General features: G+C 42.0%; 22 protein-coding genes and 1 pseudogene across 61 annotated transcripts; 9 read left to right on the plus strand and 14 right to left on the minus strand.

The window, feature by feature from the left end:
- Positions 1-1382: 1382 nt before the first annotated feature.
- Positions 1383-4487, minus strand: LOC119556818 (sodium channel protein Nach). The gene is made up of 8 exons (XM_037869268.1): positions 3815-4487; positions 3386-3685; positions 3235-3316; positions 2627-2909; positions 2427-2565; positions 2159-2369; positions 1907-2101; positions 1383-1852 (listed from the first exon to the last, which is right to left on the minus strand). The coding sequence occupies exons 1-8, from the start codon at positions 4189-4191 to the stop codon at positions 1733-1735; spliced, it is 1707 nt and encodes a 568-aa protein (XP_037725196.1). The 5' UTR covers positions 4192-4487; the 3' UTR covers positions 1383-1732.
- Positions 4488-7348: 2861 nt separating this feature from the next.
- On the minus strand, positions 7349-15214 carry LOC119556678. Of its 2 annotated transcripts, none has more exons than XM_037869043.1 (10): positions 15160-15214; positions 14682-14903; positions 11412-11591; positions 10632-11347; positions 10406-10558; positions 9081-10049; positions 8441-9001; positions 8241-8365; positions 8045-8176; positions 7349-7841 (listed from the first exon to the last, which is right to left on the minus strand). In XM_037869043.1, the coding sequence occupies exons 2-10, from the start codon at positions 14899-14901 to the stop codon at positions 7430-7432; spliced, it is 3468 nt and encodes a 1155-aa protein (XP_037724971.1). In that variant the 5' UTR covers positions 14902-14903; positions 15160-15214; the 3' UTR covers positions 7349-7429. The 2 variants fall into 2 exon arrangements, with proteins under 2 accessions (XP_037724971.1, XP_037724972.1); XM_037869044.1 differs by lacking the exon at positions 15160-15214 and adding an exon at positions 15051-15067.
- A 330-nt stretch (positions 15215-15544) lies between these two features.
- On the plus strand, positions 15545-37472 carry LOC119557154 (uncharacterized protein DDB_G0271670-like). Of its 7 annotated transcripts, none has more exons than XM_037869750.1 (7): positions 15545-15786; positions 25241-25327; positions 33508-33602; positions 34120-34591; positions 35166-35730; positions 36173-36352; positions 36430-37472. In XM_037869750.1, exons 3-7 carry the CDS (start codon positions 33551-33553, stop codon positions 36538-36540), a joined length of 1380 nt encoding a protein of 459 aa, XP_037725678.1. In that variant the 5' UTR covers positions 15545-15786; positions 25241-25327; positions 33508-33550; the 3' UTR covers positions 36541-37472. The 7 variants fall into 7 exon arrangements, with proteins under 7 accessions (XP_037725678.1, XP_037725676.1, XP_037725679.1 ...); XM_037869748.1 differs by having other exon boundaries at positions 36173-36346; positions 36409-37472; XM_037869751.1 differs by having other exon boundaries at positions 36173-36346.
- Positions 37473-38036: 564 nt separating this feature from the next.
- Positions 38037-44902, plus strand: LOC119556428. 8 transcript variants are annotated; one of them, XM_037868648.1, is made up of 11 exons: positions 38037-38111; positions 39224-39735; positions 39825-40367; positions 40436-40549; positions 40607-41548; positions 41611-41920; positions 42149-42288; positions 42428-42433; positions 42528-43370; positions 43442-43582; positions 43642-44902. In XM_037868648.1, exons 2-11 carry the CDS (start codon positions 39346-39348, stop codon positions 43711-43713), a joined length of 3501 nt encoding a protein of 1166 aa, XP_037724576.1. In that variant the 5' UTR covers positions 38037-38111; positions 39224-39345; the 3' UTR covers positions 43714-44902. The 8 variants fall into 8 exon arrangements, 7 of the variants coding, with proteins under 7 accessions (XP_037724576.1, XP_037724581.1, XP_037724578.1 ...); XM_037868653.1 differs by having other exon boundaries at positions 42167-42288; XM_037868650.1 differs by having other exon boundaries at positions 40439-40549.
- Positions 44903-65447: 20545 nt separating this feature from the next.
- Positions 65448-69938, minus strand: LOC119557182 (transmembrane protein 41 homolog). 2 transcript variants are annotated; one of them, XM_037869797.1, is made up of 5 exons: positions 69812-69935; positions 69517-69757; positions 69047-69326; positions 67885-68013; positions 65448-66274 (listed from the first exon to the last, which is right to left on the minus strand). In XM_037869797.1, the coding sequence occupies exons 2-5, from the start codon at positions 69536-69538 to the stop codon at positions 65764-65766; spliced, it is 942 nt and encodes a 313-aa protein (XP_037725725.1). In that variant the 5' UTR covers positions 69539-69757; positions 69812-69935; the 3' UTR covers positions 65448-65763. The 2 variants fall into 2 exon arrangements, with proteins under 2 accessions (XP_037725725.1, XP_037725724.1); XM_037869796.1 differs by having other exon boundaries at positions 69517-69938.
- A 704-nt stretch (positions 69939-70642) lies between these two features.
- On the minus strand, positions 70643-71925 carry LOC119556312. Its single transcript, XM_037868397.1, has 2 exons — positions 71773-71925; positions 70643-71712 (listed from the first exon to the last, which is right to left on the minus strand). The coding sequence occupies exons 1-2, from the start codon at positions 71853-71855 to the stop codon at positions 70797-70799; spliced, it is 999 nt and encodes a 332-aa protein (XP_037724325.1). The 5' UTR covers positions 71856-71925; the 3' UTR covers positions 70643-70796.
- Positions 71926-72338: 413 nt separating this feature from the next.
- Positions 72339-75113, minus strand: LOC119556310 (glutamic acid-rich protein). The gene is made up of 4 exons (XM_037868394.1): positions 74977-75113; positions 74626-74916; positions 74206-74393; positions 72339-74094 (listed from the first exon to the last, which is right to left on the minus strand). The coding sequence occupies exons 1-4, from the start codon at positions 75092-75094 to the stop codon at positions 72919-72921; spliced, it is 1773 nt and encodes a 590-aa protein (XP_037724322.1). The 5' UTR covers positions 75095-75113; the 3' UTR covers positions 72339-72918.
- Positions 75114-76246: 1133 nt separating this feature from the next.
- LOC119556313 (NADH dehydrogenase [ubiquinone] flavoprotein 2, mitochondrial) lies at positions 76247-77787 on the plus strand. Its single transcript, XM_037868398.1, has 3 exons — positions 76247-76408; positions 76539-77057; positions 77532-77787. The coding sequence occupies exons 1-3, from the start codon at positions 76370-76372 to the stop codon at positions 77700-77702; spliced, it is 729 nt and encodes a 242-aa protein (XP_037724326.1). The 5' UTR covers positions 76247-76369; the 3' UTR covers positions 77703-77787.
- Positions 77788-78009: 222 nt separating this feature from the next.
- On the minus strand, positions 78010-80999 carry LOC119556311. 2 transcript variants are annotated; one of them, XM_037868395.1, is made up of 4 exons: positions 80374-80999; positions 79736-79879; positions 79193-79614; positions 78010-78831 (listed from the first exon to the last, which is right to left on the minus strand). In XM_037868395.1, the coding sequence occupies exons 1-4, from the start codon at positions 80830-80832 to the stop codon at positions 78810-78812; spliced, it is 1047 nt and encodes a 348-aa protein (XP_037724323.1). In that variant the 5' UTR covers positions 80833-80999; the 3' UTR covers positions 78010-78809. The 2 variants fall into 2 exon arrangements, with proteins under 2 accessions (XP_037724323.1, XP_037724324.1); XM_037868396.1 differs by having other exon boundaries at positions 79162-79614.
- A 166-nt stretch (positions 81000-81165) lies between these two features.
- On the plus strand, positions 81166-84821 carry LOC119558064 (probable ATP-dependent RNA helicase DDX10). Its single transcript, XM_037871233.1, has 2 exons — positions 81166-81620; positions 81692-84821. Exons 1-2 carry the CDS (start codon positions 81234-81236, stop codon positions 83801-83803), a joined length of 2499 nt encoding a protein of 832 aa, XP_037727161.1. The 5' UTR covers positions 81166-81233; the 3' UTR covers positions 83804-84821.
- A 591-nt stretch (positions 84822-85412) lies between these two features.
- Positions 85413-86267, minus strand: LOC119555904 (annotated as a pseudogene).
- An 857-nt stretch (positions 86268-87124) lies between these two features.
- Positions 87125-99811, minus strand: LOC119558063 (rho GTPase-activating protein 190). Of its 14 annotated transcripts, none has more exons than XM_037871225.1 (16): positions 99686-99811; positions 95897-97189; positions 95063-95745; positions 94025-94607; positions 93789-93967; positions 93481-93723; positions 93342-93407; positions 92726-92851; positions 91528-91572; positions 90173-90673; positions 89211-89435; positions 88985-89037; positions 88516-88912; positions 88322-88453; positions 88111-88255; positions 87125-88034 (listed from the first exon to the last, which is right to left on the minus strand). In XM_037871225.1, exons 2-16 carry the CDS (start codon positions 97177-97179, stop codon positions 87836-87838), a joined length of 4860 nt encoding a protein of 1619 aa, XP_037727153.1. In that variant the 5' UTR covers positions 97180-97189; positions 99686-99811; the 3' UTR covers positions 87125-87835. The 14 variants fall into 14 exon arrangements, 13 of the variants coding, with proteins under 13 accessions (XP_037727153.1, XP_037727152.1, XP_037727151.1 ...); XM_037871224.1 differs by having other exon boundaries at positions 88516-88915; XM_037871223.1 differs by having other exon boundaries at positions 89202-89435.
- Positions 99812-100734: 923 nt separating this feature from the next.
- On the minus strand, positions 100735-104761 carry LOC119556884 (integrator complex subunit 2). Its single transcript, XM_037869363.1, has 3 exons — positions 103946-104761; positions 101828-103464; positions 100735-101753 (listed from the first exon to the last, which is right to left on the minus strand). The coding sequence occupies exons 1-3, from the start codon at positions 104759-104761 to the stop codon at positions 100895-100897; spliced, it is 3312 nt and encodes a 1103-aa protein (XP_037725291.1). The 3' UTR covers positions 100735-100894.
- A 395-nt stretch (positions 104762-105156) lies between these two features.
- On the plus strand, positions 105157-117079 carry LOC119556883 (spectrin beta chain). 3 transcript variants are annotated; one of them, XM_037869360.1, is made up of 8 exons: positions 105157-105323; positions 108636-114899; positions 114964-115160; positions 115224-115392; positions 115773-115823; positions 115987-116090; positions 116217-116383; positions 116460-117079. In XM_037869360.1, exons 2-8 carry the CDS (start codon positions 108851-108853, stop codon positions 116644-116646), a joined length of 6924 nt encoding a protein of 2307 aa, XP_037725288.1. In that variant the 5' UTR covers positions 105157-105323; positions 108636-108850; the 3' UTR covers positions 116647-117079. The 3 variants fall into 3 exon arrangements, with proteins under 3 accessions (XP_037725288.1, XP_037725289.1, XP_037725290.1); XM_037869361.1 differs by having other exon boundaries at positions 105157-105319; XM_037869362.1 differs by lacking the exon at positions 115773-115823.
- Positions 117080-117098: 19 nt separating this feature from the next.
- Positions 117099-120199, minus strand: LOC119555905 (O-acyltransferase like protein). Its single transcript, XM_037867595.1, has 4 exons — positions 119950-120199; positions 118814-119537; positions 117733-118666; positions 117099-117290 (listed from the first exon to the last, which is right to left on the minus strand). The coding sequence occupies exons 1-4, from the start codon at positions 120140-120142 to the stop codon at positions 117099-117101; spliced, it is 2043 nt and encodes a 680-aa protein (XP_037723523.1). The 5' UTR covers positions 120143-120199.
- A 491-nt stretch (positions 120200-120690) lies between these two features.
- LOC119558082 lies at positions 120691-145896 on the minus strand. The gene is given in 10 exon segments (XM_037871264.1): positions 120691-122605; positions 123058-123780; positions 124362-125625; positions 127094-127622; positions 134802-135080; positions 135480-135649; positions 140285-140818; positions 140821-140879; positions 140881-141246; positions 145493-145896. Coding segments are annotated over 9 exon segments (4770 nt in total). The 5' UTR covers positions 140997-141246; positions 145493-145896; the 3' UTR covers positions 120691-121509.
- A 6247-nt stretch (positions 145897-152143) lies between these two features.
- On the minus strand, positions 152144-155752 carry LOC119558083 (ubiquitin-conjugating enzyme E2 S). The gene is made up of 3 exons (XM_037871265.1): positions 155187-155752; positions 153796-154266; positions 152144-153318 (listed from the first exon to the last, which is right to left on the minus strand). The coding sequence occupies exons 1-3, from the start codon at positions 155193-155195 to the stop codon at positions 153169-153171; spliced, it is 630 nt and encodes a 209-aa protein (XP_037727193.1). The 5' UTR covers positions 155196-155752; the 3' UTR covers positions 152144-153168.
- A 948-nt stretch (positions 155753-156700) lies between these two features.
- Positions 156701-160190, plus strand: LOC119556583 (partitioning defective protein 6). The gene is made up of 3 exons (XM_037868883.1): positions 156701-157027; positions 157514-157742; positions 157805-160190. The coding sequence occupies exons 1-3, from the start codon at positions 156953-156955 to the stop codon at positions 158572-158574; spliced, it is 1074 nt and encodes a 357-aa protein (XP_037724811.1). The 5' UTR covers positions 156701-156952; the 3' UTR covers positions 158575-160190.
- Positions 160191-160584: 394 nt separating this feature from the next.
- LOC119556582 (lymphokine-activated killer T-cell-originated protein kinase) lies at positions 160585-162997 on the minus strand. Its single transcript, XM_037868882.1, has 3 exons — positions 162649-162997; positions 161535-161893; positions 160585-161416 (listed from the first exon to the last, which is right to left on the minus strand). The coding sequence occupies exons 1-3, from the start codon at positions 162906-162908 to the stop codon at positions 160836-160838; spliced, it is 1200 nt and encodes a 399-aa protein (XP_037724810.1). The 5' UTR covers positions 162909-162997; the 3' UTR covers positions 160585-160835.
- A 1103-nt stretch (positions 162998-164100) lies between these two features.
- LOC119558299 (ras GTPase-activating protein raskol) lies at positions 164101-207887 on the plus strand. Of its 8 annotated transcripts, none has more exons than XM_037871695.1 (9): positions 164101-165026; positions 175550-175662; positions 175899-175925; positions 176406-176598; positions 202575-202695; positions 203118-203245; positions 203337-206864; positions 206940-207252; positions 207419-207887. In XM_037871695.1, exons 1-9 carry the CDS (start codon positions 164948-164950, stop codon positions 207666-207668), a joined length of 4752 nt encoding a protein of 1583 aa, XP_037727623.1. In that variant the 5' UTR covers positions 164101-164947; the 3' UTR covers positions 207669-207887. The 8 variants fall into 8 exon arrangements, with proteins under 8 accessions (XP_037727623.1, XP_037727624.1, XP_037727625.1 ...); XM_037871696.1 differs by having other exon boundaries at positions 207440-207887; XM_037871697.1 differs by lacking the exon at positions 175899-175925.
- A 20368-nt stretch (positions 207888-228255) lies between these two features.
- On the plus strand, positions 228256-239565 carry LOC119556436 (homeobox protein unc-4). 2 transcript variants are annotated; one of them, XR_005219977.1, is made up of 4 exons: positions 228256-229265; positions 236760-236938; positions 237581-237724; positions 238420-238550. XR_005219977.1 is itself a non-coding variant. In XM_037868669.1 (4 exons), the coding sequence occupies exons 1-4, from the start codon at positions 228557-228559 to the stop codon at positions 239216-239218; spliced, it is 1827 nt and encodes a 608-aa protein (XP_037724597.1). In that variant the 5' UTR covers positions 228256-228556; the 3' UTR covers positions 239219-239565. The 2 variants fall into 2 exon arrangements, 1 of the variants encoding a protein (XP_037724597.1); XM_037868669.1 differs by having other exon boundaries at positions 237585-237724; positions 238420-239565.
- Positions 239566-252378: 12813 nt separating this feature from the next.
- LOC119557002 (homeobox protein unc-4) lies at positions 252379-274015 on the plus strand. Its single transcript, XM_037869533.1, has 4 exons — positions 252379-252990; positions 271741-271979; positions 273392-273531; positions 273604-274015. The coding sequence occupies exons 1-4, from the start codon at positions 252537-252539 to the stop codon at positions 274013-274015; spliced, it is 1245 nt and encodes a 414-aa protein (XP_037725461.1). The 5' UTR covers positions 252379-252536.
- A 5976-nt stretch (positions 274016-279991) lies between these two features.
- On the minus strand, positions 279992-280393 carry LOC119555906. Its single transcript, XM_037867596.1, has one exon. The coding sequence runs from the start codon at positions 280391-280393 to the stop codon at positions 279992-279994; it is 402 nt and encodes a 133-aa protein (XP_037723524.1).
- Positions 280394-282878: the final 2485 nt, after the last annotated feature.

Below are 282878 nucleotides of genomic sequence, written 5' to 3' on the forward strand. Positions count from 1 at the left end.
GTAAAAAAAAACACAAACTATGCGGCGGTTTCATTCACAGAAATATGCAAATGGTGGTGGGGAAATCGTGCAAATTGAATGCGAGGCTGGCAAAACACATGCCCCTCCCCCCTGCCACCCGGAAAAGCGGAAAACCCGAGTTCGCTGCGTACTACGCGGCTTACAACTGCAATTACAACTGCGACCACCACCCATGCTCCACCTGTTGGCCGTTGTCGGAGTCTGTCGTGCGCTCTCTTTTGCACACTCCCTCTTCCTCTCTTTCTAGCCCATTTCAGTGCTGTAATTATAGCTACTTAGTACTATATTACCATATATAAATTTATAATATATATAGTTCTGTCATAATCTTTTATTGATATATTAACTGTTCCAATTATTCTTCCTCTCTTTTTATCCCATGTAAGTATTATATCTACTTAATACGAATATTTATCATCTATAAACATATAATGTATTTAGTTTTGTCATAACTTACCATAGATAAATTAACTAGTCCAAACTTTCAATTTTATTTTAAAAAGCTTAAATTATGCAATGCCATGTTGTCTTTCATTTGTTTGAGCAATTTGCACGGGATTGTTGTACACTGTTTGTGTGGCGTCCAGAATGGGAAGCTGTCGACCTTTATCAATACTTATCAAAGCTTATTTTATTTCACTTGATACATAACTAAAATATATCATAGAACACTCGATAAGTACAGAAAAATGCAGCTCTATGATCATACTAACCCAAATTTAGGAATTCTTAAACAGGATCCTAGCTATTTAAAGGGCTAATAGTGGGCAACACTACGGGGAATTAACAATGAGCCAGCAACGATGTTAACTGAAAAATGCTTTTCGCCTTTGCTGAGCTGTGGCTGAATGCCTGGGTTTTCGGGAGTGGGTTTGGGGGCGGGTCTGGGTTTAGGGTTTCGGGTCGGGAGCCACAGATGCAGCGGGATCTGAAGATGGGAGCTTTGCGGGTGGGTCGGCGGTTAGTTTACCACCCGCTTACCACGCTTTCCCCCTTTCAACCACCGCGGTGCAGTGAACCCGGGGCGCCGCAAAGTATGCAGCACAGAACTGAAGTTTAATTGGGAGCAAAACCCATCGAAACATTCCAGAGGCAGTCGAAAGTATTTCACTATCGGATATTTCTTTATTGCTGGTGCACATATACGAGGGTGATACAATATATATATTGGAAAAATGTAAGCTACAAGATAGGAGTATTTACTTTTCGCAGCGGCGGGTGCATTGGAAGCTGATTATTTTCCTTGTCGGATAAAATATTATTTATTGGTTCTTTAATCTACAGCTGTGTTCAAAATAATATTGTATAATATTGTCCTAAAAAAATTATAATATTTTATTAAAAAAAATTAATAAAGTCTTAAAATAAAACCAATTCAATGCCTTTTTTTATGTTCCACTAATATTAATGAAAGAAGAATGAAGTAAGAAACAATTAATAGTTCAATTTTTATTAAAATGCACATTCAAACATTATTTAAAGCACAGCTGTATGATTTTAGTATTTTTTTAGGGTTTTTGGATATTAATATATCGTTTGCTTGTTGGTTAATGCTCTTAATTGATTTGATCTGCTACTGAATAAATCAAAGCGGATATCTTAATGATTTTGCTCGTAATTTATATTTAAATAATTATTGCATTTGCCGCAGTTGTATTTGTTCATTAGTATTTTAGTTTTTATTTATAAAAACGATTGCGTGTTTAAGGAGCTAAGGCATATATTGCGAATGATCGTAAGTTGTCCAGGGATTTTTTTTATTACTTGGGTATCCATAGTCGGGTAAAACTTTAGGTGTTTTATAATAGTTCTTTGTGTGGTTCGAAAAGTCCTGAAGAAGAGGTTTTTCATTCAATTATCAGAGTTAGTCGTTCAATGGACCTACCTTTCCATGTTTTCTGGAATAACCCCCCAAGGGATTTTGTGGTCCCCTGGTTTCCTCCGCTGGTTTCACCTTCAGCACCGCCGAAGTGGGCATATCCCCAACCCTTGGCTTCGAGTGCGATTTCAAAGTAAGATTCAAGTCTATTTTGGGTGGGGGCTCCAGACGGATTTGCTCCTCGATCTCGTACAGCTCTTTCTGTAATTAATCAAGTTATTTACTTTCGATATTATTAATATCAAAGGTATAACTAACCCGATTTTTATAGACCATACAGCAGGCACGCAGGGTAAAATAGTAGATTATCTCCACACCTGAAAGCAGTGAAAATCCGAGAAAAAGACTGGCGATTCCGCCGAAGGACACCAGCAGATCCACCCAGCCGAAAAGGACCTCACGTTTATAGCGAATAATCGGCCAGGTGAGGAACTCCACCAGCACACCTTGGGCTTCTGGTCGGTCCACTCTGCAAAATTGACAAGATCTTGGTTTCTTCTTTGGCAAAATACTAGAATACTCATACATTTTGATGAGCTTATCAATGTTGAAGACCGTCTTCGAGCAGCTGAGCTCACACTGCAGACAGTCCTTGATGTTGGTGATGTTCGTCTTAAACTCATCGAGGCAATCGAAGTCCTTGACCATGCACATGGGCACATTGGCTGTAAGAAACAGAGGGTACGTAAGTACATATAACTTCACTTGCGGTCCTCGAGATCCCACCTATGGGCTTGTAGAAGGGCGGATTGCACTTGCAAAGCTTGATGGCCTTGTTCATGCGACACTGCTTCATGCAGGATGAGAAGGTATAGGCGTCCGGAAAATAGTTCAGCTTCACCTCGTCGCTGAAGATGCACTTCCTCTGGCCAATGGACAGCTGGCGGGCATCGTCCGTGGTGTAGGTGTTCTTCTTCGAGATCCTCACCTCCACCAGCTGTGGCTCCGACCAATCGATCTGCGCATTAAAGTCTGAACCAAAGTATTCCTCGTTCGAGAAGATGAAGATCTGCTTGGGGATACAAAAATAAATGAATTATACTGAAGAATTCGCGAGATGAAGATTTTAACATGATGTTAACAACATCTTACATCCGATACAAAAATGATATCAAATGTTTTTGAAGCTGATTAAGAAGAGCTCTTCTCAATTCCCTTGAAACTGAAGAATTCGCGGTATGAAGATTATAACCTGATGTTAACAACATCTTACATCCGATACAAAAATGATATCAAATGTTTTTGGAGCTGGTTAAGAAGAGCTCTTCTCGATTCCCTTGAAACTGAAGAATTCGCGGGATGAAGATTATAACCTGATGTTAACAACAACTTACACTTGAAGTGCTGTTGGGCACAAAGAAGAGCGCCCACTTCTTGTCGGTTTCGTAGAGATCATGAGGTGCACCCGTCTTGAGACTGCAATACATCATACATATAGGTACACCCGATAAATCCAAGATCAGGTGAAGACCACATGATACTCACTCTTCGGTGGCTGTGGACTTGAACCTGCTGTTAAAGGCGTAGCAAAAGCCGTGCTCCGTGTAAATGGGCTCGAAGTGGTCGCAACAGGGTATCTCCTCGTCGCGATACTTGCAGGACACGAAGGTGCTTTCGCAGCTAATGTGTCCTTCGAAGGCCCACTCCCGGATGGTTTTCGCATCCAGCAGATTCTGCGGAATCGGCTGGGCCAGCACCTTGGCATCCCGGATGCTATCGAAGTTCAGGGAGGTCAGCAGGCGCAGGAACGGGGTGTACATTTGAGCCTGGGCCTCGTCGTAGTTGCTTATCGGGTTAAATCGATACACAAAATGATATGTAATATTATCAATATAAATAATCAAAACTTTCAACACGGGCACCTTTTCCCTAGTTTTTAAAGCACAACTGTACTTATTACTATAGTGTACTTACGCCAGGGTATTGTAAACCCTCTCATAGGTCTTTTCGTGGTCAAAAGGCGCCTCCGGACAGACGACGGTGGTGGGAAAGACCACGTTCTGGTTGTGAAAGTCGGTGTCCAGGCCCGTAATGGTCGGATTGGTCTGGAACTTCTCCCAGAGGCTCATGATGATGACCAGTGCGGTGACCGCTCCGATCGATGTGAAACAGAACCACATGAACTTCTCGCCGATGGGCCGGCCCGTTTCGGCAATGTAGCGCACTCCGTGGAGCGTCGAGTTCTGGAAGAACTCCTTTGTCTGATAGATGAGGCTGCGCCGAAAGATGACCAACGTCTGGAGGCCGCGCTGCCTTCTGGACTCCGGCGGATGGCGTTTCTCTTGCGGCATTTCCGTTTCAGGAACATCGCTCGCCCACGCGGCTCCGAATCGAACTCTCAAAATCGATGCCCTGGCATCCGGTCCAAAGTCAACACCCGGACTGAATATACACCGGGCAGTACAATACTGTGTGCAGAGATTGCCCCAAAAACCGAATCGATGCGTGGCTCATTAGTCCACCTGCGTGCGGTTCCATTTGCAGGTCCTAAAAGCCTTTCATTGTTTATGTAACGCCGCTTGCATGCCTCTGATTAATCCTTCGAATTGGGGCAGTTAACGTGGACTATCTAGATCTGTGTATGTTTGTATGTACTCTGGAATAATCGTAGTTATAGGAACAAAATATTTATAAAATGGTTTGACTTTAAATAAATATTTAAGCCTTACAGAGGGATTTATAAAACTATGAATAAAAACGTTATGAAGATGGGACTACAAAAAGTTATTATATAAAAAATATTATTACAATTAATGTAATTAATTATTTTAGCCCTAATAACGATTTTAAAAATTGGCCTAACATTAAATTAATATTTAAACCCATGAAAACATGATAAGAAGATGGATTATATGTTAGGTAAGATAAAGACTTTTTTATAAATAAATTTTTTTTTATAGTGTTATGATATATTAATTAAACAAAATGTGTGAGGCTTTGCAGTGTGTCTATAACTCGGTTCCAAGAACTGTTGAGTCCTAACCTTTTACGTAACGCCCCTGACTATATTAAGGTCAGGGACTTGCTTTAATTCCTGCGCAATTGTGGGTTAGTCCGGCTACCGAATGCAGCTGGATAGATGGCTGGCTAATTGGTCGGGGCTGTCTGAACAGCTTCCGGCGCCGCCTTGCATTCCGCAAAAATCGCATATTCCTATATGGCGATAGGGATAGGAACTGGGATAGCCAGGCCACTCCACTCGGAGCCACTTCACTCCAAGGATCGGAGGAACTTCACAAGTTTTGTGTGAACTTCTGACACGGCCCAGACTCTCTTTGTTTGCTCTTTCGCCCTCTCTCTTTCCCCGTTTTTATTTTTCCTTCCTTTTTTTGTTTTTGTTTTTTTGGTTAATCATTGAGTGTTCTCAAGTTTCACAAAGAGTCCAGAAAGGGGTTTTGAATTTTCGGGACTTTCGGGCCTTCGGTTTTTTTGGTTTTCGGTTTTGGGCTGGGACTGGAACTGGGACTGGGTCTGGGGCGAACAAAAGAACTGCTGGAATGAGTTGACCCTGATGGCGGTGGTCAGATAATCGGAGCCACTGGCGCCAGTCGCATGGGGTCCCTTTACCCCGCATTAACCCTACGTACGTAGGGTTTTTTGCATATATTATATTAGTGTATCTGTGGGCTAATGAACAATTCGTGTTATTGATATTCTTCATTTCATTGATGGCTATATTACACATGTAAGTTGGAGTACGTTTAGGAACGATTGTCCATCTTAACTTGCATTTTTAACAAAAAATATTTACTTGCCTTTAAACTCAGGAAGTACATTTTAAAATTTCTTGTACAAGTCAATTTAGAATTGTTATTTGCCGATCTTGGGTTAAAGGAAATCCTAACGGACCCTAGCATAAATTATCCAACCCCAAGGATCCCGGGGGTTGCCATGACATAAAAAGGTAAAGGAAAGGGGAAATATCTGTAGTACTTTTTTAAAAAGCAAGTATCACAATTACTCTTAGATGGGAAATCACACAAATACGATACTTGGATTGGTGATTCAGAACCACCTTACAATATAGGAACTTCAAGAAATACATTATAAAAATTGTGAATATAATAATAATATGCAGTGTTTTTAACAAAATGCGGACTCTACTGCTGAAACTCGTCTTACAAAATATTCCTTTATTGTATAATCTTTGATACTAGGCCGGGGCATTGCGACCCACTTATGGGGCAGAACAGAACACCACCGAATACCGCCTTAAAGCCTCTCAATTTGTTTCGCTTTTAGCATTCTCCCTCGGTTCGGTTTCTTATCAGCGATCATTTGTCAAAGCCCTGCCATTGAAAAGTTGCTCGACCACTGGGCGAAACGGCAATTGCAACAAATTTGTTGGCTACTCCTCGGGACCCTCAACATGCCCCACGTCTCTGCCCCACCGCCTTCTGCTCCAGTTGACAAAAGAAGAGGAGCAGAAAATAAGAGACAACAGGGAAGGACTGCCCGGAAAGTTAAGGCCCAATAATACCCTGGGTAGAGCCCTAAAGTTTTGGAAAGTGAAAAATGTAATAAGGTTTTGAATAAGTAAGAGATACTGTTGCCTACTTTTAGACACATCTTAGGGTAATTTTAAAAACTCAACTGAATTTTTAATAGTTACTAGTCATATTTTATGATTTTATCCCTAAGAAAACGATTTCTGGGGAAATGTCTATACTTCAATATATAAATTTTAATTTAATTACTACCAATCACTCTGATGGACTCTTCAAATATTAGCGAATCTTAAAATGGACAAAATAATTGAAAAAATTAAATTTCAGTTTGGTTAATACTCGGGTACACCTGCTGCCAGTAGAGTATACCCATTGTAATCCAAGATCGCTGGACACCGTCGTCGGCGGCACTCTCATAAATAAGAAATTGAGAGTAAACGAGACACGGTCGAGTTGGTCGAGGGGATCCCCATGAGCTGGGCTAGAATCTATGGGTATACTGGCTTCGATAAACATTTTTTTTGCTTTCTTTTCCTTTAAATTCTTTTTATTTTATCGCTTTTTCTGTGCCAAGCGGTTTCAGTTTCTCGTTTTGCATTGCATCGAGCAGCAAGATCGATCGGTGGCGAAGAATGCTCCTTTGAGCCCCGATCTTGCCATGCGTTCAGGTGTCCATTCCACTGTCCGTCCCTTTGTGTGATTAATGGTAATTGCTTATATGGCTTTCTACGGTGCTGCTCTACCACAATTTGTTGCGCTAATTTCGCTTTTAGTCGCAGTCCTCATCCGAAATAAATTTAAAATGTATTTAGAAATGCACTTGACTCAACGAGCTGGCAATTTAAAATATATTGGCTTACTATTTAGGAAATGTTAAACAAAAAGTTTTAAATAAGTAAAAAAAATATGAATTTCAATGTATTTCATAATAACCGTTAGGACAAGTTATAATAATTCAATAGTACATGCCAGATGCGAAATTCCATCGAAAATCGATTTGTTTTTATAATTTAAAAAGTTAACTTCACTGTTTTATTTCTTTTTTAAAATGTAGGTTAAAAAAATGGGGGGGTTCGGGGTACTAATGGGCGTATCTGTTGCCGATCGGCGTGCAGTCCACCTCCTCATCGGCCGCCTCGCGATATTGGCTAAACAATCCGCGCATCTTGTTCAGGGGCGTTTTGAATGTCCGCGACGCCGCCGCCAGGGCAGCGAAACCCAAGGCCGGCGACGAAGGAGGAGCTCCAACGACTGCGCCATTCGTGGGGGTTGCAACTTGAACTTGAATACTGGCGGCGGACGGAGTGCGCTGCAGGCGGGGCGGCGTCGAAGGTCCGGGTCCGGAGCCACGTCTCCCAGCGGATACGGCATTCAGCTTGGGGGTGGTCAGGATCCGCTTGGAATGCAGCAATGGCTGGCTGTTGTGGTTAGCACTCGGTGCCGGTAGCCAAGGGTCTGGCTTTTGAACCTTCACGTTCTTCGGCGATGGAAAGCTGCAAAAGAAATGACCAAGGAATATTAAAATCACTTTAAATAAAATAAGTTAATTATAGCACAATGATATCAAAGCCTTTCAGGCAATTGTTTTGAAAGTTACTAAATAAACATATAAAGTACAAAAGGATGCAGGTTCATCAATGTTTTACAAATTAAATATGTGCTGATTATATATATTTTATGATCACAATTGACTCACAGATTCATTTCGGCACTGGAAAAGCTCTCCATGGCAGTCTTCCAGGCGTAGACATGCGGCAGTGTCTCCTTCTCCACGTCTATATTGGAAAGGGCCCTCAGCACATCCAAATCCCGCTTGGTTGGCTCGTTTCTGCAAGGCGAATGATGCATTGAATATACACATAGGGAAGAGTCAAGTCTAAGAGGAATCCCACCCGAATATGAACAGATCGTAGGGCGGCTCCAAGTCCACGGACATGCGCGGCGACAGGCTCTCTGGCGGCGTTCGGAAGTTATCCTCGTCCTCGCTGCTGCTCTCATTCGGCAACAAGCAGTCGTACTTGACGAAAGAAAAACATTTAACATGATTAAATAGTTTAAATAGACTAACAGGGTAATAAAATTTAAAGCTTACAAAGTTGTCGTATTCGTCGCTGTCCTCGTCCTCGTCGTCGCTTGGATGCGCCACGACGACTGCCCTCGGCGTCCCGAAGCTGGTCGCTCCCAGGCTTAGCGAGACGTGCATGGCGGTGGTTCCCGTTCCCGTGGATGTGGATGCAGATGCCGATGCCGCTGTGTCCTGCGACAGCGACTGAACGGCAGCTGCCAGCAGCGATTTGGTGCGCTTGCGCCGACTGGTCTTCCGACTGAGATTGGCGTCCCACAGGCAGACGCATCCCTGCTCCGTCTCCCAGGCGGCGGAGCAGAGCTCCTCGGTCTTCAGAGTGTCCGGCAGATGTACGGCGCTGGTAGGGGCCTGCTCCAGCATCAGCAGCAGGCTGCCGCACACGCAGCCCAAATGCTGCTCCCGGCCACCCTCATCGCCCAGCAATTGGCGCAAGGAGCGGAGCATCTGCAGAAGCTGCAGGCGCATGGCCACGCTCACCTCCTGGGAATGGGTCACATAGCTGGCCACCAGGTGGGCGATGCGCGAATGCACCTTGCTAAAGTCCACGCTTATAAAGCGCGCATCATCCTGCAAGGTTTACAAAATAAATGTTAGCTTCGATAATACAAAGTGTATATATATATGTACAATGAAGAGAGCAGCCCACCTTAAAGCTGACAATCAGCGATTTCAGTCTTTTGAGCTCGCAGAGCAGCGTGTCGTTGATGGACACCATGTTGCCGATCTTGTTGATCATCGTTTTGGTGATGCGCTTGGCAAACACCTGCAGCGACTTCTCCACGCATGTGTACGGAGTCATGACCCCGGCGGATTGCGAAGTCGCGGCTGCAGACGCATTCCTGTCCTTGCGCGACTGCTGCTGCTGCTCGCCTGACATCAAATCCAAATACTGATGCAGATGGGAAAAGTTCCAGACCGTTTCCGCCTTCTCCGCCAGCTGCTCGGTCCTGTCCAAAAAGTACGCTTCCAGGCGGGCCAGTCCGTCGGGCGAGCAGATGTCGACGAAGGAGTCAAGAAAGTCCCAGTACTCGCGCCACTCCAACTGCTCCTGGCGCGCCAGTTCGCGGCCCACCACCTCCAGACCCTTCTCAATGTCCGAGTTCTTGATGTGCCGCTCGCGGAAACTGTCGTTCAGCGACGCGTTCATGCTGCAGCTGAGACTCATGTCCAGCAACATGGAATCATCGGCCATCGAGGCGACGCTGTGGTTGCTGCGATAGGCCATGAATAAATCCGGTTTCATCTGGCGTATAGGTGTGGCTGGCGTCTCCAGCGGATACGCAGGCTTGACATTATTATTGTTATTGTTTTCGCACTCACTGGTGCCATTGGGCACGTTCGGCGGGCGTTTCGGTGAGCTGGTGGTCGCCGCCAGCGGACCGAAGAGCAGGCGACGCCCCGCCTGGACGGGACTCGAGTGGCTCGGCGTCACCTTCACCGGCGAGCTAAACGGCGAGCTGGCCAGCGGCGACATCACATTGCTGTTGACCCTTGGCGGTGTCTTCCAGCGGCGGTAGAAGTTCATTGCTTTCTCGCGGGACATGGGTCCCGCCAGCGCACTGATTGTCAGGTCCACGCTCAGACCCTCGCACTCGTCCGTCTTCTGTTGCAGGCTCTGTAAAACTCAAGAAGATTAGTTCGTAATTCAATATGCAAGGAAAAACATAACTCCCTCAATTGGGAGTGTCACAGAAATCAAGGGAAACTTGTATTGCTGCTTACATACATTTCGCCTGAAGAGATTTTTGTGACACCCCCGATTGTAAGTAAATCTTAGGGAACAAAGCTGCTATCTTATTCAGTATCTAGAGTTCTTGTCCTGTCTAGTGTTTTGAATTTCATATACACAAACGATTTTCTAGAAAACCCAAGCGTAAATTCATACCAATTTAATAGGAATAAGATGATGGAATACGAACTGAATTCAAATGCACGTAAATAAACTGCCTTACATTGCAAATAAACACTCACCGGTGGGTCCTTGGGCGAGAACGGTTTACCCACTTTTGGGGGCAGTGTGTTCGATGAAGATCTCACCACGGGCACGAAGTGCGGATCATGCAGGAGCAGCTCCAGCTTTACGAGGGTCACATGGGCGGCCTGCGCATTACGCTGGCAGATAATCTATAGGGGGGGCAAGAACAGAACAGGTTACATATTGATAGATGGTAAGGGCGGTTCCCAACTGGTAACTCACTTCCCTGGGCTCCTTGCCCTCGTGATTTTTAAGCGACTTGCATTCCGGATATGTGATGAGCACCTCGACCATGGCCACATGGCCGTTCTTCGCAGCGAAGTGGAGCGGCGTCTCGCCACGGGCCTTGTCCGGCATGTTTAGGTAGTAGTCCAGCAGGCTCTTGTTGAGGTCCGAGCACATCTTGCCGCTGCCCTTCTTGCCCACATACAGCTGGGCAAACTCCCGATCCGAAACGGTCTTCAGCAGCAACTGGGCGATCCTGGCCTTGTTGACCTGGGCACAGATGTGCATGGCATTATAGCGACAGCCCTCCTTCAGGCTGGTCGGCTTGTCGCCGCTGCTGATCAAGAATCGAGGGTTCTCCCATATGATCCGCTTGACCCGTTCGATGTGGCCACCCTCGATTTGCTTGCGAAACTCCACCAGTTCCTGTTTGCTTGGCGCCCGGAACGGAGGACGTTCTCCGAACAAATCCTGCTGCTGCTGCTGCTGTTGCTGTTGAGGCTGATGATGTTGCTGCAACTGTTGTTGCTGGCGGCCATTGGCAATGATGTGGCTAGTGCTGCTCGGCGAGGAGGTGGGCGAGCTGCTGAGCAGTAGGCTGGACATCGAGGGACTGCTCCCGCCGCCCGCTCCCGTCGGCGAGGAGGAGCACGAACTGTCCGTGGAGCCCGACGAGCTCTTGTAGCCGTTGCCGCCGCTCAGCGGAATGGGCTCTAAAATAAAAAAAGGGGGTATGAGAATTAAATAGCTCTATAGCACAGATGTGTGTGTACCCACTGCTTTCGGACTTGGCCTTGCCAAATCTCTTGAGCGCCTCGATGCTCTCGAACCCGAACTGGACGTAGCTCTCCGCCTGCTCCAGATTGGGGAACTCGCGCAGGCGGGCCTCCTTGTAGTGCCGCAGGACGTCCAGCGCCTTGGATTTATCTGTGAAGACCAGCCACAGTGGCGAGTCAGCTGCTCCGTGATGACCGTGGTGGTGGTGACGATGTGTGGGCATCGAGAGGAATAGACCATTAATAAATGAGCTGGCTCAGTCGGACGGTCACGCCATCGGTTTGGCGAATGGCGAATACTGAACGAGTGGCGGAATGCCGAGGATTGTTCGGAGCAAAACAAAATCAAAACAAATAGGAGGGGGCGTTGGGTGGCGTGGTTCATGCGTGTGACGCAGTTGTTGGCACAACGCCGGCCAATTTTCCGAGGCCCTGCCTTATCGGGAGTACCACCAGTTTTGGTCTCAAATCGTCACTGATTTCAAAGATATGTACGTATTTACTGGGTCACAAATTTGGCAACGAACGTAAGCAATTTACATAAAGAGAAAACATCCAGATCTTTTCGGAAATATTTAAACTTAAATGAATTTGGGTAAAATAATTTAACAAGCAAAATAATATTTAAAAGAATATAATTTTGAGAATTTAACGATTATAATATTTATGATGAATTATCACAAAATAATATTCAAGTCCGCAGATACTCTTTATACCAATTTAATTGTTAAAAATGTAACCATTACTATTTATTTATATATATATTACATTTTATTGTCCTTGCAACACTCTAAAAATCTAGTAAGACACTTTCAAAACCTTTGAACACTTGTGGCTAACTAGCCCATTTCAATTTCACTTGTTGAATTTATAAAAAACAAAAGCGGATATAAATATATTTAGATCGCAGCTGTGGCGTACAAACATTTCATATACTTTTCTCAACATTACCCCACGAAATTAGCGGGTATGCCATAATTAAATTTACTTTCAACTCTTCGCAATGTGCGAGCAAAACAAAAACAGAAAAAAGCTAGAAGCAAAAACATCACCGCCATGGGGATATAGTTCTAATCAAAGATCTGATAAAAGCTAAACATATAGCATGTGGAACTAACAACAGTGGGTCCACAGATTCTACGTATGAAAGTTCAAAAAGTAAGACATTTTCTATATGATTTATTTGACACTAATTATTTGTATGTAGGCGTTTTATATTTTATGGGGCAAAGAGAGATTACTTTTTGGTATTTGTTTCAAATTGTTCTGGTTATAAATAAGTTTTGAGTACATTTTGAATACCACATCTTGTAACTTTTTTACTTTTAGGTAGAATTTTAACTTATCAAGTTATTATTCGTGTAACCAACCTATAAAATTGTTCATAGTCTAAATATGTGTATCCCAAAAATATATATTTTTTAATTTCCCTCTTGTAGGGTATCTCATTATTCGACTTGAATTGATTTTACTGTTCTTAGCTCTCTTTTTTTTTATTTCTGGGCAACGACTGTTGACTTGGGCCAAATGACAGGGACATGGGACAAGGGAAAGGGACTGGGGCCAGAAACAGGGACAGACACTACCCACAATAACACCAGCCGGCAAAGCTGGGGGTATATAAATATTGGATCCGGGGACGCTAAAAGTACGCGCACACACTTTTTTCGGGTTTCTTGCCCTGCAGCTTGCAGTATAAATAACACTTGAGATACTGCCTGATATACAGATACATCCGTTTCGGGAGTTTAAAATTGTTTCAGCTTTTCTTTAAAGGTTTTAAAAACATAAGTCAGGATATTGTAAAAGGAAAACCGATTAAAAGAAAAATGTATCAAACTAATAAAATACACTTTCCAATAATTAAAAATATTTCCAATATTTATTATGTTAAAAAAAGATTACAAGTCAAAATAAAATTTCTAAAACAAATTTGACGGAAAAACCCCGATTTTATTATTATTATTTTTAAAGCAATGCAGGAAAAGGTAAACTTTTCTATGTTAATGTTTTCAAACTGTTTGTACTGTTTGAAGTACTCTCCATAAACAAAGATAAACCTATTATTTTGACCGCGGCTGTGCGACTGCTGGAAGAAGAACGATGGGAAGAGAGAGCTGACAGGTCAAGGTCCTAGTAATGCATCCATTTTGGGCATTGCCTGGAATGGCTATTGGATGTGGATGAACTCGCCCCAATCGGTTATTGTTTTCGAAGCGCATTTAATTGGATTAAAGTGGGAAAGAGATGGCGTGGAGTGAGCGAGAGCGAAATAGTTGCATCTAATTAAGCAGGTAATTGCAATCGTTCACCATTTGTTTATAATTAAATCGAATAACCACTCCCAGACAAGGAAATCGACTGTGCGAGCGAGATGGCTGCGCAAGCCCCGATTATTTTGTTTTATATTTCTCGATTCTCAGAAGTTTTGAACACACACATGGAAACTTCTTCATGGACAGTTAGTCATGGCGCGGAATAACAGCGAAATTAATAAAAAGAGTAGAACTCCCGAAGTGGGAATACCCTGGAGATCTATTCTCTATACATTTGTATACGAAATTCAATTTAATTTACTACTGTTACTACTTACTATTATTATTACACTATTTGTTACCGATTAAAAATCCCATTTTTATTGAAAATGGATATGCAAAATATATACACTAAAATGCACAAGAATATTCTTGTTCACTGGAAAGAAATCCACTCCCCTGATGAAACTTAAATTCATCTGGAAGGGGTGCTTAAAACTTGTCTTGGAGAATTTCAAAACAAATACAAACACGACGCAGTTTTGATCATGAATGTGCTTGTTCCACTTTTTGGTAATCTTCAACAGAATTAGGGGTTAATTTCCGCTATGAAATAGCCTGAAGTTTTCAACTCCTTTAGAAAAGCAAACTTCAAACAGCTGTTGAATTGTACAAAATCACTACCAATAACAAAACTGAATTTTTTGATAGTATGACTATATAACTTATTAAAGTGATCTATGGGTATGTTATTATTATTACCTATAGAGATATGTTATTATTATTATTATTACTACCTATAAAGACATATCTCTATAGGTAGTAATAATAATTATAATAACATACATAAGCAAGTCATAGCTTGAAAGTTCTCCGAATACTGAAAGATGTTCCAACCATGAACTAACCCACGAACCGCTCACGCCCACCGATTACAGGGTATCACAACAGCAACAAGCGGCAAATAACTGGAACGCCACACATACACACCCTCACTCCGTCTCGCTCCTACTTACGTGGAAAGTCGGGATCCTCGTACTTAACGGCATCCTCCGGGTTAACCGATTGGGAGGGCATTCCCGAACCGGGTGGCGATCCAGATTCAGATCCTGATCCCAATGGAGATGCCGGAATGGTTGGCTTTATGTTCACCGCCGCTATGGAACCCGCACAGTGGGATGCCAGGCCCTCAATCAGTCCCGTCGTCGGGATATAGACCCCGAAATAGGTCGCCATCTCTGCGAAAAATGGCGGATGCCATGCAAAGAAAACGGTAAAACAATGGTAATATCACGAAATTCCAGGCGACGCAACTGCTGCTTCGCCACTTTTGCCACACAGACGCGTAAAACACACAAAACAACAAAAAATAACGACCCACGCACTTCAACGGCAAACCGACGCAAACTATATGTACTATATGTAGCCAAGTTGGTCAAACTCCACGATTCAACGAGTTCACAGAACTTGACTAAAAAACTTGACTAAAATTACCTCTTAATTCATGGAAACAAATTCACAAACAAAAAAATGTGCACAACAGTGAGACCGCCCTGCAGACAATGGAAAATACCAAGGAAATACCAGGAAAATACAATGGAAATACCAGGAAATACCATTGCAGTAACGGTAAGTTAGAAAATTCATTTTCAGTGGTTTTATGTATTACAAAATGTAAATAACTAATTAATCAATCAACTGAAACTAATTTTTAACCTATTTGTACATAACAACGTTTTAAAAACGAAAAAAAGTAAAACCTATTTTAGCTGGTTCGAGTCCCGGATAGCTATTTCCAAGTGGTATTTTTTTGGTATATTTTTTGTGAGTCCCCCACTTTGATGGGGGCATTTTTCTGACATATTTGAACGGCCCGCCGACGGTTAAACATAACGTTCGTGAATTTCGACTCGAAAAGCGGGTTTCTCGTGCGCGCTCTCCTTTTTTTTAACGTGTTTGTGTTGTGTGTGCTTGGCGTGCGGCTAACTTTGTTGTCGTTCTTCTGGTGTTGTTGTTGCCTTTGGTAACAACGTGCGACGCGCGCCTTAATAAACAACAAAAATAATACGTTTATCACATGGAATTTGTTTTGAAACCAAATGCATAACTAAATTCTAAAAGGTTTGTTTAAAACTTACTTACATTCTTATGTTAACTAGCTGGATTTATTTTGTTTCTATTTGTTTTTTTTTTTTTGGCAGTTCAGGGATACACATACACAGCAAGGGTGTGTTTTCCTGCGTGTGGGTTTGCTTCGTGCCTGTGTGTGTGTGTGTGTTTTGAACCTGTCAAAGAGACTTGGCTAAAAATCAATAAAATAAAGCAAAAGTCGACAACAAACAAACGCTGCAGGTCCTTTTGTATCCATGTGAGTGCCTGTGCATATGTGTGTGGGGTCTTTGGCAAACAGTTAAACAATTATCTTTTCTCTCAGTGAGCAGCTGCAATAACTAAATAAATAAAAGACCGTTAAACGAGGCTCACTTAGTTAGTCGAGCATGGCCAAAAAGCCAAAAGCCCGAGTTGCCAATTGCCAATTAGAAGCCCAAAACAAACGAAAATACAGTGAGGCACGGCTAACGGTAATTAGGCGATTACCCCCCTGTAAATTGCACCTGTATTAACCGTTCGTTTTGCGAACATTTCCTGTTTCACGTGGCCAAGTTAATAGCCGTTTTTAAGTACCTAATTGATTTCGATTTTTTGAATTTTCCTCATAACTACTAATCCTAAATTGATTCCCGCTGATCAGATTCGGTTTTAATTAGTATTTAAGTAATTAGTAAGTTTTTTTTTTATTTTAATAAAAATGTTTGGCTAACGTATCCTGTAAAATGTTTATAACTTCATTAACTATTTAGAGTTCTCTTCTCATGTTTAACTAACAGCGAAACATTTAGTTTACAATGATTTCATATTTCTAATCTATTACTCATAAGGACTACCAGCTTATAAAAGAAACGATTTAGAAAAACCTCAATAATTGTACACTTACATTCCATAAGCTGTCGCTTTAGAAAACTGATAATATTGGGGGACTTATTCAATTTAGTAACATAAATAAATAGATTACAAAATAGACCTGAGATAAAGTTCATTTACTCAAATCCGTAATCCCGTGTTCCGGAAATATCCAAATTCCTTCAATGCCTTTTCACCTTTCAATGAAATCCCCAGTATGACTAATAGCACTAGTGTTTACGCTTGCTAGCCCTTAAATGGGACAAAAAATGGGTGTTATACCCATTATTAATTAAAATTAACAATAATATTTTAGTACCCAAATTCAGGGTTTGCTATACTTATTTTTTCTATTCATTAACCACCTAATATCATACTATCTTTTAACCGCTGGACAGCCAACTGTAGTTGGCTTCACTTTGGTGTTAAGTGATCTATGATAAGGCGAGTTAACCCCATAGAAAAAGCCTCGAAACAATAATCGCAAGACCCCATATTAATAGTAATGGCGATTTTATCTTTCCGCTCGGCGTTTGGTATTATTTTCTTTACAGTTAGCGAGCAGCTTACTGTTTTCATACTTTATAATGCCTTTCTTAACTGGATTGGCAATTGCTGGCTGTATATTAAATCATTTACACTTTGCCAGCTGCCATGCACTGATTCTGATTCCCCCTTTGTCTTTTGTTGCCTCTTTCTTTTTGTCTACTTGAACATACGTACATACTTACACTTATAAATAGTATTTTGTATTTTTATCAGTTCTGGCTTTATCTAATCGAAGGAGGATTCCTATAGGATGGATGACTCACGTCGGCATACAATATTGTTGCCTTTTTCACATTTATATATCAAGTGCAGTTCGGCTCTGGCTGTCAAGTCCAAGTGCAGCCTCAATTGGCTGATTAACATTTTTGTTGTTTCGCTGGACTCTAGTGCCTACCTGCCTATATCTATGCCCCTCTCTTGCCACACCGCCCAAAGCCCCTCTTTCACCCCGCTTGTCTACAGAACTTTAAGTCGTTAAACCAGTTTATGACTGGCCGGGCATAGAGGCCATACGGTTAAGTAAGTAGAATCAACAGACTCTGAATCAGCTGCGGATCTTACGGACGCAGCTACTGTGGCTGAGTTGATTACCTGTAAAGGCGAGAGCAGAGGTGTATTGGCCAGAAGAGATACAAAAGTATAACCCTCCATATCTCAGGATCTGTTCGAGCTAGAGATATGAAATTTGGGATGCAAGTTTGCGTTTGTGTAAGGATTCATACATTTCGGAAATCGCTTGATTCAGGATCACCTTTAGCTATCAACATGAATACATTTAAGAAGGCCACATTATCTTTATTTGAAGTGTTTCCTGACTGATTATGTTTTAACAACAATGTACTAAGAGCAATTTTAAAGAATTTAATATTAAGGGGTATCTTTTAGTTTTAAAGCTGGAACGAAGCGTTCTTAATAGCATTTTCTTTGTTACGGTGGGGGCCTGGGAAAGAGCGGAAGAGAAAGGGGTGAAAAACAGTGGGGAGTATTAACTTTTATGGTTGGGGGAAGCGTGCCAGTGGCTGCAACTTCCTCATATGTACGTTAACTGAGGCGGCGGCCATAATCGTTTTTTACAAAACTAATTTAAATTAAATATTCAAGGCGGGACAGAGTGCGTTATATGGTCGCGCCTCTATTTTGGTAATTGAAATCATGGAACCTGGTTTTCCCCCCTTTTTGGCCAGATGTCTTACCCCTTGGTTCTAGGCCCTGAAAAATCATATTCAAATTCGGGCCAATGCCAGATCGGAGGGAATTTAGTTAACTGAAATAATTGACCAAAAACAATGAACAGAAAGATGATTAAACATTGAGTGATCAATGAGGCAAGTGAATTGCCGGCGGCGAGGATGGAAGCTTCACTTTGAGTTTCGAATTTCAAGTCTTCAACAGCTGCGCCCCATATTTACCTCTCTTGGGCCTGAGGTTTTTTTTTTGTATTGTTTGCTTAGTGGTTTATTTGTACGCTGGTTAATTTCACACTTCCTTGTTGGCTCGACATTGAACTTGGCATCTTCTTGAAGATCGTGGGCCTTTTGACCTTCCCGGTTCTCTAGGATCGATCCAAGGTCGCCTGTTCACCCGATGACCCAAAAATTCCGGCCGCACAATGGTCGTCTTCCACGCAACAAAACACATCTCATCGCATCAAAAGTGATAAAATGAAGAGAAATAATGTAAACAACTTAAATATTCAACGGATTGCAAATGCAGGCACAATGGTGATAGTTTAGTTTATTGAACGCACAATAGGCTGAATGGAGCATGAACAAATGTTTAGCCAATTCGGAAATTGTGTCAGCAATAACATCATTCAAATTCACGTGCCAAATGGCCCGGAATCAATATGTAATAATCCCCATTATCGGATATAATATAATAAGATCATAATATAACTCATAGGATTTAATTACTTACCATACTTTAAAGCTACTGTATCTGCAAAGGGAATACAAAGTGTTTGTATATGATAATTTATAAACTGTTCACTGAGAACTATATAATTAGATAACCCTTATTTCATAAATTGGAATAGAACTTGAAGATAACAGTTTTGGTATAGCGGTTCGCAGAGATACACGTATGTATGTTTGGAAGCCCACAGCCTGTCACTTTTGGCCAAATTGCTTTCGACCCTTTTTGTGGGAAGACAATGTCAATGACGACTTTTTTTTGGTTTTCAACCAAACGATGACGGAGCCGATCGCAAATGACTCGTCTTTCGGATGCCAAAAAATTTATGAACATCATTATGGGAACGTCGGTGTGCCTTGAGATTCAGATTTAGATGCAGATGCAAATGCCGTTGCAGTTGCAGTTAAACAATTTCATTGTCGTTGGCGCATTCATATCTTTTTGCATTTTTTATTGGATTTTATTCATTTACGCTTTTTTTGCCGCCTTTTGTGGTTGTAGACAACAATGGGATTTCGGTGTCTTCACCGAGGGCCCTCCGATATCGATTGTGCCGCATAAATTACACGCTTTGTCACCTCGATTCGATTACAAATTTATGCAAATGGTGCTTTAATTTATTTAACAGCCACGATCCATCGATGATGGCAATTCAAGTGCGAAACAAGTGGGTGGGTATATAATACTAGAGCTGTACTATATGGTCAATACTATTTAACTGTGATGTCACCGCCGCCGCATTCCGGGGCAGTACAGTGGAGCACCATTTTGGGTTACAAAAGCCGATCGAAAGCACCGTTCACATGCAAAAATGCAACAATAAATAAAGAGAGGAAAATAATGCACAGGGCGAAATAAAGTTCACTTTGAGAATGCCTATGTATGAAACAATTTAATCAGTTGCAATGGTTTTGGAGCAATTTATTGGCACTTTAGCAGAACATATGTAGATTTATGTAATTATAGATAAATATATTTTATTTTAGTTTATAGATGAAGTCGGAAAGGAAATGTAGGCCTTGAAACATTTAAAATTTATATTTATTTGATTTAATGAAAATATCAAGATACAATAGAAGTAGTAGAGCCTTTATTTTGTAGTTTTCTGAAACTTTTTCTTCCTGTGCAGCTGAAATAATTAGCTCACATACGTTTTCCACTCTAAGCATTTAATGAGGCCTCTAAGCTATTGTCTGGCCCCTGTACATCCCATGGGCCCCGCAAACCCCGCAAAGCCCCTGGATGTTGTGTAATTTGTTGTTAAACTGTCAATTCAATTGACGTTACTCATACGACCCGTTGTGCAGCGGATGTTTAGCACAGCGAGGGCTCCCCTCTCTTTTTTTTTTATTTAGCATTCCTACTTCTATGACAATCTATGTCCCCACCGCCCGCTAACTAATTTCTGGTTCAACAAAAGCCATTTTTCAGGTCTGCAAATAAATGCGGAAAAGGTCTTGCAGCCCTCCCTAACTTTTGCTTTCGATGGATGTTGCATAAGAGATTTTCAATTTCAATTTCCAATTTTCACCGGCTTTAATCAAGCTGTTAAGACCCACTGGGGATATTTTAATGTCGTTTTTCTTGCGTCTCTTTGGTGTTGTGCCATAAACTTCCCCTTGTAAAATAGCTGGAGCCCAGCCAAGAAAATTTTAAGAAAAATTCGAGCACATGAGAAAAATGACTACGTTAGGGGAAAAGTATAACATCGTAATTAATATGGAAAATTGTACTTTTTTCTTAATGTTTTGCGTTATGTAAAGTATTTCGAGATATCCAACACCTCGAAATTTTCTCCTATTAAAATGCAGCCACAAGCGGAACGAGTGAATTGTCGCTCCAGCGACTTTTCTTGCCAAATGTCTCTGAATTTCCCATTTTCTCAACTGAGATTTGTATGTTCTTTTTTGTAAGGATCCGAATTAAGTCCTTGAGTATACAAATACACAAGTACAAAGGCCCTGTAATTAAGCAGTGATTAAAAAGGTCACTTTCTTTCTCGCCTTGATGATGCATTTTGTGTATGACTGGACTGCAGAATTATTTTCACCTTCAACTGACATTTTTAATCTGGTCTTAAAGGTTTTTTTGTGTATTTATTTAGTGAGTCACCGTCTTCGGATAAAGAAACAAGCTTTTATATGAATTCTTTAACAACGGAAATACTTGAATATGTGTCATCTTTGGGCCTGTGATATTAATAAAATGATGTAATTTAAAACACTTTCAATTAAATCGATACTAGAATGTTGCCTGCGTAGTCTAAGATATTTGTAGTTTTAATAGATCAGATAGATTGATAGATTTTATTTAGTATATGGATAGCTTAATCTCGAAGGGGGAAACTCCTAATTTTTCCTGTAAATACTAACGAGCTGGGCTCCATTTCCTGTACCCTTTTAGCAGCAGTCATTCCCCTCTTCATATCCGCATCGGAAACGCCAAGAGGTGTATGTATAAAGACGCTGAAAAACAGGAACTGAGGTATCTCTCCTCTAATGATCGGACTGTGTGTTATATCGCCTCTCCTCCAATTATCTATATTTAAAATCATGTAACGCATTATGACTTCATGATAGACATGAGATGGCAAATTGATTAAGCACAATTAATTGTAATTAATAACAAGGAGCCATCGCCATTATGTCACTCTATCCAATCAATTGGCCAACGTCTTTGGCCAACCTTTCTTCTTGGCCCTTAACTCTGTTACATTTCTCACACAAAAGGAAATGGCTTTTTTTTTTTTTTTGAAGAGATCCATATTATATTGTTGTTAATTTGTTTCTCGGGCTGCCGTTTTTGGGAAAGTGGCGCCGCCTGCTGGCCAAGTAGTGCAATTAGCCGAAAGTAAAAGTGGGCTGCACTGCGGGAAATCGGGGGTAAATATACCATATACAGCATATACCTATTGTCTGAAACGGTAGCGAGTGGAAAGGTTTTCCCCAAGCCCATTTGAATGGTATACATGTGGAGATGCAATGATTTCGGATCGCTTTGGTTCGGTTTCGTTGGATGTACATATGTATGCATACTATTTATGTACGTACGGTTATATCTTTCCACATTTGAGGCTCGCGTGCAATCATCAATAACCAGATTTCAATGCCAAGACCTCTTGCAGCCCCCCGAAAGTCATTAACATTAGTCAAAATGAAAGTTTTCCCAACGGACAATAGTCACCTTGAGAACTTTACACCCGAAAGAATATTTTGCCATAGAATGGATATGGATTCCATTTGGGAAAGTAAAAATACTATAAGTACTTAGAAACTCTATTGTTTTAGCCATTTTTTTTATGCCTACTGAAAATTCTTTAGAAACTTTATTATTGAAAATGTCTATAAATATGGTTATACTAATATTAAACTTTTAACTTAATTAGGTATTAAAATTAAATATTTTACCAGAAGCCATATCTGCTTTATAATTAAGTCTTATTTATCCATTGTATGTAAATAAAGACATGTAATTTGTAGTATATTTTAATGCAATTACGTGCTTTTTTTGAGATTCAAGCGATATTCTTGATATCAGAACACGTCCGAAAAGGGTCCAACGTAGAACGCAGTAAATCAAGAATTCTGTTTTGGGGGCTGGGTCTGTGTGACGTCAAAGCCTTTTGTTTGCCACCTTCTACGTGATATATACGTGATTTATTCGCGAATAGAACGCGGCGACGAGACAGGCATTTGCATAATGAGGAAGGGAGGCGAAGGTGGTGGATGGCTGGATAGATGGTGGCCCAAACCACAATTATGCAATTTCCTGCCTGGCTCTAAGCACTTAATTATGGTTATTAAAAATTTGGCAAATAGTTTCTTCGCTCTTGTGCGCCCGATCATTTGCACATAGTTAGCTTGAAGCCAGACGCATGTGAAACATCGGAATTGGCCATATCATTATGGTTAAAATATATATGTGTTGGCTCGGATGTGGCGTGCCAGCTCTAAGTCAGATTTGCAAATCCGAAACGAGTTGAACGAACGACGGCAGCGATGCTTTGACCATCATCATTCGAGAGATGACAAACTGAAAAATGGGAAAACAGCGGGTGAAAAATTTAAAGGAGTGAGGAGAAAGAGCTTATTTATTATAACCATCTTTGAAAGATCAACAGCTCTTTAATGTCTTCATTTGTTTAGTTGGCAAATTGATTTAGCAAATCAGCGAATATAACAAATACTGTATGTCTTTAAAGTCGATTAAAAGCTAAATAAATACATTTCTACATATGTTCCAAAAAGGGTTTCAACCCTAAATAGATTAGTGCCACCACTTACACCTTTAGGAACTGACATATGTCAGTATCCATTGAACAAGTAACCATTTCGGTCAGTTTTGTGTTTATACAGTTGGGGTTTCCATTAGCCATTATTGTATTATTCACTTATCAAACGAAGTCTAACGAATGAATTATTAAGGGTAAGATAGCTAGGAAACCGGGTTAATTCCTGGAGGGTTTCACTTTTTGTAGGTCGAACCCCTTTGGCGGCTGGTCAAACAGTTTGGTGTAGTTGAGCCGAATCAATTCTATTGAATTCGAGTGGGCCCAGTCTCTCGGGCAACCCAACTGGCCGCCTTATCAAGCACCGGGAATCGGTGTCAGCTAATCGCACCCACAACGAACCGCTGACCCCAATAGAGGAGCACCACCCGACCAAAAAAAAAGCACTTGGCCATGCCCACCACGTCGTATGGAAATGGAAAACAGAAAACAAACCTAGAAGTCCAAACCAAAACAGAGAACGGAATAAGAAGCGCCACTCCAAACATGGTCAACGGAATTGGTTTGTCACTTTCTCAGCCAGACCCAAAGAAACCCGAACGCGTCATATGGGTGCGCCCTTCAGAAAAGAAGAACACAGTGTTGGTCAACAAAATAGTTGATAGCTATAAAAAATCTAAAGTTCTAAGATGGCTTTTTCCTAAACCATATACAGAGGCGTTAGCAAAAGAACAAAATAATAGAATATGGTTTTGGAAAAAACATTAAAAATATATCTGGTTTCCAAAAAATCAGAAAAGAATAACACAGTGTTGGTCAACAAAATAGTTGATAGCTATAAAACATCTAAAATTCAAAGAATTTTTCTTAAAACATTTACAGAGGCGTTAGCAAAAAAACAAAATAATATGATATGGTTTTGCAAAAAAACATAAAAAATATATCTGGTTTCCAAGAAATCAGAAAAGAAGAACACTGTGTTGGTCAACACAATAGTTGATAGCTATAAAAAATCGGAAATTCCAAGATTGTTTTTTCTTAAACCATATACAGAGACAGAGGCGTTAGCAAACAACAAAATAATATGATATGGTTTTGCAAAAAACATAAAAAATATTATATATCCGGTTTCCAAAAAACCAACCAGAAAGTAACTGGACCATTTCTCAAGTAGAATTTTTTTAAATTTAAATACATTATTTAATCTAAATACATATATACACAATGACATTTTAACCCCTGCTGTTGCAACGACGTCATTTGGTTTCAATGGGGTTCTGAACCCAACCCAAAGCAGTTTACGTTACACTCGAGCACGTTCTTATCGCAATTAATTGCCTCGCATTGCATAAGCAGCGCAAAATCTTAAAATAATACCAAAACATAATCTCTTGACTGAGTCAGCCCAGTGGGTTATAATTGTAATTAGCCAAAGCCAAGGCAAGTCTTTGCTTTGATTAGCCAAAAACCGACTTGGAGGCTGAAATTACACTACATTTAAAAGGGGTAGGGGTATCTGGCGGAGATCGGTGGGATCAGCCAGCCGGATCCGCAGTGGAGCGCAACTTAGTGTGTCCAAGTCGGCGGGGCATTCAAATCAGACCAAAGATCACCGAGGAATCTAGTAGCCGTCGTCCTTGAAGTCAACTCACTCCACAAATCATTCCAAAGTAGGCCTAGAACTCTAAGTCACTCTGAATATTATTCATAGTCGTTGTAGAACTAGTCCAGAATACTTGTTTCCTTATATTTTCTAATGAAGTATTACCTTTTCGGTACGGGATATAACCGTTTATTACCATAAACGGAAGAAATCCAATTGTTTCAGTGGAGTAATATTAATTGCTTAGGTTACTACTCAATTGGAAAGCAATCTTTGGTGTCCATAAACCGTTTTAAATCGTTTTCTTTATCTACTTGCAGTTGCACCTGAAACAAGAGGGAAGAAAGCCCAATATCAACGTGAGGAGTGAGGAAATCAAAGTAGGAACAACAACAACGACCACAATTGTGAGTACCACGGGGAAATGAAAATGAAAACAAACAATCTGAAAATCATATGCGGAGAGTCGCAGATGGGAATGGGAATGAGATTTCAGATTTTTGTGACCATATCCGGTTGCCAGTCGGCAGTTGCAATTGCATTTGCAGCCTCCATCAAAACATCAAAACAATAGGAAAAAACCGAGAGACGAAAAGCGGAGCGAACTGAAAACGCAACTTGGTCTTTCAGGGCTCATGAATATCGCATCTTGGCATTCGCCATTGTGGCCATTTTTTTTTTTTTTTTTTGGGGGGGGGGAGGTAGATATCTAGGGGAAGTTGCGTAAAACGATGATATATTCACAATAGATCGTGGTGATAGGATCGGTCGACTGATGATGGGGAAATCAAAGCGATCAAAAGATGTTTCGTTTTTTAGACTTGTTGGCAAATCTGAAATGAAGAACTTCAACCTCAAACTATTAGTCAATCTAAAACTATTTAATATTTAGGCTAAAACTTGAACCGTATACTAAAAATGTTGTAGTTATTAGAAACTTGTAATAATTAAACAAAAAAGTGAAGAGGTAAACAAAGTGAACGTAATAAGAGTTCTTTGTGATTTTTATTTTAAAAGGAATTTTGTTTTTTAACGTCAAACGGCTCTTTTTGATCTTGTCCACAAAGTATCAAACAATCAGAAAATTTGTAAAACGCATAACTAGAAATGCATAAATTTCCGCCAATTGGTGGCAAACTTTATTTTTAAAATCTTAGTAGGCCTTTTGAAATAAACATCACATATTACTCTTATTTACGGTCCCTGGCCACACAACATTTTTTTAATATACATATGTATTTAAATGTTATTAGCATATAGAATCGTGTATAGTTGTAGTCTTACAATTTTAGACTAAACCATGAATTCTGTAATTCGGTTTATATAATTATATACAAGTTGTAAGTTGTAATTATATATAAGTAATATATAAGTATATAGACATTAATCTTTAATGTACTTAATTTAAGTGTTGTCCTAGTTAAAATTAAGTGCTGCTTTATTGTGCTGTATTAGTATGTTTGTGAGCTTTAAAATGCGTACATAGACTGAAGATTTTTGACACTGTTTACTAATAATAATAATCCACCCGAACAGCTGTCAAACACTGGATTTTACAATCCCACCCAAGAACCCCAAAACCCAAGATCAAATAGGCTGTGCCTTTTTGCCGAATCGAATGTCAACTGGTTTGAGCTCAAGTCAAATCATTTTCGTATACCTTCATAGCAAGACAACACACAATACCGTTTGAAAATAAAATTCCAACCAAGATGCCGAATAAAAAATTTCCAAAAATGTCGCAGGCTCAACTAAAACTTTTGATAAAAAAACAAAATCAGACTTTTGAAAAGCCCATGATAATTCTTCAGCCGCCGAGGTATATACAGCAGCCGCCGATTAGGGAGTTCAGTCGAGGAACGAAATCGGTTTCCCCCAAGAAGAAGACCAAAGCGGAGGTTCGCCCTGTAACTCCAACTCAGAACATTGGAAAGCCTATAACTACTTTTCAGCCGCTGTGGCAAAAAAAGCAGCCGCCGGCTAAGAAGTTCAACGGGGGATCTAATCCGGTTTCCCCCAAAAAGCAGACCAAAACGGAGGCTCGTCCTGTAACTCCAAATCAGAATATTGAAAAGCCTATGACTATTCCTCAGCCGTCGTGGTATATACAGCAGCCGCCGACCATGGAGTTCAATCCGGGATCAAATCCGGTTTCCCCCAAGAAGCAGGCATTCCCGGAGCTTCGTCCCGTAACTCCAACTCGGAATATTGAAAAGCCCATGACAATTCTTCAGCCGCCGCCGTATATACAGCAACAGCCGATTATGGAGTTCAACCGGGGATCGAATCCGGTTTCCCCGAAGAAGCAGGTTTCCCCGAAGAAGCAGATTAGACCGGAGGTTCGTCCTGGAACTCCAATTCAGAATTTTGAAAATCCCATCACAATACTTCAGCCGCCGTGGTCTATACAGCAGCCGCCGCTTATGGAGTTCAGTCCGGGAACGATTTGGGTTTCCCCCAAGAAGCAGGGTAAGCCGAAGGTTCCTCCTGAAACTCCGACTTCTGACACTACTGGAAAATGGCAGCAAAACGTTGATATGGAGGTGCTGGTGCCGATGAAAGAGGAACCGCTACAGAAGAAGCAGGTGGCTCAAACCCAGCTAATGAGTCTTTGGCAGGATGATGCCAAGCAAAAGGAACAGAATCCGGAAAATGATGCCAAGCAAAAGAAACGGAACCCGAAGAATGATGGCACACAAAAGAAACAGAGCCTGAAGAATGATGGCAAGCAAAAGAAACAGAAGCTGAAGAATGATGCCAAGCTGGGAGAAAAGAACCTGGAGGATGATGGCAAGCAAGGTTCCGAAAAGCAAGTTAAGCGTAAACATGACAAAGACCGTGGTAAGGATCGTAAGGAGCAAGCTGCTAACGAGGACTCATCTGGGTATCAAGTCGGCCACATCCGGGATAAAAACCAGCAGCTGTCCGGATCCTTCAGCTCTTCTTTGTCATCATCAACAGCCACATCGTCATCGTCATCTGCCTCGAGCAATGGTCCAAAAGCGGATGTGCTCCTTGCCAATTTTCCGAGCCTCGAGACATTGCAGAAAACCGCCTGGGATTTCTTTTCCCATCCCGAACTTAAACCGGTTGAGACTCCGCTCTCGACCGAGGTGCCCACAACACCTCAGGTCAAGGAGACCAATCCGAAGGATTTGAATTCGATTCCCCTTCAACCTCCGCCCTTGGATCTGAGGGCCCTCAACTTGGCCTTTGAAAACTTAGCTGTTTCGTATCTTTGGAACCAGGAGCCAGGAGCCGAGGAGTTCAGCCGACCGCCATCGGGAGACAGCATCATCGATGAATATATAAGGCCCAATTTTAAGCTGACTAAGGAGCAGAAGCTTCGCCTGCAGGCGATCGTCTCGCAGCAGGATATTCCGCTGGAGGTGGCCCTCATGACCATTGTCCAGGATCTGCGCAAGGAGCGACTGGCTCGGGAGGCGGCAGCAGCACCAGCGCCACCTGAATATCCCTACATTCAGGGATATCCGGCTACGCCTTCATATTCGCTGGACGGTGCTCATCAATCCCAGCCGGAATACGGATACAACTCGCAGCCGACAAATGGTTACTACTGGCAGCAGGGAGACGGCTACGGCTACCAATCCCAGCCGGGATATGGCTATGATCCTAATACCAATTCTCAACCGATGATGGACACCGGGAAGGCGGTGCCCATGCCACCGGATCTTAGCCGTCCGCCGCCGGGCTATCCGATGCAGCAGCAGCCTGACTATTCGATGCAGCAACAGCCTGGCTTTCCGATGCAGCAACAGCCTGGCTATCCGATGCAGCAACAGGCTAGCTATCCGATGCAACAGCAGCCTGGCTTTCCGATGCAGCAACAGCCTGACTATTCGATGCAGCAACAGCCTGGCTTTCCGATGCAGCAACCGAAAAAGGATTCTACACCACAGGATCCTAAGCGTACTCAGGACAATGATTTCGTGTCGGGCTTCATCAGGGACTTCTTGCCGGACATCCTAACCGCACCTGACTTCAACGCCAGCAACTCGAATCGCGCCAGCCCTTCGAGCCGCGGCAACATGCTGTGAATAGCCGGCGGGAAATTGGAATACTGTAGCATATGTATCATTTTTCATCCGACTGTTAACGATCGAAAATTGATACAAGTCCCCCATTGGCGGGTTTTATAATTTACAAAAAACCGAACTTGTATACTGCAGTATATTTCATTTTTCATCTATGTACGTAATAATAAACAAACATTTGTGATGTAACAAGCATTCATTATAAGTTCATTATTCATAGTATCAAGATAATTTTAGATCTGTTTAAGAAAAGTTTTTTCCTTTAGTTAGTTTAAGCTCTCAACTAGAAGGAAAACAAATGAGTTATCTTTTAAATGTATAGGAAAGCCATCAAATTTCACTTTTTATCCAACTCGAAACGAAGAAGAAAGTATGCGAAAAAAAGATAAAGAAAAAACGAGCATCTTACCAACAATTGAAATGGAGGAAAAAAACAACTTGTCAGCTTCAATTGTTTGGCAGACAGTTTCGTTTTCTAATATTACCAAACTTATGCCAACAAAAGGGTTTTTCGGCCAAGTCTCTTGGCGGAAATCAAATTAGATGAGTTGCCCATGGAGTGTTTCAAGAAATTAAATATTGTAAAGTGTAAAAATGTTATTGGTCATCTGAATTAAGGTTTGTAAAACGATCGAAACTATCAATAGTTTTAAAATTTGGGACACATCGATGGTTTGAACCCAATATCGATAGTATCGCTCAGCAAAAATTTGAGTTTTATACCTTAAAAAAGATTTTAAGGTACATTTTTTAGAGCATGGTGGTATTTTAAATGTTCAACGCCGAACTTTGGTAAATTAATTTCTATAAGTATCAATTTTCAATAAAATTTATTTTTGTTGATTATTTTCTACGATACTCGATAGTATCGATAATATCGATAGTGACCACCATCGATAGCCAAAATTATCGATGGTGCCAATATCATAGATATTTCCCAACCCTAATCTGAATGATTGTTTTTTAGTCATCATATCAGCAAATGCTTTCTAATCAACCACATTAGATAAGACCTGTCAAATTGCACTAAATAAATTGGGCAAATCAATTAATATATCGTATTATTTATGATATTATCGCAGACACATAAAACCACTTATCAAAGAAAGCCAGCTGGTCATTGAACGCGTTCAATTAATTCGAATTCAAATTATAAAAGTAAGTGTAAAAAATTGATTGAGATACCAACAGACAATTAATTAATTTTCTGATTAATAACTCATTTGTAGTTTGAGCTGTTTCTTTTTTGTAAATGCAGAAATAGGCAATACCATTTTTTAAAACCATCTGATCCAAGTAACCACAATTGTTTTGCAGTTGTGACACGCACGTTACTTGGTGGTGACCCCGATCTAGAGGCATTTTGTTTGTCGTATGCTGGGCGCATGAAAATGAAATTTCACTTTGTTCTGCGAAGTGAGGGAGCCTTCACTTTCGATTTGCATACCGAAAATTAAGTTATTTGTTAGACAAGTGTGTCTGGGTAGACTGGGGCAGACAAAGAAAAGCCCTCGGCCCCCAAAAGAAAAGAAATGTAGGAAAATGGCAGGGACAGCCAGTTAAGTGGGTTTCCACTGTGCCGAAAGTAACAATTACTTGCCATTGTGGCAGCATTTTGCTAATTTCAATAAATATATTTATTTATCCACAATGGAAGACACTCAAACCCCAAAATGGATGAGATCACCTGGCTCATCTTCTATTTATTCAGATATGAACTACACATTGTTCTTAGCCCCTAAAACTTTCAACTTGTTTTACCTTTTCGAGCAAGCTAATTATAAATGCCATATTTAAGATTAAATTCAATTAAATTCCTATAATTTATTCTGTTTTCAATTTAGAATGTACGCATTTGGATTTATAACAATCGAGACACTTAGGTAATAATTGTTGAGCGGGAATCCAGTTTTTAGTTTTGCGTGCCGCGAATAGAAAGTGAGCGTGAACTTTCCCACCCACTTTTCCAGTGCCGCCCACCGCCCCTCTGAGCCCCGCCCCCTGCATATAATTATTGCACTTTGCCTTTTCAATTTCGCCTTTGTCGCCTGCACTTGAAGGTTGCCTTGTTTTTATTTTCTTTAATTTTTGTTGTGTTCTCCCTCTGAGGTTTTTTATTTCAGCAGGGTACTTTCCCTTTGTGGCGAGCTTTGTCAAGAATTAAAAAACTAATTATACCATTAACTCTAGCCAATCTAATTCAGGAATGAATATCATTTTCATGTATATTACCTGTACTAGTTAAAACAAATATTTGGTTAATATTTAAATTTTATTATGTTCCTAACCGCACAAAAACCATTTACCATAGTTCTAAAATAAAAACGCAGTGCCCAACCCCATCGATTATAACTTAAGTGACTGAGTTATTATATCGAACTGGTTTGTAATACGTTTGCATTCTATTCAGAGCACTAGTCAGTCGAGTGAGTCCATATTAAATATTAGAATTTAACAAGCGATTGAGTTATGAATGCCTCTGAATGTCATGATACAAAGTCTAAAATAAAAACCAATTGCAAAGAGTATCTGATGGAGGGACAAGGCAAATAGGTATTTCCCTGGGTGTTTTCTTTGTGGCAGGGCTTAATTGCAATGTGGAGGCACTTGCTCCAGTTTTGCGGGCATATGAAAGTGCATTTGGTTTTTCTCCTCCGTTTTCTTTGCCTTTGTGGTATTATGAAATGGTCTGCATACAGGGCCCAGGGCCTTGAGTCCGATTCCAAAATGCGCCCATACAGCAGTGCTCCCAAAAATAGCAACAGTGGAGATTTCTGTCAATATTTTTAAAAGTCAAGTATATGATTATCTCAAAAAGGATATATAAAAGAAACAATTTTTAATTTATTTAATTTTTATTCGACTTTAAATCTATTTGTGTTGGATGATTGAAGAGCTAACTGTTTAAAATTTTATTAAACATTAAGAAAAGGTATGATATTAAAGCACTTGAGACGACTAATATCTTGAACCGACCTGTAGATGCGGTGCATCTGTTTTTTTCCCGGCTGCTGGGTAAATTGTTTAACGATGCCGATGAGATTTGCATAGCATACCATTCTTCCCCCTGGGCTTGGGCCTGAAAAGCCCAGTCTGGTATGGATGTCATTCGTTATGGTTCGCAGAACCTCTCCATTTGCCTGGCTTTGTTTACAATAAATCCGGCGGGCTTTTAAACAATTGCTGTTTTGTTTTATGGCCCCGTCGAATTACCATGGAGCATAAAAAAGCATAAAGCCGTCGGCCAAATGCTTTTTGTGACCTTTAACGCCTGATGCCGTCATGTCAACTATCTCTACTTATGTATCTGGTTGTGTGTGCCAAGTGGCGTATGCGTAATACTGCAGGTGAACTTTCATCAGTTCATTTCTAAATAGATATAACCATTTCCAACGTATCTTATCGGTTGGAGAACACAACTCAAACAAGACAATTAACCCAAATAAATGGGTAAAATACGTTTAACAAATTCTCTGTTCTCGGTTCTATGTTCTCGTTTTTAGCACAAGCAAATGTACGTGCCGCACAAATGCGAATTAGGCCGGGCTTCAAATTGTGGTTTTCGGCTCTTGGAATTGCCAAAAGTTTGTGTATCCCAAAAGAAACAAAAACAACAAGAAAACCAACAGCTAAAACTTAATTTGTATTTATTTGCCCAAAATTGGAATGCTAATTTTTGCTTTGTCAAATACCTGGTATTTATGGGGTATATTCGACATTAAAATGAGGAAATCCCATAAATAACCTTATAATTATTATTATTAATATGAAATGTACCCACTTCATGTTTTTAAAATGCCAAATGTCTCGCTTGCTTGCCAGTTTATTAAAATATTTATTTGCTGGCTGAGTATCGCAGCGTCGACACCATTCAATCGTTGTTTGCCGGCTTTATTTGTACTGCCAGTTGGCCAGAACAAAGCGGCAAAACAATTAAGAGCAAGCACGAGAGGGCCGAGGAGGTGGCCCATACAGTCAGAGCCATTTAAGACAGTTACATCTTTTTTTTTTTTGCGTGGGCAGAAACTCGAAATGAAATTAACAAACATGAAAAAGGGATGGGCTGGCTGAAAATAAGCATTCGAAGATGCGAATGAAGAAGGCTTTTGTTTATGACACAAGTCGTCGACCTTCGGTGGGTGGATGCACAGAAAAAAAAAGTACATTAAATCATACTAAATTTGATAATGATATCCAGTCTCAAGAGATCTTGAATTTTTATCCTTGGTTTATTTATGGTTTTATTTATTAAGAAGATGTGAAGTGGCTCACAATCATAATTGCCAAGTCTCAAGGGATCTTACAGCTTTTTCGTTTTCTGTGTAGGCCGTAGGATGAGTATGGGGCACCCAGAAATGCCCCAAAAAGGCAAACACTCCGGGGACCGGCGACTAAACCCGTTTCTCAGAATATAAAACGTATTTCGAAAACGCGATTTCGATGACTTCATCGAAACAAGCTAACACACACACTTAATGCCAATTGTTTCCACTGACTCATCCTCACCCACTCTTTCTCCCCATCTCTTCCAGCTTTTGGGAGCAGTTGTCGCAAGATCACAAAACGGGACGCATCATGACTTTCTACTGGTGGTCACACTGGTTCTGGATAACCCTGATCCTGAGTGGTAAGTAGTAGTAGCAATATACCCAAGTAGGTTTAGGATCATATCGATTAGAAATGGATTGTGAAAAAAGGATAATACTAATTTTGATTTCTTTAAAAATTGAAATACATCTATAACTAATATTTTCTGTCCGTCTGTCCGTATGAATGCTGAGATCTCGGAAACTATAAGAGCTACAATACTGGGATTAGGCATGCAGATTCCTGAGATTCCTGCGCAGTTCAAGTTTATTTGAAAAGAGTGCCACGCCCACTCAAACGCCCACAAACCGCCCAAAACTGAATTGAAAAACGCTTCACTTATATTATATATCCCGTTTTTAGGCCCTTATTTTATAGTATTCATAGATAAACCTTAACATTTTAATATAAACTTAATTTTCTTTTTTAATGTATTTTAACATTTTAATATTTGATATTTTTTATTGATCTATAACTACATTTTGTTATAAATTTTATCTATTAATTACAACTTTTACTAGAACCCTGTCTTATTTTATTTAATTCATTTCCCGCAGTTAACTTGCTGTCCAGCCATGTCCACACATATCCCAGCCAGGAGGCGGAGTCGCAGCCCGTGCGAACCACCAAACTCTACCAGACGACGGTGACCCAGACGTGGGGCACAGCCACCCAGAGCAACATCATGGACCTGACCCACCGACCCACCACCAGCCGGCCGGTGGTGACCCCCAGTTACAATGGTGACCCACAACTGGCCCAGGTCGATGAGGTAGACCAGGCGATGGAGCTGCAGGAGGAGCAGCTGCCGCTCAACGATCGTGAGCAGGAGCAGGATGAGGAGCAGGAGCAGGAGCAGGATGAAGATCGGGAGCAGGAAGAGGCAGATCCAGATCCCGATCAGGATGCGGCTGCGGATACCGAGGAAGCTGCCGCGAACGAGGAGCTGGCTCAGTTCGAGTTCAAGCGATCGGCGGACTTCACCTCCGAGCAGCTCAACAACTTTACGAATTTCAGCAGTAGCACTAGGTGAGTTTACTTATTTAGTTTTAGTTTTTTATTATTACAAATTATTGTAAAAAAATCTTTTTTTTATTTCAATGAAAATTTTTCTTTTCTTAGATAGATATATTTCGGTACTTCTAAATATGACCAAATTCCTAAAATTGTTTTAACGTTTTTTAAATGCCCATCTATTGGTTTTTTTAGTGTTTTAATTAAAAGTTTTAATTTGTGTTTTAATTTAGTTTATAGTATATTTGTATGTATTTGCTTTGTAAATCAACTATTAAATATTTTTAATAATTTTTTATTTTAGGTCATATAATTTTAGCAGGGGAACGACCCTTTTAAATGGGTTTTGGAAATCAATTATTAAATATTTTTTAGAATCTATTTTAATTTCGTTTTTAATGTCCATCAATTGGATTTATTAGTGTGATAATTAAAACGTTCAATTCCCTTCATATTCATTTTGGATATCATTCAATTTAAACATGCTTTGGGAATCTATTAAAATATCGGTATATTTTTTAATTTTTTTACTATATGTACATATATGTATAATTTAATATAATATAATTAATAAATGTTTTTTATGCAGTACAAATGGCAGCAGCAGTAGCACCACCACAACAAAACCTGTTGCGATCAGCAGCAGCAGTCCGGCCACAACAACAACTACAACCACCACCACCACCACAAGGACGGTGGCAGGATCAACAACAACACCAGGATCCGGAGGCAGTGCATCCACATCCACGGTGGCTGGTTCGGCGGCCACTCCATCGACGCCCAAGATCAATACGGAGTGGCTGTCCGACGAGCTCCTGGCGGGCGCGGCTGGTTCGGCTGCTGGAGCTGGGTCAGGGGTCACGGCCGAGGGCGAGGGCGAGGGCGAGAAGGCACCATTCACCCTGGAAAACGCCAACAAGGAGGATGAACTCAGACGGGCCGAGAGCGAGCACAGATCGCGCAAATCCAAGGTCCTTTCCGCGGAATACAAGCACATAAATCGCTACATCAACTTTTCCAGCGACACCAAGAGCCTCCTGACCAGGTCCGCCTCCGCGGCGCCCAGTGTGGCGGGGGGCGTGCCTGGATCCGGGTTCTACGATGGAACCATCGGCGACGAGGGCAACATCTCATCCGAGGCCCTGGCCATTCAGGTGGGTGAAATCTTTAAGTAACTTTTACTTATCATAACTTAAGCATCCTATTTCGAAACTCGCTTTATTTTTCAAGCTAATTGATCTTTCAATCTACCGATTTTTATTAAATGTTATACTACTATTCCCCGAGTAATATAATTTTTTAGTCAAAATAAATTTATTTAAATAAAAAGTTATAAGAAGATTAAGATATAATTTTCTCCAATAATAAATCTAAGAATTGGTATATTTCAATATTTCAATTTATGTTAATCAACATTGCTAGTATATAATATAATTTTCTAACCAAAATATCTTTACTTATATAAAAAGTTATAGATAGTCAAAAGAAAGCTTAAGTTATATCTTTTTTTTTTATAAAAAAAATAAAGAAATTATTTTTTCTTATTTAAATTGTTTTAATGATTATAATAAATAAAACAACTGTTTCTGCTTTCAGCGAACATATTTCCTGGATGCGGGTGCCATTTCGGCGATTTGCTTCACTGTCTTCGGCGTCTGCTGCACAGTGGGCACTATCGGCATCGTCCTGTACCGCCGACGGTATCTGAACAAGCCGCAGGCCCTCAGCGAACCGGACTCGAGTGTCTACATCGACGACAGCACCATGCGGGTGAGTGTAAGGATTCGTTGACCAATGGCCCTGGGCACCTGAATTTCCTATGCACTGAATAGTTCTCCCTCTTGATTTTGCAGGACAACTCGGATGAGATGTACAGCCTGGACAACGACTCGTTTCTCAACTCGCTGGAGGCGATGACAATACAAAACTACTGGACGGATACGGTCAAACATACAAAGCTTTAATTTCCGGCCTCTCCCGTTGGAAGTACCCCCTACCCGTAATTTTTATTCGTTTTTAGTTCCGTTTCGATTTCGATTCGTTCTTTCAATGGAATCCCATTCCTGATTTACAACCAGACATCATAATCATTAAGTAGCGTAGAGTTTAAGCGTGTGTGTATGTATTTACTAATGTTAGGCAACCAAACGAGCAACTAGTTTAAGCCCAAACTACCAAAATTATGTTTAGTGTACGTGTAGATCCTAAGTGCGCAATGTTTTTTGTTGGTCTTGGCTGTTAATTTAAGCCTACTTTTAACCACTTTTCCCGATATTCTTCCCGTTCCCTGCTCTCTTGACGAACCCTTTTGTACTCACATCTGTTAGTTAATTATTAAACCTTATTTATATTGTTGACTATTTTATCGACCCCGCGCCCCTTCCAAGCCTAATTTTAAAACGCCTATTTATTAAGTTTCCAACTTTATGTGTGTCCAACAATTAAACGCAATCATTCCTTCCAGTTTAGCCTATAGAGCAACTTTACACTGTAATTATTGTATTTAAAGCGAAGCAAGCAAACAACAATTAAAAGAAAACGTCACACATACACATCGGTGTTGCTAGAGTTTTAGAGAAAATAAACAGTTTCAAGGAGGAAAATATTAATAGAATTTAATTCGTTGTTGAAAAGAATTTGTTTCGATGGGAAAACAGAACCATCGATTGATTAATAATATGAAAACAAATTATTATCACCGAAATTCTGGCAATACCGCATTCAATTGTTTCAATATAATCATATATATCAAAGAAGTATAAGCTAACGAAGAACAAGAAAACTGTTTACTGCCACACAATCCTTGTCAATTTTGCTCATCGAACTTTTATACACCACTTGTACTTGTATTATCCGTTCGAATGTTGCAAATATTAAACGAAAAACAAAACCCAGATGATGGTACATTAATCATTAAATGCTAAACTGAAATGATTCGAAAAACTGTTATCCATTGGCGTGGCCATATCATTGGGAAATGTTGAAAGGTAATGATAAAGGTAAGGTGAATGGTAAAACGTGTCTAAAGAATTTAAAATTGATTTATTCAAAAACACGTTCAAGAGTTATTGCAGACGTCACAGGTTTTTCAAATTTTGTAGAGCCGGAAATTAGCTAAAATGAAGTATATTTTCCAAAACGAAAATGAGGGCGCTTGAAAAATACTTATTAATTAAAAGATTTACATAAAACATGGCTAAAGAACTACTCAGCTGACTTCTTTGAACTGTTGGCATACATGGTTTTAATGCATATTATGAAGGGTCGCCTAAACCAGGTTCAATAATTCTATTTAAAAGTAAAAACGTAATATTAACATAAATAGGATCGGTAAAACAGGATGGTGTCTCCACTATGTCATCATTGTAAAATCGTAGCGGATACACCCACCTGGCATTTCAGCGTGGCCGCTTGCAGTATTTTTTTTGGTATATTTGATTTAAAAAAAAAATGCAATGACTTATCGGCAACACTGCTGCCTATCGGTCTGCGCCAATCGAGTTGCTGAAGGAGTGCAATAAATATGAATTAAATGGTAAATATTAAACCGCGACAGGTGATGTTTTCGTAGTCGCTGGCTGTCACTGCTGATGTTGCACCCGATGCAGTTGCAGTTGTTGTTGTCGCCGCCGAGTTGCTGTTGCCCCAACGCGTGTGTGTTCTGAGGTGTTGTGCGGCGTACGTACATAAGTGTGTGTATGTTGTGTTGTGCGATACCCCCACCAAAAAAAAAAAAAAGTAAAGGAGCTGCGAAAAAAAAACACGGCAAATCTATTGATTTTTAACAATACGCACATGGATAGACACACACATTACGGTAATGGGGAGTTTTGTTTTCCCACGCCTCATGCCGAGTGTTGCAACACTCGACGACGATTGCAACAATCGGCGGACAACAAAGGGGCACCACCCACCATCCTCCTTCTGCACCACCGCCCACCACCCACTTGCACCACCCATACCAGCCACCCATCCTTTATCGTGTGGGTGGTTGTTGTGTCTGGCTGCAGCTTCCTGCGTTTGTTTTGCCTGCGCGAGGCGAGGACTTTTGGAGGCCAAGTTTACGTGTGCGCAGGAACTGGGGATATTATATTGGGAACACAGGAACTCAGGGGCCCAGGGAGACAGGCAATTGTGGGTTAATTGTCAGCCACATTTTAAATTTCAAAACAACTATAAAACCATATAGTACCCATGTATATAAAGTGATATGGCATGCCTAAAGTAGTCAAACAAGGACTGACAAGGCCTTAATACATACTATATACCATAGCACAAGGTGAATTCAATTAAAAACAGCTTAGTTGTGGTCTATAAAGATGTTCCCAAACCAATACCTCCTTTAAAAAGAGCTATAAAATTGAACAATCATTAAGATATAATAGTTAAAGTTCCCCAACTCTAAATCCTACCAATTCCACTGGTAACAAATTTCCTAGCCCGCTTTCAGGCAACTTCTTGGGGGGGATTTAAAACCTCTTAAGCCCATCCCTATAACCATAACACCTGTAATAAATGACAGGGTATCGCAAGCACTGCGTCACCGACAGCGGCCACCTGTCCCTGACTTTTTGCTAAGCTCTGCTGCAGTGCAGTGATTCATTGCCGCCTTAGATCATCATCGACTAATCAACCATTCTCCCCCAGGCAGTGGCCCCCAGTGAGGCAGCAATCGCAGCAGCAGAAGCAGGGAATGCAGCAGTAGAACATTAGCAGCCATCGAAGTCGCAGTCCCTCGTCCCCGGAGATCCCCAGTTGCTGGTACAGCCATGAACTCCAACTCCTGCAGCGACAGCAGCAACGAGTCCATGGTCAATCCGGCGCACATTCAGATGAACTTTGGCCAGCAGCCGCAGCAGCAGGTTCACGGACAACAGCAGCAGCAGCAGGAGCGATATGTGTGGGAGATGCGCACCCGTAGTCCGAATGTTACGCCAGCCAGCACGGTGCTAAATTCGCCGGATCTCAATGCCGAGCTGTCCTACGTCCCGCTGCAGGGTCTGTCCCCGTCCGGCGGAGGTGGTCAGGTGTCCGGCGGCTATGGTTTGAATGCGGCCCGTGATTCAGGCGGCTATTACTACCAGCGACCGCACTTGCATCAGATCCGGCTGGGCAGGAGTCCGGGCAGCCAGTTCGAGTCACGAGACGTCCTGCCACAGGTGAGATAATGGGTGCTCAAAAACACCTCAGAAACACCTCCAGCTCAATTTCGTCTGCTATAATGGTATTTTTCATCTCTCTCTTCAAGGGATTGGCCAGTCCCGGCTCGCCGACGGATGTGGGCAAGGCGGACGGCCAGTGTCTGCGGGATGGTGAGATCGTTGTGTTCGACGACATCGACACCAACTGGATGAACAAGGCATCGAGTGGCCAGCGTCCGGGCAGCAACGAGGATGTCCTCAAGGTGACCAAGATGATTGGCCAGCTGCCGATTGCCGAGTACGAAGGGTCTCCGCGACGATTTGGCAGTCAGCCGAACACAAACACGATCACCTTGGGTGGTCCACGAAAACGTCCGCCGGGATTCCCGCAAAGGGTTTCGCCCACAACGTCCAGTGCCGGCAATAATGCTACTGCCTCGGCCAAAGCATCTGTGGGCAACCTCATCGATTTGATCGATCACGAGGAGGAGCGCTCGGGGGCGCTGCGCGAGAAGACCCCGACTTTCGATTACCTGTATGAGTTCTCGGAGACCCGGAAGGTCCTGGAGGAGTTCTTCAAGGCGAATCCGGAGGACGAGAAGCGATACACGGACTACACCACGGAAAGTGGTGACGATGTGGCCAGTTCGGTAAGTACCTTATACACATCCCACACCCAATTGGGTTACAATGTCGATTAACCATTTTTGTTCGCCAGCAGCAACAGGAGTACCCAGCTACGCCCTTGGAGCAGGCATATATCGGCCAGCGGCTGGCGAGAATACCCAAAGAAGAGCTCTACATGGTGCACCGCTCGCCCACTAAGAAGCCAGTGAGTCATTTCAAAATGAAAGCCATTAAACCTATATAATATATATAACGATTTTAGCCCAGTGACCAGCATCCAGCGACAGTCTACCAGGAGCACAATGACATCGAGCTGTATATTGATTCGAATAGTCGTAGCAGCGGCGACCTGGCAGATACCGAGTTGGAGGCCAATTTGCGACGGCATTCGCGTAACTTCACCCTGTCGCCGGAGACGACGGACTACGATTCGAATTGCGGCGACCTGGATAGCCTGTCCAACGACATCAACTGCCCCACGGATTATGGCAAACTGTATACGAGCATGCCCGTCTTGGAGGATGGCCTGAGTAGTGGCCACGCCTCCGATACGGAGAACAATGTGTCCGTGGTCTGTGACAAGCAGCAGTCGTCCCAATCGCAGCCCGTCCACGAGCACAACGGCAATGGCGAGCGGCTTGAGAACGACTACAATGTGATGAGTGCCAGCATGGCCACGTTGACCACAGATGCCTCGCAATCGGCGCTGATAAGCGACTTTGCCTCGCTGCCCATGCCCCCGGCCCCGCCCCCATCGTCGCCGCCCCAAATCGAAATCGCCGATGCCAGTGAATCCATGGCCATGGCCGCAGAGGCCGATAATCCGTTGGACAGTCACTACGGTGCCGTTTATGCAGCGGCCTTGGGAGGTTCTTTACAAGAAAAGTCAGGGGGATCGGGACTGGGAGTGACCTCGGCAACTGCGGGAGGATCACTGCCATCACAGGCTGCGTCGGAAATCCAGGAGGCCATGAAGGAGATCCGTTCCGCCTTGCAGCGGGCCAAGACGCAGCCGGAAAAGCTGAAGTTCTGCGACGAGGTTCTGCCCACGGATCCGGACTCCCCGGTTTGGGTCCCTCGCAAGGCGACAGCGGTATCGGTGGCTCAAGCTGCGGCAGCGGATGAGGAGCCGGACACTGACCTGGAAACGGATCGCCTCCTTGGTCAGCAGCGGCACGATGAGCAGGACTTTTTCGCCGATCAGGTAGGGAGAACAAACATTGTATTAGCAGTGTGCTGATAATACATTTTATAAATCTCTTACAGACCCTGGCGGATAGCAATGCCAACGAGGGCACAGAGATCGCCAGCAATGGTCATCTCAATGGCATGGCGGACAACAACAATCCGAATCCAATGCCCAAGCCTCAGACCTACTCGACGGCCACCATCCGGCAGGGCATTGGCACCTCACTGACACCCAATTCGCCGGACATTTGCCAGATTGTTGGCACGACCGACATCTCCATAAGTTCGCCGGAGAAGCTGCAGTTTAGCAAGAGTCCCACGGGTTCCATTAAATCGCTGAAGGACTCGGCCAACTCGGACAAGAAGGCCAAGTCGCGAAACAAGGAGGGTAAGTGCGCAGAAAATTCAAATTCCTCATACAATGGGCAACGCCCCCGGTTGGTCTTTTACTGATATCGAAAACCATTCGACATTCCACGCTGCAATCTGTACGCATTTAATGCTGATATCATGTAAGTCGCTGTTTCCAAGCGGATGTTTTGCTATTTTTAGTTTGTTGAATACAAATGAAATCTTCCATGAAATCTTGACTTATGGTAGGTCTATTCGCCTTTAGGTCTCTTGGAACCCAAAGTTCTAATCGAGGGCGTGCTGTTCCGGGCCAGATATCTGGGATCGACCCAACTTGTGTGCGAGGGCCAGCCGACCAAGTCCACCAGGATGATGCAGGCTGAGGAGGCCGTCTCCAGGATCAAGGTGAGTGAAGAACCCGGACAAGCACATAAAAGCACATTCATCCAAGAAACCCCGCTAGGCTATGCTCTCTGCTCTGTGTGTGTGTCTAAAACTTTCTCGTTCGCTTTTCTCTTTCCCTGCTGCGCATTCCTCTCGATAGGCTTTGGTAAGCGATCGTTGGCCCCTCAATAGTAGACAAAACAAAACCCTCTAGGAAGTCATTTCCATTAAACACAATATTTCTTTGCATTTTCTGTCAGGCTCCCGAGGGCGAAAGTCAGCCGAGCACTGAAGTGGACCTGTTCATATCAACCGAGAAGATAATGGTGCTGAACACAGATCTTAAGGAGATCATGATGGACCATGCGTTGCGCACTATATCCTATATAGCGGACATTGGCGATCTGGTTGTACTGATGGCTCGTCGCAGATTTGTGCCCAACAGTGTGGTGGATCCAGCGAACGCCAGTCCATTGGGAGAGGTGCCCAGTCCGGGAATGGGCGAGGATGAGTCGCCGCCCAAGGAGCCGCTCAGCAAGCATAATCGCACGCCCAAGATGATCTGCCATGTGTTCGAAAGCGATGAGGCGCAGTTCATAGCCCAGTCCATCGGCCAGGCCTTTCAGGTGGCCTACATGGAGTTCCTGAAGGCGAACGGCATCGAGAACGAGAGCCTGGCCAAGGAGATGGACTACCAGGAGGTGCTCAACAGTCAGGAGATTTTCGGCGACGAGCTGGAGATCTTCGCCAAGAAGGAGCTGCAGAAGGAGGTGGTGGTGCCGAAGGCCAAGGGCGAGATCCTGGGCGTTGTGATCGTGGAGAGCGGCTGGGGCTCCATGCTGCCCACCGTAGTGATTGCCAACCTGATGAGCTCCGGAGCAGCTGCCCGCTGCGGCCAGCTGAACATCGGCGACCAGCTGATAGCCATCAACGGCATGAGCCTGGTGGGCCTGCCGCTGTCCACCTGCCAGAGCTACATTCGCAATGCCAAGAACCAAACTGCCGTCAAGTTCACCGTTGTGCCCTGTCCGCCCGTCGTCGAGGTCAAGATCCTGCGACCCAAGGCGCTGTTCCAGTTGGGCTTTAGTGTTCAAAACGGCGTGGTGAGTTGGGCATATCATAAAAGAAGGACTTTTTGGTTTATTTTTTATAAACAATATTTATTTCTATGCAGATCTGCAGCCTTTTGCGTGGAGGAATCGCCGAGCGGGGCGGAGTACGCGTTGGCCACCGCATTATTGAGATTAACAACCAGAGCGTAGTGGCCGTTCCACACGATACCATCGTCAAGCTGTTGTCATCCTCAGTGGGCGAGGTATAAATATATTTCTAAAATGCATAGTGAATAGATTTATAAATATTTTCTTTAAATAGATCCTGATGAAGACGATGCCCACGTCCATGTTTCGTTTGCTCACTGGCCAGGAGACGCCTATCTATATATAAATATATGCAACTGTTCACACGCCTGCGCTGGAATCGAAAAACTATAAATTCGTCAACTGCAACACGATCAGCTTTACGTTCCATAAACTGAAAACGAATCGATAGTGAATTCAATTCGTATATAGACCAATTATTGGAATTCGAATAGCCTTAAGTTGAAAAACTTGAAATTTGCAAAATGTTCATTTTAGCCAATTTAAGTGATTTGACCATATGTAAATCGATTAAGCCTTAAATGAGATTAATTGTTCATCAACAAATCGTTCAACTGCCCAGAATCGATATACTGCAATGAAGAATATTATAACAGTTTCAGAAAAATTTGAATGTTTGGTTATTTTTCCCATCTTTGTATATGAAAAAGACTGAATTTAAAGCCAGTGCGAGTGTATGTGAGCAGTCATTGTAAAGTATTCGAAAAATTGTAAACCCAATGTCCCAAAATTGTACCCAAAATACCAACCTTCCCATTATTCCCTCGCATCCAGTAGCCTAAGCATTCGATTGAATTTACTTGCAAGCAATTATTTATGATATGATCTAATCCATTATTTGTCATGTAAATTAACCGTACTTTAGTTCTTTAACTACATTTATAATTTTCGATAAAGAGAAACAAAAAGCAACACACCTTATGCCAAAAAAGAGTTAGATTTCGTTAAACTTATTATTGTATAGAGCCATTGCGGATGATTATTGCAATACCATTACCGATATTTATATTTAAAGAAAATAGCCTTAGAAAAACGAAGCCATGCCTGCAAACAAACAAACAAAATAAATGCATTTAAAACGCGTCAGATTAAAAAAAAACGAAGCGCATATTGATTATAATTGTATATGTAATGTCTGTACAAGAAATCTGCACATTTCTCGATCGATTATTGCCATATACCTAACGATATATACTCGTACGATACAAATATGATAAATCTAAAATCTAAAGCGAAAACAATAAGCAAAATAGCAAAAGTAATACGAAGAACAATAATTTCAGCATTGTCTAGTTTCTGTTAAGCGAGGGCATAATTGTATAAGAAAGAGACGAAGCCACAAGGAAAGACAGAGACGGCGCCATAGGGAGCGAAAGAGACAGATACAGAGAGATAGAGGGAGAGAGCTTATTTTTGCATACTTTAAAAAGCGACAAACAAAAGGCAAATAAACCACAAAAAGCAAATAATTAAAACATATGTTATTAATCTAAAAGGAAGCGACTAAACTAAAAGAATATTTTAAATATTTCAAGTGCAGGTAACAACAAAAGACGCAAGTTAATAATATTTATATAAATATATATAGTTATATATCAAATACTTCTGATCGCCATTCGGAAGCGCAGGTGCAATATTTTTGCAAAACACAGACACACAGCCACAACAATTAATTAATAAATTTCTAAGCTACTCGGGACACGGCAACAACACTAAGGAACCCACTAAAGAACTCTCTGCTACTGCGCCTCTAACTAACTTCTAAAACCAAACACTAATCGTATACTACCTAATGCAATTTATTTATTAATACTTAACACGTGACCGAATACAAACAGCAGCGAGAAACAAAAATAAACTACATTTATACACAAAAACGTTGAAGAGTAGTTTGGAGTTTTGTCCGATTTTGGTTGGGACTACAGCTATAGCTTGTGGAAAAGTAAGTTCTAAGTGGTGAGTGAATTATAAAGCCCTAGTTATATGAAAAAAAAAAACACTTATGAATTTGGAAATTTATATTCTAGCTTTTTATTATATTTTTAAGAACAAACTCTTCTTTAATTTGAATGACTTTGGTAAGTATTCTCAGAATTTTATTAAAGTTCTTGGTTATATTTTGTTTTTAAATATTTTTCAATGGCTTTCAGTGGAAGTTCCTTTTGCGAAGCTAAAGTTTTTACGGGCTTGTTTTCGTTCAGGCCCACGCTTACAATTTTAATTGATTTCAGGGGGTGAGGTGTGGGGTCAAGGGTCACATTTTCCCAAATGCTGTTGTTCCCGTCGACGCAGTTGCAGTCAAACGATTTTTATTTATACCGCGACCCATGTGGAATGCAAAAAAGTATCGCCCCATTTCGCCGCTGGCAACTTTTGATTTACGGCGGAGCACTCACAATTTCATGGGGAAACAAAACTCAATTTGTTGGGCTCTGTTTCCGGCTAGGGGCACAAAAAACTGTTGCTCCAATTACGCAGAAATTGCAATGACACACAGAAAAAATTTCAAATGGATGAAATGGATTTGCCCTTTCAAATGCTTTTATGTGCTAGACAGCGTGCTATTATCATACTACACAATTCAAACATTTTTAAACAACCATTAAAATACATTTTAAAAATGTTGTCTTAAGAATGGTTTTCATTTCATCTAGAGAGCATTATTTCTTTCAGTGCACTGCCTTCCACTGCAGATGTGGCCCAGAAAAACGTTCGGTTTACAAATATTATATTTTTTCAACTCCTTTGCGAAAAGGGATTTTAATTATTTGGCCCAAGGGAATGCAGAAGAAAGGCGAAATATTTATATATGATGCACGTAAATATCCATGTTTATATGTTCATAATCGAATTAAAAGGACATCGGGATTGCGCTTGTAAAGATGAGGTATTTTCATGTTCTGTACTTTTCGCATCGAACTCGGATGTGAATAATTATTAATTGAAATAAATTCCAAGAATTCGAATGGAACATGGGAATTGTCAAAGAATACAACTCCACGGGAAACCCTTTGTATAAATAATAAAATGGGCATTTCATCTCGTAAGATTCTTATGAAAATATTTTGTACAATTCCATTTTATTTTTTACTTAAAAGGCTTTCCTGTAGGTCCGATTTTTACCACCCATTCATTTAACATACCTCCTTTTCCCTGCTGTTTTTCCCCCAAAAATAATAAAACGTGCAATATTTGCAAGGGCAGGGGACAAAAATGCATTCAAATGGCCATGCAGCTGTCATATATCATGCCGCACTGGATGCGGATCCTTTGACCAGCCAGGACACCAGTGTCCACATCCTCGTCCTCCCAATCCGCATCCAATTCGCGGTCGACGGTCACTCTTTGTGTGGTTTGCCTTTTGGCTCTTTATTGCCATTGTTGGCTGGAAATTAAGTGACAAGAGGACCGAGGTCCTGTCGCTCGAGCTCTGCATTTTCGCCCTTTTCCCGGTGAGCAAACACATGGCGTACAGTGGGCACTGGCTAAGTGCAATGCGTGCTTTCTATACAAATGTATCTATACTCTAAAATAATTTGGAAAATAAATATTTAGTATATTCTCAGCACATACTGTCTTAAAAACATTTATTTAAAATATTTATTTATTTTCTTACAAGCTTATTAATTATTCTTATTATAATATTACAATAACAAACAATAAATTTCATGTCCTAATTATGTTTGATTTTCATATTCTGATTTAAAAAAAAAACCAATTATGTTTTATATGTTATATTATATGCTTTGCAAGCAATTAAAAATATTCACTTTAAACACAGTATAATAAATAGATAGGCTATCACCATAATGGTCCATTCCAAGTCAGTGACCACTGTGTGTCCCTTCATGCATTATGTGAAGCAGTTGTTCGTTTGGCCATCCATCTGCCACTTAAGTGGAATTTAATATGCGCTTTCCTGTGATTCTGCATCTGTCACGCCCCCTATCGGGCAGCACAAAGCAACTGCAAACTTAATCAAAATGCGATGCGGTCAAAAGGGCGTTAAAAAGCCAGGTGCCAGCTTTTTGCGCACCTTTTTCCGACCAGGTTTTTAAAGAGACAAAATCACATAGATGTGCCACAGAAATCGCTCTTAAATGTCATTTTAGGTGTTTAAAAGTATGCAGCGACTTAAGGAAATTCATCTTTCTCAATGAGTTCATTGTGTTGTTCTGTGTATTCTTCGCAATTTTAATAATCGTCAAAAATTAAAGTTTTGAGGTTTGAACGCCAATCGATTGGGAATTTAATTACGAGCTCAGCGAGGTATGGAACTCCTTATTCGGACCCTATTTTGCAAAATGGTCGCCAAAATACATAGTTTTTTTTGACGAAAAATAGGGATTCCATATTTTGAACAAAAATACCATACTTTTTAGCGGTTTTTCAGTCGTAATTTGGCCAAACTAACGCGCACAGCTAAAAGCCCGACTGTTTTGGGCAGCTCACAATCAAGGCTAACGATCTGGACCACTTTTCGGAAAATTTATTTTTTTGACAGTTTTTCATTTTTTTATAAGGGGTTACATCATCTATTTTTGCGAAAAATCGTCAAAAATTAAAGTTTTCAGGCTTGAACGCCAATCGATTGGGAATTTAATTACGAACTCAGCGAGGTATGGCACTCCTTATTCGGACCCTATTTTGCAAAATGGTCGCCAAAATACATAGTTTTTTTTGACGAAAAATAGGGATTCCATATTTTGAACAAAAATACCATACTTTTTAGCGGTTTTTCAGTCGTAATTTGGCCAAACCAACGCGCACAGCTAAAAAACCGACTGGTTTGAGCAGCTCACAATCAAGGCTAACAATCTGGACCACTTTTTGCAAAATTTATTTTTTTGACAGTTTTTGCATTTTTTTTAAGGGGTTACATCATCTATTTTTGCGAAAAATCGTCAAAAATTTAAGTTTTCAGGTTTGAACGCCAATCGATTGGGAATTTAATTACGAACTCAGCGAGGTATGGCACTCCTTATTCGGACCCTATTTTGCAAAATGATCGCCAAAATACATAGTTTTTTTTGACGAAAAATAGGGATTCCATATTTTGAACAAAAATACCATACTTTTTAGCGGTTTTTCAGTCGTAATTTGGTCAAACTAACGCGCACACCTAAAAGCCCGACTGTTTTGAGCAGCTTACAATCAAGGCTAACGATCTGGACCACTTTTCGGAAAATTTATTTTTTTGACAGTTTTTGCATTTTTTTTAAGGGGTTACATCATCTATTTTTGCGAAAAATCGTCAAAAATTAAAGTTTTTTAGGCTTGAACGCCAATCGATTGGGAATTTAATTACGAGCTCAGCGTGGTATGGCACTCCTTATTCTGACCCTATTTCGCAAATTTCGACCAAAATACTTCTATTTTTGGGCAAAATAGGGAGTAGCATTTTTCGGTCGGAAAGTACCTTTTTATGCCGTTTTTCAGTCGTAATTAAGCCAAACCCAGACGCACAACCAAATACCTTCTGTTTTGAGCAGCTAGCAACCATTTAGCCATTTGGACCATTTTTCCAGTGAATAAATCTGAATAATAACTAACATGTCACTCTGGCAGTTGGAAATCTTTCCTTATTAAATCAAAATTATTAACATAAAACTTAGACAAGAATAAGCATTGTTATTTCGCATTTTCCTGCGCCATAAAGAAACTATGAATAATTTTATAAATTCACCCAAGGAGTTCCTCTTGGTGGAAACCTTGCAAATTCAGCTACCAAACTTTTGTCTGTTGGCAAAGGGAAAAGTTTGGCCGCACATGTCGCGGTGATGGAGGGGCAGGGGGAGGGGGGGGGAGAGGGGGGACTTTTAGGGGTTAGACCTGAACCTGAGTTAAAGTTGAATATTTGAACTTGCATATTATGTGTTAAATAAGTTGTCTTTCGCGCCGTGTCGCACGTGGCGTATACTTCATATTTCCCAACTGAATCGCAGTCGCTGTCGCTCCGCTTGTCAGTGTTTTGTTGTATTTCGTGTCGCTGGTGGGTGTTAAAAACTGAGGGGGGGGTTGGTTTTTGGCATGACCTTGCGTTGCTTGCCCCCACCAAGGTTGATGCGAGGTTTTTGCCACTCGAAACGCAGCCAAAACGAAACAAAACAAAACAATTAATGCAACTGGGTGGTTTTCGTGCCTCATTTGCATGCAATCGGGTCAGCTGCATTGCGTTTTCCCCCGGAAAAGCCCCCAATTAGCCCGGCTTAATCAGCAGCCAAATGCATTTGCAATTTGCAACCACCCCTCTCTCACTTGCATTTTTTTGGGCAATTTTATGCTGGCCTAAAACATAAGTCAAAAGTGTTTCTTTCGCTGTCGGGGAAAATGGTTGGGCTTTTGGTTTACGAGCAATCACAGACACTTTCCACGGATGCCAGTCCCTTTGCGGGAAAACTGTTAAATGGCCCTTTTTCGTGTCCCTTTTCACTGCCCGCAATAACGCCGAAAAGTGTGCTACCAAAAATTTGATTTGTACTCACGCACATGCAACACACCAGCAGATTGGGGCAAGTACAGTGAGTACTCGCAGACAGCTACAAAATAACTTAATTTATCCTTTACCAAAGGAAACCAGCCGTTGCCAAAAAAAACTACAGAAATAATATTATTACATTTTTATTTTTAATGTAATTTAAAAATATTCTATTTTTCTTCTTAACTAAAAAACTTTAACTTCATCTTTTTTTATTTTGACCCCATGGTAGGTATGTTTACACAAAAAATCTTAACGGTAAAACTGACCAATATAATAGTGAAAAGATTCCAACCCATCGAGTTGTAAATTTTACACCTTACCATTTTATGGTAGTTTTACTATTTAATAGTAACCAAAGCAACAATAAAATACAGTCACTGTTTTTAAATGTTGGTAAATTTTAACCATACAATTTTTTGTGTCTGTAGTGAATCATATTTTCCAAATAAAGAAATGTTTAAAGTACGGACATTAAAATCTTTTTTATATAAAGTAAGACTCGTGCAACCTCAAGGACTCCACACTTTTTAGCATTTACTGTTATTGCACACACAAGCAATTGAAAAACCAGATTCGCCCCGAATTATGGAGAATTTTGCGCAAACGTTTGTGGCCAAGTCGTTTGCCATTTCCGTTTCCGTTTATGATTACCAGACGATGGAGAGTTCTGTGTGCACTTTGAAAGCTTTCTATGCTCACATTTCGCCCACTCCCCCGAACTAAAGTTTATGATTTCGTGTAAAATATACTTATGTGTCCATGTCCACAGCGGTTAAGCAAAATAACATAGGAATATGCGCATATTTTCGAGATATACGAGCTGTGGCCCCAAGATGCCCATAAATACAAGCGGTTGCAGTTGGTGATTTAGACAAAGGACATGCTAAGTTTCAGATTTGGGATGAAGATTTCGAGGGTTCCCCCCAACTAGTGTTGTTCCCATTAAATTGCTGAATTTTTAAGTGGATTTTACCAAAATGCAAATGATGTATTATTGAAAAATATTTGTAAGACTAGAAACAAACAGCCTGAAAAAGCACAGCTAACCAAAACCAAAACAAGACATATTCTTGCACTTGTCGTTGCACATCAAGCACTCTGGTGCTTTATGACATGCCATTATTAAACCCTTTGCGAGGTTGTAAAAACTAGCTCTGGTTTGCAGACTATTAAATTCTCAAGGATTTTAAGGACATCAGCTGGACGTCCTTGGATGCAGTTTCGTGCAAAATTGTATTTCTTGTTTGCCCCCGCAAAGAGTGCACAATTATTACGATGGCTTCTGGTCCTTATACTTTTGATCTCTAAACTAACTCTATTAAATCATTGGTTTAATTTACTTAATCCCCACATCCTTAATCATCTTATATACATAAATGGAGGACGTCAGATGGGAACTCTGCGCTAAATTGACTTTAGGGTTTTGCATTTTGCGGCGGAAGCCAATTTAATTATAGTTACCTCGCGTTTTGTGTGGTTTGCTTCACATTTTCCGCTGTGCTATTATATTTTTTTCAAAACCATGTCATTCAACCTTTCAAGAACATGAACCTTTGGCCAACCAACACCCACGGACTCTTTCCTTGTCCTCGGAAAATCAGGAGAACTGTTCCCAGTGGCGTAGTAAATTTGATTTCATTCATAAATCGCGGATTTCCCCTGAGGCACGATGCCTGTCACTCAGGGGAAATTTATCCGCGCAGTCGCAGTCTTCACTGTACCCAGTTGGGGAAGCATAAAATAGTGAGAAGGATTTGGCCTGGGGTAAATTGTGGTAGGGAAACTTTCTAAGAGCATTCGTACTCTCTTAAAATTTTACTGGGAATGCTTTTTGTCCATACATCTATCTCAAGGAAATGTTGAACTCGCTTTTCTTTTCTATTACATTTAATATGTGCATAGATTCCAATGGCAAATAATTCCTATTCCATCAAAAAATACAGATCAATTTCAGTAGGATGAATAGATTAATGTGTGGTACTTAATATTCAAGTCGTTTAGCTTAAGATGTTATAAGAAATGTAAGGCTTTTTTCATTTAAGTTAAGTAAACCGAAGTCTGGTACCATAGTATTTCTAGTAAAAATGTTATGTTAAATATAAAACTGGAAATTAAAATTCAAGTCGTTTAGTTGAAGATGTTATATGAAATGTATGGTTTGATTGACTTAAGTCAGGTAAACTTTATTTGAAAATAGGTTATAACGAGGTATTCATAGTAAGACCCCTATGAACAAGGTTCTGTTGAATATACAAATTAAAAAATACAAAATACCATATTTTTTCAGTGTCTATTTTAACCCACGGCTGGCGGCCTGTCATCGCTTTGTATTTTTTGCACATCCGCAACTTCAATCTGGACATCGACAGTGGACTGGAACTCAGAATCGCAACTACTTATCTACTCATTGTATTTGCACGCTTCGCTGGCTGTTGCGACACTAAGCTGTCAATGGAAAGAGAGGGGGCTAACTAGACGGACAGAGACGGCACACTGTGGTTTTATAAAAAGTTAATAAAAAAAAAAGTCAGAAAAGACACCACATTAGAGGCGCTTTTGCAGCCAATTGCTGCTAGAAAGTGGAAAAAAGAAAATCACTGAAAACAAGTGCAAGTTAAATCGAAACATAAATGAGGGAAAGACGGTAAAATATGGGGGGAAGAAAAGGGCGGGTAGTGTCGAGTGGAAAGAGACGGGTAGTGCCAAGTAGAAAGAGACAAGCGAAGCAGATTAGACGCTCTGGTGACCAACAGCTGCTCAGGATTTGTCACAGCAAAAAATCGCAAAAGGATATTATAAAATTGCATTCGCAGGTGGTTACACCCACCCTTACCAGGTTCTATTGAGCTTATGTGGGAATTATGGCAAGTCCATTCCATACTTTCTCACCTGCCATTAACTTGAACGACACGTGGCTTTTAAAAATCAAATGAACCCACAGGAAAATTGTCAAAAAATCAGACAAGAAAATCGGCTTAGAATACTGTTTATAAAGAGCTTCATTTTTAAAGAAAATATGTATATAAACTATAAAAAATTCAATTTAATATATTAAAACTAATAAAAAATAGTTTATAATTTGGTATGGCTTGTAATGCAAGTGTCATATGTATTAAATAAAAACTCCCATACTTTTTAAATACTTTAGGTCCTTTGTTTCATGTACAAGTACATTTGAAAAAGCCTTTAGCGTAATTGCCTGCACTTTGCCCACATTAAAGTGCCCATAATATTGGCGTTTAAGCGATATTTACATAGTGGCAATCAATTCTCCATGAATTTTGCAGGCGACCACGCCCCCCGCCCTCAAAAAGTACAAAATAAACACACTGAACGAGTATGCAGCCCACGGTATGGTTCATTCAACTTGTAATCGCTGGCCGAAGGACGCAGGATGCGGGACGTGCTCATGTCCTGCGGCGCATAAACCAAATGAGCGGAGCCCTCAGCTGTTAACTGTTAACAGGGGTCGGTGGCAGGGGCGGGGGCAGCGCTATTGGGTCAAAGGGGGTCAAAGGGGTACGGGGTCTTTGGGGTGCTGCCAATTATTTTGAAACAAATTGTCAATAAATGAAACAGAACTTTTAGATTGCTTTCTCCTCTCTCTCTGATTTTTTCCTATTGTTGCTTTTTTTGTCCAGCCCCCCCCTTTGTATATTTTGCTTTAGTTTGAGCGCCTTCGGGGCGCCATCTCATTTACATAGACAAAAGCCCAGGGATCTCAGCTCGGCGGCCTTAACCCATTTTCCTGGCTTAATATTTTCAAATAACCCCCCAAGACCACACTCAATTTTTGTCTGCAGTTATATTGTAAAATTAATCAAAAATATATAAAATCCCATTTCAAACTTTTAATGAAGGCATTTAAATTTCGTTTAAATTATTATTAATCCTGCAATATTAAAAAAGTTATGCAAAATGGTTGGCTGAGAAGGGGTTAAGACTGGCTAACTTTATTCCAGCTGCGTCATCATCGACAACTTAACAGTTTGCCCTCCTTCTTTATCCACCCACTATTTTTCCGCTTTTCTTCTATTTTTTGATGATTAACCTTTATCGCCGCCTAGCTAAATTAATTCGATTTACGCTTTATGGTTTAGTTAATTTGCAAACTTCCAGCTCGTCTGCTTTTTTCCCTCCTTTCGATTTCATTTTATGATTTTGCTGCAGCTACTTTCCTTGAAGAGGTAACATTTTAAGACCGCCTCTTTTTATCTGGGGAGTTGTCTGCATTTCATGCGTTTTATTATAACTTTTGGTACACTCAGCAAATAAATATATATATTTTTAGGCTATTATAAATATAAATAAATATATTATTATAAAAAAAAATTAAAATTAAATTTCGCCATTAAAATTTTGATTACTTATTTTATTTTATTCAAATGGTTAAACAGAACAATTTTTATAGCACACAACCCAATGATATTCGAATGTTTTATAATTATGAATTAAGTCCAAGGACCTGCTTAACTTTTTTGCCAGTGTAGCGAGGCTTTGGCAAAGTTCTCGCCCACCTTCTGCTGTCTGTTCCTTGGCCATATGTCAATTTAGCTAATATTGTCGACGTTTATGATGAATTTATGTGCGCTGCGCTTTTGTCTCACAATCGAAAGAGACGGCCTGCGGGCCGAAAGTGCGAAGGAGCGATAGAGAGGGGGCGAGACGGCACAGCCGAGGGCAAACAAAGCCATTAAAAAGCCAGCACAACAATATTACAACCTTAAATGTTTATAGGGAGCAGCCCAACAACAATGGCCGAATGCGAAGCGACAACGACAGTGAAACTCAATTTGTACTTAAGCCAGTTCAGACAAGTTGAAAAAATACAATGCGATGGTGGGGGGGGGGGGGGGGGGAGTAAAAGTAGATGGTGCATAAAACACATAACCAACAACTAACAACTTTTTGACAGCACATTGGCACTTGAACTTCCAGCGAAAAGGCATACCAAAGGGCACTCCGCCACTCAATTTGCCTATATGTATACCAAGTACATAGTACTACGGAGGAGAAAAGGCGGATTCAATGGGCAACGGATATAGCCAGATATATATATCCTATATACCTACAGGCCTAATGAGTGGTATCCGCAATGCACAGAAACTAACGATAAATAATTCCCAACTATTTCATATTTATAGCACAAAATCAAGTTTGATATACCAAATGTATCAATGATCTTTTAACATCCTTCGAAACTATTTCCATATTTAAATGTTCTATAAAAGGTAAGTTAAATCCAAAAATGGTCACTACTAATACGATTGTAACCGAAATGCAATGAAACTAGTTTCGAAAATTATACTCCAAATATTTCTTATTAAAAATACAAAACTTTTATAACGTTAATAAATCAATGAATAACATTTTAACATTTCTTTTGTATTTCCTCATTTTAATATTCTAGAAGGGATTGTAAAATCTTAGAATGTCTATAATCTTAAAAGGGATCCATTTCTGAATTAAGAAGCAAAATTTTGTTTTGCAATATTATTTTATTAGACAGCCTTTGAAAATTCTTGCGCGTAATCCACATAACTAATGGCAGCTGGATAATAATAACGTTTAACTTATCAAATAGTCTGTCAACCCAGATTAGGGTCCAGTTAACCGCTTGGCCCAATAAAATTTGATTTATTTTACACATGTTCCCCTGACAGACAGAGTCCAATCTGTGATTTGAATTCCCATTCCCATTCCCATCACCGGCACTATCCCACGTCCATTGTCGGTTAGCCCATCAATGTCATCATCATCATCACCATCACCATCATCATTTTCATTTTCATCATCGCCACCAGTGAACCGGATTCCATTTCTCTGGGGCATCTTCTCAGCAAATATTTGCCGAGGTAAATGGCTGTAATTTAATCTTCAAATTTGTTTCAATGAAATTTTCTGAACTCTGCTCCTTTTGTTTTTTTTCGCCCTTTTTGCGTTCGGTCCCTCAGTTTGGGTCACTTTATTTATATAGTCTTGCGTATTTATTTAGTGCTTTTCGAGATTTTTCTCTGTACCCCATGGCGGATGTGTAATGCAATTGCATCGGATTCGCTGTGACACTTTTAATGCTTCATTTGTCTTGTGGATTGGCCGGCCAAGTTATGGCGGGAAAGTAAACCCAATAGTGGGGGACTACCTCAATGGAAAAGGTATTCGGAAAAAGCGGAAGGCAGCTTGTTGCATTCCTCAATCTAACGCAGATTTATTTTGTACTCTAACTCCTTAAATGAAAGACGTTTCCTTTAAATACGCTCTAAAAATGAGCATTTTTACTTACCCAAAAATAATAAAATGTTAAGATTAACACTATTAGGTCTAAGAAACTATAATAATGATTTAACATATTTAAAAAAAATTTTAATTTGATTTTTATTAATAATAAATCTTGAATGTACCTTGGTATTATTTAGATACAAATAAAAATACGTTAATGTAAATTAATACAAATGGTAAAAGATATTACAATACAATACAGTTTTAGATTTAACAAACAGTAATAAAACTGTAAGTGAATGTAAAACTTTTCTTCAAGAAATATTGCATACCTTTCAGGGCAGTTAAATGTCCTTAAATTTTGGCCCAGTTTCTTTCATTTGTTTGGCCAAAATATGTACGGTTAAATGAAAAGGTAATGAATTAAAAGAATTTTTGCAAAGGAAATATGGCATACTTTTCAGGGTATACGAATTTCCTGTATTTGCTTAAGTTTGCCCTGGCGCACAGGGAAATCGTGGAGGTGCTAGTCGAAAATGGGTGGGTGGGCCGAAGGCCACTGGGGTCCTGTAAATGTCGCAGTCGATTTGTTTGCGGGCAAAGGGCTCCGAGTGGGTGGTAGGGCCACCCACTCCAAGGTCGTTCGTGCTGGTCTTGGCATTCGGAGTAAAATACGCGTAAAATGATCGGAAAATCTACTGGCAACAACAAACACCCACTTGTTTGTGTTTGTGTGTGTGTGCGCGTGTGTTTATTTCATAACCCACAAAAACACCAATACAAATGCCAGCACACATTTGCAAAACGCTTTTGTTTGGCACCCACAAAAAGAAACAAAGTGTCAAATTTCATTTTATTTTTACGCCTCTCCCTATCTCGCTCCCACCGCCGTCCGACGGCATCGCACCCTCTCCCTCTCGCACACATGGCATACGTCAGATTTTGCCTGTCATTTGTTTGTCTGCGTATTTGGCGTCCGATTCCCATTACTCTTCCGTTTGATACCGTGGGAAAAAGTTTAAATTACTGGGAGGATACAAAATAAGTAACTACTGAGTTAGTTAACCAAGTGAACTACACCATTTGGAAAAGTTTCTCAAACCTTAGCCAGTGTTGAAAAGAGTCTTAAAATCGAGTTCAACAGAAAATATAATGGGGGGATAGGATAGTAAAATATAATCACAATTAAATAAAAAAGAAATGAAATTAATCAATAATTTTCAAATTAAAGTCTAAGGTTAGTGTAAATTTCCATGTTATACCGTTTGGAAAAGTTTCTCAAATCTTACCCAGTGTTGAAAAGTGTTTTAAAATCGAGTTCAACAGAAAACAGAATGGGGGGATTGGGCAGTAACATATAACCACAATTAAATAAAAATGAAATTAATGATTAATCAATAATTTTCAAATTAAAGTCTAAGTTTAGTGTAAGTTTTCATGTTACCCAGTGTTGAAAAATGTTTTAAAAACGATTTCAACAGAAAACGTAATGGGTGAACAGGACAGCAAAAAATAATCACAACTAAATAAACATTTTTTTAATATATATTTAAAATTTACCAAATGCCCTAATGAGATTAAAAAAGAATATTGAAAAATTAATTTTATAGGGTATTTCCGAAATCGATTTAGCTTCTCATCCATCCCGCATTTCTATTTCTCATTTGAATTCAGATTTTGTTGGTTTTCCATTGGTGTCGCTGGGCGTTTTGCTTTGCAATTTGCTTTATTTACAGGCATTAAATTGCTCTAAATGTTTTTGCACATTCGCCCACGCATTTCGTAATTAATTTCATGCGTGTGTGCCCAGGAATATAGGACTGATTTTGAGGTGAGGGTAGGGGGATCCCCCATATCAATGGAACTTCTTCGCCTCTCCCAAACCCACTAGCACCATTTAGCGCACTTCTTCTGACTGGTCCGCACTTTATCATCATTAATTTTACCGTTTAAAAGAAGGCGTTGAAATTGCATTTCCCCCCCCCAAAAAACATCCGTCCCTCGCAACATTTCCATTTTATTTAATCATGCGCGCATACGGGTCGCCATATAATATCTCCAGATATATTCTTTCACACAGACAGTGGGTCGGAATTTAATGGTGGCCCTTCAAACCGTAGTCAAACTCACTTGTTTTGTAATTATTAATTAAATAGTTAAATTTTAAAAATAGTTAAAGTCACTTTGGGTGTTTGGTTTTCTTTTTAATAGACACTTTTTTGATTAAAGTATTTCATTGGCATTTCGATGGATTGTAACCATTTAACAATTATATTGGACCCAATAGTTTTTTGTGTGTCCTCTGATATTATAACAGATCATTTTTAGGATATCTCAAGAAACAAAACTGATTTGCTGTGGATGGGAACCAGCGAAAATCTCGTTCAAAGACTTCTTGTGGAAGTCCTTATGAGATCCTGCTCCACAGTGTCCTACATCCTGTCCCCAACCCCCCACCACTCCCCCGAATCCTCGTCCTTTTGGGCTTTCCTCATTAATGTGCGCCGTGTGCGCTTCAAATTAGGCACGCAAAGCGTTGCCATTAAAAAGGAGCACAAAGGACCCGCGGAGGAGGCAGGATAGCTACAAACAAAACAGGCTGAAAAACGAGGCAAAGGAAAAGGAGCCCACTGAAAAACGAATCTGTCGCATAATTACGAAAAGCGAAAAAAATGTGTCAGGCGCGTTGGAAAGTGGAAAAGCGGGACTCCGAGGCTTTTATGTGGAAATGTCTAGACGCCGGAGGACCCAGCTGATGGATGGAAGGCGGTACCGAATATGGTAAGGATGTAGGGAGGACCAAGGAACAAGGACCAAGGACGAAGGAGGTGCCATATGTCAAACCAAAGCGGCTGCCAATCTTTTCTCACTGTAATTGTTGTCGCCATTGATGCCACAAAATCAATATTTATCATTGTTGTCAACACACACACACGTTTAGTCCTGGCAAATATGTGTTCGCCAGAAAGTATCTTTAAGATAAAATTTGAAACACCCATAATAGGCGTACTAATCACTTCAAAAATAAAACAGAAGTGATATGGAATCAGCAACTAAACAAAAGGCAGCTTAAATTTATAATTGTATTAAGTTTATAATAGGAATAAAAGGTTATTCTAAAAAAACAAATATATATTTTATCATTAAACAATGAGCACACCCAATGACATATAATATTCCCAATAAATTCCTTGTATGTAAATGAAGTTATCATTTTGGATTTAACTACAGTAGACACTGCCATAAAGCACTCGCCATCAAAAGTGGTGATTCCATTCGATTGATTAGGGGCTCTAAAACGAATCAGACTGAAATCCGTCTAAAATCTGCAACATTTAATGGCATGTAGAAGACGATGATGGGTCAGCAACAGCAGAAATAATAAAAAACAGAACGAAAAGAGCTGGCCGAAAGGCAATTTAGCCATTCAGTTTTTTGCCCTGTTTTTTTGTTCCTTCTTCTTTTTGGCGGTTTTTTTGGTTTCTTTTTCTCTATTTTTTGTCTGGGCCAAGAGGCGCATTGATTTAAATTGGCCATTTCATTGCTTCATTATTTGCCCGGCGACTCTGCGAGATACTCAAGTTGATTGTTTGTTTTGTATGGCTGGGCGCTCTTTTATTTATCTGCATCTGTATATTTAGTAGTATGTTTATCTGGTGGGGATTTCTCGAAGATTTGTGGAATTTCCCGAGTCGCCATTGACAGGTTAACTTTCGAACGAGGTCCCCTCCATTTAAACCTGATTACTCACGAAATTGGGTATAATTTTGGTGCCGAGCCACGCGCCCCTTTCTGTTTGCCAAATTATGCAAATCGAGCAGCATAAAAGAAGTCGGGGCCCCAAACATACGATCGGCGGGTCAAAGGCTCAACCGTTTTCATTCTTTTTTTGTATAAGTATATTTTTTTATGCGACCCACTCGTCTCAAGTCTGTCTACAAATGTGGATTTACTTAATCAAGTATTTATGTTGGCCTACAAAAGTTAAAATTATGTGGTGCCCATGGAGTGGCCGTCGCCTGTCCGCGTCCCTTTTCGCCAGAAGACAAATAAAAAAGCAGCCAGGACGATGACTCTCGACTCGCAGGATACCCTGTAGATAGTTAGTTTTATTTCTAACTTAGCTTTGAGAACTGGCAATGACTATTGTTATTTCCAAAACCCTTAATAATATAATAAATCACTTAACATAAAAGTATTTATTGGTTCAATAGGTATTTATAGCGTATACGCACTGTGGGATTATTGTTTAGATTTCATCCTTAACATAGCATCCTTGAATAAGCAATATGATTTTTGTATTTCCAAAACCCTTGATAATAAACCATTGAACATAATAAACCACATTTTACATTTATTGCTTCTGGCAACCAATTAAGTATACGCACTGTGGGATTTTTTGGGGTTCCAAGTTGACCTAGTTGGTTAAGACCAGAATATTGTTTACATAGCATCCTGGGCAATATACCTGTACAATTTCCAAATATTGGGTATCAAAAAACCAGCAAGAAAACTCTCAAGGACGTCAACGAAATTGAAAACTTTTTTAATACCCATGGCCGTCGTCGTGGCTGCAGTCAAAAGAGCGAATCGACGGCGCAAATGTGTTAGGATTCGAATTAGAATTCGAATTAAAGTCGCTCTAAAAAGCAACCCACATCGCACATAGCACATAGCACAACCCACATCCCACATCCTTCATCCCTGGGGGATTTTTCCAAGAACCATTTGGTTAACAGTTTCTGTTTGACTTTACAATTAGTTGGCCTGCTCGGGCGCCTTGGGAAGTCCTTTGTTTCTGCACGGCTTTCGATTTGTTCAGTCGGTCGAAAAGATGCAATAACAGATGGCCTTGGTAGGCAAAGACAGTGCGGTTCGAAATCGTAGGTCAGGTCCTTGAAAAATCTTACGCATATTTAATGCATATAAGAAAAAGGAATAAAACAAATATTTATAAAGCAATTTTAAAAATAAAAAATCAATGTATAAAAATAAATATTTTAAATACCTATATGATGTATGATTTAACGGATTGTTATTTGATCAGTTTGCAAATATTTTGTTACATCCCCTTATGGCAGTGGAACGCAGCTTTCGGCCTAGCTATCCCTTCTATTGTTCTATTGAATAATTGAAGCTTTTCAATCTTATTTAATTAAGCAGCCAGGAGTTGGTCTGCCACAAGGATGCGTCGATGGACAGGTTTTCTCAGGGCTCGTGTTCAGATTTTGGATCCTTTGGTCTGCTGGACACAGACAGGGCCATAAAGGCGATTGGAAATTCGGCAGAGGGATTGGCATTGGCATTGGCATTGGGATTTTATTGGGATTGCCATTGGGCCTGGAGTCCCGAGTTCCGATAAGAAAACCGAATAAAGTGAATCAAATTTGGATTAAATCGAACGCATGTGCGTGTTTTGGTGGGTGGGCTTTCGATAAGCACTCGATGGACAATGAAATTTCGATTTCATTTTCTTGGAAGCGAAACATGAAGCAGGTCCCGGCTCCAGAGCCAGGCAATTAAAAAATAATACTCGGCTTGCAAAGTGTGGCTCTTTGCCGGCCCCGGTCACGTCAGCCAATTCGCATCACATCAGTGCCAAGCTAGGGCCTCAATCATCGGCCAACTGCAGACTCGCATTCAAGCTCTGGCCTCTTCAGACTTGAGTTGCCGGACACTGGGCAAAGTTGATTGAATTTGGACAAAAATTCGACTTGGAATTTAATTACGCGCTCAGCGATCGCACTCCTCGCATATTGATCGCCAAAACATCTAGATTTTTTTTATCGAACAATAGGGGTTTGAATTTTGGTCGAAAATACCATACTTTTTAGCGTTTTTTTAGTCGTAATTTAGCCAAACCAACGCACACAGCTAGAAGACCGACTGTTTTGAGCAGCTCACAACCAAGGCTAACAATCTGGACCACTTTTCGGAAAATTTATTTTTTGAACAATTTTCGCATTTTTTATAAGGGGTTACATCATCTATTTTTGCGAAAAATCGTCAAAAATTAAAGTTTTCAGGTTTGAAAGCCAATCGATTGAGAATTTTATTACGAGCTCAGCGAGGTATGGCACTCCTTATTCCGACCCTATTTCGCAAAATGATCTATATTTTGCGAAAAATCGTCAGAAATTAAAGTTTTCAGGTTTGAACGCCAATCGATTGGGAATTTAATTACGAGCTCAGCGAGGTATGGCACTCCTTATTCGGACCCTATTTTGCAAAATGATCGCCAAAATACATCGTTATTTTGGCCGAAAAATAGGGATTCCATATTTTGAACAAAAATAACATTTTTGAGCGGTTTTTCAGCCGTAATTTGGCCAAACTAACGCGCACAGCTAAAAGCTCGACTGTTTTGAGCAGCTCACAACCAAGGCTAACAATCTGCACTGTTTTTCGGGAAATTTATTTTTTGAACAATTTTCGCATTTTTTATAAGGGGTTATTACATCATCTGTTTTTGCGAAAAATCGTCAAAAATTAAAGTTTTCAGGTTTGAACGCCAATCGATTGGGAATTTAATTACGAGCTCAGCGAGGTATGGCACTCCTTATTCCGACCCTATTTCGCAAAATGATCGCCAAAATACATAGTTTTTTTGGCCGAAAAATAGGGATTCAATATTTTGAACAAAAATACCATATTTTTTAGCGGTTTTTCAGGCGTAATTTGGCCAAACCAATCCGCACAGCTAGAAGCCCGACTGTTTTAAGCAGCTCACAACCCAGGCTAACGAACTGGATCACTTTTCGGAAAATTTATTTTTGAACAATTTTTGCATTTTTTACAAGGGAATTAAATATCGAGCTCAGCAAGGTATGGCACCCCCTATTCTGACCCTATTTCGGAAAATGATCGCTAAAAAACATTTTTTTTGGCCGAAAAATAGGGATTCCATTTTAATAACGGAGGAATGGCACTCCTTTTTTGTGATCTTTTTGGGTCGAAAAATATAATTTATATTTTGAACACAAATACCTATTTTTTTAGGCTAACGAATCCACTTTATTCTGTTTTTAAATTTCCTTATACTGAACAGATTTCTGGATTGTTATGGCTCTAATTTGCCCTATTATTTACATAATAGTCATGTCGGTTACTTTGACCACTGTGCAATGTCAGTGCAAAAATGGCAAAGGGCTCGTTTGCTAGTGAAGCGGACAAGTGTGTTCGCCCCTCCCTTGCCTTGATTGATTTGCATAATTGGCAGACTCGGCGACAAAGTGGATTAGAGTCGACCGCCCAGGCACAGAATACACACTCGAGATTTACAATTTTGCCTTTTCTATTGCCAAAAAACACATTTGGGCGAAGGAAATTGAAGCGAAAATAATTAACCTTTCAGTTTTAAACGAGTCAGCCAGCAAACGAAATGTGCGATAAAGAGAATGGGTAAAATGTACATGCATATTTATGCCATTTGCGTTTGATTAACAAAACAATACGTTCTAATAACCCTATAAGGGATTTGGAAAACGGTGTAATTAATGTGCCATTGTTACAATTGGATTTGAAAACATCTGTATATGAGAGAGAATGTTTATTTCCCTTCGAACCCCTCTGAGTCACATGCCAATTAATCAATATTACAACATACACATGGCCCACATACAAATTTCAAATTAAATTTTGGTAGGGTTTCTATATTGTAAGCTATGTAAATCGTTCGACAAAGCACGCGGCTGGCAACTAATGAAGTGCATAATTTACAAACGATTACGATTCCCTTTGGCTGCCTTTGCCTCCGCCTACCATTACCATTTGTCTGGGCCCATTAAGTGATCAGAATTTGTTGCCTGAAACAGACAGAAACACTCGAAGCACCCACGTCAGCTCATATCTGTACTACTTAAGCCCAATAAAGATGTGCATATTTTTTAGGCAATTACCAAAAGTTGGCGTACGCCTTTGTACTGATGAAACGCATGGCAGGCGGAATTATGATGTCGTTAATACAATTTCTATGCTGGCATGGTCGTACGGTAGTGCCTCGATAAAGGGGAAACCTGTTGGGAATATTAAATGTTTTATAAATCCAATGCTTGAGCATTTATAAGATTACACCTTTTAGTGATAAGGAAATCCAACTTAAACATTAAATGACTTTCTGCCTATTTTTAAGAGTCGAGAATTCTTTAGACCCCTGTTCTTTTTTAAAATTTTATATTTTTATTAAGTGCATGCAATCTTTATTGATTTAATTTTATCCAATATCCAGTGGTCTTTATCAGGGCCCTTTATGTTTCACTATCCAACTTAAACTTTAAATAGTTTTCTGCCTGTTTTTAAGAGTCGCGAATTCGTTAGCCCCCTGTTTTTCTTTAATAACATGCATTTTCATTATTAAGTGCTTTCCTAATTGATTTAGTTTTATCCAATATCCACTGTAGTCTCCACCAGGCCTTTTATGTTTCACTACACGCATCCTAAATCAATTACGAAGAGCAGGACAACAGCAGATAAGAGCCATGTTGGCCATGATGTGCGTGCTAGTATCGCTTGCCACAATTTCAATGGTTTTTTTTTCGGCCTGTGTGTAGGGATACCTGTAGCACCGTCTGGCTAAAGACCTTCGGGAATGGTAACCACAAGCTTGCTGACAGTTGATAACAAATCCTGTGGGAGAGCGGAAAGTCACTCTCGAAGTGAAAGTGAATTAAAAATATTCTTGCAGAACGGATTTCGGCAGTTAATCCTTTTAAAAAAGTTTGCCTAACTAATTGAGCACACAAATCAAATGGCGACCAAAACAGCATTAGGCCAAGAGTAACAAAAGCAAGGCGACCAAGAAAAAAAACGAAAAAACAAAGGCCAAACAATAACAAAGGCTAAATAAAACCATAACAAAGAGCAGGCGACAAGGGAAACCAACGTTTTGGTGGGAGTACTTTAAAAGTGGCAAGAGGTTAGAGGGCAAAAGTTCCCAAAGCTCGAGTTCAAAAATACCGCCAAAAGTTACAAAAGCTTAAACCAAAAGCTACGCCTTTTGGTCGTTAATCGGCGTTCATTTTTCAGCTGTTTAAATGAAATATATCATGTTTTTTGTTATTTTTTAAGCCACATTATCTTATACCACCCTAATAACAACACATACTTTCCAATTTATCTTTGTTGAACATTTACTTGCAGACACATACATACTTTTTCATCTTTTAACTTACATACGTTGCGTAATATTCAATGGATTTCTGCTAATTTGATTTACTCATAGGAGAACTTTACTAGTAAATACTGCAATAGCACTAAACAAAAATTCACTAACTTAAAAACAATTGATGGAAACATATGATGCAAAAGTTGTTTGGTAAGAGTAAGTTTAGAAAAAATTAATCATTTAATAATAGGATAAACACAGATATTTTGTAGTAGACTTAAACATAGTGGATCGAGACCCAAAGTGGCAATCCGAAATTTATTTCTGGGCGGGTTTTTTTTTCTTCTTTCATTGCCGCGTTCAATTATAAAAACAATCATCGCGGTTTGTGTGTGTTTTAACTTTTGTTTCTGTCGTAGTTTATAAGTTACAATTAATGATTTCTCGGGTTGTTTTGGTTTCAGTTTGGGGAATAGCACATACATATAAATAAATATATATATATTCGCGACCGATCTGATCTCCCGACCAGCTTACGCCTCCTTCTTGTGCTTGAACTTGTTCTTGAGTAGGCCGGGCAGCAAGGATGCGCAGGCGCAGAGCATCAGGACGCCCATCGAGGTCCAGGAGAAGGCCTCGCTCGAGCTGGTCATCTTCTGGAGCGTCTTGCCCGCCTGTATGGCGATCACCGAGGGCGGTGCCACGCCGCAGAAGGTTCCAAGTGCGAAGATGTGCAGCGGCACACCGATCACCGGCGATGCCAGGTTGATGAACCAGTTGGGCAGGATCGGGGTCATGCGCAGGAACAGCATGTAGTTGAACAGACTGTCCCGGTACTCCTCCACGTGCTTCGACCACTCGCTGGTCTTCTTGGGCCAGAAGTGCCGGATCAGGCGGCGTCCGACCAGATTGGAAAGTGTATAGCATAGGGTGGCGCCCAGCGCCGAGCAGAAACAGATGAGGAACAGGGCGATCGGGAACTTGTACAGGAATCCGAGTAGAATCGACAGAAACAGCGATCCGGGAATGGCGAATGTTTGCAGGCTATAAATGTGTTTCAAATGGGGTCAAGGCAACCAGTTGTAGGCGGTTCGATCTGAATAATAGCTGCATTTTATTATACAGTGGCAGCTGAATTTGAAGTATATTTAAATAATAATCACTTCGAAAAAGAAAAACATTTAGTTCACAATAAAAATCATTCGGTTTGCCCTGTTTATGCCCAAAATTAAACAAAAAATTGCTTTAAGCAACATTTAAACTTAACCCTGATCTACATAAGCATCGCAAGCTTTTCTATACCAATTCTCATAGTTCTGTTTTTTAAAGATCTTGAAATCTTCCTGCTTACATAGTTAACAACTTTAAAAAATCCAGAAACTTAGCTCTGTCAAATTTTGTTGCTATCTGATTTCGTAGCATGGTGACATGTTCTTAAGCTCTGATTTTCTAGGCATCACTGTGCATGGGATCAAAGGCAGATCGTACGACTAGTTAGCCTGTTTGCGATTATTTATAGACGCAAAGAGTTGACAACGACACCCTCATCGCAGCAAAGACCCCGAGAATCCGGCAGAATCGTATCATCTGGCATCGGACCACGTATTCTACAAATGCCCGATAACAATTGCACGGGGGCCATAAAAAATACTCATACACACACATTGAGTTACGTGTGTGCTTTGGCATGTGCTCTTCTCTTTTTTTTTTGCCTTGGCTGGGGTCTAAAAACGCAATTGAATCAAAAAATAAATAGCAGTGAACAGAAAGCACAAATCAAAACACTGACGACAACAAAATTGTGTCCAGCTCAGCTGATTTCAGCGTCTAAAACAGCAACAAACACAAAGAATGCGTCACTCGAGTGTCCAAAGTCGATTTTTTAGGTAGCATTAAAGTGGACCTCATTTCATTGAGGAACCTAACGCTCACAAAATAAATGAAATAAAAAGTTTTATAATTTTTAAACTACAATTTGCCATAAAAACTTTCAAATTGATCTGAATTGCATATTAATTCCAAACTGTACATTAAATGGATCCACACTGCGTATGGGTTATCTTATTAACCATACGCAATGTGGCCAACTTTTGTCTAAGCTAAGCTGCATAAAATAAATACATAAAAATAAAAATTGTAGTGAGTGATCATAAATCAATCAACAAAAAGAGTAAGAAGGGAACAAATATACATATTAGATAGTTTTCAAATCGATCAATCTTTAAAATATGCTCTTATTTTTATCATTTACTTGGGGTACGTTTTGGGAGTGCAAACGACTTGGGTCCACCCCAGAGAGTGCAAGTAGTAAGTAAGAGCGGGAAGGCAACATCAGCTGTTCTCTTGCTTCCTAGAGCCATCTCGCTCTCACTTCCGAGTGCTGCCCACGTAATTAATATGCACACTATGCGCTCCGATCGGTGATCGTGAATTAATTAAGGTAGAAAAAGCAACACACACACGATTGTGCGACTGACCGTGAATAGTTTGTGGTGCGAATGCGGGGTCTTCTTTTTTTGGTAATCAGGTCAAGGTCACCGCCGGACAATAGAACTCTATGGGGGCTTATCTAATCGGTCATTTTTTGTACTTTGATACCTCTGATTTTGATTCTCGATTTTTGGTATGGGTATTTCAATTTGATAAAAGGATACAATACGTAGGCGACCACCACGCCGAACATCACTTCGAAGTAGTACATGTCCTTGTAGCGATCAAGGACCTTGGCCAGCATCTTAGCATCTTGGATGTCTCGCGGAATTTTCAAGTGTTGTTTTTCCGACCTGCGGAAGTTGGGAAAAAATAAGAGCGAAACGAGGTGTAAACATAGTATCTATATAGTATGGTATACAATATCGGTGGCGTGACTCGATGCGTGTGTATGTGGGTGTGCGAATAAACCCTCTCGCCAGATAGTACTGTAAATTTAGATATTTTCCAGTCAAGTCTAGCTATTTTCCTGGAGCTATATGTACAGCTATTTTATAAGTAGTATTTATAACTCTTTGTGAAAACCCTTATCTTTACTCCCGAAAACGCCTCTTGAATGGAAGCAAACACACCATAGAAAGATAAGGGCTTCTATAATGTCGTAAAATATATCATAATTTGGTAACTATTGCAATTGATTTATTATCACTATATGGCAAAACGGTAAATGACATGCTAACAAAAATTAAACAGACAAAAAAGACTGAAGATAAGAAAAATTTCACAACTTTATCAATAGAAAGAATGGACTAAATGCAAAAGATTAGAGTGATACCGACTGATCATTTTCCACCCCCTTTGGTTTGCTGAATAAATCTGACAACAAGAAGCTAAGAGATTATGCGATGACTTGCTGATTCCATGCAAATCAAATTCCAATGAAAAGGGGGGAATTGGAAATTAAAGAATTTACAAACAAACATCTTGAACTTTCAACAAAATGATTTATGATTATTCAAGACCCGGGCTGACTAAGACGATTTTTGAGGAGCAATCTTTAAACACAGAGCACCAGCTACACAAATGTGTACTCTGTATAGACTGTATTAAATAAGGGATTAATTTTCTTTGTATAAGGTATTTGAAAGAACTGATATTAGATGGGATCTTTAAGAGTTTATCTATCTTTGGATGTCTTGTTACTAACCATAGTTTTATACAATCTAGCTACTTTTAGCGAATCTTTAGCCCTCATCTCTGCTCTCAAATCAAGCGAGACAAACACACACTCGCACACACACCGAGCCCACTTAACACCTTAGAGGTGCACGAATGCGCTGGGGACACATCATCCGTGCCGCTTTAACCCCAGATAGACCCACTTACGCGTTGAGCTCGGGAAATATGGCGTACACATAGCACATGGTGGCCAGGCTGGCCACAAAAATGCCCGCCACGATGACCAGGGACTTTTTGGTGGCCTTCCTTTCGTCCGGGGACATGGCCTGTTTTTGCGGAGTGGCCTGTTGTTGTTGCTGCTGCTGCTGTTGTTGTTGTGGGTTAAGATCCTGTTGCTCCTGCTGCACCTGTGGCAATACCGGAGCCACCTGATCCTGTGGCGCCTTGGACCTGCCATTGCGCATAGTAATCCCCTTGTCGGTCATCGCTAAAAAAAAAGGGGGAGATATGAAACGGATTAAAAACTAGGTGCAGGCTAGGGGTCGCCCTAATCACCACCCACTGACTGCGGGTTAATCAGCGTTGTTAGCTTCTCCAGCCAGCGCACTAACTACGGGTTAATCACCGTTCCTTTGCCCAGCTGATAAGCACCAACAACAAGAACAGCCCATACTCACCCACACCAGTGCAGCAAGACATTGCGGTTTTCGGTATGTCGTTTGTAAACCCGATTTGAAAACCTCTTAAACCGATTTATTTTACGATTGACTCATTTAGCTTCTAAGCAATTTATCAATTGTTATTGTTTTTTGTCTGTGTATTTGCGCGCCACTAACAATTTGTTGTTGTTTTCCTCTCTATCCGCGTGCCAGTGCCTATGTGTGCGTGTGCGTGTGTGTGTGTTCTTGTGTGTCTCCACTGCAATGAATTTAATCAATAAACCAAAAAAAAAAAGTCGGGATGTTGGCTAACAGAGTCACAAACGCAATTGTCGTGTGCTACTGAATTCTCGGCGTATTTTTATGTTTTTCTTTGTTTTTCGTGTTTGTTGTTAGCTCCGGCCGAGTTTCGAGACGCGCGCTCACGCTGGCAGAATAATTTACTAATTTTTATTAATTTTGGTGATGTGAAATATATATCAAAATATCGATATATCGATATTGTATCGATGTATTTTTTCACCTGATATACCGCAATTTTATTAAAATATATTTTTGAGATTTTTTTAATCCACTGGAATTAAATACGCGAAAAAGATAGACTAGGCTATTTTTATATTCTACATTTCGCAGCGGTTGGCGGATGGTCGCACCACCTGATGTTTAATTTTTATTAATGTATGTATATTTATATAACTATACATTTCAGAACCAAAGTTCCATTGTTAGAAATTTAAGCCCTTAAGTCACATACGTGTTCAATATTTTTAAATTTGAGTATTAAAATTCATTTTGCTTATTTTTTCCCTTTTAAAAATAACCAAACTATTAATACAAATAAAAATTTATCAAAAATACTCGATATTTCTCGGGTCACGATTGTATCTTTAGACTCCATAAGGAGTCCAGGAAAAAATGCCGTATTCTGATGGAGTCTGGTCGCACTATACGAAATTCCGCTAAATTTGTTTTGTTTAAATAACGATACTAAAAATAGTGTTTTGATTGGAGACTTGCTTATAAAGTATTTAATAAATATTGCTTAACATAGCTCGTTATTTAATTGAGCTTAACAAGCTCCAATTGCTTGGTATTAATAAATAGGAAAAACACAATATTTTAATATTTTTTGGTAAAAAAAATAGATTTAATAAGAATCCTATCCTTTAAACATTCTATACCGAAACTACTCATTAATTTCAGTACGTAACAAATGCATAAATGTAACATTAGTGATTAAGTTTAAGGTTTGTTAGGGTAAAAAATAAGATTTACGTTATAAATCTAGTCTAAGTTCTTCAGGCATCCGCTGTCGTCTTGTTCTTGAGCTGGCGGTAGAGTAGAACCATTTTATTGCGCTCGGATTCCAGCATGGACCTTGTGGCTAGGGGCAGATCCTTTCGCTTGCCCTTCATCTGCGCCTTTGTGGGCGTTTTAAAGGGGCTCTTGGACTTGGCGGCCACCTTTGAGCGACTACTTTCATCCTGCTCCTGCTCGTTTGACTGAACCTTATCCGGATCTAGCATGGATTTGAGAAGGAGATTGGCCTTGCGTCCTGGTCGTGGCACTGTCTCGTTTTTTTCCGCCTTGCGCGGCAGGGTTTTGATGGAAGGCGGTGCATGGACAATCTCCCCGAAGGCCACCACATCCCGTTTGTATTCCGTTGGTCCGGCATTTTGCTTCTCCTCCGAATCGACCTCTTGCTGGGCCTCCTTGTAGGCTCTTTTGACCAACTCCCGGCTGGTTTTGGCATCCAGAGTGGATTTTTGTACTATTTGAGTCTTCTTGCGACCCTTTTTCCCCGCCAAACGTTGCTCCTTTTGCTTCTGCTTGAGCAGTTCATCAATCTCGTTCTTGGGCCTCTTTTGGACCGTAATCTCCCCGGTTTTGGGGTTCCTTATCACGTTCACCCCGTACTTGGCCTCGTAGTGGGCCTCCCGGACGGATGCACTGGTTATGCGGTTCACACGACGCAGATAATCCTCGTCCGTCTCGTTGGCAAACTGCTTGATGCTCCGCGTTTCCTTGGAGGCGGCACCACCACCGGATTTGGCTCCTGGACCGGATTTCGGCCTATCCTCCCGGCCAATCTCACCCAGTTTCAGCTTCTTGCCCGTCTTGGTGGCATCGGCCAGCTTCTGGAACTGACGAAACTTGAAGGACACCTGCTGCTCGTCCTTCCTCTCGGGCGGATTGTTGGTTACTTTGGAGAGTCTGCAATGTGGACACTGGTTTAGTTAGTTCTCCCCGACTGACTTTTCAATATGTGGTTACTTTTTCTCCTTCTGCTCCTGCTGCTTGAGGGGATCGCGGACGCCGTGGTGCTTGCGCACGGGAATCTTCCGCTTCCGAGCCATTGAATTAAAATTCAAATTTGTTCAAAATAAACTATTCGATCCAAAAAAACCAAACTCGTGGTTTTGGACCGCAGTGTCCAAAAATACCATTTGCGAAGTGCTGGCAAGTACCAAAACATACCGTAAAAATACCGAATTAAAAATCACATTTAGCTCAGACTACAACCATTGGCGCCAAACAAGTGCTATTTGAATATTTCAATTAAATGTTATATGATTCACAGGAGTTTTATACCAGTTACTCATACAGTAATAAGCATATCTTGCTTCTCTTCAAAATAAGCCATTATAGTTAAAATAGCTTATCTAAATAGTAGAAAATCTTTATTACTCAGCACAGATGTTGAGCTTTTTGAATACATTTTTAAATTAAAGTCTTTTGACATATTTTTGGATAATTTTTTTAAATACAAACTAAATCTGAGCCTTCAGTAGCTTTTTTTCAAGTTGTTCTTTCAAACATATTTATACTTTGCAGAACTTTCGTTTTTTTCACATTTTTTAAGGTTTTAAATGTCTTTTAAATGTATTAAACGCCGATTAGTTGGCTAAACATAAAATTCATTTTTAAATTAAAGTCTTTTGACATATTTTTGGATAATTTTTTTAAATACAAACTAAAAATGAGCCTTTAGTAGCTTTTTTTCAAATTGTTCTTTCAAACATATTTATACTTTGCAGAACTTTCGTTTTTTTCACATTTTTTAAGGTTTTAAATGTCTTTTAAATGTATTAAACGCCGATTAGTTGGCTAAACATGAAATTCGTTTGAATCGTTTCAAAAAGAATACCATTTTGTAATTTAATGTTCTTTTTCGTTTTTTAAGAACACATTAACTTTCTATAAAAAGTTGTAGTAAGTACTTAGGCATGGTTTCTATATTTTGGAAGCCCTAACCTTAAGTTTTTATGTTTGTTATGTATAGCTTTTCCTGTAGCTAAACATATTTTTTGATGTTTCAAAAATGGCGATAGAACGTATGGAGCTTTTTTCAGCATTATTAAAATTAATTGTGTTCTCTTTTAGGAACACAATAATTTTTCATCACTATAAATTCCAAAATTATAGTATGTATGATGTCCTGGTGAGTGTAACATCATTATCATCGCTGAAGTTCAGCAAGTAATCATCGTTGATATCGTTAGTGGGAGAGTCGAACTCTAGAGATTGGTTATCCTCATTGCCCTCGTAATTGGTCGATAGGGACTTGAAAAGGTCGGGCTGAGGCTGGGCCATTGGGAACTCATCTTCCTCAAGTTTGAGGCGCTTGGGCGGCAGTGGTTCGTCCTTGTTTAGCTCCATAGTATTTGTTGAGAACAGTCTAGAAGTGAAGCGGCTGCGAATGCCGCTGGAGGTGCTGGGTATATTGTCGCGATCCTCCAAAGTTCGGATCGACGGAATAACCTCCACGGAAAGTATTTTCGGCTTTTCGGGGTTGGCAACCATGTTGTCATTAAAGAAAGCGTCCAGCGGAGCATCTGCTTTAGTAGTTGGCTGCTTCTGTTGCTTAGGAGTTATACCGTCACCTATTTGGCCGGCTACCACATCCGGCTCCTCCTCACCTGATGCCTCCCCACCGGATCCCTTGTCGTCTGATCCGGATTCCTCCATTTCTGATCCTATCTTCTCTTCATACTCCTTCGGTTCCATCACTTGTGCATCCTCTCCAAATCCTTCGTCTTGAATCTCCGATTCGTCTTCCGAATCTTCCTCGAATTCGTCATCTGAATCCTCCTCTAGCTCATCATCATCCTCTTCCTCCAATTCTTCCTCTGATACCTCCTCCTCCTCATCCGGTGACTCCTCGACTTCTTCTTCTAGCTCTTCAGGCTCTCCTGATTCGGATGGCCAGTCCTGATCATATACTTCCACCTCCCTTATCTGGGTTAGCTCCGGAGAAGCAGCAAAGCGCACTTGCTTTGACTCCAAGCTAGAGAAGAAAACAGGATCCCCTTCCTCGCGATTGACCAATATGGATCGTAGCGGTGTCTCCACCTCCTGAGTCAGAGTCATATCCTGCTCACTCTCCTTACTATCGTCGGTCTCCTCGACTTCATTGTCATCCTGTGTGGGCTTCTCGAACAGAAGTTTGTTGAGAAAGCTCACAGCCGAATCAGTAGATGGATTTACCGGAAGCTGTGAAACCTCGTTCTCTGTTGATTTCATGTCAAACGTATTTTTTTCAGCAACATCCCCTTCAGGGCTGAAATCATCATGAAGTAAGTCCATTTTTTTAAACTGAAAAACGGAAAAAATAATTTAAAAATACGGTATAAAAGCTGTATCTGTCACATTTTGATTTTAGCAGTTAGAAGTTACTAAACATTTGGCCATTTGCCAAGTACCTACCATTGCGTGCATTTCATTGATCTGCTTACTTAGCTGTACAATGCTGACTATCTTCTTGTTACGATTGTCATTCATATCACCGATCGTAATCGTCCACTCGTAATCCAAGTTGAGAAGTTCTTGATCCATATTGGCTACCATCTGGTCGGTCTCTATTTTGCCCTTTTGCTCCACGCGCATTTCCCTGACTGGGAATCGAAATAATGTATGTAATGTACATGTAGAGAATCATTAAAAAATTAATTTAAACAATTATCTAGTAATATTTATGGGGCTTAACAAACTTGTGATCCTTGGCGCGATTTTAGAAGGCAAACCAATGGTTTTTATTTAAAAGCGAGAAAAAGAAAGACTTTCTTTCTGCATCTGATATAGATAGATGCACAAATGCCAAGTAAGGCGGGGGTGTTTGAATCTTACCTATATCGCGATCTTCGAGAATGGCATTCTGCTCCTCCTCGTGGTCAGCCAGATCCGCGAGGACCGCCATTTTTTGCTCGGCCTCGCGTTCTTTGCGCTGGATCGTATAGTAAAGAATGTTCTGGAGACCGGCGTCCTCCAGCAGTTGCTCCATCTGCATGATCTGGCCCATACAGTCCTGTATCATGGTATTTGCCTTATTCTTTTCATCCGCAGCCTCCTTAAGATTGACAGTGCCCTGCTTAACCAGCATGGCGTCAATCATCATCACCTCCAATTTCGGGCGAATCACTGCGACAAGTAGAAACATGTTGAGATCGCTCACCTATTCTTGGCTTTTCTTGCACTTACTCTCCTCCTCTTTTCTCATTTCGGCTTCCCTTTTGAGCTCCTCCTCGAGCTGCTCCATTTGCTCACTATTTTGCCAATTTTGGCCTAGAAATTCGATGGCACGCGGATATTTTTCCATCTTCGGTCCGTCGCTTGTTCTTTTCTTGGTACTTTTTTCAAGTTTGCGCGTTTTTCGATTGGCGGCCTATCGACTTTGCAGCTAGTGCTGGAAGATGCCTAATGAGTGCTAAACATCGTTATGTACAAAGTACGCCATTTTTATAAAAAAAAGGGTTACAAATAAATATTTTAAACATGAATTAAGCTTAGTATTGCTAATTGCTCATTGCTCATTGCTCCATACATCATGAAAAATAACTTTGTAAAAAGGATTTCCAAAATTACAAACTAACTAATTCATAAAAGCAATATCAGCTAAGTTCTGCCTAAGAGCTTTTTTAAAGTTTTAAATTACAGTGGTCGGCATAAGTATTTTGACAAAACAAAAGTTAAGTATACTCATAACTTGAATTTACTTCTTGTAAACTATAGGCATCAATGGAAAGGTAATTTCAATGCCGTTTGAATGATACAATACATTTCTTTACCCATTCAGTATTTATTGAAAAGGACGAGTTTGTGTAAATCAACTTTTAAATTTTTTTTAAAAACTTTTTTCCCCGACTTGAAAACTTAAATTTTTTGATGCAAAAAGTTTCTTCAAACAAAAATAATAGTAACTGCAAAAAGAATTTTTCAAAAATCATTTTTCTTATATTTTTTATGAATTTTTGAAAATGCTTAAAAACAGGCATTTGAGCCATATTTTTCTCTTTTTCATACAAATTTTTTCCGACATTGTCACCTTCAAAAAATCATAAAAAATATAAGGAAAATGATTTTTGAAAAATTCTTTTTGCAGTTACTATTATTTTTGTTTGAAGAAACTTTTTGCATCAAAAAATTTAAGTTTTCAAGTCGAGGAAAAAAGTTTTTAAAAAAAATTTAAAAGTTGATTTACACAAATTCGTCCTTTTCAATAAATACTGAATGGGTAAAGAAATGTATTGTATCATTCAAACGGCATTGAAATTACCTTTCCATTGATGCCTATAGTTTACAAGAAGTAAATTCAAGTTATGAGTATACTTAACTTTTGTTTTGTCAAAATACATATGCCGACCAGTGTAGATCTACAAGTGAATATAATTATTTTATTTATATTGTAAAAACCGTTAATTAATACATTTTCTCTTTTAAATGTTTCCTGTAGAATGGTCCATCTCTAACTAGTGTTGGAAAACGCCCTCCGAAAATCAGCTGTGAGCGGTGCTTGTTAAAAAAAAAACTGTCAGCAACTTCACATAACATCAGAGCAAATTTTCAGCCTTTTCATTATTTTGGAAACGCCAGAATGCTGACGAACTGTGCCTCCAAGACGCTGGCCGCCGTGGTGAGTAGTGATGGCCCCAAAATGGGCATTAAATTGGCCAGAAAGGGCAGCGGGCCAGCCTGTGCCCACCTTGGTTATATAATTTGTGCCAGGAAAACAATAACATTAAGGATATTGATCTAACTTGCAGCGCGCCAACATCCGGGCAATCGCCACCAGCAGTGCCCGGGCCAGCGAAAATCTCTTCGTGCACCGCGACACGCCCGAGGATAATCCCAACATCCCGTTCGAGTTCACGGCGGAGAACAAGAAGCGCGTGGAGGCCATACTCAGCATCTATCCGGAGGGCCACAAGCGCGGCGCCATGATCCCGCTGCTCGATCTGGCCCAGCGCCAGTACGGCTGGCTGCCCATCTCCGCCATGCACAAGGTGGCCGAGATCCTACAGCTGCCCAACATGCGCGTCTATGAGGTGGCCACCTTCTATACCATGTTCATGCGCAAGCCCACCGGCAAGTACCACATCCAGGTGTGCACCACCACGCCCTGCTGGCTGCGCGGCTCGGACGAGATCCTGGAGACCTGCAAGAAGCAGCTGAACATCGGCGTCGGCGACACCACCAAGGACAAGAAGTTCACCATCTCGGAGGTGGAGTGCTTGGGCGCCTGCGTCAATGCGCCCATGGTGGCGATCAACGATGATTACTATGTAAGCAATCCCTAGCTTGAGTTCCCAGGTCATCCACCTCACATCCTCATCGAAAAAGTCATCTCAAGCTTTTATTTTGGCAAAATATTTGTATATGCCTTCTTTCACGAGTTGCGTTCCCCTTTTCATGGATGAAAATCCTATCCTATCCTATCCTATCCTATCACTGTTTTTATCCCAGAAGTTCCATATCCACTTACATATACACATAAAAACAAGTCTTTGCTTTTATTTCGAACATTTGAATTTTAATGGCCATAATTTAGAGAGTCGAGGCTTCTACTTTATACATATACTTGAATTTGTCAATATTTGCATATCTTTTATTTTAGTGTGTGTTTAGTGTCTCTAACAAATAACTTAATTAAATTTAAATATTCATTACCATCTGGTGTTATGGAATCCGTGGTCGAGAGATAACCTTTAAGGAAAGCCAAATATATGTAATTTAATGAAGGTTCTTTCGCTTTGCAGGAGGATCTGACCGCCAAGGACATGCAGGACATTCTGAACGACCTGAAGGCGGATAAGATCTCGCCCCCTGGTCCGCGCAACGGTCGCTTTGCCAGCGAGCCGAAGGGCGAGCCCACTTCCCTGAGCGAGGAGCCCACTGGTCCCGGCTTCGGCCTGCAGGCCGGCCTCTAGAGGACCAGCAATGGAGTAGAACCTTTCACTGATTGTCGAACGAAAGTTAAATAAATATTAAGCAACTCTTAGAGGTCATTGATAAGTGATTTTTTATCTCTTTCGGGAAGCTCTGTTCGTATACTTTCTTTAAAAAGCTTTGCAATAGAATGAACAATATTTTTTTGTATTAAAATTTAGTTTAGTACTAAAAAGAAACCTCCGAGTTGTATCTAAAAGCTTTGTTTTGAATTCAGCCTAAATATATTACGTTTTAATGATTTTATTTCGCATGTCGCCAAGAACCCCCAAAAATCTGCAGTTTGAGTGCATTTTTGACATCGTTTACATATATTTATTATTCTTTATCATACTGGAGGCTTCTGCGCTCCTTGCTAATTATTATGTAGTTACTTTGTGTACACTATTGCATACATATTATGAATGGAGACGATTGGGAAGAATAGTTAAGAGGCTATTTGCAGCTGTGGCAATTGCTTGCGAAGAACACAATTTACTCGAAAGACAAAACTTAGGATACAAATGTAAGACTTCGGCTTATGTGAAAAATGTATGTGTTTAGGTCTAGGTTTACATTGCTTACAATCTACGCTGGCCGAGTGCAGCACAACCAGATAATATACTACATATATTCCGTGCTGCAATCAAGCGCCTGACCGACCTCTCACTTAAATGCTAAATAGATCTGTATTTCAGTATTTTGTAATGTGTTGCATGTGCATGTGCATGGATTGGATTGTGTCCGCTGTTTCTTGACAGGATTACGTGTATGCAATGAATTTCGGTTCGCGGTCCATCTGCTCCTCGACTCCTGGCCCCTCCATCTGCCGGGACACTCCACGTACACCGCCTGCGTGTGTCCTCCAAATCGGGAATCGCAAGTAAGAGTTAGCGTTTTCAAAATCGATTCGCAAAATAACTCTTCGCTTGCATTTTGATTGTACAAATTACAAGCAAGAGTTATTGGTCCATTTTGAAAACGCCGAGTGTTATTTGAAGATTCCGCCTTAAACCAATTCCGAAAAAAAATGTAAAGTGTACTAAAATCCTATTTTAGTGGCGCCTCCGCCGACGACCACTGGGAGGGGGCGGGGCCGCTGCCTTTCCTCAGTCCTCGCCGTAAAATACGCTGCAAGTAAGGGAGATATTAATAGGTCGATTCAGTTCTTTTACCAACTACAAACAAAATAATAAAGAAATGGGACACAGAAGATATTGAATATTTACAACATAAAATGAGCAATGAGTAGAGTACTCTCGACTTAATTTTCAGAAAAGTTATGTTCTTTGAAAGTATCTACATCTACTGTCACGAAACTAAGACAGATAAATTATAAATTTCTTTAAAATATATATAAAAAAATATGTAATTTGTGAAATATTAGAACAATTTCAAAAAGGTTTGAAAATAAAAGGAGTTTCAACTAAAAATTACTTTAGAGCTGTGGCGTATTCTAACCTTATTTTGTATATAGAGATATTAAACGCACCGGTTCTTGGCGGCAGCCCGCTTCGAGGAGCGCTCAATGCGATTGTGAATATTTGTCCTCGGGTAACATTCGTTGACGAGGCGCTTGGTCTTCTTGGGCGATTCGCGCAGCTCCTTGGTATCCACGTTCTTCTGCGTGACCAGGTCGCGCTTGTACTTCTCGATCAAGCCCTCGCAGGAGAGGTTCGCCTCCGGCTCCCAGGTGTCGTCCTTGGCACCAAAGCCCTTCCACCTGATGCGGTACAGGCCGCCCTCTGCGTTGTCCACAAAGTCAACAATGCGCTCGACAACCCATTCCTTTTCAGGATCAGATGGGCCAGCAGCAGTCGACTTCTTTGTGGCACCGGGCGGGCGACCACGTCCGCCGGCTCCAGCTTTTTTGCCGGCCTTCGGGGACTTGCTGGGCTTGGGCTTGTCCTCCTGCTGAAAAGTGGAGTGCAAAATAAGTTAGACATAAGAAAATTTCGATAAAGTTAGGCCACGGCTCATATCACCTCATCTAACTTATTTTGTAAGTGATGTGTGTAGTTTGGGTTTTACTTACCTTAGCCCGAAATTGTTCAAGCAAATAGTCGCAGCTAAGATCTGCCTCCAGCATCCATGTGTCCTCGGCCTTGGTGTAGCCCTTCCAGCGCACCTGAAAGTAGGTGGCTCCCTTCACCGTCTTTTGGCCCACGATGGCCTCCACCTGGAAGAGATTGTGGTTACCTTATTAGATTGTCTGATCAGAACAGCCTACGCTCATGTCTTAAGAACTGACAAGGATTGGGATAACAGAATGGTTTTTATAGATAATCGTGTTTGATAAATGGTAATTTGTCACTTGATAGAATGATCAAATCCAAATCAAATTAGACCGCCTACAAACGATTCTTTTTTAACCATTTAGAATAATAATTGAAGCTAAGCCGATTCGAACCTTATAAACAGCTTCTTTTTTTTTTAAATACCCATTGAGGCAACTACAATATTCAAAAACTGTATAAACTTGTTTGAAATCTGACATTTCGGTTGGTATTGTATGTATGTTTCATTATGGGGAAGCCCACCATTTTGAACCAATTGGAACATGGATGCATTGTTTCAAAAACTGTACCAATTGTTCAAGGGATAAAGGTTCCTTCGCCCAATCGGCACATATATAAACTAATAAAGGGTTAAAAACTAGATTCTAGGTCCCACCTCGTATTCCACTTCGGCTTCCGGCTCGGCGTCGCTTTTGACCGGATCGGCGTCGTCCTCCAGATCCTCTGGAGCGGGCTTCTTGCCATTTTTGGCGGCAGGAGCGGGGTTGGCCTTGGGCTTGCCCAGTTTGCGCTTCTTGGGCGCCGACGATCCACCAGCGGCGGCCGAGGGGGTGGAAGTGGACACCTTGTTGCCATTGGAGTTAAGGGGCAGGTCGTCGCTGTCCTCCGACTCCGAGCGCACTGTGGTCGACGGACGGGCCTTGCGCTTGTTTGGCGGCTGCTTCTTCGAGTTGGAGGCAGCTGAGGAGTGGGAGACGGAGGATCCGGTGTCCCCATTGGAGCCGCCGAGGTCCTTTTCCTCGTTGTCGCTTTCCGGGGCGGTACCGTTTTTGCGCGACTCGAGCTTCTTGCGGCTCAGCTCCTCGACCACCTTCTTCTTGCCCAGCTTAACCATGTTGCGTCCGGTGCTGTCCGGTTGTGTGGCTTGCGATTCAATGGCGTTTCCGGCTTGGATTGGATTTGCCAGTTGTTTACTTTGAACGTTTCGTTTGCCGCGTACCTGCAAAACAAAATTCCAAGTTTTTCGACGACTGGACTGTACACACTTGACGGCGTTGCCAGATGGTGTCACGGCTTTTTGTATTAAAATATACCGAAGATATTCCACACGAACGGTCACGCTAAAATGACAGGTGGGTGTATTCGCTAATATAGCAGAGACACCCACCTCGCCCAACGAATGCATGCCGATAAATCGATTTTACAATCGATATGAGTTCCATCTCTATTACCAACCGCGTGCGATTTTCAACCGAATCCGTAGGATCTATACATTTTGGCCAGTAAACAGAGGGAATGCAGCGCCAGAAACCCAAGGGACCGGGCAAGCCGGGTCCACGATTCAAGCCTGGCTCGGGCAAGGGCAAGGGAGCCGCCGGTGGCCGGGGTAGCGGCGACAACAAGCTAAAGCGTCCGCGCCAGGAGTTCAATAAATCCCGACTGGCCGCCACCGATGCAGAGATCCAAGAACTGAAGGCCAAGTACGCGGAGATAGATGCGCCGGCCATTAAGAAGTTCGCACAGTTTCCGCTGTCCAAGAAGACCCAAATGGCGCTGGCGGAGTCCAAGTTCGTGCACCCCACGCAGGTGCAGCGTGAGAGCATTGGACCCGCCCTGCTGGGCAAGGATGTGCTGGGTGCGGCGGTCACAGGAAGTGGCAAGACCTTGGCCTTCCTCATACCCGTGAGTTGGCAATCTCCCTGGTTTCCTCCCCTAATCTTTAGTAAGCCAATACCCCACTCTCTCTCTTACAGGTTCTGGAGCACCTGTTCATAAACAAATGGTCGCGCACCGATGGCGTGGGCGCCATCATCATCTCGCCCACCCGCGAGCTGGCCTACCAGATCTTCGAGACCCTGAAGAAGGTGGGCAAGCACCACGACTTCTCCGCCGGCCTCATCATCGGCGGCAAGAACCTGAAGTTCGAGCGGACTCGCATGGACCAGTGCAACATACTGATCTGCACACCTGGCCGCCTGCTGCAGCACATGGACGAGAATCCGCTCTTCAACACAAGCACCATGGAGGTGTTGGTCCTGGACGAAGCCGATCGCTGTTTGGACATGGGTTTCCAGAAGACGCTCAACTCTATCATTGAAAACTTCCCACCCGTACGCCAAACGTTGCTCTTCTCGGCCACGCAAACGAATACAGTGCAGGATTTGGCGAGGCTTAACCTAAAGGATCCTGTCTACGTGGGCTACGGAGGAGCGACGCCTGGCGAGGAACCCTCCGGCTCCAAAAAGAGCGGTCCGAGCACCGCTGTCTTGGCCGTGCCCGAGCTCCTACAGCAGAGTTATGTGGTGCTGAACCTCGAGGACAAGATCACCATGCTGTGGTCGTTCATTAAGAACCATCTGAAGCAGAAGATCATTGTGTTTGTGTCCAGTTGCAAGCAGGCCAAGTATCTGTACGAGATCTTCTGCAAACTGCGTCCGGGTAGCCCGCTGCTGGCCCTTTACGGAACCCTCCATCAGGATCGTCGCATTGCCATCTACGAGGACTTCCTTCGCAAGAGCCACGTTGTGATGTTCTCTACGGATGTGGCATCGCGTGGCCTGGACTTTCCGGCCGTCAATTGGGTGGTGCAGTTGGACTGCCCGGAGGATGTCTCGCAGTATATTCACCGAGCGGGTCGCTCTGCGCGAAACAAGACACGCGGTGAGTGCCTTCTTGTGCTAACACCCAGCGAGGAGGAGTACATGATTGGTGCCCTCAAGGAGCAGTTGAATATTAACATCCGTTGTGTGCAAATCGATCCCAAGAAGCTCTTCTCGCCGCGCGTCAAGATCGAGGCCTTCCTGGCCCAATTCCCCGAGCTAAGGGCCACCGCTCAGCGTGCCTTCCTCTCCTACATAAAATCCGTGTTCCTTATGCGCAACAAGCGATTGTTCAATGTCTTCAGCCTGGATCTGGATGCATTTGCTCAATCGCTGGGTCTAGCGGTTACGCCGCGCGTTCCGTTCCTTGAAAAATTCCTTTGGCGGCAGAAGCTGCAGCAGCAGCAGAAGGAACAGGGCGAAGCCCCACCAGCTGTCAATCCAGTGCTTACCAAGATGACCAAACAACAGAGCTTTGGCGGCGGAGAAGAGGATGAAGATGAAAGCGATGACGAAGACTTTATCAAGGTGAAACGTAAGGATCACGATGTCGAAGGGGGAGCAGTGGAACTGGATGAGGTGGAGGATAAGGAGGATGAGCCAGAGGGCCCACTTGTGGTGCCCAAGCGGGAGAAGCTAGTCACCAAGGCGTCGCTGGCCAAGAAGGCGCTGAAGAAGAACCTGCAGGTCAACTCCAAGCTCAAGTTCGATGACGAGGGCGAAACGATGGCCGATGATCGCAACCAAATGAAGGCTCTGAGTGCCAGACAGCGAGCGGAGAACCAGGACGACGACGACGACGACGGAGGTATCAATCTGGTGCTCTCCAAGGCACTGCTGACCGAGGAGGATCAGTATGACAAGCAGCGATTCCGGGAGCTGGTCAAGAAGCGACACAAGCTGCAGCGCGAGAAGCTGCGCAAGAAGACGGAGGAGGCCAAGGGCAGCGACGAGGAAGACGAGGAGGAAGAGGACCAGGATGCCGAAGATGCCGGCAGTGAGAGTGACCATTCAGTGGACCTCTCCTGGCTGCCAGATCCCGACAAGGTCTACAAAAATAAGGCCAGCAAATCTGATCGAAGTGCAGAAGCGCAATCGGATTCTGAGCCGGAGTCAGGCGATGATGCAACCGACGATGATGCGGAAGTGGACGACGACGACGAAGAGGTCTCCGACGATGAGCCCGCCTACAAAAAGTCGAAGCTTACGAACAAGATGACTCTGATGGACACGGAGGCCATTGCGGCCAGTCTTCTGGGTAGCTAAGTTAGGGCCTCGTCTGTGTGAATAAATTAATGCCAATTATTTTTAAATAATTTGTAATTTAATAGAAACTTGTTTTAATTTTAAGTCAATTTACCGCTTGTTCGTTTGTTGGTGACAATTGAAAGCAAACAATTTCCATAGCAACAAAAAAAGAGTTTTGAAATTGAAAAAAATAAGATTTTAATTTCTTTTTCTATATAAAATACTTATTTTGCAAAGACAGATCGTAACGAATTTAGACTCACAGCAAAAATTCAAAATATATTATAAGGCAATGCATAAAATCGAATTGAAAGGCTGTCCACGTAGTGACGAAGCACACCATTGGTTTATAGTGTACACAATAGTATGGATTTTTGTTAGTTTTGGGGTCAAATGCCGAATTTGTCTAATCTATGACTAGATTTTGGCGGTGAAACATTGTTCTTAAATGCGTTGTTATCTCTGAATTGAACTTAGTTTCGTTTTGAATCGAATACGTCAAGCACGTGTAAAATATTGAAGTCGTGGTTACGTTTCTGCTTTTGGAGGATCTAGTTTCAGAAAGAACAGAGGTAAGGCTAGTCTTCTTAATATAAAAAGAATTCACATTAAAAACCTATCTCAACAGGATCTAAAAAATAACAAAGTAAATCACCTGAAAGATAAAAGTTATGTACCATATGAAGATATTAAAGAATTTAAAGCGACGGGTGTTAATTGCCATTACAAGGATGGAGGATAAGGTTTGGCACCTGGATGGACTTTGCAGATCACGGGAACTACAATTTAGACCCACTGTTTCTTGTCCACACGATTCTTCCTCGCTTCCAACTTTGAAATCACAACCATCGTATTGGTCAGCGATTATTACTATGAATTTGATTTCAGGCTTAGCGGCGATGAAAAATCGTATGAGCTAAAACCCTGGTGCTAGATTTTGGTCTAGCAGACCTAGACCTTTTATGTCTGATAAGGAATTCAAGGTACAGCCCATATGTGTGACTATAATGATAGTTAAGCATTTCAAGTTATATAAAGAACTAAACGTACTGAATTGAATTAACCTTTTAAGCTAGTTTGCTTCAATATCATGAATATCATACAGATGGTGTAGAATATTATAGCCAAAAGTTTAATACTTGTTAAAGATTATCTACATCTGTAAATATATATATATATAATACTACAATGCGTAGCTAACTATTAGGTTAAAGTAAAATAATATTTGAGATTCCTCTAATCTCATCTGAAAAACTGCAATTAAAAACTATTTCTGATAAATGCTTTATATATTTATTGGGATTTTGGGAGATCAAATAAAAATATGTTCGGATATGTATTATCAATTAGTTTCCAATTTTTTTTTCAGAGCACACCCAGTAAATATTTCATACTTATTGGTATCTTGTAGATCAAACATGAACATGTTCGGATATTTTGAATTATACTATAGAGGAAGCTACAAATTTTTCCTGGAGCACCACCAGTAAATATTTTATATTCTCATTGGGATTTTGGGAGAACATTTTTAAAATTCGAAGTAATAGATCAATTTCGAATTATACCATAGACTTATGTTCCAATTTATCCCGGAGCACCCCCAGTAAAAAGTCGTTTTCCAAATGCTTCACAAATATTTGGAAAATGCCCACAAATTTATTTTTGTTTTATTTGATTTGATTCATTATCATTTCATTTCCCTCGTCTCTTGGTTGTGGCGCCTCCACATCGCTGCCAGCCCATTGGATGGAGTCCGGGAGCAGTGGCCGCCATCTGACATGGAGGATCCATGGATCCATGGATCCGGGATCCAGAATCCAGAATCCAGAACACAGAATCCCGAATCCGGAGCGTGGGAGTGAGAGGTGGAACTGGGCGAGCGGGACGGGGAGAGTCGCTGCATTCCGCGCGGGAAGAGGGCTTCGTTCTGGGGGAAATCCCCTTTTCATTAAAAAGGGGGCGTGGCTGCTTGGCATGGGCGTGGCATAAAATTTGCTTTTAAAAATATCATTACACATCACGTCAATTACAATTTTTTTGTTCGTTTTGTTTTGCATTTTTTTTTGTTTTGTTTCGTTTAGACATATTTGCTTGGTTTTTTGTTTTTTGTTTTCTTTTTGTTTCTTTTTCAGTTTAGCGTATATAAATAAATGCATACACATATATACGGTAATATATAGACGGTATATATATGTACGTGTACAAATAATGCAATAGACACACATCTATACAAATTATACTATATAATGGTTAAGTTTTTCTCTTCTTTTTCTCTCGTTACTTGTTTTAGATTTTATGTTGAGTGCTTATTTTTCTGTTTTTTTTTTTTTTGGCAACAGATTTCGCGTTATTTTCCTTTCCTTTAAGTTTGAGGTCCGTTTCAGACACAAGATACACAATTACATAATTAAGTTTCGGTTTTGTTCGGTTTATATAAAAAATTAATGCTCAATTACAAGGAATAACACTTAGGCGTATGTTGTCTACAATTTTTTACGTCTGTGCTTCCTTTGCCTCTGCCTGTTGTCAATATTACGTTCCCCTTCTCCTGCTTACCTTCCGGATATCAAGTTATCAAGATATCATGTCTGCTCCTCGCTTTTAGTTAAAATATATGCGTACATTGGGTAGAAATGGTATAATTTGTTGTTTCGCTAATTTGATACAGTACACACACACAGTTTGTTTGGTTTTTGTTTTTGAGAGACAGATAGAGAGTATTACATTAAGGATTATATGCCTGGCTAATGCAAATATCAATTAGACAATCAGTGGAGATTCTTGAGTGTGGGGGGAAATTTGAGTTTTATTTCTTCGTTTTTCGTTTTTGTGGGAGAGATTTCCTTTGCCGTTTCCGTAGTAATTATCATTTTTTTGCTTATATGGTAGCTATATAATTATATAGTGTATATCTAGTTGGATGACAAACATACATATACAGACACACACACTGAGATGCACATTTAGTTTAGCTCGAAAATTAGATTTTGCTCGGTTGTTCTTATGGGTTGTTTCTTCTTTTATAGGGGGTTTGCCATTCTCTTATCGGTTGTGCTTTAGCCCTAAGCCTCCTCATCATCGTCATATCATCCTGCTGCTTTCCTCTACTTTCTCCTATACTAGACACACAGACATTTAGTGGTATTTAAATATATATATATATATATATTGTATATCTAGCATTATCGCTATTGTGTTTATATGGAAATTTGTTTGCTGATCGCGCATTATTTTTAACATACAATTACAATTACATTTATAACATACACAGATACACAGTAAATTTTATTTAACCATCTTCATACTAGATATCGTCTCCCCAAGCTTTCCATCTGTATCTTGGTTTTGCTTTTTGTTTTTTTTTTTTTTGTTTTGTTTTTTGTGCGTTGTCGTTGGCGCCCCCGCCCCGCCCCTTTTCGTTAGGGGGGGAGGGTGTTTGGGGGTGGGGTCAATGGGGGGTCAAGGGGCGACCAAAAGGGCGGGGTGTGGGGGGCGGCGAGGGGAGGTCTCACTCAATGGATTCAACGACAAAGGACGCACCACACAGAGAAAATACTTGACGCGTTTACATATATCACGGAAACACAACAAAGCCATCGATACAAAATATATATTGTATATATAAAAAATAAATATACCCTACTTAGCCAAGTTCTGTTCTCTCGCTCGCTCGCACACACAATCACGAATCACGAATCTCACACACTGCACACAATAGACCCAAGTATATTATATACTATTATAAATATGTATATGCCTGGCTGCTGATCCTCATTTGAATGAATCGATCGATCGATGGGCTGCCTCCTGCTAACGCCTCCTGCCTCCTTCCTCCTTTCTCCTCCTCCTTTCTCCTTTCTCCTTCCTATGGCTATTACTAATATGCTCCTTAGATCAACACCCAAAAAACACAAAGCACACATGGCACACTGGCGCCCACATTCATACACACAACGCACATTGAATCTAACTATCTCGTTTTGGCTTCGCGTCCGGCGGTCAAGTGAAAGTCCAATGCTGCCATGGCCATGGCCTGGCGGGGATCTAGGCCTAGACCATGACAAAGGCGTCCTTGCCGCAGAACAGATACGGGAACTGGTCGATCATGGTCTGGACAATGTCCTCCAGATACGGACGCAGCTGCTCGAAGTGGCCCATGTCGGTGAAGTCGATGGGAATGAGTGTGGGCCACCAGCAGATGGCCAGGTTCTTGCTGTCCATGCTGTTTAGCTTCGAGTTGTCCGAGACGCTGTGGGTAATATGGAGTAATATTAGAGTAAGTATCAGAGTATCAGTTTCAATGGCATTTCCCCCCCCGAACTTACTGCACAAAGTGCTGGAATATGTATTTGAGTATGGCAAAATTGATGGGCGGCAGCTTTTGGAGCAGCGATTTTAAAGCTATCAAGCGACAACTCCGGTCCGTTTTGACCTCCACATTCAGCTTGGAGTTGCCCACTCCGCGGGAACCTGCAAGCAGGAAGGAATAAATGTGAAATGGGAACGAAGGAAGTGCATCCGGGCTGCCAAATATACCGGCAATCTCCTCCAGCTCCTTGATAATGTCCTTGCTGAACAGCGGCGGCAGGCGCTTGGAGAAGAAGTCCTTCAGTGCGGTGGCCACTGCGTTGACGGGAATGTCCAGCGCATCGATCTCAGTTTTGGTATCTGTACAGGTTTTCACAGGATGTTAATAATACGCATAACATACATGTGAAACCATATCTTACCCTCTTCGAATCGCTGGAACAGCATGTCCACGTGCGCCCTGCTACCCGGCACCCTGTAGATGCCCTCGGAATCCAGGCCCTCCTTCTCGATGAACTCCACACACTTGTTGAGGAAGATGGGGATCTCGCCCTGCTCAGAGCTAATCATCAGCTTGCCAAACTGCGCCTCCGCCGACTCAACCAGGCCCTTGGAATTCTGCTTGAGTTTGCGCTTGAGCTTCTTCTCCTGCTCCTTCTCCTTCTCCTGGAGCTTGCGCAGCCGGGCCGTCTCCTCCTTGAGGCGCCGCTTCTCCAGCTTCTCCATCTTTTCGTACTCCTTCAAGCACTTGGCGTTGTATTCGGGCAAGTTCTCCGTGCCAAAGATGCCGGCAGCCGCCAGTTCCGGCACCATGGAATACTGCTTCAATTAATGGGAGAATGATCAGGTTAAGTTAACGAAAAACAGGTAACCATATCGAGAAGGACTCACCTCCGGCGACTTGTCGCTCTTCATGAAATCGGGAACGCAAGGTTCAGGTTTCTCTGTGGAAATTCCAAGGATATACAATAAGTTAGCAGGGGAAGAAGTGCTTTTTAGGGGATTCTATAAATATATATTTAATATATGGATTTGAGGAATAGATACAGACAGGTTGTCCTGGCAAGAAGACAAACTACAAACTAAAAGCAAAGATCACGACACATACTTTTCTCACCTGGCCCGCCGCCGCCAACGACCATGCGCTGGTAGTGCAGCGGAATCTCCGGCGGACTCACATAGGAGCCGAACGGAGGAACCCGCGGCGTCTGCACCGGGATGGCCACCTTCTTCTTCTTCTGCTTCTTGGCGGCCACCGGCTTCTTGCTGGCCTTGTAGTAGGCATTCTGCTGGCGCACCCGTCGCTCCGTGGAACTGGCACAGCTGTCGGATTCGGTGCAGTCTGCGGGTGAAACAATGGATCGGGATGAGAAGAGCGTTCCCCTTTGGTTGGGGAATCTATAGCGGTGGCGCGGGGTGAGGGGTGGTGGTGCGGGGGACACAGAAGACAATGCTTTCAATGATTTTCCTACTCCAAAGGGAACTTGATCTTAACATGGCACTTCAAATGTTATATTATAATATTATTATATTATTGTTTTTGGATCAGTGGATGTGATTATTTCAAGGCAAATCTCATTGTTTACAAGGCAATAAAATAAATTTAAGATAAGATTAAATAAATGAATGAAGATAGTTATATTATATCACATCAAGTTATACAATGAGCACTTTTATTCAAGGAACTTTGAAAATGAATATTTTGGTTCCGAATATTACTTATAACTTTCATTTTTTGAGATCGCTAGAGTTCTACAGAATTCAAATTACACACTCATTCAAAGTTCGTCACAAAACAACCGCAAAAAATATATTTCCTTTTGTTTTATAAAAAAAAAATACCTCTCGATCAGCTGAAAACTTTAAAACTCTCAACTATTGGATGACACTATATATACCGTATATAGATAGACGTAATTTCGATCTGTTAATATCAAGTTCGTGGGGTCATTTCTTGTTATCTGTGCAGGGTGAGTGATTCGGGTGAGTTAGTGGGCGAGAGAAGGTTAGTCCTAGCGAACTTCTAGCGAAGATGCCCTGCCAAACGGCCAGCTGGTTAGCTGTTTCCGGCCTCAGTACCTTCGTTCTCGTAGATCTGCTCGTACTCGGCCAGCTCCTCGGAGTCCTCGTCCTCGCCATCCAACTGGGCATGGTCATAGCGCTTGCCGTCCTTGTCGCAGGGCTCCAGATACGAGTCGCCCATGCTGCCGCTGCCACCGGTGCCCAGGCCCAGGCCCAGCCCAGTGCTGCCCGATCCCGAGCCGGAGCCCGAGCCCGAACCGGAGCCGGTGAAATTCATCTTGGCCACCGCATCGCTGACCAGCTGGAAGTTCTTCATGTTGAGCTTGCCCGGCTGCTGGGTGGGCAGGGTGAAGGTGGAGGAGCTCATGGCCGGGCAATTGCGACTGGGCGCCTCGCCCACCTTCAGCGTTTGGCTGGGTCCCTTCGGGCGGATCTTGTTCAGATTGGAGTCGATGTGCCGGCGACCGGTGGTGTAGGCATGTGTCGATCCGCTGAAGTTGTTCCAAATCGAGTTCTTGTTCATGTTCCGCCGCCCGTCGCTCTTATCCTCCAGCCACTCTAAAGATGGCCAGCCACGCGGTTTGCAGAGAGTTGGGAGAGAAGCAGAGATTCACATTAGCCCAATCGGAGGAGGAGGTGGAGGAGGAGAAGGAGGTGCCCTTCGGGGGACTTCTCAAACTATAACTGCCTTTGCTGACGGTATGCATCGGTCTGGGGCACAACTTCTTGACGTACCAAACTAAGGCTTCAAATAAAACCAGTGTTTTAATGATTTAATATGAGTTCTACTTAGTTGCGTCATGTTCATGTGCACTTATCTACTTGTATATAGGCTGCTATCGAGTCTACGCTTAGTTTTTTACTGCTTATGAGCAATACAAATAGTATATATGTACATATTACTAATTCACAATAAATCAGTTAAATGGAACATTTTATTAATGCTTTAAAAATAAACTTTATTATTATTATTTATAATTTTATTTACGTGTTTATCAAGTAAAGAAAAATATTTTTTTTATAGTGAAAGACATTGCATAATTTAGTTATATTTCTGACATCTCTCTCGTTTTGTAAACGAACATTTTATTTAATACTTTAAAAGTGAGCTATCTAAAATATACTAAGTTAAAAAATTGTTTTGTCTAATAAATCTGACAACTTGTCTTGTTTTTTTTTTGCCCTAAATTTGTTATATTATAAGAAGTTGTACATTTGACCAATACACACCATAGTCAAGCGATAAAAATTGGGAGGAGATGCAGGGGCAAGCAGCAAAATAAACTCGGGGGATTCGTGCCGGGGATTTGATTTTGATTTTCAGGCGGTGCGCTTCGGTTGCAAGTTCCAACAGAAATGGTCTAAAACTAGTGACTACAACTTAGGTGGATCGTGAGAGATTAGAGATTAACCTGCATCATGGGTGGCTAGTGAATCCTTGGACCCGCTGACATCCGCTGCGTGTCGGGAAACGAGACAAACGAGAGCAAACACACGGGATTCATCAGATTTGAAATGGTTTTGAACTCCGACGAGGGATTCCACGGAAAAAAACAGAGAGAGCAAAGCAAAAGGAGAACATGGGGAACAGCAAACGAACGAAAGAACATCTGTACAATCGATTCCCATCCAGGTTGGGCTTTGGATTGGTTTTCTTTTTTTGTGTTTTGGCTGGGGTCGTGGGTCGGGGACCATGGATACATGGAATATATACATATACAGCGTTACTGGCAGACAGTACGGGCTCACGAAACTGAAGAATTCACGGATAATAAGGAATAAAAGACAGCTAAAAAATAAACCAAACACGGGAGGAGTGGGAAGAAACATTCAGGTGGTGGAGCGAATTTGATTGAAGTTGATTGACTGGTTCAGATCATCTGGCTAGATCTGGTGAGATATCCTTGCAGAGACCTTTTAGTTTGTTCTAAAAAACTTATTAAATTTCTTACTGCTTTTTCTTTAAACTATTATTATTTTTAAATATATTTATATTTCAGAAATTTCCCTAAATAACTAGTTTTGGATTGGGAGAATTTAATATATGTTTCAAATTTAATAACATAAAACAATTTAAAGAAGAATATCTATTTACACTTTAAAAAAATATGTATTTAAATTCACCACATAATGGTTTCAACTATACTTTCAACAAATTACGCAACAAATTACTTTTATTTAAAATTGAAGACCCTAACATAATCTGGAATTTCAATATATTACAACATATGTACAGAGTTCTTCAAAAGCAATTCATCATAGTTCGAGTCTATTCGCTTCCTAAATGATTTCACTTTAAATTAAACGAAACAAATTTTGGAAACAATTAAAAATTTGTGGAAAAATCAGGATAACGTTCTCTTTGAGGATATCGCCAGCTGTACCCAAAAATGAAGAATCACGGGCGGGAAAGAAAGAGGTTTGAAGAAAGAGGAGTGAGAGGTGGTGAAGTTTCGTTGGTGTTTTTCGAGTGATCACAACAAAGAAACCAAATAAATAAATAATATCTCTAAGGGATAGGGATGATAACGAGATAGAGAGAGAGAGACAGATAGAGATAAGAGATATAAACGAGAATATAGGAGAAATATATTCAAATAGTTAGATTACATGTTATTTCTTCCAAACTTGATTCTGAAGCCGAAACGAATTGACTCTTATATGTGCATGTAATGAGCTGATGATCTGGAGGGGCTGGCTCTGGAGGAGTTGTTGGAGGAGGGAATATCTGGAATCCTTATATATTTTCGTTTTGTTTTTTTTTTTTTTTTTTGATTGAGTATTGTTTGTTTGAGAGCAAATAATTTGATTTGCAATAGGCAAAACGACAACAACAAATACACACACAGAGATAAATCGATAAAAAATGGTTAAGGTTAATCGTTAATTAATAATAATCATTATAGAGTATATATAGATATGGCTCATATAAGTATATGTATGGCATGGTAATATGGCATGATCTCGATCTCCACGAGTTGGCAATGAGATGGGTGAATGAATTAATGGATGGTCTGGATGATGAAATGGATGAATATTCATACATGGATAATTATATATCGTATATGGGTATGTATTATATATATATATATAGTTCATTGGCTATGGAGCACGAATTCTGAATGAGTTTGGTTTCTTTTTGTTTTTGTTTTTGGGTTTGGTTTAGCTTTTTAGGTGGGGGCTTTTGGCTTGGTCGTTTGGGATCAGTGGCCAGCATGGAACTTACTTTGATGCAGGTGCTTGGGCTTTTCGTTGTCATCGTAGATTTCATCTAATGATATATCTCTTTCTTCTGCAAGTGGAAAGTATAACGATGAGAAGGGTTCCGGATATATATGTATGTACGTATGGACGATATGGCGTACCATTTAATGAGTTGAGAGATCGGGTAGGAGCCATTTCGTAGTTCTCACTGCCGGAACCGTCGGTTCCCAGCGTATTGGACAGCATGTAGCTCTCGTGGCGCGGCGGCGGGCGTGGCATCTGGTTAACAGAGTTCTCCAGCGTGCCCTCGCCCGAATCCAAAGTAATTGACTCCTCCACATGCAGGTTCTCCACCTCGTACTTGTTGTCCCAGGCCGTCTTCAGGAATGGATTATAGAACGCAACTGCAAACAGATTCAGATATTTATGTTAGGCCCAACATCTCGAATTCGTTCAAAGCTTCACTTACACTTGACATACTGATCCGCCGAGAAGGTCATAAAGCTGCCCTTGAAGCGATCGGCCACCGCATTGCCCTCGGTGATCAGAAACTGGCAAATATCGCTGTTGAAGAAGGCATTTACGCCCCCGCTCTCGGTCACCGCGATAATCTGCAATGGAATGTTGGCATTCTGGGCTGCCAGGATGCTACAAAAATGCAGAAATATTAAATTAATACCAGGAAACATAACTACAATCACTCACCTAAGATTTGCCAACGAAGATCGACGCTTGGCGGAGTAAAAGTAAATATAGCCATGGATCAGCTCATCGCGGTACTGGCTAGTGCCGTGATATGAAGACAGGATAAACTCCACCCGCCGCTTGGCATCGCCAATGAAGACGTCGACAATGATGGAGTGCTCGCTGGCCTTGACCAGCGTCGATTCCGCCACCAGCGGCTGCACAATGTTCTCGATGTCGTACTGATCGCCACAGAAGATGCAGCACAGGATGCGCAGGTCCGTGTGGTTGGAGGGATATGGCTCGTAGCTCTTCATCTCGGTCAGCTTCAGCGACAGGATGACGATGTTGAGTATGTCGTACACGTACTTCTGGTGGTTCTGCGTATGGTCGATGAAGTCGCAGTGCAGCATCTCCGACAGGCGCATGCCCTCGTTGCGCAAGTACTCCACCTCGTTCTCCTTGAGATCCTGCGGCTGGTAGACCAGCACAATGGGCAGGTTCTCGAACTTGTCCTCCAGCTCCAGGTTGCAGAGCAGCGTGCGCTCCAAGTTGTCCTTGAGCGTCTCAAAAGATTGCTGGTTGGAGTATACGCAAATCAGGCCTGAAAAAAGAAATTTATAGGAAAGAGTGTTCAAGTCAGTAACGGAAATTGCAATGACAAAGGAATAATATATACTATTTCCCATAGATTTGATAATTCAAAACGATTAGCAAGCCAATTTAAGAGTTGCTTATCATGACTTTCAAAAATGATATGAACAAAGTGTCTGTTTTTGGATGTACACCCTAAAATATTATTGTCATAGTACAGGTATATCAACATTATTTCCCTTAAGCTAAATCAATCATCGATCACAAATGAGAAATACATAATCAAAAGGCTGTGAGTAAGCAAAGTGATATCATTTGTGAGCAATAGACACTCGTTAATTTGCTAAATACTATATCTTGGTGGCATAGTGAGCAACAGGGCAATTAAGTGCAATTATTTTAGCAGGCGTTACCCATCAAGCGGTGCAAAACCCCGTGCCAGAATCTATGAGACACCCAACTTACCACTCGAGTAGACATCGATGGCCTTGAAGGCCTCCATGTCGCCGTTGGCAATTCGGTAGTTGAGATAGTACGTCTGGTTCTCGTAGATGTACTCGCCCTTGCTGCCGGTGCAGATGCGGATGTCGTTGAGGAGATCGCTGGCCAGGTGCTCGGAGCCCACGATCAGCAGATTGAGCGTGCGGTCACTGCCGCTGCCGGAACTCTTCCAACCACCGCCGCTGGGCGTCTTGTGGTTACCGGCCGACTTGTCGGACAGTACCTCCTCGATCAGGCTGTCCACACAGTTGTAGAAAAAGGGGCAGTGGTCGCGGATGGGGCAGTGTATGAAGCGCAGGTGCTGGACGAGCATCAGGCGACGCTCCTGGTCCAAGCGATCGAGCATCTTGTAGCGCGAATCCTCCTGGATGACATCGGTGATCTGGCGGACATCCTCTTGCGTGATGTTGTCCACGTTCTTGAACTGCAGAAAGTATTGAGCGTGCTCCAGCAGAAGCTCCACAAAGTTCTGCTTGCTCTTCTCGATAATGTCGTCCTGGTGGATATCGTAGATCTGCTGGCAGTCGTGCTCCGAGAGTGCCTCGAAGCATTCGCGGCCCATGAAGAGGACTCGCACCTCGGACAGCTGCTTGCCGGGCGTCACAAAACCAGACTCCTCCAGCAGCATTTTGAACTGCTGCTTCCATCTGGGGGGAAAACAAGGGAATGAAGAGGGTTTTATATTAGTTTGCATTACAAAATTAAGAACTCTGATATAACAATACACATTATAGTTATTATAATGATTGGATTTGATAAAATAACTTGGTTTTACTAAGTGATCAAAAGCTGACTCACCCAATCTTCTTCTTGTCCTGCTGCACCGAGTTCAAGTAGTTACGGAAGACGGTCTCTGCCTCGGAAGTCTCCAGCACATCGAACGGAATGCGGGCCTCGTCCTCCGCCTCGTCCATGTCCACCAGCTCCGTCCACGAGGCCTGCGGGCACTCGAAGAAGTACTGCTCGAACTCGATGTGATTCTGCAGATAATTCCTGGCGCACTCCCACGCATCGTCATCGCTGATATTCAGGGCCCCAATGTCCGGCAGCAGGTACTCCAGGGCCAATGCGAACTTGTCCAAATACTGATGTAGCTTCTTGTTGAGATGATCGTCGCGCAGCTTCTTCATGTGCCGCCGGAAGAGCTTCTGGCCGGCCTCGTGGCCAAATATGTTGAGGAACTCGTTCCACTCGCGGTACTGCGACAGCATCTTGGAGCCCTGCGACCACAGGACATGATAGTCGGTGATCTGGTTGCGAATCAGTCGCGTCACCGCCTCGGATCGTGTGTCCAGGAGCTCCTTGCGTGATTTGGCTGACTCCTGGTAAGAGATGATCTTGACCCGGTTCTTAACCTTGTCGATCATCTGGGCGAGCAGGAGGAAGGCCAAATCGATGTTGATGCTCTCGTGGGCCGATGTCTCGATTAACTGAACGGTGCTCTTATAGTCCTTCCGCTGGCTAATCTTCTCCGCCTCGCGGACATACAACTCGTAGGCGTCGTCGTTCTTGGTAGTCACCAGCACCAGGGGCTTCTTGTTCTTCAGTATGGTGGCGATAACATTCTGCACAAACTCCACCTGCTTCTCCACACTGCGATTGGGCACCGGACTCACATCGAAGACGACCACAAAGCCATCGATACTGAGCCGGCCATCGGGCATCACCTTCTGCTCGTACTCCTTCTCGATGCCCAACTGATTCTTGCATATGTACATTAGCTTCTCCGCGGAGAAGACCTTGGTGGCGGTGCACCGCTTCGAGTACGGATCCATCTTGCCCACCTTAAAGGCCTGGAAGGTGGAGTCGTCCATGAACTCGGTCTGCTCGATGATGTTGAACTGGTACTCGACGCCCTCGTCCGTCGTCTTGCGCACATCGCCCCAATAGAGGAAGTGGTCGTTGTTCACGATCCGGCCACTGAAGTCGCTCTGGCTGAGCACTGATATGTGATCGATGAAGTAGTCGTCGGCCATCGGGCGCATGAATCTGTTGCACAGGCATGACTTGCCCACGCCCACCTGGCCGCGGTCCTTTTCGGTCCCGGATAGTCCAATGACCGAGATGTTAAACTGACGCATCTTGACGTACCTGCGATGAGTCGGAGGAGGCGAGGATTAGATACAGGTATCTCTATACAGTATCCAGAGATTAATGCTGTGTAACAAGTGTATACAAGTCGTAAAAAATAAGTAATTCGCAGAGGGGTTTTCTAGGTCTTTTTGGTCATAAGTACTAATCGCACCCTTATCATATCGATAAGGTGGTATCTACCGACTTTATTTTCAAACATGCCTATGAAAATTCATCATGCGCCTAACCAGCTTATCAAAATATCGCAATGTTTTAACCCTGTTGAGGCACACATATCCATCACAAATTGATTCACTACATCTCATACATATGAACATAATTTATTACCTATTTAAAGTTTATGTAAGACGATATCATACAATTTTGCTCACAGAGAAAACAGAGTTTAAAAGTATTTATTTTCCAATTCGCACGGCTTATAATGTCGAAGAATAGTTATTATTATTGTTATTATTATACGGTCGTTATATAGGACCAATAGCAAGACAATGGCTTTTCTTACTAATAGGATCTCTTTGTGTTCTAAGGAGTCTCATTTTTCCATTCCATTTCACTTTTCACAGTAAGAATGCGAAAATATGACTATTATCTAAGATAACCTTGTGAGATATAATATTATGGAACTTTGTCATAGGAACTGCATTATATATGTATCAGAACGATATGATCTCTGAGGAGAACCTTGGATTTTATCTCTGTTTACGTGGAAATGGCAGCTTTTGTTCAAGGATCTCCTGGGTTTCGCTGGGTTTCACAGATAACATTCAATTGCTGGACACTTTTACACGGGTATTCGCGATGCCAACCAATGACGATTTGCCAAGATAACCTTGTGCAAGATTTGAGTTGGAGAATAGCCCCCGAGACCCCCGCATCCACTGCGCACTGCCAATTGGCCGCAGGACCTTCACATTTTCGCACACTTTTCGCCAGTCTAGGACTTTGTCGTGGGTTTCCTTTGGCTACAACTACGCAGTTACGGATACATCCACGGATTGGGGGTCCAAAACACGAGAGAGAGAGTGAGAGAGAGAGAGAGATTGGCTGCTGCGGTGTGACAAAAAAAAAAAGTGGAAAAAACGCGAAAGCAATTTTCCTTTGCCGGCGCTAAGCGAAAAACAAGCAATCCTTGTGATTTTTGGAAATTCTCAGTCGATTTTTGATTTCACAATTATTTCACTGGGCTAGCCTGTATTACCTGGTTTTTCTATTTATTTATATGGCTAGTTTTTATACAACATTTTCGGCAAGTAGGAAAGTCAGTCTGCAACAAATCCTTTTTCCATCCTGACTGCGGCGGCTGCTCTGCCGCAGCGCTGCTTTCACAGTGCTGCAAACTCAGGCGCAACTCTCTTTAAACCTGGAACGCTCTCTAAAGAGAGAGCGAGAGAGAGAGTGGAAAGTCAGAGAGAGAGAGCATGGCGTGGGTGGATGTGATTGTGGTTTATTGTTGTTGTTGCTGCTGCTGCACTCCAATTTGTTGCTGTTATCCTCGAGTGGGAGTGTGCAATTGTGTGCGCTTGTGTGCGTGCTTGTGGCAGCCTCAATGAGAGTGGAAATAATAAATTCCCCACTGAGCTTTAATTGAGTTTTTCCGGCGCACAACACACAAAACCACACACATGTGTATGCAAGTGCAGTGCGAGCAGCGCAGAAGCGAAATTGGAGCTGCAACAGATTTCCTGTACATTCCCCGGGCTGCACAACATTTGGGGTTTATTGTTGTTTATTGGAAGGACAAGACAAGACAAGAAGCAGGAAGAGAAAGAGAAAGGAGAGAGGCGATGGCAATGGCGATAAGAGAGTACTAGCACTGCAAGTGCATGTGCAACGGTACAATTACAAACACAAACGGGTGGGGCGGGAGAGGGAGCGGTAGGCGAAAGAGAGACGAAGAAAGACAGACTGAAGACAGCATAAAATTTCGGAAAAAAGTTAAATTCATATTCAGATTTTTGTTGCAGAAACAGAAACAGAAGCAGAGGCAGAAAAGAAAAACACTGTTGCCGCATCCGTCTAGCCATCCCGCTCGGGCGCGCACACTCCCAGCATCGCGGCATCTCGCTCTCTGCGTGTGTGTGGACAATTACCTGCAGCTGCGCACAAAGAATTCAAGTTGAGTCTTCTTAGAGCCTTGTCTTCCTTGGCTTTTCCAGCCAGTCAGTCACTTAACAAAATACTAAACAAATCCAATGCCAGCCTTATTTATTTGCTTTAATTTACTTTTCCCACCGCGAAACTCTCACTCACGCACACTGATGCACAATCACAAGACGAGACACACACACATATGCACAGAGGAGAGAGCGGGAGCGGGAGCGAGAGAGGAGAGGGAGCAGCGCGTACACAACGTATACAAAAGAAGACAATTACGAATCAGCATCGTAAACGCACACTGGAAAAGGAGTCAAAAAAACGTCCCGATTCAGGACCAAAACGGCAAAACTCTATGACAGGCGGTTCGCAAAACACGCGCGCACGCTCGCTACTCACAATTATTGCACTTGCACTCCAATGCGGGGGTTCGAGTTTACAATTTTAGTACGAGTAATTCACATCCGAGCTTTAATTTAACAACAACAAAAACTAGAGCTGGAACAATGGTCGAAGATTGGTCGCTACTATCGATTGCTTGTGAAGTGGTCCCACCTGGCAACGCCGGGAACGCGGTCGTGGGGTGGGTGTATCGGCTAAGTAGAGCTTGCCACGGCTAACTATCGATAGAAAAAGTAATAAGTCCGATAACCGAGCTTTTTGAATTAAATCTTGTTACATTTTAAATGAATTCGGAAAACATGGTGACTAATATAGTCACAGACAGTTTAATAAAATAATATAAAATGTGATTTTACATTTATTTAAATTTTTAGTGTTTTTTTTCTTAATTTTATATTGTTGTTGGCTTAATCATAATTTCTACAAAGGTAAGTTAAGTTAAGTTAAGTAAGTTATTTCATTGTATATTTTATTCGTGGCCGTCTTTATAGTACTTCGCATTCAGAATGCTGTAATTTCAAGATTAATATGAGTCGTATAAAATAGTTACTATTTAAATATGCTTACCCGTAAGTACTATTTTGGTATCACCAACCACCCCATTCACCACTCATAATTAACTATAATTATCATTAGTATCATTATCCCGATCCTTTGTGGAGAACATGTAGCCCTTATTGAACTTAAGGGAGTCTCCGGCTGTTCCACTGTACATTCCCAAAGATGTAAGATTTTTCTATCTTGAAGTCATTTAATTTTAAATTTCCGAAACCATCCATGTAGTCCTTCTTTTTCTATATCACCTTGAGCAGTTAACAATTCACTTTGTAGGCCCCTAATAGTTTTTTACGATAGCCTTTGTGATCCCTATTTCGAAGAATCGCCAATTACGGAATCTCCACTTTGGGAAAATAATTGAAAGATTATTTTGTTGTTCATCTCTTAATATGTATATATATATATATAAATACAAGTGTACAAAACGACAATTACGGCTATATTGTATAGAAGACTTTTAAACTAAAGATATTTCATCTGGAAATATGATTATTCCTAGTTATTACTCCCAGGTTTTTGCAATAAATGTTTATTCCGGTCATCTGTCGTTGTTATTATTTTACAAGCACTATTATAATCAGCTGGGTGACGAGAGTTGGGGGCGGGGATGCTTACGAAGAACAAGGCGGGGGGCGGGATCAAATCCAACTAATACAGCTCCGACTTCTGCATGACGGCGGTGACCAGCGCCTTGAACGCGTCCTCGATCATGATGATGTGCAGCTGGGCATCCCGATACGAGCACAGCTTGGCGCTCTCGGTGAGCGGCATCTGCATGGTGGTCACGCCGAGGGACGACTGCGAGTGCAGGCTGCGGCCGGTGGTCATCAGGATGTTGACGCAGTCGTCGGCCAGGATGGGAAACGTTTCCACGAACCGCACCATTGCCGGCAGCACATTCCGCAGGAATTTGCACTTGGCCGAGGCTGTCAGCAGCGACAACGTCGTCTGGATCACATTCAGGCTGAATTTCGAGACGCCCAAACTCTTGGGTATCGAATAGTTGAGCACCAGGTGCGAGGTCAGCTCGATGGTGAAGATCTGCTTGTCCATCTCGGTGACGTTGAGGAACTCGTGCACGAAGTCAATGCAAATGTGCATCGATGGCACACTGGCCACAATCATGGGGATAACAGACTTCGGATACGTTTGGAAGTGCACCAGTTTGGCCAGCGACGGCTCCGAGATGAAGGCCTGATGCACATAGGTGCCAATGATGCCCTGTATCTCACGCAGCTCCAGATGCGACACCCGATCGGAGGCCTTGCCGGCCATGTACTCGAGCACCTCCAGCAGGATGTGCACGGCGGCGCTCTCCTGCGAGGCAATTAGCGTGGTCTTGAGCTCCTCCCGATCCGCATCCGTCTGCACCAGGCCGTTCTTGTCCAGCACCTGCTTCTGCTGCATGTGCACGTTGAGATAGGTCTTTGAGGCGGCCAGGCTGCCCTTGAGGATGCGCAGCAGGATCATCAGCAGATATGGCGAGCAGAACACGGAGCGAGGGCAGCTGTGGGGGCAAAAGGAGTAATGAATATTGAGGATATACAAGAAACCTAATAGAAATCCTAATTAAAAACCCACCTCAACACCTCCATGGGTTCCAGCAAACTCTCGTTGGCGAAGGTCCTGCGGTTGATCGAATCCGAACTGTTTGTAATCGCTCGCAGCGACATTATCCATAGGGTGGTGGGCAGCACTGCGTTCAGGCGCAGCCAAATATCGTTGTACAGATCCTTGATGTACCGCGGCACCGACTTGGCGAACACCATCGGCAGATGCTGCACCAGCTGCTGGCCATATTGCGCCTGCATTTCCGGCGGCATCTGGAGCAGCTGCTTGAACACACGGATGGCCAGGTGCGGTTTCGTCTGGATGGCGGCCAATGCCTGATCCAGTTGCTCCGGCTTGAGCTCACGCTTGCTCATCACTACGGTAGAGTTGCCCTGAGCCAAATTGTGCTCCTCCAGCCAGTCATCTACCATGCTGAGATGCGGATAGTTGGAGATGATCAACCGCAGCAGCGGGTGGAACAGCGAGAGATAGTCGTGGTGGTAGTTGTGCGCCTTTTGGAGCAGATACTTCAAAGGCAGTCCGCCCAGGAAGTTGTTCGAGTACTCCTTCTGTTTGCGCCCACCCAAAGCACTGAGGTTCATCAGCCGCGTGTCCTCGTACAGCATCAAGTAGTAGATCATCAGCAGTTGCGCGGTTAGTGGACATGTCACCTCGATCTGCGCCAGCTCGTCACTTTCGGCCATCGGTGGCAGTTCTTCGGCGAAGAACGTAAGCTTGGACGTGCGGAAGACGTGCAGGATTTCGGCCTCAGTGAAGGGCCGGTGCATGTGGTCAATATTCACCTTGCCCGTGGGATTGGGTATTATCAGCGTGTTGACAAACACCTCCACCAAGGCCGGCATCACCGGATGCACTGGCCTCACTGAGCTGCATATCTGCTTGAAGATCCACGACTTGATGGGCACTTTGTGCTTGAGGAAGGTCCTCGACTTCAGCAGCTGGTGGATGCAGTGCACCGGCAGGTAGCCCGGACTGGTGCCATTTAAATTCGGTGTGACGGGTACACGGATGGCATGCAGCGCCACCACTTGCTCCGTAAACAGATCCTGTGTGAAGAGCTGCTTGATCCGGTTCGTGCTGTTCGGTCGGATGGGTATCTTCATGGCCAGCGTGGAGCAGACCATCTCGCTGATGGCCGAGATCTGATTGCTGTGAAAATGGATGGCCAGCAGCAGGAGCATCTCACCCAGCGAGGTGCTGGTCCCGGAGCGCTTGCAAAAGAAGGCATCTTCGCGGATCAGCCACTGCAGCCACTCCACCGCCTTGTTCTCCAGCGGAATGGTGGACACCAGCGAGGGGCAGGCGATGAGCATGCACAGGGCCAGCGTCACAAACCGAACGCCCGAGGGCGTGGCCTGCGGACAACTCGTGACCAGCTGGGACAGGGCATTGATCTCGTCGTCGTTGAACTTGAGACCACCAATGCCGCGGAGGGCACAGTACAGCCGCAACAGCACCGCTCCCTGCAGATTGAAGTCGCGCAGCTCCGACGCATTGGTCGTCGTTTGGATCACCTTCTGCAGCAGCTCCACGCGCACCAGATTCAGGGCATCGCCCTTCCGTTTCTGGCTGGAGCGGATGTAAACGGCGAACCAGGAGCGCAGGTTCTGGTCATTGCCCAGCAGCAGGCCCGTGAGGAAGGCGATCTGCGGGGAATAGCACAGTTTGTATTGTTATCTATCTATATATACTTGTTGTCGTAGGTCTAAGTTACGCTAGCGAATTAGAAAAGGCTAGCAATAGGCGCTATTTTCGATTTGCTTTCCACATCATCATGTTAGTCTCTAGGAACTATACCAATTACAAAAATAAACTATAGTTTTCGAACAGATACAATCAGCATTTTAAAAGGTTTGATTCAATATTTTGATTAGACTTAATAAAATTGAAAATGATATGATGGTTATTGCTATAACATTAATGTTTCATGTTAGATCGTCAAACATAAAGCCGAAATCTAGATCATTTTGGTAAATATTACTCTTTGCACAAGTTAAACATAACACTAAACATGATTTTTACTTTATTTGGAAAAAGTTTAACTATTTTTGGTCATAAAGTAGATCTGAGGATGTGCAGATAAAAGATTAGATCTAAAAACCTTTTGGTTAATATTACCCTACTCACCAAATCCTCGGGATGCTTTAGCGTGAGCTTCAGCATGTACGATGGCACCTTGAGCATGTCCACGCACATGGACCGGTTGGCCAGCGCCTGGGAGGGATTCATCTCGCTGAGCCCCATGAGCAGCATCAGCCGGTGCTTGCCATCGCTGCCGTCCTCGTCGCAGTTGGCGATCACATGGGACACCACGTCGCGATAGCAGTCGGGGAAGTTGGCCACCAGGGCGCAGATGATCCGATGGCCGTTGGGCACATGGACGAGGGCGTCCGTCAGCTCCAGGATGTTCAGCAGCGAGGGCAGCTCGGCCAGGGCAATGCACAGGATGTCCACCACCTCCTCCAGGTAGATGCCATCGTCCAGCATCTCCGAGTGGGCGGCGGGCTTCTGCTCGGAGACCTGCTGCTGCAGATTGAAGATCTCCGAGAGCACCACGCGCACCTTGCGCGCCACATCCGCCCGCTCGAAGCCCAAAGCAATGCCCGACTGGAGACCATACTCGTGCTGTTGGCCCTCGAAGAAGGCCGACTTCTGGCGCGCCTGCAGCTCCTTCTTCAGCTCGTTCTCCAGCTCATGATAGTTGACCTGCAGGTAAGACACGATGCTGTTCACCACCTCGATGCCAATGAGCACGGCCAGGATCTGTTTGCGCGACTCCATCGACGACTCCGTGTTGTCCAGCGGCGACAGCAGGCTCATCCGCACCAGCGACGGCAGGACGGGCCGGATCTCCGCCTCCGGGTAGCTGGCCAGCAGGGTGATGTCCAGGTTCTGCATGGCGCAGAAGACGCGCGGCGACACATCGTACATCTTCACCGGCATCTTGTGCCAGTCCCAACTTGTTGCTCCCGGCAATCCTCGTCTGCCCTGCTCGTTTTTCCCGCTCTTTTGGCCTGGCCGGCGACTTTTCCGTGCTGCGGATGCCGGGGATGCCGGCACGGGTTAATCTCGGCTAGCGGTGGGTGGTTGGGTGGAAATCGCAATCCGAGAATCCGAGAATCCGCTGGCTGAAATCCACACAGCAAGAAAGCAGTAGGCGTTTTTTAGCTGCTTTTGCTCGTTCGCATTCTCTGGGATTTCTGGTACTACTAATTTCGTTGGCCAAATGGTATTTGCAGTATTTTAATACCGATTTTATACCAACTTAAATACTGAGCAACTGTGGCGTTTCTAACACTGCATCTTGGTGTTTTTTAACACTTTTTTGTTCACTTCGTTCACTCGTTCGCAACGCGATGTTTTGAATACATACATTTTTTCCATTCTCGCCAAGTGAAGTTCATCCGCCAGACCGAAGATTTTTAGTCGAACGTGCTAAATCTATGAAATTAACTGTGTTTTATGAATCAATTAGGGCGAGTGGAGCTGCAAAATTATCGAGTAGGTAAGTGAAGGACGCCGCAGTGCAGTGAAAACGGCGCGAAACAGGCGGTGCACAAGAAATGTGAAATAGACCAACGCCCAAGTGAATAGGCCACGAAAAAGAGTGCAAAAGTATCTAATGGATCTGTGTGTGCTGCGAGTGTCCGTGTGTGTGTACCTGTGTGTGTGTCTGTTTGTGGACAGGAGAAATGGGCTAAAATATTAAGCCGAGCGATTTTCGCTACATATGTATGTACATAATAAAAACATCATCGATTAAAATTGCCTGCAAACTCATATATTTCGCCGCTGCCGACGTCGCTGCCGCTGCTGCTGCTGCCTCTGCCGCCGTTGATGACATCATTCGGTTTTCGGTGAGAGCGCGTAGCATGCGTGCGTGTGTGTGTGTGAGTGTGTAATCGAATTGGACGAGTGCTCGCATTTTTTTTATTTTTTAATTTACCCAATGTAAATATAAGCATAAAAGGCTTGGCCAAGACTCTGATCTCCAAAGGCAATACAAAAATAAAAAAAAAACAGTGCTGTGGGAAAAGGAACGCGCAAGCCTTAAGTAACATTTGCGTCAGTTAAGTTGGTGATAAAAAAAAAAATGAAGAACACGGGCTATCGCCTAATCGGAGATATATATATATGCACGCATATGTGTATAAAAAGACGTTCCGTGTGTTTGTGAGTTTTTTTATGAAATAAAAGCGGTGCGGTGCGGTGCGCTCTTCTGCTTCCTCATAGATACGCATACGCCTATGCACTTGGCTGAAATACAGTTACGTGCTGCTCACCAACACTAAAAATAGGCAACACACGCTCTTTACAACAGAACAACACCACCCCTCACCCACCCCCTTTTCGCCACCCCGCCAGAGGTCACGAGTTGAAGTGAAGTTTCTTTTCTTCATCGAAGTAAAATGGAGCTCTCTTCGGTTCACCTCAAATCCATATAGCTGCACTTGCTCAATGGCTGTGTGTTTGTTTGTTTGTTTGTGTTTCACCTCGCTGGTGTTGTTGTTGTTTATGACAAATCACCTATGTACAGTTGTAAACACAACACACACCCATACATACATACATGGGGAGAATCAATTGATCGCCGAAAACTCATTAACTTGCTCATAAATGGCAGGGAAAACTGGTTTTTCCTTGGCTAAAACTCAACTTTGGTGGTGGTTTCATTTCCAAGTTTCCAAAGTTGAACTCTTGGCCTGTTTAATTGAACTCGCAGTTGCACACACGCCCCGCTCTCTCGCTCTCTCTCTCTGTCTTGGTAGCTCTTCCTCTCTCTGCGATGAGCTCACAGGGAAAACAAGAGGATCGGATCGGAACGGCCCATAATCATAATTAAGTCTTGAAAAAGCAAAAGCAAAAGCAAAAGCACCAACCATCAAAAGAGGGGGTGGGGGGTGGTGTGAGAGGGACAGGGCTAGCTGGCGAGAGCGACTTGTGCAGTTTCCACCCCGATTCTCTACCTCTCTCTCCCCCTCACTCACACTCCCACCTCTAACTGCACCACCTTTCAGATACGATACACAGATACATCCGCGCTCTCTGTCGCTCCAGTTTTGTTGTTGCTCCCTCCCGCTCTCTCAAAGTTTTAAGCTTCGTTTTAATAAAAATATTACGTAATACGAAGATAGAAGCTGCGTGCGTGTGTGCGTGTGCTGATTCTGCTTTTTGTTTGTTTTAACAATTCTCGCTCGCTCTACGGTTGTTACTGTTGTTGTTGTTGTGGGGCTCTCGTAAAATTAGTTCAAATGAAATCAGCAGCTTACTTAATTGTGGTGGCGTAAAAATAGAAGTTATCATTGTGTGCGTGGAAGGGAATGACCCCAGCACCTGTGCAAATGCGAATGGGGAATAAAGGTCAAAGGACATTGGCACAAAACACAGGCTCACACAGATACATTTACAGATACAGATACAGATACAGAACAAGTGCATTTCCATCAGTGCTCCCATTTTTGACCTAGGTCGGCAATGTTATATTATTTAATTGAATATTGTTAGAGCAATCTATTCTAATCTTTAAACGAACGTAAAATAAGTTTATAATAATCGCTTTTAAAGAGATAACTCAATGTAATTTTATAAAGTACATAAGATATAATTCTAAATGGAAATTATAAACAGAAAACACCAAGATAAAAACCTAAAACTAAACTAATAAAGAATCCTAACTATATATATGTATAGATTACAAAAATAATAAATACTGGGCTTCCATTGAAACCAAAACTTGGATGAGAAAAATTCATATTCTGTTTTAACTACTTTGTTTTCCTAATACGAAATGTGAAAGCCACGGAGAAAGTACAGCGACAAACAAACAAAAAAAACACATTAACCGGAAAAAGTACAGCCCAAGTACTTAGCTCATTTTCATTTCCAGCCCCAAAAGCTTGCAAATGTGTGAAAAACGATGCGATGTGTGAAACTGAATGGATTTTCGAGGGCCGACTGCCGTGTGAATAGGTCATAATTTCAAATCGTCGGCTATGGCGATAAAAGTGAAATACCAGTATACAAGCCCATGTAAAAGGGTAAAAAACGAACAGACACATAAAACAAAAAAAGCTCGCCTATGAAAATGGAAGTGGGAACTGGGCCCAGCATGATTTATGGAATTGTGAAGTGTGTGATGAGTACATACAGTTGAGGTCATAAAGATAGCAGAAAAACAAATTTTTTTTTTTTTTATCAATTACTGGTTGGTTCTTACTTTAGTTATCTAATGACCATTGTTATTTATAGAGATATCTTAGTATTATTAATTTCATTTACCATTAAGAGGGTCACCGAGAACCATTTGTAAATGAATTACCAATTAAATAACAATTAAATACAATAGCCCGAAGTGCATTTAGACGACACTCTAAACGAATTAGGCCCGCATGTAAGGCAAACCCTCAGTAATTAGCCACTCGTTATGTGGACATATAATATACCCTCGTACATACATTTCGTGTGTGCTATACATATATTTCGTTTTTGTCTGCCGTTTCGATGGTTTTTGTGAATTGAATTTCCTGCAATTTCACGGGTTTGCCATTTGAATCCGGTTGGGGGAGGGTCGCCCCAGTTTAATGTTTTTTTCTACTCTCTTTTTTTTTTTTTTGACCACCGCGTGATGTAATCGCTTTAAGTCATAGTCACAATTGCGATCGGACATTCTAGTGGTGACCCCGGCGACCCCCGTGTGACGCCATCTCAGCCCAAGCCCAAAAATGAAAAAAAAAAAAAAAAAAATAGAAAAAAAAACGAATGAATCACCAGTCGCTGCTGACAATTATCTAACCGATTTTCCCACCGCCTCTTCCAGTGATTCTCTTCTGAAGGCAACACATTCGGTTTGGACTCGAAGGATAGACTTGGAAAACGCAGAGAAACGACGAACGTAGGAGTGGCGAGCTCCCGTGAAACGAAACGACACACACACACATTAGAAACCCTAGAAACTGGCAGCTAGCAACTAGAGACTAAAAAGTAATAACTAACTAAGGACGAATCCACTGTGGAAACCGTAGATCCCCAGCCATGACGACGGACATTTCGATTGTTCGCTGGGATCCCAGCCAGGGTCCTGGCAACGAGTACATCGATGAGTACGAGTACGATGGCGGCAACTCCAGTTCCCGTCTGTTCGAGCGCTCCAGGATCAAGGCCCTGGCCGAGGAGCGCGAGAGTGTCCAAAAGAAGACCTTCACCAAGTGGGTCAACTCGCATCTGTGCCGGGTCAACTGCCGCATTGCCGATCTGTATGTGGACATGCGGGATGGCAAGCACTTGATCAAGCTGCTGGAGGTCCTCTCCGGCGAACGTCTGCCCAAGCCCACCAAGGGCAAGATGCGTATCCACTGCCTGGAGAATGTCGACAAGGCGCTGCAGTTCCTACGCGAACAGCGCGTTCATCTCGAGAATATTGGCTCCCATGACATAGTCGATGGCAATGCTTCCCTCAATTTGGGCCTGATTTGGACCATCATCCTGCGCTTCCAGATCCAGGACATCACCATCGAGGAGGTGGACAACAAGGAGACCAAGTCGGCCAAGGATGCCCTGCTCCTCTGGTGCCAGATGAAGACAGCCGGCTATCACAATGTGAACGTGCGCAACTTCACCACCTCGTGGCGCGACGGCCTGGCCTTCAACGCCATCATCCACAAACACCGTCCGGATTTGGTTCAATTCGAGAAGCTCTCGAAGACCAATGCCATCCACAACCTGAATAACGCCTTTGACGTGGCCGAGGATAAGCTTGGTTTGGCCAAGCTGCTCGATGCCGAGGATGTGTTTGTCGAGCATCCGGACGAGAAGTCCATCATCACGTACGTGGTCACCTACTATCACTACTTCAGCAAACTCAAACAGGAGACGGTCCAGGGCAAGCGTATCGGCAAGGTGGTCGGCATCGCCATGGAGAACGACAAGATGGTCCACGACTACGAGCACTTCACCAGCGATCTGCTGAAGTGGATCGAGACGACCATCCAGTCGCTCGGCGAGCGTGAGTTCGAGAACTCCCTGGCCGGCGTCCAAGGGCAGTTGGCCCAGTTCTCCAACTACCGCACCATCGAGAAGCCGCCCAAGTTCGTGGAGAAGGGCAACCTGGAGGTGCTGCTGTTCACACTGCAGTCTAAAATGCGGGCCAACAACCAGAAGCCCTACACCCCCAAGGAGGGCAAGATGATATCGGACATCAACAAGGCCTGGGAGCGCCTGGAGAAGGCTGAGCACGAACGGGAGTTGGCATTGCGCGAGGAGCTCATCCGGCAGGAGAAGCTGGAGCAGCTGGCCGCCCGCTTTGACCGCAAGGCCTCAATGCGCGAGACCTGGCTGTCGGAGAACCAACGCCTGGTCAGCCAGGATAACTTCGGTTTCGATCTGGCGGCCGTGGAGGCGGCGGCCAAGAAGCACGAGGCCATCGAAACAGACATCTTTGCCTATGAGGAGCGCGTCCAGGCGGTTGTCGCCGTCTGCGATGAGCTGGAATCGGAGCGCTATCACGATGTGAAGCGCATCCTGTTGCGCAAGGACAACGTTATGCGCCTGTGGACCTATCTGCTGGAACTGCTGCGTGCGCGCCGCATGCGTCTGGAGATCTCGCTGCAGCTGCAGCAGAACTTCCAGGAGATGCTCTACATCCTGGACAACATGGAGGAGATCAAGCAGCTGCTGATGACCGACGACTATGGCAAGCATCTGATGGGCGTCGAGGATCTGCTGCAGAAGCACTCGCTCGTCGAGGCCGACATCAACATCCTGGGCGAGCGCGTCAAGGTGGTGGTCCAGAACTCACAGAAGTTCCTCAGCGACGACCCCGAGTCGTACAAGCCCTGCGATCCCGAGATCATTGTGTCGCGCGTCCAGCAGCTGGAGGATGCCTACGCCGAGCTGGTCCGCCTGGCCGTCGAGCGTCGCAGCCGCCTGGAGGAGAGCCGCAAGCTGTGGCAGTTCTACTGGGACACCGCCGACGAGGAGAACTGGATCAAGGAGAAGGAGCAGATCGTCTCCACCGACGAGGTGGGTCACGACCTGACCACCGTCAATCTGATGCTCAGCAAGCACAAGGCCCTGGAGTCGGAGATAACGTCGCACGATCCCCAACTGCAGAACGTGGCCAAGGTCGGGGCGGAGCTAATAACCGAGGGTCACTTCGGTGCGGATCGCATCAAGGATCGCTTGAAGGAGATCCTCTCCAAGTGGGACCACCTGCTGGACCTCACCAAGTACCGCCGCCAGCGCCTGGAGAACGCCGTCGAGTACTTCCAGCTGTTCGCCGATGTCGACGACGTGGACAACTGGATGCTGGACACCCTGCGCATCGTTTCCAGCGAGGACGTGGGCCGCGACGAGGCCAATGTTCAGTCGCTGCTGAAGAAGCACAAGGATGTGGCCGACGAGCTGAAGAACTACGCCGAGGTGATCGACGCCCTGCACAAACAGGCCGAGAGTCTGAAGCTCAACGAGGCGGAGAAGGCGAACGTGGACAAGCGCCTGGAGGCGATCGACAACCGGTACAAGGAGCTCACCGAGCTGGCCAAGCTGCGCAAGCAGCGTCTGCTGGACGCACTCAGCCTGTACAAGCTGATGTCCGAGGCGGACGGCGTGGAGCAATGGATCAAGGAGAAGACCAAGATGCTGGACACGATGACGCCCGGCAAGGACATCGAAGATGTGGAGATCATGAAGCATCGCTTCGAGGGCTTCGACAAGGAGATGAACGCCAATGCCTCCCGCGTGGCCGTGGTTAACCAATTGGCCCGCCAGCTGCTCCACGTCGAGCATCCCAACTCCGATGAGATTCTGGAGCGGCAGAACCACCTCAACCAGGAGTGGTCGACGCTGCGCGAGAAGGCCGAGGCGAAGATGGATGACCTGAAGTCCGCCCACGGTGTCCAGACCTTCTACATCGAGTGCCGCGAGACGATCTCGTGGATCGAGGACAAGAAGCGCATCCTCACCGAAACCGACAGCCTGGAGATGGATCTCACCGGTGTGATGACCCTGCAGCGTCGCCTCAGCGGCATGGATCGCGATTTGGCCGCCATTCAGGCCAAGCTCTCGAGCCTGGAGCGCGAGGCCAACAGCATCGAGGATGAGCATCCGGAGGAGGCCAAGATCATCCGCGAGCGTATTGCCCAGATCGAACTGATTTGGGAGCAGCTAACCCAGATGCTCAAGGAGCGCGACTCGAAGCTGGAGGAGGCCGGCGATCTGCACCGCTTCCTGCGCGATCTGGATCACTTCCAGACCTGGCTAACCAAGACCCAGACGGACGTGGCCTCCGAGGACACGCCCACCTCCCTGCCGGAGGCTGAGAAGCTGCTCAACCAGCACCAGTCGATCCGCGAGGAGATCGACAACTACACCGAGGACTACAAGAACATGATGGAGTACGGCGAGCGTCTGACCACCGAGGGCAACACCTCGGACGATCCGCAGTACATGTTCCTGCGGGAGCGTCTGAACGCTCTGAAGGATGGCTGGGAGGAGCTGCACCAGATGTGGGAGAACAGGCAGGTGCTGTTGTCGCAGAGTTTGGACCAGCAGCTGTTCAACCGCGACGCCCGCCAGACGGAGGTGCTGCTCAGCCAGCAGGAGCACTTCCTCAGCAAGGACGACACCCCGGTCAACCTGGAGCAGGCCGAGAACCAGCTGAAGCGCCACGAGGCATTCCTCACCACCATGGAGGCCAACGACGACAAGATCAACACGCTGCTGCAGGTGGCCGACACCCTGGTGGAGAAGGATCACTTCGATGCGGACAAGATTGGCAAGCGGGCGGAGAATATCACCGGTCGCCGCGAGGACAACCGTCAGCGGGCCTTGGATCAGCACGAGAAGCTGAAGAACCAGGTGAAGCTGCACGAGTTCCTGCAGGATCTCGAGGAGCTGGCCGAGTGGGTGCAGGAGAAGTACGCCACCTCCCAGGACGAGTCGTACAGGAGCGCCAAGACCATCCACTCGAAGTGGACGCGCCACCAGGCCTTCGAGGCGGAGATTGCCGCCAACAAGGAGCGCCTGTTCGAGGCGGAGAAGTCCGCACAGGAGCTGTCCAAGGAGAAGCCCGAATTCAAGGACGTCATCGAGCCGAAGCTCAAGGAGCTGGCCAAGCAGTTCGACGACCTGGAGGTGCACACCAAGGAAAAGGGCGCCATGCTGTTCGACGCCAACCGCGAGGTGCTCGTCCAGCAGACCTGCGACGACATCGACTCGTACATCACCGACCTGGAGAAGCAGATCGTTAGCGGGGATACCGCCAACGATCTGACCTCTGTGAACATCCTGATGCAGAAGCAGCAGGTCATCCAGACCCAGATGGCGGTGAAGGCCCGCCAGGTGGAGGAGATCGACAAGCAGACCGAATATCTGCAGAAGACGGTGCCCGAGGAGAAGATCGAGCCGATTGTGGTGAAGAAGACGGCCGTGCTGGAGCGCTTCGAGAAGATCAAGGCGCCGCTGCTGGAGCGCCAGAAGGCGCTCGAGAAGAAGAAGGAGGCCTTCCAGTTCTGTCGCGATGTCGAGGACGAGAAGCTCTGGATCGACGAGAAGCTGCCGGTGGCCAACTCGCCGGACTACGGCAACTCCCTGTTCAATGTGCATGTACTCAAGAAGAAGAACCAGTCGCTGGCCACCGAGATCGACAACCACGAGCCCCGCATCAATGCGATCTGCAACAATGGCCGCAAGCTGATCGACGAAGGTCACGAGGATGCCAAGAAGTTCGAGGCCCTGATCAGCGATCTCACCCAGAAGTGGCAGGAACTCAAGGACGCCATCGAGAACCGACGCAAGCATCTGCTGGAGTCGGAAAAGGTGCAGCAGTACTTCTTCGATGCCCAGGAGGCTGAGTCCTGGATGAGCGAACAGGAGCTCTACATGATGGTCGAGGATCGCGGCAAGGACGAGATCAGTGCCCAGAACCTGATGAAGAAGCACGAGAACCTGGAGCAATCGGTGGAGGACTATGCCAACACCATTCGTCAGCTGGGCGAGGTGGCCCGCCAGTTTAGCGGGGATGACATCTCCTCGGGCGATGCCGTGGCCGTCAAGCAATCGCAGCTGGACAAGCTGTATGCCGGACTCAAGGATCTGGCTGGCGAGAGGAGGGCCCGCCTCAATGAGGCCCTGCAGCTGTTCATGCTCAGCCGCGAGGTTGACGACCTGGAGCAATGGATCACCGACCGCGAGGTGGTGGCCGGCTCCCAGGAGCTGGGCCAGGACTTCGACCACGTCACTCTGCTGTCGGAGCGCTTCAATGAGTTTGCCCGCGACACGGAGGCCGTTGGCGGCGAGCGGGTGGCCAAGGTGAACGGCATCGCCGACAATCTCATCCAGGCCGGTCACTCCGACTCCGCCACCATTGCCGAGTGGAAGGACAATCTGAACGAATCGTGGCAAGATCTGCTGGAGCTGATTGAAACCCGCACCCAGATGCTGGCCGCCTCCCGGGAGCTGCACAAGTTCTTCCACGACTGCAAGGATGTGTTGGGTCGCATCCTCGAGAAGCAGCACGGTGTGTCCGATGAGCTGGGACGCGATGCCGGCTCCGTGTCGACGCTGCAGCGCAAGCACCACAACTTCCTGCAGGACCTCACCACCCTGTACTCACAGGTGCAGCAGATCCAGGAGGAGTCCGCCAAGCTGCAGGACGCCTATGCCGGCGACAAGGCCAAGGAGATCACCAACCGGGAACAGGAGGTGCTCCATGCCTGGGACAATCTGCAGGCGATGTGCGATGCACGCAAACAGAAACTGGCCGATACGGGCGATCTGTTCCGCTTCTTCAACATGGTGCGCATCCTGATGATCTGGATGGAGGACCTTGTCCGCCAAATGAACACCTCGGAGAAGCCGCGGGACGTGTCCGGCGTGGAACTGCTGATGAACAACCACCAGAGCCTCAAGGCCGAGATCGACACGCGGGAGGACAACTTCGGGGCGTGCATCTCGCTGGGCAAGGAGCTGCTCACCCGCAACCACTACGCCTCCGCTGACATCAAGGATCGCCTGCTGTCGCTGAGCAACAGCCGCAATGCCCTGCTCCGCCGCTGGGAGGAGCGGTGGGAGAATCTCCAGTTGAGTAAGTACATGAATCCTTAAACCGCTTATCCCTGGTTAATCATTGATGTTTGTGTTTTGTGTAGTCCTGGAGGTGTACCAGTTCGCCAGAGATGCTGCCGTGGCCGAGGCTTGGCTGATTGCCCAGGAGCCGTACCTGCTCTCCTCAGAGCTGGGCCACACAATCGACGAGGTGGAGAACCTTATTAAGAAGCACGAGGCCTTTGAAAAATCTGCCGCCGCCCAAGAGGAGCGCTTCAGTGCTCTTGAGCGTTTGACAACAGTGAGTGTTCACCTGGGCGTATACCTTATACAGTCGGTATAACATTTCATTTCCTCCTTCCAGTTTGAGCTTAAGGAAATGAAGAGGCGCCAGGAGCTGGCGGAGGAGGCTGAGCGACAACGCATCAAGGAGGAGCAGGAGGCCAAGGCCGCCTCGGAGGCGGCGGAACAGGCCAAACGAGAGGCTGAGCGACGCGACGACGTGGACGTTGGAGCCTCGCACGATGATTCAGGTATGGAGCACAATCTTTCAAGTAGGATACATGGGATTGTTGAACATATTAAGAAAATATTACCAAATTCAACTTGGTATGTTACACATTTCATTAACATTTAAGGGGTATATCTTCAACAATCCCATATCATGGTCCAGCATCCCTCCTCCATATCCGCATCCAAATCCATATCCATATCCACATCCACATATCCATCCCAGCCGCACTGTCAACGTCCCCGTGAAGATAGCACTCAAGATCCCGCTCCGAATTTCGTCTAACCAAAATATCTCTAAACGTTCTCTGTCATTCAATCATGCTTACTAAACCAAACTCAAACCAAACTCACCCTGCCACGGATTAACCAACTAACCAACCACCAACTTAAACCCGTGAAGCCGCCAAAGACACGGCCGTCGAGTTCGAGCGTGTTGTCGAGATCCAAACAGGTATAATTAACCGAGCATTAGCTAGGCGCAGATCCATGGCATGTAGCATAAGTGTAGACCCAGTCCCCTGGGAGTTGATCATTCCGTTTGTGTTTATATTTTATGGCTGAATCCTCTGGGCATCACGAACTCTAAACTAATCGATTGCATGTGTGTTTCTTAGAGCGAGGCGCAACACCAGCCGCCGGCGAAAACGAGGGCTATGTGACGCGAAAACACGAATGGGATTCGACCACCAAGAAGGCCTCCAACCGATCTTGGGATAAGGTAAGCCTTGATCCATCAAATAGTTTTAGTAACCCTCTAAATGGTTTTAAACAATTGTAATGGCCATACCAACAAATGCCTGAAGAATTCGCGTTTCTAAATTATTTTTATAAATTCGATTCTTAGGTATACATGGCTGCCAGGGCCGGACGCATTTCGTTCTACAAAGATCAGAAGGGTTACAAGAGTAATCCCGAATTGACCTTCCGCGGTGAGCCCAGCTACGATCTGCAAAACGCTGCCATTGAGATTGCCAGTGATTACACCAAGAAGAAGCACGTGCTGCGAGTCAAGTGAGTTCTAGAAAATCTTCATAATCCTATATAAAGTCTTTATAATGTATCTTGTATCTTCAACCCCATCTTGCAGGCTCGCCAACGGAGCCTTGTTCTTGCTGCAGGCCCATGACGACACCGAGATGTCCCAGTGGGTGACCTCCCTGAAAGCCCAGAGCGATTCGACAGCGGTGGCCGCCAGCAGATCCCAGACTCTGCCCGCCACCTCACAAAAGGACGAACCAAAGCGCAGATCGTTTTTTACTTTAAAGAAAAAGTAAACTAACACAGCCCTTACGCAACCATAAGCAAGAGCAGCTAATTAAAACAAAAAACAAATATATAATGATGATGAGAAATGATAATACAAAAAAACGACAACAAATTATACAGCAAAAATTAAGAAGAAGCAAATATATATTTTTTTTCATATATTTAAACTTATTTCGTAATGAGAAAAAAACAAAAAACCCGACAAAAACTTGCAAGAGGAAAACGAGCAAAACGTAAACAATTATTATGCTTATCAAATTTGCACGATAAATACTGCTATTATGATTAAACGTATGTATCTTATTTATTTAAACAAATACAAAGTAATATAAAGATAAAAAAAAAATACAAAAAACAAACAAAAAATTTGAGGAAACCAACTCGTGTATGCATTTCAATGTATTCGATAAATAAACGAAATATTCCTTTAAAGTACACCAATTGCCAACGAATTGATCAATTACAACCCAAGTGCAATATTGGAGGTCTGTTCGGGCATATCCTGAGATGAACGCTTCTTCATGCTCTTTTTTTGCGAGAATCTGGAGGTAGTCAGCAGTCTAATCAGCCGGTTGTAGGGGATTTCAAAGAGCACTGTGAAAACGATCCCCAATACGTAGCAGATCGCTGAACAGGATATTGTAAGAAGGAGCTACAAGAAATTGAGGTAGATTATATGTGGTACAAATAGACAGTTCTATAAGAATTGGATACCCTAAAATTAATGGATTGTATACGTTCGATCTATGGAATTAAATCATTAGTTAAGTAACAAAAGCTAGATTTGTTCTCTATAAGAAATTCCGGTTAATGTGATCTTATCTGATTAAAAAAACTTCTACAAAAAAGGAATAATGGTAGGATGATATGGGGTCAAAAATTACAGATCTAAACGAAATGGTTAACCTACAATTAATAGTTTGTATATGATTGATATGATATGATATATATGATATGATATGATAACTGGATTTGATTTACATAAGAAAGGCTGGTTAATCTGATATTTTCTGATCATACAGGTCTACCTCACATAGATATATTTTTTAGTAGAATGTTTTTCCTGAACCTTATCGAAAAAGTAGAAAACTCACTATCATGGTGGTGTCCGGTCTCACTACACTGCTGAAGGAGTGGTAAAAGTACATGATGACCAGGGGGTTCAGCAGGTAGATGGCATAGGTGAAGCGGCTTATTCGCTGCACCTGCTCCGATTGCAGGACCGCCAGGAGCCACCGGGTGGGGGCAGTGGAATCGCTGGTGTCCGACTTGGTGCCGCAGATGATAAGGTGGCTGGCCAGCATGGACACCATAACCCGCAGAATGACCATGAAGCTGAAGACCACACTGGCCTTCGGCAATGGATCCGTGGTTACCAGCTTGGCCAGCCAGCCAATCAGTAGGACGGATCCCAGTCTGGCCCAGCGATTCGGCATGATCAAATCGAAGGGTGTTCCCAGACCCTTGACATGTGTGTAGGCATACGAACCACCGATTATGTAGGCCAACATGCGGATCACCGGACTCATGTAGGACCACTCGTTGGTGTGGTACAGTTCCTCGAAATTGGAGCCCACCTGCTTAACCTCCATCAGGAGGCTCGAAATCAGGGCGCTGACCACCAGGAGCAGATAGGTTGTCCACCTGACCACCTTAGGGTGCCTGTTGTGGCCGAAAAGCAGCAGCATGGCCAGCAGGTGGAGCTGCATGTCGCAGCCCAGCGACCAGGTCCACGATCCGCACATTTCCGCAACGGGAAACAAGTTCTGGATGAACAGCAGGTTGCGCATGGAGTTGCGCCGGCACAGCTCGTCCTGCGGATCGTTGATGTGCAGCACGGACACCTGACGCTGGTACTCCATCATCACCACGCCGGCCAGCATGACCACGAACTGCAGCGGAGCCAATCGGCAGTAGCGATGGATGAACTGTCCCACATAGCGACGTCCATTGCCCCAGAAGCCATCCACGGCTATCTTCTGCTGCAGCTGCTTGTCCTTGAGGAAGTTCAATACCGTCAGGTAACCACTGCGGTAGTAAAAGTATTTGCGTTTCAGTGTGCTGAAGAATTCGCGGTGATTTTCCACCAAATATTACGCCTGAAGGGTATTTTTCTAAAGAATTCGCGATTCAATAGCTAGGATTGTGTTAATTATTTAATTTTAATATTCCCACCTGATCACAAAGAAGATCTCCACCATGCTGGGCCAGTAGTTATGCTGGATGGACATCGACACCAACTTGTCGAGCAACTCGACCGAGGGGTCCACGGAGAAGTATTTGTACCAGATCACATGGACGCCAATCAAGGAGAAGGCGGAGAACACCCTCAGGCCGTTGATGGTCCTATTCTCCTGACTGGGATTCGCCGGCTTCCATGCCAGCTGCCAGTTGCTGGCCAGATCGAAGCAGGCCAGGATGCGGGACTGCTGGGCCAGGCCGCTGAAGGCCAGAAGGGTTAGCACGAGGGTTCCAGCCACCACTATAAGGAGCAGGTGCACCGCTCCGCTATCAAAGAAATGGGCTTTTAATTCCGGCTTCTTGGCATAGACCAGCTGGGCATCCATGTCCCAGCATCGAAATGAACTTCTCCCCTCTAAGGATCGCCGGATGAGCTGCTCCACCTCCGGGACGCCACAGCTCCGGGGCAAACAGAGACCAATGTGCAGCAGAGGACTCCGCTTGATGGACACCTGCAGCTGCCACGGCGAATTGGACTCGAGGTAGGCCACCAAATAGTGGAACTCCATGGGCGACACTTCGCGCAGCAGACGCACATTTGTGGCGGTCATGTCACCGGTCACCGGCTCGCTGACCGCGCCACAGGTGAATCGGTTGCCCAGCCAGGTGCTTTGGCCCATCATGAAGTTGGAGAAGCCCTCGCCGGAGGCGTCCACAGCTGATCAATGAAAATTACCAAAAAAGATTTTTGTTTGAAAGCCTTTAGTCAGATCTAATCAATCGGAAACCTTATGAAATAATCGTAAAATTAAAAGAAAGGTACTTCTTCTGTTCCAATAAATTATTATATCATTGAGATATATTGGAAAAATAATTTACTTATGCTCTAGATCGTAGGGGTATTTTTAATTTCTTGCAACATATAATCAGTTAATAACATTTTAAGTTTAAAATATCATAACAAAATATTTAATGTTCCAAATCTATTATGATATCGTTTCTTTTTTTTTTTAGACATATTGGGTGATTTTAATGGAGTTTATGCGAATAAAATCATAGGAGTTTAAAAAATGTTGAAAAATGTTCAGGATGTATTTTGGCTATCCTTTTTTTTACAACCGCAAACTCACCTTTAAGCGCCCAGGACTGCTGATCCTGCCAGGCTTTTCCCAGTTCCACCAAGTGATCCTCGCACTTGGACAGTGTGGTGTTCCCATGTCGGGGAACCATCTCCACCAGGTCCATGAGTAGGGATCTCGGTTCACATTTTCCGCCATTGCCGAGCACAGCGATTATTTGGATCAGGAACAAAACGATGAGCATGATTTCGTGGATCGGTGGATCACCTCAGTACTCCACGACAGACGTCGCACAACTAATTCGGTGACTGGGATGAAGCGAAGTCTAGACATACCCCATAGCCCCCGTTTATTTAAGGGTCTAATAATCCGTGACGCTCTTCAAGATTCGAGCAATCGTTTTATGGTCATCATACATTTGTTATCTATAATATTTTTGGAAATGCACTCGTGCAGGCTTCAAGTATTTGTATTTACAAGTCAATATTCTCTAATGGATCCATAGGTCACCTGTACGAACATTGTAGTTTCTTATATAAAAATGATATTGCAAGACTGTAGCGTCTATTGAATTTACCAATTAAAAAATGTTTGATTCTCACACTTTGTTTGACCAATAATACATTTATGGGCTGTAGAAATTCAATTTTACTTTGTAGGATTTGTGTATTTATTAGGAGCAATGTTCGTCTAATAATTGCAACTTAACCCATATAAAATATAATTACCATATCTGAGCTTTACAAAATCAAACATTCTACCCCTCATCACCAATCAATAGAACCCAAGATCTTGTTTATTTTGGCACTTTATTTTAATTGCAATTTGTTTATTAATCAAAATTGTACAATAATATCGAATTAATATTAGTTATTTTAGTTAGATTTTATCCATTTAACGGTATCTATACAACAAACGTTAATATTAGTAGTAAAAAAAAAAACAAAAATGATAAAATAGATCATGTAATTAGACGTATGTAGGCATTATAGTATTATCAAATTACGATTGGAAGAGGCGTGGCAGGACAGTGGGAATGGCTTCCACGTTACATATAGATTTTTTGTTTTCTTATCTTTCGCTTTCTATATAACATTAATTTTGTATTTCGTTTTTCATTTACCATCAACATTGTAGCTTTGTATTAACCATATTATAACATTCAATTGGTTGATTGGCCTTTTATTTTTATTTGCTGCTTGTCAAATGAAACTAAAGCCCACGGCCGAGCATTTGTTAGCAAATAGTTAGGGATAAGGTGAGCTTAGGTGAGCTTGGGGATGAATAGTCGAACTTCCCCAATGCGAGTTCTATATATATATTAAGGTATTACAGAAAAATACAGTGTTTTCTTTTATAACAGCTCTTGGAAAAGTTTTTAAAGTCTTATATTTAGTTAAGTATTTTGATTTCTAGAAACTCGCTGTATAATAAGATTTCCAAAGTTTGATTTATTCCAGAAACTCTATATTTGAACTCTCTTCAAAAGAGTGGATATTACTTTATAAGAAGTTAGGATTTTTCTTGTAGTAAATTTAAGTTTTGATTGATCTTGAGGAAAGTTCGACTTTATAGGATAGTAGGATCTTATGGTCTCGGGAGGATGGCGAATCACTTGCGATGGCCGCCGGCGGCGGTGCGCAGCTCAATGATGGTGGCTCCCGAGCCACGTCGCAGATTCTGCTGCTGGTGGCTCTGGATATGGTGGTGGTGGTGATGCTGCTGCTGCTGCTGCTGCTGATGATGCAGATGCTCCACCTCGCTGCCGCGCCGCACAATGCTCGCCGTGTCCTTGTTGAGCTCCACGGAGGGCGGCGAACGCGAGTCCAGCGAGTACTTGGCCTGCAGCGGATACTTCCTCGATCCGCCGTACTCCTCGTCGCCGTGGATCACCCGGTACAGATCCGGAGCCTGTTGGTGCAGGCCGCGCAGATACAGTTGCTTCTTGTCCTGCTCCGGATAGCCGCCGCCGGCATCGTCCTCGTCGCAGCCAGCGATCTTGGTTAGATCCTTTTGGCTGCGACTGATGAGATTCACAATCGACGGACTCTTGAGGCCGCCCTTCAGTGAGTTGTCCTTGCCGGAGAAGAGATGCGGATTGGACTTGTAGTTGGCATTGGGGCCCTGGCCCAGTCCGTAGCCAAAGCTGGGCTCCTGGCGCGGCTGGTAGTTGTTCCGGGTGAGTTTCTCGATGTAGATGGGACTAGGATCGTTGCTGCCGTTCATGCCGTGCACATTGAAGCTCTTGCTGCGATTCAAGACCTTGGCGTAGGTGCGAGCCGGTTTCGCCGGTCCCTGCGGTAGCATGGCATTCGGATTTGGGTTTGGGTTTGGGTTACCACTTGGGTTGGCATTCAGGCTTTGATTGTGGTTCTGGGGAATCCCCCGCGGCTGCTGCTGCTGCTGCTGCTGGTGTTGCTGCCCGGGGGCAGGTGGGTAGTTGCCCCTGCCCGGTGGCGGCTGCTTCTCCATGGCGTTCCCAAATCTCTGGGTGCGCTGCTCGTGCAACTTGCGGGGCAGCGTCTGGGCCGAGCGGTAATCCTGCTGCTGCTGGTGCAGATTGGGCGTGGAGCCGCTGAAGCGCTGGCCATGCTTCTGGTAGCGACCCAAAGTGTGGGCGGCCGTCACCGGCGGCGGAGCCCGGGACTCGTAGTAGTCATCCTCCCGCTCCAGGCGCTCCATTCGCTCATCCGGACGCTCCATGTTGCTGTAAGAAGTTCAAAATACAAGGGGTTTTTAAAAACCATTACATTAAATTAGTTATATCATAACGCGAAATTCGAATTCGAGTTTAAATTATTTCTATATTTTACTCATTGACTAAATAAAAACAAGGAGATACCAAAATAATTATCCTTAAAAAATCTAAAAAAAAATATTCATAAAAATTGTTTTGACTTTTTATTTGTGATTTAGGGGTTCAGGGGTACCAGAAACTAAACTACCATCATCCTTCTCGGATGTTATCATTCACTTAAGGATTCACAAATGTTTATTACTAGAAGCTTAATAAACTAAAATAATTAAGGATTTCACGGCTTAGTCGTTGTTATATAATGTAATATATTATAAGTTTAATGAACTAAACTAGTTTCTAATATTTTTGGGGATTACCCGGATTATTTTTTCTTATAAAAAGTGGTTACATCATATCCTTACCGCTGACGTGGACGTCGCTCGTAGAGATTCTCCTTGCCGTAGAGCGTGCTGGAGTAGGGATCTTCGCCCAGGTAGTACCGCTGCCTGGGACTAATGGCCTGCTCCAGGTGCTGAAGCTGGGGATCCGCGGACTCGGCGCGCTTAAAGTTCAGCCGCGATGATGAGGTCTCCTGCTTGGGAGGATCACGCTCCCGTTCCCGCTCCCTATCCCGCTCCCTATCCCGTTCCCTTTCCCGCTCCCTTTCGCGCTCCCTTTCGCGCTCCCTCTCCCTGCGCCGCTGATTATCGCTATTGGAGTCCTCGGAATCGTGGCTACCGATGTGCCCATCGATCACATTGTACTGCTGGTAAGTGGTCACCGGCGGACCACCCGCTCCTCGGGGATCATGTCCTGGACTAGGCGACTGTTCGCGCGACTTGCTGGCCGCCGATTTCATGCGGAACTTGCGCTCAGCACTGGCCGAGCGGATTTTGCTGACCAGCTTCCGCAGCGAGTTGCCAATCACCTGGCCCATGCGGCTGGACTTGGAGGTACTGCCTCCGTGGCCGCCACCACCACCACCACCGCTCATGGCCGAGAGGTTTGAGGTGGAGGCCGAGGTGGCGCCCGGTGGACGGAGGCTACCAGCTCCTCCAGTTGCCGGCGGGTAGCTGGATGTGGGTGCGAATCGGGTGCGCTGCTGCTGCTTCCGACTGAGGGTCATCGTGCTGGCGGGAACCTCTCTATAGGGAGTACAGTTTGGAGTTGGTTAGGAGATTGAAGACTTTGTGGTATTGGCATGTGATGAGCATGCATAACTTTAAGTTCTCTAAAAGTAGAGTCTACCAATTATCATAACCCTTTAATATTTTCTAAACGTCTTAAATGAAATGTATGGAATACAGACAGTGCTCACAGGGGCTATCCATTTTCATGGACATTTATGTTTAAAGTCTTTAAGTTAATCACTCATACGCACTGTTGCCTTCGATAGAAAGTTAATTTTTTGTCTTTCAAACTATTATTTAAATTTTGCTCTCCTTTTTTTAAAGAATTATTTTAACGAAAACAATAAGCTGACAAGGCTAAAAATGGATGAACGCTTTTGTTTGACTAAATTATAACTGGCATATGTGTCGTATGGCTAATTTGTGTGTGTAGTGCTCATAAGATAGAAACAGGGGAATATTAAATCCCTCTAAAATCGAAAGAGGTAATTTTTAATAAGTTAACATGATACGAAACAACCACTGCACTGTCTATAATCTATATCTACATTTTAAAGATTAAAAAGGAGGATAGATTGCCCACTCCCATAGCCCACCTGGTCATCAGATAGTCCACCTGCGGCGAGGACGACCGACTGCGACTCCTGGGCGGCGGCGAGTAGTCCGGCGGAGGCTCCAGTTGGCTGACCTGCGATGGCAGCGGAGCCTGCGACTTGACCCCCAGATGGCCGGTGTGCGAAGTGTGGGATGAGTGGCTATGGTGGCTGTGGCTGTGCTCGCCCAGCTTCTTTTCGATGGCACGTCGTCGCTGCGGGACGGTGGGTCGCGGATTGAGGCTCAGCTGGCTGCCGCCGCCGCCGCCGTTTCCGCCGAACTCCAACGGAGGCACTGCAGCAGGCGGCGGGGCAACTGGTTCGTAACTCTTGCCCCGACCATTCACCAGAACGGGGGTCACTCCGTTCACCACATGGCCATTGGTATGGATGCCGGAGTTGCTGCCGCGATGACCGTAGGCTATCCGCTTGTGCGATGGCTCTTCGGCACGGGGTGATATCATGGATGAACCTGGTCCTGGTCCTGGTCCCGGTATGGCCTCCAGATCGTCCAAAGCATCGCGAGAGCCGCGCATCGATCGGGCCAGGAACTGTGAGGACAGGCTCTGGCGCTTCTGCTGCAAGATATCCTCGCGGCTGACATAGCTGTCCTTGAGCGGCGACGGCATGGTCGACTCCTGGGCCAGAGCGGATCCCTGGCTGGAGCCGGGACCGCTGACCTTCTTCTTGAGGCCATTGCGCCGGATGGTCTCCTGCAGATCGTCGCGGAAGGCCTGCGAGGAGAAGTGATTGACCGGCGGACCGGGATCCTTGCGTTCCGACCAGTTTGAGATGCCCTGGAAGTACTTGGAGCGACCGCCGCCGCCTGCCGAATTTGTCGGTGGCTTCCGCTCCAGCGTGGCGGACGTGGTCATGGCCAAGGGATGGCGGTCCCTTTCCCGCTCCCTTTCCCGCTCCCTCTCCCGCTCGGCGCTCCTGGGCAGCGTTTGGGGATGATGGGCATGGGAGATGTGCTGCGGATGCGGATGCTGCTGGGTGGCCAGGTGGGACTGGGCATGGATGTGCGCCTGTGCCTGCCCCTGCGGCTGGCTCTGCGACTTGATCGTCACATTGAAGTAGCTCTTCTTGGTGGGCTCCACCTCTGCGTCCGCCTCGTCGTCGCGGGAATCATTGGAGGCGGTGGACTCGCTGCCGAAGTGCGACTCCAGCCACTTCATCGTCTCGCCCTTGCGCGTCTCCTCCTCGCGATCGAAGTCCAGGGGTCGCTTGGTTAGCGCATCCTTGCGATCCGCCAGCAGGGCCACCTCTGCAATCGGTTGGAAATTGCATATAATATTTGGCCAATGAACTTAACCCAAAGCTTAAACGATTTTAGCCTTTAATTCTCTGCATTCTCGATTGTTATCTTTAATAAATGTTATTGTATTTATTCAAATTATGCAATGTTTTATTGAAATTAAAACGAGTTTGGCGCTGAATCAACTAAACTGATGTCATCGATTAAAACGCTGAATATATCAAATAAACAAAATCAAGACAAATTAAATCAAAAAAAATTTTTTTTCCTCAACCTAATCAAAATAACTAAAAATATTTTAACCCGTTACTTGTAGAGTAAAAGGGTATATTTTGTTTTCGGGGAAAAGTATGAGTTTGTGGTTAAATTCTCTAATATTCTACATAAAAAATCGTTCTTTAAAAAGAAGATCAACATTTTAGCCTATTTTCATGTTAGATTTTTCCGTATTTTCAATGGACCTTTATAATCCATAACTTGGATTATTTGAGCCCGACTTTAAAGTCGGATACCTCCATGAGTTTGTGGTTGAATCCCCAAAAATTCTATGTCAAAATATATCTTTTAAGCGAGGGTCAAAATTTTAACCCATTTTCATGTTAGATTTTTCCGTATTTCCTAGGCTTTCAGATTTGGAACCCAAAACTGAACTCCATAACTTTAGTCATTGGATCCCGATTTTTAAGTGCAATACCTTTTTGAATTTGTCGTTGAACTCTCTAATAATCTACATTAAAATGTCTCTTTTAAAAGAGGGTCAAAATTTTAACCTATTTTCATGTTCGATTTTTTCAAATTTCCATTGGCTTTTAGAACGGAACCCAAAACTGCACTTCTACTATCCATAACTTGGCTTATTGGATTCCGATTTAGAAGTGGGATACCTTTATGAGTTCATGATTGAATCCTCTAAAAATCTACATTAAAAACTTTAATATAAAAGATGGTCAAAATTTTAGCCAATGTTCATGTTAAATATTTCCGTAATGGCAACCAAAAACTACACTTCCTGATTCCATTACTTAAGTTATTGGAAACTGATTTTAAAGTGGGATACCTCTATGAATTTGCTGTTGAATTCTCTAATAATCTGCATTGAAAGGTTTCCTTTAAAAGGGGGTCAAAATTTTAGCCCATATTCATGTTAGATTTTTGAGTAAATCTGATGGTTTTAAAATGGGAACCAAAAATTGCACTTCTTTAATCGATAACTTGAGTAATTGGATTCCGATTTTGATGTGGGATACCTCTATGAATTTGTGGTTGAATTCTCTTATAATCTACATTAATTTTTTTTTTAAAGAGGGTCAACAATTTTTACCATTTATACCCGTTACTCATAGAGTAAAAGGGTGCTACATATTGTATTTGGGGGTATATGTAACCTTTTGTATGTATAATGCATTGTATAAATCCGGTAGAAATATACAAAATTCTGATACAATTTCTATTGTCTTCCATCTAGAGGTGGACTCACCCTTCTGCTGCTGCTGCTGGGAGCGACGGAGCTTGCGCATCCGGTCGGAGAGGCTGTCCCAGTCGCCCGGGCGCTCCAGATCGGCGGGCCCGTCCTTGTCCATCTGCGTGGTCTCGGCGGCGTAGCGCATCTCGGTGGAATGGAGCCGGCCGTTGGCTAGCACGTCCACATGCTGCTCGTCCCGCTGGCGGAAGAACCGCTGATTGGCCGCCGTGGTGGTCACCTGCTCGCCCACCTGGAGCTGCAGTCCGCGGTCATCGGTAGCGGATGAGTGGGCGGCCGGCGGATCGGGCAGCTCGTCGTCGATGATAAGCTCGTGCTCGGTGGTCCGTCGACTCTCGGTGACCAGGGTGCCGTCCTCCTGGGCTAGACAGCGCTTCTGCGTGTCCTCCGAGTCGATCGTCTTGCGGGACTTGCTCCGGTTGGCCACCACCTGCGGCCCGAGCGGCACCAACTGTCGCTGGCTCTCCGGCGAACAGAGGACGGCCTCAAGGTCCTCGACTCCGTCGCGAACTGCTTTCACGTAGGTCTAAAAAAAAAGGGGTATGATTTTAGGAACGTCAAGGATCAAGTTAGATATCTTCTGCACAGAGAGAAATATCCACGAACATTGTTCTTGAATTGAGAACATTCGTTCTTAAAAACCGTTTGAGTACATTTTGGCATCAATGTTCTCAATATTAGAACGAAATGGAGAGAAGAGAGAAGCGTAATTGAGTTTATTATTTTTGATAAGTATACACTACTGACTAGACTAATAGTTTATTTGTTGAGGTATACAATGTAAATATCGCCAATTCAACTTGATTCGGACAAAATAAAAACATTTTCAACTTCAAAAATGTCGTTCTATTTTTGAAAACATTTTCAACTCAGATGAGAGCGTCAGAATTTTCTCTGTGTATAAAACTCGCATTTATATTTTAAGAGTCTATGCAGAGCCCAAACCAGTGTTTCTATAGTGTTAGCCGCTGTTTGTAATACAAGGTTATCAAACTTATGAACAGAAATATCTTTTAACCAAGTCCCAACCTAAGGTCTATAAAAGACCCATAATAAATGGTATAACTCTTAGGCACATTATTCCAGATTCACTTAGCGGATTCCAATTGGTAAACCATATCATATGTGGCCCATTCCCCGCAAAGGGTTGCATCATTTTTCCAGCGATGCAGTCACTGCACATGGTGGCTCCTGGCCCCCTCAGCAACTCCCCATCCCCCCGTCCATGCATCCACCCATTCCTTAACCCCTTCCTCACTTTAGTATTCAGAGCAAGACAAGACAGCGAGAAACCACAAAACAAATCCACAATCCATTTACTTTTTCGAGCTGCCAACGCGGATGGGGCAACGTCATTGAGGTAACGGTAAAAGTCAAGAATGCGATTCAAGAATGGGGGGGGAAATGGGGAGGGGGAGGTGCTTACACAGTGAAAAATACCTTTGCAATGTAAGTAAATGAGGGTTTTGAAGTTGCAAAAAATGTAAGTCTCAGTGTTACTATTTATAAGCAGAACTCTTAACAATGTATTACAATTTGTATCTTATTTAAAGGTTTTCTAAAAATATTTTTTAGAAAGTTATCATCATTTTAAAGTAATTATATTGGAATAGCTTGAATATTATAAAACATTAAAAATAAGTTTATTTGGCGATTGTTTGTTTTTTTAATCTGATTACACACATAAGGTTCTATCTTTGTTCATATCACTTTTGAGGTATGTTTTTTCTCTATGTAGGGGAGTTGCAGAAGGGATTGCTGCGGCATGGACAGCTCAAGGTCGAATCGCAATGGGTATCGCATCTTGGATTTCTTGGATGACGAGCAGATGGCACGCCTGGGTGACGTTGGTCAGCGGATAAAGAGCTGAAGAGTTGTATCTATTCGTCATTCGAAGCCGAAGTCGATCCCCCTGCCCCCATGCAGCTCCTCCGCCCCTGAACCTGTTGTTTTTTCGTTTTTTGTTGTTTTTTTTGTTTGTCGACGACCTTGCGTTAACGGTAACGCGCGTAGAAAGTGTTTTGTTGTTGCTCAGCCAGTTGTTTTTTCCATCTCACTCGCTTTCAGCCAGAAACTTGATGGTCAGTCAGCCCCTAAGCCATATTTTTTAACTCATCCACTAATCCCGGCTTTTGTCTTTTCACGAAAAAAACCCATTGGGCACGAAATATGCAAGCATATATGCTGATAAGCTTGGGATTATTCAAGTGTTGGTTTTATTTCGGTGTAGATCGGTGATTAATATCAATCGATGACGCAGAGTTTGGTCTTTTGAGGCGGGTACCAATCATTTCTTCTCCGTCTGCCTCTTTACCTCTTTATAAGTATGTGCCCCTTCACCTTTATACCCGTAGACCCCTTTCGGCGATCTTGATTTTGGCATTGTCAAGTTATTTGTCATTGACCAAAAATACCGTAATAACCTTGGGGGGCATTATGGTTCGGAATACCGAGCATATTGGCTCGACAAGTGATTTACTCTTTCTCTAATTATCTTACAATCATAATTAATTTAGCATTATAATGAATTTTCAATTTGTATCCTAACTTTGAGCTGTTTATTTTCAATTAGGTAGATGAAGAATCTTATAATATGATTGTTTTGAAAAAAACTTTGGTTGAAAAGTTCAATTCCCCACTCCAAAATCCTGGATAGCCCCATGTGCGTTGACAACTTTTCCCGCATGTTGTGATTTATCTTGATTCGCTTTATTGCCTTCACCTGGCTGAAACCCAAAACTGAATTGGAATTCCAGCGAAAAGCGGCTAGAAACAGAGGGTTTCCCAGGTGCAGGAGGGCCTGGTGGGTAAGTACTCGCACTCGAACTGGTACTTTTAAGACCCATACTTCGTATGCACACTCATGTTGCGGCCAGCATATTCAAATGGACATTTTGCTGGCCATGTTGCCTGGCCTGGCATGCCAAGTGGCCGAAACCAGCAGAAAATAAATGAAAAACAAAGCAAAATCGCAATGGGAAAAAAGAGAAATGAGCAAATTTTTAAAGCCAGTCAAAGGGGGCGGGATGGCTGTGGATCGGTCGAGGTATCGGAGCAGAGTACACTGACACAAAAGGCGCTAGCTCAATTGGCCCGAATTAAGTCTATAGCAAAATGTATAGGCCTTCCTTAAAATTAAAAAAAAAAGATCTCCGAAAACGCTTTCCAATTTTAAAAAATTTTAAATAGTACAAGTTTGATCTACATTTATGCATATGTTTCTGGTACTAAAATAAGAAGAAGGTATATGCATTTAAAGAAAGGTTCTAATGGTCATTGTATCTATAAAACATAAACATTACATAGTTATCATCATATTTGTATTTGGTTTTTTTTTTATGAACATATCTTTGATATCTTTATGATATCTAATATAAAAGCTATCCTGTAATAAGTTTTAACTGTGGTATACAAGTTCAAGGAAAGGTTCCTAAGGTTTCAACATCTCCAATTCGTTGTATATGACTGTTTCTGACAACAATGAATTCGTTTTAGCCTTTTTTCCTGTGTAAACAGTGGAGTGGATCGCTTGGACCCAGCGACCAAGACCGAGCAAGACCAGTTTGCCTTGGGAGTTGCTCAACCTCTCCGAACTGAGGCAAACTGAACCGATCCGAACGGAGCTGAGCGAAGCGGAGCGGAATGGAGCAGAGCTCTCGATCGATTATTATTATTGTAATTCAGTTAGTGTGCGGCCAACGCCAACGCGCCTGCATGTGATAATGATGTCTACACGGTAACAAAAATCCAAACAACTCCCTCTTCACAGATCCAGCAGATAGCATCAAAGGTCACTTGTGTGGGTCGCGAAAAGTTACTTGCTTTCAGTTTTTTTTCTTTGGGCAAAGTGATCACCATCGAAGTTAAAGTACCGATCTTGAAAATCAAAGAGGAGATTCATTATCTTTAAGAACTATCCATCTAAATAAAATAACTCTAAGATATATTAACCGCGATGATGGACAACCTTTGCCCACAGCTAGCACTTGGTAACTATGATGACCCCTTGAAAGTAATATCATCTAAGAGGTGAAAATCCCAAGAAGCCAACTCCGTATTGGGGTTATCTCAAGGGGTCTTAATATCATTTTCGCCAGTGTAAACGCCTGCTAATGGTGGTGTTTTTTGGGGTTTTTGGAGAGCTGAAGCTGGGGCTTACAGTCAAATTCGAAGCTGGGAGTTGTGCAGTGGCAGTGGCCAGCAAAGCCGGGAAAGATACTTGGTTTGGGTTTGGGGTCTGTGGGCCTCGGACTCGGTTTATCGTTTCCGTTGCGTGAATTGTTCAGTCTAAGCCCCCTTTGGACCCCCTTTGGGGCCCCGTTTTAAGCCCCCATTGAACCTCTGCCCGGCTGCTGCTGCTGCTGCTGCTGCTGCCGCTGATTGGCATTTGCTGATTAGAGTTGTTTGGGCTGGATTGGATTGGTTTAGCATGTGGGGGCACCTAGACTGACTCGAAACGAGTTTTCGGCCAGCAAAGTACCCACTCACACAGAGCGCTACGTGGTCACATAGATACACCTGGAGACTGTAGCTGCGGCCGCGGCTGCGGGCTGCGGCTGAGACAAAGAAGTACACGTACCGAGAGATACAAAAATTTAAATTCAAATTCCAAACACTTTTTGTGGTCGCTTTCCACAAAACTTCTCTGAATGTGGCATGGACGAATTTAATGTGCTATGTACTTATGTATATCTCGCACCGATTCCGCAGTTCGCAGTCGCTGGTGGGGTTTGGTGTGTTCGGCTGGGCTGGTTAGTTGGTTGTTTGGCTGCTCGGTTGGTGTTTGTGTATATCTGTATCTTAGGTTCATGGACCTGCCGCAGACACGCCTAGAATCCAAGAAAGCCAAGCAGGAGCAGCAGCAGCAGCAGCAGCAGCACAGCAGTAGCCGCGCCGCGCACTTTGGCTATTGATTAAACCTGGCTCAGAACAGGTCTGCCCCGGGCCCCAAGCCAGCTGCTCTGGGTTTTTTTTTAACAGAGGTTTCGCCTTCGGGAGAGTGTGCACTCCCATCGCCCTCTCTCTTTCTGCCAGCCCATCTCTCTCGCTCATCCCAGTGTGTATGCCTTGCAGTGCTGACCATCAAAAAACTAATTTTACAAAACAAAATACTCGATTTTAGTTAGTTAGTTTGACTAAATAATAAATCCAAAGCATGGAACGAACATTTTCAAAAGTTAATGTGTTATTTCTGCATTTAGAGTTAGAACCAGTTGGGAATTACAGCATCACCGTGGTAGAAGCAACACATACTACAATCTTCAAGTCAAAACTTCCATTGCATTGGTCAAGGAATGACAATGAATTACGAAGAATGATAAATACTATTAATAGAATGGAACAAACATATAAAATTAGATATTTAAATACTTAATGAATTTTAAGGTGGCTATTAAAAGACAATTTAAGACCAGCCTCTAAAAAAAAGTAATAAAAAAAAAAAATTGCTAATTTGTATGAAAGTTTGGCTCCGAATAAAAGATACAAAATTATACCACTTAAGAATTACTGTCAATACTTTAATCTCTAAACTATGGTTAGAGCTGCATTAAGAGTTCGTATTAATTTTTCAATTATTTATGGATCTTCTGATTAATGACTATTAACTTTATCGAATGAAAAAATAACACATATTTCAATAATAATTTCAAAGACGATCAGCTCTGATGCCTTGTAAGTGTCCGTATATCGACCACAACAAGAGCCCCAACACATCTTCAATGGCATTACCTTTTTGGCTTGGTTAATTGCCAACTACCGGTTTTAGTTGGTCTTTTGGGTCCCGAAGACCGCGCGTCGAGAAATTTGTTTTAGGGGAAGGCGGTTTCGGGATGCTTATGGCCTTAATTATACCATTAAGTATTGGAACATATCGCACCTTGGTAATTATGCAAATTGGGGCTGTGTGGCTCTCCTTGTTGTTCCGCCAACTTTTTCACAAAATTATCGATGCTCTAATCTTTGTTGCACCATCTACCAACTTGGCCAAAAGGCCCACGCATTTACAAATAATTTAAAACAAAAACTAAGCCGCACACACACACAAAAAACACTAAAGTTTGTTTTTGTAAACAATAAAAACAACAACAAGGCACAGCCGAAGAGAGCGAGAGAGAGAGAGTGAGAGAGTGGCGATCCCGATAACTGATCAACGATTAATGTGCTTTTTCCACCGATTGTCTTTCGAGCGGAGATAAACAGAGAGATAACTATGCAAAAAAGAAATATAACAGTACATCAAGGCGAAACGAGGCGAGTGGAGACGCGAAAGCACGGCGAGGTGTATTCTCTTCGCTCGCTCAACGGCAACTGATCGTCCGACGGCCCAAAGCGCAAAGTAATCGGCAGAAGCACGGCGCCGGCAGAGGCAGCGACTGCGCAGCCGGCTGGGCAGCGGCAGCGACGACAGCGGGATGCAGCTCCAAAAACAACACCAATAACTTTCGAATGAGCAAAAAAAAAAAGAGAAAAATACAGTTAACACTGCCAAGTGTGAACAGTCTGTTATTACAAATTAATATCGACAGTTTACCATCTCTACACCGATAAACTAGGATAATGCAGTCTATCGAAGGACCATTATATATCAACTTCCGTAATTTCATCCATTGTCTTAATTTACACAGCAATAAAACTACTAGTAAATAAAAAATATGTAGGGTTCATTAGGTTGGCAGTGTACTGTACAAAAAAAAAGCAAACTATCCAGTGCTGCTACATTGTTGCTTTTCACGCCGAATTGATTTTCAGTTATTTACGCCAATTTTCGGTTTGGCCTGTCCACAGTCCTGTCTCCGATTACACAGGAGAACACTCGGAGAAATATAATATATATAATTCTACAAGTTTCCCTGATTGAATTGACTTAGCTTTAAATTTTAACAGTCACTGGATTTACAGAAATCTATAACAATCAATCCTATCTATACATATCCATACCTATCAAGGGACCAAATGATTTTTCAAGTGATTTTAAGCCCCGTATTTTACTTTATTATCTTGTGAAGGTTTTTATCAGTCTTTCTTGAGTGAAATCATATCTACATTTTCACCTGATCTTTATTAATTCAGTGAACAAGCCTGAACCGCTCCTGTTTCGTTTAACCCAACCGGTCTTAGGTGATCTTCTTCTTGTTAAGAGCAGAGAGTGGTGCAGACAATGAGCCACCGCACCACTCGTGATGAGATGAAAATATGGTTGGGCTGAAGCTTAGGTCGAAGACGAATAACACTCCACAGTGGGGGGTCGGGGGTCGGAGGTCGGGAGTGGGAGCTAGTTCCACGACCAAGTGGAGGTTAAGCCCATAAGGCCCCTTCTAATAGGAAAAATGGAGCTTTCCCCCCTCCCTGCCAAAAACATCGATCATTCACCACCGTTTTGTAGCCATTTTCCATCAAATCCGTAGTAAATTTAATTTTCTCGATTAATCTCTTGTCAAATTAAATGCTGTAAATTTAAAATTAAGCATCTTTGTAATATGGTATGAGAGCCGGAGAGAACTCATTGAAAGTTTATGCGGCGAAATGTTCTTAAGAATTAGGGCCTATATCACGAGATCTTAATAAACAAGAAGTTAGTTATGTATGGGGCTGTAAAAAAGCTGTTAGGAAATGTAATAAATATGAAACGGTAGCAATAAACGGTAATGATATTTCTCTTTTATTCAAATCCACAATCACTTTCGAAAATCAATCAAGGACTCACCTGATCTGTGAAGTCGCCGTGGTGCTTAACGTCCTCCGTTTCGAGGTAGTCCTTGATCTCCTCGTGCGAGATGACCCGCTTGTCGTCCGTCTGACGCACCAGCCCATCCACCGGACGTGGAACCATTCGCTTGACCAGTTTGCCTGCTCCGTCCGCCAGTCCAAAGACCTCTTGGATTTGGGCCAACTGCGTCTCATTTGCGGCGCCCGCCTGCAGGGCGGCCACGTCGATCAGCTGGGCATCGCCATCAAGGTCGTCCGGGAGGTCAAGGTCGCGTTTCTAAGGTTTATAAGAAATAAAAAGATTTGTAAATAATTCATTGAAAAAACATTCCAGCACAGAGAGAAATACCCAAGAACATTGTTCTTGAATTGAGAACATTCGTTCTTAAAAACCGTGTAAGTTCATTGTGGTATCAATGTTCTCAATATTAGAACAAAATGGTGAGAAGAGAAAAGTTAAATTAAGTTTTTTTTAACAACTTTTGCAGAAGTATACACTACTGACTGGACTAATAGTTTATTTAAAATATTTTCAACTTAAAAATGTCGTTCTATTTTCAAGAACATTTTCAACTCAGATGAGAGCGTCAGAATTTTCTCTGTGAGCAAATGGAGCACATATATAGGTAAGCCCGAACTTCTTATATGATACTATATAAACTTGAAACAAACTCACCTCAGTGGTTTCCGTTTCCTGCTTATCGGTATCCTCGGTCGTATTGGTGGACACAATGGGACCCGAATCCTCGATCACCTTGCCATCCTGCAGCTTCACATTTCGCTTCACCCTCGTTTCGATCTGTCTGGTAGTTGTGAGTTCTGTCTTGCGCTTCGTAATCCACTCCTCTGAAATGGTTATGTCGGGAAATAATGATATATTTTTAAGAAATATCTCAAGTATCTACGATTATAAAATTGTACTTTACAAATTATTTGGTGATTATCCCAATAACAAAACAAAAACTATTAATGAAAAGAGGTAAGAAGGCCAAAAATGAAATCATAAAAAGTTTAGCTATTTATTAAATATTTTTTATCAAGATGTCAAGGCTAAGTATCGAATAGATTACACATGATTTTTTTTAGCTCTTCCATAGACATATTTTCGGCTGCACCCCAAAAGACGACTACACAAGACCGAAATGGCAGGTCGATTGCCAATTTCAAGCTTGGGTTGGAACTGAACAGTTCAGGTTTAGGCCAAAATCAAAGCTCTTCAGAGCCGAGCTTTTTGCCAACTTTCAGCTAACCGATCTGCAGACAGGACAAGATGTTGCCCAATGGCTCTGCTGCTGCTGCTTTTATTTTTTGGCACCAATTGCAACAGAGCCAACTGCCCAAGATGCCTCATTTGCATGTGGATAATGCCCATTTTGAGATCTACTCCGCCGCTTCTAACAAAAGAAGTCGGTGGGTTGGGGGGCGTGAAGCGCTCCAGCGCATTCGAGCTACTCGCCAAATTACGTAACCCAGACCAACTTGGTCTCTCGCCTAACTGTACTCCATAGCCAGTGCTGTCAGTTTTTTTTTTTTTTTAGAAAAAACCTATAGTTAAATTAAGGGGGAAAGAGAAAAAACTTACCTACAACTTGGCACGTTTTGTTATTGCAATCTTAATGCTGTCAGTTTTTGTTGGCTTACAAAAAAACAAACTATATATAAAAAACAGCAGAAGATATGGGGTTTTCAAATAAAAAAAAAATGGAAAACCTACAATACCGCTTTTGTTTCACATGGTTTTTATGCCTTAAAATATTTTTATACCATTTATAAAGTGGACAGGACAAATGTAAGATTAAAAGAAAAAATATTGCTCATATTATCCAAATAATAATCTTTAAAGTTCCTTTTAGGGTTATTATTAACTGAGAAAAAATAAATAAATAATGCCCTATTATATAGAAGAGCACCACTAACTCTTTTGTTGGCCAACCTGTGCTAAACCTAAGCCTAAGTTGAGAGCCGAGGGCTCCGAGCACGGACATCCGACAAACTGGCCGGCGTGATTTGGCTGCCTGCTTTTTGCATCTGCATCTTTCGGAGCAGGGTTTCTCTCTCCCCAGTTTGCCTGGGCTCCATCTGCATCCATTTATATTTCCATTTCCCCATCTGAATCTCGGCTGCATTGAGATCGCTGGACCATTAAAGGTCGCTTATATAATCTATCTGCATTTGCAGCGGCTGAGGCAGAAAACGAGACGTCGCCTTGTCTGGCGTCTGTCTGAATCTGAATCTGAATCTAAGTCCGCGACTTGCTTCGAATTCGAGCCCGCAATTGCAGTCCGCTGGGCAGTCGATCGAACTACAGTGTGGATTGCCTACAGTGGCAAAAAGCAAGGGCAACTCAAAGATGAAAATAGATAGGTAAATAGACTTTTGTATATCAACTTGTATGCCTTAATCTAGAATTGAAAATTGGGAAAATCATTGTAAGATTTTATGTGAGATACCTTTAGAAAGTGAACCCATTTCAAATCGGAGGTCAAGAGGTCAAGTAAAGGTCCCTTTTCTTAAAAAAAAAAATACATTAAAGAATCACTTAAAACAGACTAGTTTACCAATCAAATCTCACATATTTCTATTAGTTTTATTAGTATGCCATTATTTTTATCATTCAGTTAAAAAAAACCAATTGAAACTAATTACTTAACATTAATTCGTTACAAAACAGGCGCCACTGTGCCAAGGTTTTTGCCTATTGTTTGACTATATTTGCCTGACCAGACTGTTTATCTTTATCATTTGCGCATACTATAGATACATATACATATCCGCATCGTTGCAACTGCTGCTGGTTCAGTTTTTACCCCTCCACCCCCCCCCCCCCTTTTCCCTTCCATCAGGGCAGTCAAGCACTTCATAAATAGCAGCAACAACAATAACTACCACATCGACAACAACAATCACAATTAAGCAAACAAACGGCACAAGACGAACAGGAAAATCGTAGGAAAATGTGGCCAGGAAAATGGGAAAAATGTGGGGTGGGGGTGGGGTGGCTATAAAAAGGGGCTTTTCAGCAGGTTGCATTCTCGGTTTCGTTTGCCATTGTTTCGATCCTAAGAAAAACCGAACCAAAACCGATTCGCTTCAATCGATTGCGCTTGGGCTCTTGACGCTAATGTGAATTTATGTTACCCCGCCACGCCCACTTAACAAGCCTCGATTTCTGCCGATTTCTGCCGATTTCAGCCGATTTCAGCGGATTTCAACCGATTTCCTCGCATTTCCACCGATCTGCCCGTCTGCAGGTCTTTCCACAGCACCCAGATATATTGCATTACATCTCTGGCTGCGATCACCACTTGGACTAATTGTGGTATCGATTATGGCCTGTCAACCGATTCCCCCTCTCGAACTCGGTCGCGATTTCGATTTCCATCGCCCGCCTTGTTTTACGACCCCCCGGGCACTTGTCACTAGCCACACCCAGAAAAAAAATGGAAAAACTTCAGAATCCACAGAGGAAAAATATCTCTATATTTAAAAAATATATTGAAAAACCAAAATAATATAATAATATATACATTTATATTAAAAAAAGGCATACAAAATTAAACATGTAGAAAATAAGCTAGATTCAAATAGACCAAAGACAACAAAATGAAATGATATTAAACCCGAAGAGCTGAAGGCCTATAGCTGCTATAGCTATAGCTGTAGATATATGGATATAATAAAAAATATATTTTATTAGATAGCATAGTTTCCAAATTTGAAATTTTGATCTAAGGAAGATTATAAAAAAATACCCTGATGGTAATACAAGAAATTTTAGTATTCTTATTTGAGTAGATTGGCCTTTCGGCTGATTCCTAGTTTTATATATAGACTTTTTTTTAATTTGTATTTTTTTTTAGAATGAGAAAGTCAAAAATCTCCCAATATTTCAATATATTTAAAGTTAACATTTAATAAGTATAAATTTTTAACCGGAACCAGCTTTGTTATCAGAAATATATTATAAAACAGAAAGCTATCCCCATTTTCTTGGTGCACTTAAGGAGCCACTTCCTTTCCAATAAAAGCAAAAGCAGGAGGTTGGTGGCAGATGGGGGGTGGTACCATCCATCCATAGGTGGTGTCGCTAGGTGGTGCACCAATTATTGTAATTTTTCCACCGCTTTTCCTCCCACTTTTGCATATGGCTTGTCAAGTTGCCTTGCGAGTTGATTTTTAATGACTCGCTAACGTGGGAAATCTCTTGCTGCTGCAGCAACACATTACATTTTCCTTGGATCATTTTTCCAACGATTCAGTTGGCAGTCTTCCATGCATTTGCATTTTGTTGTTGGCCGCTTGTTATTTCTAATTTTTACACGTTTTTTACGGTTGTTGTGCATACATTTTTTTTAGATTGCCGCAAGTAATCGACTTATTGTTGCAGTTGCAAGTTGCTAGTTTGCTAGTTGCAAGTTGCAAGTTGCTGCTGGCAGTGGCGCCTTTGTGTTATGTTAATCACATAATTAAATCAAAACTTTCTATGATTTCCGCGGGTGGTATATATGTATATGTTATAATTGAAAAGGCAGGGAGCGAAAGGAATTTGGGATTAGCGGCTGAATTATGAATATGAAAATGGAAATGGAAATGGATCGGAATCCCATTCAAGGCTTTCGCTTTCGTTTCTCATCTTCATTGGCCCTCGGGTCGTACACTTAATCTGTGAGAGGTTAACAATATGGTTAGGAAAGTTCTACGGCATATACGCTATACTATACTACACATACTATACTACATAAACTACTCTACACTATAGTACTTGTAATTCTACTATTGCCCAACCTAACCACTATCGATAACCGGGTGAGTAACTCAGTGACTATGTCAATCCAATCTGCTATCTGCACCTATCCATCAATATCTCGTGTGTTCTCACCCCTCACTCACTGTGATCTCACGCTGGTGGCAATTTGTTGGCTGATGTTTGAAGGCTTGGACATGCCAATGATGATGATGTCACTTGATTGGCTCACCCACGATCAATGGAAGCAATCAGTGATCACTGTCTTGACATGATCTGTCGAACCCACTTCGTCACTGGGGATCGCAATGATATGATAGTTACATAAGTCAGAATTAGCTTCTATCTGTTTATGCTTATCCTCTGAAAAAGTAGTTAACCTTAACCTAACCGGAACTAATTAAATTTTGATCATAAGAGCTGAAGACAATGATAAATCAACTGGTTACTATTTAACTTTATGATAAATACCATAAATATTGAATTTAGTTAAGATCTTAGACCTGAGATTCAAGATTATTAAGAATAATCGACTTAACCAGGGGTTAATTACTTAACCCTCAATCTTTTTAGACCTTTGGTTATTAGACCCCATTAGTAATAAATACCTATACGAATAAAGGAGAAGGTTTTATTTACCCAATCCTATTGGTAAATCCAAAGGCAAAGTTTAACCTCCGGTTAGCCTAGATACTACAGTAAGATGTACAACCCAAGGATCTTGTGGGTCAACTCACCTTCTTTGGTAATAGCTTCTGTATCGCAATTGCTTGCCGTGGCCTCGTTGCTCTCCTCGTCATCTTTGGGCTCGAATTCGACCTGCGAAGTATCAATGTCGTAGAAGTTAACGCGGGTCACGTGACGCACGTAGTCAGTGGTGGTGGTTGTGGTGGTGGTGGCGTTAGTAAAGCTCCCGTTTGGCAGTGACGATTGGACGCGGAAGATGATCGGCGGGTGGCTGCTGTGTGGGGCAGGATAGGCCCCATTCGATGGATGCCATTGGATGCCGATGCCGATTGACCCATTGCCATGGGTGCGCGGTGGCTTGGGCACGGCATTGGGCGGCGGCGGCGGCTGCAGGGGCAACCATCTGCCATGGCCAAAAACGGGCAGTGGTGCTGTGCTATGACTATGACTAGGTTGGTGGGGATAATGCTCCGGATCCTTTTGCTTTTGGTGGTGCTGCTGCAGATATCCAGCCGGAATGGCTGTGTCGCCCGTGGATGCCGATGAAGATTCATTGCTGCTCCGGGAATCTCCACTATTTGCTGCTGATTTGTTGTGGGATTGTGGTTGTGGTTGTAGTGGTGCTGGTGATGGTGGTGGTGGTGCTTGGTGGTGGTGCTTGGGTGGTGGTGCGTGGGCGGGATCGTGGGCGTGGGCGTGGGCGTGGCTGCTGCTGCTGCTGCGGCTGCAAGTGCATGGCGACAGTAGGAGGATCACCACCATTCGATCATCTGACGGTGGCGGTGGCAACGGTGGCTGTGCTCTAGCTGCCGACTACATCTGCTCGACCCACAGTCCCTGCCCTCCAGTTCTTCGCCAACTTCCCGTGCCCGTTCCCGTTCCAGTTCCAGTTCCAGTCCCGATTCCAATCGCACTTCCAGTTTGTGGTATTGCTCGGCGGCAAGTCCAGAGCTCGCACCACATCGCAGGGCGCGATTCACGGCTCCAGCTTGCGAAGATTAGGCCCGGGATTCTAAGCCAAACCAAAAACGAATCGAATCGAACCTCAATTAAACCCACGACCGGAGAATGAGAGATGAAGAGCGGATAAGAAGACTGGAGAATTCAAGCCATGGATTCTAAAATCCTTAACCTTTATTTTGGCATCTTCACTTTTTAAATAATTATCTAGTAATATTTCTTTGATACATAAAACAACTGTTTTCAATTCAAGACAATCTTTAAATTCATAAATATATATAACTTCTATAAATACCTCATGTTGGTATCTATTTTTCATTAAAATGACATCCAAATCATATATTCATATTCGGTCAAGTAATAACCATGGCTAGTTCTCCTGCCCCCTTTTCAGTGGGCGTTAAATTCGCCAAGCGTTAAGCCTAGAACGGTTCTACGAGCTCATTAAGCCGCTAACAAGGGCCATAAATGGATCTGGCTGCGGTCCGGTATTTGAACCACGATATCTGTTTTTGTACAGGGCAAATCCCACCCATCCCACCTCAAATTGTTTTTTTCTTTTTTGGCAGCCAAAACAAAATACAGGCCGAAACCCAAAAGGGCAACGTGCGCAGTTCAAGGCGGTGAAATGGAAAATGGCAGTGGAAATTCGGACAAAACAAACTTTTGGGCTCAGTTGGAATTAACTGGGCTCAAAAGGCGGCCAAAGGTCAGATCACCAGACCCACGGCAACAAAAACCTCAACTAGGCCCTGTGGGCTGTGAAAATGTTGCCCTCTGAATGCAGTTTTTGAACCAGGGAATATTCGGATATACTCGAAAATATCTAACTTTACTTAACTTGTCGAAGTTATACTAAGAAAAATGAATGCCCAAACATATAAAGGTATACATTTCCATTAAAAAGTCATGACATTTTAGGAAAATTCAAAAAATATTATGTAAAATCTTACTAAATATGCCATTTTGATCTGCTTATATCATAATGAGAACAAAATGATATTGACTTTTTCAAAGGCTTTCTCAATTGAGATTTATAAAATATATACATATAAGATCTAAAATACCACCTCAATACTAACTGTTCTAACTGTACAAGTACCGGCATATGTTTTTTGCCCATTGTTTCCGAGACCGCTGACCATCTATCTGCCAAATTTCAGATGCTTCCTACGGATGTGGCTCAGACGCGAAACATCTCTTTCGCAGAGGCCACGAATTCGTTGGTGCGGGAAAACGATTCTTGAATCGATAATTAGGCGAGCTGACAATAAATCTCGACCGGGTTGTTGACTGTCGACTGGCTGATTTGCTATTTTTTAGGTTTTTTTAGCGATCGACCGCAATGACGTCAGGCCGCCACAACAACACACACTTAATTGTGACTGCAATTTGGCCATTTTTGTAATTGCTTCCGGTCAAATCGATTTGTTGTTTTGTAAAAGGGAATCGATGGAAGCCACCGCGAACAAAAAGCGCTGAAATATGGAGGAGAAGCTTCTGAGTTCGGTTCGTCTGAATGCCGCTTAAGGCGATGCCCAATCCGATGCCTCCTCTTTTGTCACAGGCTTACTTGGGCTTAAGTAAATGGGGGTCTCTGATTGGGGGGGGTCGTCACGCCCAGCCATGAGTCACCCATTGAAAAATCTCGCTTGTTTTCGGGGGAGCTGGAGCTTGGAGTCGCAGCTTTGGCAAACTTTGACAATTCCTAATGCAATCGCAATGCCTTTTACTTGACCCAAAAGCAACAGCAGCGAAACACTGTGAAAAACCGTAGAAAATTGCGATTTATAATATTGCGGATTATAAATAATATTTACCACTTATTATTGCAATTTCAGAGCATTGAAAAAACAAAATGTTTTATTTTAGTAAAGGCTCTACTAATTGGATGCATAGCAAGGTCACACTGGAAACGCCGTGTGACCAAGCATTCATTTAAAGCCTTAGGATCATTCTGAGTCTCTTGTTTAAGGCAAAACTTGAAAATTCAAATGTATTTTGTTTGCTTTACATATCACCTATCATCGGTAGTTATAAAATCCAAATTCCTTATTTTTTCGTGTGCTACAGCAGCAACTTCATATATGAAGGCTTCGAGCTGAGCGATCTGAGCAGCCATAGCAAAGTTGTAGCCGAGCCCACAAGTCACGCACTGGTCAACGACGAATAGGTATCCAAAACAACTCCCAGCCAATCCCCCAAAACCCCCAGCCACAAGCCCCCCTTTCCCACTGGCATGTTGTAGTTGCATTTAATTCACGCCTTTTGGCCATACAAAGACATTGAATTGTGGCTGCTGTCCAAAAAACGCAAGACAGGCCAAAAAGAGTTTTTCCTTTTAGAAGAGCGGGAAAAAATCTTAAATAGTTCACCCACAACAACCACAACGGACAAACAAGTTGAACACGGCCGAAAACAACAATAAACAACGAGGCAAACAAAACTCTTTTTTTTTCAAAAAGGCAGCCACACATAACCAGCAACTAACAGCCAGCAACAACAATAATAATAATAGCAACAGCAAAAAACAACAACAACTGCATTAGTTGTGGGTGCTAGTGAAAAACCCCCACCCGCAACCCACACTTCACTCAACCCCCTTTATAAGACCATACACTGAGCAAAACTAAGGGGTGATTATAATATAATTTCAAATAAATGCCCGAAATTAGCAGTTTTAAAATTCTTAAAGAGTTTTTAAGAGAAAAAAGCACAGAAGAATGGGAAATATTTAAAAACATTAACATTTTAAGATGATTTCTTTTACAATGGAAAAGTTTTGAAGACCTGGAATTTATTATAGAATCTATAGGATAATACCAATAATTCAGGATAATACCATATGAAATGTTTTCTAATGGTTTAAAAGTGGAAATTCTATAATATCGTCATTATTTGGTTTCCAAATTTTTATTTTTGGATTTTCTTGTAAATATTTTTTAAGTAATTGAAACCCAACATCACATTATTTGTTTTCCGTGTAGTGTCCAACACTTTGTGTGCAGGCTTTGATTTGTTGTTATATGTGAGTGTTTCTCAGGCCTTGTTGTTATATTGCCTGATCTCTCGGACTTTGGGGGTCTCTTAATGGTGGGAAAATATTTTCGAGGCCTGTTGAAAAGGGGGCTTTGGATGCAGGGGGGGGGGGGGGTAGGGGGGGTGGTCGGTTGTTCGACAAACTTGCAATATTGCACCAATACTAGAACTAATTTGCTGGGCCAACATTGCGTATGCGCGATGGGCCATGTGGGCCGGGTGATGCAACACGCAAAGATCAACAAAATGGCAACAACATAGAAGTACAAACTAAATTGTTTGCCAAATATGCAGCCGCACAACAACAACAACAAATGTCACGACAACGAATTGAGCAGCAAAACGAAGCGAAAAGATACGAAACGAACTACGAAGAGTGAGTGCAAAAAGTAAAAAAGCAAAAAGCAAAAAGCCCAAGTTAATGATTAATTTTTTGCACGTATCTGGCAACGGGAATGGAAATGGGAATGGATCGCATAAAAATATATATCTCCGATTCTGCACAGCACAAAATATATAGCTTTTGAACGCGCAGCCGTAATCGAGAGAAATTCCATGCATAGTTATCTACAATATTCTCTTATGGCAATTGGTTGGCCCAGTTTCTTAAATTGGGTTTCTTGAGAATTCCCCTAAGGCCGGTATTCCACTACATGATACTGTTCTTACTTAAAATATAACACAATTTTCGTATGTTTCCTCAGTAATATTTTGAGAAAATATTATTTAAGGATCAATGATTATTACACATCAATGTTTCCTACCTATTTGTTTATGCTGTTTTATGTTGCCCTTATAGAATTTAAGCGCTTTATTATTTTTCACTCATCTATGATATCTGACGAGCAAGTTCTTCAGACATTATCATAGTTATTAATTTGCACATTACATTTTTTTAAGTGCTCATATATATGTATTCTCAATATGAGAATATTTATTCTTGAGTTGGAAATTGAAGAGCACACTTCCTCAAATTGAGAATTTTGTGATCAATTCAAGTTTTTTGTTTCTTAAAATGAGTGCAATATTTCTCAATATAAGTTTTTTCCTCAAATGTTTTACGTAAATTCTGTACATCCTTAAATTGAGTATACAATAACTTGATTTGAGAACGTCATAATTGAACTTTTACAGATCCCCCCCTAGAGTTTACTAGATGTTTACTTAAATATTCAGCCAAATATATATGGCATCACTTGAGAACTTAAGAACCAGTTCTTTTGCAGGCATTTTTCCTGAGTGTACTTGCCCCCGCTCACCCTTCTCTTCCTCTCTCCCTCTCGCTCTCTCTCACTTTATCTCGCTTTATCTCTTGCACTGTCACACTTTGCACTTTGCCTTTGCCATTCAGGCAATTAGCGCAAAAAACCACACGAACAAAAAAAATCAAGTGCAGCGCGACAATCGAAAAAAAAACGAAACCAAATACAATTAAATTTAGATCGATTCGAGGGGTTTTCAATTTAAGCGGTTGTGTTAAATGAAACGCCAACGAAATGGAAATGGAAACCGAAACGGAAAAACGATCGGGGGGCCGCAAAAGGCGAAAAGGCTGGAAGAGCTGGAAAAATGATAAACTGAAAATGAAAAACGGAAAACGGAAAATCCGAGTGGAGAGCGCGATCGCGAGCGGCGTGTTCGATGGCGCGTCTGCGACTGCTGGCCGTCGGTAACTGCACCGTTAGTTTGTTACACCTGAGCTGAAAAACTTTTTTTTACTTTTTTTTTTGTGTTTTTGCCTCAGTCGCTGCCGCCGTCGCTGCCTCTGCCGCCGTCGACGCCGGCAGCCATACATTGTTTTTGCCTGCTCGGCGAGCTTTACTTTACCTGAGCCACCTTACGCGATTAACGTGGCCCGAATGTGAGTACACTTCCAGCCAAAACGGGGGGCACAGTTGCGGTCAAAATAATGGTGGTATATGTTTTTGAGATTTTTATTTATTCAAGGGTATTAGTTTATTTGAATTACTAACAGAGGTGGCTAAAAGTATGCTACAACATATTTTCATTGCCTGCTTTCAGGCCTCATTGCATGTGCTTTGAAATCACTAAGTTTTTCATTTTTAAATACATTTACCAACAATTTATTTATTTATTCAACTACTTATATATAAACAAGATTATTTATAAAAGAAAATATTTTTTAGGTCGAAATTTAAAAGGTGTGCAATATATTTTCATTGCCTGCTTTTAGGCCTCATTGGAAGTGCTTTGAAATCACTTACTTTTTTTAATTTTTAAATACGTTTAGCAACAATTTATTTATTTATTTATTTGTTTATGTATATACACAAGATTATTTATTAAAAAAAATATTTTTTTAAGCTGAAATTAAAAGGGTCTGCCGATACCACTATAGTTTTGACCGCAACTATAAGCAATGTGATTGTACGTTGCATGCGGGTTAAGGGGCATTGGGTGGGTTAAGGGGGTCCATCTAGCACTCACCAGTTCGTTTTGTTCGTCTTTGGCGCCAGCTTTTGATTTGATGGTCTTGCTTAGTGCCATAGCCGCTGCAGATCTTTATATTCCGACTACTTCTCGTATGCACTTTCCTTGACTTTGTTTATTTTTAAGCTCCACGTTTATTTTCTGTAGGACATAGACAACACGGCATTGGTAACAATAAAAAATGCATTTTAAATTATGACATCCATGGTTTTGTTTTAATTAATAAATAATATTATATTCTTGTGTGTTTATGGATGCATTTTCATTTTTAAGTTTTAGTGAAACATAATTTTATAGCTTTTTGCATGCATGGGTTTTCGGCTTTGCTTAGTTGAGCTTCAAACCTTATAGCGGCTTAAATCTTTGCTTAAAAGTATACTTTAATTTAAATCTTCTAGTAAGCTACACTGAATTCCGAAAGATGGAGCCACCTGATGGTACAAAATTCAATTCCGAAATGATTTGTAATTTCTTTAGTGTTTCTTTATATCTTATATTTTATTATGAAACACCATTATCACTTTAGCACAGATAAGTCTTAAAAGTTTTTAATTTTATAATTCATTTCTATTTTTTTTTTTTTATGTTTGAGAAAGATTACTCCATAATAACCTCCCCTATATCACCACCCTTGCAGAGGATCATAAAAGAGGTTATTATTATTGTCTTGATAAGTCTACATTAAGGATTATAAGTTCTGTCATTCCCTGCATTTTAAATGTTGCACTTATCGAGATCCATCGCTCTATCAAATGTATAATTATAGCGATAAAAAGGTGTTAAATGGTTTATTATTGAAGCTCAGGCTTTTATTTACTTGCGAACTTTTTCATAACATTTATAGTTCTAATGATTGAGGCTAAATCATGTTTACAAATTCATGTTTAGCTGTCCAAGGAAGCTAAAGATTTATAATGTCCCCAACTCTGTGTTTACTTCTTCGGTTCTTGATAGGATTTATCTCTTTTTGGGTTATATGTTTACCTACTTTTATTTATGCCTGAAACATCTAAGGAGCAATTAATTTGTTGTCGTCTCCTTGACTCGCATTTTGGGTTCCCCACTTCTCCGATCTTTAGCATCATCTGATCATTTGGATAATTGCTGCTCTCGAACAACTTTGAACTGGCGGAGCTGCCCACTCGCTATTTCTGCGCATAGTTTCGAACGCATTTGGTCAAAATGAGTTTTAGTTTTCGTTTTTGGCCAAAGCCAAAGCCAAAGGCAAAGCATTTGGAACGCCTTCGCCGGGCGACCCGCCCCCGCCTGTTAATGAAACGCTAAAGCGTTCTCGAAACAAAAAACAGAGCCAGAAACAATAATCCAAAACAGAAACAGACAATAATACTGTTGACACACAAACGGGGTTTGGAGTCAACAAATCTACAAAATTAGAGGATTTTACGATGCTCGACGTCAAGGCGATCCATGTGCACAGAAAAAAATGATTAAAAATAACCATAGATGTAAAGTTCAAAGTTTGATTTCAATTGTTTCATTTCATAGGTCTCATTTAGCAGGCTATATAAAATATTCATCTAACAAGTTTTCCAAATTTCCCCAGAAAGCATTTGATTTCAAATATTATAATCTCTAATTGTAATAATCTATTAATCCCTCTACAAAATATATATTTAAAATATCATACTTTTTCCCCTGTGTAGATCTGCGAATCGATTTGCATATGTTCGCATTACAAACATATGGATATAGCCATGTCTGTGTATTTGGACATATATCAAATATTGATAGCTGCTCAAAATGACGAAACGAGCGAGTTATTTGCGCGACTTTGTCTAACTCATTCTTGATGCTGTTTTCTTTCTTTCTTCGACCCACACAATCCCAGTATCTGCCATACATTATATTATACGAGCGTTATAGAACCCCAGATCTCTCTGGGTTTGAGTGTTTCGTACATGTCGGCTTGTCATACCTGTAACCACAGTGCAGCATTCCTAGCACGATCGATCCTCAAGTCAAGGTGCCTTGCACAAACCAGCTCGATTCGATTTCATTGAGTAAAACTGATCGATGGCCGCAGTGAGATAGTTTGTGAATGAATTAATTAACGAACTAATACGAGTGTTATTATTGGCTAGTTCGTTAGATCAAATTAATAACAAATCTACTAAAGAGGGGATTTCATTTATTAATGAGTGACTTATTTGGTTGAAACCTAATGGATCCTTAAAAAAAGATATCCTAACTTTTCAGAACTTTTAGCCAAGGAATAGAATAGGTTATTCCCAGATTTCCCTGTGATCACTGATCCATGCAAAACAAAGTGGGCTTCGATCGTCATCGAAGTGCGTTAACTCGATGCCATTCCATTCGAATCGTTCGGATTTGTGCAGCTAATGGCACACAGCCCACGTCCGCTGGCCATATATGCACCTCATAAACGGTATCACGTACTCGCACTTATACGGATGTGTTCTAGTTTGATCTTAACCCGCGATGAGGATGCCCCACAAGGTCACTGGGCACTAAGTAAAACAGGTGTTCTATTTTCAAACATCGATTGGAGGATCCAAAGAAACTTGTTTTTGATTTAAGCTGAACAAATCTTGGAATCGATTAAGGTTTTGATATGTGTTTATAAGATCTCAACTCTCTTTTCCAAATAAATTTCAAAATCTTTAGTTTTTCTGATCACTGGTCATCACAAATTATCGATCACTTAACAAAAACAATAAAAAAGAAAAACAAACAAGTAAAGAGTTTGAGTGATTGTGGATAAGGCGAGGGTAGGGGATGGGGAGTTGGTCAATTAGCCAACAACATACACAAAAGCACACATGGGCAGCTGGGCAAACAGATGTTTTTAAAAAGGCCAATAGGGCGCCAGATTGGCCGCCAAAAATCGGTGGAAACGCGCGCTTTTGGTTTTTTGAGCGGGAAAAGGGTATCCTTCAGGAGCTGATCACGTGACAAAGGATTCACACTGGCTCGACAACCCCTTTATAGGGTAATATCTGCGAGTTCTAATCGATTCTTGTGTACTATATTTATATAGGTAGGTTGGTTAATAATGGGTTATATTATTTATTAGGAACGCGGCAAAACACAATGCATTGCATCCGTATCGATAGGCACTCACTCACACAGACGCGCACATTTGGAGCCGAAGAGAGGATCGAATCGAATCGGATTTAATTTTTTTTCGTTTTTTTGTTTTTGTTTTGGAGCAGCAGCCCCAGCCAAATGGTTTGTTGCCAGATTCACAACTGATCTACCTGCTGCCATTGGCTTTGCTTTTGCCGTTTGTTATTCGCTTTTCAGCTGTTGTTGTTGTTGTTGCTGCCGCCGCTGGCTTTTGGCTTTAGCCGTAGCTCTATAGCTTTAGCTGAAATTGGCGATCGCCGCTCCCTCTTGGCGCGCCCCCCCCCCCCCCTTCCCCCCTCTCTCGGGGCCCCATCGATCGGCATTTTCCATTTTGCGGTCGTATCTGCTGGCCATTCATTCAAGTCCGACTTGGGAGAGCCACTGAGAAGAGAGAGCGAACAGCTCATCCAGTCCAGTCCGAACAATCGAAATCGAACTGAGATCTCGAAGAGAGCCAGGCCAATACCCTAACCGACGGGTATTACCAGAAACCGATGATAATTCAATGTATCACTGTATCTCATCCAACCAGGAATCTAAACATCACTAAGAATTCCAACAGACTTTGAAATAAGTGATCAGTTCGATACAACATTGCATACTTTCTGGGAAATGTGAGGGACTTGACTTTGTTATCTTTACGTTAATGCGATGGATATGAAAATTGGTATGTGGATGTAATGTGTATCACTGTATCTCATCCAACCAGAAATTCAAACATCACTAAAAATTCCAACAGACTTCGAAATAAATAATCAGTTCAATATAACATGGCATACTTTCTGGGAAATGTTGAGGGACTTTATTATCATTACGTTAATCCGATAGATATGAAAATTGGTATGTGGATGTGAAATTAAAAAACAAAGGTCCTTCAAAAGAAAAAATATTTCTTTTTTATACTGTTGTCTTTATAATAACGAATAAGTTCAAAATTGTATTGCATACTTTCTGGCCACCGAGCTTGGGGAATGTTAATCCCATGGATATGAAATTTGGTATGTGGGCTTGATTTTAAGAAAAAAGGTTCCCCCCAAAAGAAAAAAGATCTATTTTTTAAGCTAAGTTGGTAAGGAACATAAATGGCTTTAAAATCTGTCAATATTATAACTAATTTTTTTCGAAACTAATAAGTTTTGCTATAAAAAACTTGGATACAAATTATGGATAGACCAAATCAAATTATCAAAGGGTATTCCACATTCGGTGCCCTGGCGAAATTCTGATTCTGGCTGTGCGACAATATTTGGTTCGAGCGACAAGTTGCCTGAAGGTTAGACCCGATCGGAGTGGAATGTTGGCCCGGCTCAAAAGCGTTGGCGGTTAGACAAAGCCAGGTAGAGAGTGGAAGCGAGAGGGGAAGAGCCGCACACACCTACTCAGCCAGAGAATGAGAGTGTGTGTGCGAGTGTCTCATGACATTTCGCAGAATCGCGGGAATCGAGAAACTCCCCAAAACAGAGATAAACTCTTCCGGCGGGCGGTGGGCGATGGGCCAAGGGGCTGAGGGGGCGGAAAGGGAGGGGGGAGCCAAGCGGAACTAGGAAATGCCATTTGTTATTGGCACGCGCTACGTGATCTGGAAAACCAAGTGCTAACAATTATGCACGGACAAATTTGATGATCCATTGTATACATGTTTTGATAACCGAAAACATCTGATCCTAAAATGTCTAATAAAAATATACAATCCCTAGGAAAATAGAATGATCTAACAGAAATGCCTTCTAACCCAGATATCTTTTAAATTGCGTTGCAAAATATTTCTATATATACAGTCAAATGAATAGCTTTGTTAATTTTAGAAAAGAATATTATAAATGAAAATGTTTGAAAATTCTCTCTACATCATAACTAACTAACCGATAACTAAGCTTTTCTTTCTTCAAAATTTTGTGTCTCAAAACATAATCGAATTGAATCTGCAAATCAAATCGATTATACAAATTGTATTTAAGATGACTTACCAAAAAAGTTTATATGTTAAATACATTTTTTAGATTTTGTAATGCTTTCCAAACTCCCTTCACTGTCTACGATCAAGCTCTAAATGTTGTTCTTTTTTTGAGAATGTGTTTTCTTTTGAAATTGTTCTCGGAATTTTATTCTTTTTTATTGCTTTTTTACTCATCGCCCTCGACTTGTGGTGTGTGTACTGGTTGTGTGAGCTTGAAAAAGATTTTCGAACTAAGGGAGAGAGCAGCAGGCGTGAAGGACATAGCATTATTGCGACTGACAGGACGGGGTTTTCCCATGCACTTATCACCGTGCCATTCCAAATCCGCTCCGCGTCGAGTGTTTTACAGATACAAGTTCTTAAAACTAAATCTCTACAGAATGTGCAATCGATCTTTTACAGTTTTTCATTAATAATTTTATGTATTTCTGTGATTGTTTGTTGGATGCGTGGTTGTTTTCTTTTCGTATCTTAAATCTAAGCAGGACATTTGAATGTAACGAATCGAAATTTATTCATTTTAAAACTAAAGGGATACAATTTTAAAAAGACAAAAAAATATGCGTAAGTTTAAGATTTTGGGGGGAGCTCGTACATTGGTGACATCGATTACGAAGAGTAATACACAAATGTTTTCTGGATTATTTGAATACACGGCGGATTACCCAACACACGAACAGACCCCAAGTGATCGATATTAATGCTCATTAAGGTAAGTTGGTGATGCTTTCGTTTAGAGAGATTTGGGCAGGGTGTTGGGGTGGTGGTGGCATGTATGAGGCGATAATGTTCTCCTTTTTTTCTTTAATCTAATTACATAAATTATGCTAGGATAGCTCATGAGCGTTAAGAAAAGAGAACTACATAAATTACTTAGGAGATGGTTGCATTCCCATTTCTCTTGGTTGCTTTTTGTTGGTTTTTGTTTGTTTGTTTGTTGTTGTTTCTACGTTCTACGCTCGGTCGACAGGTGCTGTCACCAAAAATTGTTGTTTAAATAATCGTATATGGTAACTGGATGCACTTTTCTTTGGAGTGGTTCTTTCTGTCTCTTGTTCTACCGAAATTGTTCAGCTTTAACTTCCGTTTCCGATATTAGCCTTCAAATGATGCGGTTCCGTTTCCGGGTTTCATCGGTGACTCCATTTTCTCACTTGCTAATGTTCTTCGTTTTCGTTTTCTTTTTTTTTTTTTTGTATCAGATCAGTGTAAAATTTCATAGCGCGCCTGCTCCTTCAAATCCACCATGCTAGCTTCGATCCTGCCGCCATTCATGTGGTTGTGGGGATAACGCTCGCACTCATTCATCGCTTATCATCTATCCATCCTCTCGTACTTGACGTTTCCTGCTACTGCTACTGCTTACTGCTTACTGCTCATGGTTGATTAGCTAGTCCATGGAACTCCGCCTTATGCCTCTCATAATCTCTTCAGCATGCGCTTCTTCTCCTTGAGCAACTTCTCCTTCTTCTTGTCCTGCAGCTTCTTGTCCAGGCCCGCGTGCTTCTTCGTCGAGGGTCCATCGTCGTCTTTGGCATCGCCAGCAGCGCCTGCACCGCATTTGGCGGGCTAAAATTAAACAGACGGGGGAGTAGGTTAGACATTGCACTTTTGAGATTAGTTACAGATCCTAATAATTTTATTCTAACTTTACCTTATTTAATAGCTCTACATTTAAGGAATCTCTAAGAAAACATACGTATGCGCTTTATAATGTCAAAAATGTTTAAGATGATTACTCAGCGTGATAAATATTTTGTAAATTTAGTGCACTTCGGGGAAAAAGGTTAAGATCATGACTCTAACCATGAGTTTGAAGCATTTTTTGTTGTATTTGTATGTTGTAGGAACAAGGTTGGAATTTCCTTTCTTTTAAATAGTAATTTTGGATTTTAAACAAAAAAAAATGGTTTTTAAACTCTTGTCCGCAAGGTTAGCAAAATTGGAAGAAAAATGAACCTATAGTTACGTTTTTCAGCCTAATTGGTTAAGAAAGTAGGCCCTTTAAAATGGCATTTAGACAGGGAAGGGGAGCAATCTATTTACCTGGGCATGGATCTCAGTCATCATGCGCGCCCGCTGCGAGTAGTCGTCGTATCGCTCCAATAACATCTTGCCGGCCTCCTCGTTCAGCGCCGATTCCGGATTCGGGACGATCAGCAGGCATTTGATGGTGAGCAGAATGTGCTTGATGCCCAGATCCGGCTTCCAGTCCTTCTTTAGTGTATTCACGCAGATCTCCCCGTTGGCGGCCACATTCGGGTGAAAGATCTTGGTGAGGAAGTACGCCTTCGGCGGTGTCTGCGGGAAGTCCTTGTTCAGCGTCAGCTTGACGCGAAAAACGCCAGCGGCGTACGGAGTGCCAGCAGGTCCGTCGATCAGCGCCTGAATGTCCGTCACGTCGCTCTCGTTGATCAGCACCTTGATGCCCTCCGGCGGCGTGGTCTCCATCTCCTGTAGCTCCCGCATCACCTGCCTGATCGTCTGCGGCGACAGGTTCTCCACATTCGAGTATTGCTGCAAAGTGGGTAAAATTCGAAACTTTAGTTGGGGTTACATGGTTTATTGCTTTTTGGCTCAGAATTGGAATGGATTCTTATAATCCATGGATGTGGCTTATGACTAAATAACTCTTGTCATAGAACTGCGTTCTACTTTACTCCTGGTACCCAATGTTTATTTAATGTTCATGGTATATGTATACAATTCTAGAAGCATCGACTGAGTTTGGGTTAGTATTGGTAAAATTAATTGAATACATTTGTTTATCACTACCGAACTCATAATGTCTGCACTTCCTGTTAGTTTGTTGATCAGAATGGAGGTAGTTATCGGTAAGAATGGCTTTTTAGGATCTATGAACCCCAGTATGATATGCTAGATCCGAATATAATCGGATCATGCTGTCTGATATCATACGATTCTAGTAAATACAAGTTTGTTGATAAGAAATGGATTACAAATCGATAAGAATGGTTTCTTAAGATCTATGTACCCCTAGAATGGTATCTCGTTTATAACTGGATACATTTGTTTATCCCTACCGAACTCATGATGTCTGCACTTCCTGCTAGTTTGCTGATCAGAATTGAGGTAGTTATCAGTAAGAATGGCTTCTTAGGTTCTATGCACCCCCAGTATGATACACTAAGCCGTATGTAATCGGATAATATTGTTTATCCTACCGAACTCATGATGTCTGCACTTCCTGCTAGTTTGCTGATTCGAATTGGGAGTTCTAATCTATAAGAATGGCATCTTAGGATCTATGGTATCTCGAGCACAATTGGATACATTTGTTTATCCCTACCGAACTCATGACGTTTGCATTTCCTGCTAGATTGTTGATCAGAATCGAGGTACTTATCAGTAGGAATGGCTTCTTATGCTTCTATGCACCCCTGTGATATATAATCGGATAATATTGTTTATCCTACCGAACTCATGATGTATGATGTCTGCACTTCCTTGGCCTGCGCGTGTGTGTGTGTGCGTGCGAGCGAGTGGGCCTGCGCTGGTGTGCGTGAGAATACACGGTCGGTGTCTCAAGGTTTCCGCTTCGGTTTCAGTTTCGTCAGCTTATTCCTGCAGCTGAGCTCTTTGGGCCGCCGAAAGTCCCAATCTCACCGCCTTTTCCCAGCTGGCTTGGAAAACTGGAGGAAATGTATGTGCCTGGCTTTTCCCGACCCCGCCACTCGTCTCTCCTTATCCGTTGTTTGGGTTTCTGTTTTCACTGTTTTCGCACGCTCTTCGCTCCTCTCCTGCATATATGTATGTGCATATATGTGTGTATATTTGTGTATATATGTATGTATATAGCACTTTCCGAAATTCCCGATTTCCGGATTACCAAGCGACTCGAAATTTAGTCTCGTAGCTTGCTATTGTTTTGAAATCGATTCGCTCGCCTTCGCAATTGTTGTTGTCAGCCTTTTCTCGTCACATTTAAACAAATTCAGTTGTCTAATTGCACACTTCACGCTCGACAACAACACAAACACACAAAAACAGTTTCCATTTTACAGTAACCCTCGTCGCCAGTCGATGCGCTACAATTGAGGCGTACGTGGTCTTTGATGTACTTTTGATTTTTATTAGCTATTTTATTTATGCAAGTGGTCCAGTTGACAATAGCTATACTTTAACTAGGCATTAACAAAAAGCGAATGCTTAACTATTGTTTTGTCGTCACTAAAACCCCGTTTTGAGTGTAATTTTAAGCCTGTTTGCACCTGTAGCGCATTTAAGTGTTTGCCTAGCCGACACAAACAAACTGTCTCTACACTAATGCACCATTCAGGGCTGCTCCGGCGTCATCGATATATCGATAGCAATCAAGAAGTCCGTTTTTTTTTTGTATTAAGTGTGGGAATTGTTTGTTTGCTATAAAATTAAGCACTAAAATAAAGAGAGATCGTAACAAAAATAAGCTGACTGTCGAATAAAATGTAATTTCAAACTAGACAACATAGCTTTGTTATTTGAAAACCACAGTAAATAAATAAAACTGATTTCTCTTTATTAATAATGGAATAAATATAAATTATAGTTCTTAAATTTTTTTATTTTCAGTCCTTTGGAAGGTTCAATCTTTCAAAAAAGTGCCAAACTGCATCTCTCTAACTAAATTTGTGACATTTATGCCTGAAGAAAATTATTAATATTTTAAAATCGATTTTTTTTCGAGACCGATGACACGTCTAAGTCAGCGAGGACACCCTCCTAACATTTTAAGGTGACCGCCCAATTGGTAGTATATTTTTATATTTATTGTAGTACATACTGAAACATACCAATAAAATTGCAAGTAAGGCCTACCCAAAATGTTGGGTTGGTGTATCCGCAAAATTAGCCGATACACCATCCCATTTGAGAGAGCCCGTATTTTTGGTATATTTGACTAAAAGAGACGGTCACACTGCCCAGAAGGTATTTTCCGCGTTGCGGTCACACCAATTAATACCACACAAAATACCACACCTCCATTTCTTTTATTTAATTAGTTTTAATTTAGATTTCTAACTCTAATTTAAACGCCGCTCCCCGCCACTGCACCTTGGTTCGGTTTCGGTTCGGTTCGTATCGGGCGATTCGGTTCGATTTCGATCCTGAAGATCAGGTCCAGAGTCAGGGAAACTAAACGAACTGCTGTGTTTTGTGTTGTGTGTGAGGAGAAAATTGGATTGGATTGGGATTGGAGAAAATGTCGAAGAACAAGATAAACACAACGTCCGGCGTGGCGGCCAGCGATTCGAATCTGATCGAGGTGAAATCGAAGGTGAGTCCTATATAAAGCATAGTCCCTGGGATCCCCGCCTTTGCCGACATCCACGCCCCTTTCATCGCCGCTGAGCTGCTGATTCATGCGCACAGAATGGGATTTACTAGTTGGAATTGCAATCACAGGGCTCTGAATATTTTATACATTATGCTTTCCACACAATATATATTGTTCCACAACTGTTGAGCTTGATTACCAGTTGGAATTGCCTAGCTTCCCCCAAAAGTATCTGTTGATCTGTGCTCAAAAACCACCCTGTTATGCCCTCTTTCAATCCTCCACACCTTATAGCAGGTATACAAAACTTATAGGGCCTTCCGTAACTATAATAAACATTCCGAACACAAGCTGTTTGGAGATAGGTGTTGATAAATCACTAGATTACAGAAAGTTTAAACAGAAAAAGTTGGCTTTCGAAGAAATCAACAGGTGTTGCTCCATACAATCTATAGGGTTTATTATTAATGAAAACCAATCTTCAAGTTTGATGCGGAATTCCGGCGCTGGAGCTTCAAGCGGAATGAGACGGAGCAGAGCTTCGACAAATTTGCGGCCCTCATCGAGCAGCTGCACAAGCTGACCAACATCCAGTTTCTAATACTCTACATCGATCCGCGGGACAACGATCTGTTGCCAATTAACAACGATGATAACTTTGGCCGGGCACTGAAAACAGCCCGCCCCCTGCTACGGGTCATAGTGCAGCGGAAAGGTAAGAATACAAAAAAACATCTTTTAGTCCTTTCATCTTTTAATCCCATATCCTCTCCATAGACGATCTAAATGAGTACTCTGGCTTTGGGACAATGAAACCGAGGAATCTGATCGGCAGCATACTGATGGGCCACACGCCCGTGAAGACAAAGGCCCCATCGATATCCATACCGCACGATTTCCGGCAGGTTTCGGCCATTATAGATGTGGATATAGTGCCGGAGACGCATAGGAGAGTGCGGTTGCTAAAGCATGGCAGCGACAAGCCCCTGGGATTCTACATAAGGGATGGCACCTCGGTGAGGGTGACGGCCAGCGGACTGGAGAAGCAGCCGGGCATCTTTATATCCCGCTTGGTGCCGGGTGGACTGGCCGAAAGCACTGGCCTGCTGGCTGTCAACGACGAGGTGATCGAGGTGAACGGCATCGAGGTGGCTGGCAAGACCCTGGATCAGGTCACCGACATGATGGTGGCCAATAGCTCCAACCTGATAATCACCGTGAAGCCGGCCAATCAGCGCACGCTGACGTCCACACATCGCGGCTCGTTCTCGAGGAATAGCCAGCTGTCCAGTGGGTCACATCACACCAACAATACGAACACCTCCGACGAGATCGAGCACGACGATCAGGACGATATCGTGGACCTGACGGGAGTAACCCTAGACGAGAGTCCCACATCCACGTCCGCCGGCAATCACAATCATCAGCAGCAGCAGCAGGCGGCGCCGCCGTTGTCCTCATCACCCTCGTCGCACCATCAGCAGGCAGCCTCCAATGCGTCCACGATAATGGCCAGCGATGTCAAGGATGGAGTGCTGCATTTGTAGGATTGACCGGAAGATACAGCATCCAGAGAACTCAAGCAACGGAAAACGCGAATTCACAGCAGAGAAGAGCAGAGGATTTTCAGTTTATCAGACTTAACTTTCCTTAAGATCGAATAAGTTCGTTAAACTCAAGTCAATTATTTAAAGTTATACCATTTAGGCCAGCTTATCACATGTATACTGATCGATTATACATTGCTCACTTACTAAAGAGACGGGCAAAGCTGGAGAATCAATGATTTCTGATGAAAATATTTGTAAAATCCATAAGGATTGGTCGGAAAGCATGATTAGCTGAGTAAACTATGTAGAAATCTGGGCATTGCTTTGGTTCATATCATGATAAATTACAATTTTAAAAGCCATTTCTGCAGAATCCCCAGTTATTTAGTAGGTGAGCGATGTATAAAGCAACGATCATATATGTAATCATACGTCTTTTCCCATACATTCCACGAAACTCACTCAAAGTCACACAAAACACACACATTCATTTGCACGTTTTTGAATGCAGTCCCTTGTTTTTATCTTTTTCCTTGGCATATATACATGTGTATTTAAATTTGTAAGATATACGTCTTGTTATTATTCTTGCTTGTTGCATTAGATTAGAGTGAGACCGCAAGTGAAGAGAATGAAACAGAGAGAGCATCAAATGCAGAAGGCAGAGAAATTTACTTAACTTAACTTAAAATTCGAATTCAACGATTTTGAAAGAGCAATAATTGTATACAAAATCCCACATACGAGCATGAATAATTTATAACCAAAACATTCCATTTTATGTACTTTGACATGTCGAAACCACAAAAAAAATGGTTCTTGATCTGCCAGACTCTTATTTTTTTTGTTCAATTCAAGACAATAATTCAGTGTACGTCTGCTATGTCCTTTTTTAGCCCAGCTTCACATTTTTCGGCATGACTCATAATACTTGTTTATTCTATTTTTAATATTGTACTTTTGTAATTTTAAATTTTGTTCATTCGTAAATGTGTCCAATACTCGTACAAGTTGTTTGTTGTAATTGTCATCATTTAGAGTTACGGAGAAAGTGAGATGAAGTTAACAAAACGATAAAAACAAACGAAACACCAACAGCGCCTTCGCCTTCAAGAGAGAAATTCGATACTTTTTATATATATACAAGAGAATATATACACTAATACGATCTATGTTAAATACGTATCCCTGTAGACCTAATTGAAGTCTGTATACGCTTTAGTCAAATCGAGAAAAGGCCCCTCCAGGCAGACTTGAAGTTAACAATATTCATATTTATGAAACGGAACTGGCATAACTTACCCTAGATAGATAGCAAGATCTAGGATAGAGGCAGCAGCGAATCTGAAACTATATCTAATTGCGTATCGCCTGTACACGTCGCCCTTCATCACCATTCCACATATCCCTATATTACCAAGCAATCTGAACTTTTATCGAGCGAAAAGTCTCCCGAACACCCGATTCCCAAGCATACGCATATATATTCTATAAAGGCAAAAGTGTATTCCCGCTGAGCAACTGAAAAAGACCGAAAAGCAAAATCACGAAAGAAAAACTTATATTTTGATGTATGTATTATTATTTTTTAATAAACCTAAGTAAACTTGTAACCGAGCTTATGCGAAAAATGATTTTTCTGGGGGTTCGGAGCAAAACAGTGTAAGTTTATTGTTTATATCACAACTGATTTGAAGCTTACTTTAAATTTAAAGTATGTATGAAAAAAAAACTTCATGTGCTAATTTAAAGTTTAAAATTATATTTTTTTAGTACATTTTCGTAGTCCCTTGTAAGCAATACCATTCAATTCAATTGGATTGATGTTACTTATTTCTAGCTTACAAGCTTTACAAGGCCTTATTTTAGTTTTTATAAGAAAATGTGGCTGAGAGTTATATACATTTTGTCTCATAGTCTGCAATTTCAAGTTTTTTTTCAAACTAGTTATAGACTTCGTTATTAACCACCTTTGAATACTCTTCAACATTTGAAACCATAAAATTGTTTCATTTAGGGATTTATTCGACCTCTCTTTTTGCTGAATATGTACACTTAACTTATCCATCTTTTATATTTATGCGGATTCTGGTCTTCATGTGCGCATTCGTTTGTCCTCGTTTCTTACACGGTATAAATTAGAACTATATGTATTCATACATGCAAACAAAAATCAGACGATTAGGGAAACTACATTCAAGAGCTTATTTCCAAATGGAGGAAGATTGTGGAGGCTGAGAGTAGTGGTGGTGATCAGTCTAATCGCTTCCTGTCGCGACATTCGCGGCATTGTTCTCCAGGCACTGCCAAATGGTCTTGGCCGCCGGACGATCCTCGCTCAGAGCATTCGTGCACAGATAGAACAGCTCCACGATGCAGTTGTAATCGTCGCTGAGTTGAAAGGCCACTGGCAGTGGTGGGCGAGTACCATAGGCCGAGTGAAGGTTGTTCAGCGTGAAGTCAGAGATGTCGTTCTCTTTGATATCGTTTTCCTTGGTGTCATCTTCATCCTCGTCGACCTCTTCCTCCTCCTCCTCCTCCTCGTCGTCAATCACTTCGGTACTCATGTCGTTGTCCGTATGTTCATCCATTTCAACTGGTCCACCCTTGCTTTCATCGGCGGAGAAGTCCAGCTGCTTGCGCTGCACTTTCTCCGTTTCGGTGGACAAATCGTGAGAACCTTCCAACTCCTCGCCAAGCACGGCGTCCAGCTCTAAGGTATGTGGCGGCACCAGGGCCAGGGTTTCGTAGATAACCAGGCCAAAGCTAAAGATGTCCGCCTTGCTGTCTATGATATCCATGTCGTCTATGACCTCCGGGGCGCACCAAAGGCTGGTTCCTGCAACAAAAGGGTGTTGGTTATTAATAAGCCTTTTAGGTTTGGTTTTAAGCTGGTTGTAATTATTTAGATTAGATTTGAATATCGTTTATGACTAGATAGTTGCCCGTTTACTCACCCACATAGCGCAACCCGGGATTCTTTGGGAAATTAATCTCGCCCTGCTCGTCCAGAGGAAGAGCAACTCCGAAGTCGCACAACTTGCAGATCTCGAACTCCCCCTTAACCAGGACATTGAAGGACTTAAGGTCACCGTGCAGCAGGCGAGCTTCGTTGTGGAGGAAGTCCAGGGCCAGGGCCACGTCCATGATCATCTTAAAGGTGTTTTTGGCCGGCAGTGGGCCCAGATCCTCGTCGTGACGTTCCTCGAGTATGGAGCCAAGCGAAGTGGTGCACATTTCGAGGGCCAGTGTGTTGACACCCTCGTCATTGGTGACAACGCCGCGGAATCCCACGATATTGGGATGCTTCAGTTTGCTGAAATGGCAGAAATGGCATCATCAGTTGTATGTGCAATTTGAGGGGTATTTCAGGGGGTGTTCAGGCGACCATTTATGGAAGGCGGCAACTATAACACCCAATCTGCGTGGTGTGTACACCAAAGGCACACTCTGCGTATGCACATTAGGGTGAGTCGATGTTAGAGGGGAAAAGGTTTAAAAATTTTTTGAATGTTTGACCTAAAAGCTGCCTTGAATAAAAGAACAATATTTGAATGAACTTCAGTCCAGAGTGTGATTAATCTTGTTCGTACTTGAATAATGTGGCTATTGTCTGAAGATTAGGGGATCAATGTAATGAAACATTCCAATAAAATTAGAAATCCACCTTAGATTTAGCACAATACTTGGTTGTCCCAAGGGCAGCCTTGAATTAAAAGCAAAATTTGAATAAATTTGATTCCTGAACGTGATTCATCATGTTCGTACTTGAAAAAAGTTATTTTTTGTCTTAAGATTTGGGTTAATATAATGAAACTATGCAATAAAAATATTAATTCAGCCTAGATTAAGCTTAATACTTTGGACTACTCATTTTGATATATAATACCAAGATATTCACAGTATCGAACGTGAGTCACCCTAATTAATTCCTGACCCACATATCGGAACACCCTAGCACACGCACATGCAGCATCCGGACCAGCACACGCACACACACACACACTCGCACGCAGGACACTGACACACTGACAGCGAATGAGGAAGTACGGTGGAAATTCGCAGACTCACCGGAGGATATCCGCCTCGTGGACAATCCGGGCGTTGAAGAGGGTGTCCTTGCGCACCCGCATGCTCTGGGTGATCCGCTTGACGGCCCACGGCGAACGGATTTGGCCAAGACGGGGCGAGCGGTCCAAACGGTAAACACTGACACCGGTACCGTGGCCCAGGGTCTTCAGCATCGGCGACGGCGGCACTCTGATCGGGGTACTACTGTTCTGCACATTCTCCATGTGCAGATTGCGCAGCTTGCGACGTGGAGTGTCCATCGTGGGATCCCTTATCTCGGTGGCCACAAATTATTAATAAATTCAATCAAACAAAAAGCGACGCGCCGTTCAAACGGTAAATGGAATGCAACAGTGTGTGTGTGCTTTCGGCAATTGAGAACACTGATTGGTGGTGAGTTTTGCAGCACTGGTTACTTGACCGTTTCAGTTCAAATTGGTTTTGAAATTTGTTTGGTCTTTTGAAAAGTAAATGTATTTTATTATTGCTATATGCTAGGTTACTAGCTAGTTGGTGTGCAGTAATAAATAGCAGATAAGGTGGTAAAAACCATAATCTCGTATTATTATTATAAACAAACATTTTGCAACACTGTTTTGTGTTTTTCGAGGCGCGCTTTTCTTACCGTTGCGCTTAAATTTGAATTTAAATGTAGGTAAGGGCTTATACATATGCTTCTGTACAGCTGTTAGATTACATTTTCTTCTGCGACTAACGTTATTGCACACCTAATCGATAAGTAAAATGAAATCTTTTTTCTTTATATTCAGTTTTATGTATATTAGTATCTATAACGGTTTTGTCTTTTTGGCACATTCAAAAAAGTTCAATTCAGTTAGGGTATTCCCTAGACGCTCAATTGTTGAATTTTGGTAAGCTGTTTGTAAGCTGCTCCATACAAACTTCATTTTGGTACATTTCTGAATTCAACAACCTTATTTCATTAGACAGCAATGGCAACTATGCAACATCTTAGTAAAATGTAATAAGAAAGTAAATATTAATTCATATTTATAATATTAATGTTAGACATTTATTTATTATAAAAACTAAAAAACATTTTTTGTTTGAAAATTTAACAAAAGCCACTTGCTGAAAGTTTCTTTTGAACTTTCAACAGCTTATGGAATAACCTTACTATATATTTGAACAGTCGGAAGGGAAAACATCGATAGACGTCGCTTAACAAGTGAAAAATGGAGATAGCAACAACGTAAGTGTCAGTAAAAAAGCGAGATTAAAGATTTCTGCGTGAGCGAGAGAGCAGCCGCCGGGCATAGAGATGTCAAGTCAACATGGATGTTATCGATGTTTCAAATACATCGATGACATCGATGTCTGACACTTACGGTTGCTTACGTTGCTTACGTTTGCTTACGTTGTGCTGAGCACAGCGCAGTCGGAATCTAAAAAACCAAAACATTAGCGGCGGTCACACCGCTCCGTAGCTCTGTAATTGAAATTTCAATCTGCCAACGAACGGTTCGTGCGCGCTTGTTCCGTGCGAGATTCTTGTACCTTCGTACATCCGTACCGTCACCACGGTGACCGGTGACGGTCGGGGTTTTCCTTTTCGGCTTTTCCAGCGCGATTTTGAAAAACCGCAGCGAAACCGTTTTCCAGCCGAATTGAATTTGAATTGTGTTTTGTTTTTTTCGAGTGTTGTGGGCGAGTGTCGCCTCCCGAAAAAGGGGCAGCAACAACAACAACAAGGTTACAGTTTCTGGACCGCGCACACACACACACATACACAGCTGAGCCGAAACATGCACATGCTTGAATTGTTGTTGTTGGCGGCGGAGTCGTGATTTAAAAATAATATGAAAACACCGAAATAAATTACACACACACACGCAGACGCACACGCACACAGGTGCAAAGTAAAGTTTCCGAATCGGAATCGTTAAAAATCAAATGACAACAACAACAACTACAGCGGCGGCAACCTGCTCTTGAGATCGTAACAAATCAAATCTCGGCTCGGATTTTTATTTGTTTTGCTTTAATCTTTTGTTTCACAATAACCCCCAAAAAGCGCCATAAGGCACAAGTGCAATAAAAACAAAACGACAAAAGCAAGAACAAACAAAATCAATATTCAAATTAACCAGCAGCAACAACAACAAAAACAACAACTCAACGAGAGTCGATAAGCTAAACGATAAGTAAGAGGAGCACGGACAGACGGGGGAAGGGGGGCGAAGGAGCAGAGAGACAGCGCAAGAGAGAGCCGGAGAGAGAGAGAACACAGCATCCGCATCCGCATCCACCTAAGCACTAAAATTACCACCCCCACAAAATGGGACGTCGAACTTATCTAAGCCGGGCCTCGGCCATTTCCTACCCCAGCAGAATCGAAGGATGGCTGGATGTCTGCGGTGAGTGGGAGTTACCTATGTGTATCTGCTATATCTATCCAGAAATAGTACCCAATAATCTGGGCTAATCAGCGAAAAGGATTCCAATCTAGTAATACCTTCATTTCATTACAAATACATCTGAAATTCATAGAAAAATGTAATGCTAAACATGATTATGGGATAAATAAGTGAGTGGGAGTTACCTATGTGTATCTGCTATATCTATCCAGAAATAGTACCCAATAATCTAGGGTAATCAGCGAAAAAGCATTCAAATCTAGTAATACCTTCATTCCATTACAAATACATCTGAAATTCATATGAAGAATGTAATGTTAAACATGATTATGGGATAAATAAGTGAGTGGGAGTTACCTATGTGTATCTAATATATCTATCCAGAAATAGTACCTAATAATCTAGGGTAATCAGCGAATGGGGGTCTCTTAAAAGTGCCCAAAACTAACTTCATTTCAAATACATTAGTACATCTTCAATTCATAGAAAAAATGTTATGTTAAACATGAATATGGGATAAATAAGTGAGTGGGAGTTTGAGTGGGGGTTACTCATGTGCATCCTAAAGTACAATCTAGAAGTACAAACTCAATACAGGGTAACAGGGGTTATTCTGAAAAAGGGGGTCTCGAAAAAAGAGTGAAAAACAGTGGTAATCTTATTTTACTTACATGTGAAGTTTACATGGAAAATGTTAAAATGTCGATCCTTAATGTATGTATCCTTAATATAATCAGCAAATAGGCATTGTATAACTTCAAAAAAACAAAAGTCAATTAGTCAACTTAAAACTAAACGAAAACACTCATCTGATTTATACAGCGCAAAATACATAAATACATTCACATAAGTGTAATCTTCACCCAAACAATCATTTCAATAGCATACAAAAATGATTTTTACAAAATTGACACAACTTTTATCATCCCTCTGAAGCCGCAATAAGCGACATTACTGGAAATTACCACTAAAAACCATATAAAATCATTTACTAAAGTTATATATCATTTAACAATATACTACCTTAATTCAACAGAAAAGTTCGAAATCCTAAAGAATTTATGGAAAAGAACTTTAAATGGTAATGGAAAATAAAAGATAAGGGAAAAACATCTGAAGGCTAGTAATGGTTCCCTAGTGTACGCTCCACCGAAAAACAAATGTATTTTCTAATCGCATCTCGGAGTAAACAATAAAAAACAATAATCTAATGTAAGAATGGGTAATTTATTGGAATTTCATTTTGGGCACCCCTAATTACGAATGACTTGTTTAATACAATCTATAAATAAATGCAATGCAATCAACTTAATTCAATTTTTAAGTTAAGTTAATGTATGTTATTAGTTATATATTATAAAACTTTAGTAACTCATAGAGTGGCCAGCAGTCTATCGAACTACCTCTAGTCAAATCACGTTGATAGAAAACATAGTTTTCGGAGTACGACAAACACCAAAGTCAAACCTAATGACCGACTCAAATTGTTTTTCACTTGGCCATAAATTCAACACCTTTTTAAAGTGCATTAAAATGGTGAACAAGTGTCCATAAGTTGAGTTTTTAATGTGACAGTTATGGGAGGTTCATCTCTGGGTTTTACTAGGGGTATTGGAGAGGTTCCCTCTCGGCGGATGCGGATGTGGAAGTGGTTGCGGATGTGGGAAGCGCTCTCTTAAGCTGAGTATCTTAGTATATTCGTATCTTCGTGTCACCTGTGCAAATTCCTTGGCCTGGGAAAAATACCTTTCCACATATTCGGGCAGGTTCATGTATGCCGTCGAGCGTTTTTCCCCGTTATCTCACATTTTACCTGTCGCAGGTTGTCGTTGACATAGTGAGGGGTTGGTAGGTTGGTTGGTTGGTTGGTCGTACGTCCCTCGGAAAAGGTAAAGCAGATAAAACACACGCACACACACCGAATAGTGCAAATACCCAGGCAAATAGACAATAAAGCCCCTGCGCAGGGCCTTTCATCGATGTGCAGGCGACCAAAGTGGCAAAGGTGAAGTGTCTAACTGGTCTTTAGTCGGCTCTTGAAAATTGCTTATTTTTACTTATTATAACTCTGAAACTGTTCATTGGATGGTTATGAAACTTATAGATAGTGTGTATGATACCTTAAAATACTGAAAACTGCAATTTTCAAAAAACTATGATGTTTCAAAGATGCAGTAGCTCAGACTCATAAGAACTCTGAAAATATTTATTGGATGGTTATGAAACTTAAAGAGAATGTGTATGATACTTTAAAAAAACTAAAAAAAATTTTGAGTCATGAATGTAAGGTTTAATTTTTATAAAATTTTATGATGTCTTTAAGCTGCATATGCATCCAAATCATAAGAACTTTGAAAATATTTATTGTATGGTTATGAAACTTATAGAGAGTGTGTATGATCGTTTAAAAAACTGAAAAAGCTTTAAGTTATCAATGTAATTTTTTTTTGCCGCCTGTAGCAGATTTGTGTGTGGGTATTTGGATTAGCATTGGGCATTGAAGGAACACGTACAACAAACAATTGGTAATATCATAGAAGCACACACACACACACTCCCATACAATCGTGATAAGTGGTGGCAACAAAGAAAAAATTGAAAAAGGCTACCTTCGCCTTGAAGGCAACTTCTCTTATTGCCGTTTTCGGATTTCGTTGGCTGCCTCATTTGCTTCATTTTTCCATTTTTTTTCTTACCTTACTGTTACGGTTATTTGCCCTCAGCGGAAGGAAGGTGTGTTTATTTCCAGGTGAACACAACTGTGTGTGTGTGTGCGTGCGGGTTGGTGTGTCAAGGTCATCGATGGCATTCTATGATAACCTTTTGCCTCGCCATTTGGCTTCGTCTTCGTTTTGCCTTTTGCCGTTGCCTTTGTCTATGACTCTTGAACTTTTGTTGTTGCCTTCCTGCACTGGGCTAAAATCCCACCTACAAAATTCGGTTGACAAACAAGAGCACAGATACTGACAGATACATACACTAAAAAAAGGTTCTCAGGATTTTGTAGTTAGTATAATAAATATAACAGATTATGGGATCTATTAATAATATAATAATAATGAACTATATAATGATCTATAATAATCTATAATAATAATCTAATTAATATCTTTACTGTAAGTGGGCGTGATATTCCCACAATATGATGTCTTTTAGGATATTACCCACACACATTAAAAGCATTATGATTACTTCTCAAATTCTAATTCTCATTTTAAATAATTTAAGAAATTAAATTTAAAACTGGGCTTAAATTTTATTTCAGTGCATTTCGAGTTAAGAACAAATGTAGGGGTTCGATACATATGGTTTTTCCTGTTAGTTCTTTTTTCTGTGGCTGTGTTGTTCTTTCGTGTTGCCCGCTGGCTTGACATCATTTCTGTCATGTTTCGTGTTGTAGTTGTCTTTTTATTTGGACGGTTGTTAGTTGGCACAGTAAATATAGGCTACGACGTACCCAAGATGTTACAGAACAAATTTCTTCACAATATATATAATTTTTGAATATTTGGTTATCAACTGTATGTTTTGAAGTGCCTACATGTGTAAATAGCAAATATATCTGATAACCTCACATTTTTTGTTAGTTGTATAATAAAACGATTCTTCATCTAAGAACTTTCCTAAAACATCTACTTCTCGATCAACTTTTTTAAAGAATATATTTTGGATTTATTTTCCCTCAATGAGAGTCCACACCGTACCCTGTTAACCCCACTTGGCTTTCGCTTTGCATGTCACTTGGCCATGTCCAAACTCTTCTTCTTGGCCGGTTTGGTTCGGTTCTTTGGGCTTTGGCGTTTAGAAATTGGTTATGGGGCCGCTTGCGTACAAAAAAAAGACCAGCAGGCCCATGCCAAAAGCGTTAAAAGGAAGACGGCGAGAAGAGGAGAAATCGACTGGGCCCAAAGGCAGGCCTTCGTTGGAGACCGAAGAGTGTGGAGAGAAGACTGGTGGAGTGTGGAGTGAAGACTGTTGGAGGAGTGGCCAAGACAAGACGATGGAGAAGAACGAGCGACACTCGAGTGTCGAGATGATGGCGTCATTAACTTGGCCGAAAGCTTTTGTCGCTGACACACTTTTGGCATTGCACTCGTTGTTGTTGTTGTCCGATTCGATTCGATTTTTGTTTTTTATGGGTTAGAGCGCCACCACCTGCTTACGCTAAAATTGCAGGTTTCAGATACAAATGTATCTCAACGTTGCTAGATTTGAAACGGGCCATTTGCGGCTTTTCCAAAAAATATTTAAAAGATATTCGCAAACATTTCTTTGAGCAGATTGTATTTCATTAGAATTTTTATGATGAAAAGTAATATTTATAATGTAATAATTTAGTAAAGTGGTATATGGAGAAAGGAAAATGCCGTCCTCCAACGACCAACGCTAATTAATTAAAATTCGCTGGTTCAAGTTCAATGATCCCCGTGCCCGAGAAACTTTCGTTTGAGGAAAACCTTTCCAATTGCAATCCGTCCATGGCCATAATCTGGCTGGGATCTGCCGCCTGCGAGCTTGACCCACTGCATCTGCTAGAAAGTGAAACATGGTCGGAGCAACTGGCTGGGATTACCTGTCCCCAGTTGTGCCCAGTTGCCCAGGTGCCCAGGTGCCCAGGTGAGCGAAAGAGAGGGAGGCAGGAAGACGGAAAGAGACGGCAAGAGCCGGGCGAGCTGGGGGAAGCTACTTTAATTTTCTATTTTCAAGTATCGAATGCGTTCGCTGTCGCCGCTGCAAATGTTGCCCAACAACTTTCTATGAAAAAATTCACTTTTTCCTCTATGACCAAGACAGCACACCACCTGAGTGTTTTTTGGGTCCAAAAGCCGGCTCTTTATTTGTTGTATTTTATTTTTTTTTGTTGGGCTTTTAGCAAATCGAACTCAAACAGATTAACACGTTGCCCGCCACTAAAAACAAAAGGGAAACTTCAGTGAAAGAAAACCCGTTTCGTTGCTATATATTTATATAGTATTTAGAAAGAGCGAAAGAAAAAAAGCGATTGTCCAGATGGGACTCATCGAAATCTGGGTTCCCAGCGGATTGAATCATATTTGGGGTGCCAAAACACTTGTTTCCCCCATACGAATCATATCAAAATAAATCCGAGCAGAATGTAAACACATTTTCTTTGGGCTGGGTATGCAAAAAGCAAACAGAAAAGTCGAGTGCAAACAAATCACAGCCGAAGAATTCGTCTAACAATCCGCAAAGTGTCGCATTTTAGGGGCTAGGGTTTTTATTTAGATTCGGTGCAATCGCCGCTTGGCCAGCTATACAGGTATTTATTTTTCTTTCTCGGAAATAAGGTGTCGATTTACCGAAACCGAAGTAAGATGTATAGAAAATTGGAGCTTTCGCTTGCCAAAGATCCACTGACTCGGGGAAAATAAAATATCAAACATCAGCAGTCGTTAGGAATGTTTAATAATGTGTTTTTCGAATATTATGGTTATAGTGAATACACTATATAAAATTTGATTAGATTAAAAGAAACACTATATTTTTAGAATACCTGTTTAAGAAAGAAGTTATTATTCCCTTCCTGAAATCAATTTAAAATCTGAACTTCCTCTAAATCAAAGCACCATCAAAAGAGCCCGAAAAAAAGATCGTGTGTGTATACGAAAAATAAAAAAAGTTCCAGCCAAACATTAGCGGCGATCACAGACTCAAAGACCTGTGATTCCCTTTGTCATATCACCAAAAAAAAAAAGAAGAAATATACATATAAAGTTCACAACAATGTGGGAGAGAAGTCGAAAGACTGGGAAAAAGTCGAAGGAAAAAAGTCTATAAATGAATTGACAAATCAAATGCAAGCAGGTCGCTATGCTATTACATGATGCGAAATCCAAGTTATGCTATAATTCTGCATTGTCTGGTTTTCAAGAGGGGGTAAAAAGTGGAACAGCCCGAGTTGGTTTGCTAGATTTCAGTCTCCGGTTTTCTTTTTTTTTTTTTTGCCCGTTTGTTTGTGTTTGATTTTTCGAACGTTTCGCATATTTCCCATAAACCTAATTAAATGCGTTTGTTCGTTCGTTTACGCAACGATTTGTGTCGGGATTGCGTGCCATCTATATATATATATACAGATGTCTGGGCCTATAACACACGGATATATCCAAATATATATATTTATATATGCATCTGGGTCGGGCGGGTCACCGCCCAAAATGCAACATGTTGTTTAGGGGCGGAGCAGGAGGGCGCCGATGAAGATTTGGGACAGCTGCAACATGCGGAAGCTATACCATAAATGGGGCACTTAAAAAAAAATCCGTAAATATTCGTCTTTGATTTTCCAGGCATCCAAATATTTTAGGAAAATTCGAAAAAAAAAAATTTTTTTAACACTGGGGTTTTTATAAAAACACTGAAGCTAACACTCACTAACTCATTAAAAATAATAATAAGTTGCAGGACTGGGATAAAGTCAATTAAGAATAAAGAAAATGATAAATTGAAAAGGAAAAAAACAAAAATTTTTTAAAATATTTTTAAACAATGCAGATATTTTTTATTAAACAAATGCCGAAGGACAACAATTTGGAAAGTGTATTTATTTATTGGATCGTATAATACATTTTCATCACAAAAGTTGGTATCAGAACTTTTAAATGTTGAAGGTGCGATCGTCACTAGACTTAAAACTCCTTAAGAGGGGTTTTTGTTTGATACATAAAAAATTTATAAAATAATTCCTTAGAACCATTTTACTTATTCAAATTATGGCCAGTAAAATGTAAAAATGAGTGAAAATACAATGTCTTGGTCCTTTTTTTTTGAGTGTGGTTTAAGGGCGTGCTGCCACGCCCCCATTTGTTTGAGGCGGCCGAACAAAACGCCAACCGCATGAAAACACATTTCTTTTTGTGGTTTAGCTGGCGACAATGGACAAGGGAAACAGCACACCCAGCCCTTCTTTAATTTCCCCCCTCACTCAACACCACCCCCTCTAGTTTTCCCCCCACCACCCCCTCCAGACACCCACACAAACGCACAGATGACGCACAGAGCATAAATTATTTTAAATTAGTTTTAATTGGCAATGTCTTTTCGTTGCGCCTTAACATTTAATAATTCAATTTTGTGGGATGCGTTTTTCGTTAGGTTAAGCCTGAAAGAAAAAAGAGAAATATATATGAATCAATCCGAGTTCCGATAGCAGAATGAAAAATTCACAACTCGAATAGTGGGGAATTGTACAAGATTTCCGATGATGTCATTAATTATGCGCGGTGATAGCGAAATGGAAAGAAAAATACTGCTGGAAGATGTGAGAAGTTGTCGGCATGGTAATGAGATAATTTCAATTAACGTGCCATTCTTATTGTGCAGTTCAGTGCGTTTCGCTGCGGTAAGTCGATCGTTAAATAATTGGAAAATTGGAACTCGTTGTTTAGAAAATTATGGCCGTAAGAAAATGGGCGATGATTGTTTTTGAGTGATAAAGGGTTAATTGATGGCTTTTTCTTGGTCAATGGTTATAACTATTTTCTCTATAAACTCTTTTGTTGCACTATAGAGAACTGAACTTCCTTAATTCAATTTAAAAAGTTTTCTTGACTAATTTTTTCTAATTATTTACTCTTTTTTTTCATTGGAATGTTATCTTAGGTCAGAAAGTCGTACTCATACATTTTTTTTATCATGGTAATTTGGCATATACATATATGACTAAACTAGCATGATTAAATATTTTATGTACTGGTCATAATTTTAGACTTGTATAAGGAAAAAAGGGAAGCAAACGCTTTATTCATCTGGAAACAATTTCATTGTTGACTTATCCGTGAATAATTTCGTAAAGTTACTAATATGTAGGATTATATTAATCTATTATGCAAAATCACACAATTCCATATTTGATTAGTAGCTATTGATTTGTTTTATTGTATGCTAATGCAACTATGGGCCAATTATATCCAAATTATTGCGCGGAAAGGCATAGTTTTTAATAATTTGAACATTTTTCCATGTAGAAATATTTGCTTAATTATACAGAATTAATAAGTTTAAAATTCTAGCTCCGAAACGCACTGTAAATCTTGGGAACTGTGTGTTCGACATTCATGCCGAGAAGAGGTTTACGTGGAATTAAATCTGTCAGTTGTATCTTATCTTTGTAGCTCCCTGACGGTCATATAAACATATATATGTATGTGCCCGTGCCACGGGGAAATGCACTGCAGAGCGAAGATAATTCACAGATTGTTCGAATACCAAACGAGAAAAAACCAGAATATTTTGTTTAGTGAAACTCTGAATAAATACACATATTCTTTTTATTTTTGAAGGTTATTTTACTCAAAAAAGAAAAGTATTTGAACTTAAATTTATTCATTTGAATGGCAATTTAAATGGTTTCACTAAATGCTTAACATTTTTGGTTAACAGTTTTGTATTAAAACATAACAGGAGCGTTTAATTTAACAAGTAAAATGATTAAAGTCATGGTTTAAATCTTTTTTCTGTGCTGAGTTAGAACTGATGGGTTGGGGGGCAAACCAAAACACTTGTTTTTCCACGTTTTCCACGCTCAGATGCCAGCTGATGGCCAGTGTTTGTGTGCGTTTGTTATTGACCAACCGCAAATCTCCGCTCGCCCCCTCAACCGCCCCCCTTGACCCCTCCCTCATCGCCACCTGTTTCCATGTGCAGAAAAGAAAAACCGCTGACACAGTGCATTGAACTCGAGAACTCAAAAAGCGAGAAATTCTTATGCAAAAAGCAGCAACAAAAAAATGTGAAAAAATAAGAAAATTTATAATAAAGAAACAAATGGCCAACGAACGTTAAAAAAAAAAGAAATATTAACGCAAACTTGCTGAGCAACCACTTCGTTTTTAGCCCCCTCTCTTTCGGCCCCTGGTCGCTCTATCTCTTTCTGATGCTTCGACGTCACCGCCTCAGTTGTTGTTGCTGTCTTCACAATTACTTACAATATTTATGTTAAATGGGCAGACGGCGCCGGACTTGAAAAATACGCTCACTCGCATGTACATTTGCAGCATGTGAAATAATTCGCAGCTTAAATAGGAAAAAAGTGGTGAACGCAACGAAGTCAGACTTCAAATACACTGGGAGAAAATCGTGCTACGGCAGTACACAGTACAAAGCTTCAAAACTTGTACTCTAAATTTCGTAGGGATTTTTAAACGATTGTGTAATTTACTTACCAAGAAATCAGTAGGGCATTTGAAATCACTTTGAAATGTCATTTTGGGTACCTAAAAGTATGCAAGAATATATTTTAAACTCACCAGTTCGAATCAATCATTCATTTCTTTATTCACTGCATACTTTTAGACACCTTTTAGACACATAATGTAATTTAAAAGTGATTTTAAACCCCATCGATTTCTGTGGCACCCCATTGAATTATTTTATTTAATTAAAACATACATGTAATCATATTTAAAAAACTAAAACATTTTTGATTCCTAAGAAAATAACCATTCTTATCATATTTTATTATGGATGCTTTTATTTATTTACAAGTAAAAACTTAAAATATTTTTTAAGGTGTGTCTTAGAATCTTGTAGTTTAAACTTCAGTCACAATTTCGGTACATTTTGTTAAAGATAAAAAAATTCTGTTTTATAAAAGCTTATAAGTTATTGATCAAATTCAATTAATTTTTTTTTCCAAAATTCGTTGATTTCTTTTTGTTCACGCGTGTCACGCCCACATCTCCATCAAGCTCAACTTCAAATTAAAATCATTTTTGTAGCTGCCTCACATTGTTATCTCATAGATAGAGGGGCAGAAAGAAGAAATGAAGAAGGAGAAAGCATGAAGAAGCCGCAAACTGAGTGAAACGAACTTTGAGAACTCAGACACGCAAGCTGGAGGCTGAACAAAAAATAGGCATTGGATCACAATGGCCGTTCAACTTGGCTAAGCAATTCACATTGTTGTTTCCTAGGAGCTACTGTATCTTCATCTTATCCCCCACCATGCCCCTCAAATAAATTCTAATGCACATAATTTGCACATTAGAAACGGCATTGCAGTCCAACGATCCAATTGGGACCGCAGTTTGCGATTGCAGATGCATAAATAAATAATCTAAGCCCAGAGTTGCGGCTGCTTAATTAAAAACACGCATGCGCCACATTTTCCGAAAGGTTTTCAGCACAATTACATGGCATCTACATGACGTTTGACGGTGTGCAATTTCAGATTTTTTCTCAAATTTTTATTAGTTGCTTTTCAAGTTGGTTTAATTTATTTTTAAATCAAGTTTGGAGATCAGTGATTTTACACTTTACATTTCCGTGTGTAAATAAACGGTACTGTGTCAATAAGTACGGCAATTGACATGCATTTTACATGTGGTGTAACAAATGAAGCCTGAATGTAGGCAATACTTTTTCGCTAACAGATGGCGCCACAAACTGATAATGTAGTTATTTTTTTAAAAAGTTAATATAAACATTTTTTTATAATAAATAAATAAGGAGCATTTTGTTATTTACTTTATAAATAATTTGAACAAATTACCCTTATCTTACAGAAACCGAAGGAGAATTAACTCGCTTGATCAAGACGCTTCCCTGGGGTCCTTTATATTGCGTCCTGCAGCAGGACGATCAGACATTCACAGCCTACTGCAGCGAGGAGATATCGGTGAGAATCCCTAGATATATATCCATAGTACACCTAGTATAGCCCAATAACGCTTAGCAACTAACACAAAAACACACACACCTGATCGTTTGTAAATCTGTAAACATATCAAGTTTATTGGCTTTGTATTTTCGTCTGTGTATATCTATTCCTGTCTCTCACAATTGCACACTATCGCTAACAAAAAATGGATGTAAACAAACCGCTACTACTACTATCGTTCTACTAACCTGTAGATATTCCCGGCCACGCCCAATAAGGAGGTGGGTAGTGTAACTCGAGGCGGAACTGAAAAAGCTCCCATCATAATTCAACCGACACGTTACCGTTTCCGAGTTTAGGTCGTTGGCGTGATTCAATTTCACTTCTTTCAGTGGAAATTTATATTGTCTGGACTTTAAATGACTGGCACTATAAAGATTTAGGAAATACATCTTTAACTTCGAATAAAGAAAAGTATTTGTTTTTTATTTAGTCTGTATAGTTAGGACCTTTTATTATTTTCCCAGCAAAAAGAGGACAGTAAAAATAATATATATATTATATATAATATATAAAAAAAAGTCTTACAGATCCTAGAAACAAGATTAACTTAGTTTTGATGAGTTTTCAAATAAGTAAAGGAAGTGTAACATCGAAGAAGTGAATTTGAAGCTCTTGTGATTGAAACGGAAACTGTGTCGGATGATTTCTTTATTTCCATAATGCTAAGTTATTTTTCATTTGCCATCCCTGACCTTTAGCGGGGAGATGTTTGCTACGAGGACATTCCACGGGTCCGATTGGATCGTGTTCGGCGGCCGGCGAAGGCTTTGTGGGACGGACCGCCGACCTTGGCTGAGGAAAATGAGGACTCCGATTCGTGTGTGGCCGGAAGCGGCGGGATGAGCGGCATCAATGACATCGTGCTGAATACGACGCTTTACAGTGAACTAGGTAAGTGTGAAAAGAAATTAAACCTATAGGGTGTTGTTTTGCAAAACTCCTTTCTAGCATTATTCTAAAACCCCAAATATGCAATATGAGATAAGCTAGTGGCAATTGAAAACTTGCAAAAAATAGGTTATTTTCGATCATTAATTGAGGGATTTATGTGAACTGAGGTTGATCTCAGGTGATGGTTTCCCTCTGATTCAATCAAGATATTTTAGAACCACTGCAGATCGGAAGGAGGTGATTTCTCAGCTACCCCTGATATTGGTATATCCCCCACATTCGAGTGTTATGCAATATATGGCATCGCATCAGGTGGATTTGATTTTGTTGGTGTGGTCAAGCGTCGCTTTAATTACATTTGACCGACCGGCAAGCTAGCTCATCAGTGCCCATCGGTAATTGCAGTGTTTTTTTTTATGTTTCGCTGTGGGTCCGTAACACTTTTCGATCGTATCATGAGGTGTGTGTATCTGTGTCTTGGGTTTTTTATATTCTGTGTGTGAGTAGTCAGGAAATTTGTTCGTACCGCCGTCGCCGCTGTCGTCACGCATGCCGGAGCATTGGGCACAATGGCGAACGGGAGGCGGTTTGGGGCTTGGGGTGGATGGAGTGGGTGGTTCGGGGCCCATGTGGAAGGTGGCCGTTCGACCAGCCGACACTCTAGTCGATGCCGATATCGCTTCAGTTTTATAGCCCCCCTTCAGGTATCTCATATGCTTATAACATCTTAATAATTTCTGGAGATTAAATTTGGCAGCCTAACAATATGCAGCAAATTTTTCAGAGCTTACACTCTTTCAAAACTCAATGTTTGGGATTTCCAAACAATTACTTTAACTTATCCAAAGTTCTGTTTGAAAACCTTTTAATGTAGGACTTCCATTTAATTATACTTATACATATGTTTATATCCTAACTAAATATATTTGTAAAACTTTTTTTAACTCGTGTTTTTTAAGGAAGAAATTATCCTATATAATGTTTTTCAGTAGATACAAATAACTCTTTTTTATATTAATGAATGGCTACAAATGATTATAGTTGTACATACATGAACATTGTGCATATACTTATACTATTTTTTAATACATTTTCAAACATAAATTTAATGGGTTTTAAAAACAGGTTTGGAAAACATTTTAAAATGTTCCAATAAGCATATTCACAACATCGGTAAACCGCTTTCCGGTTTTCATTCTGAGTTTCTCCCCAGCATTTGCATGTTTTCTTCTCTTCTCTTCCTTTCTTCTTCCTCTTCCTCTTCCTCATCCCCCATTCTCTGTTTGTTCCACCTTCCCAAACGTTCCATCAATGGAGCTCACAGCTGGGCGAGAGCAAGTGTGAAAGAAGTGGAAGGGGAGGGGGTTTCGTTCCGTTTCGATTCGTTTCGTGTTTGCTGGCGATTTCCCAGTCGTTTTCACTCGAATTTAAGCTTCCGGCGCAGGCGGTTCAAATCGCTCCGTTCGGTTCGTTTTGCATTGTTTTTATTTACCAGTTAATAGTTACAATTACTGGCCTGGCTTGGCTCCACAAAAAAATAATAACAAGGAAAACATTACAATACACTTTACGAAAATTTATATGAATTTTTTTTGAATATTTTTCTCGAGTGAAAATCGTAGCAAGAAGCATGGAAAATGGCTGAAAACATGGCAAAACTATGCGGGGCCTTGCCTGTATTTGTGCGTGTGCGTTGCGAATTCGAAAATGTTCTAAAAATAAATGCAAACAAAAACAAACAGAATGTGAAAATCGTATGAAATACAAAAAAAAAAAAAAAAACTGAGCAACTACAAAGGCAAACTTGCGAGTGCAAAACCCCCCAACCGCCCAACCCCCTTTAAAGAAAAACCCCGCCCCCGCATTCTGACATAGCTCATCATCGTCATCTGGCTATATAAATTCAGCAATATAAGCAGCCAGACATTGGTGCACAGAAAACATTTTTCATGTTTTCGAGATCGTTTTTAAAGTTTTTTCCGATATTTCGGATTGTTCTTTAGTTACGTTCGTAAATATTTTTTATTTTTATTTATCTTGCAGATCGCTACTTTAAACTTTGAAATGTTATTCTATATATTTATATATTGGCTTCTCTGATATGGCTACTAAATTTCAGATTCTTTGGATTATTATATAGCTTTGATATACAAATATGACTAAGAAGGAAGAAGAGATATGATCTTAAAAGTATAAGTAGTTTAATTGAATATAATCTTAATCCCAAATTGTTTTTTATGTATATGTTCGTAAATGTATTTCTGTTTCTGTCTACAAATTTCACATTTCCTTGCATGCGACTTGCGTTTCATGGGCGGTTTTCGATTTTTGTAATTGTTTTCTTTTTTTGGGTGAACAAGAAAAAGCCACCAAATTGAGGCAAAAAAGAAAGGAAACAAGAAAAAGAGAAAAATGTAATCTGAATTAGGGAAATGAGCGCTTGACACCGTTTTAAGGGACACCGGAAAGTCACGTTGTTTTTGTTTTTTTTTTTGGTTACTGTAAACCGTTTACGGCCATAATCGTATCCGGATTAGCCGACGTCTGTTGTTTTTTTATTATTTTTTTTTGGTATTGAAGAATTTGGAACATGGCAACAGGGGGAGTGGGGTGCCTTTAAGGGAGCTTCTGGCCGTATTGTTTGTTATTTGATGTAAATAGTTGTTGTCAGCTGGGTTATTGCTGCAATCAGAAGCCGTTGACACACTTAACGGCAGGTTCAAATTTGTTGCTTCTACTTTGAGCACAGAGAAAAAAGTTTAGGATTGAGCAGGTGGATTTGCTAGCTTCGAATGAAAATGGTTTTAAGTTTAAAATATATTATACATCTGCGAATAAAAAAAAGGAATTTATAAAATATTTTTAAAGTTTTAAGAGAGATGTTTGATTAAAAAAATGTACCTTAACTTGTAATATAAACAATACTTTGTTTTAAATATTTATACACAGAGAAAGTTCTGACCTTCTCATCTGAGCTGAAAATGTTCTTAAAAATAGAACGACATTTTTGAAGTTAAAAATGTTTTAATTTTGCTCGAGTCTAGTTGAATTGGCGGTATTTACATTGTATTTCTCAACAAATAAACTATTAGTCTATTTAACTTTTCTCTTCTCACCATTTCGTTCTAATATTGAGACCCTTGATACCAAAATGTACTTACACGGTTTTTAAGAACGAATGTTCTTAATTCAAGAACAATGTACTTGAATATTGAATAAAATATTACAAAGTCACATAAAATTCAGTTTTGGAAATTATATCGCAACCGAATTCCAGTTTCGCTCTGTGTAGTTTCGCTCAATCAAAATTTCGAGGCCCATGCAAATCACACAAAAGTGTTAAGCCCGGCTTATTGACTCAACAGCAACAGCAACAGCAATTGCAATTGCAGCTGCAGCAGCAACATCAAGCTAAACGGCTTAACGGAAATCGAAACGAAACGCAATGAAAATAAAATAAAATAAAAGAAAAGCAAGGCAAAGAAAAGCGAGCTGGCGAGCGAAAAGCGAAAAGAAAAATCCAACGCCAATTGACACCAATTAAATAATTTGATGCACATGACCCACATTTTATTTATACATGCATCTACTTGAACGCACTATATGCGGAGTATGCAGAGCCAAGAACAACTGCAGCAACAACTGCAACATCAACAATTGTTATTGTTGATTTAATGCAACCAACAGTTGGTGAAAACGATGTAAAAATAGCACTTCAATTGCATTTTGATTCATCTATGTAGCCCTGTCTGTCTGTGGCTATGTTTTCTCTTTATTCTCGGTCTCTATCTATTTAATTTCAAGCAATTGTTGCCTGTCAAAAACTCTACTGTTTGCTAAATTAATAAACTGAGGTTAACAGCTTGTCAATACAATTTTATTGGTGCCCGTAAATGGAGCACATTTTGAACTGAGCTGATTTCTAAAAATCTGAGTGCTTCAGAACACTTTTTTATGATTTTTTGATGTATCGATCTTATCTCAGTAGTATAGAAAGTTTTCGGATCAAACGTTTATCTATTAGAAGATTTATAAATTAAAGAAAAGGAAAACTATAGATCTTGATATGTTATGATACTTTATATTGATTTTTTGATATATTGATCTTATCTCAGAAATCTAGAAAGACGTTTTTCCATCAAAAGATTTATAAATTAAGAAAAGGAACCAAAAATAATAAAAGGAAAAGTAAAGAACTTCATTATATACTGTGAAACTATAGATCTTGATATGATATGATACTTTATATTGATTTTTTGATATATTGATTTATAAATTAAGGAAAGGAACCAAAAATAATAAAAGGAAAAGTAAGGAACTTTATGATATGGTGTGAAACTGTAGATCTTGATATGATATGATACTTTATATTGATTTTTTGATATATTGATTTATTAATTAAGGATAGGAACCAAAAATAATAATAATAAAAGGAAAAGTAAAGAACTTGATTTGGTGTGATATGATATCATATTTTAAGCCATAGTGAAAGCATTTCGTAACACTTTAATGGTGGTTATAACATAGACCAAACTGCTGTTACAATTTGAGTGTTTGGCACCCCTTGGAGCTCCGTTTGTCTGCAGTAAAATGTTTTAGCCATAGGATTTCTCAGCAGTCGATCAAATTTGTGGCCATCATCTTTTGTTAAGCACTGTAACAAGGGAATTGTGTGTAATTGTTTGAGATCTTTGTGTTTTGTTTCCAATTTTTTGTTTGTTTTGGTTTTGGCCTGCCCTTCTCTTTGCTTTGTTGTCAGCTGATCTTCCTCTTGGATTTCTCGCTATTTCCCTCAGTTTTTCTACAATTCCCCCCATTTAAGATGTTTTTTTCGCGGAGTTCATGGCAACAAAGCTTTGCATTTGCATTGCTTGAATGGCGAAGGGGCGGCGGTTCCAAGGGGGGTTAAAAACGCGGGTCTGGGGGCCGGCACATGTCACATTGGAGAGCTTTTTTTGAGTTATTATTGTGAACAAGCTGCTGTTGGCAGCTGTAGTTGTAGTTGTTGGGCCTAGCCCACGAGATGCTCACACATATATATGACTATATCTCATTGTTGCGGGTGAAATTTTCAGACAATGCGATCCCCTTCCACTTAAAAAGAAAAACACCCAGTTAAGCCAAGCTGATGTTTCGTTTGTTGTCAGTGATACACAGAAAGAAATTTATAGATTATATACTGTGGGTTATAGTAGTAAAGTATCTCATTATAAATTATTTTCACAAAAATTAAAACTAAACTATTATTCATTTTTTTCTCTGTGTACTTGCTGCTGCCGCTGTTAATTATATGCGCAAATAGTTAAAGTCAAATTAAAATGCATTGCAACGGGCGGCGGACGCTTGGAAATGGATTTTTCAGTTTGTATCTGGTTTTAGCGCTGGTTTTTGTTTCGGCTGCAATGACTAGGCCAAATGCACTGCAATTTACGGGAAATAAATTAAGATAGCAACTCAGTGGGAGCATACTATTCCTAGAAAGATTTATTAGAAAGTTCTAAAAAAAACCATGAAATCTGTAAAACAAAACGGTTTTAAAATATATTTATTTACTTTTAAAAACCCTACTAAATAAAGTTTAAATAATTTTATATTTTTTTTCTACATGATTAGAGTATTGCCGATTTACGTGCCCCGCGACAGCCTTTCTCTTCCTCCCATGAGTGCGGTTTGATTTTGCATTTCCGTTGCTTTGAAGTATCTGTTGATTTCTCGGGGCTGCTAAAAATTGAATAATTCGAGTCATAACTACTGCAACAACAACAATTAGCGGTGCGGCGGCACAGTTAGTAATTCATATATGTCATAAATCTATCTGTCGGTCGGTCGGTCGGCATTTTGCGTATCCGTAGCTGAGTTGTCTGTAAATGTATCTGTATCTTCCACTTGTCCGTCCGCGGATTGCCACACATCTGAGAGATGTCGTCATCGCACTGGCTAATGCACAGACGTTTGTATGGGATGTACAATCAGCCGCTTTTCTGTGGCCCGCGACACGCCCCGATCTATATGGGATATGGTATAGATGGTATATATGGTATATGGTGTGTGGTGTGTGGCATATGGATATGGTGGCAATTGCTGCCAGCGAAACATCAAATTAACTCGATTGTATAATCAAGTGGCGGCACCAGCCTAATCGTTGTGCTGGATGAGTGATAAAGCAGATGATGATGGATCATGCGGCTTAATTTGAAGGCTGAACTAGGGCCAAAAGAAAAACCCTTTATTATTTCGGCCACACAGAAGACATAATTGCAAGAAAGACTCGGCTAATTTTTGCTATAAAAATAGATGCGAGTATACCAAAGTAAATTAGTAAATTATTTGACAACTGAAACATCTGAATATTATTTTTAACAACTTAAATTAAATTTATGATCCATAGACTTTACGCCACATGAATAATATTTTTCCTTTGATATTTTTATTTAAACGCTTGGAAATGTTATTTTATGTTTTAATTATTTTTCTTATGTTTTAATGTCATATTTGCGATGACGCTACAAAATGGGATATTGATATGCCACTTTTTTCTCCTTTTGAGAACTTGTTCCTTTTATTTGTTTTTACTGTGGCTCCATTTAAGCACGATCCACCCAATCCCAAACCCACCAATTTGGTTTATATTTTGACGAGCACAGCCGAAATTGTTCGGTACGCTTGATTTGTTTACATTGAGCGAGAAATTTGTTTATTTCGCACCTTGAGATGCGTTTGAAATCATTTCCAAAAATATACACAAGTTTTCGTTTTCCAAAGCTCTCGCTCTCTCTCTTCTCTACTCTACTCTAAATTTAGCGAGCCAAAAAAAATTGGAAAAATAATCGCATGAACAACTAAACAAAACTAAGAAAAACCCGAGCCACAAGTTCACACAGTTCTGCTATTAAAATGAAAACAGGCAGAAATAATATGAGGCCTGGCAGATCGGTCTATGAGTCCATGGTACTACGACTGCTTCTCCCAAAACCCCTCTGTCCCAGCCTTTTCCGTATTTTTTTTCTCCCGCTCGCTTGGTGTAGACCGAAAAAAGCATTAAAACAGTTAAAATTGCTTTATGTATTTCAACATGGCCAACAATGTTGTTGGCTGTCTGCTGGAGATGGCCCCATTGGGCGCTACTTAGCCAACGAAAGAGACAGCAATGGGGGTTGAGAAAGAGAGGGGAGGCCGACACTTGGAAAAATATTAATAAGCTATCGAGTGAATTTTTAAAGTGTACTGAAGTCAAGGCATTTAGTATAGGCAATTATGTATTTTACTTTATGAATTCAAAATTCTTAAAATGGATTTATATATCATTTTTCTTAATATTTATTTATATGTTATTAAAAATTTCCTTAGAAACCTTGAAAATATCTCTCTCTCTGCACTATAGACAATGAGTTTGCTCCTCTTTCTTTTTTGCCCAGCTAATAATTTACATAATATGCAACACAACACATGTTGACACGAATATCGGGGCCCAAAGGGGGCTAGATTTGGAGGGGCAAGGGGTAAGGGGTTCCAAAGTGGGGGCTACTACGACTTAAGTTCGTCGTGTGAAAATTGCGTCGTCTCCATACGTCTGCATTTTTCCTCTCCCCTTATTTCATTTTTTTTTTGTGAAAGGAAAGTGGCTCAAACAAAAGTCGCATGCTGATGACGGGTATTCTAACGGTAGTCGAGTTCTATAGTCATCAGGGCAAAATAGAACCGTAGAACACGATTAGCAAGTGCACAACTAATGGCTGGGATCTGGGAACCTCATCTGCGTGCTTATTTACAGCAGCTAGATTGCTCTCAAATTTCCAGAAATTAACACAATTTCCTATAGTGATTATATGGTATTGCATAGACTTAAAAAGAGTATAGGTAATGGGGTTCTTTAAGAGTGGTTTAGAAATGTCTCCATACTAAATAAATAATACAAAAAGCTAAAGAAGTTTAATTGTAATGCGTGCCTTATTATTTATTTCTACGAAGCGTATTAAATTTTTAATTAAATTAAATTCTTAAAAAAAACCAACAGAACTTTTTCTTAAACTCTTTGAGAGGTTAGATGTATTTTTTTCGACTTGGATTCTCCCACGATTTTTGCTGAATTTCTCGAATGGTTTCGATGTCTTCCAGGTCTTTGATAAAAATCATTCCCACTCACGTATTGTGTGTGTATTTGTATTGTACCTTAACTTGAACTCCCTTCATTGAGATTATACGAAAACAGCCCCCTCCCCACCTTATTTATCTGATCACTTCAAATAAGAAACCGCGAATATCCGTCGAAAATACGAAAACGTGCCTTCAATGACAACCGGACGAGAGCAACAACAATTTCACTTTTTCGTTGTTATTTCGTTGTGGTTGGTTGGTAATTTAATTTGACTGTGGATCAACGACCACGAGCCCCGCCCTAAACCCCAAGCCCCCTCACCTCCTACTATAGGTACTTTAGTTAGTTGTTGTTTGCAATAATCATCATCATTATTGGTATTGTTCTGAATGAATCACACAAAAGGCAATGCCGCAACACCGCCCCCTTCTGAAAATCACCTCACGCCCGTTGCCCATATGTAGAGAATAAAAAAGGGGGGGGGGGGGGGGGGGGGGGATCCAGGGAGTAGAGTCACGAAGAGAGGGAATATACACTAGTTCGAAAACAGAAGTACAAGCACTTGCTTTTCACGATATTCTTGGTACTTCCCTTTATAGAGCTTCGCCATAACTTAAAAAATTATTAGGAACCCCTAATTTTAGCCATATTTGTAGCTTAATACCTTCAAGACATGTTTATATTTCTATATCTTTCTTTGGGGACAACCAATAATCAATAAACAAAGCTTTAAGGTTTCTGTACGATTCGATATGGTATCATACCATTGAATATGTTTACATTTTATGGGGATAGTATTTACACATCTTAAATGAGAGGGCAACTCTTTAATGTTCTTAACGGTGTTTAATTTTCCAGCAAGGTCATTCAGCAGTCGTTGCGTTTGAGATACATTGCGTTTTTCTGCGTACTCGCAGATCCAAACTCTTGGGTATCGCTGCATCTTTTCCCTGGCATTTTATCATTCCTCGGTGCGTAGCTCAAAAAGAATATCTGTTGGATATATATTGTGTGTATAATGTGTGTGTATGTTCGTCTGTGTCGCAATTATCGCCGCAATCATTGTGGTCCATTTTGATCTCATCACTAACGTCAATTACGCCGCGACTTCAATTCGCCGTTTGCCGGGAAAATGGTTAAAATGAAAAATAACAACAAAAAAATGTAAGGAAAATAAAAATGTTGATGAAGACGAGCGGGTTACAAACATAGATGCGAAAAAAAGAAGATGAAAGAAATGCCATAATAGAAATCTAAGATCTTTTGCCTTTTTTTGTGCCGTTGATGTTGTTACTGTAGTTGCTGTTGTGTCTGATGTTGTTGATGTTGATCTCTCAACTGTTTTGCCGCAGAGGGAAATGACCTGGGGACCGGTGCAGAGCCCACGGCCCTTTTTAATTCAATTCCAATATACTCGCACACAGCCCCAGCTCCCCAGACCATTTTGTCCACGATGCGCGGATTCACGAACCCGGCACTCGCAAAAATTGCTATCGAAAACTGAGATGAATTCCATCTAAAAAATTTTTTTTTTTTTAATTTGTACTTATAAATTTTTTTATAACGAACTTTCGAAGTGTGCTTATAGGACTGCATCCATATTTATAATAAATTAATTATAATAATTATTTTTTTTATTATGTTAATTCAAGAAATTGTTTTGCGAAGGTAAAGAATTTTTAAAAAATGTTTTATAACTTTAAATTATTTTATTATATATCATACGATTTCATTTAATTTTAAAAAACGAAATATTGAAAAAATATACATACTTGGATCAGATTTAAAAAAATAAATATTATTTGAATTGCAAGAAATTGTTTGCATATGTAAAGAACTTTTTCAAATTTTAATGTAAGCTTAAATTAATTTAAAGTATATCATACGATTACATTTAATTTAAGAAAATGTAATATTTAAAAAAAATATTCATACCTGGATCAGACTTTAAAAAATAAAAGTTTTTTTTATAAATTGAAGTTTACCATATTTTTAACATATTTATTTAAAAGAAAAAAAAGGAGCTATAATTTCAAGCTCTAAGTTACAGAACCTTACTGCCAATGAAATCGTTAAGAAATTTAAAAAGCCCGTAGCCCATGTTGAAACGTATTTCGAAATAGGGTGACATATTTTTGCGAGTGCTTGGTTGCATAACCATAACCAAGTGCGATCGCCGGTTGCGCTCTGCTGGCGCTTGGCGATCGTGGTGTTCTATGTCTATATGTCTATATGGCTATGCGACAAAAGATGAATAGATGGAAAGTTTCCCACGTCCCCGCGACGAGGGCAGACACCAGAGTGCCTATTATAAAGCGATACTCATTATAATATATATTAGCCGTAAACCTAATGAGCTTTGGCTCCTCCTCGCCATTTTTGTGTGGGACCTTGGTTCTAGTTGGACTTGGACTTCTCCGGAACGGAACTATAAGAAATTCTCGTGAATGGGAGTTCTTCTTTGGGCAATAAAAAATATTTGCAACTCTAAAGCGGTCTTTACGTCATTTGAAGTCAAAATGGATATTCTTTGAAACTCGTTTTTACATTTTATATGGCATATTACTAAAATATAGTTCTGTTTTTCTATATATTTAAAATAATACCCCCTTTGGTATTTGATTTCATGGAAATTCGAGGTGTATACATGTAAAGGGAAAGCTTTACACCGCCTTTAATCCGATTTCTTGGGATTTAGTAAAGCGGAAATGGGAGATTTACCCTTGACTTGGGATCATTTATCATCTGCGCTGGATCTTTGTGCCATTGTTCATCACACCTCTACTCCAGTCACTCTGCGTGGCTTATCATCTGGGGTGTAAACAGGTAACCCCCCTTTGGAACAATGTGTGTGTACTTTTCGAGATATATGTACCTGCATTCGTGCATATATAATCAGTTGAGTCTGGGCAAAGTCTATGATTGGATGGATTGACGTTGCTGGCCGATGTTTGAGCTTGTTGTTGTGGGGTGTCTGTTGTTGTTGTTATTTCCAGCGTCATCGACGTGCAAAAATGCATCTCAGCCAAATTATTCATTATGCGAACGAGACGCCTCCAAAAAATAAATAAATAAAAAATGAAAATGAAAAATACAACCCAAACAACGTAAATAAAGCAAACACATTGTGACGCCAACGCCGGCTGCATTAATCAGCAAAAAGTGGAAAAAAATATAAAAAATACAAAAAAAATAAAAAGGAATCACATAGGGAAAAAGAGCTTTCAGCTGGAAGCGTTGCATGCTGCCTTTATATGGCGCATCCGTTGCAGTTGCCGCTTTTGTTTGGAGTTTTTCTCTTTTTCCCATATAAAAACATCAGTCGCCGGAGGAGAGGAGTCATGTGACCATATATATTGTATAGTAGGAACCAAAGCCAAAGCCAAACCGTCGTCGCACACATATAGCATATCGAATTCTGAGCACTGAGCACTTCTGGCCATTGGCTTGCACTTCCGTTTAAATGAAAGGTAGCCTCTGGACAAAGGAGAGTCGAGTCGGGGTGTTCGGGGAGTTCTGGGCTTACAGGTGCCAACGTGGGCGACTCGCTCGAATAACCAGAGAAGCATGAACGAGATAAAATCGTGCACTCTAAAAATATTGGAGGTCAGTTTTCGGGTCGAATAAAAGTATTCGGGGGGTTCAGCTTACTCTAGTTTTTTTTTTAGAGATTATAAAAAGTCATAACCTCAAAGTATGTAAATTCTTAAGAATTTCCTATCACAATAATTTAAAATGTCCAAGGAAATTTAATTTTAAAGGATACGATGACATAATGTTACTATTTTCTGTGAGTAATTTGAAAGGGGCTGCTCACGGTGCGCTGTACGTGTGTCGGCAGAGGCTGAGCAGAGCTAAGCTGTTTTAAATCGGGAAATCGGATTAAAATCTGAAAGTAATTTTAAATCTCTCTTATTTATTGAATAAGAACACTTGTAAAGCAGACTGAATATAATAGTACATAATCATTTTTTTTTATTTATTTTATTATTTTTTTTTCTTAGGCCACTATATTTTTTTTCCGTGTTGTAAGAAAAAGAGAGCAATATAGAGAACAGCTGCTGCGTGTCTGTCGTCGCTACTGTTGGAGAAAGTAATGAAAAAATAGTCAAGTCTGTGGCGAAATTTATGTTTATCACCAGAGCACGCACACAAAAAATTCAACTAAAAAATATGATGATGGTTAGCAGGCAGTTTTCTTTTCGGGCACGCAGCAATTGAAAGCAGATATGGAAAATTATTTTAATGGGCAATGAAAATAAAATAAAAACGCGAAACGCACGCAAGAGGAAAATCCAGTAATGGAAATCAGCAAACCACAAAATTGAGGCCTAGAATTCACACCGCCGTACACACAATCGAACAAAAGCCCAGTTTTTTTTTCTGGCTTTTTGGAGGGGAAAATGCAAAAAACCGAAGAAGAGAAAGCCAAAGCGCCACAATCATTAAAGATTTTTAACGCCTTGGGCTGATTGCATACATTATGATTGCTTGCCATTTAATTGGCCTGCATTTATCGATTGGCACCTAGATTTAAACGATGCGATAAGTGAAAATGTTGCATGGTAGAATAAAAAAACTCTAGCTATATAGGAGATATAATTTCTAAAATGCTATAGATGGTTTTTAATTTATAAAAGTTATTTACCAGATAAAGCCTTATTTAAACCAGAACTACAACCATTATTAATTAAAGAACAATGCTGTGTGGGCTTAATAATTTAATCACTCTCTTTCCTGAGGGATTTCTCTATTTCTCTCTCGATCGGACGTGGAAAACCCCCTCCAAAAAAAAACACCTACAGCTGCTCATACATAAACAAACATTTCGATTCCATTCCATTTCCATTCCGTTTCGTTTCGTTTCAAGAGAGAACGAAAGAGAGCAGCAGATATAAAGACTCTCTCGCTCTCTCTAAGCAACGACCTATGAATAGCGGACCCCAAGCCCCACTCTCTCGCTCACACAAACAGCTATTGGTAGCACCAAAACCCAACGAGCGTAAAATTGTACAAGTTAAAAGGAACATTTAAGCCAAAATAATATTGTATGTGTGCAATATTATTTATATGTTTTTCCTTTGTTTGTGGGTGTGTTGTTGCGCAGTCGCGCGTGTGCAAAAGAACGAAAAACCACTTGGAAAAATTAGCTAAACAATTTTCGGGTCAGAAAAAAATTGAGAAAAAAAGAAGTCGCAGTCGTAGGAGCCTTTAGATTATTATTTTTTGGGGGTTCAGTAAGGGGAGGAAATGCGGTAGGGGGTGCGCTTTCAGAGGCCAACACGCCATGACCATAAATCTTAATTGCCCAGACGCAGGCAAGCGAAGCCAAGCCAAACCGTCGATGTCAGATGGTTCGGGCCCAGGAAAAAGGCAAAAACAGCCCTGTGTAACCGAAGAAGCTAGGGATATCTAAGATCATATCTTATGGGTATTTTATGCCTAAGAACATTTTTATTGTATTATTTTATCCCACGAACTAGAACTTTTTTCACCAAATACTTTTTAGGGAAACATTTTTTTTATACCGTCACAATCCCATATATTATGTACATTTAAGATCAGATGATACATAATCTATATTAAAAGATACGAGTTTACATATGGACACTATATCATAAGTTCTGAAGAGGTTTTATTTTAATACAACAAAGCATATTCCATTCCGCGAAATTGACCAAGCCAGTCCAGTGAATTCGATTTCAACCCTTCGCGAGTGTTGTGAAACTTATACTTCTCCCATCTTACATAGGAAACCATGTCAAGGTTAAAGAAAAACTGAGCTAATAAAAACTAAAAACAAAAAAAATTAACAAAACTACCAAGGCAACACAAACCAAAAACCTACAAAGGCAACTTTGGCAAGGATACCCAATACCAAATAGAAAACACAGCTAACCAAATCAGAATGAACTGCGGTGCTTTGCGTGCAATTAGCGACGAGGTGCAAATGCATTCGGCGAATTCGGCGACGCCGCAGCAGCGCAAGATGCACTCCATGCCGCGTACCACTCCGCAGAGCATCCAGAGTACCCAGAATTCCACCCCGAATCCATCGAGATCAACCGGGGATCAGCAGCAGCAACCCCAGACGGCGGCCCTGCGGCGGAGCACGATGCCCCGCAGCCGGGGATTGGCCTCCTGTTTGAGGGGCGAGCGGGATGACGCCCCCACCCCGCCCATTCATGAGGTCCACTGCGATGTGCAGCAGCTGCAACTACTGCAACACCAGCAACTGCAGCAGCAGCAGCAGCAGCAGCAACTGCAACAGCAACATCAGCTGCTGCTGCAGCAGGAGCAACTGCAGCTGATGAAAGGCGACCAGGAGCCCATGTCTGGGACGGGATCGGGTGCCTCCACTCTGGAGCCGACGGGCAGGAGTGAGTATTATCTGAGATTTTAACTATTGCACATTGCAGATTATATTGAAACAGGCTTTAAAACGATTATATCGACGTCATATCAAATAATGCATCACGATACCAATGGGATCGATTCGTATCCTGAAAAGATCCCTTAGGAATTTTATAGAACTACAACTTGGTGTTTAAATATTTGAAATATAAAATGTCTTTTAATTTTAAAAATAATGGGATCGTTTTAACTGATCCACTTTTGATTACCCTAAAAAGATCCCTTAGAAATTTTATAGAACTTCAACTTTGTGTTTAAATATTTGAAATATAAAATGTCTTTAAATTTTAACAATAATTGGATCGTTTTAACTGATCCACCTATGATTACCCTTAAAAGATCCCTTAGGAATTTTATAGAGCTACAACTGTTAAAATATTTGAAATATAGTATGTCTTTAAAATTTTACCATAACAACAACTTTAAATGTATAAGAACCTATTCTAAATTTCACTTTAGATCAGTTGGTTCTGCTTTCTGTGCAATTTAAAATGCTTTTCAATAATATATTTTCCTATATTATCTTGAAACCGTACAAACTATTTAGCACTATTCTCTAATAAAAAACTTTAATCTGAAATCGAAATGATTCTGCGACATTCGTACCCCCAAAAGAGTCCAGGGTTATTTCATCTCTCATCGCATTTTCTCGCAAGAGAAGCAGTTCATATCAAGCGGATGGATGACGGATGTGACATCACCAAGAATTCACAATCATCCACAATCATCATTGGATTGGGCTGTTGGTGGTTCGTCAGTTCATCAGTTCGGTCATTCCGCTTTGAAGTCAATTGTGCGGCGGCATAATTTACAGTTGCACAGTTACGACTGATGACCCGCGCAAAGTAGATAATGCAGTGTTGGTTGGTTGGAAAGAAAAAAGTGTCAACGGAACAATAATAATAATAATAATAATGGCTTGAGCTGGGAACCAAGGGGCTCACTTTAAAGGCCCCAGTCTGAGACTGAGACTCAGTCTCCTGGGTCACCTACAACAATTGCTCAATTTACGAGCTTGCCCCACATTGGCACCATCTGCGATGTCTAGCAATTGTACATATCTTCCGTATCTCTCGTCTGTACTTTTCATATTTTGCATTAATTGAAGTGAATTCACAACACGAGCTCAAAGGTCAGGCCATGTAAATGGGTCGGGTTTTTGCAAAACAAAGTCAGACCCAACACAAAAACATCTAGTATTTTTAGACTTACACCGTTTGACATTTGCATTTAACACAACTAATCCATTTTACCCTCTTTTATTCCACTTGCAGGTGAGTACAAGTCGAAGACACTGCCTCGCATACATTTCGATACGGCGCTAAACGATACATCGCCGAACGAAGGTAACACAAAGTCCCCCGATTGTTCGATTGATTCCCTTTCAGTAGTTACGGGGCACGTTACTCATCCTAAGCATTGTCCGTATCTCAATGTCGTGACATTGTTTCCCCCCGATGATTTCCATGTGGCGCTTAGAGACCTAGAAACCCACAAATGCGACTATTTTTGCCGGCTCAGCGCAATGCGATCTGTTCTGAAGCTCTGAACTTATCAGCAAGTGTTGTATGCACAGACATAGTCACTATCAAGGGCGAAATTTTACTCTTTGCTGCTCGGAAATTAAGGGTGTTGTAGAAGCTTTAAATACCAACGTAGTTTTGGCAACCACAGATAAGCAAATTCCAAAAAATATAATCATAAAACGTTTATAAACTGTATTAAAAAACCAAACCACTTATACAGACCGATAAACAGACTTTGGAATTTGACACCGGACATATATTTTTTAAGTAAACCCGATTTCTGCCTCAGCTTACTTTTGGATAAAACAGAGAATTTAAAATTTGTAGTAAATTAAGTACCTGGTACTAACATTTACAAGCGTTTCACTGTGCACCACTTAAAGACTGATTTCCAGTTCTTTAAACGCTCTATTAATATTTATAAATTACATGGCATACATAAATTGGATGTAATTGAGTTGACAACTTGTGAATTCTCTCCTTTTGGTCTTATTCTTTTTATTATAAAAACTTGTTTTTTTAATAACATGCAACCGTAATTAATCTAGATCATTTTCATTTAGTTTTCCTATGCATTCTCCATAAAATATATTTCTCTGCATAAATCGAGGCGCTTAAAAATGATATTCTGTAGTATTCCAAATTCTACATGTAACTTATCTGATGTCTACTTGACATTACAGGCACTCTCCTTAGTCCAAAAAGTATGCATCATTTTCTGGCTTGCATTATGTTTATGTGCATAATTCCACATTTAATGGAGTATTTAATGTTGGAAGGGGAAATTCCACATTCTTCTGAAAGTAACGGAATTTCGAGGGGCAGGACGTGGCTTATATAATGATCGCCTGGTCAAGGGTTGAAAAAATACAACAGAAAACTCCCTTCCATTCACACAGTTCATTGTGCCCCTATGCTAATGTAATGCCGGTGGAAATGGAAATGAAAATGGTAACTTTCGAGCCGCTCGTAAACAAGTCTTCCGTTTCGTTGAGGCGAAGGAGGTGAACGTGTCACATAAAACCCCATAGTCACGCACTTCCGCAGTGAAAAAAATAAAATAAAATAGAGGTAAAGAGGGAACCAAGCGTTACGATGGGTGGGATGTTGAAGGGGCAGGGTTCGGGGTTCCCTTAATTTGTATTATGGGTTGCCCGGCCGCCCAACTAGCACCTTACATATAAATAGATATGTATATGTATATTAACACTAACAGTTGAGGTAGGAAAACATAATTGTTTAGTACATTAGCACCAAAATATGGTATGGTGTGTATTAAAAATAGATTAATCATTTTGAATTATACATTTTGTAATGTTTTTATATTTAAAAAAAAACCAATTATCGGTGGGGATACATAATTCATGGCTTTATAAATCTATGTCTACATCTATATCTATACTAGCACCAAAATATGGTATGGTGTATTTTAAAGATAGATAAATCATTTTGAAATAAACTTTTTGTAATGTTTTTATATTTAGAAAAAAACCTGTTATTGGTAGTGATACAAAATTAATGATTTAATATATAAATTTTGTATATTTTTCGTAACTTAAAGTTTACGGAGCTATAAAGGTACTTCTCTATTTTTTCTAATTGAATCTAACAGCAGCTATTATAACACCCGCTGTTGTATTCTTGGCGTTGCCAGATCGTGCACTCTCGATCAGCAGCGATGTTTCCCCACATTTTAAACGAAAACCGGTTAAACATCGATATTTACGAAAACATCGATAAACATCGCCGCCCGACGCTCAATGTGTTTTCGCATCTCTAGATCAGATCAACTTTTGAATTCGGGTGGCTTAAATCGGAGCGCAGGCGGCTCAAATCGCTCCATTTATTATTGTTTTTAATTTCGCTGGCGCGTCGGTTTTACTATTTTGTTGTTATTTTCTCCGCTGTATAAAATACTACTGTTTGTTATGCTTCATATTTTATAGTTTTTTTTTTATTTAAATAATTCCCCAAGCGAGTGTTGTTTTTGTTCAAGTGTTTTATCCCAAAAAAAACGCATTCCTGGAGACGAAAAAAAAGATGCGTGTGCGTGTGTATTAGTGCAGTCTCTCCGCGCTGCAATTGCAAATGTGTGTGTATGCTGCAACTGAAAACCAAAATTAAACAAACAAAAGAGTAGTACAACAAAAAAAGTAAGAAAAACTTAACCAAGCGACAATGTGATGCAAAAAGGCGATAAAGTAACAGCAAAGAAAGAGAAAAACGCGGAAATGCAGTTGAGCGCATAATTTTTATAAGCCAAGCGACAACGCGCACACACTCGAAGAAAAGAATAAAACGGGAGAGAGGAAATAAATATAATTAAAGAATTAAGAAAAAGAAGCATCGGCGGAAAGGAGAAAGAAGCAGCAGCAGCGTCAACAAACACAAACACAAACATAAAATATACCTGCGTGCGCTCTCTCTCAGGCAATTGTGTGTGTGCGTGTGTATGTGTGTGCCATGTTCTCTAAACTACACTGAGCGAAAAAACCAAAAATGTTGCAGGCCATCAGCAGCACAACAGCAACAACAACAACGACAGCCGCAAATACAGTAGACACACCAAAACACACCGAACACAACAGTGAGCAACCGATAGTAGCGACACCGGAAGAGAAGTCCCAACGACGACGCTCCACATTCTATGTACCCCTGGTGATAGAGGACGAAGAGGAGGAGGAGACGAAGAATAAGAAGAAGGAGGCTCAAGATCAAGATCGCAAATCGGATCCGGTCCAAAAGTCCTCGAGCAACACCAGCCTCAGTAGCACCAGCAATTCCCTGACCCATTCCGAAACCAAATCGGCCAAAAGCTATAGTCTACGCAAATCCAGCTCGGTGAAGAGCAGCGTGGCCAAGGTTAGTGCTCTTTTCGAGCGAAAGACCCCATCGAAAATGTCACCGCCCTGCGGTTTCAACTGGAGCATAAGTGGTGGCGAGAATACGGTCCAGTATTCCGATTCCGATGAGGATGAGGAGAACTCCTCGGAGGCGCGTCATCGAGAGCAGCTGCTAAAGTCCCTGCCCACAAACTCGGCCAATACCGCATCCCCATCGAAACTGAAACGATATGGTATAGTACTAAACGTGATCAGTTTGAATGGCAGCGATAACGAACAGTCCTCCATGGGTAGTATGGTGATGGGAATGGGTAGTACTAACATACCACCCAGTGGTATTCTGCTTTCTGCCAACAATCAAATACCAAATACGGCACCCCGTAGCCATTTCAATGAGGAGAACGATATTGTCTTGGCCACGCCCCCGCCGCCCAAACAGCAGGCGCTATCATCGACGTCATCGGCTGGAAACCAGGAATCCAATAACGATTACGATGATGATTCAGAGATCAGTCGCATGCAAACGAACACCTCGACGCCCATAAAGCTAATGAAATCGCGATCGCGAACCAATATATTGGCCGTACCGCTGCCCTCGGTGGAGCGTGGTTTGGCCACAAATAACGCTAATAATAATAATAACTCATCGGTGGGAAGCAATACGACTACAACGACTACGACTACGACGACGACGCTGATTACGCTCCGTGCTAAATCGAAGACCCTGCCGCAAAACCTATCACCCTCAGTTGTTTTACGCGAGGCAGCCGCTTTGGATGAGCTGGAAAAGAAGCGGGAAAAGTATCAGGATAAGCAGGAAAAGCTGCAGGAGAAGCAGCGTCAGCTGTTTGGCGGCAGCACAGTCAGTCAAATAGGATCCGGTTCGAGTTCGGTTTCGGGATCCTCGCCATATAAGCTACAGAACAGCTGTTCGGCCACGTCCATACTGACGCACAGTTTTCCGCCCAAGAACCTCTTTCTTCTCAAGTCCACGCCCAAATTGTCGACGGATATAGCTGTTACGCCCCCGACAACCTCGGCGATTTGCTCGCCACCCAAGAAATCCCTGAGTTTCATACGGCGAGCCCACTCCACCAAGGTGGCCCGAAGTAATTCCCTGCTAAAATCGAGTCAGACTGGCGTCATAGGATCGGGAAGTGGAACTGCGACGGGACTATCATCCATTAATTCGGCAGGCGTTATGCAGCCGGGATCATTATCCACCAGCTGTGCTGGGGATAGTTCCAGTAACAACGGCAGCTGGGGCAAGCACTTTTACCAGCCCTACGATGTCTGCCCCCTGAGTTTGGACGAGCTTAATTGCTATTTTCAGGCCGATCATTGTGAAGAACTGATCTGCGAACGCTTTAAGGTCAGGGATCTCACCATACATATGGCATCCGCATCCGCAGTCGGAGCGGATCTGTCGGTGGCCACGGAGAATGAGACAACGGCCACGGCGGCGGAGGACGATGCGGGACATCATTCCGGTAGGTCGACCCCGAAACGAAATTCCTTGTCTCTGCTCATGGGTATACTAAGTATTTCCTGTGGCAAACAACAGCCGAAAAACAACCCCTTACGATCCCATACCCATACCATTTCATACCGTTCCATTCGATTCGATCGAACGATTCCCGTTTAGCTGAACAATGGCTGTTTGTATCGAAGAACAGCGATCGCATTTGGTATTCCCCTATCTACGCAGGGTCACGATAAGATAAGACACAGCCCCCCCCACCCCTTGAAGACAGTATGGGCCAAAGTTGTAGATCTACAACATTAATATTTCTCTAAATAACCGAATAACTTATAGCATATGTGTGATACGAATCCATTTAATTTACAACGATTTAAATAATATCAAATATTTTATGTTTTCCAATCACTGATCACTTGTATGTATCAGCCATCCAACTATAATATCAAACTTATAAAACTTTTTTGTAGTTTTGATCAACAAGTAAATGTATCTAATGATCCAGATCTATTAACTCAACTACAAGATGTAATGAAGAGTCTATTAAGATGATAATGGCTAGCATTGAGCTCTCCAAGACATTGTTATACTTGTAAATTACAACTTTTATAATGGGTACCAACTATTTTATGGACAGATGTTTTAGGGGCTATTATTGCGACCGCAGCTGTGCCACTCCCCCTTCTCTTTTCGTATGTTCTTCACACTTTCTGGCGGCTCTTATTAAGCCTTCCTGTGCGTTTCTTTGGCGACGCTTGCCATCATCAAGCCAGCTACTTTATTTACACACGATCGGAGGTGAACCCCCTCCCCCAACCACTATATATATATATATTTATGTACGTCCAAAAGTATGTATTCTTTTGGAACGTAGCCCAATTGTGTGTGGCTCAATTGTAGCTCAATTTGATGGCCCTGGAAGGCAGCGAAGCGTCGCACCATGGGCTTCATAGGAGTAGGCAAAAAAAAACATACTTAATTGTATCATATTACAGAATAGGTATTAGACTACGTCGTACTTCTATTACACAAACAAATAAAAGAAAAAAAAAGAATATTAAAATAATTTATTACATCAAATGTTATATTCGAACCCAATGGTTAAAATATTCTAGTTTGTTTGTTAGTTATATCTTATCTCTGTGATCTTTGACCTTGTTTTCTTTATGTGTAGAACCCGAACTGAACCCAAATAAACCGATCTGAAAGTGATTGGAGTGTGTACATAAATGTGTCTATCCTCTTGCATTCTGATTTCGTATTCCAGGAACGCCATAGGTGTTTTTTCCAACTAGTGACGACTTCTTGAATTATACCCGCTGTGCTGGTCATTGAATCGGAATCAGTTTTCTATACTTGGAATGGCGCGAAGCTCATTGCATTTCAATGAGTTCGAAAGAGAGAGAGGAGAGGAGGCACGCTCTGTGGTACCGTTAAATACCCGATCGATTCGCATTAAAGCCGGCGAAGAAGTGTGACCAATTCGATTTGTGATTTAAATGATTCAAGAGACGGTCCCACTGTGCGGCGTCGTTTCTTTTTGCTTTTTTCCCTTCCATTCTCTGGCTACAATTTCAATTTCGTTGCTTTTTCTGGACTGTTGTTATTTTATTATGATTCACACACACCCGCACAAGAAACCAGTTTTCTTTCTTTTTTTTGTTTCTGAAGAGAGAAGAGTAAGAAAGAGAGAGAGAGAAAGAGAGAGAGAGGAGAATGAGAATGCCAAACAAACGAACCGCTTTATTTTAAAACTCAAATTGTTGCTGCCATTTTTCGCTGATGCACTGCAAATAATTGGTGTCAATTTGATGATGGTTCAAGAAACACTTGCAATTACGTTAAATCATCTTCAATCAAAGTGTGTGGCAAAGCTGTTGTAAAAACACTTTGGCAAAACTATTTGTGATGTAATTTGTAATGTTATTATTTCATCTTTTAAAGTCTTTCTAAAAGTAGTTTTACGCTTTTTGGTAATTACAATAACTTCACAGATAGAGATTGGAATTTGTAATGGTATGAATCGATTTTTGAATTTTTCAGATTTTAGTGTATCCTTAATTTTTTCTTATAGATACAGCTTTATTATTTATATATGTAGATATTTTTTGTAATGTTATTATATCATCTTTTCTAAAAGTAGTTTTACGCTTTTTGGTAATTACAATAACTTCACATATAGAGATTGGAATTTGTAATGCTATGCATCGATTTTTGAATTGGGAAGCCCATGTGAATTCAGATTTTAGTGTATCTTTAACTTTTCTTATATGTAGATAAAGCTTTATTATATATATGTAGATATTTTTTCCGTGTGACTTGGTGTCGATTTCGAGTGGCCAGCAAACATACTTATAGTGTGTTTGTTGTTTGCCGCTGCATTCGCTCAGTGCACTTCCAGTTGCAGTTGCAGTTGCATTTTGTTTGTAATGTGATAAGGCGCAAACGCTTTCGTAACTAACGACTTAGCCCAAGGCGGTTTCTATTTTTCGTCGATAAAGCGGACGCGCGACGATGGAAATAGCATGAAATAGACAAAGCAGATAGGAATGGGAATGTTTATGATCTTGAGAGCATACAAACCATACAAATCTCAAATATGAAATATAAATACTTTATTATTGATCGACGCCTTATCGGTGAAGAGTGACTTGTGGGCCCATAGATCCATATGTCATACATACATATATGTATCACATATCACTCAACCTGATAACTGGTGACACTTTCGAGAAATATAGCGAGAAGAGAAGTGAAGCAAAGCAGAGATAAAGGTGAAGATACAGGGGCCATTTATCTGCCACGATCGCTGGCCAGTTCCATTTATCAGGGCCCCACTGACGGATCGTGAGATACTGAGTGATCACTGTACGCATTTTCCACTTTCCACATGCTTTCCGGTTGGTTTTGGTGTTGTATTTGACTTTGGTTTACTTAACGCGCTGATAATTGAGCGCTGACCTTATCGCACAGTTAGCATCTGCCCAAGGGGTCCAAGGTAGATACGATCCGAGCCGAACCGAACTGATCCGATTCGATCGATCACCATCACCATCACCATCACCATCTTGCTGGTCAGTGAAAGCGACCCCCGTCTGTAATCCGTTTTAATTGCATTCCGTCTCAAGACCCCGAAATCCATTCCCCGAAAAGCCAAAGAATTGTGGAATGACTGTGACTCAAGCGATGAGCAATATCTTCAGTGTGTAGTCAGCAGCATTTCAGCATCATCACATCACACACGATCTTGATCTTGCGGTCTCCTGAGGTCTCCGGTCATCTGGCCAAAAAAATGTATTACACACTCCCCGAGATGAGGAGTAATATGTGGTAGTAGGCACCACCAATCTGATCCCGCTGACCTCATCGCACTATATATGCGATTAGCCCACCTATTCAACCCAAAATGGTATTTGCCATCATTTGGTTTTGATGAACCGAAGAAACAGACAAGCTCTAATCTGTGTTATATTATTTAATAGAGGCTTTATCAGTTGATGAACTCTGGGTTACATATTTATGAGGGGTCAACTTTGGGAGCCAAGCACACATCATCAGTTCAAACCCATTGAAACTGGCAAGCAGTAAAACATAGTAATTACTTTCTTTATGAAGCAGAAATGTTCAAGTAATTGCAGCTTGTTTCTACAGAAATGCGATAGATAAGCCAAGTTGCCCTAGATTATTATGGAAAGTTTGAGAAGAAATGTATTGTACATATATTATGTTGAATATGTTGAGATAACAGCCATTTCTAGTTTACTTTAATTAAAAACATATACTTTTTTATAGGGTGTGTTCTCCTTTTGGATGGTAGCTCTTTTTTCTACTGGCCTGATTTGCGTGCCTATTCTAGATTTGGCATTAATCTGGGGGCGTGGAGCACCCACCTTATAAATGCGCCGTTTTCGACTCACCTTCTTTATTCATATATGCTTTATCGCTTTGAATTTGATGCTTTTTCGCTTTTGCTGTTTGTTTTGCACGCCAGGCGGTAAGATTAAGATGATGATACAGTTGCTTGTCAACGAGTTTTGATCTTATATAGGAATATTTCATAACTCTTCTCTTTCTTTTATTATTAATAGAAGATGTGTGTCTTTGAATGCCTATGCCTTTGCCTCAAACATGACACAATTCGGTCTCCCCCTTGTTTTTTTTGTTTGTATTTTGTTTTGAATGAATGACAAATCGTGGTGTTTGCATCTGGTGGCCATTGAAATGAATCAACCTGGAAATGCGGAAAAGACAGCCCACAAAATGGGTGGGTGGGCTGAGTAGCCCTTAGAACATGGAAATGCCCGTTTTTCTGATGCCTCCTTTGCATGCCATCGGATAAAAACGATGTTTGCTCTCCCGATGAGTCAGAATGGGAAATGGCCACGTCCATGAGTTCCACCTCCATTTCTCCCCCCCCCATTTTTCATGGCTAACTTTGTAGGTGGCCTGCCTTCGACAAGGTCGCTTTGTTTTTGGGCTCGTTCTTCATTTTCTTGGCTGTGCGGGAAGATGAGATGCCCAGGTGGAAACTGGTTTTAAGTCCCCGGATTCCAAACTCAGTTTCAACTACGATTGCACTGGGAAAACAGGGTTTTAACGAGTCATTCCTACCGAAATTAGTGAATCATTCAATAAATAAATAAAACATACCCATTGGTCTTAAGGGATTATTTAAATAAAATAATAAGTACTTAACTGAGCAACACCCAATAAAAAATAATATTTCAAACAAATAATTGTATTATTTTAATCCCTGTCTGGAAAATATAATAAAGAACCAAATAATTTATTCCCGTTAAAAAATGCACCCTCTTCGATAAGAAAGGTCATTCCAATTAACATATAATAAATATAAGCGGAGGAATTGAGTTGAGTTCTTAGCACAGATATATAAACGAAGTATTTACGAGTAACCTATTGAAATAGGTATTATGATCTTGCTATTCCTGTTATTCCGATTTAAATGAAGGGGATAACAAACATTAATGCGATTCAGAGAAACGGATAAGGAGAGTTTGTACTTGGGAACAGGTCTAATAACCTGAATTTCGACCACCATTGGGTTGGTGGGTTCTGTTTTCTTCGTCGAGTGTACTCGCTGTCGCCGAGCATCTTGCCACGGTAATGAGGCACATGATGAATCATGCTTACCTGCCCCTGCCACCGATGCCTCATTTTCCATGTCTTCTTGCTGCTCCGGCTGTTGTTATTTTATTTTGTTGTTTTTTTTTTTCTGCGGCAGGTGATGCGGCAATGTTGATGGCTCTTCGGAGCTGGGATAAATTCATTTGAGCAGCAGCTGCTCCTTTTCTTTTGTTCGACAGGCTGAAACCAGTTTTAAATCGTCCAAAACAAAAAAAAAACTGAAACCGATTCATGCCAAAGTGTTGTGGCTGTTTTTTTTTTTGTTGTTACACGGGAATCCAGAAAAATGTGCGGGGGAAAATGTGAGGTGAGCTGGGAATTCATCATTTAGGGATTAAAATATTTGCCTGAACCCTATCTGAATCACCTGAAAAGAAGGTCAATGAAATGTATTCGAAATGAGAAATTCGACATGGCACTTGTGAGATAATCCCCTCTAATCCCCAATATCCTGGTTGCCCTCTTCTTTGCAGATACTTCCTATGAGAAGGCGTGCCGCCGTGGATCAGCGCCCACCACGCCCATTTTGGGCAGCAAACAACACCAGACGGAGAGCAATGCCACTTCGCGTTTCACCAACTTCTTTTCCAAAAAGTGAGTTCATATCAATCTACAGACCTTCCGTATTTTATAATATCTAACAATTTCTTATTTAACCGGTCTGGTTAATAGTTGTCACAATTTGAAGTAGAAGATTCCCTAATTTCTTTCTCAGTTTCAAAACTATCAACATAAAATCTGTCTTTGTTCTTAAGAAAGGAGATTCTTTTCTAAATATACTGAATACTGCAAATAAAATATCAATATGAAATCTTTCCTTGCTTTTAAATGAATGATTTTCCGAGTGTTCTTAAACACTATTGACCCTATATCTTTCATATTAACTGAGTGGTTTCTTCTTTATTGCTAATATATCCTATATCGAATCAAGTTTATTCCCTAAAATAGTCTTAAATGCTATAAACTATCGTAAAATAGTTCATCATATTGACAAACAGTCTTTTTCCGTTCGACAGATCCAATCCCCTGAAGCGGACCAAGTCGGTGACCAAGCTGGAGCGGACCAAGCGCGGATCCGGCGGACTGAGGGGATCCCGCTCGCACGAGAGCCTGCTGTCCAGTCACGCCGTCATGTCCACCATAGGTGAGTTCCGAGTGGATTCTACTCCCTGATCCTGATGGCTGGTTCTGATTCTTATACTGATCCTTATCCTGATTCCTTCTCTACCCCACAGATCTCTCCTGCACTGGGGCGGTGGGCGTGGCGCCCGTGCATCAGTCAGTCCTGGGACGGCGTCACTGTTTCCAGGTGCGCGGCGGGCCGCGTGGCGAGCGGTACTACTCGTGCGGTTCGCGCCAGGAGCGCGACCTTTGGATCTACTCGCTGCGCAAGTCGATCGCTCCGAATGCGGAGCACACCCGTCGCACGGACAACTCGCTAAAGATGTGGGTCTACGAGGCGAAGAACCTGCCGCCCAAGAAGCGATACTTCTGCGAACTGCAGCTGGACAAAACCCTGTACGGCCGGACGTCGGTGAAGCTGCAGACAGATCTGCTGTTCTGGGGCGAGCACTTCGACTTCCCCGACATACCCGAGATCAATGTCATCACGGTGAATGTGTTCCGTGAGGTGGACAAGAAGAAGAAGCGCGACAAGTACCAGTTCGTGGGCTCGGTGAAGATACCCGTGCACGATGTGACCTCCAGGCTGCCATGCGAGCAATGGTATCCCATACTGAGCGACAAGGCGGGCGACAGTCTGGGCAGAACGTCGGGCGGCGGCGGCAGTGGGTCCAAGGACAAGGAGCAGCTGCCCACGCTGAGGATCAAGTGTAGATTCCAGAGCACCGATATCCTGCCCATCAATGTGTACGCCAACTTCTTGGCCTACCTCAAGGAGAACTACAAGCGGGTGTGCGAGACCCTGGAGCCGGTGATCGGGGTGAAGGCCAAGGAGGACATTGGCCAGGCACTGGTACTGCTGATGCATGCGCAGGGGCTGGCGGGCGCCTTCCTCACCGACGTGGTGGCCCTCGATCTGCTGCGCGTGGGTGACCAGAGGCTCACCTTCCGGGGCAACTCGCTGGCCACCAAGAGCATGGAGGCGTTCCTCAAGCTGACGGGCGAACAGTATCTGCAGGACACCCTATCGGCACCCATTAACGAGCTGATTCAGTCAGAGCGGGACTGCGAGGTGGATCCGACCAAGGCGAGTGGCTCGTCGGCGGGTTCGCTGCAGCGACAGCAGGCCGCCCTGCGTGGCGCGGTGCGTGGGGCGTGGCAGTGCATCTTTGAGTCGCACAAGCACTTCCCCGCCCAGCTGCGTAATTGCTTCGCCACGTTCCGGGAGCGCCTGCAGCAGCTGGGCCGCCAGGATATGGCCGACAACCTGATCTCGGCGAGCATTTTCCTGCGGTTCCTGTGCCCGGCCATCCTGTCGCCGTCGTTGTTCAACATCACCAGCGAACTGCCGTCGGCTCGGGCTACCCGCAATCTCACGCTGGTGGCCAAGACCCTGCAGACATTGGCTAACTTCACCCGCTTCCAGGGCAAGGAGAACTTCATGGAGTTCCTCAACGATTTCCTCGAACAGGAGGCCGCCCGCATGCAGCAGTTTCTGGAGATTATATCGACACGGCCGGAGCATCCGGCCCCGGACTCGATACTCGATTGGGCCGGCTACATTGACCAGGGCAAACAGCTGTCCATCCTGCATAGCTTGCTCAGCGAGAGTCTGGCCAAATTGCCGGAGGCCAGGCAGCATGAGCTGGATCCACTGCAGCACATCCTGGACGAGATCAGCCGGGCCAAGGAGCATGGCTTGGGAACGGCCCTGCCGGGCGGATATCTGCCGGCCACCTCCTCCACGCACTCGATAGCCAGCGAGAATCAGGAGAATCGCAATCCGGGCTCCTCGGGCTCGCATGCGGGCTCCAATTCGGAGCAGTTGCTGCCACAACAGAGTCAGCTGGCCCAGCCGCAACATGCGATTGTTAGTAAGCCCCTGTCGGCGGAGCGTGGCATTATGAGGGGGGTGCTCACTCCGAATTCCCTGGAGAAGAATATCTTTAGGTACAATGATCCCACGGTTAATGGTGTGCTGCAGCAGCAGCAACAGCAACAACTACAGCAGCAGCAACAGCAACAACAGCTGCAACAGCATCCCCACCAGCAACAGCCGCACCACCAGCATCCCCTCCAGCTGCTCTCCAATTCACAAACCTCGATTGCTGGCAACCAATATATGAGCTCGCCGGGAGGCCTGCAGCATGCCCAATCGCAGACCTCGATGGCATCCTCATCGCTCAACGGCAGCAGCAGCAATCTGCTGCATGGCCACCAGCAGCATGTCCACCACCCGCAGCAAATGCATCCACACCACTGCCCGCCGGCGCCACAGACAAGTGCCTCCAGCACCATGGAGCGCATGGATCGGATGAACTATCCGCCGTATGTGGCGCACAATGGCAATGACTACGAGGCCAGCACGCCGTCGAGCACTCGCTCCAGGACACTGCCACGAAATGGTAATGGAAATCCCAATGCCAATGGCAACATGAGCAGCAATAACAACCAGAGCGGCAGCTACGACGACATGCACGGCGAGTTCCAGATCCAGATATCCGGGCTGGACACGAGCAGTGCTTTTGTCTGCAAGTCACCCACACCCATGATGAAATCCGGTATGGGTCCAGTTGGAGGAGCGGGACGAGGCCACCACAAGCTGAATCTGGGAATACCCGATCATTCGGGTGGCTATGTGCGCGGCGGCAACAACCTGAATCCCAACTCGAATATGCCCAAGAACCTGGAGGATCTCGACGATCTGTTCAAGTACGCCGAAGAGCACGACGTGGCGGAGCCGGCTAACCATCACCCTCACAGCCAGCAGAATCACCAGGGGGGTTCCCACCTCAAGCCCGCCGCCGTGCCGGGCAAGGAGCAACTGTCGGCGAAGAGCAGTCACTGCAGCTCTGGCTACCAGAGCATCTCCACGAATCCCTCGCCCTCGCAGTCCTCCAGTCCCGTGGAGAGCCAGCTGAAGGCCGCGATGGGCAGTCACAATGCGCCGCTGGCTTTTAAGAATCCCTCCTACCAGCTGCAGCCCCAAACGGGCTCGTCCAGATCATCGGCTACAAGCAATCCCCACCAGCAACAGCAGCAGCAGCAACAGCAGTTCGGCAACCGGCTTAAGCCCGTTAAAGGTGGACTGGTGGCCGCTCGGGCGGCCTTCCTCAACAGCGGAGGAGCCTTGGAGACGGCGGCCACATTGACGCCAAGTTCATCGGATGAACAGCTCTCGGCGGATAACTATGCTATATATAGCTATGCAGCTGCGGCGGCGGCTGGAGCGGGCATGTCCACCAAGCTGGAGGCTCAACGCTCGCTCAGCGGCGGCAGCAGCTCCTCCACCTCGGCATCCGCGTCCACCTCGAATCTGGGCAAGAGCGGTGGCTTCTCCGCCTACGGGCGGCTGAATGGACCGCTCAAGCGGGAGGATGTCTACGGCAGTGGCTACGGCGGCAGCAGTGGCAATGTGGGCTACGGCCTGTCCACTTCCAGTGGCGCCGGACACCCTCAACATCCCCACCAGCAGCAGCATCAGTTGCAGCAACAGCAACCGCACAGGGAACGGGATCAGGAACTGAAGCAGTATGCGGGCAGTGTGGCGGGCAGCGTGGGATCGGCCACTTCGGCTGCCCAAAGGCGGCTGAGTTTGGACTCGGCGCGCACGCTCTCCGACAGCAGCACGGATACGGAGGGTGAGTTGGGGCAGAGCGGTGTGAATCTGTATTCCAAGGAAGATGTAACTTACTTGAGATATTCCCCAATTCCAGGGCACTGCAATCAATTGCAGGAGGGCAAGCGACGCAGGCAGTTGCGCAGCAGTGGCGGCAGCGGCGGAGGAGGAGGAGGAGGAGTGGGTTCGGAACAGGGATTGGGAAAGAGCTATGACCAGAACGGAGAGATCCAGCTGCTGCAGCAGACGCTGGACACGCTCTGCCACACGCTCGACCGCGACGAGGCGGAGCTGCGCGACTCCAGTGACGAGCTGTTTGGCCTACAGCGGCCAGCGGGCAGCGCCGGCAGCAACGGGTCGAACAATCTCAGCCTGCAGTCGGAGTCCACCATGCGCAGCATCATCGACAGGTAGGGCATGAAGACCATGATGTGACCAAAATGGGTTCACAGAGCTGGTTGTAATCCTGGATGCCGCTGCATCGTTTACCAACCATCTCTTTGAAGAAGCCCTCGTTTTGGTCACAATTGAAATAATTTTGAAGAAATAATCCTTCAGTGGAGAACCTAATTAAAGTTTCTTTCAATCCTCCTGTAGACTCATCACCATGGAGGAGGAACTGCGCCGCGAGCAGCTGAAGATGTCGCTGGCGCTCTCCCACAAGCAGCGCGTGATCGAGGAGCAGGGTCAGCAGATCGCGGCACTGGACGCGGCCAACAGCCGGCTGCTCAGCGCCCTGACCGCCCTGCGCCAGCGGTACGAGACCCAGCAGCAGCAGCAACAGCAGCAGCACCAAGCACCACCAAAGACCCAGAAGCCACAGTGAGCGGATGGGGGAAGAAGAAGGGTAGAGATCGAAGGAGGATTAGGAGGAGTCCGGGACCGCGACCGCGAACCAAACTGACGGAGGCAAAATGCGAGCATGCGGACACTGTCGCGGTTCTGTCTTAAGGATACCTTTTTGTTTATTTTTTTTAGCTATTTTTTTTGTATGCTACATAAATTATACTACATGTTTAATATATAATTACACATTACATAAATACATTATACATAATTTCTCAATATATGTTTAAAAACCGAAAAATGTGAAAATGCAAAACGCCGCTGCAAAAGCAGTAAGATAAACCCCAGGAGATCGGAGCATGGAAGTGAAGAAGAAACAAGAACAAGTTAAGATAATGAATAAAATTATAACCAAAGTTAGACAAAAATTTCATGATTGACTTAATTATTTCTAGAAGTAAGGATCTGTTTGTGGTGGAAAATGTGCTATTTGCATGGGGATGGTGATCATAAGCCTGGTTTGACTAAATTATGACCAAAACAGCAACAAAATACGATATTTTTGTCCAAAATCCCAATCGTCGATTTTTGCACAAAAAAGAAGCAGTTTTTTTAGCACCATTGTGCGAAATAAGGCCAGAATAAGGAATGATATACCTCGTTGAGCTCGTAATTAAATTCCCAATCGATTGGTATTCAAGCCCGGAAACTTTAATTTTTGACCGATTTTCGCAAAAATAGACGATGTTACCCCTTATGAAAAATGTGAAATTTAGTCAAAAAATAAATTTTCCGGAATGTGATGGGGATCGGAAGCTAAGGTTGTTAGCTGCTCAAAACAGTTAGTCTTTCAGCTGTGCGCCTCGTTTTGACCAAGTTACGACTGAAAAACGGCATAAAATAATGGTATTTTTGTCTGAAATCCTTCTCCTTATTTCTTGACCCAAACAAACTAGGTTTTTTGGCAATCATTTTGCGAAATAAGGTCCGAATAAGGAATGCCATACCTCGTTGAGCTCGTAATGAAATTCCCAATCGATTGGCATTCAAACCCGGAAACTTTAATTTTTGACCGATTTTCGCAAAAATAGACGATGTTACCCCTTATAAAAAAGTGGAATTTAGTCAAAAAAATAAATATCCCGGATTGTGATTGGGATCGAAAGCTATGGTTGTTAGCTGCTCAAAACAGTTAGTCTTTCAGCTGTGCGCCTCGTTTTGACCAAGTTACGACTGAAAAACGGCAAAAAATAATGGTATTTTTGTCTGAAATCCTTCTCCCTATTTCTTGACCCAAACAAACTAGGTTTTTTGGCCACCATTGTGCGAAATAAGGCCAGAATAAGGAATGTCATACCTCGTTGAGCTTGTAATTAAATTCCCTATCGATTTAAATTAAAACCTGAAAACTTTAATTTTTTGAAATTTTTCGCAAAAAAAGACGATGTAACCCCTTATAAAAAATGCGAAAACTTGACCAAAAATAAATTTCCAGAAAAATGATGACGAAAGTAAGCTTATATTGTAAGCTGCTGAGAACAGTCGGCCTTTTTTCTGTACGCCGCGGTTTGACTTGATTATGACTTCATTTCTTGCATCTGAAATTCTGAAAGTGATGGTATCTTGACGTGATCATTACACAGATCTTTTCCGCTGTGCAACGGATGTTAGCGGAGACATCCTCCTTAACAGCGAGTACACCCACCTAAGAATCTGCCAATGTAAAATGTAAGAACAATGTAAAATAAAGGATATATATTCAAGCATTGAGGGCCTTTGTGATGACGACAGGAAACGTAGATGGAGCCAGCTTACCTAAAATAATTTATACATTTTTAAAAACTGTTAAAAATAAGAAAGGATATTTTTATACATTCAATCAAATTTCAAGTGTGAAGAAGTAAGAAAATTAACGTTGGTATCTTTAATTATTGGAGCAACTTTCGAGGAAATAGCTTCAGAAATCAAACAATGGAAACCAGATCTATTGAAAACTTAACAAATTACAGAGATGATAAAATCGAGTTAATAAAGTAAAGTGAATAATACAAATGATATATTTAACTGATCTTCTCGGCGGGGAGTCAGAGAATATGGGTTTCCGATGAGTAACAATCGGTAATCAGGTTCAAATGCGATCGACCGGCTTTGTCAACGGTTTTCTGTGTGTGTGTGTGGGGGAAACCAAATCATTTTTCTTCCCAAAAGAGGGGCTATAAATTGTAACGGAAATCTGGTTAAGGGGACTCCGATCCCCCGAAAACGGGGGGGGTGGGGGGCGCCTCTGTAGCGACTGCTGACGGACTGGCCAGTCGACTTTTGACGCCTCTTTTGTTTTCCTTCGGCTCTTTGTTGCCCCGCTGCCTTGTTGGCTGCGGCTTTTCATTTTTCCCAACCGTCTTGTGATTAATTACATTTTCTTTTGCCGGTTTTCTCTCTGCCCGCTTTTCAATTCAATTTTTTGGCCTCATCGTCAGCTTCATCGTCAGCGTCACTTTTTGAAATTAAATTTTGATTAATTGCAGTCGGCACTTTGTTTTTGGTGTTTTCGAGTGCGGCGCTACGGGAAAAGTGTTTTGCAGCCTGCAACACCGCAATCGAAATTCGCTGCACTTGCCCCGCTCAGTCCCCGAACCCCTACCCCCGTTCCCCGACCACCGGACCATTGGCCTGTCACCCCCCCGCTGGTTGTCGGGTGAAAAAAAAAAAAACAGAGAAAACCTTCTCGAGACGAAATAATTTTCAGGTGTGAAAAATTTTGAAATGCGCTTTCAATTTGCGCTGCCGACGCGAGAAGATGGGAACGAAAAGGCAGGCGATGCAGTTTGAGTTGGAGTTGCAGATGGAGATGTAGAAGCGGAGTGCGCCCCATTAACGCAGCAACCAAATAAAGTCATTACCAATGCTCGGGATCCGAAAAGGAAGGGGACTAGGGGAGGGTTGCACTGGGAAAATAAATGTGTTAACTCGGAAAAGGTTCTGCGATAAACAGAGATCTCTAGAAGAACTGAAGAATCTGATGATGGGGATGGGCTCGTTATTATATTTCCCTATCTACAAACCCATTTTGAAATTGGTGTACCAAATATGCGCCTATTTCTAGCTATTAAAAGTAGGATTTTATGAGAGATAGTTCATCCAAATCAGATTGGTTACGATAAGATGAGGCTTAATCTAATTATAATGTTATAAATGGAAATAGTATTTTAAGGAATACATCGGAAATACATCTTTAATACCAATATTTTTAAAATGTAAGGTCTCTATTAACTAGTTTAAGCATTTATAAGAGGTTCCCAATTTATGATGTTATATAGAATGGTATGGTATTTCTAAAAGTCATAAGATCTACAACATTTAAAGAAGACCATTTGACATAGAAACCAAGGGGCAGTCATTATATCAAATTTAAAAAATATTTTGAAACATTTTTAAATCCACTAATCGGTAGTACATCTTTAATACCAATATTTTTAAAATGTAAGGTCTCTATTAAACATTTATAATAGGTTCCTAATGTATGGTGTTATATAGAATGGTATGGTATTTCTAAAAGTCATAAAATCTACAAAGTATTTATAAAAATATAACTATAGTATTACTTTAAAATGGCAATTTATTAACATGCAAATAATAAATGAAACTTAAGTAATATTTTTTTCAGTGCTAAGGCACAGGTAAGCTGCCATCTAATGCGCCCCAAACAATTTGCAACGTTGGCCGCGGCCACACCTACCTGCTGCCAATGGCCAACATGCAATGTGCCGTCCAAAACCACCGCCCCCTGGTAAACCCCCCCCCCCCCCCCCACCTCATACACCCCATAGGAGCCCTCTTTATAGACCTAGCTCGTTTGCAGGAACCCCACCATGCCACACCATCCAGGTTGCTTTTCGTGTCTTGTGGCTAGCTGCAAGTCCAACTCGAGGACCGAGATCAGATAACTCAATTATTCGCGGCGTAAACAAATGCTGCCTTTCAGGGTTTTTAGCCAACATCCCGTCCATCTGCACCACCCCACCACCCAGCACCTCCCCCCCCCTCTCTTTTGGAAGGGCAATGGAATGGAGTCGAATGGGATGGGTTATTATCCCAGGCATAAATGGATTGTAAACGTGATTTTTATAGTCATTTAGCATAATAATGCATTTTATGGTTTTGGCCAGTCGGAGCACTCGCTCTATCTCGCTCTATCTCCTTTCCTGCCTTCCATCTCGCTCTCTCTCTTTCTCTCTTCCTGCCTGTTTTCTGTTACCTTCGCCTGCGCTTCACTTTTCGCGGTTTTCGCGTAAATTAAACCCAACTTGGTGGCTTTCGTTGCTGATTAGTGCAGAGATTTCAACTGTGCCAAAGTGGCTGGGATAAATATGGCCGGACAAACCACAACATTTATAAATTTAATGGTATTTTAATCTGCATTTTTGTTATTTCAAAGAAAGAGGATAAATTTTGATAATCAGATCAAAAAAAGTCCTCCCTTTATTCGGTTATTTTAAGAACAAAGTAGGCATATAAAAATAATTGGCTCTATAAAGTTATTTTTATATTTATTAGAACATCATAAAGTTTTTCCTGGATGTTTAACTATTTCCGAAATGATAGTTAATGCTACAAACCACCTTTCTCCATTGATCACAAGACTTCTCCGCCGCATAAACGCAAATCTCTCAATCCAGTTGAACAGTCTTCAACTTCGCCATCGACTCTTTTAACCAATTTGCGCCCCGTTCACGTTTGTTATTCACGCTTTTCAATTGAGAACACGCCGCCAGATGTGCTCCTTGCCCCCCCTGATCCCCCCGGCCGTCCTGTCAGTCCCTCGCCGCCCCTGGCAGCCCCTTCTCGGCGGGGGAAGGGGGGATCACGGCCGGGGCCTCGTTTTATTGTTTGTCTTCTTTATTACAAGTTAAAGCGTAATTACTCAACAAATATGCGGCAATTTGCAAGCGAACAGCAAGTTCAGGCCGAGCCACAAACTCGAAGTCGGAATCCAAAGGCGGGGCAAAGGGGGGGACGACCTGAAGAAGGGGCCCGAAGAACCCAAGGGAAGACTCCGCCCGAGTCCGGCTCCGTGAGCTGCAGAAATCAATCGACCAAATGTCCGACTGCAAATTTGTTTTTATTTATTTCCTACTCGGCCCGCAAAGCCGAAACCGAAGATGTGCACTGAAGAAATGGGGAAATCTACCTTGGATATAATCCATAACCTTCCATATATTATATGGTTTATAATCCAAACGAAATAATTTTATATTTAAGCGATATATTTAAAAAGCATCTATTAACCATGGTTTTCTTGTTATAATTCCCAACTTGTTCAGGCTTGCAATGTATGATTCCTTCGTATACTATAAACTTCCATATATAATATGGTTTATTATCCAAACAAAAAAAAAAAAATATTCAAATAATTTTATATTTAAGCGATATAAATTAAAAAATCATCTTTTAACCAGGTTTTCTTGTTATAATTCCCAACTTGTTCAGGTTTGCAATGTATATTAACAGGACGTATGGATGATTCCTTCTTATACTATAATCTTCCATTTATAAAATGGTTTATTATCCAAGCAAAATATATTTTAATATATATAATAATATATCATCGTTTAAACATGATTTTCCTATTATAATTCCCAACTTGTTCAGTTTTGCAAGGGATATAACCAGTTACCAGTGTTTTCCCCCAGTGGAGCTTAAACTGCGGCAGAGAGTGGCGGATGGATGGATGATTCCTTCGTGTGCTTGATGTTAGCCGACACCAGAAATGAAATGAAGTAATCCAATTTGCTCACCGGTTGTCCAACGCCAGTGGCCCAAGGTGCTTATTAGTGCCCCGGCGACTCTGACTCTGGACCCTGGATTCTGGATTCTGGACTTGTCTTTGACTGACTGCTGCTGCCTGATTTGGATTCCGATTTGGGGATCCCCCATCCCCATCGCCATTGCCATGCCCATTCTTAAGTTCGCCATAAAACGCTGTTAACTCCTGCATAAATCTCCATTTGATGGCGACCCTCCCCAATTCCGATTGCAATTCCAATCTGTTGCGGAGGGTGTTAAGCGCTCGTCCCAGTGCCCGGAATTATTATCGAAATACTTATCAAACAATAAAGTAAACTCTCGGGTGCATGCAGATTTGTATGATTTATATTATATGGCGGGGGGGACGCTTATCTAGGCACCGATCAAAAAACCGCACGCGACCTTCATAAAAATCCGAAACAGGAGAGTAATTTTCAAATTATTTCCAGCAGCCTGGGAGGGGGGATGGCACAGGCCAAAAACACAAAGGACTCCCCGTCTCCGGGTGTCGTTTGACTGTCAGAAATGTCGAATGTTTATCAAAACAAGTAAATCGCATAAAAATAGAGCCATTGTCAAGGGTTCTGGGTTCGGGGCCCCCGAGGTCGTGCGTCGCTGTGCGAAAGGGAGGGTTCTTATTTCGGTTTAAGTCCTCAACTGATGCTGGTCGCCCGATTAGCCGCATATAAATCGTACTTAAGCCATTATAAATTGTTATCCTATCATCCCATTGGACACAACTAACAATTTATCCGGAATACTAGTATCTCTCGGCTGGGAAAAGAAAGACCAGTAGTTTATGGGGAACTGGTATATATCTAGTGGTTTCTTTTTTAATCGTTGGGAAGAAGTCTGAAATATAAAATATACATTAAAATACTTTCTTTAGACATACCATCATAATTAATAAAAATTATTTTTGATTCGAAATTGAACTTTATTGTGTCATTTGAAGAATTCACTTTATATGGTTGTATTTCGTTTTTAAATGTATGTTGATATTCTTCTTATACAACGTTTTATAGCCATTAGGTTGGCTGATCAACAATAAATAAAGTTATATGTTATACAAAAAAAAAACATGTTGATATGAAATATTTTTGGTAATCAATTAAAATAGATATTTCTTTGAAATAGTTTGTAATCTTATTATGTGTTCTATTGAGTGGCGGATCCACAATTTTCCCCCGTGGATCCGCGCATGGTTCTGTTGCTTAACAATACTTAATAATAATAGTCAACTTTTTGATAATGAACTAAAAATATTGTAGGTTGCATTAGTATATCATAAAAATTCTGGATGCCTTGGCATCGCATATATTTCCGTTAAAAAATCAACCATTAAATCGATACCTTTAAAGGCTCCATTTTTCATCCCATCCCCCAAACTTGTTGTCTCTCCGATTTTAGACGGCATTATGTTGCAGTGGCCTAAAGCACATCTCCGGTAATCCCGCCCGCTGGTCCCCGTCATCCGGCGTCATCTTCTCACGCTCTAAACAACTATTAGCAGGCCACTTTACAGGCAATACCCGCTAAGCCCGACCGCGGCGAACGACTCCCAGGCAGTCGCTAATCCTCGTCGATTGCTCACTTTAATGCCGGCCACCCTCCGTTCGAGACTTCCGATTTGTATTCCTATTCCAATTCCATTCCTATGCCCACTCCCACTCCCACTCCCACTCCATTTTCCATTTCCCATTTCCCAGCTCTTTGTTTACGTCATGTTGTACATGTTAAGCCGACAAATCGGTTGCGATTGATTAAAGTGCGAGCCGCACGGGTACCATTTCCATCCCTCCGATTGCTATCTTGACTTCATTTTCGGTATTGGTCTCTCCGGTTTTTGGTTTTGGTTTTGGATTTGGGTTTCCGGATTGGGATTCCTGATTTTTTGGTCCTTGGAAATCTGACAAAAGCCGCTACGCGTCTCGAAAGGTAAGCCGCTGACGGCGTCCACCTTGCCTTGTCTGTCACCTTCATTTACACAGAGAGAAAATACGCTCATATATCCTGATTTCATTGAAAATGTGTAAAGGTTTGTAAGTATTCCATACAGATGAATTGCATTTTGGAAACATTTTTATTATTGGATAATATTTAAGGCTAAATCACTGTTAAGTCGGTTTTTATGAGTTTTATAAGACTCGGGCACTTTTATAAAAGTATAAATAGTTTCGATGTTTCTAATCTTTAATCATTTTTCTTTTAAGATCCAAATAATATTTTGTGTATAATTACACAAGGATTACCCCTTTAAAAAGTTGTTTATAAATAACAATCATATTATGAAGTCTCTGAATCATAAGGCAGCTTAAGTAAGAAGCTGTTCCCTAAATCGGTTTAGAATCGATTTAATTTCTTATACAAAATATTGATTTATCCCTTATTTTGTAGCGTCCAGTATTTGTTGTCAGTGTGCCTGTGTTGTCCTTTTTTCGCTGAGCGCGTGAAATTTGTCATATCCTTATCGGCACCCTGCCTCCGTTCCCCCGATTCTCCGATTCTGGTGGTTAGTTTTGCATGAGGCACGTCGGCCAAGGAGGCGTGAAATATGCCCGGAGTAACCACGTCCCCGGAGAACGGGGAACGGAATCTGGAACGGAATCTCGGTCCGGAGGCGGCACTCAGCTGAGTCCTCTGTGGTTTCGCTAGCCGTGAAATCGCTGCGTGCGCCCGGCTCGAGCGGCTGTCGGGGATTTGCGACTTACTTGCCTAGATGCACATCGAATCGTCCCCGGGCGGATTGCACCTCCAACCCCAAGTGCGGGGTCACCACTGCGGCAGATGCAGAAGTGGCCCACTTGTGGGGTCACCAGGGTGCTATATGCCAGACGTGTGGGGTACTTGCCAGAAACGAAACCGTTCTTATAGGTTCAAATGTGTTTGTGTAATGCTTGAACTAAATCGGGGTCACCACTTGAAAGAAACACGTACTATTTTCTGGTAAGACCCAATGTTTCCAAATCATTACAACTCATATAAATTGAATTAACATTTACGGGGTATTCGCCAAAAACGAAACCGTTCTTAAATGTTCAAATATGTATGTGTAGTACTTTAACTTAATCGGGGTCACCACTTGAAAGAAACACTATTATCTTCCTGCAACGTCCAAATTTTCTAAATCATTGCCTCCCATATTTATTGAATTAATATTTTATTGATTATTGATATACAAATCACATTTTGAGGTGTTCTTAATGACACAATGTCTTGATTGGGGTCACCAACTTTTGAAGCGCAGACAACACGGCTACAAAAATTTTTGATATGCAGACAAGTACATTAAATTAAAAATGGAGTATATCAAGTCGTCAACCTGCCATTGGATACTTCCCATCCACTTGATGGGGTCACCACCGGGGATGAAAAAAGCGAGATGTTCGTCTGTGGGAACCCGCCATTGTTGGATATACAGTTGCGGCTTTTGAAGGGGGTTTTGAAGGGGGGCTGTTACAGGTTGCGAGTATCGCAATTGAACGCTTTGCACTAATTACTTTCGCAATTACCCGCGTAACGAACGCCGCCACTCGTCTTCGTCTTGGGAGCCGAAATGCGTTCGCACTTCCCATCATTAGGCCCCCTTTTGTGCACCCCCCTGGCATATTAATCAAATTAGCTCCAATTTTTTTTGTTTCACCACCGCCTTTGGCTTACTGTTAGGCGTTTAATTTGCCTTTTTTCGCCCGTTTTTGTTTCGGTTTTTCTGTGTGTTTTTTTATGATCGCTGGAATCATTTTAATTGATGTCGCTGGTGATGAGCGCCCCTCCCCCTCAGCCCCTGAGCACCGGCACTTCTTCCTCTACACTGAAAGAAAATATTACGAAGTTGGAGATCATCAGTGACATCATAATGACACCAAATTATATATTTTAGATAGTTAAATTAATTTTTTATGTTTATTGTGGGCTGTTTTTTTAATAATCAAATTAGTGAGAATATATCTATTTCTATTGAAATAGAAATATTTGAATTACATTTTTTTGCACCTACCAAATATGAGATATCACTAAATTTAAAAATATAAGATAAAGTGAAAAATGATTTTGTTGTTAGTTTGTTTAGTATATAAATATTTGAATATTTTTCTTTAATACAAATTGTTACAATAAAAATGGATGAAATTTAAATATGAACGCATTACTTGCATTGCGTATACTGTATATAATTCATTTTTAACTACAGGTTGATTGAAATTTATATTGCGATCAAAAGTAATAAATGTATTGATAAATTAACATGCCAATAAGGATATATATTATGTCGTATTATTTTAAATCAATATGATTTTTCCCCGTGTGCCAGCGATTGAGTTGTCAACTCGACTTTGCCCCACCACGGATGAGGAGGCGTGGCCGGGGGCGGGGTGGCCAAGATGAAGCCTCAGTTGGGGCGTTGATGACATTAATAAACGCAATGCGCATATGCAAAAAAGCGGCGTGGAATGCGCGGCGGCAACCACAAGAAAACCCAAAGAAGCCACAATGTTAATTACCGCCGTGCAGGGGGGAAAAAAAAGAAGGAGCGACAAAATTGTAACAGTGGCAAATGCCCCAGCCCTCGGAGCCAAAAAGGGTGCGTGGCCCGCAGCTGGACCAAGTGCCGCATAAAGGGCGAACCCAATGGGCAAGTGGTGCTCCCTCGGATGAGGATCGGGATGGGAATCGGGATGGGAATCGGGATGGGATCGTAACTGGATCGCAGAAAGCGCAGCCCAAGGCCGATCAGGTGGCGCATTTAATTGCGCCAAGAATGGTGGCACCCTTTTTTGTTTTGGGTGACGGATATGGTCAAGAAACGGTGGGATCCTCTGGAGAGTTACATCTTTAGCCCCCCCTGCATTTCTTACAAAGTAACACCAGAGTTTTGGATAGATTTAAAGGCCATCGGAAGTGACCCAAATGATGAATGATCCTTAAACTGCAGAATCATAAATATACAAATGGTTTTTTAAAAAGTTTCGTATTTTATATAAAGAAGTTGCCCTTAAAGTTAGAAAACAATCTTGAAAAAACTAATAATCATATACAATGTATTTTATTACGTCGTATTATTATGAAATAAGTTGACTTTCTAGCAATATTTGTGCTATTTATTCTAGAAATCATGTTAAGATAATGTAATTTCTTTCTTTAAAAACCTTTATAAATAAGTTATGTTTTTTGTCTAGTACACTGTACAAATGAATATTTATAATTAATTTTATAGCCATATTGTAAGGTCTCGATGTTGTTACTTACTTTGTGTTGTATTACAACGTTGATCTCGCTAAAGATACTGCCTTCTGTGGTTGGAGTACACATAAGCTCGGTTCTGCAGACCAAACCCTTCCACTCTGGCCACGCCCACGCCCCTGCCCACTCAGGTAAGTAAAGGGGGCGGGGGCGGAGGTGGAGGTGGGGGAGTTGAAGTGGTGGAATAACAGAGAAAAAAGGCCGCACCATTTGCGGCTAATTTTGTAAATCATGATATCGTAATTAATTTTTGCAGCCTTCGCGCAGCAAACACAAAGACGTGGAAAAGGGATCCGCGTCGGCGTTGCCCCTCCCCTACCCCTACCCTTGCCCCTCCGCCACTGACTTGTACTCGTTTTTTAGCCAGAAATCCTCGGAGTCAGCATAAATCGGTGGAGTCGCTGCCTCCGCACACAGAGAGAAAAAAACCAATTAATATTTGAGCAATGCTCCTGCGGCAACAATTAAAGTCAATGGCAGCAGCTACACTGGGCAAAAAAAGGTCGTCTCTAACTTTAAGATTACAATTTTTAAAAGCAAGTTACCTTAACTGGCTAAAAATTGATGTGAAGCGTTTGTGAGAATATTTGTTTTTGTTTGGTATATAACAATATATTAAAGAACCTTCCAAGTACGTTTTTTCACAAATCTGCCTATTTTTTTTATTTCTGCCTTGTTTTTTGACTGACTGTACTTATTTTAAAAGCCGCGGCAACATGACGTGTTTAATATGATATATAACTTCAAAATAATGAGTATTAAAATATAAATTAGGTAAATTCCCGTAGTTTCCCTAATCTAGGAACCTTTATAATTTTAACAATATTTTTTGGAAACGGAATTATAACTCTCCAAGTTTTATGAAATGCCCCCTTTATAATCCTCTCACATGGGCAAAATGTATTAGTTCAACTATTAAACAGATTCAACTGTCAAAGCAGTTTTTTCCAGTGTACAATCGCAACCGAGGAGAAAAGATTTTTATTGAGATCTCAAAGATGCAAAGTGATTTGAATTTGATTGCGCCGCGCGTGCGCTGTTCAACCGCTCCTCCTTGGTCCTCCCAATATCCCTCTTTCTTCTTACCTCCTTTTACCCCATTCCTCCATTCCTCCATCCCCCTATTCCTTTATTTCCTCCTTTGTCTTTGCCTTTGCATCCCATTCGTTTGTCGGCTTGCAGCGGCGCAGTGGGGCGTCGGAGGTGTGAAAACCCTGCTGGGTCTTAAATGCAAGCTAATAAGAAGCGGGCTGCGATTCTTCTCCGTCCCATTCTTCTGGCATTTCGAAGGGGAAGAATTCGGGGCAGGGGGTTCCCCGATCGTTGGTTCCTGATCGGTTACATGCAACCGAAATGGGAATTACGGGGCTGTGGTCGAGGTAGTCAAAGGTGGATTGGCATGACCAATGTGATGGACAGTAACCAATGATCGGCATGAAGATCACTTCATCAGAAGAATTATGCACCTCGTAAGTGGGTGGTGAGTTGGAAAAATGAAAGGTTTTACGATTTAAAAGTATAGGGAGCACTCTCCCTTTACAAAAGATGAATGCATTTTATTGTATTATTATTAAGATGGAATAGAACTTTAAATTATAATAAAAATATTATCTTAATCTATTACCAAATGAATATCAGAAACTAATATATGTTTTGCCATCACTCAAACATTTAATTTGTAAAAGATTCCATGATAAAGTATTTACCGATTCTCATCATTAAAATGAAATCAGAAAAATCCTTCAAATGGAAATTTAATGAACCTAGACAGACAGAGTCACGAAAACCAGGAACCAATTAAAGTGATGAGTTAATAATAGTTTTCATCGGCACTCGGACTTCATCACCAAATTACTAGTTAGGGCTTAGGGATGGTGGGCATTCGTATCGCTATCCGAACAGATTGCGCTAATTACACTACATAAAATCAATGATGCCAATGATCCCTGTCCAGTTCGGTCCACTCAAAGGCGATATATCCATTCCCTGTGCAATAGCAAACCGCACAACTTGGCCTCATCGACCGCAAATCGGTCAACTGAAGCGGTAATCCCCCTTCCGCCAGTCCATCGATAGGGCAAATGGACCTCCGAGGGAAAATGGGTGAGGGAGAGCCCAACAGCCAGACGGAAAATAAAAGAAAAGCCAAAGGAAATAAGAATCAAATCAAGCGACAAATAAATGTAACAAAATGCGACACAACAGTCAAGGGCGTGGGGTGGTGGGCGTTAGGAGGGGGGGAAGGATGTTTTGCTGGCAGGACGAAAGGACATCCCAAGGAGGCGGCCACCACAAAAGACGACCTCAAAACGGCTGCCTAAAAACTCAATTACATAACAATCTGTTCACATTTTTTCACACACCATCAACTTTAAATGAGCCAGGAGCTGCGGGGCAAGGGGGATGAACCGGGGCTGCGATGAGGGGGCGGGGGGCGGTCTTAGCCCAAGTGGGCGTGGTGCAAGGCAATGCCAAAACGGTAGGCGGTGGGCCAAAAGGCACTCGAAATGAAATTACGAGCCCACACGAACAACAAAAGAAGCACTGTGCAAAAATACTGCTTCCGATTTAAATGGTTAAATATTAATATTTTGAATTTGTAAGATCACTGTATAAGGCAGTCCACGTAGTGACGAAGCGCACCAGGAGGTAAGGGAACTATACTTTTTTTTTGGAAAATGTATTATACCAACGAAGGTGTTGTCAAAAGATGTATAAAGATATTCTGAGAAATAGATTACTTACTATAGATTCTTTATAATAATATATTAGTTTTTAAAGTGCCGAGATCATCACATATGATACTATTCATTTGAACAGCTGTTTTTTTACTGGAACAAAGATTTTTTCAAAGGTCAAAATAAATTATACCAAAATAGGTGTTGTAAAAAGATGTATAAAGGTATTTTGAGAAATAGATTACTTACTATAGATTCTTTTTAATAATATATTACTTCTTGTAGTACCGAAATCATCACATATGATACTATTAATTTGAACACTTTTTTTTTACTGGAACAAAGATTTTTTCAAAGTGCCAGAAATACTGAAATGGCGCAAGCGACAAGTCGAGGGTTGAAGGAGCCAGTCTGGTCAGGACGAGGAATCAGAGGGGGGTGATGCGGTGGCCCAGGGGCGGGGGACCGCAATAACAACGGGGGACACAAATTACAATGTAATTTATTTGTCGCCAGCTAAGAGGGAGAAACTTGAGGGAACTGACGCTGGAGAGAAAATCAATCGCGACAGCCAAAAGAGCAAGGACCAAGCCAAGGATCCGAGCAGGAACAACCGAGCAAGGACAATGTATTGGGCTGTGGGGGCTGACAGCCAGGACATCTAGAACAGCCAGGACATCCAGTTGGGGGGGGGGACCAGAAGAGGCCATCAAACTAGCCAATGAATGTCAATTGTTGTTGCCGCTGATGGCGTTGATGTCCTCGCCGTTGTCTGTGCCAAATCACAGACCCCCAGAAGGTCCCCAAAAGCCGCCTTCTAACACCCCGCAATCAGCCAGCTAAAATGGAAGATTGGCAGTGTTGGACAAGGCCTAATTAAAGTGTTGATATCAATACATTTATCATGTTAAGAGGTCTGCAAAGGTATAATAATTGGGTGTCCTGGTATGTAAGTATGTGAATCGGCAAATTTTAATAAACTGTGATTGAATAAGGCGCAGTGTTATGTAATATAGTGTTGGAAAATAAAGCATATATATTGTATATACGGGAATGTCTAAGCAATGAGAACAATTAACCTAAAATTACAAGAGCGGGGGTATGTAAGTATGTAAATCGGTAAATTTTAATAAATTGTGATTGAATAAGGCGCAGTGTTATGTAATAGAGTGTTGGAAAATGCATAATAAAGCATAAATAGATACGGGAATGTCTAGGAAATGAGAACAATTAACCCAAAAATGATGTGTAAAATCATTGTTTCACAACAATATAAAACAAACACAAGCATTCTGTGATTATAGAGGGTAATCCCACTTCCATCACAGCCACTCAAACAATAGGCTTTAGTTTCGTTGTTTGTCATTTGTCAAGACTGCTGGTTGTCTCGCTGTGTGAATAAACGAGTGTGTGTGTTGGCCAAGTCATTGCAATTTTATGAGCCTAATGACGAATCCACACACCCTGCAAAGGGGGTTGTTGTGTGTGTGTGGGAGGGTCTGGAGATTGGCTTCGATCCGTGATGGAATCGCTGAGGAAACTCCCGGCATGCGAATGCGGTTTTTCATTATGTCAGCGCTGAATGTCAAAATGGATTTTCGAACATGTCTACTAACGATGTGCCCCCCTCTTCAGACCCCGCCCCTGGACGTAACCCCCCCATTTTTTGGCCTTCTCTCACGTTTAGTTTGTGTGTGCTTCACTTGCAATTATTCATAATTCGTGGGCTCATAAAAATAAATGGCCTGCTTAGCGTAATTGCCATAATTTTGTGTGACTTGACTTTTGCCAGCACAAAAGCAGGGAGAGGGAGGTTTTCCCATTCATAGTCGGAGTTTTCCAAGGGGGTTGCCCTGTTCATTGTTTTGATATCGTTGTTTTTTCTCCACTGACAACCCAAAGGAAAAGTGGGCGTGTCGGCAGGTCGGTTGAAATTAGCGACACATGTGTGCCCCGTGATCCTGAATCCTGTTTTCTGTTTTCGATTTCCTGGTCTCGCTGCATCTGTTGATCGGTCGGAAAAATTCCGAAATCAGGTTGCCTGAGTGGGCGTGGCACTAGCAATTTTTGATGGCCACAATATGATGTGCGGTTGACACGCTGGTTATGCTCTATCTGTCCCAATGACGGCCAATTAACACGCTCGTTAATTGGCCAACTCAAATCGAACTCACAACTGTCACAATTCCGAACTGCATTTATTTTTGGGGTGGCCCCATACATTTTATGGCTTAGGTAACCTGGTATTAATATGGAATTTTATTGCAAGCATTTTTGGTACATTTGTATAATTCAAATTAGGTGAGTTAAGATAATAGGCTAATAAAACATGAAATGATATTCGCCAGGGAATAAGTACGAGGAGAGGTTTCAGCTGAATGGCGGCTTGTGCTCGATTTGGTTTTGAAAGTAGTGTCTTCAATGTTAATACAACTTTAATACTTTCAAATATTTCAAAATATCCTAATGCAAGGTATAACTTATTTTTAACACATTTGTATTTTTATTTACTAGAAAATTTTAATAGTTGGTAAATAATTAAATGTTTATTTTCAATACGCGTTATCTAATAGATACGATTATAATGTGTAATTTTACAGACAACTTAAAGATATATTTTGGCTTTTTAATAAGATAAGTGTAAAATATATATGATATCCATTAGTAACCAATTCAGTATAGTTTTTAAACCAAAAATATGTTTTTATACCACTATGTGGTAATATTTTGGTATATAATTAATTGCAAGGATTGACATTTCTGATACTTTTATTGAATATTCTGAAGGCTTCGATTTTGATTTTCCAAAAGAGATGCAAAGTACACATTTTGCAGCACATCATCCCACGTCGATTTGGATGCCCACTTATCATTACCTTTTTCCGAATGGCATGGAGCAGTTCTTCAATTTCCTGCCTGTCATTCCCTTAGTTTTCATATCCGTCCATCGCTAGGCCACCCCATTACCCCGCCCCCCCTTGGTTTTCCGCCCACGCCACTGCAGCTATTTGACAGACAAATCAAAGAGACATTTTGAGCGGAAAATTCCCCCTCAAAGCATCCCACATTCCACATCCAATCCGAGTTGTTTGCGGCCACATCGCTTATTTCCCTGCCTCGCCAACGAATTTCCCACTATTCGATTTCCCTGCCTTATTTCTATTCGTTTAGCATAGATTTTGGCTGTTCAAAGTGAACTTGCTTAAATTGTTAGCCATTTTAAATGTTATTTATTATGTGTAAAATAGGGGGAATACGTTAAAACTTAATAAATACTTTTATGGGTTATTTTTTTAAACTTTGCAGTGGCTTGTTGGTTTTGTGCTCAAGATAAAAATGTTACAATCCTTGCATCCCAACTTAAATGTCCAGAAATTAAGTTGCAGTATCCTTACAATATTTAAAGCAATATCAAGTTTTAATACAGAAACCCCCCATTAATTTTCAAATCTTGGCGGTTTCCACCTCGATTTTCATCACATTCACTCGAATAAATTCTGATTAGCTAAACCTTGAGAAGAACATAAAAAATAAGCCCCAATTCCCTTATGTTTCACTCTTATTATTCGCTCATCATTTCCCCCTCCACATTTCGTTTCCTGTTGGGGCGAAAAAAAAAGTTTTTCCTGAAACCTGAGAGCGGAAAACTTTTTGCTAGCACAAAAAATAATTAAAATTCATTCGTTTGATTTGCAGGGGTGGCGATAGGGGGGGTTTTGGGGTGGCCCAAGGACATGGGCGCCGTTGGGACAAACTTTTGCAACAAAACTGTAGCAGAATTAATTAAGTTTCGGTACGCATGGAAATTTTATTAACAAACTGATAGCACAAAGGGGCGGTGGGGAAGGGGGGTTTGGGGGCGGGGGGTCCATGGGGCGTAGGGATTTTCTGGGTGGCTTTTTGGGGTTGTGCTCGTCGCTTTTCGGCCACTGGCGCTGTAAGTCATTAATAAAGCGAACACCAACCGACAGCGTCAACATTGCACATGTGACAGGAGGGGAAGCGGAATAAAAGTACCAGAGCAAAAGGCAAAGGGATACACGGCGAGGAAATGGTGGTTAATAACAATAATTTGTATTTCCAGTAGTACGGAACAGAATTTTACAAGCTAGAAAATTTTGATTTTGGCCATTTTTCGCAAAAAAAGACATGATGTAACCCCCTTAAAAAATGCGAAAATTGAAATCAAATCAAAAAATGAATTTTTCTTAAAGTAAAGCTGCTCAAAAAAGTCGGTCTTTTTGCTGTACGCCTTGATTTGGCCAACCTACGATTAAAAAACCGCCAGAAAAAAGAGTATTTTTGACTAAAATCTGAATCCCATTTTTACGTCTTCAAAAATTAGTTTTTTGGATGATTTGTTATATTTAAAGGTCCAAATGAGGAATGCCATACCTCGGTGGACTCGTAGCTTAATTACCAATCGATTTGCATTCAAAACTAGAAATTTTATATTTTTACTACTAAAAATGCGAAAATTGGCCAAAAAATGAATTTTTCTTAAAGTGATGCGGGTCGTTAGAATATGTAGCAAGCTGCTCAAAACAGTCGGTCTTTTTGCTGTAGGCCTTGAATTGGCCAAACTACGATTAAAAAACCGCAAGAAAAAAGAGTATTTTTGACAAAATCTGAATTTCATTTATACGCCTTAAAAAATTAGTTTTTTGGATGCTTCATTATAAATAAAGGTCCAAATGAGGAATGCCATACCTCGTTGGACTCGTAGTTTAATTTCCAATCTATTGGCATTCAAACCTGAAAATTTTTAATTTGTGCCATTTTTCGCAAAAATGGATGATGTTACCCCTTACAAAAATTGCGAAAACTGGCCAAAAAATGAATTTTCCCTAAAGTGATGCAGATCGTTAGCATATGTAGCAAGCTGCTGAGAACAGTCGGTCTTTTAGGTGTACGCCTTGATTTGGCTAAACTACGATTGAAAAACTGGAAAGAAAAGTCGCATTCTTTACTAAAATCTTATTCTCGTGTTTTTAACAAATATCTAAACCAATTTTTTAGCTTCACACAAAAGAACTTAAAAGTAAAATTGACCATAAAATAGTTACAATGGAACCAACCCAACGAATTGTAAGTTTGCCCAACGAAATAGTTACCCTACCAACATCCAATACACTTAATTTACCATTAGATGGTAGTTTTAATATTAAGTAGTGACCAAAACAATAATAAAATACTCGTCCCTATTATTAATATTATTAATTAGTTGCTATCCTTTCATATAGATACCCCAATATCCTTTTTGGTAAATTTTAACCAATAAATTTTGCTGTGTGCCCAAACGTATCTATTTAAATACATTTTTTTAAAGAATATTCTAGCAAAAACCAACTATATTTTTTGTGTGTAGTAGGCACTCCCTCCCCTTTCTCGCAGTGCACGAAGCGGAAGTGGGGCGGCAGAAGAGCGAGAGGCGAGCAATTAAGTAACCTGCCAACAAAACATCTGACAGATGCGGGGGTGGCCGTGGGGGGGGGGGGGGGGGGGCTGTCGGGACACCGAAGGATACTTTTCAAGGGGGGTTTTCCGAACAGTGTCATTGATTGCCAGCCAGAGTTTTTCCACCCGAGGGGGGTTTTGTGGCGGCAAATGGGCAAATGGGTTAAGTGGCACTGCTCTGCTGGCGCTCGATAAAATGAAAATGAATGATTCATGCGCAGCAGCAGCCCAAAAAAAAGGGAGATGCTTTTCGGATTCGAAAAACGGGAACGAGGCGTTTATGTCAACAAATTAAAGGAAAATGTCCAGCGTACGTGTTGCTGAAGTTGTGAAAAACAAACAATGTCGCGCTTTTTAATTGATAACATTAATAAAGCGAAAGAAAAATGGGCTGTAGATAAATAGACATATATGTATAATAGATATATCAACTTTCCTGAAGTATATAGCAGCCCATGTTTTGGCAAATAGTATTGCTTTAGTCCAAAAAAATATATAATTATTTTATTGATTGGTTAATGGCTGCAATTTAGTAATGGAAAATACCTAGAAAATCTAGAGCTTTAAATGCATTGTATTTATTTCATGCTTTTAAGGGAAAATGACAAGCCAACAAAGTGCCAACAAATCGGCCGGAAAACGCCTTGCAATCGCTTTTGGGCTAAGCAGCCTCTCCCCTTTGGCTAATTAATTGTTAACGAATTTTCATTTTCTATTTGTCGCAAGGAAAATTGCCATTTATGGTTATGGCGAAGCTAGCAGTTGCCACTTTCCAGTTGGCAGAGCGGCGGCAGAGGGCAGCGACGCCGGCAGCGGCAGCATAATAATTTGATGTGCGGCAAATTGAAAAAATGCCGCATAACTCCGCCCTGGAAAACTCGGCACACTCGGCACACACATAGTTGAAGAAAATTGAAAACTCTTCAAGTCGTTTTTCGGCAATGGCGACGCAGCGCCTTCGCGTTGGCAGCGGCGTCGGCAGAGCCGGACGCGCGCGGAATTCCCCCTATTTTCCAGCCGGCCAATGGAAGTGGCCATCGCTTTTGTATGCTGTACGGTTGTCTCGCTCTAGCGGCAAAATGGCCACGCCGCGAGCCAGAAGAGAGGGAGAGTGCGAAGAGAGAGCGACAGCAGTTGATCAAAATTGAAACGGGGCATATAAAAATTAAGTGGTTGTTGCTGCCGCTGATGAATTTCCCTCTCGCTTGCACTCGCTGGCACACTCTTGCGCCAAAACATGGCAACAATCTACCCTCTCCGCCTCTCTCACACTCTCTCGCTCGAGTGTATGTGCCTCTCGCTCGCACTGCGACGACGCCGCTGCTTTTCTGGGTTTCCTCGCTGGTTTCCTCGATTGCGCTGCTCAGTTCAAATTGAATTTTCATTGCGAGCGCGTCTGCCGCTCTCTCTCGCCAGCGCTCTCGCTCTCGCCATCCCGCCATCCCGCTCGCCCACACTCGCCCACTCGCTCTCCCGCAAAAAGCTGATAAACCAAACCGAACTTTTGCCCAAGTGCAGTTTTATTTAATCAGTGTGCAAAGACGCGTTGTTTGGTAACGCCGGCCGACGGCTCAGCGAAATAGAGAAAACAAAATATATATATATATATGTATATTGTATTATATTAAATAAGAAACACATATTTTTTTTCAAGTCCCACGCGAGTGAGCAACAAAACAAAACATAAAAAAAACCCCTATCAAAATTGTGCACAAATAGACCCGATTCATGGCCTAAACTACAGACCATAATGGTTTTGGAGACCTCCGAGGGCGATACCAAAAAGTTCCTGACCAACATAAACAACAACAACAACAACTCGAGTGCCAGCCGAAACAACAACAACAATCACAGTCCCAAGGAGCCTGCGGAAGAGACTGCTGGAAGGAGTAGTAGTAGTGGTAGTTGTAGTGCCAGTGCCCACCGTAGTTCCAGTTCCAGTTCCAGTCAGCATCTTCTGCTCGGTGGATCCGGTTCGGGGTCCGCTTCCAGCGCCACATCCGTATCCGTTTCCGGCGTTTGCGGCATGCCCTCCGAGGGCCTCCACCCGACGGCCGCCCTCCAGCTGTATGCCGCCGCCGCCCAACTGGCCCCCGGCGGCGTTCGCGTCCCGCCCTGGGGTCCCTTCCTGCAGTTCGGCGTACCCGGCGTCTTCGGGCCCAACGGCCCGTTTTTGGGGCGTCCCCGTTTCGATGCGGCCGCCGGTGCCGGCGGTCATCCCAACTCCGCTGCCGCCGCTGCGGCCGCCACACAAATGGCGGCGGTAAATGCGAGCAATGCATTTGCCAATCTAACGGGACTGAGTGCGGCGGCCCTGCGAAACGTGAGCGCCGCCCAAACGACGGCGGTGGCAGCGGTCGCCAGCACAGTGGCCACCATCCAGCACCGACTGATGATCGGCAACCGGCAGAGCCTGCCGCCGGCGGGACCGCCCAGCGAAGGATCCAACGAGGATGGCGGTAAGTGGGCCAGAGCTTACTTTCAGTACAGTAGAACTCCCTCGAATCTCTAGGTGGCAAAGATAATAGTTAAATGTGGAGGGGGTGTCGGAAAAAAAACTAGATCATAATACAGAAAACAATTTTCATATCCATCACCTTCAAATTCTTTGATTCTATAAAAAAGAACTTTATCCGTATTTATATTTTACTTCGACTTATAGACCTATTGGAATTACGAGAGTTCGAGTCATGGACTCCACTGTGGGTCATCAAGAAGAAGAACTTTCTCAACTCGAACCTTTAACCTACAAAAACAGACATTCTTCACACTATACTGACAAAATAAGTTTTACTTGAAGAGAATATTAGTTAGGGATTCTCAAGTTATGGTAGTTTGCCTGTATTATAAGATGAATACGATATATTTAAGAAATTAATTTTATCTTCGTTGGATTGCGATAAAAGTTTGAAATATCTCACATAGGTCAAGAGTTTTGTTTTATTGAATTAAATGGTCCCATCTGTAAGAAGATAAAACTTATATTTGAGAGTTTTTGGAAAAAATTTTATTTTGTATATACATACATTGTACAATATTAAGGTTAATGGGTGCTGGATGCAATGATACCTTAGTAAGAACATATTTACTTAATGAGTCCTTAGTGACCGACAACCTAAGAAAATTGTAGTATTCGATTTAAAATTAGTTGGGTATACTGTCTGGGTTGTCCAATAATATTGGTTTAAAAGTAAAATAAAAACGCGTCTGCTAAATCTTTCAAGCGAAATGTATATCTTATTGAATAGTAACAAAATGGGTAGGTTTCTAAGGTAATCTCTTTCCTATATAAAAGGTTAAACTTGGTAAATAGAGTGTATTGAATCCCAATATTCAAATTCAATGAAACAATCAAGCCATCCAAACAAAGACAGCCTTATAAGACTGAAACCTCCCACTCATGTGATTTTTAAAAGTGAATGAAAGTTAAGTTTTTATATAGAGAAGCTAATCGGAGAACTAACTCTTTCACAACAGTTCAAATTGAGTTAGGCACAATAAAAATACAATACAATACAAATGCAAAGTGACTTAATAAGAGATCACTTCGATTATCAATTAAGTAATGCCGAGTACTGGATGACGAAAACTAATCGCCGACACGTGTCTATGGTAACCTGGAATTCGCGTCACAATTTGCATTCCTGAGTCTTTCCCATGAAATCAATTTCCAACGCCGACTTTCGCCGAACATTAGCCTTTAAGTTTGCAAAGGTGGATCGGAGATGGGGGATCGGAGATCGGGGATCTCAGATCGCAGATCGGCTAATGAATTATCAAGTCTCACGGAACACGCGCCTCCCCATCGAGAGTGGAGGTCAGCGCCGCCTGATCGATCCATTTGGCCAGATCGGCTCGGGTTTCTATTTCCATCTGAATGCCATATAGGCTATACAAGCCATGGCACTCATCCTGCTCGTTATCGATGCCCGGACAATATGCTAATTCATTCAATTAGCCCTGCTAAATGCTTTCCGATTGTCAGGCAGTCACTCACTCACGCTGTTTTCGCTCCAATCGAAGCTTCTATATCAGCCGGGCCAGTTGTGCTTGACTTTTGCTACCTGCAAAACACATTTATTGATTTTGCTAATCAGCGATCGATTATTATGTAAAGTTCGATTGATTTCGTTGATTTGTATTTAGCATACAAAGTAGTATGCGAACAGCCAGCGATTGTCGCCCGCTGTGCGCCCCCGGAAAAGGTCGCGGACTTAAAATTGGTTAGGCATCCATATCTATGGACCATGGCTATTCACAAACACTAAATAAACTATCTAAAATCGTGTTAAAACTAAGGTAATACAGCTTAGACGTTTGTTTTGGGATGTTCTCCTCTGAATTCGTGTTTTAATTGGGGTTGATCCCAGGTATCTTCTGCGGTTTGAATAAAATGTTAGGGTATGTAGTTTTATTCTTTTTTTTGGAAAACTTGGCTATTTTGATTTGAGCTTTGATTCGTTTTGCAATATCGGATTGGTAATTTGGGGTATAAATTAAATCAATTGATAAAATACTTTTAGTGAAAAAAAACATTTAAAAAATAGTTAGTAATACAACTGTTCTCTCTTCTTTTATTAAGCTTTACCAAAAGTCTACCTTGCGCAACGTGAATATAATGACTAGACATGGGATTTAAAATGAAATCCTTTTCTAGGCACACGACTTCGTTGGTTTAAAAAGTGTTTTCATAATATCATAATCATATTTAAGATCAATCTACCTGTAGTTATAGTTTTGTACGAAAAAAATGTGTATCCAATTAAATATCTCTTCAAATCGGATGTTATATAGAGGATTTCTCATATAATCTACATCTAATATGACTTTTGCCACCTGTTTCAATGCGATTATATTGTCTTTGCCAAGAGTAGACTCTCTCTTATTTTATAGATAAAAAACATCAAACTCTAAAAATATCCCATTAAGATATCCCCCATTTAAACAGCTTAAGTTGTATTGACCATTGGGTAATCAAACAATTGTCTATCCCATTCCGTAAGCGATATAATGCCGGGAAACTCTTGTTAGCTGAGAAAGATCTCTTCCTTAACCCCGGACTTTTTTCCATTTTCCACTGAAGCCATTGATGAATTAACTTGATCTTGTTTGCTGTAACCGCAACTTACTTTCTTTCTGCCCCCCATTTGTTTGGCCGGACAATTGCCGGGGAGCAATCACTAGACCCGAAATTGATGGGACGCCATTTGCTCTGATCGCCCAGTTGGCCATTAAGTGGTTACGGGGACTCGAACTGGGAACCGAGTTGAAAACCGGACTGCAGAATGGTGGGGACTCGAGATCAGGCCCGGCCGTGGCTCATTGACCAATTAGCATTAACAAATGACGGCTAGTTGGTGTAATTATGGCCATAATGCATATATCCAAAGTCGGGGCGTTAGCAGGGGGCGTGTTCGCCCGCTTGTTGTAATTAACTGCACTTGGCTGGGTTTTGGGGAATGGGTATGGGTGTTATAGGTTCTCCAATACAAACTCGATGGCTTCCAAGTTCTGTCCCCAGATCGGGAACTTAATTAATTGCCAGCCAACGCAGAGGCGCTTTTGGGGGGCACTTCCTCCTTGAAAAGTAATTATTAATTTTTGATTTGATTCAATTTGATTAGGCCGGCGATTGTGCAGATTGCGGATATGAAGAGTGGGTGTTTTGTGGGAGAGGCAGGCAGCCAGGGTTGCCATCGCGCTCGTTGCTCATTAATCATTTTGCGGCAGAGAGTTGACATGCAACCCAAAGTCTGGGATCTCGATGGGTTGGTTATGGGTGTGGGTGTGGGTGGTGGTGGTGCTGATGGTGATGACTGTAGTGGAACGTCATCATCATCGTCATGACGTTTGCTTGCCGTTGCTCATTTCACGCCGGAAATGAAGAAACTGTCATAAGGCGATCGGAATCATTTATCATGCGATTTTTGAGTTTCACATTGCGCCGCCATTTTGTTTTCTCCCTGTCTTGTTTTCTGGTCCTAATGAATTCCGTCTAACCAAAACTCGAGGGGGGTTTTTTTTTGCGGGGACTGCACGTCCATAGTTGTAGAGCACTTCCGTTCCGCCCCCCAAAACGGAAGTTGGCCCATTGATGGAACGGCGGAATGATGGCATGAAGGTTCCATTCCAACGGAATGGCTGACTGACTGACTGAATGATAAATCGTTGCGTCTTGCTTCTCACAAGTAGATTTTGCCGCAGTCTCAGTTTTCTTATCAAAAATGGATTTACCCGTTGGCTTTTTAAGTATTTCCGCCGAATAATGGGTTTTTTTTTTGGATGGGTACAAGAGTTGTCCGGAATGAGTGAAAATGAGTTGGTTCTGTGTTTGTTTCTTATGATTATTACAGAGACTTTTCTTTATGAATGGCCTTTTGTTGTTTATAAGATGAGCAATTTAGGAACTGTTTTCGCAGCAAAATACTGCGTTCAGCTATAAAATTTATGTTGTGAGTGGGATGTTAGGGAAAGTTTTTCACAATTTAAACAAAGAACGCCCTAGCATTTACTTAAATGTTTTGTTTTTGAAATAATAATTGAAATTAATTTTCATTTTTTATTTTGGCTATCAAATACTTCTATATGTTTGAAAATGCAATAAGACGATACTGTTTTTTTCAGAATTCTGCACACTAACCAACACTCACCCTTCCGAGTACCCCCGTATACCCCCCGTACACCTCTGGCATACACCCCCTTCTCGAACACCCCTCCCCCAAACTTTTTAGTAGTTCTCTGCTTCACCTTTTCTCCTGTTCCTTCCATTTCTGTCTTACTTTTTTATATTTTCGCTTTAATTTTTATGACTTAAGTGGCTCACCCGCGAGGATCGGGGGCGGGGAAAGGGGAGGGAAAGGACGAGGGGCTGGGGGTGTGCTGATTGGTGTGTGTATATGGTGTGTGCGTCTGGGTAACTGTTATATTGCCTGGCTGACGCGCGCTGTAAACGAAAATAGCATGCCACGGAATGTGACTGAGGCATGCAACAACAGCAACACACACACTCCACACTCGTTCCCTCTGATTTCGCCGCCTCCTTTTCATACCCTTATCGAGGGTATTAAAATTGCAGCCAAATGTTCGCCTCACACTGGGGAAAATACCTTTGAACTGTATATTAAACCTTTTTTTTATGTTTAGTTATGAGAGTTATAATGAATTCGTAATAATTAACCAAAATCTTATAAGGCCACACTTTTTATTGTAGGGATAATCGGTTTTTAAGACAAGGACAGTGGCGGATCCACGGATCCAATTTCCCTAATTTCCCCCCCCCCCCTTGGAACCACAGAACCTGAAAATTTTAATGTATGCATATGGTTGACTTTTCAAATATAACCACTTTGTTTACCTAAAAATTGGGATGGATAATTTTTGTTTTATAATTTGTACTGTATTTCTCTCGCAATAATAAGTTTGAACCCCAAATCGAAGAATAAGTTCAATTTCCCCCCCCAAGAATCGTCTCTGGATCCGCCACTGGACAAGGATCATATATATTTTAGATATCAAACTAATGAGGGACAAGAATCTCATACGTAATAAAAATATTTTTTCTTTTTTAATTAATTATTTGGATGGTTTTTATTTAATAAAACGTTTTTCATAATATCGATTCGTTTTCCATAGTAAATCCGAACGTTAACCAAGATATTTTCTTTGTTTTTAGTAGACAACCTATTATAATAGGTTCTTAAAAGATGATTCAGAAAAGACCATTTCAATTAGTCTTTTTTGGTCCGCATAAGTTTCATTTTCGTTCCATTCCATGTTCCTTTTCTCACTGTTCCCGCATTTCAGGGATTTTGGCGAATCGGTGCAACGTTGCCAAATTGCAGTCTGCACATTGTACATTGCACATTGCACGTTGCACATGGCATATTGCAAACTGCACTCGACGGGCGTGCAATAATCATAATAAATTTCAATTATCGTTTGCATTTGCTCCCACACTCGCTTTCGATCTCGCTCTCGTTTTGGTGGCACAAATCGCAAATCACAAGCCACCCGCCGAAAGAGCCGAAAAACATGAATTATGTTCCAGTCGACGGGCACTCAAAATGCCCCCTTTCGTGGAATAAAAACCCCCGCCCCTGGTAACTTGGCCTCTGTTATTATTAAGTCATTTGAATGCACTTTGTGCAGGCCATCTCGCTCGCTCCCCGAGCATTTGCCATTCTGTCTGTTTGTCGCTTTGCCTTTAATGTCTCTATTATTGTTGTGTATTTGGCGTGCTCTTATTGAGTTATTAACCTCTCGTTCGCACACCAAACACTAAACACCAAACAGCAAACACCGAACACCGAACACCAAACACCGAACACCAAACACCAAGCCGCTTAAAACAAACGAGTTTTTTTCAGTTCGCTCTGGGCGAGAAAGAGATGGCTAGCGAGAGAGAGAGTGGCCGAAGCGTTACAGTGCGGCACGCATAATTAGGTACACTTAACAGCAGAATGCAAGCCATTCATTAGGGGCGTCCTCTTGTTATTGCGCTTTAATGTCGGGTGTGCGTTGTGTGTGCGTATGTTGGTAGTCAGTCGGCAGTCTGCAGTCGGCAATTGTGGCAAGGCCGCCAAAGGGGCGGCAGGAGGCGATGGGAGGGTGGTGTCCGTCTAAAAACCGAAATTAATGCGATTACAAAGTCAGCTGAGTGGCGGCGCTTTGAATGGTCTCTTCATCACTCGGCGATACATTGTAGAGCCACTAAATGGCTGATTGTGATGCATATATGTGAGAGGTATATATGCATTCAGTTCCACGAAAGGGAGACGAATGAATAATTGTTATCGTCGCATCACCAGGGATGTATTTAGTGCCCATCGATGCCCATGTATCGATAATTGCGATTGTTGACTCACTTTGTTAAAAGTTATCAAAAACTATTAAAGTACTACTTAAAAATTGTGATTTGTTATTTAAAACTCATGGGCATAAATAAGTTTAAATAGGTTATTTTTAAATTGTAATTTAATTAGCGAGTATCTACAATTTTTTTTTTTTACTATTTTATGGATTTGTATTTTAAGATTGGTTTGAAAACTGCTGAATACTATTAATAGGACCTCTGCTTCCATCAAACAAAATTTTGTTTTCAAATAAAATTTTTTTTACAATCAATGTTCCTGTCTTACTAACCAGCGCTGTGCTTCCGTTCAGTATTTGTGGCCATCATCTAATATCCAAACACCTTGGGTCCTTTTATCAACCCCATCTTTCAAACTCCTCCGATGTTTCTCTTTTGGCCAGAGCCGAGTTAATTTGATAAATTGCGGGGCCTTTTGCATGCATTCCCTGTGAATGTGAGTGTTTGCCACGCCTCCTTTCGGGGTATCATCTAAATATAGAAAACTATGCGTCCTGGGACGGATCAGATCGGATCGGATCGGGTAGAAACGTAATGGAACGTAATGAAGAACGGAAGGAGCGGGGCAGTCCGGCATAGAAACGTAATTAAATTGTTTCGTTTTTATTGTGGGCCGGCGGCTGGGAATTGAAAGGGGAGGGGAAAGGGGAGTTATGAGTTATACCATAATACCATACCATATGGAGGGGGACAGTCGTTTGTAGCCCCTTTGGCGGTGTAATTGAAATATATGATTATGAATATTTATGCATTCTGTGTGTGCCTCTGTGTCTCGGCTAATTTAAATAATTTTCCAACACTTAATTATAGGGTTTTTAGTGTCGGGAACAAAGTGTTTTGCGCCCATGTTATTGGTTTTTATTTCGGGTCTGTTTTTGGGATATTTCGGGTTTCCATATATGTATGCTTTGGTGTTCGGGGGTTAGTTTTTCGGTTTGGTTTTGGCTTTGACTTTGGCTTTGGCACCACCCTAATTAGTTTTAATAAGCCAACACCCCCCGACCGGCGGGCTAATATTAATGACTCTATTCTTGTGTTTTTGAATTTCATTTAGATTTTCCCATTTTCCGTTTGTTTTCCCTAGGTTTTCCCGGGGACGGCGACGACGACAGCAGTGCGGCCAAGCGGCGAAGGTCCCGGACCAACTTCAACTCCTGGCAACTGGAGGAGCTGGAGAGGGCCTTCTCCGCCAGCCACTATCCGGACATCTTCATGCGGGAGGCCCTGGCCATGAGGCTGGACCTCAAGGAGTCGCGAGTTGCGGTGAGTTTAGTTCCGATTGATCGATTATTCCTATGGAAGTTATAAGATATAGTTGTCCGATCCGGTTGGTCCCGACTTATATACTACCTGCAAGAGAAAGAAGACTTTTGGGAAATTTATAGCTTTAAATAGCTTTAAAACTGAGAGACTAGTTTGCGTAGAAACGGACGGACAGACGGACATACGGGCATGGCTAGATCGACTCCACTAGTGATGCTGATCAAGAATATATATACTTTATGGGGTCGGAAACGTCTCCTTCACTGCGTTGCAAACTTCTGACTGAAATCATAATACCCACTGCAAGGGTATAAAAAGGGAACTTCTTGTCTTAATTGAATCGTTTCTACAATCAAAATACTGGTTTTCTATAATAAGTAAAGTTTAAACTCACAAGGATCAAATCAAAGAATTTACATATGTTCAAAAATTTCAGTCTCAAAATGAAAGAGAATCTTAGTAAAAATTATTCTAGATTCACACTTTTAAATATGGCAGGATGTTTTGTTTAAGTATCGGCTTTCTGACCGTTTTACAGTTTTTCCTTGTTATTTTCCTGAAAGTGTTATAAGGGAGATAGTTTTCTGTGTACTATAAACCGTTTTGCGAGCACCTTTGCTGAGATTATACGCTTTGTTCCAGATAGGTATGGTTCCAGAATCGACGGGCCAAGGTGCGTAAGCGCGAGCACACGAAGAAGGGTCCTGGCCGCCCCGCCCACAACGCCCAGCCGCAGACCTGCAGCGGCGAACCGATTCCGCCCAACGAGCTCAAAGCCAAAGAGCGGTAAGTGACCACAAAACCATCAGATTTTACAAATTTTACTTAAGAGATCTTTATAGTTAACATTAAGCCCATTAAAAATTGGCAATATAATAGCCATTTCTGATCACCTCTGATCGAAGAATAATAATGTAATCAATTGCTAAATTGCTTATTTGTCATCTTATTAACGGCTTGGCTTCTTAAAATGTACAGCTTTCAAACGAGTTATCATTTCAAACTTCTTAACAAATCGTACAAATTATTGAGTATAGGCGATTAACACGATGCTTAGCTTCATTATTGTGATTGTTATTTTTTGAGCTGTTTTGAAAAATGTATAAAACAATATTTCTACATATATTGTTAAAAAATTAAAAATCAAATTCTAAAATGCTTTCATAGCACTATTTCTTGCTGAATCAGTGCTGCGAGATATTTGTTTACATTTTTTTAGATTTCTATTTAATCTTAAAGTGCCCAATTGAGGAACATGTGTGTACTAAACCGTTTACCAACACTTCTCTTCCCTCTCCAACTTATGAAATTAAAAATCAAATTCTAAAATGCTTTCCTGGCACTATTTCTTGCTGAATCAGTGCTGCAAGATATTTGCTAACATATTTTTATGATTTCTATTTAAGCTTAAAGTGCCCAATTGAGGAAAATGTGTGTACTAAACCGTTTACCAACACTTCTCTTCCCTCTCCAACTTGCAGAGCCCGTCGCCGAAAGAAACTGGCCAAGGCCATTGACCGGCAGGCCCGGAAACTGCAGGCCAAAGGCATCACCGTGGACCTGGAGGCCCTGAAGGCCGAGTACATATCACAGCACAAGGCGAACGGCACCTTCTCCGATTCGGATCTCGAGGACGATGGCATCCAGATCGACGTGGTGGGCGGTACGGATAGCGACGACGAGGGCGACAGCGATGCCGTCAGTCCGGTGCGTTTCGGTGGTGGAGGAGGAGGAGGTGGCGGCGGCGGCGGAGGAAGTGGCTCCCAGCAGAACTCGTCGATCCATTGTGGTGGCCTGGATAACGATGGCGACAGTTCGCGGGCGGGCAGCTTCATCGGCGGCGGCAGCCTGGGCAGCCCCAGTTCGGTGGCCCCGCCCTCGATGCTCTCGAATGGGGCGGCCGGCGGAGGAGGCGGCGGCGGCTCCATCTTTGGCAAGCTGGAGCCCATGGACGGCAATGAGTCCGAGGAGCGGGACAGGGAGCGGGACTCGCCGAAGCCGCTGCTATTTCCCGCCAAGGCCTTCCACCAACTGAACCTGCAGAACAGCCAGCAGCACCACGGCGGCGGCGGCGGCCTGGTGGGCCAGGGTCAGGGGTCAGGACACGGCCACGGCCATGGGCACCACCACAACCACCAGCACCACCACCTTCACCATGGCAGCGCTTCCGCCTCGGCGGCGGCGGCGGCTGTGGCCAATCTGGTCCACCAAACGTCTCCGATCAGCATGCGCCGGAGCAATCCCTTCAGCATCGAGTCCCTGCTGTTCAACAACACGTGAGGCAACCACGCAAGGATCACGATCCACGTTCACCTGGACATCCCGGAACACTTCAACATCCCCCTGATTTTCGCGTTCCTAGAATAGGTTGCTCAATTTCAATCCAACTCTATCCACTCTCAGTTTTCACCACATATGTATCTTCGGTTCAGAGCTTGAATATTCCCTAAGTGATTTATTTATTCAAATGTATTTTGTAATGTATTTTTTTTTTTGTATTTTTTTGTAGTACACCTTGTTCCCAGAGAGAGACTAAATTAGTGTTGTAAATGAATTTATTATTTGTACTTCGTATATATATATATATATAAATAAACTTTTTTTTAGAGTGGCTGATGCCCAAAGCAATGCTTGAAACATGAATAATATAATTATGTAATAGAGGTCTATTAACTAAGGACTTTTTTTTTTCAAACTGTGAGCATGTTTGAGTGTATGTATTCGAGTGTGTGCGAGAGAATGTGTAAAAATGTAATTTAATTTAGCAAAACAAAACGAAAACAAAATAAAGGGAAACACAAAGAATTGCATAGAGAACCACAAGTTAAGTAAGCGGAATTTTTTTTTGTGTCGAAAAAAGCAGTCTAGTATATTACAAATATGAGAGAACCCACACAATATTACGTATAGACAAGCAAAGAACGGCGAAATGGCTGCTAAAAATTATATTGTATCTAAAAACCGATTGTCAAACAAGAATAAAATGCGAATCTGTAAAGAGAGAAAAACCACATAAACAACAAATTACGATTATTATTTCCCCTTTTTGATTTCGAGTCGAGCTTAACCACAATAAATAAAAAAAAAACTGCGCAAGGTCCCGGCCCCAAAACGCCCCCTGAAAATTACCCAATTCCCAATGAAAAACAAACAAACCCGAATCGGGGAGAATTCAATAAATGGCAATTTAAATGGCATCAAAAATACACTTAAATCTGATATTTGAAGAGCGTTTTCCTTGAGGAATGGCGTGAAAATGACTGGAAAATATCCATTCGACAGCTTCATAATGGCATGGACATCATCTTTATATGACCCATTACTATTATGGGCCAGTAGAAAATATTCCCTTGAAAAGCAAACATTGTAAGCTCTTAATGCAGTTTAATGGAGTGGTCAGGGATGGGTGCTTTAATATGGGATCTCTAAGTGACTTGATAACTTAAGAGAAAAGGAAGGTGAAAATGCATATGTTCCGTCGGCATTTACAATATATGCTCTGGTGGAATTGGATTTAATTTTTTGGATCACAGGTTTCGGATTTCAATGAATGTATTAAACATATATCAAGCCAAAAGCAAACCGCATTTGGTTGGACAACTTTGAGTTACTAAAGGATTACTATTGACAGTAGACTCTGGAAACAGAATTTCTATCAAAGGCTTGCATAAGTCGCTTTGAAATAGGATTCTCCCAAAATCTTCCTAGATTCTTTAGGTGAGTATATCAGAAATCCGATGCATTCTTTGGCATTTAAATTGGAACAAGTTTTCGAGTTATTCCCATTAATCAGACTGCAACTCAGGCCTCAAATCGTTTTGGTCCATAACCGATTTGCGGTTGAGCAGGGGCGTCGGTTTCTGGACAGAAGAGACCCCATGGGGGCCCCTGTCTTGGGGTCTCGAGAACGAAGATTAGCGGGAAGGGAAACCTGTCTTGAAGTCGAAGGCCGGCGAAGTGTCAATTGAATTTGCATTCGGGATTCGGCCAATCTCCTTGCGAACGGTACAACCGATTAACAGTTTCGGCAAAGGGGGGGGGTTAGGGGGTAAAAAGGGGGAAGGGGGGGCAGCGGTCTGGAGCGGTCGCTTTCATGGGAATTTGTGGTGTAGTTCATTTCATGGCAATTTTATTGCTTATTAATTTTTCCGTGTTCGCGCTTTTGACCCTCCTCCTTTACCCGAATCGCCCCTCCTCACTCCTCTACCCCGCCGCCCCTGTCTTTTTTGTGGCATGCTGTTAATGGCTTCACCTGGTTGTTATTGTTGCCTGTTGATACGATTATTACGTTTATGGATTTTAATAATTGTGCATGATTTGGAAGATTTTCCACGTCCTCATCTTGATTTCTCGAGTCTACGGTCTTCGGTCTCCGGTCTTCAGACTCGTGCCCCCGTGGAGCGTTCATAACTTCTTTACCATTTCTTTCTTTTCCATTTTTTGTGGCTCAATTACTTTTCGATGCAAATCAAATTGGCCGCTCTTAACTATTCTTCACACGTTTTTCATTAAGTTTATTTGTGCGTACGAGTGTGTATACAAATAGTCGGTCAGTCAGTCGACCCGACCCATTCCCAGCTCCTTAAACCTGACCAGAGATGGTGAATACCCACTGCCCATTGCCCATTGCCCATTGCCCATTACCCATCTCACTCTATCGCTCCGGCTCGCGCTTTGTTGTAAATGAGTTTTTTATTGAGCTGAAAATATTTTTGTTAAGCTTATTGTTCATTGTCTGATTGTTTATTGGAGGCCAATCGACGATTTTGATATGGGTTCGGTATTTAAGGCTGAGATGTGCGCTACGCGGAGAAGGATATTAAACGATGGGCTGATGGAATGGAATTGGAATCACTAGCAATTAGTTGAATTTGATATCAGTACAATCAGAAATGTACTTATCCTATTTTAATTTGATAAAATATAAAATTGTATTCCATAATGGAACCAATTAGTTTGGAACAACTAGATATTCTGGTGAATTATTTAAATAGGAAACTACATTTTGCTTGATCCTACCTCAATGTTATATTTAAATCCTGTAAAAATATTAATCACCTCACTTTTTAAAACCCAAATACCCGATATCATTGGAGTAGTACGAAGTAGAGGTCCGTGGTGCTGGCACTGATGATGATCACCCTACGTTATAGCGCTTAATCGAAATCAATAAAGTTATTAAAGCGACGCTTTTAAGTTTTCTGTAACAGATTCTTAAGCCAACAACAAGGGGCCCCAACAAAGAGCCCAACAATGGGGATTAGCGCTCCATCATAAAGCGGGCAAACAGAAACCGGCAACCATCTCGGGACCTGGGATCCGAAACTTTGACTACGACTCGAAGTCTCCGAGTGGGGAACAGTGAATCCCATCCCCATCCCCATCCCCATACCAGAGATGATTGTCATAATTATGGGCATTTTGGTGTTTGCCGCTCTCTCGACTTATCGACCGGGTCTCGTCTCGGGAGTTGCTTCCATTTCAATTTCGCAGCGGGGGCCCCCAGATCAGTTCAGAGTTGGAATCGGTGGGATGGACGGATGGACGGATCGACGGAACGCTAATCAAAGTGTTTATCGTGGCCCGATCGTTTGTATTATGATTTTTGATGCCTTAATTTATTCACACTCTGAATAAACGTGCAACATGAGTCGACTGTCGACCACTTGGCTGTTTTGGTGTTAATCTTTGCGCCTTGCCCCGTTCGTTTTCTATTTGCCCTTCGAACGCTTTTCAATTTTCACAGCGGGCATTCCAGAGGGGTCAACTCTCAACTCAACTCCCAAATCCCAAGATCCGGACTCTCATCCATCCAAACAATGTTTGTAATTTATTTCATTGTGCGATGATTAGCAGCATTTCTGGTTCGGGTTTTCTTGAAGCGAACTACGGTCTTCCAGCTCCAGTTGCTCCACTTTCTTTGTTTTGATGCCGTGTTAAGATCTCTACGAGATCTTCGTAGCATCTCGGCCTTATTAGTTCATAGTTATGGTTATTGGCATAGTTTATGACCCCGCTCCGAATGTCGGCGTTCATCCGCTTCATTGTGTTGTTGTCCGACTCCTGGTAGCAGGTAGGCCAATAGCCATAGCCACAGTCACAGCCACAAATTGAAAAACCTCTGCTCCGGCCAAAGGGAAAATCTGAGCATATTGTTATAATTGAGTTTCGGTTTTTCTACCCATCTTTTTCTGTGCCACGCCCTAGAGAGTAGCTGCAAGTACATAGATACGATATATGGGGGTTGGCTCAACACGGGGGCGCTGACACCAAATATCATAATAATGAACTCGAGAGAGCGCCTGGACCGAGGTCCGGGTGTGAGTGACTTTTAATTTACTTCAAATCCGTACTCAACTACATGACTCCCGGGGGGCAGACCCATCCCATGCCCACCCACTCGTTCGTCCTGCGGCAAGTGGCACGTCCTCCGCGGAACACTCACCTCGTCGACCCAGGGTAGTAAGTAAACGCGGGTTATGACTTTGGTATCTGGTGAGCAACCACCGCAGAAGACACTGGTCAGCACAACACGGTTTTCAGTTGGTCGTGAACAAGGGCCATGGTATTGAACTCACTCTACAGCCTTAACTGAGGGGGTCCAACAAGTTCCTCTATAAGGAATTCCTTCCTTCTAACATCTCTATTACTGGATCTATAAATCCGAGTAATGGACTTTTATAGACTTAATCATATTTAAACAAAATTACATAGTTCAAAACCCTTAAGAAATTTTTTTTTCTTTTTTCTTTTCAATAAAAATTTAACTGTCTGCTTGGTGTCACAATCCCTAATCCTGTTGTGCAGTGTAACGAGCAAGTGAAGTCAAAACTTTTCATATTTTGCCACCCTTGAACGTTGCTCTCTCTCTCTTTCTCGCCACCGCCTGTCACATCTAGCCGTCCCTGTTTGCCGGCGCACATCATTAATTTGTTATACGGAGATTATCTATTTTTATTGTTATTAATGGCAAACAATTTATTAAGCCAGCCGCCGAGACGAGGACTCACACATGCCGGGACCTGGAAAATAGGGAAAAGGACCCAGACCAGGAGTAACTATTCAGGGCGGTGAGGCGGTGAGGGGAGGGGGTCATCATGTAAATCAAGGAAGTTTCACTAAACTACGTGCGGGTGTTGCCGCAGATGGATTGCTCATTATGGGTTGCCCAAAACCAGATGGATATGTACGTACACCAGGGGTGGCGGAAAGAGGGGGCTGCGAATGGAGGCTGCAAGGGCTGAAAAAGGGGGGGGGGGGAAAGAGGGTGTCGACGGGCAGTTGTGTAAGGTGTTGACGTCCTGCACTTTGCATTTATTGTTATTGCTCTCATTGTTTGCTACACAGAAAAAAAACGTGGAAATTCATAGATATTGAAATAAAATATACTTAGTGATTAGGAAACAAACCACAAGATTATTATTGTTAGGGAAATTGTAGTAACTTAAAGTAAGCTTGGTCTATCCCTAAACAGTTAAATACATTTTTCTAATTTAAGTGAGTTTACCTTTAATTTATTGTTTTACATATGCGTTGTATAGATCCTTTTAGGATGATGGCATGTATCTTTACATTTTATCTGTAAGAGAAGTATGAATTCTTTCGAGTAGAATTTTCTTAATGTGTACTTAAGTTGTGAGGATGCTTCTGGCTCCTTGAGGTCCTCGCTCCTTTGGTCAGAGGGCTCATTAGTATGCGCAGCGTCCACAAAACTGTTTATTGGGGTCATTAGCGAGGCCTCGACACGCCCCCTCCGAAGGACCTGCCAGCCAGCCCCTAGCAAAACTTTCTCCCCCCACCAACAAAATAAATGAAATCGTCTCAATACCCAATTCCATATGACGACGCTGTAAAATGGAAAATCAACAGCGCATACAGTTAATATTAAATAAGCATAGCACAGTAAATTCGATTCCAATAAATCCAATTAGTCATGGGCAAATTGTTATTGAAGGCAGGGCTTGTCAGGAGATTCTCAAGACCCGCGATACCCCCCATAATTCATGTTCTGCTTTGTTGATAAGCACTTGATAAGCAGTCGAACAGAACGGCTGCCCTGATAAGCAGGCAGGAAAAAATAAAGCCAAATAAATTAGAGGGGTTGCCGGAGATGAACAATTCTGGTTACTTGTTTTTTTCGCCCTTCCCCGGGGACCCAACTTTTGAACCCGCCGAGCAATTGAAATGCGTCGAATTCAAATGAAATGAAATGAAATGTCTGTGAGAGGAGAGGATCGTTGTCTTCCTCCGATTTCCGTGATGTCAGAGGCCCGCTTAGACAAATGAGATAATTGGGTGCATGGATTTATGTGGCATCCGAATACGAGAGCTCTGTTCGTTTTTTGTGTGATTTATTTAATAAGCAGAAGGGGTGCCACATACACACATTCGGCTGCCCTGATAAAGCACCCACATCGAACATGTCCAGATCCGTTGCCATATTCCGATTCCGATTCCCATTTCCATATGTCCAGGCTGTAAAAATTTATTGGCCATCAGTCACAATTGCCAATGCCCGGCAATGGCAGCGAATTGTGGCAATATGTTGCACACGCGCTCCGATAAGCCCCGCCCCCGCCCCCGCCTATGCCGCCCCCTTTGGTCCAGTTTCCCCCGAGGTTTTCATGGATTTGGATACTCTGTCTGATTTCATTACTTGTCCAGTATATCCCAAGACTTCGGCTAAGAAAGGAATCAATGGGAAACTTATCTATCATTCTTAGTTCAATTTATACTATGTTTCATAATAAATACAATCTATATATATAAATTAATATAATGTATAATTCATATGAATTGAAAATCCGATCGTAACGTGTGATACATCTTCAAATCTGACTTTTTTTTTAGGATTTCCCCAATGTACAAGCACTTTTCGTTATAAAAGTTGATATCAGAACTTTTTTTATGTTAATGGCGCGATCTTCCGACCCCTTAAATCGTTAAGAGGTGTTTCTGTTTGTTTCTAACAGACTCAAGAAACAACATATTTTAGGGTTTTTATTTTAACAAGTATCTAATCCAAAATATGAATACGTTCTGCTTCAGTAAGATTCTAAAAATGTTTATATTATTTGTCTTCAAGCTAAATTATAATAATAATTATTTATAAAGAGGCTAGTCTTATCCTATTGCAAATTGAAGCATGTTAGTGATTTTAAGCAGTTTATGCTTAAAATAATTTATTTTTAAACAAAAATTTAATTAATTGAAACCATTTTATTGGATGGGAAGTTATTGGGGATTTTTTATGGCCCCAAAGGGCATCCAAAAATCGACTCGAAACCGAAACGAGCCACTTTCTTCTTGGTCTTTTTCCTGCCAGCTCCAAATGTACATCATTTTTTGCTCGTCAGTTTCGGGGAGTGGGGCTCGAGGACCCCCAGAAAGCCTGCCGAACGGACCCATGGGTGGCTGACCAGCCCCCTTTTGGAGGGGGGGGGTTCGGTGACTGTGTGTGCCGGCCAGTGAAATAATGGCGCTCAATGATATTAATACGTTCGCTCGTTATCAAATTGCGTTTGCATGCAAAATGGACGGACTGTTCCATCTCCGGTACGTAGGTATATATGCTTATATATAGCCTGATATTATATATTATGTACGGGTATTTCTGCTCCTTTTGCCGGACACGAAATGGACATGAAACGAGCGCCATATTTAAGAGCCGTACGTGATTTGTGGGACAGCTCTTAGTTCTGAGTTCCCCCAGTTCTGCGGAATTTCCTTCGCCTCCTCCATATCAACCCACCAAAACCCCAACAGCCAGGGTAATAAAAGGCCTAAACAATAAAGCAGGGTGGGAAACGTGAGCGGAAATGCCGAGTAGACCCTGTTTTGTGGAGGTGACAACATGCCAATGCAAATAAAACGGTGCTGGCGAAAACTTTATTTAATTTAAAAGCTAAAAATATATAAAATAAATTTTCCACATTTGACTTTTACACCAACAATTTGGCCGCGCCGGCAGTCGTAAACCTTCGCCATTGCCAACGCCACCCACAAAATATCCGGGGATCCGGAGACCCCGTGGCCTGTGACCCGTAACCCTTGGCCCATAACCCCTAGAACCCCTAAACCCGTAATCCGTAATCCGTAACCGTTCCGAACGGCAATCTGCGAGCGTAACCAAAAACCGTACGCAAAGTTACGATAATCGTTTATTGAAATGCAAATTTTTTGCTGATTTTGCCGCTTTTAGAAGTCAATTTGAGTTTGAGCTTGTTTTTTGTTTTTTTTTGTTTCGCTATTTGTTATTTCTTATTTGTTTCTGCTGTTTTGTGGGTGAGTTTTAACACTTGTATTATGATTGTCGTCTGCCCCGAACCGAGAGACCCCCCATAAAAAGCGCACAGAGCCATTTGGCAAGTGTAAATTTGCATATTAAGGAGCAAAGTCAACCCAAGGGTCCCATATGCTGAGGTGTCACCTGCTATTTATATAATTGGACGGTTAGGTTAACCTCTTTTCACCAAGCACTTCGATTAGGCAAAACCACCAACCAACCACCCACCCAACTCCCATCCCCAACCCACTCAAATCGATCCATCAGAAATCAAAACGCAAAATCTCATTAATTTGACAGGGGGAGAAAAGGATTCGGATTTCTGGTTCGGAAACACCCCCATACCGCTGCTGCTCTCTGGGAAACGTAAATATTTTCACAAGGGGTACGAGGATACAAAAAGATGCTGAAGATAAGGTCCTTCGGGGGAACTGATGCAACTGTCAAATTGTCAGGGATTTGGAATTTCGAAAACCAGATATTCTGATTCCGATTCTGGTTCTGATTCCGAGGGGTGTCTGCGGTTTTTGAGCGCGGGCTTTACTATTTACAAACTGCAAGATATGGCTGATAAGATAAATAATTGGAATATGAAGCTGGTAACCCCCCAAACGCCCCCTTTGAGCCCCTGGAATTAGACACACACACACACACGAACACCCAAAAGTGTGACAGGGTCGGGGTGTCTGCTCTCATTCTGTTTAATCACAGCAAATAATTAAATGTCCATTTCACAGGCAACGTCAATGTCGAGGCACCCGCCCCCCTCACCGCACACCCATGGATATACGGATATGTACGGTGGAGTGCCGAATCTGGATTCGGAATCTGAAACCGACCCCTCGACCTCGATGACGATGCGACACGTGTGCGACAAGCGGCATTTGTATTAAGACTTAATTTAAGTGCTTATCACCCAAAACAAATCAACGCACCCCAGCCCCCCCCTCGCTATATTCCCGATATTTACCCCACCTCCGCCCCTGGCTGCATTGTCATGTGACATTTTGTATGAGTAACGCTCACCTAATGAAGTTATTAGAGGCGCACACAAAGCCCTCACCCACCTATATGTGTTCGCTTTATACCTGACCAGACATCGGCGATAACGCTTGGAGCGGGGTAAATTTGGGTAGCACTGGGGTTACGGGTCGGATATAGAGAGGCCAACGTAGGGGATCTTCACAAGTTGCGGGTACATGGGCACAGATATCCGTAGCATAGTCAGCAATAGGTATTAATAAGGCCGGAATAAGGAGTGCCATACCTCGTTGAGCTCGTAATTAAATTCCCTATCGATTTATATTCAAACCTAGAAACTTTAATTTTTTTTTAAATTTTCGCAAAAATAGATGATGCAACCCCTTATAAAAAATGCGAAAATTTGACCAAAAATTAATTTCCCTAAAAGTGATGGCGATTGTGAGCCTAGATTGTAAGCTGCTCAGAACAGTCGGTCTTTTTTCTGTACGCCTCGGTTTGACTACATTATGACCAAAAAAACAACTAAAAAAAACATATTTTTGTCAAAAATCCCAATGTATCTTTTTTATTTACGATTTGTTTCGTTTTTACCCTTATAGCGCACTTCCGTCAGTCGAAATGGCCGAAACTCGACAACTTCCTGTCGAGGCCCCGAAAATAAGCTCCCCACCGCCCCATGACAAATGCGACTCCAATAAATGTTTATGATTTGACAAATCAATCGGGCTACTAATGTCACAATTTCGGTGATTGCCCCGCATTTGGTTATTGTCACTGGTCGTTTCACTCCACTTTCCCGGCGTCGCTTATTAATTTCGTTATTTGCCCGCTGTCCGTTTTATTTATTCATAAATTTTATCAGCACAAATTAAAAACAAATTAGTCGACAGTAGGTAAATAATAATAAAGTGTAATAAAAATCACTGGGACAGGAGACGGTCGACAGTCGACAGTCTGTCGATATGCGGCGATAAGCCGCGCAACCCGAAACGAACTTGATTTGTTTAATCGAATGTGAAATGATTAAAACTTAATATTCATTTAGTTTATTTCGCCCGCGCGTTCGCTACTCGATTTTTTCGCATTTTTTTTCCGGTTTTTTTCCCCCATGCTTACTGTAAATGACATTTTTATTGTTTTTAATGCGCTTTTAATAATAATTGATTCGCGATTGCAACAATTTGATAAACCAAGTAAATGAAGCGAAGAGCCAAAACAAATTATATCATTGCTGTCGGGCTAAAGAGAAGGTGGCTTATTTTAATGGCGCAAAGCCATATTTAAACAGCGAATCCATTTCAAAAGTAATTACCTATGATATAATTAATTTGTTCGTATTTTGCTATAATAAAATGACCTTGTGTGACCTATTTCCTCGTTGTGTCTAATTGGATTTACAGTACAGTTTGATTTTTGGGCTATTCCACAATGGCAATCTTAAAATATTAAAGAGATGAAAAAGGGGCTTTAAGATTTTCATCTTTATGTTTGGTAGGCATTTGCATTATAATCAGTTCTGTTTCATTATTTAAAAAAAATATTATTTGTTTATATTCAGATTTAAACGACCACTTTAAGTTGTAATTCCCAATATCATTTATTTTTGTTCGTAATGTGAGGGGAATTTCAAGGAAATTCTTCCAGAAATGATGGCCCTACATAATAATCAAATCGCAACAAAGTGTCACAACAAATTTACTTTCCAACAACTACTAACTCAGGGAAGACAGGGCGTGCGAAAAGGGGGCTCGGGGGCCTGAGTACCCCTATTAGCGGCGAAAAGTTGTTCGGGGAATAGAGCTGGGAAGACTTAATAGAAAATCAAGCGCAAGAAAATGGCGTCCGATAAGGCGCCGAAGAAAATGCGGAGGAGCGGGGGGGGAAAATGGGAAAATGCGGAAAAGCGAGAGGAAAGACAGCCAACCAACGCCCCGCAGCAAATTAAATGAAAATTTGTTTGTGTGTGGAAAAATCAAGTGAAAATTAATTGAATTGAGTTGAGTGCGGCTACGCCGAAATGGTTTGGGTTCGTATTCAGTGTTTGTGGGGGCGGCTTTATTATATAGATCTTCATGTGGCGATAGACCCAACGCCCCCCCTCCCCCACACCTAAAAAATAGAAGAAGCTGCAAATGGAATTTTCTTCTTCCTTTTTTGCCAATCAGAAAGCAATGATGAAGGAGAGTCCAGAAAACGGGGGCTTATGGGTGGAAAAGCAGGGGGTTTTCGGGTGGTCACTGGCCCGCCTATCTCTCTCTCTTTCTCTCGCCCCCTCTAGTCGTTCTCCGTCCCATTCTCGCAGCCATAATTCATTTTCCAAAGACGGCAGCTGCGCATTGAAACTGCCTCGGAAAAGTGGGTGTATTTAAAAGGGGGTTCCCTTCGCTGGCCGATTGCCGTTTCTACCCATTTCCCCCGCATATTTAAGACATTATTACATTATAATCGCATAAAACAATCAATAAAATGTCAGTTTTTGCTCTGCTCGCGTAGGGGCAGCGCTGCCTGGCCCTCTCTTTCTTCTGCGACCCATTCTTTCTTCTCCTTTCTTTGCTTCTCCTTTTGCTAGCCGTCTTCTTCTTACTGGGGCCTTAAATTGGCCATAATCATATTTATATGAAATTTCCCACTATTTTTTCGCTGGCCACGCCTGTCTGCGCAATATGTTTGTCTCGCTTACACCAGTGGGGAGTCTCGGCTGTCTGGCTACCTCGGCTATTGCCCTCTCCCTCTCGCTCTTTCGTTTGGTCTGCAAGCACACGCACACGCACACACACACACACTGATTCACTTTAAATCAATTTTTTTGGCGTTTTTCATTTCATTTTCCCTGTTGCGCATTGCTCGCTCTCGTTCGCTCACTCTACTTGTGTGCCTCTCTCTCTCTTTTGCTCTTTTGGGTCGTTGCCTCTCTTTCGCACGATTTAGTGAGGCAGAAAAATACCATTATTGCATTGGCCATTTGTGGGCCAGCGAGGGGTTAAGTGTGGCTGCGGGGGGTTAAGTGTGGGTGTTTCGTTTGTTACTTTTTTTTTTTGTTTTCTTTTGGGGGTGGTGGGTGGTGGGTTGTGGGTGGTGGGTTTTTGCGGACGGCGCCTTGGCATGTTTGTTAAGTGAAACCATTTTTCTTTTTATTGCCACGACTGCGCTGCCGACGTCGACGTCGCTGCTGCGGCTGCCGCTTCTTCTTGTACTTCTTCTGCTTCTTCTTCTGGCTTTTCTGCCTTTTCGCCGTTTTCGTTTTGTTATTTCTCGCTTTGGCGCACATAAATTTGAACGTTAATGATTTTTGCTTGCAGTCGCGCATGCGACCCAAAAGCAACAACAACAACAGCTGACCGTCAAGTGTTGAAAATGAGTTTGTTGTTGCCTTTGTTGTTGCTGTTGTTGTTGCTGCTGCAGCAGGTGTCGCCATCTCACTTTTTAGCACGGACTCAAACCACGAACAGCCAACCAACAGTGGTGACACTTTTTTCCCCTTTTTCCTGCTGACTGGTGACCCACCCCCCCGCTGACTGGTGACCCACCCCCCGCTCCACACACACACACACACATACATGTGCGCATTTTTATTAAACAAACACACGAAGAAGACAAAACGAACTCCATATTTTTCATTTAAACGCGCCTGTCGCGCCATCCCGCTCGCACCGACTTGCTGCTCCGCTCTTGTCTCCATTATTCTCCACAAACTACACAAACTCCACAACTCGCTCGGCGTAATTTTAATTCGAATCAATTTGTTTGTCGCCGCCGCAGCACAGAGTTCAGCCTTTTGCCCAGTGGGCCGCCGATCCGCTCCACTGTGCACCCACTGCCGCATTCCACTGTGCGGCCAGGATACTGGTTTTTTTTGTTCGTGTGTCTGTGTGTGTGTGCCTCGTGAATTTGGAACTCATTTCCAAAAAGTTAAACGAAGTTAACCGAAAGATCCTTTAGATCGAACGGAAGTTAACGATAACCCTTCAGGACAATAGTTGAATCACAAATACCCATGAGTGAACATTAAAGTGAAAGATAGAATTTAAAGGTCCTTGAAAGAATCTGTTCAGTGGTAACGAAACTAACTGCAAGTTAAAGACAGTTAACCTGCAGTTTAAACATGGCTAAGAATTAAGCCAGAAGCTATCACAAAGTTGTTAAATAAGTTTCACAAAACGATAATATCAAAGCCATAACTTGAATAAACTTGAAATTAAATGCTTTAAGGAAGTGAATAAAATGTTTACTTAATATCAAGAAATTTAAGAAGAACTTTGCAGAAAGGACACCATTAAAGAAGCCAAAACTATCATATTGGGTCTAAGCCAACCCAAGGCTAACCTAAAAATGGATCAGCTGATCAAACAACTGCAGCTGGCAGCCGCTAACCAGGCGCAGGTGCAAGCTCCGCACTCGCATCCGCATCCACATCCGCATGCGGCATCCGCACTGCAACTTTATGCGGCAGCAGCCGCCGTCAACCTGCGAGTACCAGGATGGTCGCCCTTCCTCCGACTGCCCATCGATTCCCAATCCCCAAATCCAAGGGATTCCACGGGATCCGCATCCAGTTCGTCTTCCGTCTATATGCTCCGCCAGATGGCGCTAATGCAGCGAGCCAATGCGGCGGCCGCAGCAGCAGCAATTCAGCAGCAAAGGGATCGGAATCGGAACTGGGAGCTGGGGGAAAATCAGGATCAGCAAACTATTAAATTGGAACCACTGCCGTCTTTCAAAAATCAGGACAATCCAATGAGGGAACATGAAAGCTCACGCGGATATCCGCACATCATCCGCGAGGGTAAGTGACAAAACTAAAATTATGTACTATATTTATTGTTTGTTTTTGTTTGTACTACTCACAATTTAATGGGTAAAGTTTTTTTTTTGTTATACAATACGTCTTGTTCATTTAATAGTAAAACTACCATAAAATGGTAAGTTGTGTATACTTTGTTCTTAGGAGAGTATGGTTTATGAACCTTATAACTGTTATATTGGTAAATTTTTTCCTAACAGTTTTATTTAACTTATATTAAAGCTGTCAGCATTTAAGAATCTCATGAAAATTGTGTGTCAACAGAAAATGTTTATGTAATGAAGAGTAAACAAATAATAATAATTTTTTTCCGAGAAAGGCCACTCTATTGCGGGGACCTTATATCTCTCTCTCTCTCTCTACAAACTAACAAAGTATTTCGCATTTGGCCAAAATACACAAAATTGCTGTCCAAATTTAATTACGTGCATAATCAACAAGCAGCAACAACAATTACAAGCGGCCAAACACACACAGATACTCTTCACAAATACACGGACACATTAAAAGCTGGCCTGCAGGCAAATAATGTTGTTGCTTTGCTGTTGTTGCTGTTGTTGTTGCCGCTGTTGTTGATTAAAAATTGATCAAAAAACATAAAAACACCGGAATTATGCAGGCGCGTATGTAAATGCGTGTGTGGGTGGCGGCGAATTGATTAAAAGGAGCAATTCGATTGAAATTTTATTGGTAAATTGAATAAAGTGCGCGGCGGGTCCCGGCCGGAAAACTTGTTTTTCCATTCGGCCATTTGGAAAATTGCATTATCTGCGCAAGCTCGCCGCAAAGTTAATGAATGTAATGAATGAACAAATGAGTGCCATAGAATGTGGGTGGGATTTGTGGGTGGCTCGGCTCGTAAATAACGCAATTTCGGGAGTGTCCTTGCCGGGAATTACGGTTAAACAATGCTTAATTATTTGCGGTCAGTTGAAATTTAGGTGAAATGGTTTATCTAGTGGACGGGAAACACAGAAATATTATTTTAGCCATCACCTAATTTTTGGGAAAGCCAACTCTCTTAAATAGTTCTCGTTAGAAAACCTGTTTTAATATGCTCATCGCAGTGAGAAGCTAAAAAAAACATTTCCAAACTTGAATTCAAAATATAAAATTGTTTTTAATATGTAAAATAAAATGAATATTGAAGTACATTGCTCTTGAATTAAGAACATTCGTTTTTGAAAACCGTGTAAGTACATTTTGGTATCAATGCTCTCAATATTAGATCGAAATGGTGAGAAGAGAAAAGTTAAGTTGAGTTTATTTAACAACTTTTTAATAAGTATACCCTACTGACAGGACTAATAGTTTAGTTGTTGAGATATACAATACAAATAACGCCAACTCAACTTGATTCAAGCACAATGAAAACATGTTCAATTATAAAAATGTCGTTCTACTTTTAGGTACACTTTCAACTCAGATTAGAACGTAAGAATTGTCTCTGTGTGGAATTAATATTATTTTTTTTTAATTTAAAAAGTTTTCTCCTAACTGCACATTTTTAAAATTCTGAGCAACCGTTTCGATGGGTGAATAGACGATTTTTGGTAGTCATTAACCGATCGATTCCACTCAAACTTGCTAATTTCCCCCACCTTTTTTCAAGCCTCGATGTCAATGAAAAACTGCAACAATTTGTAAATGGGAAACGAAGAAGTGCGAGGCACCTGGCCTCGGAAAATGGAATATGGGAAATGGTGCAGGGGAAATGAGCAGTGACAGGTGAAGTCTTCCTATCCCATGCATTTTTTAGGTTTCCTTTTTTGTTTTTGCCCGGGTCACGCCCAATCCGGGAAACGCCTGCATTTCGCCTTTTGTCTTTTGGCAATTGAACTACTTTTGAGGCGCATCCAATTCCGAATGGGAAACTCTTCTGCTGGCCGGGCCTCATCTTCAGCCTCAACCTCCTCCTCCAACTCCTCGCTTTTCCCGACGACGGGAAATTAGCTGCCATTAGTCATTTTTATTGTTTTCGGTCGCGGCCCCGAAACCAGAAAATAAAAAAAGAGAGCTCAAGTCAGGAAAACAGCCGAAAACAGCTAACAGAGAAAACTGTAAAGAGAGCGGCGAGATATCAGGGAAAGTCAAGGGGAGGACTTGAGGAAATTGGGCAGCCAAACAATTTGTGGCAGCAATTTTTCTTAACATTTTCGTGAACCCAAAAACAGAAAGAAAAAAAGGTCGAACGAGAAGCGAAATGTCTTAATTATTTTTGGTAGCTCCCAGCCCGCTCAGTCCCAACCGCGTGCCTAAACATACAATTTTCGTTTACGACATTTTAATTAAGTTTTTCCCCATTTCCCTCTGCTTGTGGAAATTGGGCAAATTAATAAGAACGCCATTGGCACGCCCCGTCAGGTTTTCTTTATTCGGTTTCCTTTTCCATTTGTTTTCTTTTTTTGTTTTTTGGGCCTCGAAAGGCCCCCTCCCGGCCAGCGATCATCAGTCTATCGGTGATGAATGAATTGAGTTGTTGTGGCTCCCAGTATGAGAGCCAGTACCAGGTATTCTCAGGTGATCCCAGGTGATCTCAGGTGATCCGCTCCAGTCGATGGCCGCTCATTAGACAGCGCTGACCGCGAGCGCTTCTGGTAATTGCCATCATTTCAAGGGACGTCGGGGGGCAGAACCGAACTACTGGGAGAACCGAGCCACTGGACCCATAGATTAATTGTGATTGTGTCGAGTGGAAAATGTGATGAGGAGGGGAACAGGTAGGGCTGCACGGCGAAAAACTTGCAATGCAAGATATAGAACCAAATGTTTAAGGTATCTTCACAGATAGAAATATTCAAGTACATTGTTCTTGAATTGAAACGTTTGTTCTTAAAAACCGTGTAAGAACACTTTGGTATCAATGTTTGGCACATTAGAACGAAATGGTGAGAAGAGAAAGGTTAAATTGGGTTTATTTAACAACTTTTTGATAAGTAAACATTACTGACTGGTCAAATAGTTTATTTGTTGAGATATACAATGTAAATACTTGATTCGAGCAAAGTGAAAACATTTTCAACTTCAAAAAAGTCGTTCTATTCTTAAGAACATTTTCAACTCAGATGAGAACGTTAGAATTTTCTCTGTATTGGTATCTTTAAATTAAGTGGGCTTACATTGAAGGTAGATGGTATAGCCCCTTATATGAGAATAATACTTTAAGGGGATATGTAATTATAATGGAATAAACTACTTCTAGTTAAATATTTTAATGTTACTTATAACTCTATTGTAGCACTTGTCATGGGTAATCAATAGATTACTTTGTATCTTTAATATTTCCAAATAAATTGGAAATAAACCAAAGAGTTAGTTTTAGGTCAGATCAATCATTCATTTTTCTCAGTGCAGATGATAGGCTTTTCATGGACGAATTTATGAGTGCTGATCCGAAGATTTCTCTCGCCCAAAAGTGAAAGATTGAGTGAGTGGTGGGGCCGAAAACAAGACTGGAAGCCCGAAGAGCCGAAAAACGAACAACGCAGCCCATCAACATCAGCGACTAATGGGACTCTTGTTCGCCTCAAAAACGGGGAAATTGGAAGGGATAGGTATGGGGTATGGGTAGGGGTACACATATATGGGTCCAATTTCCACCGAGATTTTCCTTGGCTAATTAATAAAACGCTCAGTGGGCTCGTTGCACTAATTGGTCCGATCGTCGGGCCCCTGATGAGCTTTTGACGAGCGCCCCCCTTTTTTTTTGGCCCGGGAAATGATAATTATTTAAGTGGGCTCCCATTTAGGCGATTGCCAAAAACCAGAACGAAAACAAGAAATCGGAAAGCAAAGCCAGTTTATTTCGCCTCCTTTATTTCGGCTCTAAATACCCGCAGACCATCACGAGCCACCAAAACCGCCCACGTCGTCCTTGCATTTGCATTAGCATTTGCATAATTTATGAGGGCGACAACCCTGGCCGGTGGCCATAAATTCAACTGAATGGCAGCAGGCCAAAATAGAAGGCAACATCTTTTTTCTAGGCCGACTGCGAATGCATTTTGGCAGCTCGCTTAATTTTCCCCACTCCCAAATGGCTGTATACCCCCTTTACGTTTTTTTAACTCTCTTTTTTTTTTGGGTCCACCCCCTTGGTGGACTAATAAAAATCAAAAGGCGTTTTGTTCTCTAAACTTAAATTGAAAACACTTTGGGCCAGTCCTGCCCCAAAAAAGCCGTTCCCCTGCCCCCAAACCGAAGGATAAACACTTCAAGGGGCGGATTTGGCTTAGTGCCCCATTCCGCCCCCCCTTTTCTGGCCCACTACGCCCCTGCCTTTCGTCGTGGCTTTACCGTTGTTGAATTACCGTTTAGCACAAAGATGGCGGCGCTAGATAAAAACATTTTGGCCAAAAAAACAAGAAAAGCTTGTAGAAAATGCAAAAAAAAATTAAATAAAGGGGTATATAGGGGGTGTTCATTGTTGTTGTTGTGGTTTTTGTTTCGGGCACTTGACTTGTTTCTCATTTTTTTCTTTGTTTCTGTGTTCTTTGGCCATTTACAGTTTTGAGGTGTAATTTTTCTTAAATACCATTACAAGTGCCACGCCTCCTCCCGCCCCCGAATCGTACAGCTCGTTTTGCGATTAGCAAATTAGGGTTAGACCCACTAAAATGTTGAATTTATTGGCTGTAGCGAAGGGTTTTTTCGCCTCGCTTATTATTTAATAACTGCTTGTGGGAGTCTGAGGGCAGTGGCAAAATTATGTGGAATGGTCAATCAATCACAAACCAAGCCCCCACGAATTTTCCCTATTCATTTCGCCACTTTGTTAGCAATCTGTGTCGACAAGTGTCAAGAAATCGAGGCAATTACACGACCCAAAGCCAAAGGAGGCGGGGGATTTTGGGTGGAAAAAGTATCAAACAGCGAGGAAACGCTAAGCGGAAAAGCCGCAAGCACGTAGAATCGAGCGTTTTACCGCTAAGGCTGAGCTCACCACCCTCAGAAAGAAAAAAAAAGGCAACAGAAAACCAGAAACACCCACACACGTCCCGATTTTATGTTATCTCCATGGACTTGAGCCCAACAAGCGACCTCCCCCTCGACGACATGAAAATTATGTAAAACTTAAGTAAAAGATGAGCTCGTCAAGAATTATGACACCCCAGGGAGCCGAAGGATGTGGATGTGTGTGTGGCCGAGTGGTAGCAACCCCTAGAATCAAGTGGGCGAGGGTGACTTCGGATCAAGTCGAAGTGTGCATGTCCTACACACCTCTGTTTTGAAGATCCAACAAATATCTGACCAGTTTTTAAAATATTTTAGTGAAAAGTTATAGCAACACGAAGTTTTTATTTTACAATTTTGAATAGCCCACAATTAAATGAAAACATTTAAACTAGATACCATAAAAATATACTAATATATACTATATACTAAATATAATACCAAATATATACTAAATATTACTAATCCTATTTAAGTTCCCGTCATGTTAGGTATAACCAAATAAAAGCTTTTTAATAAATATCATACTATACATATCAATTAATCCCATTTAAGGATCCTTCATATAGGGTATTACATAAAATCAAAACAGCCGCACAGGGCACTACTAAAAACTGTTGACCAAACAACAAAATCTAGCAGCATTTAAGTGGCGTAGGCCACCCACACACACACACACCAGGATAACGGGATACCGTGATCCCGGGAAATCCCAACCCCAAAAACGGAAAACCCCACTCGGAAAGCCCTCGACGCTTGTTGGATTCTCTCGTAAATGCCTCATGTGCGTTTATATTGAAACAGATTGCTCTGCCATTCCATTCCATTCCCGTTCATTCCATTCCGCTCTATTCCCCGCTGGTGGGTGCAAGTGTGCGTGTGTGTGTGTGTGTGTGCGGAGTATCTGTGTGTGTCACTTGTTTCGCTGTCCTTTGTGAAATTGTTGCGGTTTGCAATTTGCTGCAAATGACACCGAGTTGGTGGTGCCATTCTTCCTCTTCCCCGACATGGTTGTTCTCCTTACTTAACCTCACTCTACCCCTTCTCTAACCCCTTCTTTATAACCCCTTCCCACTGCATTCTCCTCCTTTGTCTGGCTGCAAAGAAGACGATGGCGGCCATATTGCGTATACGCCATGTGGTTCGCCCAGGAAAAATCCGCCCCCCCCTTTGTTGTGCGTGTGTGTGCGTATGGTGCGCATCAACCACCTTCGGATGGAAACGAGGGGGGTGGGGGGAGGACGAGCAATTGCCTACCCTGGTTACGCCCCCGCCACCGCCCGCTTTTCCTAGAAAAAAAACCAGGAAAATGGGGTGGAGAAGGAAAGCCGCACGACACTTCGGGGCTAATACAATTTATACACTTGGCTTGGCGTCGTTTCGGTTTGGCTCAGTGCCATGGTCCAAAATATAACACAGGGAGAAGGGGGGAGGGGGGGGATGGGGATTGGCAGGACCCTGGCCTCGTCCTCGTCCTCGTCCTCCTTGGCTTTCTCTCTCTGTCGCTCCTTTTGCCCGACTCGATTGTCAGCCAGTTTTACGGTTGGATCAATGTTTATGCCATTACACAAACACACATACGTGTGTGTATATACATATACCAAGGCATTTATCCTCGTTATACACCACCCTGTCTACGGACTTTCCCTCCAGCCCCCCTCTCTTCCGATTTCTAAGCGCCTTTCTCCGTCGGATTTCGTTGGTAAATTGGAAAATTTTGTTTTTCGTGTCCTTTTTGGAAGGATTTTTGATTCGACTACCGTTGTACTTAGCAAAAGTTATGCTAAACTTAAGAGTTATACTATAGTGTTAAGAGTTATAGTATAAGTGCTTATGCATTGATACCAAAATGCACTTACACGGTTTTTAAGAACGAATGTTCTCAATTCAAGAACAATGTTTTTGGATATTTCTCTCTGAGTTGATTATTTTAGCCTTTTTTTCTTTTTTCTTTGAGCCAATACAGATATCCCTTTGATAAAGTGAAACTTTTGTGTTTTAAGAACATCTTTTCGATGTTCAAAGTATGATCAAGTAAATATACATAGTTATTATAACTTCTTATAGGGAGTAAACTTCAGTCGACTCCGTAACTCCCATATTGTCTCGCTGTTGCTGTAGTCACAATATTTCTTGTATCCAAGAGCGTTCCGCTCGTTGGCTGTCTATCCTTTCGCCCCCCCCCCCCCCCCCCACCCCCACCCCCGCCCTCACCACCGAACCTCGTAACTCGGAACCCCGAACCCCAAACCTCGTAACCCCCATCTATACCAAAGCTCCACCTCAAGCTGCCTCCACAACGTTGTCGTTGTATCTAATAAACCTTAAATGAAGGCAATATTGTGGGGTTGTTTTGGGTTAATATTGAAACGATAAAATTGAATTGAGCCGTATGCCCAGGGAGGTTTTCTAGAGAGAGGGGAGAGAGGGGGGACGGGGGGCGGGAGGAGCAGCAGACGTCCCTGAAAGTTTTCCCTTTTTCCGTTCTTGTTGTTGTTGTTGTTGTTTCCGCTTTCTTTGCTTTTTCCATGCTTTGCTTTGGTTTTCGGTGAGTTGTAATGACACTTTCAGCTGACTTTGAAGCTATTTCCCCGTCGTTTTGAGCATGAGTGTGTGTGTGTGTGTGCTGGTGTTCATTTCCGCTTCCGTTCGTGCTTTTCGGAGCCCCACTGTTTATTGTTCTCCACGAGTCGATGCGGTTTTTAATCAATTTTTGGGACACGATTGACTTGGCATTACTTTGGTTTAGAGCAAACGTGCGTGGCTTTCGGTGAATGCCATATGAATTGATTTCCTTAAAAAGAAATTACTTTCTCCAATTTCATTATTATATGTCGGTCAGTGTATAAAAATTAATTGAGATAGAAGGCGATTAAAAATAGGAAACTATAATTATTGCAATTTGAAGACATCAATAAACTGAGTTCTCAGTTTTTACCTTTCGAGGGTGATAAAACTGAGGTGAATAAAAAAGAAAGTGAAATCCTTAAAGGCAGAATACAAAGTAGTTAATTATGAGAAAGTGGATAGAGAGATAGGGATAAGAACAAAGTGGTTCCGAACGGAAGTGAAACAAAAAATGAGGGAAAAGAGAGCAGGGATATAAGTATTCGCATTCCTATCTGTTTCCGCCGCTGTTTTAGCCATGTTTTTTGTTGTTTTGGCCAAATGCCGTCGGCAATTCGCCCGTCTGCCTCGATATTCCTCTCTCTTTCTCGCCCCCCTCTTTCTGTCTCTTTCTCGCCACCCTGGTCAGTTGGGGCAGCTGCGACTTTTCCGCTTAACATGCGCTCAACATGTTTGGCGCTGTTGTTGCTGCGTTTTTTTATTAATTGAAAAGTTAATTAAAGGTGATAAAAATTATACATGCCACCGATTTTCGCGCTGCAGGCGTTCGACAGCAGCAACAACAACAGCGAAACACGTTTCAATTACACGCACACACACACACAAACGCACACCTGCTTATTATACACATACACACGCACACGTACACCTACCATTTACAACAAGTTGCTCTCTCTGTCCGTCTCTGTCTCTCCCTCTTTTTTGGCAGCGACGCGGCGTCGCAGTCGCCATAGTTTGCGCATTCCAGTGGAATGAGATGAGCGAAAGAGATAGTGCGATGGCAAGTTAATTAAATCCTCATGTATTAATCACGGCACCTACCTCCCTTCCCCCCTGCCGCCCATCCCTGCCCCATCCACCCCCCTCTCGTGCCCTCTCTTTCGCTCTATTAATCGCCATCGCCCGAAAACCCGTTGTGCTTGAATCCTGTACACTGCAAAAAAAAAGATCTCTTTTATGGCATAAGTATCCGATATGTATATTTACTTATTAAAAAAAACGTTGCCTGCACCTACACAGAGAGAAGTATTCAAGTACATTGTTCTTGAATTGAGAACATTCGTTCTTAAAAACCGTGTGAGTACAATTTGGGTTCAATGTTCTTGATATCAAAACGAAATGGTGAGAAGAGAATACCTCAATTGAGTTTATTTACCAACATTTTAATGAGAATAGACTAATTCGGCTTGATTCAAGACAATTGGAAATATTTTCAACTTAAAAAATGTCGTTCTTATTTTAAGAACAATTTCAACTCAAATGAGAACGTCAGAATTTTGTCTGTGTAGGCGTATTGTCTTTATGGGTAATTCCCCAAATATTACGATAAAATGCAATGTGGCTAACCCAGAATCCTTTCGTTTCTCATGAACATTGGTAAAAAATCAAAAGAACATTATAATATTTTCGTATGGTTCCTTTGATGATAACTAGTTGCTATTTCAACACACCTTTATTTTTCTCAGTGCAGCCAAAATCCTCGCTGTCGCTCTCTCTTTCGCTCGCGTGGGCCTAAATCTGCGCTTGCGTGATTCCGATGGCAAATTAATTCCTTGGTAATTTGTTTTGATGTGATGTGCGACTTGAAATTGATTGAGATTGTGTTGTTGTTGTTGTTGTTGTTGGCTGAAACTGCTGCCGTCGTTGTTGTTGCTTTTGTTTTTTTTGTTTTTGTTTTTTCTCCTTTGGAAGAATTCATTAAAAGCAGCAGCAGAAATCAATTTTTATGCTCGCCTCTTTGCTTCTTCATCGTCTTTTTTTGCTTTTTACCTTTTTAGCCTGCTTTTTTTGCCGTGCTTTGTGCTTTTGCTCACATTTTCTGACTGCCTTTGCTTTGTGCATAAATCATCCGTCCGGGTCAGACATAACTTTCAATTAATAAACTATTGTCTATATTAATAGATTTTGTCTGCCATGGTTTTCGGCTTTTGCGCCGAGATTTGTTGGCCCAATTAATTATACAAAGAAACCGAAATTGTTCTTGGAACCACCCATACCAATGGTATTTTGGGGATTATGGCCACATATAACTGGATGAGCTTTCGCAACGGAACAACTGGTTGGGAATACAAGTGGATTTTCAGAAGCAAATTAAAATTAATGTGCCATTGTGGCTTGTCTTATGGGTAGCATTTGTGGCAGGGTAAATATTTTAATTGGCTTATTAAAAGGTATAATTTACATAACTTCAATGTTGTGCATTAAGTTGTTACCTTGAATGCAAGAGTGTTTTGCATTTCTATCATATTTCAAATATTCCCTTACTAAGGCAAGTAGTTAAGTAAATATGGCAGATATAATTTACATAGGAAATTATTAAAGTAAAATTTTAATAAATTATTTTCTTACCTAATAATACATAATATATCAGCAAGACCTCTCAGGTTCTGCCAATAAAATGGCACCCCACAACCTTAAATCCGTGACTTCCATCGTTCTTCAAACTTGCACCTGCAGCACACACACACACACACACACACACACAAGTGCGAAAGAGATAGACAGCCGGACCACGCCCTCTCTTCCAAGAGAGCAAAACGACGTCGCTTCGTAATCAAATTAAGTAAATTACAAGCTCTCAAATGTGCAAGACTCGTGTTTTACCAGGCTAATAACTGCCGAAAACGGTGGAGAATCCCATACCAGCAGGGCCAAAACGAGATCCCAGCGAATCGGCATGATGGCCCGATCCGCAGCTTTAGAGGACTCACTCCAGTTTAGTTCCTCAGGTTCCCGAGGTTCCCCAGGTTCCCCAGGTTCCCCAGGTTCCTCAGATTGCTCAGATTGCCCAGATTCCCCAGACAACTTAAGAACTCAATTTGTGCTCTCTCTCTCTCCCTCGCCTGCTGCTATCTCTTTCTCGGCCAGAGCCTGATCTTTGCCGCGCTTCCTTTCTAAATTGATTTTGAAAACAAAATGATCGTAAATTTTGATCGTCTTTGCAGCCTCTGCAAATTACCGGAGCTGGAGCTTTCGGTTCTGTTTTCTGTTGTTGTGGCCGATCTTCAAGCGGGCACCGCCCCAAAATCATTGTGCTTGTTGTTGGTGTTGGCTCTTTTATGGGCCTTGATTGAGTTGTCATATTTTATTACCGAAAATTTTAGACAACGTTGCATGGCCAAGCAGCCGAAGGTTTCATTTGCCATAGCGAATCGGGTTCGGTTTCGGGTTCCTGGGATCTCGAGATCTCGAGATCTTGAGATCTTGAGCTCTTGAGATGGCAATATCTGCAAGTCTACTTTGACGTTGACGCCGGCGCAGGCGCGGCTTCACACCTGTGATGGTGGTATTGGTCTCTTGGTTCCAGCGTGTGTGTGTGTGTGTGATATTCAGGTGATAATATGCCCGCCATTTTCGTAATGGAAAGTAATTATTGTTTGCGGCAACGAATTACAGTAATCGTCATAAAATGTTTCCCCATGACTGCCCGCAGCGGCAGAGCAGCGCTGAAAACGCCAAAAAAAAAGAGGGAAAAAAAGACACCCAACAATCAGCGGCCGTAAACAGCGGCGAAGAAGCAGAGCAGCAGAAAGAGACGGAACCATAGGGACAGAGAGCAGACGGCAGCCCTCCTATAATCAAGGGAAATAACATTTTCAAGCAGCGTTAAAACTAACATTAATTATGTCCGAAACGAACAAAACGATCGGCCAGGGCACGGGCGGAATGCGGAATGAGGAACGCGGAACGGTGGCGAAGGGAACGCGGATCGTGAAACGAGGAAGCGCAACATCGCAGAGGAAGCCTAAAATTGGGCAAAAAAATAAAAGTGGCACAAGGCGAAGATCGTTTATGCGGGGTTCACTTTTGGATAATCTGCTGTGAAGCGCTTAGCTTACATTTCAAACAAAAAGTTCTTTCACGTACTATCTCGTTACATTTAACTGTTGCAAAAAAACTGGCGCCCAACGTGGGGCGGTAATAATAAGACACCATTAGAGTAGTCTTAAATTGGCACAAATTGTGTAAAGTTCGTTTATGCGGAAATAATTATTAAGAGCACTCTTCAAATGTTTTAAAATGTCTTAAAGTTCGTAATTAGTAATTAAGAGATCAATGATTTTTTATTATTTGGTAAAAAACTATAAGCAAATTTTAAGGCGTAAACAAGGTGTTGTCAATGTGCTAAAGCGCTGTGTAATGAACCGACTTAACCAAGGGGATCCGCAATAAATGGTGTTGAGCATGCAAGATTGGATGACATGCCATGTGCCATAAGAAAATCTAGCACGGGATACTTGGTGAACATATCAAATTAATAACTGTCCAATAACACAGCGTTTAAAGCAGCTAAATGAAATGAAAATTAGCCATAGACGGAATGCTGCCGCAAAATCAAGAGAGATGGAGCCAGCACATGCAACACTGTAAGTGGATTTTGTGGCGCCCCCGATCAGATATGTCTATATATGTATAAATATATATATATGTGCATGTAGAACCCACCGGCGATCGATGGAAAGTCGTTAGAGCCACGAACATGGTAACAAAGCAGGGAACCGAAAAGGAAAGGACTGAATGTGGAATGGGTAGGAAAACGAGTGCAGCCCCCGTTCAGAGTTACGCCCCAGAGACCGAAGCCAAAGGAAAACCTGACCGTACCCGAACCCGATCCCGATCCCGATCCCCAAACCGAAGCCGAAGCCAAGGCCCCAACCAGACGTAGGCGCATCCAATCCTCTCCCCAACAACAGCAACCTATAACCGAAGCGATCTGTGCCGATCTGAAGGAAGACGAGCTCTAACCAAGAAACCAACGATCGACCGAACCGAACGAAACGACGTTAATAAGAAATTAATGTCTTGATCATTTTCGATCGTTATGTAAATCAATCAGGCAAATTATAGCTCAGGGGCTTGCCACAATAATTAGACCCTATTCGTAATAATGCGCCACAAGCTGCCAGCGAGCGAGCGAGAGGGCCGATACCCGGATAGAGATAGCGATAGAGCGATCCTCTTGGCGTGCAGACGCTGACGCGCCCCTTCGCAAAAATGTAAAAAAAAAAAAGTTGAAAAAAAAAGAAACGAAAGCGCAAAATAAAAAAAAAAACAGAAGAGAAGAGAAAAAGAAGCAGGCAAGAATGAAGTAAAAAATGTGGCATGCAACGCCTTGATGTCTTCTTCGACTCGGGAAGACTGAAGACTGAGGACCGAAGACGGAAGACTCAAGACTCAAGACCCCAGATCCAAGATCCAGGGACGTCTTCATTAAAACAACAAAACATTTATGCGCCGCTTTGGCATGTCGATCGTAGCTGGTAGATCGTTTGAGAGCAGTTCGTCATGGCAGCAGACTTCGCTCTGGGCCAGGGGGGTTACAAGGGGTACTTTCAGGGGCCAAAGAGGGGGGCAGCTGGCAACATCGTAACAAGATGCGTAAAAATTATTGATTTTCTTTGACTTGATTGTTGTTGGCTATCAAAATTTAATCATAACATGCAGCTCAACCAGCAAACAGGAGAGAGGCAAGTGTACACTTGGAAAAGTTATGGTGGTGGTATAATGAATCAAATGAAAAATAAAAAAATATAATTAAAGCTTTGTAAATAGGATACGGACTTAACTTATTAATCACATGATCAAAATGAAATAAAATATAAAAAGTCTCTGAATGATTATTTGGATCTTAGCTTTTTTCTCTTTGTCTTCCCGAAAGATAGGTTGGGAATTATAATCACATTTCTGTGTTATGCATGATTATGCATGATTCTTTCAGGCATACAAGATTTTGTCGAGTGCAGGGGGGCAACAGGTACTGGTAGATGGATGTGGCTAGCATGTTGCCAAGTTAACCACTCGGCCACTTCCACTTCCCCCGCCCCGCCCCTTTGAATTTTCAATTTTGCATCGCAGCAGCAGGGCAAAGTAATTTGCCGCGTTGACGTGCCTGGCCTGGCAGATGAGCAATGACCCGGCCCGACCAGATCGCCGGACCTCAGACCCCAGACCCCAGACCCCAGAATTCAGAACTCAGGACCCCAGACCCCGAGAGCTACATATACCCGAAACCAAACCAAACTGAAACGAGACCAGTGCACCAGTGCCAGAAAACCTGGACAGCCTTTTGCTGTCGATTTCACTCGCTCGTCGTGTCGATCAATTCGTTTTAATGCAAACAACTCGTATAAATTCATGTGGCAAGTGGGCAGCCAGCCGGTGTTTCCCGGCTCCTCGTCCCTCTGCTCCTTGGAGATCCCTTCCTGGAAACTGGCGAAGCACCATCCACCAGGCACCAGGCAAAGTGCAAAGAAATTCATTAAATTAAGTGCCACACATTTGTGGCCCACTGTGCGGTGCCTTTGGAGAACGGAGCTCTGCGCTCCGATTGCGGTTATTATTGCTCGTCCATAAAGCGGCCGACGGAAATGAGACTTTGGACAAGGACCTGGGTCTGGTATTAGTCAGTTTAGGATGGGATGGCATAGGATGGTATGGGTTGGGATAACGGGGGGTTAGAGCCCACCACATGGGACCGAGTTGAGTGACGGCGTCAGAGTCGGGACCTAGACAAATTACTGGGCACCTCGCAAATGGCGATTGTCCGGGTGTCTACTGTAATGCGGTTGGCGGAGTCGTCGGCTAATGATGATGGACTCAAGCGATCGGATCGGATCTCTAGGGGTGGCAAAGAGGACTCTGAAAAGGGAATCTCAAAGTATTTAGCCCACTTGATGTCCAAGTTATAGGATTACGCTGAAACATTGACAGAATGTCCAGGTACATTAAGAACTTAAGTGTACAGTTTTTAGAAGACTACACAATAGATTTACCTTCTATAATATATACATACTTGGTTAAAAGATTGAGCTAAAGCGTTGACAGAATTTCCAGATACGATAAGAACTTAAAGGTATAATTCTAAGAAGACTTACCTTTCATATTATTTACCAACTTCCCACGTTTTTGTCCAAACGATTTAACACACTCCAAAAGTAGTTGCGTCACAAACTTCAACGTAGAGTCGGGAAAACTCGGACAATCCATCAATGTGCCCAGGAACTAAACGCCTTTGACAGGCAATGAAAAGCGTCGCCGAGAAAGGGGTTACATTTTGGGTTTGGAGTGTGAAACAGAGGCGTACAAGGAAAATCCCCGAGTCAGGGGCGCGTGTCTGACTTTATGCCTGATTCTGGGCTCTATATTTTTTTCCTGATCCTATGATCCCGAGGGTTGACTCTGCTAAAGGAAAAAAAAAGAGTCAAACTGAGGGTCGCACAATTAGCAGCCCTAATAGTTTATGTGGCCTAACCTGTAGCCATTTTTTTAACATTCTTTCCAACATTACCATTTTTTGGGCGTTTTATTTGTGTATTTTTTAGAGTTTCTATTTTTTTTTTTTGGGCCAGGCAAATCAAATCATGTGACAAGCTTCTAATGAACCTCAGAAGGCACCCCAAAATGTTTTTTTTTTCTATTTTGGTGATTTTCCGTTCCCAGCCAGCGACATTTGTGTGGCCTATAAATGCTAATGAGCCCTCACATTTTTTTCGCTTTCGCCAGTTTCAATCTCTTTTTTTATAGATTTTTAGGGGCATTTTTTGGGTAATTTTTTGTGGGTCGTTTCGGAGGTGGAAAGTCGTCGTCGTCGTTATGAGCCCGGAGCAATGGATGTCCCTGGGTTTCGTCTGGTGTCCTTGTGCTCATCATCATCATCGTCCCGAGGGCCTCCTTCCTTCATCTGCGTGTGCATTTTGTTCCACTTGAGTTTGTTTGTTTAACGACCTTTGAAATTAGGCAAAACTAAGGGGCAAAGGATGAGGCCCGCTGTTCTGGGGTTGACTGTGATTCTGAGGCCGCGTTTGGGCTTGGGTTTTGGATTCTGGGTTATGGGTCTGGCTGGATTCTCGACTGGACAGCAGACAACAGACAGCAATTTATACTGTTTGTATGCTAATTCAGTCGATCGCCTTTGCATCTGATTCGGATGCAGAGTTGCCATTTGCTGGCCCAATTTAAATTGGGTTAATGTTTTTAATTAGCTGGCTAAAGGGAGGGGTGCACGAGTGTCGGGGGGTTGAAACTCTCGAGGAGTTTATGAGCAAAATGATTACACTGAATTAATTTACAAGAAATGAAAGCAAGAAAAAAATCGATTGTTTTAATAACAGTCGAAGATATTTTAATTGTAAGCATATTCTTTTTATACCCGTTACTCGTAGAGTAAAAGGGTATACTAGATTCGTCGGAAAGTATGTAACAGGCAGAAGGAAGCGTTTCCGACCCCATAAAGTATATATATTCTTGATCAGGATCACTAGCCGAGTCGATCTAGCCATGTCCGTCTGTCCGTCTGTCCGTCTGTCCGTCTGTCCGTCTGTCCGTCTGTCCGTCTGTCCGTCTGTCCGTCTGTCTGTCCGGATGAACGCTGAGATCTTGGAAACTATGAGAGCTAGGCTATTGAGATTTGGCGAGCAGATTCCTGAGCTTCTTACGCAGCGCAAGTTTGTTTCAGTAGAGTGCCACGCCCACTCTAACGCCCACAAACCGCCCAAAACTGTGGCTACTACAGTTTTGATGCTAGAGTAAAAATTTAAACTGAAATGAATTGTTCTCATCAATACCTATCGATTGACCCAAAAAAAAGTTTGCCACGCCCACTTTAACGCCCACAAACCGCCCACAAACTTCAAAAAACCGTAAATATGAACTCGGATATCTCGGAAACTATCAAAGATAGAGTATTGGGATTTCAGATTTAGATTCCGTAGCCTTGTACGCAGTGCAGGTTTGTTATGCGAATATGCCACGCCCACTCTAACGCCCACAAACCGCCCAAGCCTGTGGCGCCCACAATTTTTATGCTAGATAACAAATTTTAACTGAAATGTATTGGTCTCGTCAATACCTATCGATTGATCCAAAAAAAAATTTGCCACGCCTACCCTAACGCCCACAATGCTTAAATCTGTCTTCCGCCGGTAGGTGGCGCACTTAAATCTCGCTTTGCTGCTTGCATATCTCCATTTCCCTTTGGTCCCTTTAGCTGAGTAACGGGTATCTGATAGTCGAGGTACTCGACTATAGCGTTCTTCCTTGTTTCTTATAAAAATGTTTATTTTCATATCACATCATATATTTAAAACGTAAATAATAAATTAAGGAGCTTATTGTTTTTAAAAAATGAAGAACTGAAATATTAAACATTCAGAAAGTAAAATGCAAGGCAATACTCTGAACTTTTTCTTCCAATGTAACCTTATAGATTCCCGACGCTCAATGAATTCCCCATCAATCCTTGGGGGTCTCATTCAGTTTCAGTTGTGCCACCTTGGCGCCAGCTCTAAATGGCCGGCAAATGTTTGAGCCATTAACTGCCACGCCCCATATCGATTGCGGGCCAACATATGAGGCTGCTAGCGTGTGCCCACTCTGTTAATCCAAATCCCCGAGCTGAGGACCCAAAACAAAAGCCAAAGACCTGTTCCAGTTGCCAGTTGAATTCGAATCTTCGTGGCAAATTAGGAGGACAAACCCCCGAAATGCTGCGGCGCACAGAACTATGCCAGAGATACGAGTTTAGAGTCCAGAGTCCAGAGTCCCAGAATCCATATACCACTTCCCCCCATCCTTTTCACCTTCTCCACCTCCTTCCACGGGGAGTCGGAAAGTCAACAAAAACCATAATTCAGATAATTTTATTTATAACACCCTTGAGGAATTATATTTTATTTACTCTTTCAAGTGTGATGATGAGGTTGAGAGTGGGATAAGGGGTGAGGGCATTGTTGGATGGACCGATACCGATATGGCCAGAGTCCTTGTCAGGGACCTGCCCCCTTTGTTGTGTTTGGTGGTCGGTGTTTGGTGTTTGCTGAACTCTATGAAACGTCTGGGTCGCGTCGCACAGGGGTTGAACTTCGTCCTTCGACTCCTTCGATTTGCTAGCAGATGTGTTTGTAAATTGTCAAAATCTGTGTGCATTTCGGCATATGAAACTCACGTAGACGAGCGCTCTATGATTTTTTTATTGTATTCTGGTTTTGGGAGATGTGATGTGCCTCTCTTGGCTGTGGTATAGTTGGTAATTCGTGTGGTTAGCCAGTGGCCCCGAGCCCCAAACCCCCCCCAAAAAAACCCCTGATAGCCCCCCCTCTTAATTGCCCAGTCAGTAGGGGCCGGAGGAAAAGCAAAACCACTGGCACTGGCAAATTTTTGCAATTAAATTTCACTTAAAACTGCAACCGAACGGAGCAAAACCAAGGCGGCAAAAGGATATGGCATAGCAAATGGTAGAGGGTTCGGGGGGGGGAAAGGTCCGTTGGAGTAATTTACTTCCGCCATTGGAGCTTTAAACATATCCGAGCAACACCCACCACTTCCTAATTGTGGAAACCAATTTGCGCCGCTATAAATTAGAAAGACAAACGACGCTCCTCCTTGAATCCTGCTGAATTTCCAGAGGGGCAGATAGGCATGGGGGGGCGTGGCCACTTCCGGTTCCTGTTTCGGTTTCAGTTCCCCCCCCCCCCGTCTGGTCGCACTCGCATATCTTGGAAATTTGCATAAATAGACTTTAATTGTTTGCAATTATAAAACGAGACCGAAACAAGCGGCACCGACTCCACCCCGGAACAACACATGGCCTCGTGGATACATGGGTCCGTGGACTCACGGATTCGTGGATTCGTGGATACACCCTGTGACTGGGACTTCACCATTCGGTGGGTCGATATCCAGCAGATACTATGCCGGTTAATTGTACCCGCTATCACTGGCTGGCTTCCGATCTAACCGACATGTGGTGAAATCGAATAATATTTGTGCTTTTCTTGAAATACCTGCTTTACCTTAAAGTCAAGCATTATTATTACAATTGATCCAATTATTTTGATTACTTTCTGAAAGACCTAAGCCATATTTAAACCTTTACGAAAGTCATATCATTATCAAACTATATCCTTATTTTTTCTGATCTTTTTCCCTATGTAGACTCTAGTCATGAGGATAATGACAGCGAGGAGTCAACCTTTATCAAGGAAGAAGAACCTAAACCCCATTTGGAACCAGATGAGGATGCCGAATCCTCGAAGCGGCGACGCTGCAGGACCAACTTCAACTCCTGGCAGCTGGAGGAACTGGAAAGAGCCTTTCTGGGAAGCCACTATCCTGACATATTCATGCGGGAAGCCCTGGCCATGAGACTCGATCTGAAGGAGGGTCGCATAGCGGTGAGTTCAAGATAAAATATTCTTTTAAAATCCATAGTCGAAAAACAGGAATATATCTTATTATTTTATCCTATTACACATGCAATTCCTGGAGAATTCTTTCGGGATCACGTTTATTATCAAGAGGAACACTTATTTCTAGTTCTTAGGAAAACCAAGTTGATTCCATGCCCAATTCCCTACCCCTATATGTACTATCCCCACTTCGTTCCATTTCGATCCGTTTCGATAACATTTGCGTGAGCATTGTAAAACAATTTGGTGGCAACTGGGACTCAATTACTCAATAAAACCAATTACCTGACTATTTTTATCCATTATAATTCATTTTATTTCATTTGCAATTGCGTTTCGTGTCGCTCGTTGTTGTAATGATTTCAATTGCATTCCCAGAGCGGAGCTTAACCCTTTGTCGCCCCCGTGCGGCCCCACTTCTTTAACCCCCCCTCCCCTCCCCTCTACTCGAATGGCGATGGCGATGGCTGACTTTGCATGTCAGCCGTGTGATTATCGTGGGTCTTTGTCTATCTGGGTATCGTGGCTATATATGTGGCTATAGCCCTCTCTCTTTCGGTGACGGGGACATTTGGCTACGCTTTTCGTCTAAAATTGTTTCTTGACATGACATATCAATTTGTCAATGCGAACGACAAGACAGCGACAGTCTGTCCGTTCGTCATTCCCTCCAGTCAGTCAAATTCAGTCGACTCTATAGTATGTAACTCCACGGGTTTTGGAGGAAAGGAAAATACAAAACCCGGAGAATTGCGGGGCAGGGGCTCTTGTTAAAGCCGGGACACAACGAGGCATTGCATGCCGCTGTTCGAAAACAATTTGTTGCACATTAAAAAATGCACAATGCATGCAAATGACTTCAAATTGTCACACACACACACACACAGGTCGCCGCCGCCCACTGGAAAAGCCCCTCCGCGGCTCCGCCCCTGGCACCCCCTCGATACGGCTGGGTTCCCCGGCAAACTGCACGTCAATTAGCGACGCCATCTTGCTTATGACTCCAACTAACCAAAGCAACCATCCCCATCTCCAACCCCATCATCATCATCATCGCCCTGTGGTCACGATCTCCACCGCGATGAGGATGATGATCCATCTCCAGAGCGCATGACATATTGCCCTTGGTCTGGTTAATCGTCCGCATCCGAATTGGTGACTTATTGAAATGAAATGGAGGGAACTACGATTGTCCAGTAATGGATATGTGGGTCTATCGAAACATTCAAGAATCCAAATCCATTATATCGAATATTATACCATAGTAAAGATTAAATATTTCATGATATCATATCTAATTCCGAATATTAAAATGAAATAAAGGGATCTTCGGTTAGCCGAGTTATGAATATGTAGATATATCTATATTAATGTTATCATATTCAATTTCCTTGCAGGTTTGGTTCCAGAACCGTCGTGCCAAGTGGCGCAAAAAGGATCACACGAAGAAGGGTCCTGGAAGACCGGCGCACAATGCCCAGCCGCAGAGCTGCAGTGGAGCTCCCATTCCACTGACAGAACTGCGGGCTAGAGAGCGGTGAGTACGAGATCAGACTGAGATATAACCCAGATCCCCTGATCCTGATCCAAGCCAAATATCCTCGATTAGAGCCCAACGCAGGAAGCGGATGAAGAAGGCGATCGACCGGCAGGCGAGGAAGCTGCGTCTCAAAGGCATCCAAGTGGACCTTGCCCGGCTAAGGGCAGATTACCTGGCTGCCCACAAGGACAGCTGGGAGGAGGTGGAGGGGGAGGAGCAGGATCTCGAGCTGGAGGATGTGGGATGCTATGGCGAAGACGATCTGCCCATCGATGTGGTGGGCGAGGGCCAGGAGGACGTGACTGGCGACAGTCAGGACAACTCCTTTTGCTCCTCGAGGACCTATCAAAAGAGCACCAGCAGCGAACTGGATCCCGATGATATGGGGGTGCCCATCAAACTGGAAAAGGCCCCACCACCCACCACGCCCAAAACCCTCTACAGCTCCCCCTTCAGCATCGAATCCTTACTGGGTTCATAACGAATATCAAATGGCTTATATATACATGTGAAGTAGGCTTACAATTTCGGTGGCTAGCTAAGTACTAAGTGCGAATATAACCTGTAAACCCAAACTCTTCACCTCTCTGCGGTATTTTTTTTGTCTTCTGGGGGTCAAGAGTGTGCCAGTGCAAATTTGAGTACGGTTAGGAATACGCATGCCGAAATGCGAGTGCATTTTAATTTCCAGCCAAGAGCCCGAGGGCCTTCGAGGGGTAAGACATAAAAAACCAGAGAGAGAAAAGCATCTTTAAGAGGAGGAGGCAGTGCATCCATCAAGTTCACACGCAGGCCGCACGGTGGAAACGATTTGCTAAACTCTGACCCAAAAGAATAAAACGATTGCCGATAACAAAAATCGAAAGAGTCAGTAAATGAGCAAATTACTACTTACTTATGTACAAAACCTAACATTTATTTACCTATGACTGCTCCCGATTATTTAAGCATGGTTGCTATTATAGTTATCGATCATCTGCTTAATCTTGCCCAGTTGATTTCTATCGGAATCATTTATCGATCATTTATCGCTGGCATTATGGGCTTTTAGCACTAACAACTTCATTCTCCATGGTGCAGCGCATCATCAGCTCCAGTTGGAATCTCGGAGTCGCAGTTTCGACCTCGGGGCACTTTCAAAAATGCAGCTCGCGACCGCTGGAGCAGAGACAGAGACAGAGACAGAGACATTGAAAGAGGGAGAGGGAAGGAGGGACGACTCACAAATGTAATACACACATCAGGCAAATAAATTAGAAGGCAACTCCTTCGGCAGAAGCGTCAGCCAGGCCGCGCCCCCCGTTCGCACTCGTGGTTCAAGGTGCCGGGCAGTCCTACAAAATGGTAGATACCGAACCCAATCCCGAACCCGAACCCAGGCCCAAACCCAAACTCAGAAACCCAGGTGAGTGGGGATGCAGAGTGGCGAGTAATGCAGACAATCCGTCATGCAGGTGTGAATGATTCATTAATTTCTCGCCTTCATACGAATTTTCATTTCAGTTAACATGCAAGCGGAACCGAAACGAGCCTCAAAGAGTTACGCACACTGCGAGAAAAACATATCCTGAAAGCAATAACTTAAACCTTTTAAGGTGATGTTAAAGGCCAGTTGAGCTAGTTTATTTCTATATTATCTAGAACAAAGTGCAGCAGTTACTTTTTAAGAAATGTTTGAAGACCCCTATCTTCTTGAGTTTGCTAACTAAAAAATGTTGTTGTAAGTAATAATATCCAACAAGATTATATACTTCTATTTGAAAGGCTTAGTTTAAATGTATTTGAATGTCTGCTGGCTTAAAAAATAAGTAGAAATACAGTTGATTTAGATTGTTAGCAATGATCTTGCAATACCATATGAATTTTCTTCGGTGTGGCGAGGATCGGTAAAGAGGGTAAGACGGGAGAATAACTCTGAGGATGGAGATGGGGCTGGACTTTAACGGCGACGTATGCCTGGCAGCCTTCTTGAAGATCCGCTCGACTCCATCTCCATCGCCAGCCACAGCCACAGAACCCACTGCTGATCCTCCGAGCTTAACGTCTTCATTACGCACGGCCACGGCCCACGTTTCCTGCCGCCTTCCTCTCCTCCTGGAAGCCAGAAACACAAAAAGATACAGAAACGGAGTCGGAATCAGAATCAGAACCAGAAATAGTCTTACAGACACAGAAACCAGAGACCCACTCTGTCTCCCTTGCCAATTTCGTTTTGCATTTTCAATTTCGTGGCATTTCCTTTCGGGATCTGCGAGTCTGGCGATCTCGGGATCCGTGGATCTGGAAATCTGGGAATCTCGGCACCTGGGGATCCAGCGTGGATCGAGCCTAAGCCGAAACGCCAGCGGGTGGCCAGCGGTCGCAGCTGGTGGGGATTGTCTGCGGATCGGCGAGCGTTAATTAGCTGATGAGCCCAAAGATCAAATGCCAATTAACCAATCGAAGTGCACAAAAGAGGCTCTAATTGAATTAGGGTTAAATGACCCCGCTGTGATATCAGGGTTGTGCAAATAATTTCAGAAAATGTATGTGCTCGAGTTCCAAATGAAAAAATATAAACTATAAGCTATATATCTAAATTATTAGTTCAAAAACATAGTAAAAAACGAATTTCAATAGAGTTGGCTTATAATATTACTTCACTACATGTAAATTATCTTTACCAAGTAACTAAAGAAAGTTAATATATATATGATACTTTGCATTTACGTAAAAAAAACATGTATTGTTCCTCCGAAACACAATCAATGGCATTTATTTCCAATAGTTTTAATCCGTAAACACCCAATTGGGTTCCACATTAAAAAAAGCCCAACTCATTGTTAACTGGTTAACTGGTTTGCACAATCACTTCTTGTCAATTCAATTGATTGCAATTTGAGTTAACTTAAATACAGATTCATTTAGTGGGTACACAATGTTACCTATTGGAAAAATAAACCTCATTTATATGCAAATTTGCAATCAATAGGCCATTGTATAACTCCAATTAAGATTCCTTAAAATTAGCCCGGACCCCAGGTTTTGGATACAAACGACATGCGTGCGAGGATTTCACACGAATTGCAGCTCGTTGCGGGTCGTAAAAAGCGCTGAATGATCTTAGCCTGCTGTTTGCCGTTTGGATGGATCTTAATATAACAACAATTCATATTTTTTATTACACCTACTTTGGGACCCACAAAAGGCGACGTTGAGCCGATCGGCGACCAGGCGAGCGGCCCCGAAATGAAGGCGTTAACCAACTTTAATACATTTATTTGGGCCACAAAGCCAAGCTGGTCGGGATTGGGGTTGGGAATGGGATGGAATGGGATGGTATGGGGACTTCAGATTCGGACTCCAACTGAAACTGAGACTTCCACCTCGAACTGGGCAACTCGGGAACCCGGGAACTCGGGCGCAGGCGCAGCAGACGCTGCCATATCTGTCCAAAGTAATAATTATGTTTCACGTTGTTATCCTAATTTACGTGCCCCAGAACAGAGACCTAAACAGAATCCCAGTATGAGGTGCACTTAAAAAAATAAGGGGCAACACATCCTGCTTGTTTTCTTATACGATTTTCTTAATAAGTTCATTTAGTTTAAGTTTATTATTTTTTAAGGTTATCCCAAATGCTTTAATATAGTTAAAGGTATCTTATAATTTGGTTTTTGATACATAAAGATTGCTTTCCAAATGGCAAATACTTAGGGTACATTTTCCGCAAGACTTTGGCTAAAAATGATTTTTAGAATTTTTTATGCAAGACTATTTTCTGCAAGTGCTTGAACCTGAACCTCCGTCACAACCGATGCCCGGGGCTCAAACTGAAGCCAAAGCTGAAGCTTCAGCCAAAACTGAGGCTCATCATCGTCGGCTGGTCGGCGCATTTCACTGGAAAAATATTAAACACAAAGCGAGATACTGAAAATTGATTTCTCACCTTCGTGCACGTTATGGAGGTGGAGGTCTGCGGCTCTGGAAGGAGGTATTCTGTCTTTGTGGCTTATAATTAATTAATACGTAGCTGCACATGTACAAATACAGGTATAAATATCCGGATTTGGATATAGCACTTCGTGATTTGCACGCCCGCCGCGTTTCGTTTCGTTTTTTGCCTCGTTTGACGGGCTCGAAAAACATTTCAATAATCATAATCTCACAGAGAAGGGGGGGTATGGGAATGGGTATGGGTATGGTATGGGTATCTATGGAGGAAGAGAAAGAGGAAGAGTAAGGGTTCTGGTTCGGGAACCCGCCAGACAGCCTGTCGCAGTGCCACCTCCCCCTTTTCCACGGGCCGCTCACCTCCACTCGTAAATTAACATTTATCTGTGAATTTATTGCATCATCGAGAAAAGTTTTCAATTCGCTGGAGAAGCAGCCGAGAAACGGAGGAGCAATGGGTGTGGGGGTTATAGGGGATAGTCTGGTAGGTAGTCTATACCCCATACCATTCCCATTCCCATTCCCATTCCCAAGCACCTGTTGGTCAATGGGAAATTTATTTGTCATTCATCTTGCACCATTTGTCGTGGCTTTTAATTTGCTTTCAAAACGCAGCTTAGTTTTCCATTTCGAAATCTACATCAGACTCTTTTTTTCAGAGGGTGTTGACTTTTTTCCATAAGATTGCCACCAGATAAATGAAATCTAATGTTATTTTATAATAATATAATACATTTGTGTATGGGAACTACATACCTTTAGCTAACTAATCAAATATGAACGTAATCTCATCATTTAATATAATTTCTTTATTATTTTTAATAAAGATTGGATATAACCAATATCTATCAATCTATCAATAACATATTTAATTATTTAGTGATATAAGGGCAACCGGATATCGGTCTTGTTCCCAACTTTTAAGCCACCTCTTTAGATATTATTGTTTTCTTTGAATTTTGTTTGGGACTTCGGCCCCGGGAAAATCCCCCCCTTGGCTCAACTCGCTCGACGTGACATTTTAAAACGAGCCTGGCATATAAAAATTTGTATGATATGATTTTTATAGACTCCAAATCGATTTTTTTATGATCATCGCTGCCGCTTTTTATGCGCTCGCCACGGTTTTATGTGACAGCAGTGCAGCGGGGGTTAACGGGCGGGGTGTTAGGTGTTAATGTTAACCCATTCGACGAGGCCCGGATGGCTGCTGCATTTGTATACTCTTATGTAATTATGTAATTAGGTGTTGAGGCAAACCATTCAAAAGAGAGAGGGGTCACAAAATATTGATGCTGCCAATGATGATGATGATGATGATGATGGCCATGATTATATACGTACAGGGGACCGTTAGGTGCCTCCTTATCGAGGCATTAAGATCGCACGACATATGGGCCATATGCCATATACGATCGAACCCAGTCAATATCCGGTCGTGGCCGATCGGGCGGCCACCTGTTGTGCCCCTTTTTCTATGTGCGCCGCATTTTTAATTTAATTTTTTGCACTCTCCTCCATATGCAAGCTTAAATTATTTCGTGCGGGCTTCAACTCGGAGCCTCATGCTCATCCTCCTGTTCCTGCTCCTGCCGCCGGTGATTAATAAAGCCAACATCCAGGCCAGTCCACACTGTATGGGTATAGGTATAGTTATAGGTATAGGGACTGGGACTTCGACTTCGACTTCGACTTGAGCTGCCAAAGCAACAGCAACAGCAACAGCTGGCTGCAACAGCCTGGCCAATTCCCATTGCCAATCCCGTTCGTGGGAAGAGAAGAGCAGGGAGGCCGGGCCCAAAAACAGTCCCATAAGCAGTTGACTTTCTTTTTTATGGACTAATATTCATTTGGCCAGCTACTAATTGGCGATGGTTTACACGTAGCTCTTGATTTCCTGTGCATTTTCGGTTTTTTTCCTGAAACCCCACTTTAAGTCAATATAATCCTTCAAATTAAATAAAGAGTCCAACGTTATTTTTAAGAGTTTGCTAAAAATGGCTCACTTAGATAATGATAATAATAATTAAAGATCTGAATTAAAAAATGAATATAAAACAAGGAAGGAATAACTTGCGCTGCGTTGAAGGCTTCGGAATCTAAATCTGAAATCCCAAACTCAAAATCTTATATTATAGCCAAACAAATTAGGAATTTTGACCTCCTTTGCGCGAAATAATATTAGAATAAGGAATGCCAAACACCGTTGAACTCGATATTAAATTAGTTAGTAGTTAAATACAAGGTATTTTGGATTTATGATTTCGATTGACTTCCTAATTTGATTGTATTGGGGATTTAGATCAAATTTGTCGTGCAATTTTCTATTTAAATTACCAGGCGAACCACTGGCATACCAAATATATCGCGTTGAATACTACATAAAAAGAACATGACTCTATAAGTTTTAAAATGGTTTTTATTTTCTTACTAAGCCTAATACGAACTGTACACTTATGGTAGGTCAATACTTATTCTTATGGCGAACTATTTACAAGTATGGGGAGCACAGAGATACTCTTATTCACTTCCTGAGCACCGCATTGGCACTGGAGTCCTGGTGGAGGGCGAGGAATACCCTCAGGCGGTGGTACGAGCAGGCCACCCGACATCCCCGGGTGCAGAACTCCCGATCCGCGCACATGGAGCTGGCCAGACTCCGCTGGACGACGACGAGGACGCGGCAGTAGTCGTGGCACATGTAGCACTCTGGCCGGGATCGGCAGAGGAGGGGGGGCGTGATCCCCGGCATGGACTGGCGGTAGCAGCGCTCCCGGCACTCGCCGATCCTCTGGGCTAGTCCTTGGGCACTCCCACTTCCAGTGGAACCGGCTACAGATGCGCCCAGCGCGTTTCCAGAGAGCAGGATGATGGTCAGGCACAGGCACAGGAAGTTGATTACGGTCATCTTCGGTACAGCTGCCATGTCTCTGTTGAGTGTGTCTTCTTAAATTGTCGCAAATTCAAAGTGGTTATGGATGTGGATCGCTTGAGGTTCCTCGGGCTTCTGATTGTCCCGGTCTGGTAGTATCGCCTTATATACCGCCACGATTTCATTCACAAAACGTCTGGAAAATCCCGGCTCCATCTACCTGGTCACCAAGTACCACTCGAGTCCAGGTCGGATCGGATCTTGTCGAGCGGGTCTGGATTCAGGTAATTGACAACACGTGTGCGCAACGCTTCGCCGACGAATTTTCATGAATGGCCGGCTCTGCGGGAAATCCCCTGGAATTTCCCGCCATTCATATCGTTACCTGAAAATGGGTTGAAAATCCCGCGTTTGTTCCCTTGTGGCGCCATTCGGTGACAGTTTTTATTGTTGCGTAATACGTTTCTAACTGATCTATGGCTCGACTGAGGGATCTACCTAGCTCAAACTCGAAAGTGGACAGGCGCAAGTTAAGTGGGAAAGTTGCAGGTAAAACCACACTTATCCTCTTGATAAACAGCGGGTCAGGAAATTAGTCTTGGAAGAATAAGAAAATTCTGTAAAGTAAAGTATGGTTTACTAGTTTTAAACAAAAAGTTGTTAAAATTTAAAAGTTGTATAGCTCAGATATTTTATATATATTTTTTTTTAACGTTGAAGGGTGTGTTAGAAAACTCACAGAAATGGAATTTTTCTTTGATCATTGGGCTTTAACATTGCCTCAAAATCTCGATGCAACGCATATAGTTTTTCTGTGGTTTAAGTACATCGGATTTATATTGTTTACTTTCTCAAATTACATTAGTACGTTACAATATATAAGTATGGGAAGACAAAATTTCTAACATGAACTTTTCAAAATTTTCACTCTAGAAATGGAATAAACTAATGGTTATTTAGTTTTTAAAACAATTGAATTTATTTAAGGTATGCTGGCTCCATCTACATTTGAGTATATTTTTTCAGCCAAGGATTCCTACTCTTACATTTTACATTGGCAGTTACTTAGGAGAGTGTATCCGCTGTTAAGGTGGGTGCCTCTGCTAGCATCGGTTGCACAGCGGGAAATATCTTCGCCAAGATAACGTCACTTTAAGGCTCATTTTGAAACTAAAATCATTAACCAACATTTGCATTCCAGATACTAGAAAAGGGATACGAATTTTCAACAAAAATACTCTTTTTATTGCTTATTTTGGCAAAATCAAGTCGTACAGCAAAAAAAACAGACTGTTTTGAGCAGCCTACAACCTATGCTAACGATCCGCATCACTTTAAGGAAAATTCATTTTTTGGCCACTTTTCGCATTTTTTGTAAGGGGTAAGTAACATCATCCATTTTTGCGAAAATTGGCAAAAATATAAAATTTCTAGTTTTGAATGCAAATCGATTGGAAATTAAACTACGAGTCCAACGAGGTATGACATTTCTCATTTGGACCTTTACTTATAATACAGCATCCAAAAAACTTAATTTTAAGGCGTAAAAATGGGATTCCGATTTGAGTCAAAAATACTCTTATTTCTTGCGGTTTTTTAATCGTAATTCGGCTATATAAAGGCGTACAGCAAAAAGACCGACTGTTCTGAGCAGCTTGCTACATATGCTAACGATCTGCATCACTTTAGGGAGAATTCATTTTTTGGCCAGTTTTCGCATTTTTTGTAAGGGGTAGTAACATCATCCATTTTTGCAAAAATTGGCAAAAATATAAAATTTATAGTTTTGAATGCAAATCGATTGGAAATTAAACTACGAGTCCAGCCAGGTATGGCATTCCTCATTTGGACCTTTATTTATAATTCAGCATCCAAAAAACTAAATTTTTAGGCGTAAAAATGGGATTCCGATTTGAGTCAAAAATACTTTTTTTCTTGCGGTTTTTTAATCGTAATTCGGCTATATAAAGGCGTACAGCAAAAAGACCGACCGTTCTGAGCAGCTTGCTACATATGCTAACGATCTGCATCACTTTAGGGAGAATTCATTTATTGGCCAGTTTTCGCATTTTTTGTAAGGGGTAACATCATCCATTTTTGCGAAAATTGGCAAAAATATAAAATTTCTAGTTTTGAATGCAAATCGATTGGTAATTAAGCTACGAGTCCAACGAGGTATGGCATTCCTAATTTGGACCTTTATTTATATTATAGCATCCAAAAAACTAATTTTTTAAGGCGTAAAAATGGGATACAGATCTTAGTCAAAAAACTCTTTTTTCTTGCGGTTTTTTAATCGTAATTCGGCTATATAAAGGCGTACAGCAAAAAGACCGACTGTTCTGAGCAGCTTGCTGCATATGCTAACGATCTGCATCACTTTAGGGAAAATTCATTTTTTGGCCAGTTTTCGCATTTTTTGTAAGGGGTAACATCATCCATTTTTGCGAAAATTGGCAAAAATATAAAATTTCTAGTTTTGAATGCAAATCGATTGGAAATTAAACTACGAGTCCAGCGAGGTATGGCATTCCTCATT

This window comes from Drosophila subpulchrella, chromosome X (genome assembly GCF_014743375.2).
Source record: "Drosophila subpulchrella strain 33 F10 #4 breed RU33 chromosome X, RU_Dsub_v1.1 Primary Assembly, whole genome shotgun sequence".
Taxonomy (NCBI): Eukaryota; Metazoa; Arthropoda; class Insecta; order Diptera; family Drosophilidae; genus Drosophila; species Drosophila subpulchrella.

Excerpts from the sequence above, each read along its gene's own strand:
- LOC119556818 (XM_037869268.1), bottom strand. The coding sequence starts at position 4,191 with ATGCCGCAAGAGAAACGCCATCCGCCGGAGTCCAGAAGGCAGCGCGGC. Across the intron at positions 3,317-3,385 it reads AAGTCCACAGCCACCGAAGA|TCTCAAGACGGGTGCACCTC; the intron begins GTGAGTATCATG and ends GATGTATTGCAG. Across the intron at positions 2,102-2,158 it reads GTATGGTCTATAAAAATCGG|AAAGAGCTGTACGAGATCGA; the intron begins GTTAGTTATACC and ends GATTAATTACAG.
- LOC119556678 (XM_037869043.1), bottom strand. The coding sequence starts at position 14,901 with ATGGCGACCTATTTCGGGGTCTATATCCCGACGACGGGACTGATTGAG. Across the intron at positions 11,592-14,681 it reads CGAGGATCCCGACTTTCCAC|CTGACTCGCCACTGTGGCTG; the intron begins GTAAGTAGGAGC and ends ATCACGGAGCAG. Across the intron at positions 10,559-10,631 it reads AGGGCAAGGAGCCCAGGGAA|ATTATCTGCCAGCGTAATGC; the intron begins GTGAGTTACCAG and ends CCCCCCCTATAG.
- LOC119557154 (XM_037869744.1), top strand. The coding sequence starts at position 26,633 with ATGCCGAATAAAAAATTTCCAAAAATGTCGCAGGCTCAACTAAAACTT.
- LOC119556428 (XM_037868648.1), top strand. The coding sequence starts at position 39,346 with ATGAACTCCAACTCCTGCAGCGACAGCAGCAACGAGTCCATGGTCAAT. Across the intron at positions 40,550-40,606 it reads GCTCGCCCACTAAGAAGCCA|CCCAGTGACCAGCATCCAGC; the intron begins GTGAGTCATTTC and ends TAACGATTTTAG. Across the intron at positions 41,921-42,148 it reads CAAGTCGCGAAACAAGGAGG|GTCTCTTGGAACCCAAAGTT; the intron begins GTAAGTGCGCAG and ends ATTCGCCTTTAG.
- LOC119557182 (XM_037869796.1), bottom strand. The coding sequence starts at position 69,538 with ATGTCTTGCTGCACTGGTGTGG. Across the intron at positions 68,014-69,046 it reads ATATTTCCCGAGCTCAACGC|GTCGGAAAAACAACACTTGA; the intron begins GTAAGTGGGTCT and ends CAACTTCCGCAG. Across the intron at positions 66,275-67,884 it reads GTGGTGGTCGCCTACGTATT|CCTGCAAACATTCGCCATTC; the intron begins GTATCCTTTTAT and ends ACACATTTATAG.
- LOC119556312 (XM_037868397.1), bottom strand. The coding sequence starts at position 71,855 with ATGGCTCGGAAGCGGAAGATTCCCGTGCGCAAGCACCACGGCGTCCGC. Across the intron at positions 71,713-71,772 it reads CAGGAGCAGAAGGAGAAAAA|ACTCTCCAAAGTAACCAACA; the intron begins GTAACCACATAT and ends TCCACATTGCAG.
- LOC119556310 (XM_037868394.1), bottom strand. The coding sequence starts at position 75,094 with ATGGAAAAATATCCGCGTGCCATCGAATTTCTAGGCCAAAATTGGCAA. Across the intron at positions 74,917-74,976 it reads AATGAGAAAAGAGGAGGAGA|TGATTCGCCCGAAATTGGAG; the intron begins GTAAGTGCAAGA and ends TACTTGTCGCAG. Across the intron at positions 74,394-74,625 it reads TCTCGAAGATCGCGATATAG|TCAGGGAAATGCGCGTGGAG; the intron begins GTAAGATTCAAA and ends TTCGATTCCCAG.
- LOC119556313 (XM_037868398.1), top strand. The coding sequence starts at position 76,370 with ATGCTGACGAACTGTGCCTCCAAGACGCTGGCCGCCGTG. Across the intron at positions 76,409-76,538 it reads CCAAGACGCTGGCCGCCGTG|CGCGCCAACATCCGGGCAAT; the intron begins GTGAGTAGTGAT and ends TCTAACTTGCAG. Across the intron at positions 77,058-77,531 it reads CGATCAACGATGATTACTAT|GAGGATCTGACCGCCAAGGA; the intron begins GTAAGCAATCCC and ends TTCGCTTTGCAG.
- LOC119556311 (XM_037868395.1), bottom strand. The coding sequence starts at position 80,832 with ATGGTTAAGCTGGGCAAGAAGAAGGTGGTCGAGGAGCTGAGCCGCAAG. Across the intron at positions 79,615-79,735 it reads TTGAACAATTTCGGGCTAAG|CAGGAGGACAAGCCCAAGCC; the intron begins GTAAGTAAAACC and ends TCCACTTTTCAG. Across the intron at positions 78,832-79,192 it reads CGGGCTGCCGCCAAGAACCG|CGTATTTTACGGCGAGGACT; the intron begins GTGCGTTTAATA and ends CCTTACTTGCAG.
- LOC119558064 (XM_037871233.1), top strand. The coding sequence starts at position 81,234 with ATGCAGCGCCAGAAACCCAAGGGACCGGGCAAGCCGGGTCCACGATTC. Across the intron at positions 81,621-81,691 it reads CCTTGGCCTTCCTCATACCC|GTTCTGGAGCACCTGTTCAT; the intron begins GTGAGTTGGCAA and ends TCTCTCTTACAG.
- LOC119558063 (XM_037871220.1), bottom strand. The coding sequence starts at position 97,179 with ATGCGTCAGTTTAACATCTCGGTCATTGGACTATCCGGGACCGAAAAG. Across the intron at positions 94,608-95,062 it reads CATCGATGTCTACTCGAGTG|GCCTGATTTGCGTATACTCC; the intron begins GTAAGTTGGGTG and ends TTCTTTTTTCAG. Across the intron at positions 93,724-93,788 it reads GGCGGATCAGTATGTCAAGT|TTGCGTTCTATAATCCATTC; the intron begins GTAAGTGAAGCT and ends ATCTGTTTGCAG.
- LOC119556884 (XM_037869363.1), bottom strand. The coding sequence starts at position 104,761 with ATGCCGGTGAAGATGTACGATGTGTCGCCGCGCGTCTTCTGCGCCATG. Across the intron at positions 103,465-103,945 it reads TAAAGCATCCCGAGGATTTG|ATCGCCTTCCTCACGGGCCT; the intron begins GTGAGTAGGGTA and ends TATTCCCCGCAG. Across the intron at positions 101,754-101,827 it reads GAACCCATGGAGGTGTTGAG|CTGCCCTCGCTCCGTGTTCT; the intron begins GTGGGTTTTTAA and ends TTGCCCCCACAG.
- LOC119556883 (XM_037869360.1), top strand. The coding sequence starts at position 108,851 with ATGACGACGGACATTTCGATTGTTCGCTGGGATCCCAGCCAGGGTCCT. Across the intron at positions 114,900-114,963 it reads GTGGGAGAATCTCCAGTTGA|TCCTGGAGGTGTACCAGTTC; the intron begins GTAAGTACATGA and ends TGTTTTGTGTAG. Across the intron at positions 115,161-115,223 it reads CTCTTGAGCGTTTGACAACA|TTTGAGCTTAAGGAAATGAA; the intron begins GTGAGTGTTCAC and ends TCCTCCTTCCAG.
- LOC119555905 (XM_037867595.1), bottom strand. The coding sequence starts at position 120,142 with ATGCTCATCGTTTTGTTCCTGATCCAAATAATCGCTGTGCTCGGCAAT. Across the intron at positions 119,538-119,949 it reads GCAGTCCTGGGCGCTTAAAG|CTGTGGACGCCTCCGGCGAG; the intron begins GTGAGTTTGCGG and ends TTCATTGATCAG. Across the intron at positions 118,667-118,813 it reads GAGATCTTCTTTGTGATCAG|TGGTTACCTGACGGTATTGA; the intron begins GTGGGAATATTA and ends TTACTACCGCAG.
- LOC119558083 (XM_037871265.1), bottom strand. Across the intron at positions 153,319-153,795 it reads TGACTGAGATCCATGCCCAG|CCCGCCAAATGCGGTGCAGG; the intron begins GTAAATAGATTG and ends GTTTAATTTTAG.
- LOC119556583 (XM_037868883.1), top strand. The coding sequence starts at position 156,953 with ATGTCGAAGAACAAGATAAACACAACGTCCGGCGTGGCGGCCAGCGAT. Across the intron at positions 157,028-157,513 it reads TGATCGAGGTGAAATCGAAG|TTTGATGCGGAATTCCGGCG; the intron begins GTGAGTCCTATA and ends CCAATCTTCAAG. Across the intron at positions 157,743-157,804 it reads GGTCATAGTGCAGCGGAAAG|ACGATCTAAATGAGTACTCT; the intron begins GTAAGAATACAA and ends TCCTCTCCATAG.
- LOC119556582 (XM_037868882.1), bottom strand. The coding sequence starts at position 162,908 with ATGGACACTCCACGTCGCAAGCTGCGCAATCTGCACATGGAGAATGTG. Across the intron at positions 161,894-162,648 it reads CACGAGGCGGATATCCTCCG|CAAACTGAAGCATCCCAATA; the intron begins GTGAGTCTGCGA and ends CTGCCATTTCAG. Across the intron at positions 161,417-161,534 it reads TCCCGGGTTGCGCTATGTGG|GAACCAGCCTTTGGTGCGCC; the intron begins GTGAGTAAACGG and ends CTTTTGTTGCAG.
- LOC119558299 (XM_037871691.1), top strand. The coding sequence starts at position 195,133 with ATGTTGCAGGCCATCAGCAGCACAACAGCAACAACAACAACGACAGCC. Across the intron at positions 202,696-203,117 it reads ACCAACTTCTTTTCCAAAAA|ATCCAATCCCCTGAAGCGGA; the intron begins GTGAGTTCATAT and ends TCCGTTCGACAG. Across the intron at positions 203,246-203,336 it reads CGCCGTCATGTCCACCATAG|ATCTCTCCTGCACTGGGGCG; the intron begins GTGAGTTCCGAG and ends TCTACCCCACAG.
- LOC119556436 (XM_037868669.1), top strand. The coding sequence starts at position 228,557 with ATGGTTTTGGAGACCTCCGAGGGCGATACCAAAAAGTTCCTGACCAAC. Across the intron at positions 229,266-236,759 it reads AGGATCCAACGAGGATGGCG|GTTTTCCCGGGGACGGCGAC; the intron begins GTAAGTGGGCCA and ends TGTTTTCCCTAG. Across the intron at positions 237,725-238,419 it reads GAGCTCAAAGCCAAAGAGCG|AGCCCGTCGCCGAAAGAAAC; the intron begins GTAAGTGACCAC and ends TCCAACTTGCAG.
- LOC119557002 (XM_037869533.1), top strand. The coding sequence starts at position 252,537 with ATGGATCAGCTGATCAAACAACTGCAGCTGGCAGCCGCTAACCAGGCG. Across the intron at positions 271,980-273,391 it reads TGAAGGAGGGTCGCATAGCG|GTTTGGTTCCAGAACCGTCG; the intron begins GTGAGTTCAAGA and ends ATTTCCTTGCAG. Across the intron at positions 273,532-273,603 it reads GAACTGCGGGCTAGAGAGCG|AGCCCAACGCAGGAAGCGGA; the intron begins GTGAGTACGAGA and ends ATCCTCGATTAG.
- LOC119555906 (XM_037867596.1), bottom strand. The coding sequence starts at position 280,393 with ATGGCAGCTGTACCGAAGATGACCGTAATCAACTTCCTGTGCCTGTGC.